The 253,924-nt window shown below is 39.1% G+C and overlaps 8 protein-coding genes across 16 annotated transcripts; 4 read left to right on the top strand and 4 right to left on the bottom strand.

Moving 5' to 3' along the window:
* Positions 1-2,588: 2,588 nt before the first annotated feature.
* TMEM156 (transmembrane protein 156) lies at positions 2,589-28,353 on the bottom strand (the record flags this gene model as incomplete). Of its 2 annotated transcripts, XM_082315240.1 has the most annotated exons (7): positions 2,589-3,805; positions 11,954-12,061; positions 17,376-17,477; positions 20,671-20,778; positions 22,871-23,053; positions 24,645-24,926; positions 28,254-28,353. In XM_082315240.1, the coding sequence occupies 7 exons, from the start codon at positions 28,351-28,353 to the stop codon at positions 3,786-3,788; spliced, it is 903 nt and encodes a 300-aa protein (XP_082171366.1). In that variant the 3' UTR covers positions 2,589-3,785. The 2 variants fall into 2 exon arrangements, with proteins under 2 accessions (XP_082171366.1, XP_082171367.1); XM_082315241.1 differs by lacking the exon at positions 20,671-20,778.
* A 2,916-nt stretch (positions 28,354-31,269) lies between these two features.
* Positions 31,270-92,594, top strand: KLHL5 (kelch like family member 5). 4 transcript variants are annotated; one of them, XM_082315441.1, is made up of 13 exons: positions 31,270-31,351; positions 33,164-33,255; positions 46,043-46,139; positions 60,564-60,746; positions 69,078-69,214; positions 69,667-69,863; positions 77,533-77,745; positions 81,818-82,004; positions 82,912-83,136; positions 83,430-83,592; positions 87,612-87,824; positions 88,911-89,082; positions 91,128-92,594. In XM_082315441.1, exons 3-13 carry the CDS (start codon positions 46,132-46,134, stop codon positions 91,182-91,184), a joined length of 1,755 nt encoding a protein of 584 aa, XP_082171567.1. In that variant the 5' UTR covers positions 31,270-31,351; positions 33,164-33,255; positions 46,043-46,131; the 3' UTR covers positions 91,185-92,594. The 4 variants fall into 4 exon arrangements, with proteins under 4 accessions (XP_082171567.1, XP_082171566.1, XP_082171569.1 ...); XM_082315440.1 differs by having other exon boundaries at positions 60,561-60,746; XM_082315443.1 differs by lacking the exon at positions 46,043-46,139.
* Positions 92,595-101,356: 8,762 nt separating this feature from the next.
* Positions 101,357-141,450, top strand: WDR19 (WD repeat domain 19). Its single transcript, XM_082316259.1, has 31 exons — positions 101,357-101,425; positions 102,741-102,821; positions 105,079-105,191; positions 106,466-106,639; positions 107,837-107,918; positions 108,697-108,858; positions 108,957-109,071; positions 109,817-109,923; positions 110,344-110,466; positions 111,815-111,964; positions 112,562-112,709; positions 113,334-113,538; positions 114,108-114,267; positions 114,874-114,984; positions 115,259-115,368; positions 116,472-116,529; positions 117,449-117,589; positions 117,698-117,780; positions 119,228-119,311; positions 120,428-120,574; positions 121,005-121,129; positions 122,531-122,643; positions 123,534-123,602; positions 126,143-126,220; positions 132,655-132,751; positions 134,856-134,980; positions 135,633-135,714; positions 136,332-136,482; positions 138,715-138,838; positions 140,499-140,575; positions 141,294-141,450. Exons 1-31 carry the CDS (start codon positions 101,384-101,386, stop codon positions 141,406-141,408), a joined length of 3,552 nt encoding a protein of 1,183 aa, XP_082172385.1. The 5' UTR covers positions 101,357-101,383; the 3' UTR covers positions 141,409-141,450.
* A 1,379-nt stretch (positions 141,451-142,829) lies between these two features.
* On the bottom strand, positions 142,830-187,150 carry RFC1 (replication factor C subunit 1). 3 transcript variants are annotated; one of them, XM_082316257.1, is made up of 25 exons: positions 187,043-187,150; positions 180,943-181,071; positions 179,114-179,189; positions 176,950-177,024; positions 161,519-161,751; positions 160,714-160,788; positions 158,666-158,743; positions 157,711-157,798; positions 157,314-157,615; positions 156,068-156,175; positions 155,353-155,532; positions 154,932-155,036; positions 153,423-153,819; positions 152,273-152,382; positions 150,501-150,615; positions 149,945-150,033; positions 148,761-148,898; positions 148,221-148,316; positions 147,945-148,043; positions 147,359-147,513; positions 147,126-147,243; positions 145,868-146,013; positions 145,190-145,403; positions 143,937-144,128; positions 142,830-143,346 (listed from the first exon to the last, which is right to left on the bottom strand). In XM_082316257.1, exons 1-25 carry the CDS (start codon positions 187,043-187,045, stop codon positions 143,251-143,253), a joined length of 3,417 nt encoding a protein of 1,138 aa, XP_082172383.1. In that variant the 5' UTR covers positions 187,046-187,150; the 3' UTR covers positions 142,830-143,250. The 3 variants fall into 3 exon arrangements, with proteins under 3 accessions (XP_082172383.1, XP_082172382.1, XP_082172384.1); XM_082316256.1 differs by having other exon boundaries at positions 142,831-143,346; positions 176,905-177,024; XM_082316258.1 differs by lacking the exon at positions 176,950-177,024 and having other exon boundaries at positions 142,831-143,346.
* A 6,016-nt stretch (positions 187,151-193,166) lies between these two features.
* On the top strand, positions 193,167-213,998 carry KLB (klotho beta; the record flags this gene model as incomplete). Its single annotated transcript, XM_082316407.1, is given in 6 exon segments — positions 193,167-193,265; positions 193,267-194,010; positions 202,362-202,869; positions 206,644-206,912; positions 208,525-209,668; positions 211,486-213,998. Coding segments are annotated over 6 exon segments (3,126 nt in total). The 3' UTR covers positions 211,848-213,998.
* A 692-nt stretch (positions 213,999-214,690) lies between these two features.
* RPL9 (ribosomal protein L9) lies at positions 214,691-220,327 on the bottom strand. The gene is made up of 8 exons (XM_082316412.1): positions 220,273-220,327; positions 219,798-219,844; positions 219,600-219,715; positions 218,605-218,700; positions 218,140-218,272; positions 216,439-216,519; positions 215,834-215,953; positions 214,691-214,807 (listed from the first exon to the last, which is right to left on the bottom strand). Exons 2-7 carry the CDS (start codon positions 219,841-219,843, stop codon positions 215,847-215,849), a joined length of 579 nt encoding a protein of 192 aa, XP_082172538.1. The 5' UTR covers position 219,844; positions 220,273-220,327; the 3' UTR covers positions 214,691-214,807; positions 215,834-215,846.
* Positions 220,328-220,412: 85 nt separating this feature from the next.
* LIAS (lipoic acid synthetase) lies at positions 220,413-229,999 on the top strand. 2 transcript variants are annotated; one of them, XM_082316410.1, is made up of 11 exons: positions 220,413-220,586; positions 221,159-221,331; positions 222,019-222,112; positions 222,885-222,965; positions 223,197-223,353; positions 224,220-224,277; positions 225,344-225,472; positions 226,032-226,177; positions 227,898-227,968; positions 228,740-228,851; positions 229,815-229,999. In XM_082316410.1, the coding sequence occupies exons 1-11, from the start codon at positions 220,503-220,505 to the stop codon at positions 229,865-229,867; spliced, it is 1,158 nt and encodes a 385-aa protein (XP_082172536.1). In that variant the 5' UTR covers positions 220,413-220,502; the 3' UTR covers positions 229,868-229,999. The 2 variants fall into 2 exon arrangements, with proteins under 2 accessions (XP_082172536.1, XP_082172537.1); XM_082316411.1 differs by lacking the exons at positions 228,740-228,851; positions 229,815-229,999 and adding an exon at positions 228,177-228,723.
* UGDH (UDP-glucose 6-dehydrogenase) lies at positions 228,040-250,988 on the bottom strand. 2 transcript variants are annotated; one of them, XM_082316409.1, is made up of 13 exons: positions 250,924-250,988; positions 249,992-250,160; positions 247,535-247,636; positions 246,003-246,203; positions 245,722-245,919; positions 245,082-245,229; positions 243,716-243,810; positions 240,442-240,572; positions 239,600-239,733; positions 238,334-238,425; positions 238,134-238,244; positions 236,657-236,777; positions 228,040-228,225 (listed from the first exon to the last, which is right to left on the bottom strand). In XM_082316409.1, the coding sequence occupies exons 2-12, from the start codon at positions 250,151-250,153 to the stop codon at positions 236,667-236,669; spliced, it is 1,485 nt and encodes a 494-aa protein (XP_082172535.1). In that variant the 5' UTR covers positions 250,154-250,160; positions 250,924-250,988; the 3' UTR covers positions 228,040-228,225; positions 236,657-236,666. The 2 variants fall into 2 exon arrangements, with proteins under 2 accessions (XP_082172535.1, XP_082172534.1); XM_082316408.1 differs by lacking the exon at positions 228,040-228,225 and having other exon boundaries at positions 235,540-236,777.
* Between the last annotated feature and the right edge of the window lie 2,936 nt (positions 250,989-253,924).

The raw sequence follows: 253,924 nt of genomic DNA, 5'->3' as shown, positions 1-253,924 counted from the left end.
AAAATGTGCCTCAATCATATAATGCAAAATCACAATCATTACCATTTGAGATGCTTTTTAATGATGTTTCCAATGTCACCCACCAGTCAGGATTCATAATAACTTTAATGAGTCTGAAACGCCACAGTATTTTGAGTGACAAATACAGATTTTCACCTTTTTTCTGATTTCACAAAAGTCGTTGTTATCATACAAGCAGTCACCCAGCTCAGGATTATCTTTGAGACATTCCACTTCTATTTCAGATGACAACCCTGTCCTTTCTGCTCATCTCAAAAGAATGTAAAGAGTGGAAAAGGACTTTCCTGAGTTCTTTTTCAAACCATCCTGGAGCAAGGCTTCACGTGACACCATCAGCCAGTCTGCCCCACTTTGAAATTCTTACAGTCTGACCGGAAAGCCCTCTGGGCTTTAAACGCTTTTTTTCGGTCTCAGGTCAGCCTTTGTTGCTGAGAATACGAGGACATAACCAGCTGCTTCCAGCGTGCGACCTGTACGTTTCCCATGCTCTGACTCCTGCCTCAGTGTTCACAATACTGATGATGGTGTGCAGCTTCAGAATTAAAAAAATTGAAAATAAAATGTCAAAAATTGAGCTGCATTAAAAAGATGAGAGAGGGAAAATGATTTTCAAAGGGGAAAAGGACGTGCTCTCTGGAAATGGCAACAATTTTCAAGGCTGGATTAGAGAAAAGCCTCGCTGAAAGAATTTTTCAGCATTGTTCAGAATAAACAAGAGATGACATCTGATTAGTTCCAGCAGAACTGGAATAACGGCGCTTCTGAAGTGAAACGAAAATCTGCATGAACTTGAAGGAAGGAAGTCAAAGATAAGAACGTTGAAAGAGGAAGAGCTCAGAGGAAGGAAGACAGCTAATCTGATCGCTCCAGAGCTGCAGTGCTCGTGCTCCCTTTATTGCCTGCACCCCAAAAGTCCCCGAGCACGCATCCGCCAAGATGCCAACTTCTTCTTAGTCTCCCCGCTTTGATCTCCTTTCCACAGCCTCCCTTCACAGTCTTTTGAGGAGGTGCGCTAACAGACTCAAAGCAGAGCACTAGCTATTCGTTCTGCCTTTCAAACGTTTTACTCAAGGAGTGAAAGAATATTTATTACGCAACACTATAATAATGTGCAAAGGGAGTCTGAAAACACTGCAGCAAGGACTACTCATCGTTCTTAGTGGACTGAATTTGCTGCTGGTGTAAAGAGGAAGGTGTGAAGGCATGACTCAAACAAACGTGTGCTATTTCTCTTCCGCGCTACAGGGTTGAGGCTGAAAGGCATTTGGCAACAGGGGCCGGCTCTGGGGTCAGACAGTGTCACCTAAATGAAAGCCAGAACACTGGGTAATTCAAACAACTTCTAAACACCTTAGAAGCCCCTCAGCCCGGTTACTAGACTCGTAAAAATGCGGTCCTACTCCTCCTGCCCTTGCTTACCCCAGAGACTGGATCAGCAGCTTACACCGTGCTGGTATTTAAGGTGGTCTGTGCCTTTCCCCCAGTTCCCTTACCGGTTCTGCCCACGTCTGTTTTGCACGTTTCTGTACGCCGTCAGTTCTGCCATCCCCACCAGTGTTGTTCACCCCACTCTCCTCCACCTTCCTGTCTCCTTCCCCCACTGGTTTTTGAGGTTCTTCCCTCCTGCCCATCATCTTGTGCCTGAGAGGCTGCCCCAGGACAGCCTTTATCTCCTCACTGCTCAGTTTTGGAAAAGCCAGAGATGAAGACAAGGGGTTAAGAGGACATGGGAGGAGAGAAACCAAGAGGATCTCAGGAGAAAATGGGAAGACACTAAACCTGTTGCTTTTTAGTCCCCTCCTTCCTCCTCCAGTGTAAGGAGGTGGGACTGGAGACTGCCTGAGGTCCCTTTCAACCTGAATTACCTTAGGATCACATTTTTTTTCTTACCATTCTTACCAATGTCTCCCCATTTTCCCACTGTTCCCTGCAGGTTGGGTCATACTTGCAAGACAAGGGAAGCTCTACTCAACAGAGATTAAAATCTTGTAAGAGCCTCTTAGGTTTACTTATTCTTGGTGTTTTGTAAAGGTAACTTGAAAGGTGGAACCTTCCAGGGCAGTAAAACCAAACAAACACTTAGAGAGCTGTGGGATAACTGCGGGCAATAAAATAGTAAGTCACAGTTTAGCCATCCAAGGAAGAGAAAAGAGGGAGGTTATAGGCAGCAAGAACAACAGAATTAAATTATAGGAGAGAAGACATTAAATTGGGGTCACACGGAGCAGGGCTGCCCCTGTCAAGAAGACCTCCGGATTACTGAAGGGGAAGTGTGATAGATAGCGCCATCACTTGAAGCATTTAAACACTGGCTAAAATGGCCTTAGCAATTCCGCAGTGATTTGAGATAGATAGGTCTCTTCAGCTGTCAGTTGCTGTTCTATAGTAAGAAAAGAAAAAAAAAACAACAAAAAAACCCAGAAACAAATTGTGAGAGGTTTATTTTATAGACTGTATTAAAAAATCCATTTCTGAAAAGCTTTATTACCACAGATAAGCAATAAAGCCTCAAAAGTCCCCAAATCAAGAAAGTCAGTATTTTTCTCTGATTTTTTTTATAAGATGGTAACAAACAATAGAAACAAATGCTTCAGACTTACCCAACTAAGTACAAAAAATTCCATATGGCCTCAAATCATTCCAAAGCTAATGTTCACAACTATTCCTATTAAATCTGAACTGCTTGGTGCGCTATAATGACTGGAGAAGCAATTTCAGAAAGCTTCAGGAGGGAAAAGCTATATAAATGTAAGGGATGGGGGTTATGAAGTATTAACATGATGCTGAATTGCTGCATATCGTATTTGCAATGGGCAGTTTACAATCTGTTCATCCTGATGGATTTAGCACGAGGGAGTCTGAAGTCCTGGCTCTGCAATTTCTGTCTCTGCCTTGTAATTGATGGTGACATTGTACCCACAAACGATGTGTTGGCACCGAGTGAGTTGGGGACCCTGCTCAGCCCAAACAGCTCCATTACACTCAGAGGAGCAGTAATAAATGGAAAGTAAGAAAAGTTCCAGGAGATAATGAGTCTGAATACTAATGACCTCAGCCAGTACAGAAGATAGAAATGCCATTTATCAAAAAGTATGAAACCCATTTGGTGTCTTAATGAGTTATTAAAAAACAATAATAACGATTTTGTGGTTTGAAGCCAAATTACTACTTTTCCACATTTTTATCTTTATCCACAAAGATGTTGCAGAATTTATGAAGGTCCTCCCAGTTTACTGCAGAAATTAAAATGTACTCCGGAATTCTCTCCTTCTGTGATCCTTCGGCCTCCTTCCTCAACAGCCAGAAATTGTGTCTTCTAAGCATCTTAGTCACCTAGAGCATTAAACAGGCTGAAAACTGCTCTTGTTTCATGACAGGAGAGGTTCGTTTCTATCTTTAGACAGTCTTTCTTGTCCTATGGAGAACACAAAATAAATTTCTTCTCAGATAGAAAATGCAATTATTGCAAGGATTATCTCACATCCATGTGATTAAGTATAAATCCTGACTGAAGTGAAAATAGATGTGAAATCTATACTCTCCTACCAAAGCTGATTCTACAGCAAAACATGTCTGTCCATCATTCGTATTTTCTTAAAACCAAATAATTCTGATGATTGATAGATAAAATGGAGCCTCTCCACTGAAATGCATAGTTGGCATTTTCATGAAGAGATGGGTCACGTAGCTCCACAGACGGGAAATGGAGATGCTTTCTTCCATGGTGTATGATGTGTCTTCTTTCATCCAACAGTAATCGTATTTCATATGGTGACATCTGAAACTAAAGAAAACAATATCAGAAAAAAAGAGGAGGTTAAAAAAGCAGTCTTTTCCCATTTATCTTAAATGTCATTCTTTTGACTTTCACGGTAATGAATTCTCCTCTTTACTGCAAAAGAAAACAACAGTGTAACTAAGAGGCGGACAAAATAGAAGAGACACATCAGACTGGAGCGAAAGGCCGAAGAACGGCACCTGCCAACAGGCCGGTGGGCCAGGCGCCCGCCCCGCCGCAGTGTGACATAGGAGCCTGAGCGAGACGCACTGGGCCGCATTCGCTTTCGGGGAAGGCTGGCAACCTAAGAGCGGGCAGAGCCAGGAGCTGCCCGAGGGAGCATTCACCACCTCCAGCCGGCTGAGGACGCCAGTAAGGATGTCATGAAGTGTCTCAACCCCGGTTTCTGCAGAGCATCTCCCTCTACATCGGGTTCAGCCTGGAACTCTCTTTTAGAGGTAGGTGGTGATTGATCTCTTTCCTTCAAATAACTGAGCAGGCTTCACTCGCTTCTTCCCTCCTGGCAGCTAGATGAGGGGAGAAGAGTTTTGCGTGCTATCTGCCTCCACTCCAGAATCTCTTGCCCTGTGTTAGCTCCTGGGCATCTCTTCGTGAACTACTCCACCTGCAGCAGAGTGTTCAGAAGTAAATTTGGGGTATTAACAAGGCCTTACTGCAGCTGAGCCAAAATAAACTAAATTATCCTAATGGGGAAAAAAAAAAAATAGACCAATCCAAACCACCAGCTGGACGGAAGAATTTGCAAACCTGTGCCCAACTGCATTTCCCATACTATACTTGTACACAGTAGGACAAAGCTGGAAGTAATGACATAAGAGCAGCTTCTTCCACATTGCCAAGTGAACAGTACTCCACAGTAATCAGCAGTGAGACTTTTGAAATCTGGACTGCAGCTCCCAAAGTAGCACGTGATGAGGAACCTTGAAATATGACAATTCCCAGATCCCGGTCAAGCTCATCTTTAGTTTTTAGGGAACCATACAACGCTGGGGGTAAAAGCACAGGACTTCCGTACTTTTTGTTCTCACACTGAGTGGAAAAGCAAATGTAACTTGTCGCCCATTCTGGTAGTACGTGTAGATGCAGGCCCAGCAACAACATCTGTCTCCCTTTTCCTTTACATCGTAAGAACCAGGATAAGAAATGTTTCTTTGGCTGTGAAATCATACTGGAGGCAGCAGCTGCTGAAGTGAGCTAGAAAATGGCAAGGGTAGGCAGGATACAATGCATCAAAAATTGATGCCGGCTAATGGAACAGGGGGTTTAAACAGCCTGCCCAGTGCCCATTACAGCCCGGTTCTGCAAGCAAGCGGGAGTGCTTCCCTTCAAAAGCCTCCAAGCGTCTGCTTTGGAGAGAAACACATCCTGGCATGCATTTTACGCAGAGCCCAATAATTGTGCCAAGTACCCTGGAATGTGCTCAGCAATCTGATTCTGTGAGCTCTTTCGTACTGAGAGGAGTTTTCGTTTTAATGTGTGATTTAGACTTGAATCTATTATGGTAGCAGAAACAGAGGAGGAATTATCTTTCATGATATTTAAAAAATAAATGTGTAATTGAGTGACTGCATGCAGTCCTGAAAATAATTTAAAGCTGCATGTGGGCATAAATCTTTGTTCATAGTTATCTACAGGAATTCATGAAAGCACAAAAAATTATGTCTTACAAAAATGGCCAACTGTCAGCACTAGTAGGAACTTCTGCCTTCAGCAGCATCACCCCCAATTTTATGATGACTTTAACCACAGGACTATCACTTCTGCGCACTAAAATGATGCTTTTCAGAAAAAGTGTCAAAAGGACAATTGGAAGGATCCCAGCAATTTAAAATCACACCTACTGTTCTTTACAAATACATGCATGATTTATAAAAACAGCTTAACTGTAATCTTCCTCTGGCTCCTGAGTACACTTGGTACGTGCCTTTGCTAGGGTGTTTTGAACTGCAAGCTTCACTGTTTTCCCTGCATAACTTGTATCTTCTGTTGTTTGTGTGGGTGTCTTGCTCAAAGACAGAGAGAGGGATTCTTTTAAATATGAAAACATTTTTGTAAAGCCGCAATCACATACATAAGGAAAAGCAGGCAAAGAATATTTTTAGTTGCCCTTTCTGTCTGTGCTACTAAGTTCTGCAACGGTGCCGTCTAAAGACCTCTTCAGGAAGGCAGCAGGGGCCTGAGCCAAAGCCCCAGTAATACCCCAGGGGGACCCACATTGAATTTTCCTGGTATTAGAACTGGATTCTGCACAGTTAAATTTCTAAATTGCTAGGGGAGGGTATCCTTAGAAAATGACGGCAGTGATTTCCAGCACTCCGAATGTAGCTGGATAGGAATCAGCCTCCCATACATTTAGTTACTTACTGATCTCTTGTGCCAGCCACCCACACGGCAGGTTTCATGTCCGTGTGCTTTTCAATTGTAAGAGAGGAAAGGGACCCATCAACTTCTTTTATTTTACAATTTCTGTGAAAAAGGTTTTCACCTTTTTAGCCATCTACATGCTTCCCCTGTGCATCCTCCCCGTCAGTTACCTGTCATCTACCTTATGTTCTGGTTTTATGATCTATTTCATGTGAAGATAAGGTTGTGCCTTAAATTCTATATTCACTGGGAGACCAACTTGTCTTATCTAACCATACAGCTACACTGTCACTCAGAAAGAAATAGAGAGACGTGAAGCATCTTACGTGTTCAAGGATCTCAAAGCTCTTTACAAAGAGAGATGAAAGTGCTGATGGCGAAAGGCAGCGTACTAAAAATCGTTGGCAATTGCTGATGTGGAACTTTCATTAGCTTTTATGCAGCCTTTGACACGTCCACCGTTTTTTAAGAGAATTAATGGGAGGCAGGACACCAAGATTGTTTCATCTTGTCCTTGGAGCATTGACTGTCAAAGAGACTGATGCAGTAAATAAAGTGTTCGGGGTAATAGTGACCAATTTGTGTGAATTTGATCTAACAATGGCTCAGGGCATGACACTGGACACTTTTCACCAAAAAAAAAAAAAAGTCCACAAGAGTTGGCTTTAAGACACTGAGTTTTCCTTCTTCCTTTCCTCATAAAATGGCAGCACTTCATCCAGGAACTGTCAGGTCTGTATCTGTCTCTAATTTCCCCAAATAAGAGAGAACGGTATTCTGTTCCCAGTCATTCATGAAATCCATTAATGCTCCTTTTGATTCAGAGAATACCACGCTGCTTCCCCTTCAACAGGCAGAGGACAGAAGTACTGCAGGAGAGGACTCTTGGTGCTATACACGAGTTTTATTCTGCACTGATCACTGTAAGACTGAAGTGCACCCTCGGTATGGAGGAGGCCAGCGAGACCTGCACAGCCAGTCTGCCCGGACTCACGTCGCCCTACCACTGGGGAAAGACAGACTGCCACAAGGGCAGGGCACAGACACAGAGAGAAGGCGCGCCTTGGGACAGGCTTTCTTAAGCCTCCAAGGGCAAGTTTAGCCAAAACCTTCCCTACGTAACAATGATTTCAGGGCTAACCATCACCAAAATCATCTTGCTGAATCCTCTAATGCCTTCGGATAAGCTGTTCACCCCATATCCCGGTGTTCTAATGGGCATGGGGATTTGACTCTTATTTGCCCACTTTTATTTCTTACTCTAATAGTTCTTTGCCCCCCCTGCTTTTAGAGAACGGCCATTGAATCAAGTACGTTCCGAAATGTTAGTCCTTTTATGGTTTCACATGCTGCACTTTTTTAACTAAAGGGAGCTAGTAGCCTCGCTTTGATATATAAATGCTGTATTTATCCTTCTGGTCTGCTCTCCTAGATTTCTTGCTATCAGTCCAGCTTCTTGTTTCTGTCTTTTCATCTGTCACAGAAAAGAGTATTCACTTAAAAAAAAAAACAAACAACAGATTCAGATATACATCCCACAGCATGTTAGAGCTGCTAAAAATAATAGGGGATGCAAGTAGTGCTTTTAAAGTTAAAAGCGCCAGCTGATGCAAGTAGTGCTTTGTCAGTTAAAAGCACCACACAATCTCTTTTTTAGCTGAGGATAAACAGTTATTAACACGGTGCAAATTAGCAATGAGGTGTCATCGGCAGAGACAGACGCAGTTGCGTCTCCAGAGCCTTATTCTAGCTGCTGTCCTCTGAAGGGCATTGCCTCCGAATGCAAATATTTGCCCTGAATGAAGTGTTCATGCTTCCTCTCTAAATAAACAGCAGCCTTGAAATTTACAGGAATTTTGACAGCACTAAGGAAATACATCTACAGCTGTCATATGTAAAGAGAGGACTGTCTTAAAGCACCCGAGAGACTGGGCTCATCCATTTTTTCCAGGACAGTTGCTCATATGGTAGTTTAATGAAAGATGGCAGAAACAGAGGAGGATTCTTAACTTCAGCACTCAAATGTAATAACAATAGTTACCGTGAAAATACACAGAGACATTAAGCGACGTCTGCTGAAAAGTTTCCCCTTTGGCAAAGGTACGACTGCAGAGGCTGGTACGTTTTTTTATTAGCTGAATTAGCTGTCAGTGTGATAGTTACCAATGAACAGTAAAATGGAGCATGTGCGTGCATCTCTGTGCACATGCACGCATATAGATATATAGATACTCACACACACAGGATATAAGTATGTTGATAAACATGACCACGCACATGTGTGGCCATGTGTGTGGTCATATGTTTATCAACACACTTACATTCTACGATCGATAGTATTGTCTTAAATATAACGACATTAAAAAGACATTTAAAAAAACATTAAAAGAAACATGTCTTTTTCTGACATAAAAAGAAAAATTCAGCAGAAAGTAGCAATGTGTCATTGATTACTGATCTCTCTCCATCTATTAACAAGACAAATAAATACTTTCCTGTCGCTGATTGGAACAATGAGCAAATAAATATGCCTTATACTTTGCTCTCCTGTCCAATCTGGATTTTAACTTACTCAATTCCTGTGACTAAAAACAATGTTGTCCAGCCTTTCAGCTTTCAATGTGTTGGGTTAAGGGCCATCGCTGAGGCCATCAGCAGGTTCTCCCGCTCAGTAGCAATGACGACGGTGGTAAGAGTGAGCCTTGCTTTTCCACTTCCTCCTCCTTACAGCTGCTGTTATACCGACCACACCTGCTGTGTAGCGAGCCTGCTTACACAAAAATCAGATAAACACTCTGTGCTGCAGTTAATGCTTTCTCTGAGTGCAGCTTCAGCTAGCTGGAAATGAGGAAAAGCAGAACTTAAAAGCAGTTTGCCTGTCCTCGTCTTGCCTGTTTGATCCAGGGCAGGCACTGAGGTAACTCTTACCAACCGGACTGAAGCCAGATTTGCAGCAGAGAAGGGCAGATGTAAGCGCGGTCCCCAGGGGAGCGCTCTCAGGTTTCTAGCTCAGGCTAGAACCCTTCCTCGTTTCAGGCTCTTGTATCTGTGATCTGAAATGCATGTGCCTCAGGGGAGCAACTGGTAGGGTGATACATAGATGACGCGTTTTGATCAAGAAGCTCCTGGTACACACTTTTTATCTCCACCGCACCGTACCTTTTCTTGGGAAAAAACAGGTTTTATCAAGTTGATGGAGTGTTTAACTGTCTTTGTCAATTCTGGGAATTTAATCATCCTGGTGGTTTTCAGTGTCAGTACTCAGCTGTTCATGTGCAGCACTTCTAACACAGCCAGCTCCTCTCTGTTGAGCAAACTAGTCCTCAGTAGCATTCTCGAGACTTTATAGAGACAACCCTAGCACTCAGGAGAAAAGTAGACCACAGTCTCCTTCCACAGCCGAAGTAACCAAAAGGCCTTCTAGCTAGCACGCTTTCCTGGAACTGCAGTGCCATTAGCCACTGAGCCACCCACGAACACAAGCAGTAATGAGTTGAATCTGACCTTATCAGATGAAGGGGGAAGTGTTTATTTGCAAGAAGTGAAGCAAAACTAAAGCAGAAAGTGCTTTTACTATTTTCACAGAGTATTTAGCTCTGAGACAGTATTTCTTTGAGAAATGTTGTTCAAAACCTAATGTGATGAAAGGCAAAATCTAGATCTAAGTTCTTGCCTCTCCAGCCACACCCTTTAATAATCTTTCCACGCAATGTCATGCGACATTACAATTTCATGTGTTGGGCATTAATCCCACATATCACACCCAGCTTTCACCTCACCGCCAGCAGTCCTGACAGGAAGGCTGTGTTATGACCTGGAAAGCAAGTCTGCTTCTATACAGCACAGCACTAGAACAAGGTATGTGGGGTTTTTCAAGATACCTCATCTTTTTCTTTCAGTCACTGACCCAGAGATTAAGGGAAGGGATAACTTCATCCCAAAGTGTCCTGGATCTCATATATTGTTTCACAGAGCAATCAAAGATCTGCAAAGTTGTTCCATCTCTTCTTTCTACCCTTTAATACATAGCACTTAAGATAATGAAAGCAAAAGGAGTGCTAGCAGGGCGATCCCAACGGTTACTCCCACCTCTAGGAACACGAAAGTTAAATTTGCACGGGAATGGGCCATGACTTTTTTTTCCTGCTTCTAAAAGATGAGTTTTGGTGAACCCAACATCCTGGAAGAACAAAGCATGCTACTGATCAGCCGTAATACTGTATAAATGAAGGCACTGAATACTAGTGAGCAGCCCCTTAGCAACACATCCTATTAACACCTTAGAAATGTCTTATTTTTAACCCGAGAGTAAATGCTCTCACAGGAAACAATTAAGGTGGGCAGGTACGTGGCAGACAGGGATATGGGAAGATAAAGCTTTACCTGAGAGACAGTTGACAGGTATCAGAAAAAGAAATGGTCTAGTACTGAAGTGGTTGGGAGGAGTCCCTGGAGAAAGGAAGAAGCTGCCCTACAGCAAGGCTGATGGGGCGCTGGGAAAGGGCCTGCTCACTCAGCAAAAGCTCCTGATGTCCAGATGGCAAACTGCTGAACGCAGATGATCTGAGAAGCGCTCTCACCTATGCCACTGACTTCCAAGTCATGTTATCTTTTTATGCCTCCTGATATCCTCATTTTAGAATAGTAATAATGGCAACTTTCCACCTTTGTAAGTCCTCGTAAGATCTATGGATGGGAGTCACTTAAAAAGTGGTCAGTATTTCTAATTACTATAATATCCTGTCCTGTAACCCAGCTGGTCTCTCTCAAAAGCCAAACAATAATCTAGCTCAATTATTAATTTATTATGGCAGTACCTCATCTTTTGTCAGCAATGCTGTTCAAAATTTCTTCTTTAGCTGTGCTCTCAACACACAACTTCATTGTTTATGGTTCCACATGAAGCACAAAAATCAAACCGCTCTTCAGTACATCAGTTATTTCAACACATTAGAAAGGTAGCATGACATGATATTGAGTTTTCAATAAAACTCCATCCAATTTAAACAGACGCAAAGAAGAACCTTCTTAAGCTTTTAACCTAAAAAATTCACCATAAACAGTAATATAATCTGTGAAAGTAGCCATAACCTTGTCTATCCAATTGATCTATTAGTCTGTATTACTTATTCAAGTAGCATCTCTTCCGTTTCATTACAAGTATTGCCAGGAAGACGTATCTCTTACTGCACATTTCTTTTCAGACTTGTTTCCCTACATCTGGATTTCCTGAAACAATTACTGGAGGACAAGGGCTGGAGAAAGTTAGAAGTGGGAGACTAGTTTTAGTTGCAAGCTGAAAGCAACTTCTTGTCACTCCTTCTGACTGGTGTAATAACGACAGAGCAATCAATTTCTTTCGTTTGGGGAATTCGATCAGCAAACTATTTATTTCAAACATGTGATTCCCTTCCTTCAGAGATCATTTGCAAATTGTTTCTTTCCTCTGCTCTTGTCAGAAACAAATGTCAACATAATGCTGAAGTCCAGGACACCAGAAAAATAGTGTCAGAATTTGCACTGGGGCCTTCAGGGACACACAAGGTTTAAAAGGCTAACACATTAGTTTATAGGTGACTCTTGGTAGCAGAAGGAAAATTTATTTTGTTTCCCTGCCACCTAGCCCCCACAAAACACATTTTCCAGTTTGTCATCTCATATACTTGGCTAGAAGAAGTAGTAATTTTTTTTTTAGCAGATATTGCATACTATTAATTCTAAAAATACGAGGTGAAACAGAATAGTTGTAGTTGTAAGATATTTACTTACCTTCTGCAGTTGATGCACCCACATGACAATGCTCTTGTTCAGGAATTATGGGCAGTATCTTTGCGGTCTGTGCAGTAAATGGAACCTGTTGTTTGCTGATTGTCACTACTGAAAGTTAAAATCATTTTTATCAATATTATTAAACAGCAAATACATCTGCAGAGTGTTAAACATTGAATCTGCAAGTTTGAAAATAATTGAGACCTATCTGAACACAAGGCAGAGGAGGACAGCCAGTTTTTCAGTGGGATTTCAGTGCCTAGAGATGCAGCTACGTGTCAGGAACTCCGCCAAGTACAAACCATGTTTTGTATTTAACTTCCCCTTGATACTAATGGGACTACAGCATGCTGATCCTAAGTCTCCCTGGGAAGCAGCTCAAAGGTGGGCAACTAAATTGCTCTTGGAAATTTTATTAGTAGTGAAAATATAAAAGCATGCAAATTTGGGGTTAACTAAGAGTCTCCTAAAATTCAAAAACCTACAGTTGGCCAGTTAAGCGGAAAAAACTGAAATTTAGAGCGTGAACTCTCTGATTCACTTTCACATAAGGGCAGCCCAGGTTGCCACTCAGGAACCCGTGATGTGGCCTCAGCTAACTTGTCACACACACAGGGAGAGCTACCGGGTATCATCCAGTTGTTAACAAAGGTGACAGCATGCCCCTCAGAAGCAGGGGGAGGTGTGGTGATGCCTTTCGCACACTGGCAACACAGATACTGGTATGATATCTTACTGGGATACAGATGGAGAAACACAGAAATAGCATTGTCAGGCTAATGAAGTCAGAGTTGTTGATTGCAATATTTTTCAAAGAGCTACTGCAGAACACAAATAATATCTTAACTCCAGGTCCATCCTGTCCCCAACCGTAACTTCTGTAAACCTACAAATGGGTTTTCTACTGAGTCATAACAAGAGGATGAACCGTGTCACTTTTATGTAGCTACATCCCTTCTCCACTCACTATATCATTTGGGCTTCTCTCTTTACGAATGCAATTAAAAAGTGGAGTTTCAACCTTGGTAATTAAGCAACTGAATATGAAAAGCAAAGTTAAAATAAAACTGAGGTAGTTTTAAAAATAGTAATCGATCTTGTTTTGCATTCAGGATGAGCCTGGAGAGAATGGGAATGTAGGCTGATTACCCCTTCAGAGCCTGTGTGTAGCACTGTTCTGCATGCACGCAAACTGAACAGAGAAATGGCCCCTTGTGCATCAGTATATGCTCTACTGAAAGCATACAGGGGCTATGAAAAGCTCCCTAAAATTACCTGCAGCCTATAGATTTTATCCTCCTTTCTGAAACATAAAAAAGACCCAAAGCTGTAATAAGGCTTCACATTTTTCTCTGGAAATGTTGCATCTCAAAAACATGTAAGTCTGTGTTAAATATTGAATACTGTGACAAGCTTTGCTTTTCCCAGCATTATTCATCTAAGCTGCAGAGGAAAAGAGAAATACTCAGCTATGTCAGGAACTGAGAGGGATCAGAACGAAATAGGTGATGCTTCACGTGGCCAAGATTAAACAAATTTCTCCTTTCTTTGCATCTATTTGCTGCTGTAAAAGATCTCTTGCCTGTCCTCTTTGCTAAAAAGAAAAGGTATTGCAGAATACGAGGAGGACTAAGCCTGAATTCACTGGGATGCCAGTCCTGACAATACTGAGCCAGCGTTTGCTTCTATTTCCAGCCTGTCAACTAACCTGAGGCTGTAGCAATACATCAGAGAGATGGCAGAATTTCGCCTATTTCCTCTAATCTTGTAGGAGAGGAACTATTATTTTAATAGGATAGCAGAGAAAACAATACAGGAGTTCAAATGACTGAGAGGAATTCTGTCTTGTTTTTTCTTATGTGCAAATTACACTGTCAAGCCCACTTATATCAAATGCTTTGGATGTCACAAAATCTAAACAGTCCAGAAAACAACTGCAGGCCAGAAACCCTGAGGTTTTATTCTCTGAGTCCTGGTTGTCACCATGATCCTACAATGTCCTTCTTTCAGGATGAGTTATAAAATTACCATCAGTCAGAATTAACTTTGCATTACTGTGAGCCAGACAAGTGAGTCAGGGAATCCTGTATTTGCAGCCTAAAATGGAATGAACCAAACTGTGACCCCGTGAGCCAATGGAGTGTCACTGCAAATGAGGGAAGTATACCATTTGAGCAATGTAGAACAAGGCATTATGTTTGAACTACAGTTGCCCACATAGACTGCAGAGTAATAACATGTTGATATTAACAATATGATTCCCTGTCTGCACGGTCCCATTCTGGCATAGGAATGGGAGCAGGCCTTTTTTCCAATAGACCTTATGCTGCTTTCAAAATAGGATAAAAATAAACAAGGAGTATAATTCTTATGCTAGGAAAAGAAGGTCTAAATGGGAATTTATAGTGGTAGACTTCTAGTAATATAAATTCACGCTTCAGTATAACCCATATAATTATATTAATGAAACTTCCAGTATGAAAAGACCCTTCTAGGCAGATTCACTCTAGGTATTAAATGCCCTGATTTATGCCATCTGTTTCCTGTGCAACTTTTTTTTTTTTAATAATGTAGTGTACAGTTCACACACACTGGCCTGATCCCAACAGGTAATTCTGTGCCATGTCCCCAGGCTTTTTTTTTTTTAGGATACAGCTATATGAGAATAGCTGTACTTAATCAGTTACTAGTAGTGGAAAAGGTACTAAAGTGGTTTAGGGAAACGGGCTAAGGGAAAGGTGTAAGAGCAGGGTAAGTACAGCTGCCTTCCGCTTCTCTGGAACTGGGGCTGATTTAAGCAGTAGGCTGCACATGACAGCTTAGCAGTTTCTATCTGAGTTCTTTTAAAACACTGTGGGGAATACTGTCTAGTCCTTCTAATTGCTATTATTAATTTATTAAGTTGTTCCAAAACCTCTTCTACTGCCTCTTCAATTTGAGAAAGCTCCTCAAAGAAATTCTTGCAATAGAAGTCTCTTATGTGGGAATCTCTCTAAGATTCTCTGTCATGAACACAAAGTAAGGAATTGACTTTTCTTCTATGGATTATTTTCCATGTGCTACTACTATCAAGTCCTATTTGATATGAAAATGCTCTGTGTCTGGAAATACAGATCAGCCACTTAGAGAATACTTACTTCTTGCACTGAAGAAAAAGCACCCTGTACTCTTTCCCTTCTCTTGTTGGCTGCATTTAAGGGAACTGTGTTTTGTCAATTCATACCATTCAAGGGACTTTTACATAAATGCAAGGGCAGGAACAGATCCAAAGTCTACAAACAGGGTCTATACAGCCCACGCCCTAGTGCATACTTTTTTGGCTTAATAGCACAGACAACGTTTAGTCAACATTTATGACCAGAATGCTTTAAAGCTTCCCTATCCTCACTGTATGTGCTTAATCCTTTGTAGTACCATGAATTTGGAAGGCTGTAATTTTCAGCCTACCCTAGAGAACATACTATACATTTTTCCTCCTTTCCTCTGCCCACCGGACTTAATGGTAATGATTCATGGACATAGAGCCACTAACAGTTCCACAAAACTAGCATCCCTGCTGTGAATTATCTTTTTGTAGGACCACAGTGATATTAAGACAGTAATTTCCTGAGTCTACCTAGGAAATCATTCTCATTCTCAAAGTATAGGTTTCCTTCTTTTTCTTCCTTTATCCTTTCTGAACTTCGAATAACCTTTCAGTAGTACCTATACATCTTTTCATCTATATGAGATACTGTCATAGCCTCTCAGATATATAGTTATTTAGTCTCATTACAGTGTTTCCAGGGTGGTTGTATTGTCTTCAGTGGATCTCAATGTTTTGTTTCAAGATTCCAAGCTATGCACTAATGATAGTGAAAATATTATCAAGGGCTGTTGAAGAAGTCATCTATAGCTATTTATAACCCATTATCACAGCAGCAAATCTTAAAGTTAGCAGCTGTGGAAAAAATAAACTCTTTTCATATGGTCTTGATTCCACTTTAAATTATATTGGTATAAATCGTGACATTGACTGGATTGACTGGAATTATGGTGTGTGAAATCAAGGAATTTGCTATTAAAATAACACCCATTATAGCAGTTCATCAGCTAAGCGTCTTTCTGGGTTAAATGGACAGATTGAAGTGGGAGGAACATAGAAGTAAGAATGACAGACCAATATGGGATTTCTATTCTCTTCAGTAAAATCTAGTAAAACTAGATCTGAATTTCCATAAAACTCCATTATCAAAAATGCCCTTGGATATACAACACTAAAAATACCATTGTGAACATGCTGATAAAACAGGTATTGTGTTAGTGAAGCTACTCAAGACAAAAGATGTCAGAAAGATAATTCCTTTCCTGCGGGGTGAAAATAATGAGCTCATAAATACATCTTAGATGTAGCCAGTGCTTTAAAAGCGAGGAGCATAAATTGTACTCCCAGAAGAGTTCAGACAGACAGGGAGCTATTCACTCTTTCCTAGGTAAAATTGAAATGCCATGAGTTACTGTAGAGAGAAATTAGTCCTGAAGAACTGACAAAACAAACAGGGAGGTACCCAAGCCTAGCCAAATTTAAAAACATTTTTTTTCATTTGCTGGCTTCGTAATTGTTCTTGTTTTGGAGGGAGGTTGATTTGCCATTCAGAGCTATTATTCTATATGTCCATGTTAATCTTTTTAAAGATAGAGCTCCCTTCATGAAACCAGAATCCATGGAATTTATTAAAGGATATGACTCTTCCAGCAATATCAATAACACTCAGAGCTACAGCTGCTAATTTCCCCTCACACAGTTTTGTTACCAAATCATAATTTCTGGAACCAAAACGTTGAGTTTAGCCATGTCATTTAATTTCTCTGTGCTAAACATACTACACTCTCAGAAGACCACATTTTAATTCCTATCTGAGACTAGCAAATTGGACTTTGTGGGAATTTTTCCCTAGAAGTAGGCTACAAAGTGCCATCAGAGTCATTCTCTGAGTCCTGCTACAGCCATCCATTCCATCCTTTGGTAGCAGATTTTGTCAAGAGTCATAAACACACAGAGCATACATACACTTGTGTACATGTCTGTATACTTTTCACACACACACGAAGCACTCAGCTGCCAAACCTCAAATGTGACACACATGATCAAAAATTAAAAGGAGGTAAAAAACCCAAAGTCATTAATGCAACACATTTGGAAGACTGGGAGAAGCATTCCCACATGGTATACGTAAGTCTTCTTATAGTTTCATCGTCAGAATTATTTATTTATGATATAAAACTGTTTCCATAACGTAAGCCAGATCAAATTTGTATAGGATCAAGGTAACTCTGAAACAAACCTGATGCATCTTCTGACAGGAAAGACTTAAAATGTCTTTCTTGACCTCCCCATGCCTCAATATTTGTACGGTTTTTATTTTACTTTTGTATTACTTACCAGGAAAAGTATGAATTTTAGTAGCAGATATGGTTCTCGCTGCATGTCTAGAGCTCTTTCTTCTTAGAATAGTAGAAACTGCTGCTACTCGGTGTTTACAATCTGTTTTAAACAAAATGCATTATCCTCAACTACAGAATTATATATGGCACTGATTAGACAGAAAGCTGGTAAAAATGTTATTCTTAAACTGTTAAACACCTTCCATGAAAAAACAGGAAGGTTTTGAAATAAGGTGATGAGGAAAACCTAGGGCCAGAGGTTTTATATTTTCCTGAATGAAATTTTCTGGAAATTCCATTCAGGTTTGCCCCTTTCAAATTATTCCTTCCCTCCTCTATACTGAATACCCTGAACAAATTTTGGAAGGTTATCAGAGAAGTACATGTTCCAGTACAGGTTCAGACTCACACTGCTGACAGTGGAATAGCAAGGATGGAGTGTACTGGCATCCTAGGAAGCTGACAGGTTCTTTGCAAGGGTGAGGTGCTCACCTTTGGAAGCACAATTTAAGAGCAAACGCTACACCACCAAGAGAGAGAGAAAGATAGAGCTGGGTTGAACACCTCTGACTGTCCTCAGCACCCAGTTCATAAGCTCCTCAGTCTTTCCATCCTTCTGCTGCTCTCTTAATACCGTGCTCTTGGTGGGGTTATTGCAGTTGATTGTGCAACTGTTACGGTTATCCCTGTTCTACAATGACAGCAGTTCAGGGCTCAGCCAGCTTCTGATGACAGGCTCGCTCCAATTCTAAATAACAGAATTGATTTTTATCTTTTTCTTTTGAGAACATCAGAAAACTTCATCTTTAAGAAATTCATTAAATTAGCATTATTTAGGTCATGATTTTTTTATGAACAGCCAGCGGAGCCCTACACTGAAGCCCTAAGCATGCACTGTAACAGCTAATGTCAAAGGAAGCTCTGGAAGTGGTCGTAAGATAAGAGTGGAAGGGAAAAGGTAAAAGGACTAATTTCTAATTTAGCTCCTTTGTCATGTAACCTCCACCAAGCTTATCTGGATATTTTATTTTACGCACTCATGGAAATAACTTCATTAATGTTTCAGAGATTCTCAAAGTCTGCCTAGCAGAATGTCTTGGAAGGTTTCAAGAGGAAATGAATAATTCTGTATCTCTTAACAGCTTTCAGTAGAGCTCAGAAATTACAAGAAAAACTACTAACTGAATTATTACTAAAAATTCTTAGCAGCTGTTTTAGGCACATCATAATATTCTGCTGTGTTCCTAGGGCAGCACTGAAAAAAGCAGTATGTATACTTGCAATTAATGGTGGCATTGTAATATATACACATAAGGAATAAAACCCTTAAATCTGATTTTTATGTGCTTGTCTTTTTGTCAGTAATATACTGATGTTGTTTATAATGTTATATATTGTAAATTTAATGAATAAAACCACTATTCCTCTATTAACAGAAAATTTATCTAGAAGCAAATCAGTAATTAGAAGCCTCAAAAGGGCATCTTTTCCTCTCTGCTTGTGTCCATGACAATTCTGAAAAACCTGCATTTAATAGAAAACTGATGTTTAAGAATAAAGGCAGTAAATCATTAATCATCACTACTAATAGTTCTGCATTAAAAATGGGATGTTATGACTCAAAGCATATAAAATCATACTCATGACATTTATAGGTAGCTTTGAAATTACAAATAAAAGTCCTTTAAATTAGAGCATTTAATAGGCCACTTATAAAGACCTAATTTACACTGTGGAGTTTTTATATACATAAAATAGGTCTCAGAATTTGGGTCTAGCAATAAGTTTTTACTTATGTATAATCATGTATTTTAACCAAGATAATCTCGTAAGGAATTTCTCTAATCATTTGGGGGGAGGGCACAGATTTGCCATTTTAAGCAACTATTTTGTTTATTCATTAAGAATATATGCATAAAATATTTACATTATGCAAAAAAATCACAGAAACATTTTGTGTGTGGGCACTCTTCTTCCTTCTGTTCTGTTATGATTAAAGCTAGACTCCTATTGCTCTCTCGTTACAAAACCACCTGCGGATACAGTAAGGATGATCAGGGGAATGGATATGGCTCATCGTTTTTTTATTACCCCTGTGACCAAGGTTTCCATTCAGCAGCTCTGGACTACAAGGGGAATGGACATCTGCCTGGTAATAGCAACTAAATGCTGGTTCTCTGGAGGCATTCTGGGCACTCAGGGCTGACACTGGCAGAAACTCTCAGGAAATTGCCGTGAAAAGCATCTAAGAGCTGTTATCTCAGGTAACAGGTTAAGTAACACTCTTTTCACACTGATGAAAGGGAGCATCGTCCCTGTACCACCTGCCTCTGACTTGGGATGAAAACCAAAGGCTAGCAGCTGACAAGGGGTCAATTTTCTGCATTGTTTTTGTGCAGAGGACTTTATCTTGATTGCTCAAAAGTCTCCTGCTCAGGGTACTCCTACACTTTTATTCTTGCTTTCTTTTATTGCTAGAAGTAATAATAATAAGTAATAATATTGCTAGAAGTAATACTGTAAATCCGGATTTCAGCCTGTATCCCAAGTGAATTGCCTAGGAAGAGCCTGTCTTGGCTGGTGAGGGCATTCTGTAGAAACAATTGTTTCAGTCTCTGAACTAAGGACAAGTTCTTTCACAGCAAAGTTTAATCACTTGGAATAGTCAATAGTGCTGATTCAGAAATCACAGCACTATTTTCTTTGCTGAAATAACAGCAAAGAGAAAATATGTTATCTGGGCTTAACTCAGCTCTGGGGTTAAGAAGGCACAGCTTGGTTGACCTGTATGGGATGACACCACTGCTGAATTTAGATAACCAGTTTTCAGGACAGAGAGCTGAGTGCGTATCTCCTCATATCTATCCTGTAATTTTTCTTGACAATGACCTAGATGAATCACCTTCAGGAAGGAAAGGGTATTTCAGTCTGCTTATATTGGTCATTGACTGCTTAAGACCTTCAACAAGGTTCAACTGTAATTGTTTTATCTACTGGAAGCAGTCTGAAACCAGAAGTTCATATCTCTAAGGATCATAGGCCACCAAGCATCTGTCAAAACCCCCATATTTCATTCACCATCAACAAGCTTGGATTTGCATCCACAATTCCGAGGTGAGAGGTGATAGTATCAATCATCTGAGTATTTCAGTCCCTCTATAAGAAGCTTTTACCATATTACAATTAAAATATTGGTGTCTGAGCCACATTAATAATCAACAGCTTTGTTATTGAATACATTTTTCCATTGCATAGAAATTTAAATTCATGTCGATTAACTTCTGGTTACTTACAGTTTTGTTCATTGTCTTGGACTATTTTGTAGATGACGATTGAAATCGTAAACACAAAAAATACCAGAATCATAGTGAGCCAAATGATCTTTGCCATACACATTGGATCTGTCCATAAAACGTAGAAGAGAGAAAATGAAGCAGGAAACCACAGGCAGAAAAAAGCAGAACAATCTATCTTGGTAGGTTTTTGGAACGTGCATATCCCCACAGATGAAAACTTAAAGCAAAAGAGAAGATTATGCCTTTTTCTTTCAGCCTTTTTTGTTGTTTGAGGTTAAGTTTCCTATCTAGAATTTAGCTTCATTTTCACCTGTATCTATCTCCTCATATCTGAAATAGTTATGTGTAGCTAAGTCAATGAAAACTTTTCCTATTTGTATAAACTGTTATATGCAACTCAGCCAGGAAGAAAATGCTTCAAAGATCAACATTTATACTTAAGGTAGAACAAGGGTAATATACATCCCCTCTTTCTTTGGTGGAGCACAGAAAAAATTGGTCCACTGTCCAACACTGACCTGTGCTGGCATTCTCAACCTCCTGGTCTGTCTTCATATATGGGAGAAGGTAAGATTCTGCATATAGAAATTTTCTTATCAAAAGTGAGGAAATGCCATCAACAGGACCCATCTGGGGAGTTCTTTTAACCAAAGCTGTCTCGGGGGAGAATCAGCGTGGGACTGGGTGTAGGAGGTAGGCTGCTCTTTCGGACAGCAGCTGCTGCAGAAATGCACTCACATTCCGCAGGGAATTAGTTCAGTAACTAGTACAAGCCAGGACTATATACCACAGAGAAAGGACATGGGTCCTTTCCTCCCTGGTTGTTTGAAGGACCTTTCAAACTTCTTTGGCAGCTGCATGTTAAAATGCATACCTTAGCATTGTCAAATAACTATTTTAAAAAACAACAATGTTACTATGACTCATATAAAATCAAATTACAGACTATAGCCAAACCACTGTTTTCCTTTCCTTGACTTAGAATAGTATAATTAGACCTACATCAACTTCCCTTGTGTGTCTTCTCCACTGAGACGTCGTGAGGTAACTGCCAATAACCCCGTGGCTCTTTGAGGTAAGCACAGCCCATCCCTCCTAATTCAGAACTAAAAATATCTTTTATACAGTCATTTAGGCTCCTTTCAGAGTACTCTACCCCATCTTGTAGTGACTTGTAACGACTTGTATATCAACCTTGCCTAGTCAAAGCCCTGAGCACCTCTCTAGCTTTTTTTTGAAGTAAATAGAAAAAAGATGTGTTGTTAATTTTTATTGTTAATTTGAGACAACTACTTTCCAGGCAAATCACCATTAGCAAAGGGTGGTTAGCTCACAGTTTTGACACAAGTCAGCAGGGCAAGTTACAAACTATACTCCTCCCATAGCTAGACCTACTTATTAAAAAAAAAAAACTAAGCTGCCCTCTCTTCTCTAGGATTTTACTTGGACTTATTTAACATAGAGTTAGCCAACTCCAAAACATGTATTTTTTTCCAGCAAAGGTACAGCATAAAATGCATTTGCCATACAAAACTAAATGAATGTAATAATTCAGCAATTCCCAGATGGCAAGCATTGCATTCAGACGCGCTGGAAGCCCTGACCACGGTCAGGCAATCAGCCAAGAAACTCCTGCAGCACAAAGAGAAGTTTAAAAAGCTGACATGCTGTCCTCTGGGAAAACTAAGCCTAGTTCAGCTGAAGATTTCTCTTTTAAGTGTACTGTAGTAAGGCTGTCTAGTAGGATATTGCAGTACGATATTAAGAAAAGTCAAACCTGTCTCCTGGTTCTGCTGCCACTGAAGTTAACAGGAATTTTTTAATTTATCTCCAAGACAAGAGGGTTATGCCATTATGGGGGAGAAGAGAGGAAAAAAGTAATTCCAGCTTTTGTCATACATGCATTTTGTGAGTCTGTCACCGCTAAGCAAAAAAATGTAGACGCTTACTTTGCTGTGCTGCTTCCAGGAAAGAAAAAGCCATACCTAAACCTGCTTTAAATCACTATAAAAACTGTCAGTTGCCTACTAAAGATGATCTTTTACTAAGGGATGATCAAAACTGTATTCTTTTCTTGTGAAATATTTAAATACTTTCAAATGGTTGCTGAAAGCAGAGAACTACCTACTGGAGATTTTTTGCAAGATTCATATTGTTTCTGGTTTGATTTCCATTCTGACTCTCCTTTGTAACTTACATTCCACATAAGACTTCAGCTGCAGTGAAATATTTATACAGTCATTTTGGTCTTCCGTCATTGCCACTAGACAGGAATGATTTAGGTATTCTTCAGCTGCATTTCTTCCTCCAACTATAGAATTGTTGATGTGGATTTCCAGCAGGTAGTAAGTATTATGCTCTACTTCTTCTTTCTCGGAAACTGTAGTAAAATTAAAATATTTATAAAAATAAATAACATCTTTTGTTTTCACTTCAAGTGAGCCTTTTGCTTTTGGATCTAAAAATTAAAACAAAATTGTTATGTAACGTGGTAGACAAAGAGACAACTCTCAGAAAGAACAATAAATTAAGTTCACTGTCTCATTTGCAAAAACATAGAGTAGGCTTTTACATTATTGACTATAATAAAATAGACAAAAAGATACCATGTAAAGTTATTCTGAACAGATCTGAAGAGTATTGATTACCTATACAAAATATATTTCCCCTGCACATTATAGCCCCTTTTTTCCTTTACTATCAGCTTCAGAGCTTTTCAGTTTTTTGTTGTTTTGTCATCTGTTATCAAAGGTAACAGAGAAAAAAATCAGGCTATGAAAAAAATAAAAACCAAGTGAAAGCCATATGATGATAGAGATTTGAAGTGTACATCCAGTCTATCTGCTATCAGTTGCGGAAGGTCCTTGTTTCACTTCAAACCACACAAGCTGTGAGACTTGCACAATGTCAACGAGAAACACAGGTAGGTGAGACATTGTCAAAGAGTTGTATAGGTATAACTGAGAACAGACTTTGTCCACGTATTTTTTGTTTTGTTATTTTACATACTTGTTAAGACAGCTATTTTGTAGTAATAAAATGATGCATTTGGAAAAGAACTGCATTCCTTACATTCAGGACTTGGCCTGTTGCCCCTGTTGCTGCCAATGTTAGGAAAGCAAAATTCAGAGGCATCCCCTTCCCCAAACATTTCCAGATCCTTTGCAAGTTTATACGGCACAGAAGGAATATGCTGCTACTGCTCTGAAAAGATGTGGATGTTGCTGAACTCTTCTCCATATTGCTGTGCCAGTCCTTATTCTGTGCTGCCTTCTATGAAACACGCAAAGCCATTTCTGATACTACACAGATGTGGATATCATAGACTACAAGCACAAAAATGGTTATTTTTCGTACAGTTGCCATCTGAATAGTTACCATCTTTGAATTAGTTCCTCAGATACTTGCTCACAACCGATCTTCATCTAATATCAGCAATCAATATGCAGAGTTCCACAATGACATTTGAAAGCAAATTCAGTGTGAAAACTGATCAGAAACTACAACTCCTTAAAAATAAATGAAATATTTTAGAAAATTTAGCAAGATTAAAAAAATAATATTCATAAAAGCCAGGTGGCAGAGGTCAAATTTGCAACAGAAATATTTCAGGTGGCTGCTGGATAAGGCACTCTTGTCTCACAGCACCCTCCTTCCAGACCAATACAAAACCCCCTGAAGATAATGACACCCCCTCCCCCAATTTTATACAAGATACTCAAAGAAAAGAAATCAGCTTATTGCTACAGACACGTGTCACTGACAGCCAGGAATGAATGCCACTGAGAATCTGGCATAAAACCTGCATTTTCTAGCCATGCAAAGACAAGCTAAAAAACCCCATTGTTCATAGATTTTCAAAGACCATAGAGAACCAGCAGCATATTATAATTTTAACTACCAAATGAAAACATGTCTTTTATGTTGTAATTCACTACTTCAAAATTAAGTATTTCTCTTCCCCTACTTACTTTTTTTAGCTACTGACCCTGATCCTTGATGATCAACATTCACATCTCTCTTGGATTCACACTCTGTGTGTTTAGTAGGGGACTGTTGTTCCCTCTCGGAGGACTGGCAAATACATGGAATATTTTGGAAACTGGAATGGTTTACAATGGCCTTCAGTAAAATAGTCTGGTTTTCTCTTCTTTGTTGCAGTGATCTTTTGCAAGAATTGTTAAAAGTACAAAGTGGAAACGTGGTGTTATTTGATGAACAGGTATCCACGCATGACACAATTATAGTGTTAGCTGTAGAAAAATAGAGTACTATATTAGCAAGACAGTCATATAGGACATGCGGACAAATACGTGCATGGAAGCATCACGTAACAGATACTTTAACCATCTTACAATGAAATGCACTTTCTTTCTTGAGGGTTATGGCAGCGCATTGAATGCATCAACAAGTGACAGAAAGCAAGCACAGAGTCTTCCCACAACCTCGATGCTGGATTTTATCGCTGAATTGTATGAAATCTCTTGGAATACTAACTTGAATTTTTGGTGATATCTAGTCACATTCCTGTTTCAAAGCTGCTCCAATCTGATGGTACTTGAAAAGAAGATGAAAGCACTCATGTTTGGAGGGGAAACTTAGCCCTGGAACCGCGCAGTTGCAACACACCAGTGCAATAATGTTGTAAAACAGCTATAATCAGAATGAAAACTTTCTTTCCAATGACATTGAATCCACTCAGTGAAAATACACAGAAACGCTGCTGAATCCTCTGACCGCGCCCTTCAAGTTCTCTTATATTCAGTCAACAAACATGAATCTTAATTATGAGCATTGGTTTTGGTATTTGTAGCCAAATTTCAGTATCAAATTACCCTAGCTAGAGTACATTAATGCAGTTCCGGCAAGTAGCAAAAAACACATAGAATTAATTATTAATGAGTGTTATTTTAGCTGCCTTCCACATTAAAGTAGGGCTTTACTGTACAAATCATGCATTTTTACTTGAGTTAACTTCAAACTACTTTTTCAACATGAATAAAAATTTAAGAATAAAAAACTTCTGGAACCCCAACATGAAATACGTATTTATGAATACAAATAACCACTTCCTGCAGTTGATGCAGCACTAACCTACAGTTTTGTAGCTGAGCTTCCAGTTGTAGTAGTACCCTTGCATCTCTATGAAGAGGAAATTTTGCATCTAACTCTCAATATGAGTAACTGGAGTAATATGTTCATAAATCCTTATGCAGAGAGAAAAACATAGCCTTTAACTGCTCCAGTGCTCAGCCGCAATCTGACAGCTTTAACGGGCCACCTGTGCTCACATTGCAGCACGCTGACCTCAGGAACAGTTCACTGAAGGATTTCAGACAGGATACAGAAATAAAATCCAAAATCCAACGCCAAAGTCAATTATCTTCACTTTACTAACACTACATCAGAGAGTCATAAACTCCTTATAAAACATAATTGAAATGTAAGATACACATCCTATGCAGGTAAGAAAATAATTCATTTTAATACAAAAAGGAAAAATGACAGACAAAATTTAGGGCTTGATCTTTCCCTGAGGCAAGTCAAAACATTTCCCTCAAAACACTTAAGATCTGACCCACGCGACCTGGAGTGGAGCAGGCTCTTGAGGTCAAATTCTTCCAGCTGAAGGAGGCGTTTTGTGCAGAGCTTCTCTGTGGAGATGAGCTAGGAGCAGAAACGGAATGCTTATTCTGCTCTCACGGCAAGGCATGTGTGCATCTGGGCAGCAAGTCTAAAACCACTGCTACAGCTCTCAAGGTCAACTAATAGTAATTCCCTACCATACCCCTTTCACCAAGAAATTCGTACATGGGCTTGGGCATCCGCTGACTGTGCTGTGACAGCAGTCTACATACAGCACTATGAAGTCCACTTTGGGCTTCACACACGGCTGAACAGGCTCCAGAGCTGCCTGTGAGCCATGTTGTAGATATGTAAAAGGCCTGTTAACCGAGTGGAAAAAATTTGAATGCTGTCTTGTTAGGGAGGGTGCTTACCATCCTTGTAAAAGATCTCCACTGAGAAAGCCATTCAAATTACAATCTAGCATCAGTAAATTTTATTTTCTTCCAACTCACAGGGCTGTGGACTTTCTAGGGAGGGCTATATATTGTTGAACACTGTAAGTAGGGCTGCAAAAACACTAGACTTTCCCAGTGGCTTACACGGCAGACAGCGAGCCGTACCCACAAGTGGCTTGCTCCTTACTGCAGGACTGGGAAGCACCCTCCCAAATGCAAACATCACTAGAAATGTGGAAAGGGTTTTGTGAAATCTGAATGCAGGCAGCCTGAAGAGTTAAGAGGATCACTGAGATGAAACCATGCAAAGTAACTCTAGGAAACTGCTGTATATTCAAAGATCTGTAACCCCCATGATTAATGTTAGGAAGTTCTGTGATTATGAAACTCCTTTATTAAGCTTCTATTTACAGGGTGTTTTTCCATAGAAAATCCAATTCCATTAAAATGAAATCATTCACTCTCTGATGTTTGACAGTAAGGTCAATGTTTTCTTCTGGTAATAGTCACGTCATTGTTTATTTGCATAGTCTGTGCTAGCAAATACCTTGATTACTTCTGCATGGAGGTAAAACATTAATTATTCCAACATCTTAAACTGACTCATCAACTTTATGATATTCAAAACTTACGACGGCTTACCAAGTTTGTTCATTTATAAACTATAAAAACCTATCAATTGTATTCTAGTTACTGTCATGTTTATTCTTTGTGGTTAATGAAAATAGAAATGTAAATATAAGTAACATAATCTGGATATATTTTAATATTTTTTTTTCCAGAAAATTATGCTTCATAAATAATTTATTTCATCATGCCTGGGAATACACACCGTTTGTCAAAGGGATGCTTTTTATTATAACATTTATCTGTCATTGGCAAAGACTCGGACCCTCTGCCTATTTGCTGTCCTTATAGAAGATATGCAAAAGTGGAATGGATACGACAAAACTATTTTAATATTAATTTATTTATGGATTTTTAAGAGCAACTGAATGCATAACTTCCACACATGTATTTTGCATTCATCCTTAAGTCCAGTATCGACTTTCAGGATCACCAAGATGTATTTGGAATATATGTGAAAAGATTTGCTTCACTCAGTTACACCTATTCCGCTCTACTTTTTGTCACGTTACCACTGCATACCTCTCTCACAGACAGCATCTCATACCAGATAGTAATTGCACAAAGTTTTATAGGCATTTAAGTATGGAAACTTTAAAAAAGTTATTTTTTAAGACATAAGTACCTGCTATAAAAGAACATACATATTTTAACTACTCTCTCCATGATGAAGATAGCAAAAGTACGGTTGGATGGAAATAGTTAACAAAAATTTTACAGTGTACATAAATGAACGACAAACTCCTTTCAAATTGCCGCGTATAATTAACTCTGTTGGTTAAAAATCTAACAAAAAAAATCTATATGCTTTGCAAAGTCCATATGAGTACAGCATCCTAACCACCGCTTTTAGGAAAACACATGCCGACTTTTCAATTGCAATCAGACTTCAGAATAAATAAAAGGCTATTTTAAAAGCTGATCACTCACCTTCATGGATTTTGAAAAATTCAGGTAAACATAAAATAAACATAGTAATTATTGCTAGTACTAATCTGTAGAGTTCTGATTTTCTCAAAAGCAAGCACATGTCACTGAAGCACACCCATCTAGCATAGTGGTTGTAACTTCCTTCCTGGTTTAGCTTTTAACTTAGTGCTGACTTTATGCAAAATAACATCTATTCATTTCCTTTTTCTAATATGACTTTTCTTTTTACTTCTTGTTACGTTAAGTTGTAGAGAGCCAAATTCTGTTCTTACAGAACAGATAGATGAATATGAAATGAATACACTGAAGAAAAAACTCATGTACCACGATGAAAATAAGAGAAAAATCATGCATAGAAACTATTTATTCATTTGGGGTAGTTTTGTTTTAGGAACATCACCCCCTAATGGCCACTTTCACATACCTTCTAAACAGTAAATGAATCATCTTTGTGAAGGAATTTTGTTCTCATTTGTCCAAGAAGATTTTTTAAAAATGTGTCAGACCCTCATTACAAAAATGAGTCAGAACCACATGAGTCAGATATGGAGATTTTATTGTTTTATTTATATACATACGCATTGGGCCCAGGGGGAAGATAATTTTATGTAATACAGAATATTTAAGACTTCAGTAGACTATTAATTTGATCTTTGCAACTTAAAGTTTCTGATCTGGCAAATAAGTTATGTACTAAGTACAACGGCCCGAGTGTGAGATGTTCATATTATCATTGCTGCTGTATCCTTAAAAGACAACAGATGTGTTGCCAATCTGTAGAGTGTCTTCAGTGTGTATGTTACTATCCTTTACACCACAAGAAGAAGACTGGATAGAGCCATTACTATTCCTATACATTGTAGTCACAATTTTTCAGCTAAACTTTCCAGTTAAAAAAGTGAAGTCTTTCATTCTGACAACCACCATGATATTCCATAAATTCTTCTTACAGATGAGACTGCAAAGAACATTTCTGAAAAGTTCTGAATAAAAGTGCTCTGAATAATGCATATGTAAAAACAAACAATTTGACTCAAATATAGAGTATATACAGTATGAAGGATTTAATTAATTCAGAAAGCTCTCTTCTGACATAGTATTTTTCCCACAACCCATTAAGTACTACCAAAATGAAGCAAAGGTGTTTAAGTTAAAATAAGAAATGTCCTATAAACCTGAAATGCCCTTCTTGTCATCTAGTTATCTCAGAAGATGAGTAAGCCAGGTGGAAGCAAATACAGTATTCATTCTATAGAAAGACTTTTAATGGAGCCGTAGTGAATATAAATTTGTTAAGATGATATTTTAAATGGAGCACTCTTAAGCAATGAAAGCAATGAAACCAAAGCAAAATGAACTTATTTTTCTGACAGTATGGTACAACAGAAGTAATAATGATACAAAAAATCATGGGTATGAATTTAAAAAGTAAAATACACCCACTGCGCAATTTATATTTGTCATCTGTTAGCAAATTAGCTCTACTTTGTGAGACACTGCATTGCCCCTTAGGTGTATTCCATGTCAGTTTTTTATATTTTCCCGTTTTCAAGGCTGTATGGTGTTCACTCATAGTTTCTGCTCACAAGGAATGGAGAAAATACTGGAAAATCACAGGAGAACTTTGTCAAGTAATATGTGTATCTATTCCTTTCTGATACATTCAGACTTTCATCATTGTTGGTAGTGCCCAAGGTCAGAGTAGAATAGAAATTGCCCTACAGGAGCACACCCAAGTACAGCCTGATAGAATAGTATAATAATGTAACAGCCTGTGGAATATGTGGAGTTTCAGATTCTGTGGAAGAAGGTTTCCAAGAACTCTGCAGTAAGCAGATGGGGAATATGTATTTTACGGCTACTGTGATGGCACATTTTAGTTTAGTTTCTGAGTTCAGGAGGCCCAGGTATGATCTGTCCACGCATCCCAGGGACACCCTAAGCTTTAGACACTATGACCCTGCACAATTGTGCGCGTGTAAGCTAGCTGAATCGCGTGCACGTGTGTGGCCTGACCCACCAGCTGAAGTGAAAAACATCAGTTTCCCTTCTTGGGGGCATGCTTCCCTCCACCTAGCTAATAATTTTTACACAGCTGGAACAATCAGGACCTTTGAAAACCCTATCCTTTGGTCAAATTTAGTTAAAATTGGCTAAATTGTTTGAAGTCAGCCGGGATGAGAACTGGCAGACAGACAAAGCACACAGCCACGTAGGCCACATTTCCTTACAGAATTAGGCAAAGAAAGCAGTATATACCTCATTAGTGCATCAAAGTCATACCGCCACGCCTCAGCAATGATCTCGTACGCCCTTAAATCAGTTTTATCAGTCGGAGGCACATCTGACTGTCACACAGTCTATTAATTTGGAAAATTATTCTACCTTTGGATGGCAGAGGTCACCGGCAAGGCGTTGCATAACAAGGCCGGCAAGGGCTGGAGCGCGTTTGCCCGTTAGGCGGTGCGTACCGGCTGCCTCAGCCCCACAGGCTGCCGGAGTTCCGAGAGGAGGTTAACGGTTGCGCTGCGTGTCGCTGCAGATTGATACCACCGATGGGGAACGGGGGAACGGGAAGGTACGGAAATGCTCAGCGCCGCGGTTTGAGGAGACGGGGGAGGGCGCCGGGGGCAGGACGGGCCTCTCACAGGGCCACCGCGAGGCGCCCCGCAGCGGGGAAACCGCGGGGAGCGGATCGCCCACGGCCACGCGCTCCGCCTGCCCGCGGGCGCGCGGAAGCCGCCGGTTGGCGGGGGGGCGGCGCGCGCCTGCCGCCCCCGGGGCAGGAGGCGGAGCCGGCGGCTCGGCGGCGGGGGGGCGTGGCGCGGCGCCCCGCCCCGCCCCTCCCACCGCGTGCGCGGCCGGCCCCGGGGCCGGAGCGCGCAGGGGAGGGGCCGGGAGCGGGGCCCCTGGGGACCCGTTAGCGGCGGGGAGGGATCGCCCAGTGCCCGCCGCCTCCCCCGGCAGAGCGGGAGCGCTGGCTGCCGCCGGGGCGGAGTGGGCGGGGAGGGGACGGGAGGGGGGTGCCGGGGCCTCCCTTGCCGTTTTTATCTTTCCACGCCCCCTCCCAACCTCGCCCCCTTCCCGGACCTGGAGAGGTGAGGAGGGCGGTCGGGGCTCGGCAGCCGGAGGAGGGGGTCTGGGGCTGCCGGGAGGGGGAGGAGAAAGCGAGGAGGAGGAGGGCGGCGAGGGCTAGCGCTAGCGAGGGGCGGGCGGGCTCCCGCCCTCCCCTCCGCCGGGCTCCCGCCTGCCTGCCGGCTGTGGAGAGCGGCCGGCGGCTGCCGCCCCGAGCGGCGTCCCCGGGGGGGAGGGGTAACGGTCCCCGGGCCGAGGGCGGGAGCCCGCCCCTCGCCGCCGTGGCAGCCCCGCCGGGCGGGGGGCCGGGCGCTCGGCCGGGGCAGGCGCTGGCACCCGGGCGGGGAGGCGACGGCCTGGTGCAGGACGGGGGTGTTGAGCGGGGCAGGAGGCGGACGGGGAGGCGGGGGTCTGTGTCCCGCCGGGCGGGGCAGCCCCCGCGGCTGGCTCCCTTCAAAGCGCTCAGAGCGAAGACCCGGTAAAAGTGCACTTAACACACTAGGCTTCCAGGTATTTGCCCATTTGTCTCGTAACCTTCACGATCATACTATGAAATAGTGAAAAACTAATTTTTTTTTTTCTTTTTGCGATTGGTCAGAGTAGAGTGACCACTGAACAGAGTAGAGCAGCGACTGCAGAGTACCAAAATGGGGAGTGGCGGCAAAAAAAGAAGTATAAGTGTCGAACATCAGGCGACTGCTGTTTATATGCATTATGGGTTCACGTTTTTACTGAAAGCCTTTTTGTGGCTTTGGGCTTTGGACTCGCACTGGTTTAGCCGTGGGAACAATGATGTAGCACAGCAGTCCGGCTGACGTCGAGCCATCTATGGCCCGTTATCAGGGTGTGCTAGCAGTAACGTCAGAACAGTAAAAAAGGGAAGCTTGGGTTTGTTGGTTTCTTTTACTTAAAAGTTAATTATGAAATTATATAAGCTAAACTCCAAATACAGCCTTATTTTCAAGTTAAAATTATCACTCAAATCTTCTTACTAGCATGAACAGGAATAAAAATTTGAACTCATGGTTATGTCGGTGTAGCTTTTGTATCTAGACCAACTGTGTGTATTGTGGGGATGGATCCTTTTCAAAAACAGATCACAAGATGTGTTTTCATGAGCAGATCATTAATTTTGCCAGAAAAGATCTCTGATCATTTCTCATGAAGGTATTTTTGCCTTCATGAGAATTTCCAGAGGCATATGTGGATGAATATTTAAAAAAAACAAAACAACAACAACAAACCCCAAAACACCCAAAAAGCAGCCTTTTTCTTGGACTTAATAGGTGCATTCCTGATAGAGGAGATTGTGTTCCCATCTTATGTTTTTCCTGTTTTCCACTTGCTGAACAATGCTAAGGAGCATAAAGTAGGATAGAACCAAAATAATAATAATGATAACCCTAATCTGAGTCAGATAGTGTTTTCCTCTGCCATGCGTCACCTTCATTGAACTGTCCCTCAAGTATATCCTCTGGATAGGCAGGTCCGCTACCAAAGCCAGCATGTTTACTCCATGGCAGTAGATTTTAACACATTGTGTTTCACAGAAATTCAATGACTGCAGATTTAACATAGAAAAGGATTTGAGTGAAGATGAAAAAACCTTCCATTAGACCATTATGGTCCAACAGTAATTGCAAACTGTTGCTAACAATGACAATTCATATTGATGAACTTGTTCCAACTCTCTGGACTTTTGTATCACCAGTGCTTTTAAAAAGATTATTCTTTGGTTGTGTTGGTGTCTTGTGATTTTGTTGATGTAATTCAGTGTTTCATAATGTGGTAAAGAAGGTTCTTATTTCTTTGCATTGTTGTTTTTCTGCTTCTAGATTTTCTCCTGCTACCTCAAATTTTTGGAAAGAGGAAGACAAATGGAACTACATGATTCTTTGAACACCTAGAGGTCATTCCGGTGTTACAGGTAATTATTCCATTTACTCAATTCTAACAGTAAGTTATGCTACAAGGAGCATGATTTTAGCCCACAAAAGTACTGGGTCTTCCTTAAATGTGAAATTTCATCTAGTGTTATACATCTTGTGAGGGCTTCCTTCTGGTGAGCATACACAAGCAGGAATTGACTTTGCTTTTGTGGACTTCACATCCCAGTGTTTGGAACATTTTTATGGGATTCCATCACTTCTGCTCTTTATCAAAGCATGCTTTATAGAAGACTGTCAGCATTACTATAAAGTTCAATTTTATCTTTTCAAAATGCATGAGAAACCTCTAACTTTGAATCTTTTAATCACTATAGGAAAAACAGGAACAGTTGATACTGAATCTGTAAGAGAAAATACTGCTTTAGAGAAATGCTTATGAATAGAGGCCCACCAACTGCACAGTCAGATCTCATTACTCCAATAATACCAACAGACTTTCACTTTCTTTCATTTTTTTAGCAGGGAAGTACTAAGACTGTTCTAAGCTAAAGTAATTTTCAAAGGGAATAGCTTTGACATTTACACAAAGCAAAGGGATAAAAGAATGTTGAAAACATTAATACATGCAAGAATCTAGCTTTATCTGAACTGTCTGTAAAGAAAATTACTGCTGAAAAAACAGCGGTGAGGATGAGAAAAGCAGTCCAATTAATTTAGGAATACTAGGTTTTACTAAAATGAAAAAGTCTGCTTTCTTGACTGTGAGCTCTCTCTGCTTTGGGAATGTTGATAAAGAAACATACTCCTTTATTGTCTAGAATTTATTCATGTCATGATACAAATACAGAAGAGAGATGGTCTTTCTCACTGTTTGTGTCATCATCTGTCACATCACTGGCAATTTACCATATACATAACATTTTTAACAGTAGATGCTTTAATTTGTTCTGTTGTGTATTTTTCTACCTCCCTGGTTCTTAATAAACTTTTTGGCATAGTATATTCTATTATTAATTGTATTTTTGGGGACTGTAACCTTTGACTAGCTTTCCAGGAGCAAGAAGTCTATGGGGATGTTGCAGTTCTATGTGCTGGAATAACAGGAAGTCTGTTTCAAATAAATTTAGCCCAGAGCAATAGCTGAGCACCGGTTGCAGTGTCCTTCCTGGCTCTCTGCTGAGACAGTTCTAGTCTAGAAGTACACAACTCTTGAGATGTAATTTTTATTAAGAATGATGACAAAGTACTTGAGAATTCTGGGTGTAGTTATTACAAGGTCTTGCTTTGCTTTGGGCATTTTCTGTGTGTGGCCATCACACTCATGAGTTGAGAATCATGAGTTTGGGAAGTTCAGAATTTGAGTCCATTGCCATCCTCTCATTTCTTCGTATTGCTCCTTATTAAACTGTTGGGAGAAATTTCAGTATTCTTATTTTCTTTTGTATAAATTAATTATCAATTTATTTCATATTTCAAATATTCATGTCTCCCCCCATTGGTGCACCAAAAAAAGCTAATGTGTTTTTGGTTAGTATAGTGAGTATTGGGGCTAAATGAAATTCATCCTTATAAGTTTCTTGTACTTGGAAACATATATCAAAATAGCACTTTAATATTCCTATTTCTCTGGTCGCAAAGAAGAAAATGCTTGTGAGACACCCAAGGAGCTTGTTCCAAGTTTGTGGTTGCCAAAGTCTTACAGGCTTTGGCAAGTAATTGGCAGTCAAACCACTGGCAGTAGCTGTGGTAATCATCAGTACCAAAAACAGGAGAGTATTTGGCGTTATATATTCTACTGTGCGTTTTCCTTCAGTGCGGGCTTATATAACACCAAAACAAGAACCTGTTTCTAACTCTGTATTGCTCTCCTCAATACCAAATATTTTAGTATTGCATAGCAGAATGGTGCTTTTGGTACCTGATGCTGCAAACAATGCCCAGATGGAGGTTGGCAGGCACCAGCTTAAGCTTGATGTCTTCCTCTGTCTTTACTCAGGTCTGATAAATTAAAAGCATAGGGTTATAAAGAACATGAGAATGAAACTCGAACAAGTGTCAGTTGATCTTCCTTCAGGTGCCTTGAGATTCAGCTCTGTCTACAAAGATATTGACACAGTTCTATTTATCCTCTCCCTTGTCTGTTTAGAAGCCTTTCCCAGACAACCTGTTAACCCAACAGCAATGGTAATCAAAAAATGGTTATCATCACTGAGTCACATATGTATGGCATCAAGCAATTGGGGAAGCTGGTCCTTCTTGACTGTCATATTTTCTGGGAAATAATAGGCTTTATTTAATTTCTGGTTATAAAGGGTTGACCTCCAGTCAGGCTTTTTTCCCTTTTCCTTTTTTTCCATTTCTTTCCCTCCTGGGTCAGTCTATATCCTTGTTGGTATCGTCCACCATAGATGACATCAACACTTTTCTGAGCTTTAAAAACTATTAGAACTGCTAGGGTTCCCCAGATATTACTTCGAGAACAGACTTTTTGTTTTCATTGTTTTGCAGTAGTTCAAAATGTGCTAGTTCCACTTACCAAAATAGCTGACCTTCTCCAGATTGTCAGAATTTTTAGACTTGGCCTGCACCTTTTTTCTAGTTGTCATGGAAGTTAAAAAGAATTTGAAACAAATGCCAAAATATACTCCAAAGAGAAGGAACTGACAAGGTGGATATGGGAGAAATACTTATTCCCATCTTACTGCAAGGTAGAATGACTAATTATCAAGCAGGGCTGCTGATTGATTAATAATTATGTCTTACAGACTAAGCTGGCATTTTTCCAGAGGATAAATTTCTGTAAAGTTGAGAGAGGTATTGATTTCAATCTGTTCAGAGAAATACTTTGCCAATTAATTACCTCTTCTGGTAATTCTAAGTGCAACTGATGTTAAAAATCCTGATGTCTTCCATAACAACAGGATATACTTTGAAGAAGAATTTTTCATTAGTAACTTGGGTTCTTTCAAGGGCATCCATCAGATTTTCAGAGATAATGGAGAACTGTTTATAAAATTGTACAAGATGTTTTGTAAAACAGTGAAATTTAAGGTAGAGCACTGGCTTCGTCTCTTCTAAAATGTGCGTGGGCAGACTTGTTCCACTGCCTTAGCTGATACTTCTATCAAAATAGTCAATATACGTTGTATTGACTCTGTTGAAAAGAATTTAACTTAATTTAAAACTTAGTAAGAATGTAACCAACTTGCTTAAAATTTGCAATGCTTTCCAATTCAAGAAATTGCCACTTAACATTCTACTTTTATTTTGTGAAAACTCCTATGGCCCTGTTATTACACATTCAGTGGGGGGGAGGGTTCATGAAAGAGTATATCAATTGTTCTAGACATGTTTTTAGGTATAGAATATAAGTACTTTCCTACTTAAGGGATAAATACCTTTTTAATTTTGAGAAATGTCACCCCTTAGTTTCAAAAAGCCACAGCTTGCCCAAGTGTTTTGCATAATTACAGCCTTTTAAGCCTTTGAAAAACATCTTGAAAATGCAAGGTGTTTCTCATGCCTACACTTACTGGATTTTATATGGGGGAGAGGAGGAGCAGCGTGTGTCTTACTTAAAAAGAATGAAAGCCTAAGTAACTAACAAGAGTGCTGTGGACAACTTCATGTTTTCAGACCTGTTTCTGATAGTCTTTCCATAATCATTTCCTGTGGGTTGCAATTGAAGACTTTTTGTTCAGCTAGATAGGCTTTCTGTCTCCAACAACGTAATTCTCACCTTGGCAAAGCACTACACCAGTAGCATTGGAAAGGACAACATTAAATGAAAAATTAATTTCTTTTCTGAAACGCTGGGTATTATGAGGCCAGAACCGTAACTATTTCTTTCATCACTCTTTTTTGTGATTATAGTATTTTGTGTTTGGTTAAAAAGAAATCCCTCCCCTCCAACCTCAGTTCTGATTGGAACTTAAACCGGCAAGAAGGGAGGCTCTGCAGGAAACACTTTCTTTACTAACTAGTATCTGAGGTACAACTTTCTTCTGAAATGCCATATTAATAGCAGTTACCAAAAAGAAAAAAAAAAAAGAAAAAAAAAAAAACCAACCCCAATCTTTTGAAAACCTAAACATAAAACGTAAAAAAGAGTTCAACTTTGCAGTTGTAAGTTTTCAGTTGACTGACATGTTTCTGTTTTTAAACTATTTCTGCTCTATCTGCTTCCTACTAGTTTCCCTGAAGTTGTCTCTTTTCATCTTTTTTAATCAGCTTAATCAATAGGCAATGTATTTTAAAAGCTGGATTTAGATGGAGCAGAATGCATTTCCTATTCTTCCTTCCATGTTTCACACATTTTTTTCGGAATAAGCGAGAGGGTGTGGTAGTATGATTTACTTATGGTTTTGTAACCCTTTCATTTCAGTGTTGCTTATTGGTGGCTGTATTCTCAACTGCAGAAACTATTTACGCATAACACTTTTAATGTTGACTTTGAATAGGAAGGTCTTGCAGCCTATTGAACTATAACCAGTTTCACTTTCTAAGCACTCCTTTTTTTTTTTTCTGGCACTTTTGAATCCGTTTTCTGTATATGGTGTTCATAAAAGGGAAAGAGTAATGAAGGAAGAGAAAGAGAGAAAAGAAAAACCTGTGGTCAGGTCTTTATACCATCCTGCTCTCAAATTTCTTTCAAAGTATGCTAAGCTATTGTGCAATCATAGCTATTCAGAACCAAAAAAAGGAGAGAACTACATTATCTCAAACCTCTTTTAGGTTGTTTTTTAAATTCTGGCGTTTTTTCTGATGTGTCTTCCATCTGTTCCACCTCCCCTCTTTTCTCTAATATGTTAGGAAGCTGTAAGAGGAAATACTGATAACATTTTGATATGGTCTATATAGGCAAGATGATCATGATATAATCTGTCTAGTACAGATTTCTGTTGATTTGGGTGGAAATAGTATCATTGATTATTTAAAAAAAGTGCACACTATTCTTACACTTACTGTAGCCTCAATTTCAGAGCCAAGAGAACTTGTCAGAAGCAGGCTAAAGTATACCCATAGAACAGATGAAATATTCACAGCACCTGGCTATGTAATATGGTACATATTCATAGTGTAAATAAGACAAGAATCAAGTCCAGAGAGGTTTACTAACCTGAACTGCAAAGAATACAAACAGTAATGTGGCTGACTTACCAAATTAATTACATGTTTACAAGTATTGTGTATGTGGTGAGGAGACATAGGAGAAGCTCACAGGAAGATGAGGTTTTGTCAGTGGTTTTGCTGATGGGATTATTTGCAAGCAAGTTCTTGCTTGTTATCGGCGTAGACATTTTATGTTGACTTTTGCACAAATAAGCTATTAGCCTGACAATTGCCTTCCAGATAAGGAAAGCATTCTACATTGATTAGTTGTTATATCCATGTGCATTTGTCTGCTATCTAAAATATATTCTAATATTCTAAAAAGAAGTACTTTTGAATATTAAACAATCACTTGGTCCTTGCTAAAGATGAATTCAAAGTTTAAATCTCGCTCCTTTACATGCAGTAAGAGAAATGATATTTTGGATGTAAATGTAATCACAAGCCTGTGCATTCAAACTGTAATTAAAACATTAAGAAAGTAGAGCATTTAATGATGTTATCATAACCTGATAACGCTTGGCAAGCTCTTCAGCAAGAACCATAGCACTTTAAGCTTGGAAGTATTTTCCAAGTAAATAAAAGTAGTTAACTAAAATTAATCTATGAGTTTATAAACATGTAGGCAGATCAAGTGATAAGTAACAGGACTTCACTCTTTTGTACCTCCTCTCACTTCTCGATTTTTTTTTTTAATTAACAAATACAAATTTAAATTGTACCTTTGCATAAGAAATTGACTGATGTTTTGACCAAAGAACAATTGTACTTAAAACAGAGTAAGTGATAGTTTCAGTAAATATTCAAACATTATTGTTTGAAAACTTACAAGATCAACGAATGAGAAATACTTTTTGTAAATACTGAAAGCTAAATTAGGAATTCTTAGAACTTTGAGCTAATGGGGAGGATAGATGGGCAAATGATTGCAGACCATCTAAATCTAATGAGAACTACATGCAGTAGTACAACATGTTAGTTTTGTATTTCCCTTAAGATTTAGCCAGAGTTGATAGGAGAGAAAGAAAAAAACATTTGGTAAGCAAATAATGAAAGTCTTTTCTCAATTATGCCTTCTCCTTCTGACAGTTTAGCCATCTGGGTTCAAGAGTTTTCTCTTTTTTGAGCATGCTGCTTTGGTAGTGGACCTCATGTCCCTGGGAGTGCCAACAGTTTGGATTAGTATCCTGTGTTCCTTCTGGCAGTTTATTTCTATTGCTGTTGTCTACTTCTCATTCTGTGCAGAATAGGAAATGTTTTAGGACTCCTGTAAAAACAGGGGGGAGGCAGCTAAGATGGGGATCAGTATGCCTCTTAGGATAGCTGAACAGTTAACCCTGCAAGTACTTTAATGATGTAAAGGTTTAATAAGTGGTCTAGATTTCTACCATTGTTGCCTTCTTTCTCAAGGTCATCTCAGTTTTACACAATTGTGGAAGGGTAGGAGCTCATAGTTGTGTTTGAACAATCAGTCAGATATTGGGATGATTTCTGTTCTACTTTGTTTCTAAATCCTGGGCGTAGGTGATACGTAGCCACTGAACGTAAGGCAGTTGTGCATGCTTAGAAGCAAAAGACAGGCAGCTTGTGAATCTCTAAGTTCCCCAGACGAGTTGGCTTTATGTCTTTTGGTTTATCAGTTCCTCCCTAATAACATTTCTGTCTACTTGCCAATTTCAGTCAAACTCTGACAGAATGGAGCCCTTATTGTGTTTAAATTCCTGAAAGGTTTTGAAAATATGGGTAGGTAGGGAAGGCCAAAAAAGTAATACTACTTGACCTGCCAGATGATGAGCCCGTCTGCTCCTGGGTCTGAATACGACAATTCCTGCCTGTCCTGGTACTTAGTAGGGAGGAATACGCATGCATGTATGTGTGAGAGACTATGTGAGAGGAAGCATGCAGGAAAACTGGGGTTACTGTTAGAAGAGCTTGTAAAATAAATAATAGTGAGATTACTTCTGCATGAAACTGCAGAGACAGAATGGAGAACCTAAGAAACCAGTTTTCTGATTATATTTAGAAATGTATGGTGACTTGATACATAGTTTAATCTGAGATTTGATAGTATTCAAATACAGAATTAAAGGATGTTTGTCCTTATGTGCCTCAGATACATAATAGACCCACGGCAGAGGACTAGTTTTGTTTTAGAGTGAAGGGAATAATTAAATGTACTGTGATTTGTTCTGCATGTTTTTTCCTAATAATACTTCCTTGAGCCAAATCACTGGTAGAATCAATGGAAACCTTTAATTAACATCTCTAATTTAATCATGTTGCTTTTACGACTTTGTGAAGCTTATTGTAACATGAAAACCCTATCGTCAAGATACGATGCTTGTAATTAAAGCAAGTAATACAAGGCATTTTATTGTGTATTTATAAACAAATATATGTGTGATCCAATTTAAACGTCTCTGGGACTATTTGATTATGAATACTGCTCTCTGGTATTGATCTCTCATTTCAGTGTTTAATTTCAGATTTACAGCTACTGCTGTAAATGTCACTTGTTACAGAGAAATAAGATGAAAGAGTTGGGTTTTCTACTCTACAAGATAATACTTTCTAGTAACGTATATCTGTCAGCTACTAGTGTGTCTAATTATAAACAGGATTTTTAGTAGTGATTGGTGATGATTCATCTCACAAGTCCTTAATTGGAATATGAACACTTAAATGCTCTTTTAAAAATCTTTACTATAATACATATATTTTGTAAGAAATTGAGAGAATTTCTTCATGGCATTTCTTGCGTAGTCATTGCTTCATCTGTGTTCAGTGAACTGTATAGGGAGCAATCACTGGCAAGCTGAATTGGAAAAATACTCTGCTGTACTGTTGTATTAAGGTAAATCATATTTATTTCTAGTTGGCATAGAAAATCTTAATACCATGCTGGAGGGGGGAGAACGTGTGCACGTACAGTATCCTTTTGATAATGTTCTAACAAAATGCATCTAAAGTATTTCTTTAAAAAGTAAGGCACTTATTACTTTTGTTTATATGTATAAAAGGTGAAAGAAATACTTCATTTAGCAGGGGGATGAGAATAACCTGTTATGGAGCAACATTTCCATTCAGTAGTGTGGAACTGATGCATTGAATCCCTCACCTCCTGTACATCTAGTTACCATGCTTGGCAGTTCTCTTCTGTACTTGTAAGGATCATAACCACAAACTGGCAGTAGATGAAAATGTTTTCTTTTTTATCTGTCTACCCTTGAGCTTACCAAAATGGTTTATTTCTATCCAGCTGTTGCTTTTAAGGCTCTGATGGCATAAAGGCACTTAATTGACTTGAGTGCACAAATAGAATTAGGATGCTCATTTGATAGGTTATGTTGCTTTCATATTACTTGTATGATAAATGCAGATTGTTGCTGATTAAAAGAATTCTTTAGTCATCACAGCAGCCATTCCTGTTAAGTCAGTTTAAGGAAGGAACGTAAGTCCGTGGAATAAGTAGATGACAGACAACTAGATCCTTAATTTCTCTTTTGCCACCTTACAAACAGATCAACATTTGACAGAATCACAGAATGGTTGAGATTGGAAGGGACCTCTGGAGGTCATCGGGCCCAACCCTCCTGCTCAAGCGGGGTCACCAAAAGCAGGTTGCCCAGGACCATGTCCGGACAGCTTTTGAATATCTCCAAGGGTGTAGACTCCACAACCTTCCTGGGCAACCTGTACTCAGTCATCCTCACAGTGAAAAAGTGTTATGTTTAGGTGGAACCTCTTGTATTTTAGTTGTTGCCTGTTGCGTCTTATCCTATCACTGGACACTCCTGAAAAGAGCCTGGCTCCATCTTCTTTGCACCTTCCCTTCAGATATTTGTATGCATTGATGAGACCCCTCTGAGTCTTGCCTAGGCTAAACAGTCCCAGCTCACTCCAGCTTCCCTCATGAGAGATTCTCCAGGCCCTTCATCATCTTAGTGGCCCTTTGCTGCACTCTCTCCAGTATGTCCTTCTCTCTCTTGTACTGAGGAGCCCAGAACTGGTCACAGTACTCCAGGTGTGGCCTCACCAGTGCTGCATAGAGGGAGAGAGAGATCACCTGCCTTGACTCACTGGCAACACTCCTAATGCAGCCCCGGATGCCATTAGCCTTCTTTACTGCAAGGGCAGATTGGTGACTCACGCTCAACCTGGCGAGCACCAGGTCCTTTTCTGCAAAGCTGCTTTCCAGCTGCGTGGCCCCCAGCATATACTGGTGCCTGGGGTTGTTCCTCCCCAGGTGCAGGATTTTGCACTTCCCTTTGTTGAACTTCATGAAGTTCTGAAGGCCAAGCTTGCTAGTAAAGACAGAGTCAGAGGGCATTCAGTACCTCAGCCTTTTCCATATCCTGTGTCACGAGGGCCCTGCCCCATTCAGCAGGAGGCCCCCATTTTCCCTAGTCTTCCTTTGTCACCTGTGTACCTATAGAAGTCCTTTGCATTGCCTTTGAGGTCCCTTGTGAGATTCAACTCCAGGTGAGCATACAGTGATAGAATTCTTTATATTGCAAGGATTTTTATGAGAAGTTCTTTTTGACATCTGTGATGTTAGGCACAGTTGGGTTCCTAAAATGTTAAGTGCATGTCCTGTGTAGATTTAACATCAATTCTTAAAACTAAATAGAAGTTCTGTTTTTCATATTAATGAGACATTAATATGGTCCTCATAAACATTAATTTGATACTTATAAACATTTATATGATTCTTATAAGCATTCTGCCTTTTAGTGTGATGATTGTTGGTTTTATACTTTGATCATTTGTGAACCCTGGATTCTGCAACACTATTTTTGAGTTGCAGTGATCAATTGCACACAAAGAATTCCAGATGAGGTCACACCATTTGTTTTATAAATATGTAATAAAATATGATATCCTCATATATTATCCCTTATGCAGCTGAAAGTCTCAGTTGGAGGGGGGGGTGTTAACTGAAGCTGCTAATTAAACAGAGGTCCTCATTGAGAGAGAAATGAGTCTCTTGAGGTGTCTTTTGGTGTTAAATCATTCATTTAGAATGCTCAAGTCTCTATCTTGAAATACTTTGCTTCAGCAGCTGTGGCATTGCATAGCTTGACATTTAAATACGGTGTAAACTTTTCTCCCACAGACCTCTATGTGTTTTTCTTAGAAGTTGGTGTAGTCTGGCATGGAGCACTATCTTGTATTACCTAATCACTTGCAAATCTACTTCTTCACTGTTCTTTTACTATGTAGTAATCTGGTAGTTTTCTATATGGGCCCTAATGTAGAACTGTGAGTATCTGTAATTTTTTTACCAAACAAGCATCTACTCTGCTATTGACAGTGTTGGTAGTGTTGTTCTTTACCCATTTTTCTGTGGGTTTTTGAGGAAAATGGAATGCCTCGTCATGAAATAAAGCTGCTGGTGTCTTGGAAAAATGTAAAAATATCTTCTTCAGTTTGCCTGCAAATTTACCTACAAAGACCATCCTGTGACCTTGGCTATGTTTATGTTATCTTGATAAAAGGAAACTATCTTCATGTTATTTTGTTTGGATTTGCTGCAGTCCTTCAATCTGTGGTATATGACCTTTTGTAGCTTTACTAGGCAATACCTTCCTGAACTGGTTCTAAAGAATGGCTTTACTTTTGGCCGGACTTCTTTAAATAGCTGCAGAACAGTGTTTTTGTTACCACTCTTCCTTAACAGTAACATTTCTAGAGGAGGTGATTTGTCCTGGAGTATTACCGTCTCTAAATTGGTGACTTTACCTTGTTTTCATTAGAATCCACAGTACCAGTATTCCTGGAGTGTATGAACTGGGAATATTTTGCTTGTCTTAATCTCTGTGTGGCTACTTGAGCCTTTTGGTACAGAAAACTGGTTATGTGGTTTGGGGGACTGGCCTTTCACAGTGTGTCTATTCTATGTTATAAATGAGTTTTAGCTGAAAAACCACAGCTGACCTGATGGACTCAGAGTGCAAACTTTTTGAGGGTGAATATGCTTCAGGTGACTTACTGCGTTGTTACTCAGGAATAGCTCTGCATTACAGTTTTACGTGGAGATGGTGCAGTTCCTGATAATGTTTGGGTATTACTTGGACTGACAGAAATCAATGTTAATGTTTTAATGTTAAAGAAATGTAAACGTCTTGGATCACAACTATTGTTCTGTGTGAGCCAGTATGATGCTTGAGCTAAAAAAATCTAGGATCTGATAGTGTAGTCTTCTATTACATATGGAAATCTCTATCCCTTTCTCTGCCCTCCCTGCCCCCCCATCTGAATAAAATAAGCAGCAAACCAGGCTGTTGCTCTATACAGGTCTTTTCATGCTACTGTTAAGCTGAGTGCTCTAAAGTCAGTGTTTCTAAACATATGGCTTGCACCTCTCAAGGGAAATATGCAATGCAAAGTGGCAGAAAGTTGCTATGTAGTGCCAATAATTTGGCTGCAGCTCATTTCTGCCAGTCAGAACAATGAATTTAAGTACATACAGTCAGTAAGGGTAGGGTGTTTTCCTCTTTTTCCCCTGGATGAACTATGCTGTTGCTGCTGTAAGGGACTTTTCACATAACCATGAACCAGAAGTATTTGCACTTATAAAAAAATTTGGGATAGGAAGTGACTGTTGGTTTATATTTATTTAACATAAGCATACTTATAAGCAGAATTGCAGTTTGGGGTTTGTCTGTAGCCGTTTTGTTTGAACAGTTATTTTAATGGCTCAAATTAATATTTTAAAGTTTAAAAATCCCTTTTTAAAAGTGTTAAATTTTGAATGCCTTTTAATGCTGTAAGTATGCATTTGATTAATTGATGAACACCTTACGGTCAGTGAACCTTTCTGATGCTTTAGAATACATATCTGGGATCGCTAAACATTGGCAATAATGTATTTCTTTATCACATCTTAATGAGTCTAGTTATGTCTAAAATATATCTTTTTATATTTAATGCTTTTGTTAAGTAGTATTTTTTCAAGAGAGAAACAGCTCTTGCAGTCAAAACAAAGACTGTCTAATTATTTTGACATTTGCATTCTCAATTGGCACTTAAAAGGATCATTAATATCTTCTAAGGACTAGCTGAGCCTTTATGCCCCTAGATCTTCAATTTAAAAATGAATAATTTTTAATCTATTTGATAGACTACATACCTTGAAAATATTATACCTGAGTTGCCCTGAAGTTGAGTGGTGGTAGTTTTTTGAAGCCAAAACATACCAGTGACAGGAAAAATGTTACCATGAAAAGTAGCGTTGAGATTCAAATCTTAAAAGTGCCTCAAAAAAGTATTCTATGAACACATTTGTTTATTTGAAAATTTACCTGACTTCCTAGTGAAAAAGGAAAAGTTACAACGAATAAAAGCTCTTAGACCTGATTAATTAAGTAATCATTTTTCCATATTTCCCAGTGAGGTACTTCATAATATTTAGAGTGCATCTTCCCTCAAAATATACAGTAGAAGTATCTTAGAAGTAAAAATGTCTAAATTTTAACTAGTTATGCTGGATTGCAATCTTCCTTTAACACTTGTATGAATAAACATATATAATATCAAAGAATGTCAGTATCGTAAAGTTTTTGGCTAGTAAAAAAAAAATTATATCTCTGTGGAGATAAACTGTTCTGAAGATCTTGAAAAGAGCTGTCATGCTGTGTTCTTGGTGTTACCTATTTGCACAATGGCAGATTTAACACGGTATGCATTTAAATGTTTTCCTTTTGTTCACAGGGCAGAATCTGGGAAACTGTCCCCCACTGCTAACTGCAGGAATTTGTTACTTTGTGGAGCTGCTCATATGAGAGAAGTTATGTACTTAAATGCTCAGGTACTCCACTCTTAGGAATCTCAGTCTGATTAGTCAAAATCAGAGTTCTTAAAATTGTCTTCACACTAAGCTTGCACAACCTTGTTAACGTAAGCAGAATTATGTTCCCAAAGAGGACAGTGTACCTGTATTTAAAATGTTATGATTCACCACAAAATAGAAAATGGTTATTCAGCTGCGACAGTGACAAATGTCAGAAAAAAATGGGTATAAGCAGTCTTGTTTTTTCATTAAACAAAAACTTTTGCCTTAGTAAATGAAAAAATATTTCAGAATCCTTGCAAAGTCTGTATATACTGTGTTTGACTAAGATGGTACCGTTCGGCTTACCTTTTCAGCAGGTTTCTCAAAAATGTGTTAGTGCATTAGAAGGACATATGATGGGAGGCCATAGACTAGGGGTGGGCATTTGCATTTGTGAGCACCAGTCACCAGACAGGATGTCAAAGATGAGGTTTGGGTGGTCCTAGTAAGTGGAAGTCCTAACAGTTCCTCATTTGAGATCTCCTCAAAAGTCTATTAACTCCCAGCAGGGGACCTGATAAAAGCTATCACATTATTCATAGTAATAAATAAAGATTGTCCAGAACAAGAAGAGGCCCTCAATTATTTCTGAGCAATGTTGTCAATTTAAATGGAAGAATTAAGTGGCACTTGTCTCATCTTGTAATTTGTAATACAAACTTGTATCTAATTTATATAAAACAGAGAAATATTTTAGATAGTTATGCAGTCTCTCTTAGAACTGTAATTTGGGAGATTGTATAGAGGACTGAGTTTGAAACCAGTTCTGTGTTTTGGTCTCTTAAAACTACAGCACGTTTTGTTTTCTAATCTTTGAGCCTATAGCTTCACATCCAAAGAAAAGCAGTAAGTAGGCTGTATTTCCCAGTAAGTCATGAGAAAGTGCTGAAAAGGCACCAAATCAGCAAATCTGCCATTGTCTTAGTAGACTTGTACTGGGACAGTTTGAATTTTAAATGAGTCTGTTATACAAGAAAGAGAATCCAGGTTATTCCTTATGTATAATGGATTTACCATACCAGCAAAAATAAAGGTATTCAAAGCTTACTTTTCAGTTAAATGGATAATTAAAATACTACTGCTGTCGTGAATGTTAACAAATACACCAATTGCTTGTCCTGCTTCTCCACCCTTGATGAACACCTGACACCAACACAAAACATAAGGAGCAGATAAATAAAAAGATGCCATTTTGTTATTACTTCAGCTGTACTGTAGTTTCGCCCAACTTGCAGTTACACAAATGATGGTGTTTGAACATTGCAGTTAAGCTTTTACAATTAGTTGTATGTGTACAAGATGAGCAGGGTCTGCATGTCATATCATTTGGCTAAATATCCATATAATTTTTATGCTGAGATATTAAACCATTATCTATCTTAAATGATTCTATGTTTGTCTGTGTTTAAATGAAATCCCCAGCAAAGATGGTAACAACTTTGTATATTTACCTACTTAATCATCTCATCTTCCAAGTATCTTCAACTGTTTTCTGGACATGCTGCAAAGGCCTTGGTATATAGCTTCTGGTAGGCCAGGATGCTGACAAGGTATACATTCTGAAATGCAGCATCTCTTTGCAGAGAACAGCTGGAATGCTGTTTCTATAGAAATAATCTTTGCTAGCATTTGTGAGAAGCACTTTCATAAATATCTGTGTTCTGAGCAATGATGGGTGAGCTTTCCAGGTTAAAACTAGCCCTTTCAGCACTGTGGTTCCCAAGAAAATAGCATGATTGACTCCTGGCATTGAGTATGAAACGGAGTGTTTGTTGTTTGGGTGGTAAAATTGGGCACTGTTTAAGTTTTTATATGGACTCTGCATCTAACCTGTTTTAAAGAGCACTGCAGGTACCCTAATTACAAGATCACATATTTTGTAACTCATAAGGTTCATCTGAGAGATAATGACTTTCACTTTTGATGAAAACTGTAGGTAGAAAAGAAGCACTACTTATAAATTGGTTGCATATGTATCTTGGAAGGTTGAACAGACTAACTGAACTGTGAAGATTAAAAACATAGATCTGTTTATCAAGGACTGATAAAATCCAGTGCCTCTTTGTTGTTCTAAAATTATTATTACTATTTGCATGTGATTGGAATGACTGTCAGCATTTTACACCTGACTAGCTCCGTATGTCATAGAGGAAATAGGCTGTTTTTCATAGGAAATGTAAATTGGTCATTGTGTATTTTGTCCTTTTGGCTTTCTCTTCCTCATTGAAGTAAAAACTTTCATTGGATATTTTAATACACTACGTAAATTACCTATATAGAGGGAATTCTGTCTCAAAAGTATGCATCTCTCTTTCACTGTTCCCATCACAATGCTTTCAACCTGATCTGGAACAGCTGATTGTATATCATTAGAAAGAAGCCTTTTGAGAAGTCATCTTTTGTTGTCTATTTTGCAGGGCGTGTTTCTGGTGTCTTGGATAGTGACCAGTTAGCTTTTTCTTGCTTTTGCTTTTAGTGATGTGTAAGTGAATGGAAACCATTAGCTCATTTCAGATAGAAATTTTCAGTTACTGCAGACCTAGATTTGAATCAAAGCACATCAAGATGAAAGGCTCTATACCCCAGTACTAGTCCCTTGAGCCTTCCAGGCTGTTCTTGTCCTTTTTAAGTTACTGGATGTCCCGTAATGGAAAAAGAATTATTTACAGTTCAGTTTCTCCCCAGCATAATCAGCGCTCTTTGGATTTGTTTTAAGTCTTTTCTGTAAATCTATTCTGCTAAAGCAGTGCAGGAAGAATTTAATTTGCTTTTTGCAGGTTTTTTCCCCTCTGTAGTAGCAAGATAGCAAGAGTTAACAGAATAAGAAGCAGAGATTCTAAGATGCAGTACAAGAATTACGTTCTCTGTCATTTGTGGTTTAAGAAAAGGGGGTGGTATTCAGCTCTTGAAAGGGCTTTAATGAATACTGTTTGGTGGTTTTGAAAGCTAATGGTCAGAGGAGAGCAACAGAAACAGCCTTGGAGCTTTTAGGGTAAACTGATTAGCATTTTTCCTGATTGAGGTGATTGTTTCACCTCCTCTTTTTATCTCAGGATTTTCACCGTCTATTGCCTTTTGTTTATATTCAAATGACATACCGCTAAGAAGCCTTTTTTATGTGAATGCAATGCTTTCTCCCCTCCTTCAGTAGAAAATCTGCTTGCCACAGACAGGCAGAGCATGTGTTTCTCTTGTCTTGGTTGGGTGCACAAATCTTCTTTTATGTGTGCTGCTTCTTACCCTGTTGCCTAGACGATCACTGGCTTTCACTAAGGATGTCTGGTTCTCGTAAAGAGTTTGACGTGAAGCAGATTTTAAAAATCAGATGGAGGTGGTTTGGTCATCAGGCGTCAGCCCCTAACTCTGCAATTGAAAACCACCAGGGAGACTTCTGGAATAGAGGACAAAATGTAACAACTGGTGGCACAAAGTTTTTAGATTCGGGTAGCCTACCTTTAACATCAGTTGGTTACAGGAGGTCCAGCCAACAGGATCTCCAGAATTCACCTGCTTGGCCAATGGCATCCACCTCAGAAATCCCTACATTTGAATTCTCAGCAGAAGACTGTGGAGGTGCACGTTGGCTTGACAGACGAGAAACAGATGATAGAGCAAGTGAAGAAGAAAATGAATCGGACAGCAGTTCGTGCAGGTTAATTATTACTTTCCTATTGTGAGAAATGTGTTTTCATTTCATGTTTACAGATAATATGCATATATAGGCTAGCCTTTATTCTTGATGAAAATGCTTCAGAAACCTAGCAGCTGCTGAGCATCAGAAACAGAAGATGATTTAATATCAGGGTTCTGTGTGTTTACTAGGACCGTTTTAAAAGACAACTTTAGTCAGTGTGGATAAATAAAGTGCAAACGTGGATGCACTTGTGTTTTAAATAGTATACCAAGTACATGCTGCTGTGAACATGGTACTGTCTGTTACATGGTAATGTTACAGGATGCTTTCTAAATTATTTTGAAGTGACACTGATTGTTTAGTTATGCTGAGAATTAGTCCCATGCCAGTTAGGAGAAAACTATGAAAATGTAAGCTTCTTGTGACTCTTATCTGATGTTTCCACATGTTTCTATAAATGAGGGAGATGAAACTGTAAAAAATACTTAGACTATAAAACAAAGATTTTTTTTTTTTTTTTTCCTTGTGCATATGCTACTTGAAGGGAAAAAAAAATATTTAATCTATTGAAAGCCTATCAATTTGTGCTTTATAGTGACTGCGGTTATCCGTCCAGGTGTCTTAAACTGTGTATCTAGCTTAAAAAGAAAAAAAATGGTTTTATTGTGTCTATAAAGATGTTTTGGTGTTCTTCTCTTACATATCATTACTAAAGATGAAACTGTAAAATTTGTTATTAAGTGAAAGGTGTTTACCAGTTGTTGTAAGTTAGACAAGTTAATAATCTTTCTTGTCAAGTATCAGTTTAATTCTTTTATTTCCTTTTACTGCGTGAGCCATTCTTCACTAAAAGTAGTCTTCCTGTTTCATAGTGCACATAGTGCATAATAGCTTATTAGCTATTATTAGCTATTATTAAGCTTATTAGCTATTATTAAGCTTATTAGCTATTATTAAGCTTAATAGCTTAATTTCAAGTAAATTTTATGATGTTTGCTTTCTCGCTTTTGAGATAACTTTGCGATGATACGGCATTTCAGAAAGTGTGGCTATTTAAAAGGGTACACTGTTTAATAAGCCTGTTGAAGGCAGATCAATCTAGTTATAGCAGTTTTGGTGGTTTGCGTTCCCTAGGAGAAGAATTAATTTAGTGCAAGGGCAAAGTAGTCCATAATATAAGCACTAACTGTTTATGGTTATATAACCTCTAAAGATTCAAGGACAGGAGGGAGGGTAAAAATGCTGAGGAGTCAACACAGCGTATTTGCTTTTATCACTGAATGGCAAAAGTACTAGAATTACAGGGAAAGGAAATCCTGCATACTGATGCTTCATATGGTGCTGCAACAATTATATAGCTATAAATAACACATCTCTGAAGAGGTCCTATTTTAAGTGATATTCAGGTATGGATTTTTAAAAACCTGTGTCACTGGATAATACATATGATACAGGTGTAACATCACTTTCCATTTCAGCAACGTCTACTTGTGATGTGAAATTTAAACGTACAGCATTACCCCACATAGGATATTCTCACCATGGCAAGGCAATCAGTGTAGAAAAAGCATGTAATTTTAAGAGATAAATGTGTAGATTGAAATTATTACAAAATTGTTCTTAATTGTAGGTGGAGAATTTACATATGACAAAACTAATTTGTTACTTTGGAGAACTGCAGATAGTTATTTAGGGGGTGTGGGAAGTCTGTGTAGCATTGGGGGTTTTTGGTTTTGTGTGGGGTTTTTTTGTTGTTGGTGGTGGTGTTTTTTTGTTTTTTGTTTTTTTTTTTTTCTCCAGGCAGCGTTGTATGCCACAGGAAGTGCATGTAGGATTTGAACTTAGTAAATTTGAAGTATCTTTTTAATTATGTGCTTAATCATCTATAGCATCTAGAATTATTTGTAATTCCTTTATTGTCTTGTAATTCGTGCTAGTGTTTTACTTTCATGCTTTAAAATAAATATTTTAGATAAATTTTGAGTTCAGTGTTGGTACAATTTAATATGTAACTAATGGTAATGTAAGAACTTGCTTTGTATTGCTATCTGTATCTCCAGTCCAATGGGGAGACTGTACTTAAACCATGTTTTGTTCACTCCCTTTGTTAAGAATGTATAAGCTGTTGGGCAGACTACATAAGTCTGCCAAACAGCTGGAATTTTTCTGATGTCAAGAACTTAATTAAATGGTTGGGTTTTTTTATTAGTCTAACATATAGCTTCTTATCTATTGACTTGAGGAAAAAAAATACCCAACGCTTTCGTCTACGTAGTTTTCAAAGGGCTTTTTTCCCCATATGAAAACCCTGTTACCTCCATTACAAACAAATTATGTGTATGAAAAAATCCTTTTTTTATATGCTTTTTGTAGAAGCTATGGAGTTACCTTATTTCTTTGCTCCTCTGTAACTTATTGCCCAGTTACAAGCCCTAAAAGCATGAAGTGGCAGAGGCAACTCCACTGCTTTGTGTGTATCAATCATCCTTCCTCTTTTCCATGTCCTATAGCACAGGTAGAAAAGCATTTAGATCAGGTCTTTGTCATTATGAAAGCTTTAGATCATTACGTGATTCATTTAGAGGAGAGCCGCGGCAGAATTCATTTGTTCCTAGTATAGAGCTTGGTGGCATAAGGGATAAGCAAATTCCAAGTTTAGTATCAGATCTTTGACACAGGCTGCATCTGAGATGCAAACAGATCATCCGGGTTCAGGGATCAGAGTGGCTGTAATGCTGTTCACATCATACTTCGATGTGTTGTTTGTAACCAGCACTAGCTTGAATGATTGTTTACTGTGCCAGTGAGGTTTGAATTCTTTTGCTGGTTTTCATCTCCTAGATTTCCTCTATTGCTGCTGTTTGTTAACTCTCCTGCATTCCTGAGCTGATGGTCATGATTTTGGATTTGTACACTTTTTAAAATTTTCCAACAGCTGTGCAGACTCTTGTATAGCAAATTTAAGCCGATTAGCAATAGATTTCTTTTTCTTAACTTTTTCTGGGTGCCTTAGCAGCAGTCCACAGACCTTGAAGGCACAGTGGATATCGAGCTAAAAATACCTAGAGCATACGTAATATGCAGAGTATTGTATTCGGTTTATTTCACCCAGGCATACATTAAAATATTGGAATTACTTTACTGTAGATTTAAGTATGGAAATGTATTCAAATATAATATAAAATGTATATTTATATTTGAACATTAAATACAAGCAATATTTCAGAATTCATCAGTTGTGTCCTAACCTTGAACAGTTTAGTAAGATGTCTGTAACTGATTTTTAAGACAAGGTCTGAATGTACTGGGTGGTAGCTGCTCTGCAGTATTGCTCTGTATGAACAGTCTTGGAGTTAGTACGTTGTAACTTCCAATCTAAGTCTGCCCCCCGCCAGCGGTTTTCAGTCTATAGAAACCTTTGATATTTCTTTTCTTTCACCTCAGTCTTACTGACCTTTGAGGCTGTAAGTTCTTTAGGACCCCCGGTTGTGCTGTGTGTTTGTGTATATCTCGTATCACAAAATCATGCAAATTGTCAAATAAGGACAGTTGATAGATTCCCTAATTGTGGCGTGATAGTAGTATGATACTTGAAATTAACTGAAAAACTATTAAAAGAGCATTTTTTGCTAGATATATACATGAATTAGACAAGAAACTTTGTTATTGAAAGACAAGTTGTTTTACAGGGGAGAATCTCTAGCCTTCTTGTTTCGTTTCTTCCATGCTACTGCTAAAATTCTTTCATTTTCCTCTGTGCGTATTACATCTTCACTTGGGTTATGTCTATGCACATTGAAAAGAGTTAGTACAGCACAATTATATAGCATGTATGAGGTAGATTTAATCTAGTAAACTTGAACAGTAGACCTTGTAATGATGATAACAAGAGGCTTCGGCATGAACTTCACAAAGCCACAGGGGATTCCAGGTATTTATTTGGATGGAACGGGCTTCCATGCAAGACGATAATATTTTTGCAGTGATTGTCATATGCTTTGGCTATATTAAAGCTCGGTCAGGTATGTTTTTTTTTTTACTACTGCACTTCTCGATCACACTGCAAGGTAGATGTATCATGAGGTAGTCTAACTAGCTGTTTTCCAGACAGAATGCGTGTTACTGGTGACATTTGTCTGGGTATATGAATTCATTGCACTAAATCCAAGGCATCTCTTAGAAGTAAGACAGGAAACATCAGTGCGATGAAACATGCCTACATTATTTCTTAGTAAAATTAGAAACAAGTAAAGATGCAGTAGTATTGGCTTAGCAGGCAGTGTATACATGTCTTTGTTGGACTGACATAGATAACACTGGAGTCTGTGCTCCAGCTTCTCCTGTCTGTTGTTATTCATGCCAGTTAGATTAAGGTTAATGCAGATAAATTTGTGTTTGCTTGAACCTGTGCCTTTTGATTGCAAGATTGTAGTTCTGGCTATTGCTATAATTCTTTTCTCTAGCATAAAGTAAATCACTAGCCTTCAAATTCACATGCATGTATAGCCTTACTGTGCTCTTCCATGTCTTCACTTCGCTTTTGTCCTCTTTCCATTGTCTTTTCTTATCTTGAATTGTGATACACTATGGATTTTTAGCCGTCTTCGTTGTTATCGTCTATGGCTTCCTCTTATTTATGCTCTTCCCAGCCTTTGGAAGAGTATCCTGATTTTTACTATTGTTTGCCTTTTCCAAGAACCCTTTCAGCATCCTTCTTTTCAACAAACTTCATTCTCTGCAGCTGTTATTGTCTTACTAGCTTTGAAGAAGGAAATATTTCATTCCTTACAAAGTATAATATAAAATCATGGAAGCTGGCAGAAAAGCTGGCATATTATTATTTTAGTAAGTTGTGTTCTGGTCTCTGCAATAAAATGTCAGTTAGCTTGAAGACAGCAGTGTAAACAACCAAATTGTTGAAAAAATATTTTTAAAACTTTTGAAACATTGTATGTAAAAATTGCAATGCAGGAAGCCATCTTAATGCAGCAAGAAAGTTGCAAAATTAAGATTTGTTTAAAAATGCCAAAGATGTATCTATGTATCCTAATTTGTCCAAGAGGAGACATACTCCATGTTCTCTAATGTGTGTGACCTAAACAATTGACTACCTTAGCCTAAAGATAACTTGAAATTGCAACAGATCTTCTAATTATATTATTACAAAAAAAAACCAACAAACCTTGAGATCATGGGTTTTTTATGCATTATCCTGTCTCAAAGTAGACAATTAGCTTATCTTTTGGCTGCATAGGACTTTTTTCTTTTTTTCAGTTAGGAAGTCCAGCTATTGGTGATTTGTATGTTCTAGTAAGAGAATAAATGCTTTCGCTGGTTTTGAACAGTAGTGAAACTTACAGTTTATTGGTAATTCACTAGAGTAAGTTCCATACGCTTCATTTATGATCGCAGAGTTCTGCTTTGATCAGTCAGACATTGGCTTTTGATTTCATAGACATTATTCTTGGGTTTGCATTACAAGAATGTAAACAGGAGCATGTAATTTATAGTCAGAGGTACTATGCATTATTTTTCTTCCTTTTATTGTCTCTAAACACAAAGCAGTTGCACCCATTTTCCTACATATACTTAATCATTTTCATCACTTATCTCTAAACCTCTCTTATTATTTTGAACTTTATTTTGATCCGTTTTGAGGTGTGAATAAAACTAATATTTTTACTATTTTTCTTCTTTGAAATGTCATGATACTTTTTAAAAATACCTGTGTATGTTAAGATGTCTATATTGGTTTGCTGATTTTTCTGTTTATTTACATGTCATATTTATAAAGGTAATATTCTTTATGCATGAATTCAAATTGATGTTGGTTACGTCATTTTCTGGAAACAAAGTGGTGTTCACTGGAAACATAGTAGTGAGGAGAAAAACATAATTTTTTTCCATCTCTGTGGTTTTGCCAGCGTTTACTACTTCTAATGCTTTCATCTACACCCAGTTTGTTTTAGAGAAACATACATAAAACAGAATTTAAGGCAATTCTATGCACAGGTTATTCTTGCTCCAGTTCCCGTTTTGCAGTTTTCGGTGTATCTATCTATGAAAGCCATTTGGGCTGGTGTATAGTGCTGCCTGCAAATTTCAGTAGTTGTAGATGGAGCATTTGCTTTTCGTTTGGTTTCCTAAAGGGACCAAGTTTATGCAGTTGTGTTCTGCATCACCTCTGCCATTTCCCTGGTAGCTTTAAAACCCATGGGCTGTTTTCATCTTAATGTGAGGGTAGGCAGAAGTCTCAAAGATAACGTCACTCCTCGCAAATGGCAGCTAGTTAATGGAGAGAAACTCAGCTTATTGCCTTCACTGAAAAAGGGCCGAATTCATCTGCTGCAAAGCTGGCTGCGCAGCACAGCTTCCCGTTCGTCACATCATTTGCTGTCTCTTGCCTAGTGAGGCAATGCCTTAAGGAATTGAGGGGAAAGGAGAAGAGCTAGACTTGTGGTGGTAGATGGAGTGGGAAAAGGAGACAGAGCCTAGAAATCTTTTGAAAAACAGACTTCATTTGTTGATCCTGTAAACCGGTCAGTTGAGTAGACATAGTAGCAGTATATTTGGGATATTTTCTCCATTAAGATTTTGGAGATAGAAACCCTGTTGTAATGCTGCCTGACTCCTTTGTCCAGTCAAGGCTCTCGTAACCAGCTGCCCTTCCAACACATTGCTTCTGTCAAAAGAAATGTGACTTTTTAATGCAAGGAAATAAGCTGTTACTTGCTGCAAAAGGTGAGAAGAGACAAGGTCGTACTTACATATAAGGTCAGTGTCTGTACTGTGTACCCTTGATCTAACCATGTCACTCTTACCTTGCAGTAAAACTACATTTTTGCAGATTCATAGGATTTCATATTATCTCGTGGAGAAGTTGACCTTTTTTTAGAAGTACAGATGAGGTTACAGCTAAATTAGGTGAACTGATGGTGACAATAGAACAGTTTTAAATAAAAGTGAATTTACACATAATTTTCAGAGATTACTTTTTTCAGGCAGAATTTTACACAATTTTTCAGAAAAAAAAAAAATTTAAATTTCAACTTCTGTTCCTCTATCTCTGTTCCAAAATGAATAGTTTGAAATGTGTATTTTATTTTTTTCTTAGTCATAATTAAGTCTTTATTGCTTCATTTTTATTTCAAAGACAAACTTGGAGACATTTAACCTAAAAGATGCCTTCCTAAAAAAAATTTAAAATGCATAAAATAAAATTCTTGAAAGAAGTTTTGCAGCCTCTGTTATAGCCAAGGTTAATACTTACTGGAATTTATAGGTTATTAACTAATATGTGTGATTGATTGCTATAAAATAACCATTGCAACTCCTCCTTTAAAATGAATCTCAATACTTTAAAATAATTAAAATAAAAAATCCTGTTAATAGGAACAGGTTGTGCTTCTCCCCTGTAAAATCTGAAAACCACTGATGCCTCTCTTCAGAGAGAGGGAGTTTAGTAAAAGTTGGAGGAAGGAAGGCTTGTATATTTTACGGTTTGGTTTGTTTTTATGTTGAAAACTGTGCTGTGGCTTTGTTTAAGCTACAACAATGAAGCCTGAAACAACAGCAGAAGGAGAGGTGTGAATTCAGCTCTCCAGTTGTCATTATCATATATGCTTTTACTCTTGAAACTCATTTATCACCACTTTACTAGCCCAGTTAATTGCTTCATTGCTATGCAGTGAACTCTTACATTGGGCAGAGCTCCTTATTCCAAACACTCTACTTCAAGAAATAAAATCCTTTAAAAATGAATGGTTTTACAGCATGGCTTATACGTGATTTTGATCTCAAAAGGCGTACTCTTACATAAATTCTTTATTAGACAGAGAAGTTGAAGAAAGCTAGCATCTTTAGTATATGAATATTTGTCACCAGGGTAGTAAAATGTGTAGTTAGCATGGGAAAGACCTTGTCCTTAGAGTAACTTATATTTTTACAATCATCCTGAAATTGTACCATACTTAATGAAAATTGGTCAGTGCTAGATAGGATCTTTTTGACATAAATAGGGAAAGAAAAGAAAGACGAAGGAAAGTGTGATTGAAGTTTAAGAATAGAAAAAGGAAACCCTACAGACTAACGTTCTAAGATACTCATAATAATATTTCCAATTAATGTGTTACTGTGTTAAAAAATCTTAAAGGACTATGCAGAAAGGGTCCTTTGATACACTTATCTTGTGCGCTGACAGCCTCAGTCTTTAATGTGATTTTCTTAGTAGTATGTGTGAGGTGTGCAGAAGTAGCAATACCTCTAGCCTATAGGAGGGGGAATTCGTACTATACTTAAGGATAAATTTGAGTTGAGAGCCAAATCCAAAAGGAGCAGAGCCGCCTTGGTACCCAGAGCTCCAGTTCCTCACAGCTGGGTGTTTGCTCTGAGCATGGGATTCACAGATCAGCGTTAAGATGCCCAGGTTTCCTCTCTCTAGGTGGAAGGGATGTAGGCCAAGAATTTTGGAAGGCATTTCAGTACTGCTCAGAGAGAGAAAAGCAGGACCTTCCCTTCCTCTGTTCTTTCCTTGCTTGTGTATTCTCCCAAGCTGTCAGGGCTGGGGCAGACTGAACTGGGAAAGAGATTTGTAAAACAGTTTGGGGAAGTAGGGAGATTTTAATTTTTCATAACCAGTCATTGGGCAATAGGCATAAGTAGCGCTTGGAGCTATATCTTTTCTTTTTTGTAAGTACCTCAACTATTAGACTGTCTCTTTCATGTTCTCTTTATGGACCACTGGAGCTTAATCTTTCTTTCATTCTCCTTTTCCTTCCTTATGGAAAATGGTTTGTAAGTTACTGGCTAGAGGACAGGTATAGGGCTGAACTTCTTCAGGTGAGGGGAAGAAATAAGCTTGGCTCTGTTGTGTCCTGAATAAGTGCTTTATGGTGGGTAGTGGAAAACAGACACCACTGCAATTATTTTTCCTTATTGAACGCGAGTGGTGAGTGCTACTCCGTTCTGTGCAGAATGTACACGTGTGCAGTCTTGGGGCTGGCAATGGCTCTAGTGAGGGTGTGGTCCAGCAAAGTGCTGGCTTAGAAAGTTTTTTCATTCTCCATACTAGTTTGTTGCTTCTCCAGTTCTATCTACACAACTCTTTGTGAGGTTGTAATGTAAATCAAATCCCTGATATCATGGGGGTTTTTCTATCATTATTAATGGGGTTAATTTGAGGAATCTGGGTTAAAATATGGTTCAACCAAAAAAAAAACCCAACCCGTGTCATCACAATTGAGGATGTGATAAATTGTGATAGGGAACAAGAATTTCCTAAGCATTTTCTTGTCTACCAGCACCCTGTTCTTTCCACTTCTTCTTTGTTTGGCGGGGTTGCTGGTGTAAGAGTTGCTTTCCCCAAGTACTTCTTGCTCATTCACTGTGAGAATGCCACCCAGTTTTGCCTATGTAATGTTTTTTTATGGTTGCATTTTTCACATCTATGAGTTCCTTGATAAAGTTTCCAGAATGGCCACAAAGAATACTTGTACCAGCCTGTCAGAGGGCCGGTGGTGGAGCAGAAGTGGCTCACAGGGGGTGAGAAGTTGACAGAGCTTAAGTAAATGGCTAACCACAGCTTCAGAGAGCACATTTAAGATAAAGTCCTCCAAGGGAAGTAGATAGGCAGGTATCTCATTTCTGATCCATTAACAGATTAAGGTTTGAATTAAATGCCAAATTGCTTGGCCTTTTTAGCTATCTGGGCACATGGGGGAAAAAAAAAACCAAAAACACACAAAAACACATAAAAACCCTTTACGGAACATTTTCTGCTGAAAATTTAGACTTTGATTTTGAGGAGCTCTGTCTTGAAATGAATATCATAGGCTAAGGACTGAGCTAAGTCTCTTGGTAGATTTAGCCCTCAGCATGCTGCCTGAGTTCATGACATCTTTGTGAAAGCAGGGGTCTGGATGCAGATCTTGTGAATCCATGTTCTTCCAAATATTATGGTAGATCCAGAGTATTTTATAAGTTGCCTGCATTGTAGTCAGTGAAAGAACTGTGAGCAAGAAAAGGTGCTTCCCTCAGTGTACATAATTAGGATTCATCTCCTTTATATCCTAGGCCCATGCGTTTCTTTTACGTTTTCTGTGTTCCTTTTTCCCCAGCTGCAATGTGTATGGACAGGAATAATTTTTCTCCCCATCCACCCTTGCTTTTCCCCTGTGTTGGCTTCTACTGTGCTAGATCTCATTTCAGACACATAAGGCTTCATGCAGTAGGAGTGGTAGTATATTGATGTGTTTCTTGATTTTTTTTTTTTTTTCCCCCTGCATGCCCACACTCTTTTAATAGCTCCGTATATGTTGAGTTTTGTTCTAGCCACCTTAGGCTAAGTGCAAAGCAAGACTCTTAACATACGTGTGAAGTAAGACTTTAATATACGTGGCCAGGGAGAGGTTTGATTCCTTATTGCATCCTTCCATTGCTTTTTCAGTTTACAGGGTCTTGGTTAATGTCTGTTCTTCTTTAACCATCTGATGCTATAGATACCATTACCGGACTGATCTTTGTGTGTCTGTTAGTTGAAGAGTACAACATTAAATGATTGTACCTTTTTCACAAGGGTTTAGATTAGGTTTGGAGGAAGAAAGAAAGTATGAATATGAAGGGAAATAAAATAGCAAGGGAATATATATTAGAACAAATCATGTACATCAATTTTAAAATCACGTGTGATTTTTATTTTATCATCTGTAGATAGAATTACTGCACCTTAATATTATGTGAACTAAGATTTCTGTTATTGTCTTCAGCAGAACCTCCAACAGCAGTCATACCTTATCATCTTGTCAGACTATGGAGCCCTGCACCTCAGATGAATTTTTTCAGGCTCTCAACCATGCTGAACAAACTTTTAAAAAGATGGAGAATTATCTTAGGCACAAACAGCTATGTGATGTGGTGTTAGTTGCTGGTGATCGTAGAATTCCAGCTCACAGGTAAGTTTATTATAATTTGAAGTAACTTCATGTTCACTTACAAATGCACCTTCAAAGTGTGTCCTGTGTTTTATTTAAAAAAGGTCAGAACATCCTGAACAACTCAGAATACTTTAAACATGCTTATGTTTTTTAACATTTATTTGGAAACTAAAAGTTAATTTCTGTCTGTTGTGTGCAATACAGCATTAAAAATAATTGTGATGTTTTCATGTTCTACTTTTTGTCTTCAAACGTATAGTAAGATATTTGCATAACAAAATAAAAACCCCAGAAGTCCCGAATGCACCCTCAGAATACTATAAGTAATAGTGGTTTCTGTGCCATAGAACGATGTAAAAAATTTTTCTTAGATTTTTTTTCTTTGTACTAACAACTAAGTTGTCGGAGTCATAATTAGCAATAAGGACAGTCTTCTGTCCGCATAAAGTTTTTTTGCTCCCATAGTAAGAAGAGTCCTTTGATAGTAGACTACTGAACACTGACAGTAAGTGTTAGAGGGCTAAATTAGATCAAACATTACCCGATCTGTCATCTGTGTAATTAACAGATCATATAGCATGCCACTTAAAAGGTAGGAAAATACGAAAGATTGTGAAACAGAAGTATGAATAACTGAAGCACATTACAGTATTTAATACACAGTATTAATAGTTCAAATAGGAACCTAGGTATAATTAAGCTGTGGTTTCATAAGATTAGGTCTACAACAGAAATAGCAGCCTACAGCATTCCTGTTTTTCATTGCTCATTCCTACCCCCACAGTGAAACTACAGCTTAATACTGTGACAGTAATAAGAAGATGGGAAGAGGTTGCTGGTTTGTGTTTGGTGTTTTTCTTAAAAAGCCAGATGTCTGCTTTTATTCAGATATCATCCACACTGTTGTGCTGACACAACTGAAGGAATGATAGCATGGGGATGGGAACTGACTTGAGGAGCAGGGAGGCAGTTATACCATAACTTGCTATTGCTCTCAGACACTTTGTTTTATGAAACTTCATTTTTAAACAGTCAAGGCTATCCCTGAGTTTTCCAAGTTGATTTAAGCAAATCTTACTGCAGTTACTGCTAAAATGGGTGGTCCTGCTCTCCACCCAACCCCTGACGTGAATTCCTTTGTAAACACTTTTAGCCACGTAGCTGTGGATGATGGCGAATCCTTTTTGGAGAGATAATACGGTGAGCAAGATGATTTGGCTTTCCCTGTGGCTACAGAGTTGCTTAAGATTGATCTTCAGTTTGTTCAAATTAGTTGAAAAACTGCATTGTCCCTGTGGAAAGAGTGAGTCAGATGAAAACAGGGAATGCACACACCCCTAGTGGATTTGCACCCGCTGAAGTAATTTAGAAGTCAAAGAGCTTGGGAGTGCTATGAACAGGAAAAATTGTGATTATAATAAGGAAATCATTTTACTTCCTTATGTGGCCAAGGTAGCACCTTTGCAGTACACAGTAGCACCTTTGCAGTACACAGTTCTGGAGTATGGTTTATGTAGTAATTAAAAAGTGTAGAAAGGGTGCAGAGGACAGCTGCAATTATCTTGTAAGGACTGGCAGATTTTTTTTTTTTTGCAACAAGATAAACAGAAAAACAACATGCTAAAAAGCTCTTTAATGTGGTTTGTACCTGTTTCTCATTTATTTAGAGAACTGACTTTGCTCTTCCAGTTTCTGCTACTGTATCTGTTTCTGTAGTGCATTAGGCATTTGCTACCACCTGTTAATTGCTAAAGTCTTCTCTTAGGAGGAGAAACATCTTGCTGTAGTTGGTATAATGTGTTTTAACTAAGCATGAAAGTTAAGAAGCACACCTTGTGCTTGTAGCAGGAGGCTTATAATTGCCCTTCTGAATCTGAATTCTCTCAGTGCCAGGAGGCACACAAGGCACGAACATCGTTCTTCCACTTCGATCGGTCTGTGGCTGCGTGCTCTGGAATCCAAGGGCCACAGCGCAGTCTTCTGTTGGTTTTTTCCTCAGGACATGACTGATCCAGTTCCATCTCCTCCTCCTCACTTCATTACTGATTTTCTCCATCTCCGCCATTTTGTTTTTTTGAAAGTTGATGCTCGTCGTTTCTGCAACCTTTTATTTTTTTTCCGGGAGGAGGTAGTTGGCCTCCTGCCCAGCCCCCATGACTTGGAGGGCCAGTGGTTTTTCTGTCAGGGTGGCCTTCCCTTAGGCTGCGTTGGTTCACGGCACCTTCTTCAATTTTATCCGGTGCACCCTCCAGAGAGGGATCCCCTATCCACCACCCAGGGGACGCGCCTTCTAGCCGTGCAGCCCCAGCCGAAGGTATAATTGCCCTTAGTTCACTTTATAATGTTGGAGAAACTTAGAAGCTTTGCCTTTTGCACAGTAAGTTCTTTGTCTTACTGTTTTGTTTTCACAGAGAAACAGCAATAACTACAGTCTTCATCTCAGTACGTCCAAAGTACCTTACTGAAAATTGAACTTTTCCATAGTGGCAAAGACAAAGACGGAAATCTTAAATTTGGTTCAGAATTTCATAGAAATTCAGTAAGAAGACTGGCTTTGTGTACTTGTAGTAGCCTATGTTATAAAAAAAAAAAAAAATTCTGTAGGATTTTTTTACCGCCTGCATCCAAGTTCTAACTTCTTTAGTATTGACTGCAGGCTGGAGCAGTCAGTGTATTTCAGAACACTAGCGGTTATTTTATCTTAAGACTTAATAAGCAACAAAAGACATATTAAATAGCTATTAGCTTAATGGCTTGTCATTCTAAGATGTGTAAGAAAATAGAAAGGTCCCTTACACTGGACAGCTTTTTTTCCTTTTTTCTTAAGAAAGATAAAAGGGGTTTTCTTCATATGTAGTCACATAGAATTGGTAAGAAAGAACATTTTTCATTATTATTATTTATCACACTCATATATAGAGAGGAGTCTTCAGATTTTCTGTTTTGAACCAGATATTTTTAATAGTTCCTGTATTTTTTTTCTCAATTGTCAGTTTCTACTTTTGATGATACATCATACACCTCAGAACATTCAAGTATGTTTTTAGAGAAAAGAGCAGTGAGTTTAGTGTCTGCAATAATAATAAGCACAGGTAACACATTACTGGAAAATTCTGAAGGGTTTTGGTTTGTATCTATTCAAAGAATTCAGGCTATGAGTTTACTACAAATAAGATTATCACATGTAGTCATGATTTTTCTGAATATGGCATTTTCTGTTATTCTAAGACTGTTTATCTTCTCATTCTGTGCTGAAATTATAGGTAAGAACTTTTTTTAGGAGATCAAGAAGCAAGTAGGAAAGGGGACAGTTCTCCACAAGGAAAAAATGCCGTATATTCCCGCTCCCTTAGCCTGCAGTTCCATAAAGAAATTTTGCCAGACTTTTAATTAAATTTAATTAAATTAATATAATTAAGTTTTTCATATCAGGTGCTTTTTCTGTGTCCACTGCAATTTCAGATGTCGAAGTCATTTCTTACATTCCTATTTATTACATTCAGCCAACTGCTATAGCCATAATAAAAGTTTGGGGTTTTTTTTATAATAACCTGCCGATCAGAACATTCACATAAGAAAAGGGAGGTCTGTGTAAATTCCTGGCCAGAGGGGATTTAAAGCCTGCTCTGCATCCTTTAACCAGCAATCTGAAAATCTGTGCAGAGCTATTTTCTTTCTTCCTGTTGACACTGAAAGATGGAAATACAAAAGACATGGGACTGAAGGAAAGAAGGCAAATGGAAGCTTATGGACTCTAGGGGTTAGGAAGCTTGTTTGGAAGAGCACAAATCCTGGTTTGAAGACATTTTTTATCTTGAGGCTTATTTATCTTCTTTTCCATATGGCTTAATAATACTTCCTTTCTTTCACAGTCTGTATTGCCTTAGTTTGTAAATCCTTCGCTGCAGCCTTTTTTTGTTTTCGCTACATATTTATAAAAGTTTAACACAAAGTGTCTTTCTGAAAAGTCAAAGCATATAAAAAAGCAGTTCTGTGATAGCTTTATGTTGAAAAGGTACTATTGCTACTAACAGTGTGGTTGTTTTGAAAAATTTTACTGAAGGGTTTATTGTAATCATCATTTCAGTGTCAGAAGCAGCAAATGAATTTTGAAAGGTTTGACTTCCCTGGAAGAGAACTATTAATTGGAAAGCATTTTAACATAAACATACTGCATGTCTTTTTAGGTCTTCGTTGCTTTTAAACAAAGTTAATTTAAATAAATACAGATATATTAGTAGTGTGGGATAGTACCACTTTCATATATTCTTTTTATTACCAACGTGCTTTGTTATCAAGAATAGAAACCAGCAGAAGCTACCAGTGGATGAGGTGCTTCATACTAGGACGCGTGAACTATTCAGTATCACCGTACAACTTCAGTGAATGCTATTAGTGAGTTCCCTAGGGCTATTTTCATCTGTTACACAGCCACAAACAAGGAGTTACCTAGGAAGTGTCCCTTTTATCTTTAAGATATTAAGAAGCTTCACTTCATTCTGTCAGGTGAATCAGGTTGGGAGATACTAAATCTGTGAATTGCCAGGTTTGAGAGCTATCATAATTTTGTGTAAGGATTGCTTTGAAGACCTAGAAAACTGTCTACATGATGCAGCTTGTGGCAGTTTGAACAAGAGGTACAATTTAATTCAGGTTTGCCACCCTGCTTACACATATTTACTGGCTCTCAGTAAAAAACTCTTCAAGATAAGTTAAGCCGTCATGGTGGATCTTTTCTATTTTTGGGTCAGTACAAACCACAGAAATTGAAGACATCAGTAGCATTGGAACCTCCTGTTCAGGGAGATGTACTGAAACACCCAGACTTTGTCAGTATTTAGCCCATAGCTGTTGAGTGTTTTTCCAGAGAGATTAATTGTTCAGACATCTTATGATCTCCCAGATGGAAAATTCTGGTATTCATGTGTTGCTCTTTCTCTACATTTTTCCTGTGCACTGAAAAAGAGCAGTGAACCTAATGCATACAATTCAGTAGCCAAATTCTTGTAATCTTATCTGTACAGAATTGAGTATTTGGCAGTAGCTGGTAATTAGGTAAGAAGGAGTGTAAAGGTAAGTATGTTTGACATCCACAGTCAAAGAATACAATGCCAACGGTATTAAGGCTTTCTCTCGACTTTTTTTTTTTTTTTTTTAACTGTTAAGACGCCTCTCTAATGTCAATATATACTGATTTCGTAGACAAAAGAAATATTACTCTTAGGGGAAAAAAGACTACAGACTCAGAATATAAAAACCATAGCTTTCTTCAGTTTCTAAATGGACGAAAGGCAGTATTTTGTAGCATCAGTAGTTCCCAGTGAACTCTTCGTATAGATGAATATGTTAATTTTCATGATTAGTAAATAACACTTAAGAGACTTTAATAACACTTAAGAGATCATCTTTATGTTAAATACTAACAGAGCCATGATGGCTCTATTTAACAAGGAGATTGTGAATATAAGTGTAGTTTTTGTAGTCGTTGCACATTACATTTTCTTTTGGAGAAATCACACTTGTCACTTAGCTCTTTTAGAGTTTTTTTAGCAAAAAGGTCAAATATGGATAGGCAAAGTCTTCAATGGATTATTCAGTTATATGAAGGTATTAGCTGCTTCACATTGTATAATCTGTATGTAGGATTGCACTTTAATTTCAGACAATGCAAAAAAAAAAGATTGAAAGAAAAATCAGTTACTGTCTATGAGATTAAAAGATCAATGAACAAGTGGGTGTCAAATGGCATGAGTACAGTAATAATTGATTTTTATTGACTAGTGGGAGAAACATAAGACAAGAAAAGGCCAGTTGGCTTGAAAGTCTGTCTTTGTTTTCCTTTATGCTAGCTCAGTGTCACCTTGGTGCATTGTCACTATATCTTTTAATCCCCTTTCTTTCTTTGCAAGAACTTTTTTTCTAAATTAGTTGAATTCAGAGAAAAGTGTGGATACTGGTTCTAAGGCTTTTCATTGTGAACATGCTTCTTGGCTAAAATTATTACAAAATTGTTACCAGTATAATTTATGCTTTGGCATATTACTTGTATTAACATCTACTCCTGCGCTGCACATCCTGTTTCAGCATATGCAAGTCACTCTCTGGAAAGCACTTAACACTGTGGAGCATGTGTACCTTCTCATGAATCCGAACACAAGTTTGCAAAAATAGTAAATGGATTGCATTTTAAATTTCTAATGATTTCTTTTGGAGGACTTTGAGACTGGAAATTACAGCGAGAAATTTGCTGATATCAAACAGCTGGTAGAAGGTGTGTTTGTCTGGAGCTTGGGTTATTATTTTGCATTTCTTCAACAGTTGTTGCTAAGATATGTACAGTCCAGCAATTTTCTAAATAATAGTGCAGCTAACTAAACCAATTGCACTGCTGGGAGAAGAAAAAACAAAAAAAAAACAAACCCAAAAGTGTGTTAAGATTAGGTTTTAGGTTCTGTTTCCCGTTGTAGAGACTTTCCTTTTCAAGCTCTATTCTGTGTGGAAGTTCAAGTCAGTATTGCCAGAGGTGAATATTTTGTTTGTTTTGCCTTTATTTATTTATTTATTTATTTAATTCTGAATCTGACCTGCAGAGATACTTGGGTTATTCAAATCTGTCCATCTACACACTTTCCCTTCCAAGGAGAACCCCTATTCTGTACATACAGACCTGATCTTGTCATCTCATTCTAGCATCAAAAGCAGTTGCAGAAACTCTCCTCATGCTTACGTGAACGTACTCTCCAATTTCACTAAACTTCTACAGATCTCTAGGAGGCAGTATTTTCATTCAACTGCAAGTGTCATTAAGCCTGAGGTTAAAATGCCTAGAAGTGATGCCTGGCAGAATGTTCTAATTTATCTCAGCAAGTCAGCCACAGAATAAATCTTGTATTTCAAGAACAATATGTTCTTTAAAAGAACAGAACTTTACTTCTCATTACAAAACTTCACTTCAACGATACAAGATGTTAAAATAAAAGTAATCTTTTCCCCATATGCTCTTAACCCAACTCTGTTGCCTCAGCAACCAGAAAAAAAGGATTACCCTACTATAGGCCTGACCAAACAGCCAATGGTCAGAAAATCAGCAAGAAGAAAGTAGTTGAAATTAGTCAACAATTTATTTGTTTGTAGTTAATTAACTAAGAGACAGTTCGTTGTAGTTCATGGCTTTGTGTATGTACCTGCAAATCCTCCCCATTAATACATGTTTAGACTTAGTCCTAAGCACTGGTGCTCACCTTTTCAATTAATTTTACTCTGTCCTGTGGTTCCTGACCTCTGTCATCTTAACAAGCTGATATAATGATTCAGCACAGAATAAACTGACATTTTGTGAGGTATTGGATTCGTTGAATGTATGCAGATGGACTGTGCAGTGTATTTGCAGTAGGCATGATTCTTGGGCTCGCTGTTTGTATAGCTCAGTACATATGCAAGTGTATTTATATTTTAATTCCCTGTGAGCAAGGCAACAGTGAACTGCTGCAGCACAAAAATTGATCCAACCCGAAAGGCTGTTCCTGGAGGTCTCTTAGGGAAGAGACCAGCAGACCTCATGAATAGTTATGGTAGGTTTCATACAACAGAACTATGGGTTGAATATTCCTGATTCACACAGTTTCCTTTCTCTTTCACCCTAGTCCTGTGAACACATGCTGAGACATCAAAATTCTTGCACATTTTGCAGCGTGGCATTGTTACATATTCTCAGTGTTTCAGTAATCCAAAGAAATGTCTGTTGTGCACCAACATGTTTACTCACTCAGTATCTTAAAATACTCAGAATTGTTAACAAAAGGCTAAATACATACCCACAAAGGAGATTACTCTGTCTGTACCATCTCCATCTTTACTGTGCCTAGTTCTGTTATCAGTATTAGTAAATGAATGCATATGTGTGCACCAAGAGTAAAAGCATTTTAAAGCACTTTGAAAAGGCCTAGTAAGTCATTCTTTCACCTTTAACAAAGTAACTGACATAATATAAATGGAAGTAAATTCTTTTTTTTTTTTTCTTTCCATAATGTGTATTTATATTCCATTTCCAATTTATGTGTTTTTTGTGGGTTATTTCTGTGTTGGCTATTAAAAGTCATTGAGCTTTGAAAGGGTAATTAATTTACTTCAGCAGGAAATGTAGATTCAGTAACAGTACTTCATTATTCATAGAGGGGAACTAGAGCATGGAGCAGTTTGTCAATTTTAAAATGTTTTTCTCAGTACAATGTTTCTTCAAAGGGCAAAGTAATGAATCATAAATTAACAAACATCAGGTTGACTAAGTTGGTTTTGGTTTTTTTTCCCCCCTCTTTGTCTCTTTCCTTTTCTCCTGCACAATGTACTCAGACTGGTTCTCTCCTCTGTTTCGGACTACTTTGCGGCAATGTTCACTAATGACGTAAGGGAAGCAAGACAGGAAGAAATCAAGATGGAAGGTGTGGAGCCAAATGCATTGTGGGCTCTGGTTCAATATGCATATACAGGTAATTAGAATGAAAATGGGAACTTCATCTAATGAATTGTCCTCCTGCCAACACTGTATTCCATTACTAGGTTTCAGATGCTCTTCAGAAATTATAATTTACATGATTTAATTCCTTAGAAATAAATAAAAAGAAATCATCATTGCCATTACCTGAGGCAACCTGGTGGGATGTAGTTTCTCTGATAATACTGTATTCAGTTAGCTGACAAATTATGTGAATATTTTAAATGTATCATGACTGACAAAAAGAGGAATCTTACTAGGATTCCCTTCCCTTACATCATTATAGGTACTAATTGTGAAAAGCTGGTTATCTGTTGCTGAGGGTGATGTTTGCTAAGCCTTATATTCTGTCATATAATCTGTAAATAATTCCATTGCCTCTGAGTTTTAGGGAATTTAACAAATGATAAGAGCAAACTAATGTGATCTCCTATTTAATGTTACTAGGTCGCCTTGAATTAAAAGAAGATAACATTGAGTGCCTGTTGTCTACAGCTTGCCTTCTTCAGCTCTCTCAGGTTGTAGAAGCATGCTGTAAATTCCTAATGAAGCAGCTTCACCCATCCAATTGCCTTGGAATCCGATCTTTCGCTGATGCGCAGGGTTGCACTGACTTGCACAAGGTGGCTCACAATTACACTATGGTATGTATGTTGTTATTTTCAGTATCATCCACTTTATTTAGTAAGAAAAATACAGAATGTTTTCCTGAATAAAATACTAATGTTTTTCCCCCAGAAAGCCTTGATCATTTTCCAAGCAAGAATGCACATATGTTCCCATGATGAGAAATGGCAAAATAACTATAAAGTTGCCGGTTTACATTTGGAAGGAAATAGGCAAGCATTAATGGTTCCCTGTAACAGTAATGGGGTTGTGTGATATGCGTTTGATAAACTCATTCAAAAGCTTGTTCTTATTTCTGTCAGTCAAAAACTACAAACTTAACAGTGGGCAAGCTGCCGTCAGCTAGTCCAAAATAACACATTACTAAATGAAACTGTCTTGTTTTGTAATGAGCTGGAGTAATTAGGTTCTAAGTTATGCTCGGGGTATGAATGTGGGCATTCATCAATATAGATTCTGCATTATCCTTAATTTCTTCATAATGGGATGTCAGGATGGCATCAAACAATTTACCCTTAGGCTAGGCAATATGGGACTAAATACAAATTTGCCAATGATATTTTCAGAGTTAATTTTTAGAAAGACTGACCTGCCAACTTAATTAAACTTCATCTTCTTAATAGTCATCCTCTTATTTTAATGTAAAATGTTCTTCTTTTCCTTCTCACGAGCATATTTTAGTAATGCTATCAGCAGAAGAAGGCAGGAGAATTATCTCTGAGGCAAGTCAGTTCATCTGGTTGTTGGAGTTTTGTGAGGCATTTTTCTCTCTTCTTGATGAAATTTCACCTATGTAAGCTCTTGGGACCTGAATGAGGGCATGCAGATACTGCATAAGAGATGTGGGAATGAAGATAGTACTTAATTTGCTTGTGTGGCATGGCATTGCATTGCCGTTAAGCTATTGGCTTAGATCCAAGAGGTGTAATTTCTGTCTCGTAATTAGTATTAGAAATCCATGGCTTTTCCTCTTGCTGGTTTAAAAACTTCTCTCTCTCTTTTTTTTTTTTTTTTTTTTATTATTATTATTTCTTCTTGGCTTAAAATAACTTAGTTTAGTATGTATAACAGTTTAAGGTAGCTCTTTTTTTTTTTTTTTTTTTTTTTTTAATATGATACAATGTTCTTCCTCAGTGAGTGGACCTCTGATGTGTTTAAAATCATGTACACACTGAAATTTACCAAAACAGGTCAATAAATAGTGTGCAGATTGTAACTTACATGTTTCTATTTTTGATCTTCATTATTGCTCAAACAAAAATAAGGAGACTGCAATTAGCTAGACAGACAGATGAAACAGTAAAGATAAACATGGCTTATGCCTTTGAGGAATATTAGAATTAATGTTGAGCAAGACAGCAATACAAAAAGTATGCAAAAAGAGAACCTCCCTCCCCTGACCTATTTGTTCTTTTCCAGAATAAGTATATATTTTGGTCTGTGCTATTGTCATGTCCCTTATAAGTGGACTGCCAAGATCAGAACTGTAATAAATGTTAGACTAATGCATCTTTAAAGATGAATGTTAGGGATTATAGTCTTATTATTTTAACTGGCAATTCATGACTTGTGGCAGAAAGGGGCTGTGAACTTTCTAAAAGCCATTCTTTCACAGCACCTATGTTTGTTTTGTTCAGATCGCGGGAAAATAGTTGTATGCCTTCTGGCCATTGTTTACTTCATTGGCAAAATTGTTGCTTTTAAGGCTTTGACGTGGATGAAATTTAAATTAGGTGGATTTTAAAAAGCCATTTTCAAAACTAATTAGTTGTGCTAGATGGATTCTTCCCAAGGCCTCTTTTAATGTTGTTTAGTTCCAACAGAGACATGAAATTGAATTTTAGTAATAATGAGTAATAGAGAAGCAGCTTCTTTAGTTTGAAATGAATGTTGCTATGGAAACTGCATAGAAATGTATAGTCCAATTGAATCTTCAATTAAAATAAATCCCCAAGTAATTTAATTTGTTTAAAAGCTGTTTGAAAAAAGAAAATGTTCAACATTAGTAAGTGCTAGCCACTTGATGCTCTTTCCATTAAGAAGTATTAGAGCATAAGGGTGAAGTGCACCTATAGTACCTGGAAATTCTGTTTGTTAAAACAATGAATTATTTTTATGCTGCAGTGGGCAGCGTAGAACAACGGAGGATTATACTGGGTATAGTATACACTTCTGGCTTTTCCATGTAATTTTAGTTCTTTTAAAGCACTTGAAATAGAAGGTAATGAATAATATAAAATACTTTAATTTATACATGTTATTTTCTGTGAGTTTTTATTTTTCTTTGACAGAAGAAAATCAGATTGCCTTATAACTGTTTTTCTGCAATTAAAGCAACTTCTCAGTTTTAAAGGTGTTTATGACACATGCTATGATTTGACAATCATCTTACCTGCTGCATTAAAATAGTTCTTCACATGAAGACTAGAAATTCAGATGAAAGGAGCATTTGGTTAAACTGAAGGACCAACCAGTGAGTTATCCCAGTAGGCCTACCTCTGTTAATAGACCTGCTCTGTCTGAATAATGTTCATTAGTGTCATTGGAAAGCATTAGCATGATTTTATGGCATGATTTTAATCGCATAATCCAGTGCGATTAAAAAAATAAATTAATAAGAAGGATTTGAATGCTGCGCTTCTTCGTATTAAAGAAGTAGATGTATGTTATGCTAAAAGGACTTAAGTGTTGCATTACTTTATTGCTTACTGTGTTGGCAGTTGATAAGTTGTTTTTTTCAGGGGAGAATAATTTTTAAGGTTATCATCAAAACAGGTCAATTTTTGACATTGCAAACTAAAGCTTGAAAAATCCTCAGGATGCATTAAGTGAAACATGAAATAAAGTGATGAGTAGTGGATTTAATGCTGTATAAAGAGCAACTCTGATTTTTATGCATCAGGGTTTTAAAATACAGTTGACATAATCATGAGATATATCTGGGTAAAGGTATCTTTTGTACAAAGGTTATCTTGTTTTGCTGTAGTTTATATATATAGTATTGGAGTCATACAGTTACAAATTTAGGAATTTTATTAGACTGGCCAGTAGTGTATCTGTTCACTTTAATTCATAAAGCCTTTTTGCACAAAATGCCTTCTGTGCATTTTTCTTGCTGTCTTCACAAAGTCAAAGGAAACATGCCTTTTGTCATCTTGTGTGTTTGAAACGGTCGATAGTGTACCTTGAATGAAACCCAATAGCTCCTCTTCCACAAAAAAGTAAACCAAAGGGAAGTTAATTCTTTCAGATGAAGAAAAGCTAGCCTGTGTTATTTCCAGAACATGAAATATCTGTGGTGAGTGGTGAGGTATTCTTAGGTGTCAGTAGCTTCTTCAGTAGCCAGATTTTAACTTTCTTAATTACAGCCAAAAAAAAGAAAAAGCAGGCGTTCTAAACATTATACGTGATAGTGCCTGAGTCAATCCCTGTGTAGATAGCTTTGTAATCTTTGTTGCTCACCTTTCGATGCTTAAAGCAGAGTGAAAAGCCATTTTGATTTTCATCAGAAGTCTTCAAAAGTACATGAGCAGTGATAATGTTACAAGATTCAGATGAAGTTACTTTTGGAGTTTGCATGATTTCTGAGCACAGCCCATGGCTGTTTATAAGGAGAAAACCTTAGAGAGGATAGAGTAACAGACTGAGGCCAAGCATAGAAGCTAGGAATTTTGTAGAAGAATAGATGTGGGACACTTAGACTTGCTTTCTCCTGAAAGGCAGGAGTTGGGTAAGAAAAAATCATTGCAATATGGAGTTCATGATTTAGGAGGAGGAATCAAAGAGGTATAATTTGTTTTTTTTTTTTATTGCAATGACCAGGACAGATTGTTGGGGGGGGGGGGGGGCGGGCACGGACAACGGGACGGATGGGGGACGAACCATGAAAAGGGGAGAAATTTCAGTATTTTTTTTTTGTCCACAAAGGGCCAGACCCAAAGATTGTGTTAGTGCCTAGAACAAGGATTTTACATTCTTGCACCCGAAATTGCAGTCTAAAATATCCTGCTTGGTAATCATCTGACTTGGAAAATACTCATTCACTTCTTCTCACCTGTGAAACCCCAAGATATTTCTTTCCGTCTTCCAATTTCCCTAAGTTCTGCCTAGCACAATAGATCAGTACTGCCTTGGCAAGACTAAATCGGTTTCTGCATGTTGCCCAGCCTGTTGTGGAATCCAGAAACTATGCAGAGAGGAGTGAAGCTACAGTAGTTGTACTCTAAACAAACCCTGGGCACACCGAAAGCATTAGGTTTGTTTATTGCTTAATGCAGCAGTCAAAGCTGACTAAAAGTAAAGTAGCTGCTATCTGACATCTATCTGACTATTAATAGTTTACCAGGAGGTCAGAGAGCTCAGTTCTTAATGAATTCATACCTCAGCTGACTGAAGCAGCCAGTAGACAGAATTACATTCCCTGTTTGTTCTCATTCAGATCCTGTGAGTAAAGCACCTCTTGCTTCTCGGCTGTCCAGGTTCAGAGTTTAAACAGAGCCCTGTGGTTAGAGCTGCCCGTTGGGCCACCTCAGCATACCATCCGTCTCAGCCTGCAGGCGTTCTGATGCTCTCCGAGGGTCTAATCCCTCTGACACAGTGCAGAGGGAGACTAACCATCTCGCTGGATCCCACTGTGGGGATTAAGTACCACTTAGAAATACGCATCATGACGTCTTATCTTGTATGTGCTCCTAATATTTTTTGCTCTGTATCAAGTCCAAGGCAGACCTGTGATTAAAAATATCAGTATTATTCACTCTGCAGTTGCTGAAGGGTGAATTTAAGGTTATGATGTGAATGAGCAACGCCCAGCATTGAGCCCGGGGACTGTGTGTCCCTGTTTTAGCTAATACATAAACCTCAGGCTACTCATCTGATAAAGTTTCCAAGCTCTCTGAGGAGCTAATCCTGGGGGTGGGAAACTTTTTTTACTTTCAGGACCAGAAAGCAAGGGACTGAAACTGCAGACCGTTTGTTCTCTGAAATATCCTGTTCTTCCACAGAGAGTTCCCATAAGAAGAAGGAAAGAAAAGGCTAATGAGGAGGTTAAGAATGCTAGGAGATACACTGGCTTCTCCTTTTTGTCTTCAGAATCTCTGTCTGTAGAGGAAGAGGAATTATCAGATTCTGATTATAAAAAACCCCAGACGTAGGCCAAAGAGTGGCTGTATTCCCAGTGGAATGCTTTGATGCTATGCTCAAAAGGAGTCTCTGCTTTAAAAATAGAATGGGAGCAAGAGGAAGTTGAACTTGTTCCCATCAGAAAGCAATTGTCTGCAAGCAACAAGAAAGAAAATCAGGCTTTTTACACACAACAGCTGTTGAAGTGATGAAATCCAGTTGGCAAAAAGCTTTCCAAAGAGGATCCCTGACTGACTGACGCAAGATCAGCTTGTCGTTGCCTTCAGAGACAAAGGAAACTTTCCATGCAGGTGCTTTCCCCTTCCTCTTCCTGTGATCCGGATAGACAATATGGAAGGTTTAAGGTAGTAAGTGTTGGCTTTTCTCTTTGTGAGTGCTCACTGCCTGTTTATTCAGCAAAACTAAAAGCACAGCTCCAGCTTGCATATTCTCTAGGACAGAATCAACAAAAAAACAGCAGTGGAAAAAATGAACTCAGTGGAATCTGAATTTCTGCGAACTGCATGTTTAAACTCTGGAAATAATTTTGATGGTTTTTCAGCTTCGATTTTACTCCCAAGCATTCGATATCAGAGTAAAATAAATAACAGTGCATGTGTAGTGCTACTGAATATTGGTACAGTCCTTTCACTGTTTTTAATTCCTGTATTTGCTCATTTTCTTAACTTTCACTTTGTAATACAGAGAGTTAAACAAATTAAAGAGGAAAAGACAGTTCTGTCTCCCTTCTAATCTACTACAGTTTTCACTTGGAGCACTACTTTTGTGTAGTCAATTGGATCTCTCTAGTAGGAAAGCTTTTCAGATATTAAATGTAAAATTTTCCTTTCCAAATTCTATCCAGGAATACAGTTATATATACAGATAACACTTTCAGTTCTTTTCCTGATTTCAACTCCAGCTGTGGAGTGGAGTCACTTTGATTGTTCATCTTGTGGCCATCTTATGTATGTGTGGCTTTCATGTAAGGTAGCCTGGTTTACGCCTTCGTTTTTTCCTCTTTGCTCAGCATTCTTTAATTAGTTAATATTTTTGGAGTACTGAGGTATAGCTTTGAAATGATTAGACTAAGCAATAAAAAGGAAGAAGTGTTACCTTTTTCACTTTGTTGTCATGATGTCCTTTGCATATGCAATGCCAAACTGTACTGTATGTTTTTGTTGCCATTTTATATGCTAAATTCATACCTATTTTGCAGTGCAGGTCCTGCTTCTGCTCCCAAGTTTCTCCCTGTTTTTTTGACCTAAAAAATCCTATTTTTTTCCAAACATGTATGTGCTTGTAATCCAGAGTTTTTTCATTAGTGCACAATTCTTTCTTTTTAAGTCGTTAAACAAGATACTAAGTAAGGCTAATTTTGATATTAGGCCCAGATAGACTTCCATGTCTGTGGATCTAACGCACTTTATCCTCCAGGTGTTTTGGAGGTCCACGTGATGGCAGAGCAAAACCGGCATCCCATTGGCTAGCTATCTAGCAATCAACAGTGCGTTTACTAAATTGATTGCGATACCATTTTATTGACATGAAGTTACTCTGTTTGGAGTACGAGGTTAACTGGGTTTTTTAAATGTTGTGATTCATAGAATGCTTTTACTTTGCTGCCTTGTAAAGGTGTATAGGGAAAGAGCATAGACATGATCTCACCCTTTTCTGTTACATTCAGGTTTCTGTAATTTTATAGTGTTGATTGTGTTTCTAAATACTTTTCTGCTATTTCTGCCTAAGTTCATGAGAATCCTTACAGAATATTCTGCAAGTCCTAGTATTATGAAGTAATAGGATATCAATGTTGGAAATGTTGCATATTGTGACTTTCCTGTTTTGAAGTAAGGATTTGTTGCTGGAAATGACAGGATGATCATTAGAAAATTGAATCCCATCAAAGTAAATATTGGTAATAAAGCGAGGAATGTACAATATTGTGGATTCTTTGTATGTTTTGCTCCCCAGTCAATCAGACCAGCTGTATAAAACCTACAAAATAGTAAAATAAACTTAAAATAATAAATTTAAAATCAACAATAAAATTGTTAGTGTTGTTTATTTCCTCTGAAAACTTCATGCCATAGTTTAATCTAGCAGTAGTAAAAACAGTTAGATGTGCCCAGTAGTTGTAGCATGTTGTGCTCTTTGCTTGACAAAGCATCTTATGTTGTATTCTACATTGTCAACAGGAACAAACTGCACCTTTTATTTTTTTAAACTATACTTCAGAAAGTATTTCTTCAGTTTGCAGTGCCAAGATAGTAACCCCCACAACCCATTGCTCGTTTCTGTCCGTACACTTCCCCCTCAGTTGTTTCAGCACATCTGCCTGTGGGACTGAATGATAGAGTCGGGGAAATGATCAGGGGTCAAAATAACTCAGTGCATTTTTATTGTACTTTTTTTTTTTCTCCCAGGTCAGTTCTCCAGTGGTGTTTATGGTACAACTGAAAGATGGCGTGAAGAGAGGGAAAAGAGGGGAAGCTATAGTAGAAGTTCCATAAAATGTCTTCAAAGTATGATGTCACCTGTATTAAAAATGCTTTTCTTTTTCAGGAAAACTTCATGGAAGTAATTAGAAACCAGGAATTTCTATTATTGCCAGCCACTGAAATTGCAAAGCTTTTAGCAAGTGATGACATGAATATTCCTAATGAAGAAACTATACTGAATGCACTACTTACATGGGTTCGACATGATTTGGAACAGAGAAGGAAAGACCTCAGTAAACTCCTGGCTTACATTAGACTGCCTCTGCTTGCTCCACAAGTAAATTGTTCAATTCCTCTCTAGTTTATACCATGGTTACAATAGGCATAATGTCTACAGCATCAAGATATTGATAGTGGGAAATCATAAAAGCTTCAGGATTCTTAATGATTTGGATTCTTAGAGCTGCATATAAGGACTTAGCATGTTGTATAGGCATGACAGGTCGTGTCTGCCTGTGAATTGCAGCATATTCTGATCCTAGCCTGAGATCAGTCAGGACACAAGAAGGGGTGGAGCTGCTTGGAAAAAATGGCATCTGTTGCCTAGAAAAATGCTTATCAAGGGTATGTTTGTCAATAGAAGGTGTGTCCTTTCTAAATTTCTTCTTGCACAGTTTATTTGGATCATTACATTTCCTTCATATAATTATAGCTATCCTTGAGATTTAGGAAATAAAATTTGAATAAATTATTTGGAGTGTTTTTTCTTCTATTAACTCTTGATAAACCATCTTTGGGTACTTTTTGTTCTTTTCTCCTTCTTGGGCATTTACACACAATATTGAGGAAGACTTGAGCTCAGTTAGTTTAAATAGTAGTGAATTACAGTTTTCCTAGTCCTGTAGGAATGACTACTCTTGTTAGTGTCATGTGTACCATTGTATTTGTTATCTGACAGCAGGCATGTAAACTAGGTTTGATTTTTTTTTTTTTTAAAAACAAACAAACAAACAAACAACACCCTTTCCCCTTCTCTTATGCTAGCCTTCCTTGCTGGACCTTCATTAGTAACATTTAACACTTACTGTACAGTCAAAGGATTTTGCTTTACAGTTTTCAGTTTGTTTAGTGAGAATTATCTCTATTAAATGAAGAAAACAGATTTTTATAGAACCTAAATAATAAGTAGAATTCATTAACACAACAAAAACTGACTTAGATTCATGCATTGCGATAAGTCACATACATACACAACATTCTGTGTATTACCTCTAATCTGGTATCCTCTCGCTGTGTAGTAAGATTCACTAGCAAGCATTTTAGTATTAATATTTCCATACTGATTATTATATATGCAATGGCAGGATTTTCTCAGTTGTGGCCTTGACTTTGTAATTCACTTTTTCTAGAAACATAATGCAGTGTAAGACAGTTGACCTGGAGGAAATAATTCTTTTGTTGAGCATTTAATTAATTGATAACTAAGAAATCACTGCTGTATTCCTGTTACTTAATGGACTGTAATTGAGACATCTTTAGAAACTGAAAGTACAGAATTTATCCCAGAAATATGTACGGAAATCAAATTATGTCCACTCAATAACTGATTAGGAAAATAAATGAATGAAACACAAAAGCAATAGCATATTTCACTTATTATTTTATCTTTAATTTTTCATGTCTTCTCCAAATATATACTTATATTTCTAATACAATTTTTTCTGTTGCCTTTTTATTTATTACTTTAACAAATTCAAGTGTTAAAGCTGTGATTTTAATATGGCAACAATTAGTGCATTGAGTAAATTGGTTTGAAGTGCCCAAACAGTCTTAACATTTTCAGAATCATGTTTTGCTTCATGATCACATGATATTAGGCAATCTGACAGCAAACATAACATAATGGAAAGGTTTCCAATTTTACGGTTGAAGGGTTAAAGCTATTTGAAAGAAATCAAATTAGAAAATTGAACAACTTGCTGAAATCAATAAAGTTGCAAGCAGAGATGCAAAGAATATTAGATTCATACACTTAAAAAAAACTTCGGGAAATACTGTAAAACTGTAGCACTGGAAGCAAAGAATCATAATGAATTGTCAGTTTTATTGGTTGTCTTTTTATGCATATCTCTGTACATAATATTCTGTCATCTCTTTGGTTAATGCAAGCAGTGTCCTAAATATTTGTAAGTCTTTTTTGCTCTTACAAAGGCTAAAGATGAATATTCATCAGCTTCTTAAGCTGTAAGGCAGCAAGTATTCCATCCCTGATAAATTAATGAAAAACATTAGTAGGCAATTCCTGAGTTCAAGGAAGCTGAACCATCTTGTTAGACAGAAATTCTTAGTATTTAAGTATCTATCTGCACTACCTTTCTCTTCATCAGGTTTTCAATGGCTATAATTTCATGCTAACACATCATTTGTAATTGCTCAGTTATAAATGTTTTTAGTACAAGGAGCTATGTAAATAATAAAACTTGGAAAAAATTGGCTTTCATTTAAGTAAGCCCATTGCAAGTTCTTTGAGTGAAGAATGTTTACAGAAAATTGTAATACAGTAGGTTTAGTTTCAAGAGCCTGCAGGTTTTTTGGGTACCAAAACAATCTTAGATTGCATTTCTTTTTTAACTGAGATATGAACTTGCTTTCAGAGATTGAGACTCTGCTATGGAAAAACTTCTTTAAAGGTTGGGGGGGTTGGAAACTGGAGAAAATGTAGGTTGCATGTTGTTCTTGCAAATCTTGTGTATACACACACATGGTGTTGCTTTAAATATTGAATGCTGCTTGTCTATCAGAAAAATATATTGGAGGTCTGAATTGGTCACGTTGTGTACAAACCTTAATTTTCATGCATGCAACTATGGCAAGGTCTGATTTAGGGCAGCAGTAATTAATTGATTTTTTTTTTTTTTTTTAAACTGTGTGCAATTTGATAGCATTGCATGCTGGCAGTTAAAAGATGGCTTTTAGTTTACTATTTTATAATCACGAAGTGTCCCTGTGAAGTGATACAAGTGGTAACTGGTGCTTTGGGTCAAGAGAAGAAACAATGGGAAGTCCTGAAAGTAAATGAAAATTAAGTTCTCTGCTAATTTACATGAGAACATTTTAATTTGCTATTTTAAATAGAATCAGAACATTAGCCAATTAGAGAAATACTGCAAAAGTCAGGCTCAGTTTTCTCAAAAGTTGCTGGTGAAGGGCTTTGAAAGTTTGTTTGTTTTTATTCTCTTGTGTATGTTAATTATGTTTTCTGTCAAAGTTTCTGTTGATTTGCCTGATACAGAGATGTTCAGGCTTAGCAGTCTGTACTTATCTGTATCTCTTCTGGAACCATGGATGTCATATTAGCCACTTTGCAGTTCTACAGCAGCTTTAAGCCAGGGATACGCATGCCATATTGTGCACAACTATTTCATAACGAGTCCCTTTAGTACTCTTGATTACTGATTTCACAGCAATTTTGTACCTGTTATCAGTTGGCTGTCAACAGCTCAACAATGACATCTCATTCTGGTTTGTGGACTTTCTAATATTCACAAAGTGATTGGATTTTGTGATGGCAGTTCACAGGCATTTGCCTTTTTCTCATTGTTCTGACAACTCTCCAAGTCCCAGTGGGGCACTTCACTTGCTTTTTTTCTCTGTTACTCGGGCCATGTCTTGCAGCTCAGAAAAATGCCCGTTTTCTAGACTTCTAATAATGACAGTTGGGACACTCAACCTACTATTTTTTTCTGCAGTCTGACAAACATGGAGTACAAAAGACTCCAGAATCTTTAAACTTAATAACTTTTATTAGTAGTCTTTATTTAACTTGAATTCTATTTAAGTCAAATTTAAAATTTAACACTTGACAAATTTGCTTGTATCCTTGATCTTAAAAACTTTAACAAAGGCTTGTATTAATTGATATACTGTGATCTGCGTCACTGTCAGAGTGAGGAATAGAATATATATTAAAATATTCAGCCTGTGCCTGAAGCGACTTTTACAGACCTCCGGATTGCATGGATTCAGGAGTAAGAGCATGAGGTTAAATTGACTTACATACCTGGAGCCTAATTCCATTTCCTTGAACATGTAGTGGCACTGGAACAGGAGGAGATTTTGTTTTCTTCTTTTGGACCATTAAGCTTAAATCAGCCATTAAGATCAGATGGCCTGCCTTTTTTTTTTTTTTTTTTTTTTTTTGTACTTAATGGTTTAGCTTAAAATGTGAATGTTTTGTTTATGACAAGTTTATCTTTACCCTAGTCTTTTTTATATGGCATTTCGAAAATACATAGATTTTAAATAAGGCAGTGGAAGACTTTGGATATAATGTTTTCTTGTAATCTTGTTTTTCTTCTTCATGTGGTATATAGCAATACAGCTTGTTTAATTTTCTTCCTTTTTCACAGTTTCTGGCAGATATGGAGAATAACGCACTCTTCAGGGATGACATTGAATGTCAAAAACTCATTATGGAAGCAATGAAGTACCATCTGTTGCCAGAGAGACGACCTATGTTGCAAAGTCCTCGCACCAAACCTAGAAAATCTACAGTGGGCGTGTTGTTTGCAGTTGGAGGAATGGATGCAACAAAAGGTATTGGTTTATATAATGATTAGTTGATGAGCTGTTTTGGTTCTTTTTAAAAGAAATGTTTGATATATGTTTTTACAACATGTTAATTCTAAAATTCAAAGATTTTGCAGTATAGAACATGAAACATCTTAAATGTACACTGTTTATTAGGTTAAAAAACCTAGCTTTGATAATACTGTAAGCATTCTAGAAGCTAGAGTTATGACTGATTTGAAATTATCAAGGAAATATCTGATTTCTGAGTAGTGAAATGTTCAACTGAGTGAAAACTAATCTTTATTTACTTGAGTGGGAAGTAATTTGAAAAAGGAAGAAAATGACAGAAAGGGCACAAAGGTGACCTGCACATGCATTTTAAAAAAAAAAAAAAAAAAAAAGCTTTTTGATTAATTTTTTAAATGGTTCTGTCAGAGCTACTTGGATTTTCTTTTTTATAGCCACTTCCATACTGTTTAATGGTAATTAGGAAGATTCTGGCAAGTTAGAAAAGTTAGGGCAGAGAGAGCATTTTCTTTCACTTGTTTTAAAGTTAGCACTTTTAGTACTTCATGTCACATAGCTTCAGATTTTTTTTCTAATATTACAAACAGTTGATTTCAATATATAATTGCATTTCACAAGGGTTGTTATATATTCCTAACATTTGTATTTCTAAAGGGTTGAGTCTGCAAAGCAGTTAGTAATCCTGCTTTTTGTCTTGAAAAGCCCTGAGAAAGTCCTCCTTTATAATGGTGCAGTTAATTCCTGAGGAAGTCAAAAAAGACTATTTGTATACATAGAATTAAGAACATGCTGCAGGATGTCATGCTGTCTTGTGGGATCAGCACAGCGCTGAAATAAAAACTATCCTAATTCAGACCTTTTTTTTTTTTTTTTTTTTTAATAACTTGCATATGTTGTCATTCAGGAGCTACAAGCATTGAAAAGTATGAACTTCGTACCAACATGTGGACTCCTGTTGCAAACATGAATGGACGAAGATTGCAGTTTGGAGTTGCAGTCTTAGATGATAAACTGTATGTTGTTGGTGGCAGAGATGGACTGAAAACATTGAATACTGTGGAGTGCTACAACCCTAGAACAAAAACTTGGAGTGTAATGCCACCTATGTCCACTCATCGCCATGGTCTTGGTATGTAGAGTTCTGTAAAGGCTAAATGCATATTTTTAAAAGGTTATGTGTTTTAGGATTGGTCAAAAAACATTCAGAAATTAAGTTTATGGGGGTGGAAACTTTGTTTTAATGCCAGCTGCTTATTGAATGTCTTTTCTCCTTCAGATTATATCCAGCATTGGCTACCAAAAGGAAATTTCTTTTTATTTGTTTTTAAATATTTTGTGGTGCACACTGGACTGTCACTAGGAAAATGTGATCTTTTTGTCCCCTTATCCAGAAGCAATTGTTTTTCATATCTGTTTTTTTAGGAGTAGCTGTATTGGAAGGTCCCATGTATGCTGTAGGAGGACATGATGGCTGGAGCTACCTGAATACGGTAGAAAGATGGGATCCACAGGCTCGTCAGTGGAACTTTGTAGCTAGTATGTCAACTCCAAGAAGCACTGTTGGTGTAGCAATATTAAATGGAAAGTATGTGAAGGCAACTTCAGTTTTCTCTCTCATTATTTTAATGTAATTACAGGACCATCCTAAATGACTATTAATAATTTCTCTTGATAGATACCTGTTGATAGCATTAAGAACAAAGTTTCTTCATTCACAGAAAAGATACTGTATTGAGTCAAGCAAGCTTCCCTGCAGCATCACAGTGCCCCTCAGTATTGCTTATGAGACACCATCTCTATGGGCTAATATAATAAGTAGTTATAATAATAAGTAGTTAATAATAAGTAGTAATAAGTAGTTACCATCTCCTTAATACAGAAAGGAGCAAACGGTTGTTCTGTTTCACTGAGACTCCAGTGATTTCCTCTTACTGTGATCGTTTGAGCAATCAACTTCCAAAACTACTGTAAAGTTGTGGAGGAGTACTCATGGTATATTACATTAATTCAGAACAGTAAGCTCTGGCAGAATGAATCTAATCTGAAATTTCTACAGCTGTTTTTCAGTGAAAATATACCTAATTCCTAATACAAAGCATGTTCAGACAACTAGGTCATTTTATGTTGCAGTCACAGGAAATGGCTGGAAGTGACCTCAAGGAGTTCCCTAATCCATTCTGCTACCCCAAAGCTGAATCAATTATATCTAAAACACTCATAGCCAGAGTGATCTTGTTCTTAACCTCCGGTGGTAAAGTTTCTGTAACTTCCCTAAGTAATCTGTGTAACTATTAATACATCTGTGAAGTTCTCCTCATGTCAAGTCTTAAATACCTTTTGCTGATTTATATTATTATTGTTTGTACTATCCAAAGTGAACACGGAAAATGCATCTTTTCTTTCCTATTTGCAGCAGCCTTTTGTATTTAAAGACACATGTCCCCTCAGTATTCTGTCATTGGGACTGAATAACTTCAGCTCCTTCAGTCTGTATTTGTAGGCCATGACTCCTAGACTTTGAGTGATTTTCATTGTTTTCCTTTGAACTAAGTGTAATTGTTCTATAGCATCCCAAAAGAGAAGTGGTACTTGAATCAAGCTATTACGAAAATAAAGATCAGTTGGAATCACAGAATCATAGAATAATTTGGATTGGAAGGGGCCTCTGGAATCATCTGATCCAACACCAACTCAAAGCAGGGCCAACCTTAAAGTTGGATCTAGTTTCAAAGTTAACTGAGGTAGCTCATATCTGAGTTTTGAATATCTCCAAGGATGGAGATTCAACAGCCTCTGTGGGCAACCTGTTCCGATGTTTGACCACTGTTGAACTGAACATTTTTCTTCTAATATCCAATTGAATTTTCCCATGTTTGAATTTGTCTCTTCTTCTTCCTCTTCTCACTGCATACCTCTGAGAATGGTCTGTCTAACCTCCCATTAGTTGGCTGAAGACAGCAGTAAGATGCCTCCTTAGCTGTCTCAAGAATTCTTGAGAATTGACTGCACAAAGGCAGCTCTCAGCCTCTCCTCGTATGTCATGTGTTGTAGCCCCCTCATCATCTTAGTGACCATCAGCTGGACTTGCTCCGGTATGGCAAGATCTTTCTTGTACTAAGACCCCAAAGCTGGACCCAGTATCCAGAAGCAGTCTTATATGTACTGTATAAAGGGGATCAGCTGTCATTACTTCAAGGGCATACTGCTGATTTCTTGCTGCCAGGACTTCCAAGTCTATTTTTGCTAAGCTGCCTCCTCTCCTGTCAGCTCCCAGCTGGTACTACTGCATGGGAATATGCTATCCCAGCTACAGGACTTTGCATTTGCCTTTGCTGAACTTCATGAGACTACAGTCAGCCCATTTTTCCAGCCTGTCTAGGTCTCTCTGAATAGGAACCAAGCCCTCCAGCATATCAGCAACTCCCCTTAATTTGATATTATCAGTAAACTTGCTAAGGCTGATTTCTGTTACGTCTTTCAGATAATTAATGAAGACATTGAGCAGTATCAGCCACAGTATCAGCCTGGGAGGAACACCACTAGTAACCAGCTGCCAGCTGGACTTCATACTGCTGATGACAGCCCTTTGAGCCCAGTAGTCCTTCCAGTTTTCACAACAGCCTTGTGGTGGGCTTTATCCAAACCATTTTTTGCCAGGGTGGCTACAGGAATACCATAGTAGACAAAGCTAACCTGATTTGCTGAGTAGTATTGTGGTTGTGGCAAAATGTTTACACTCTCTTGACCACAGATTTTCACTTCCTGCTTATGTACTATCTGATGCATCTCCCTTGATCTGTTTGAATATTGTAAGGTAGCAAAAAGCTTTTCACAGCTGGTTTTTTTTTCTTTGGAAGGTTAGTCTCCTGCTAAATTAGTACAGCTGAAATGCACCTGCACAGGGTCCTGTGAGATCTGGAACAAGTCCAGGAATGAGTGGAAATGCTCACTGGGTGCAGGAAGGAGGGAAGAACTTGAACAACCAGCAAGCAGAGTGCCTTGGGCTGCCTTGGAACTGCAGTCTCAGATGCCTAAGTTAGGTCTGAAGCTTCTTATATATTCAGCAGAGGGTCACAGGTGTGTGAAAAGCACCAGAATTAGAGCCTCACATTTCTCTATTATTATGGAACATTCCCTAGACTCTTAATGTAGGCAGCAACACTAGATGCCTGTAGCTAAAAAGCTTAGAAGTGCATGCAGAATTTCGGCTGAGGGAGCAGTAACTTCTGCACTTTCTAGTAATATCTTTCTGTAACTTGATATATTTCAGATTATTTGCTCAAAACCTTCATATAGAGAAATTAATATATCTTCCTCCATGTCCAAAATGTGAAATCACTGTATAAGTGATCAAAACTCCTGTCATGTTTTGGCGGGAGGTAATGTGGGGGGCTTCATTTAAATGCTATGTTGCATAACAGACTGATTTTTAGTCATGAACTTCTTGGAACTGCAACAGGATTTTTCAATATCCTTCAGTACCTTCCTTTCCTTAAACAAGTTGTGTTATTAAACATGGGAACTTCCATGGAAATGTATTTTTTTAAAAGGGTATTAAAATTATTACTGAGAACTACTAGGTCAACCACATTTAAAAGATGTTTGTATTTAAGCTTGTTGGTCAGTATATTTAAAAAAACAAGCAACAGTGTTTCCAAAACTGAGTACATCTTGAATAGTGCTTCATAGTAACTGTTTTAAATTGTTTACGGTATCATCACATATGGTATCTAATGTTTATTTGATTATTTACCATACTATAATGTGCCTTATGCTATGAAAGGATTTCATTAATGATATTTCAGGTGACCTCTCAAACTGGACTTTACTTCTGATGCGTTGCTTCCTTTTTAGAATGGCTTCTGAGTTCCTACCTTTCCAAATAATAGTGCTGGGCATTTCTGGTTCTAAGCATAGATCGCTCATAAACTCTGTGCATAAACTCTTTATCAAGTTTGATTATTTGATTAGTTTTAAAGATTCGGCAGTGCGTGCTCCCAAAACCTATCTTTCAGAGTGCTCTGAAACCAATTCGTCAGAGTGCTCCTAAACCCAATCTTTTCCTTCTAGCCTATCCAAAAAGTTGAAATCCTTTGTTAATACCAAATGCTATAAACCTTTTTGTTAGAACTGGGCAAACTAGGCCACCTAGTGGGTGTGAAGGACTTAACATAGCGCTGTCATTCATAACCTAAAGCCCAGGTCCAGAAAAATACTTGAATGCTTAAGATGAGGCAGGGCAGAGTTGTTGCACGCACAGATCCACTACTGAATTTGTCCCTCTGACCCTGCTACAAATGGGACTTTGTCTGTCAAGTCACATAAGTAATTTTGAAAATGTCAGCTATATGCATGGGTTGGAACATAAATGCTGTGTTATAGATATCAGTTTTCTGTGAATTATTGTTATTATGTGTTGATCATGACAGTAGGAAAAGATTGGAGCAAAATCTTACCTGAATTGTCACGACAGAACATTCTATTGAAAGCTGAAAGTCTCCTTCTAAACTTCCCTTTTTAACAAACTTCAAAGTCCTTCATACATCACTGGAAACTTTGTCTTGTTCAGACAGTATTTATTTACTTTTTTTTTTAACTTTGTAGGCTTTATGCAGTTGGTGGTCGAGATGGAAGTTCTTGTCTTAAGTCAGTAGAATGTTTTGATCCTCATACAAACAAATGGACCCTCTGTGCTCAGATGTCAAAAAGAAGAGGCGGTGTAGGTGTAACCACCTGGAACGGGTTCTTGTATGCAATAGGTGGTCACGATGCCCCAGCATCAAACTTAACATCCAGGCTGTCAGACTGCGTAGAAAGGTAATATCCTGATGAAGGCACGTCCTGCTAGTAATTCTAATAGTGCTATTCTATAGAGTGATTTATGGAAAGAGCTGTAAGTAGAAACCCAATAAAACAGCCGCGTTATTTTTAGCATGAGCAGAGGAAACTTAAGTATAAAAACATACTGTGCAGTCATAATATGATTCAAAATGTTGCCAAGACAGATTACTTACAGTGAATTCTCCCTAATGCACTTCATCTAGAAATTTTTTTTTCCTAACAGTCTCATTGAATGAATTATGATTGATTACTGAGAGCAACTTGGAATTGAATGCTTTTAAAAATGGAGCAGAACTAATCTCACACTAGAAGTCTGTATCAGTTCATGTTATAACTTTTAAAGGAGTTAACAGTCAGGGTTTGTGGATCCTTAAATATCCTGTTCTTTCTTGTATCCCACGATGAGACTGGGAAACTGGCATGTAATTCAGTCATTCCAAAGTTGGTATGTCTTTACATAAAGTTATTAATGAATGACTGTATTACAAATTGCAGAAACACGTGTGATCCATAAAACAATTAAAAATGACAGTAAATACCTCATAATGCACTGCATTAAGTCTTCACTGGCATTTCAAATATTTCTGAAATATGCTTCAATTCTCTTCCCCCCTCCCCAAATTGTAAATGGTAATCTTTCATTGCGAGTAACTCTCTTTAGTACCACACTCAACTTTACACATCAAAGCACAGGCTGTTAGTAGTTATCACTTAGAGCAAGCACTTGCTCTACTACAGTGTAGCAGCAGAACTGTTTCTGGAGTGGTACATTTAGACATACAATAAGAAATGTAGTCAGAGCAGCTGTATGTATATGTATGCATTACCATATGGAAAGCAGCACAAAGTAGATACATAGCTAGTACTGACTGTGTTAGCAGATGACTAAAGAAACATTTTCAAAGAGAGTATTTGAGCGAAAAAGTCCTTTGAAATGAACACCCAAATCTGTGCTGTCCTAATAATACCTGTTTTCTACTACCTTGAGTGTGTCAATTTCAGTATGTTTTTTCTATTGAGTTTTGGCAACAGTTTTAGAGCATAACACAAATTATCTTTTAGGTATGATCCGAAAACAGATGTGTGGACTGCTGTGGCCTCTATGAGCATTAGCAGAGATGCAGTGGGAGTATGTCTTCTCGGTGACAAGTTGTATGCTGTTGGAGGATATGACGGTCAAACATACCTTAATACTGTGGAGTCTTATGACCCCCAGACAAATGAATGGACACAGGTATAGTTTCTGATCGCACCATACACTACTATTTATCTTGTTATTTCAAGTGTGCCTTTTTTTACAAGGAGAATTCAAATACTCCTCTAAGAAGCACTTTCGTACTAGTCTGTTGTCTCTTTTTTTTTTTTTTTTTTTGGTCTACCATCTCAAGATGATTTATCTTGAACAGACAGTTGTTAACTTCTAATAAACTGCCCTTTCTTTGGCAAGAGTATAGTTGTTTTATTTGACAATTTCAACTACTGTTAATAAAATGTATTGACATGTCCCCCAAACTGTAATAAAGGGTTCTGTTTACATGACTTCCTATTCTGAAAGTATATGATAAATGTAGATTAGTTTTAGCTCTAATGTGTCCCTCAGGAAGTTTGTCGATTTCTTCAAGGTTTTGGTCATCTTTTTATAAATAATCCCTTCCTGATGTGAATGCTATGTACAGTGTGTGCAACTTTCAGGAAGCCTTTTCCCATTTCTCTTCACCCAGCTCAAAAAAAATCACGATCAGAAACATTACTGTCAATTCAAAGCTTGGTTACTTTTACTTTTTTATAGCTCCAGGAATAATGTGCCTCTCTGTGGGAAGAGCACACACAAGGACGTCCTGGGCAGGCTGTCCTTTGGTATCTACTGCCATTTGAGATACCCTAAAGCATGTACATCCACCGAAAGCTGGCAGATACAGCACAGAATCTATGGGAGACCAAGGCCCTTCTGGAGTCCAGTTGCAGGCCAGGATGAATGTCCAAGGTCATCTAGAATAGCATTAGACACCAGTATTTAGGCAGCTGAACTCTGACCTCCTGAATATGCTATCCCAGTAATAGCCTCAAATTGCTTATTCAAAAAGAGAACTGAACTGCTCTGTCGAAATCTTTTTAACACAGAAAACTCAGCTGTCCGTTTCCCCCCACTTTATACTGCTGCAAGATCTTAAAACAGAAGTCATCTAGGAGGCTCATCAGAGCTTGAGGCCTTCAGTGGCAGTACTGGTAATGACAACCCATGGCATTATTTGTCCTGCTAAAGAAAAAAAAGGGTACCAGAGGAGAGAAACAGTGCTTCTCACCATTGCATCTAAATGAATCTCGTATGATGTCTAGGTGGTGACCATGTGTATGTACCTTTGTATCCTTAGCCTTGACCCTCCATATCTCACTGAATCCCATGATCCCAGTATATAGGACAGTTTTGAGCCCTCCCTAGAGGGATTTCGAAGTGTCTGTACCTTCCTTCTCTCTTGCTATGTCAGCAGTCTGCCACCACTTCATCCATGCACAACTCAAAAGAGGGCAGTGGAATTTTCTCAACTGAAGTTTGTCAGAGCCACAGACAGCTCAGGATAAATCTGTTGTTCCTAGGAAAAAAGAAATAGGGGAGTTGGCATAAACACCCTTTTTTGTCTTCAGGATAATCTCTGTAGCAGTTAGTGTGCTATTCACACACACTCCAATACTATGCAATTTAAAAGGGGAAGCTAAGGTGAGTATTAGAAACTACCTTCCTCTTTTCAAGTCCAACAGAATCTCAGCAGAAAAAGGTCTTGCCGGAAGTAACTTCTGTTTACAAAAAAAGAATAGAGACTGGGAAATGATTCTGATTTCAAGAACTCTTAACAGGATTTTATCAAATATTCAAGTAAAAAGGAGAGGTTGCCGCTGTCACGTTTGGCATTTTCTGTTTGAGAGAAAAAGGCATCATTTTGCCAAAAAAGGATTCTTTTTCCTGTAATACCCAGTAATTTAAATGATCAATAAGAATTGTTTCATATTCTTGGGATTTGCTATTGCTTTCAAAGTGCTTCACTCTATCATATAAAATATCTTCACCTTTTCTGTGGGTTTTTATCCAAGTTTTGGACCAATTTGCTATATTTTTTAAGTCATGTTAACAGTGTGTGGGTGATATTCCCACTCTGCTGCAGCTGTATAACTATTATTACAAGCATTAACTAAACACTATCAGTTTTAGGAAAAAAAAATACTTAAAGCTGACTGCATTTATCTCATGGATTTTTTTTTTTTTTTTTTTTTTTTTGCTTATAGGTTGCACCATTGTGCTTAGGAAGAGCTGGAGCATGTGTTGTGACTGTAAAACTGTAAATTATTTTCTCCATGAAGGTGACATTCTCCTCTGTAGACTCAAGACGATTTCTTTTTTCCTCAAGCAAACTACCAGCGCACCAATAAACACAAGGTGCAGGATATCTACCACGGCAAAGTGTTTGGTCTCGAGCTAACATGTACATGTTGTTCTTATGGACCAATATTAAGCACTTTTTTTAAAAAGTCATCTTTGTTACTCATATGTTACAAGAATTCTATTTGTAAGAAAATCAGCCGCAACCAGCCAGTTACCAGCAGAGGACTTCTGTTTCGGAAGTGCTAAGAAATGAGTATACTCATTAGTGAACTCACAATAATAATCAAATGTTACAGATCCAGGGCCTTGATCCCCCAAACGTGCAGAGGAATGATGCTCTAAATGGATACACTTCCACTGATATAATTGAGTCTATCTCTGGGTGAAACAAGTTACAGGATTGGACCCCATATATTTAATTTGCCTATAATAAACATGTTTGGCTATAGGTATCTAAGCTATTACAATGCAGCCTGAGAAACCAATGCAAACCATTGTAAATGGCAGGCGTAATGCCTGCCTTGGAAATGAAGTTGTGTATATGGTGAATCTTTTGCACTTTTATCATCATTCCTAGTTTAGCAAACTTTTTATTTAACCAAAGCCTTATTTTAAATATTGTCTTATTATGCTAACAGAAATCTGCTATTTAATAATTTCTGCCAGAGATTTTTGACATCCAGCGTACTTCTTGGATTTTTGAAGTTTTTACGTGAGATGCAGAACATCGTACCTTTTTCTCTACTTTGGTTCTTATATTTACTTTGCTATTTTTAAAGAAAAACGTATAAGCATGAGTTATTGGAAGAATTCTGAAGTGTGAGTAAAAGTTAACCAATGTAAGTTTAAGATTTGCACTTTGGAATTTTTGAAGCATTCCATTACATCTAGACTAATTACATTTTTTACATGAGGCTTTGCACTAATTTGAAAAGTATAATTTTATAAGATGAAATGCAACAATTGTCTGTCTTTCCAGTAAGGTTACTTCAAAATGTAAAGGGCCCAGTCCTGCAAGATGCTTAACTGCCACCGTTTAAGCATGTTCAGCATCTTACAGGAGAGTTGTGTGTGTCTCGCAGGATTATACCAAATTAAGTTACCTTATTTAACAGTTATCTAATTTTTTCAGATACTTTATAATTTGCCTTTCTTGAGCCCTATGCTGTTACACAGAATTGCTTTTAACGGTCTGAATGTTCTCGGAAAGTCTTTTTCTGTTTGCTTTTCTGTGCCTTGTTCCTTATGTTTTCAAACCAGTGGGTAATATGTGCGCGGTTGTAACGGATGAGCTCACCGAATGGTTTTCGACAGTTTGAAGCGTCTGATACCCAAAGTCTTTATACATTTGTAATTTTAAATGTGTTAATGCTCTCAGTGAACTATTTATTGTTTTAAAAGAAATTACTAAGCAGTGAAACTTTGTGCTGAAACCTGCACTGTTTGCAATTGAATACAGCTAAACTCGAATGCAGCGTTGCCGGGTTAGTGCCTTTTTTCTCTAGCTTACAGTCCCCTTTGTGTACCTGTGTCCGCGACCTAGCCGGTCTCATTAAGAAATGCTATTTTTACTGCTCCTCTTGTTGGACTCGGCTGTAGAAAGACCCTTTTCCTTGCGCCACTTCGAACGCCGCTCTGCTGTGGAGGCCCTGCCCTTACGCAGGCCCCGCCCCTCCGGCGGGGGCGGGGCCTGTTGCGGCCTGGCGCCGCGGGCGCGCCTCCCCATTGGCTGCGGGCGCGGGGCCCCGCCCCTTGGCGGTGGCGGCTCTGTCTCCGGGGTGACCGCGACGCCGTGTGCGGGCGGGGCCTGGCTCGCTGAGCGGCCCCGGGGAGGGGGGCGGCGCATGCGCGGGGGGCGCTGGGCGGTGAGCGGGGGGCGCGATGAAGGTGAGTCTCGTCGGCCGCCGTACGCGCGGGCGGCGGGGGGGCCTCGGCGGGCCTCGGCCCCGGGGCGGCGGCGGGGTGGAAGGCGGGGGTCGGGGTCGGGGCCGGGGTTCCCGCTCCGCCCTGCACGATCCGGGACGGGGGCGTCGAGCGGGGCCAGCCACGGGCGGGCGGTGCTTGCGGCCTGGGGAGGTGAGGGGGGCGAGGCGGGAACCGCCCGCTCGTGCCGGCCGCCAGCAAGCGGGAGCCTGAGGCCGCGTACGGGGCTTCCTCAGGGGAGGCAAGGCCGCTCCCGCCGCCCGCCCTGTCCCGGCAGCGGGCCGCGGGAGGCTCCGGCTCCGGCCGGGCTGGTTCTTCCCGCGGCGGCTGCCTGGGGCGCCGCCTCCCCCGAAGCCGTTACCGCCGGCCGTCGGGTCTCCCGCCGCCCTGTCGCTGTGCCTTAGTGCTGGCCCTGCCAGCGGAGGGGGGTGCGAGAAGCCCTCCTCGGGCGACGGTGAAATGACTGGGCCAAAAGGAGAGTTTCCTACTCAGCCCCCTTAGGGGGGGTTGGTGTATACGTTACTGTACAGTGGGAGCATGAAGAGCCGGAGTTTGCTGCACTCCCATAATGATTTTCTTTGTCGTTGGTTTATTACAGATTTCATTAAATTTTTTTCAAAATCAAACATAATTGTCAGATGTTCTTTGGGCTTGTGGCATGTGGTGCTCATAATTTTACACTTTTTGTGAGTAAAATGCAAATCCAATGTGAAGAATGCCTCAGTTTACATTCACCCAAAGGAAGGAATGGGGGGCCTTTGGCAAAGACTTGAGTAAGCCTGCCAGGCATTTGGTGGACACCAGATGTTGGTGTTTATCTGATGACGTGGGAGGGAAAAAGTAATGATAGCAACCTGTGAAAGCTGTGGGCTTTATCTTACACTCAAGTTACAGAAATATCTGTGCAGGTAGTGTGCAAGGAAAAGGAATTTGCGAAACTTCCTTACAAACATTTAAGATTTATTGTCAAGCTTTTTAAAATGCCATAAGCCTTGATAGCATCAACGTGTTGGATTTTTTTCTTGAATAGAATGTAAGTAGCATAACCCGAAACTTCCTTAGTCAGAAGTCGGAATCTCTTTTTACAGTTGAGTAGCTTTGAGGTCTTAGCTTTTAAGACCCAGCAATTCAGAGAGGACAAAATAGTTACATATCATAGCTGTTGAACCTTTTGTGTTTTGCACGCTAAGGATGCTGTCTAGTCCCAGACTTTTTTGTGAAATTTAGAGAACCAAACATTCTGATCTTTGGACATGAAGGGGAGAGTCTCATGCTATTTTTTTATTCCTGTAACTCTGTAAGAGAAAAAATAATAGTTGTCATAGAGTCACAGTAGTTCTCAGTGCAGACACCCGGCACCAGAAACTTCAATTTTTCCAGTACAAACCAAAAGATTTTTCTGTGGAATTTTGGTACTTTGGTGCATTAGAATCACCCAGAAGTTGTGTTTGAGGGGTTTTTTTCCTCCACAGTACTCACAGTTGCTAACATGTTAGGAAGTTGTTTATTGTTATATGCTTATGATTTTAAGATATGTAATTTCCCACTTTTTTTTTTGTCTCCCAGCAAGTATTCAGTCTATTAGAAAAAGCTTGGTCTGGTTCCCCTGTGCAGTTTGCTTGGCAGAAAACTTTGGGAAATTTCCTTGCTGTAACAGGGTAAGATTACAAATATTTATTGCATTTGTTAATAGAAATCACTGATGAAGAAAGGGAATTATTCTATATGTTAATCTTTTTTAGAGGTGATCGTGCTGTGAAAATTTTTGATCGTCATGGTCAGAAGAGAAATGAAATCAGCTTACCAGGGTAGGTACTAAGATAGGTTTAAATTATTTTCTTTGTTGTTTTCTTTAAAAATGCCTCTCTTCTGGTGAGGTGCTTACAGGTGCTTATATACACGTGAGAACTTTGTAGGAAGAGATACTGTCTCTGGTGAACATACCTGGAAAAGAAGACAAACTGATGAGCACGTGTGGAATCTGAGACAGTAAAAGCTGAACTCATAGTAAGCTATCAAGGATAGTCAAAAAAATGTATTCTTCCACCCAAAGCACTCCTTTTTACTAATAAACTCAATCTACTTCATTAAAATGTTAGATCTATCAATATATAAGAAAGAACACAATGAGGTTGTATACAGTATATCTGCGTCATGGTGATTGTGACTGCATTCTTGCTACTGTCAGTACTTCTGAAGTGAATCTCACTATTTTTCCTGCTTATAACACTTTGGTTCGCATCAGAGAGTGGTGTTGGAGTATACAAACTGGATTCCTTTCAGAGGAAATTGAGAAGTAGTGTACTTTGGAAGATGCAGTCTAAGTGCTAAATGGCAATCAGTCTATAGGAACAGGCTAGATATGACCCAGTGGAGACCTCCCTAGGTGCAAACACTGTGACATCAGGTTGTCATGCCATTTTGCTCTATAAATCTACTTTTATTGGGCACCATTACTACCTGATGTAGCAATAGATTCATTTGCATACTCCTCATTTCTTTTTAGTATTTTACCTGCTCTTAGTTTAAGTATTCGTACAAATTCCTGATTTTTTATTTTATTTCTAACAATCTGATTCATTTTAATTAAGGTGGAGCCCTTAGTCAAGGCAAAACTCCCACTAAGACTTTAAATCTGAAGCCTCTAATCTAGAAGTCTAACTTTTCTTTCTAGAGTGTCACTTACATATCCCTGTATCATTGGTGGATATGAGCCAGAATCACTTAGCTCCCCAAGAACTCTCTAGAAATCCAGTTTTTGCAGTTCATGGTAGTTGCCACCTTGCACCAAACCAAGAGATGCAATTCTCCCTGTCTTTTCCAGACTCGCTTGTATCTTGCTGACCGTTGCATCTTGCTGTCTTTTTTCAAAACCCTGCTCTGGTTAGGTGCCGTTCATAATGTGGACTGGCTATGTCAGTGTCTTTTGCTTGGTAGTATCCATGGCCTAGCTCATTCTGTGCTGTATTTTGCACAATGTATGATAAATGCTCATTCTCTCCAGCAAACTGCCAAAAGTGAGGAAAGCTGTGTGGAATCAGCGGTGAACTCTGAGAAGAGCTTGTGTTGGGCTGAGGAGCCTCTACCATCGTGTGGGTTGGTGAGGGTGGTGCGAAGGGGAGTCTGCCTTAGTGATGGACACTGATAGCATTCCCTTATTGATGGACAGATGTGACCCTTTCCTTCAGGGAAACATATAACATCTAAACTAGTTTTAAAATAATGTTGTGTTCTCATGGCAAGGCAAGGAGGAGAAAAAACTTCTATAATAACCACATATCCAAAGGCTTGTCGAAATAATTAACACCTGCTTATGGTAATTTGAATAGTACTGAGTTTTTGAGGCTCGCTAGCAAATCTTCTAGCCAGGTTAGGTAGTTCTTTTGAATTCTTATTTCTAACCATTTGCTGTGATTGAAGAATAAATTCTCTCTAATTATTACTATTAGAATAAAATTCAATTTTTGTTATATACAGTTTAAACAGAAGCAAGTGTGTTTATATGGAGGTTCTCCCCCTCAGGCCAAACTTTGCTTCTTTATTTGTTGGTTAACTGTTAACCAACTGCAGTTGTTAACTGCTAGACCTCTCCTTGCATGAGAATGGAGTCCAGAATGTCAAATATTCTCTGCTATAATAGTTGATGTTACAAGCATCTTCCTATCATTATTCTGATATAATTTGTTTTGTTTACTACTTATCAATCTGCATTTTTCTCTATTTTTTTCTTTTTGTCCTTGTTATTCCTGTTCTTGATGTTCTGATTGGCTGATAAGTATTCAGAGGTGTGTTTTGGGAATAGACCGTACTTATTCTCTAGAATAAACTGCTAAGGTTTTAAAAAGAAAGATAAGAGAAACTGGAACTGAAGGCTTACTGAATTAGTTTACAGCAATGTATGTTTCAGTAGGACACTTTTGAAATTAGGAGTTTTCATTAGGAATTTTCGTTTGAGTGGTAACAAGAGTGAAATTTTTCATAGAGATACCTTTTTAACCTCAAACTATCAACTTACTTATCTAGAAAGAAAAGAATGGTGTCAGATGGCATAGGTTCTTAGTCTGCAATATATGGTCCTTTAAATATCTGTTGTAAACAACACTGTTTCCAATTCACTAGAGACTTGTGGGTAAGTCTGCTGTCCTCTTCATTCTGGGAACTATTTGCAAGCAGAGGTTTTTCCTGCTTCTGCTTAGGTTTCTTGTCCAAGTTTGTTATGCTTGTTGAACTATGAGAAAAATAATCCCAACACTGAAGAGCCTCTAGCAAAATAGAACCTTACAAGGGATTTTCACTGCCTCTTGAAAATCAAGGTGGCGGTATTTCAAGTACTAGAACGTAGGTAGCAGTGTCTTTTTTTATTACCTTCCTTTCAGCCTCAGTCATTTCGATGAGATTTGAGTAAGGGTGTGGTTGCTATAAAAGTACACTTTACAGATAAATCTGCAATCTGTCGTGGGTTTGCTTGGGAGGGAAAAGGAATGACAGGGACTTCAACTGAATAATCCTGGCGGTTTCTGTACATTTACAAACATATTTGAAAATTTTTAGTGAAAGTCGTCTTTTTTTTTTTCTTCAGTAACTGTGTTGCTATGGACTGGGATAAGGATGGAGATACTTTAGCAATAATCACAGACAAATCTAGTGCCATATTTCTGTGGGATGCGAACACAAACAAAACAAGTCAAGTAGACAGTGGCCTGAGGTAAGAAAGTTATTTTTAAAGCATGTATTTGAAGACTTGGACCGCTGTGTCCTGTCGATGTTGAGGATATATAGCAAAGATCATCTTTTTATTGAAGTCCTCATAGCACCTATACTGTTAAACCAATATGCTACAATTTGTCATTAAATTCTTTTTGGTATGATTTGCTGATTTTGAAGTGTTTATTGTGGGTGAGGGTTTTGGGGTTGGTAGGGGTTTTGTTTTGTTTTTAATTGTCAACTGTGCCAAAGTCCCCAGAAGGCTTCTCTTCAATGTTTCCACTTTGTGGTAGCAACAAGGATGGGTGAATTTTGTGTGTATCTGCACTGGCTACACTTTCTCCAAAGTATTTCACACAAGTAAAAGGGAGCTTAAAAGTAAGGGAAGTGATTTTAGTGGTCCTAGGATTTTTTCCCCTTAGATTTATAAGGGGACTAAAATGCTATTCACAAAGCAGAGTGGTTTAGGATGGGAGGAGATATCTAAGGCGATCCTACTCTAAGGTTCAAATCCCTACCTTTCCGAATTTGGCCACAGACTTAAAACTCTTCTGAGGCCTACATAACAATCAAGCATTGGGTTAACAAATAAACTTGGTTTAACAATTAAACTTTTAGCTTCTTTGAATCTATTCCACTAAACTATTGCACTCTACATAACCATTCTGTCTGTAGGAAAGAGAGTGGAAATGAATCTGTCCCATGGTTGTTAGGGCACTCACCTGGGCAGAGAAACAGCTAATTTTGGATACTGCTGCTATTTTATTTACTTGAGTTGAGACAAACACTCCTTCTGATTTAACCCTTCATTTCTAAATTTCCTTTGTGTATGTTTTTGGCTTTTTTTTTTTTTTTTTTTAAAGTAGTCAAAGATACCAAAATTGGAGTGTTTTATCTATTAAATCAAAAAAATTCAGTTCAGCTGGAAAAATTGCGGGGGGGGTATGTTGTTTTCTATGAGGGTGCTTTTTTCCAGATTTAGGCTGAAAACTCCATGTCTGGAGCATGGAAATATTCCCTATTTCCATTGACATATACACTTGTGCTTTGTAAAATTCATTTGGAATATTGGATATTTGATTATGGGATATTTCCATATCTTGCAGCCTGGTATCCTATATGTGTATGTTGAAACTGAACTTAAACTGTACTGAAACAAAAAAAAAACAAAACCAAACTTCTATACAAGTTATTCCACTCCTGAAAAAGTGAAAGAATTGCCACTTTGCACAAAATACACAATGACTTAACCTATACATGATTTAATGAAGTTATGTTTTGAAGATGGTTTGTCAGTAGAATGTTAAGTCACATGTTAGAAAACAGTTTCAAAACAAGCAAATTATTGTATATACAAATGAGAAATTTAAAGTGATTACTTCTTCCTACTGTCTGATTAATTATATGTAGCATTATATAGGCATCTCATTTAGGTATTTGTGGATTACTCATTTATTAGTCATTACATTTTTGTCATTATTTATTAGTTATTACATATTATCAACAATATGCCTTTTAAGCACAGATGTTATAATGATTATTGTTTATAATCTTCTTTTCTGGTGGAATACATCAACTTTGGCATTAAAAATATTTTTTTTGTAAAGTTTTCCCAAGTAGGGGTTTGGGTTTTTTTGATAGGTCAGTTTTAAACTATAGCTATTTATATAATCAAAGCAATTTATGAAGATGTATATACACGTTATATTGTGTGAAGGAATAGAGCGTATTGTACCGTCTTTTCATGTGTGAACAAATATTTCGGGCGGAAGAGTAACTTCCCAGTATGCAAGCAAAAAAGAGCATAGAAGGTACTTAGAATGGAGTATGTGATTATTGCAGTTCCTTCACGATCCTTCTCTCTAACATCTGAGGTAAATTGCTTACTGGAGGCAGTCTCGCTAGAACAGTATATATCAATTTAAGTGCTTAATCCTTCTCTTGTCACAGTGTTATTGCTTAAGCAGAATAAGCACTAAGCCATATAAATGGTGTGATAATGAGGCTTTTCTGGTATCCTTCCATTTTTGAAATTAGAAAGGCACAAGCAAAACCCCTCACATGCAAACCAAATATATATTGGAGGTTATTTCGTGTGTCAATTAATATCTGAAATTTGTTTCAAATTACTATTGCATGCTTACAGTAAAATATAAAAAGATGGGAGAGGCATTGATGGAAATAACTGCACACTAATTAGAAGATTCTGATTAAAATTGTTTTGCTTAAAAGGCTTTTTTTTTAAAAAATGTGATATATAGTATTTATCTGTGTAGCCTTAAATAATCACCAAAATAGGCCTTGCTGTATCTGAAACTTCAAGTTAAAATAGCTCTTTTTAACTTTCTTATTACATTGACTAGAACTAGACATATTCAGTTGGAGTTGGCTGAATTCGTAGGATTATTGAAGTTCAAAAAAAAAATGGAGAAAGCAACTGGAAAATTTTGCATACCTTCATGGTATCTTTGAGTGTTTTTTAAAGCTGCGTATGGCCAAATTACCCGTGATTTCATCAAAGGCTGTTAATGTTTGCAGACACGTTTCCATTTGTACAAGTCTTATTACATTACCTCATACAACTTTTTATTACTTTCACTATTTCGTGCACACTTGAATAATTCTGATACTTGTTGTAGAGAACATTTGCTTTATTTAAAAATTCTGTTTGATCTGTGTGATTTCATAGAACTTCAAAACAAACATGCAAAATGTTTTTATATGTAAGCATGTGAAAGGAATCTCTATTGTACAAAGTAAAATTTTTCTTTATTTTAGGGATGCAATGTCATTCTTATTATGGTCTCGAGTTGGAACTTTACTTGCTGTTGGAACAACAAAGGGAAACTTACTTATATATAACCGTCAGACTTCTCGCAAGATTCCTGTTCTTGGTATGCGTTGGTTTGAAACTAAGCTTTCACATGTGAAAGTGGAATTTTGCTAATATACTTAGATTCCTTTTTAGTTCTGCATATGAACAAGCAAGTCAAAAATGTGATCATACTCGCACCTTCTGTTTTGTTGTACTTACCAGAGTATTTTTATAGTATATTAAGTTAAAAATATATATACACATACCTGATACTGCCTCATGGGAAGCTTGTGTTATCTTTCTTGCAAAGGATTTGTATGGTTGTTCTTGTTGCTAAGTTACTTTTTCTTACCTGCTTAGAGTACCTCTGGGCAGAAAAGTTAAGGATGTAGCACAATCCTCAGAAATTTGATGCAAACAAAATGGAAGAACAGGGGCTGTACAAGTTCCTATAAGGTCAAAAGACTTCTATCTGGGAGTAGAAGATTTTAAAAAAAATTACTCTTGAATTTGTAATTGCTCTGATAAGTTGTTTCACATTCTGACAATCTGTGTTTGAGTGGCCAAATAGGGCGTATTTCCATTCCAGATATTTTTTTGTGGTTGCATTCATTTGTCTTGTATAAGTTTCTTTCTTTTTCAGGTAAGCACACTAAGAGGATTACTTGTGGTTGTTGGAGTACTGAAAACCTTCTGGCTCTAGGCGGTGAAGACAAAATGATTACTATAAGCAATCAGGAAGGGGATACTATAAGACAGGTAGTATTTATAACCCCCATTTGATTTTAAGGCATACATTAATACTGCTGGTTTCCAAGAAAGCTGGGACCTATGGGAGCTTATGCCTTTTCAATCCCGCTGCTTTCAAGGACAAGGAGCCTTTAGGAAACCTGTAGGATGAGGGCATATCTAAACATGTGAGCCTCTGTGTTATGCAACATGATTTATGATATTAGAGTCTCTGCAATTCTGCTGTGGTCCTGCCTAAACATGCTTCTCATCCTTGATCCTGATCTGTATCTGTTACAAGAGGATCCTATGAGTGCAGTCTTAGGTTGACTTCCCCAGTAGCGGCACAGGACAGCTCTCACGTGGCTGTTTATCAGGTCTTTAGAAAGTACTTTTAGTGCTGGTTTTGCTTTAGATTGATTAAACAAAGATCTTTCCTCTGATGTGCAAGGATTACTCCTAGGCTGGACCTCCATTGCATTGCTGAGAGGCTGATTCCAGTGCTTCCTCCAAGTACACTCAGATGCTATAATCAAGCATTCTGTTTGTTTACATACATCACAGTCCTTCCGAGCAATGACAGTTGCTGCATAATGTGCAAATGAATATAATTCACTTTTTTAACTTTAATGAACAGTGTTTCATTCAAGATTTTCAGAGAACAGATCTTTCGTAGTTCATTTCATATGCTTCCATCTTTATGTCTGAAGATCAAAATTGGAGAAGAATACCCTAATAAGTTTATCAGAGTATGTCTGTGCTTTAAACTAGCTGGCTTAGGTAGTAGAAGCAGTGTAGCTGAGACAGCAGAGACCTAAGCAAGTCTTGCTTATGAGATGTAACCTCATATTGACTACAAAAGCAACAAGATTGCTATCACTATCTAAATCAGATCAGGTATGTCCATATTAAAATGCATTGTAAATATTTAGCCTGTATGCCTTATTCTTGGTCTTCCTTCTTTGAATGTGCATTGGAGTGACCTTATTTGTACTCCTTCAGTTAGTACTGTCTGTCTAATATCATCTTGCAAGTCTTCTTCCTGATCCGGATCTTTCCTTCTCTATTTGGCTTTGTATTTCTAACTGTTTCCTAGATAATTTTTCAGTATATTCTGTGATAACATGTTATTATGGTCCAAACTGAGGTCATGTTTTCTCCAACTTTTTTCTTAGTTTTGGTACTAAATGCAATAACAACTCTATCTATCCATCTATCTATCTATCTTCTATCTATCTATCTATCCTTAACACTAAAATGTACAGGGCAGGAATAATGCAATTATTTATCATCAGTATTTGCTACATTAACTGTTGATTTCTCAATCTGAACTTCTTTCTTGCAGACCTCAGTGAGCTCAGATCCCAGTGATATGCAGTTCTCAGTTATGAAGACTGATGAAAGAATATCAACCAGGGAAAGCACAGTAAGAAATCAATACAAAATGCTGCAAAAAGTGTTAATCTGATGTTTCTGCTGGCAACCAGTGTGGGCCAGGATGCAATTTGTTCCTCCTTGACTTAAAATTTGGTGTTGAAGATTTTTTTTTTTCTTTTGCAAAACTTTCCTTTAAAGTAAAGCCACACCCCTTTGTTCGTTAAGGATGTGTTCATGGAAAGTGCAGTGGATAGAAATATGACAGATAACAGAGCAGTTTTGCAGTGGTAGTTAACATAATAGATGGAGCTGTGTGCAGGAACTTAAAGAAATACTTGCAATATAAATATTGAACAGTATATGCAATGTGGCAGATGGAAATGCAGCAGGATTGGCAAAATTGCGGAGATGCTGCCTTTCAGAGGGCAGTTGTCAGTTTTGGGAACAGATCACTGCTCTCTAGGTTTTCATCTCATGCAAACCTCAGCATCAATGAGACTAAAAGCCCCAGTGTCAGTCCTCTGGTGTGAGCATTATCCTGTCTCTGTCTAAATGGCTACAGTTTCATTGTCTTCATCGTCTTTCTTGAATGAATCAAAGTCCATCAGATAAGTCAATGGTGAAGTACAGAAAAAAGGGGTAATGATAACTATTAGCAGAGCATGTTATTGAATGATCAGCAATGAAATACCAAGACAAGACATAGAAAATCCATGGATAGAAAAGTGGTACTGTGTTAGAATTTGTCCAGATCTATATACTTATACAGCATAATTAAATTCTCACGGTCAGATTTAATCTATGGAGTATAGGTGTCAAGAAGGAATTTTTCCCCATGTTCACATTGACAAGGACCTGTAGGAGTTTTTTGCCTCTCTGCATGGAGTGAAATGTTTTCCACTTCCTAGGGAAATTTAATTAACAGATATTTTGAAAATGCAGGAACTGAGGACTTCAGCCTTGATTTCTTCTGCTGCTTCCTGGGGCACGCAATAACCTGGGCTTTGCAGGTTTTTCATTGCAGCTCTCAAGTTTGCTGTAAAATGTTAGGGAACATTCTGTAATTCTGTAGTTCTTGGTGTTTGTGCTTGGACGGTCTGTCAGCAGATCTAAAACACGTAGCATTTATTGTCTAGGTGTCTGTTGTTGGGGGGGGGGGGCTTGGCTTGATAACGATCATTTCCAGGCTGTTAGTTATGACATCAGAAAAAAAAACCTGCAGGTTGGATCAAAATAAGTAGTACTAGAGTTAACATCTTGCTCTGCAACATAAAATAATTCCTGTAATTTCTTAGAAGATTTTAAGAAATAGTATTTCTTAATACTTCATCATTAAGCTGCAATGGAATTATAAGCAAACTGTTTTAAAAGACAGAAAACATACTTTTTATATTTGGGGTAACTTTAGGGATTACAGGTCAGAATTTGAGTTTGTAATTCTGGATGAATGGATTTTTATGTCAACATATGCCTTTTCTTCTGTTTGAAAATACCAGCTTTGTATTTCATTTTTCCAGCTCTTACTTTAGGAATAAACCATTGTCTCCTTTTTAGACAAGGAGAGCTGGAACAGAAGGGAATGTAAAGCAAACTTGTAAATTGCCCTTCAAAGTACCTTTGTCAAAGACTAAGGTGAAACAAGCTGCTCCTCCTTGCTTTTTCTAAAATGAGTGTTTGACTCTTGCCTGCCAATAACAGACACTCTAACGGAAATAATGTTAAAACCCCCCCCCGAGTTCAACCTGTCTTCCACTATGAAGTCCAGCATCTCTATGGAGTTCATCAAATAAAATGCACTCAGACTGATATCAAACTGTAAATATTGCGTGTTTAATACACACTGAACAGGCTGTTTCCTTTGGAATTGTCTTTCTGTCTTTGAAATCTCAGCAAGTTACTTGAGATAGCAGTGTTGTGATAGTCTTCCCTTCAACCTCCCAGATAAAAATTCTGTGGATCAAAAAACACATCATAGTTCAAGTGAGAGTAGTCCAACAGGATAACTCCATGTGACCTGCTGCCTTTTCCTCTGAGAAAATGGAGCTGACTTGATGCTTCTGTAGGGAAGAGTCTTGAATTTGAGATGTGTGTTCTGCTGGGCTTGCGTTTAGATCTGTGAACCACTGGCTCACAAGGGGAATGTCCTGAAATCTCTTTCACTGTTGATAAAGATTCAGAATTCAGATCCATGGGATTCTGAAGGATTATTGAAAGTCCTAAATCTCATCTTTTAGTGAAGATGTAGGGCCTTATTTTAAAGTGATGCCATTCTTATCAAGTTAATTTTTCTTTTCATTCATTGGCAGGTAAGTGTAGTGGTCGGCAAGAAGACTCTCTTTCTTTTTAATTTGAATGATCCTGATAACCCGATTGATCTGAAATTTCAGCAGCCTTATGGCAGTATTGTAACCTACAGATGGTGAGCAGAACTTTCTTAAAGAAGCATTCTAGTATTAACAAGCTGAAGATTTTCCCAGTAGTTCTGATAAACGCTGGAAATGAAATCATATATCCCTTGCTTACACTGGATTTTTCTTGGATGTATTGTAGCCTTTTTAATAATTCTTTTCCAAACACAAAGAAGTCTACGTTTTGTAATGTTTTACTTGACAATTCAATGGCTATAAAAGCAATATTTTCAAATATAATTTCTGTTGGTTTGCTCAGCTGTATAACACTAATACTGTTGCTGTCCTGACAGTAGGTTAAACTGAGGGTTTTATAGGTTGTTTTCTATGTGGATGAGTAACTGATGAAAGAGCTAGGGATGGAGTTGTATCCTTCAGCTAGTTTGTGGGTTTACAAAGTTGTGCAAAGTCCTTCCTGCTATGTAATCCAATTGGTAATATTCCTTTGAAGAAATCCCAAGCTGGAAGTTTCAACTCTGTACCCCAAAAGTAGCTGTACTGTTGCTATATCTTTGAATCATGACACCGTGTCTTTTAATGCCTGTTCAGTCAACGTGGAATTGACTTTTATCCCTTTACTCTGCAACTGTGTAAGAAAACCTGTAGCTATATACTTCTTAATTTATGGCCACGTGTCTAATAAGGCATACCTGGGCTGTTTCCCTTGCAATGATTTTTTTGCAACTAAGCTGATGAGATGTTGTTTGAATTCATCCTTACACGCTGTAACTATTTCTGCCTTAACCTCATTATTTCTACTTGACACTATGAAAAGTAAACAGACTATTCACAAATACAGATTGTAGCTTTGGTACTTCCACTGTGTTTGCAGTAGCATGCCTTAAGGGCACAGTGACTGGCATTATTATTTTTAGCATAGCTTTTGTTGGGACCAAGTCAGCCAGAACCTTGAAATGGAAGTTTCCATCCTCTGGCATGCTTATTCCAATGAAGATACCAGAGGTCTTTCTTCTGGCATCACTGCCACGTATGCAGCTTGCTGAAGGTAAAGTGGCATTATAGAATGTAGAAGAGAGAATAAAGATGACTTATGAGTGAACTCTGGGGACAAACGTGGTTTTGTCTTTCAAGAACCTTTAGTTGATTTTCCCTTAATCTATTTAATGTTATATTGTTCTACATTATATATATCAATTCCCATAATTTGATTATTTTTCCTATTAAAGGCGGGCACTGCCAGTTACCCCAGTAGTCTGAAAGAAAATGCATTTTGCGTATTGTATAAATAGATCTCTCTTCTTAATTGTTGTTCTTTTTGTAACAGGTATGGTGATGGCTACATTATGGTTGGTTTCTCACGAGGGTGTTTTGTAGTCATTTCTACACACATTCGTGAGATAGGTCAAGAAATCTTTCAAGCTCATAATCATAAGGATAATCTAAGCAGCATTGCTATATCACAGTCATTAAACAAAGCTGCATCATGTGGAGACAATTGGTAAGTGGTAGTTTTATACCTAAAGCATGGAATTCATTTCACATAACTGTAACTGTTAGGCATTAAAGCAAGGCTCTCTAAGAAGTCAGTGCAGAGAAGATGAGACGAATTGCTCTGTGGACCTGCCTCTCTTCCTAAAGTTAAGAGAAGCTAATTTTGACTCAAATCTCTGCAATTGTAATTAACTTTATTGTAATTAATCGTAAACAAAAAAATTAATTAAACTTTAGTATAGATTATTCCTTTTGCTTCTTTCTTTTTCTGCTATGTTATTTGGCTACAAAAATATCAAAATTTCTTTACTATGGTTTATTGATTGGACATAAACATCTGCTTAGCAATAGGAGAACAATTTGTTTGAAGCTGTACTGAGTATGCTGATATCCTGATACCCTCCTCCCTGGTGTTTGGTCTTACCTGCAATCTAGACAAAAGTATAAATGTGTAAGCAGTTAAAGAAAAAAATAGTTAAAGAGACTTGAGTTTCTCCAAAATACGTTGTGTGTATGATAGAGCATCTCCTGTAGCTCCTCGTCTGCTACTCCCTGATTCTGTGATGTCTGAATTCTTCAGCAAAAAAGGAGCTGAGTGGTGGTAGGAGTCAGGCCGTTCTGTCTGTCCTCAGTTCTGTGCATGACCTTAACAGACTGCCGATTTATGACACTTGCACATCAAGAGTGGTATAACTATGAGCAAAACATGGTGCAACTTCAAGCACTTCAGCTATTGTATTATTTCTTTAAGGGGTTCTTTAGCATATATTGAGTAACATGACAGCATAAGTAAACTCTCACTCTGTCCCTTTTAATGTGAAGCAGGATTGAAAGCTAGTTTTTTGCATCTGTGTTTCAAGCAGTGTTTGTCCATCAGGAATGTGTTTTTAACCTAACCTGTATTGTAACAGGTCAAAAGGGAATAATAGTGTGTGTTTCCCACCCCTAAGTTCTTTTGAATTGGATTTATGCCTTTTCCTCAAATTTTAGTTCTCTGAGCAAATCTTTTTTTACAGTGATAGTGATATACTAGTTAGAGTGATGGATAACAATGAGTCTGTGTTGGTCTTTAGGAAACGGAAGGCATTTTGCATTTGCACTCTATTTTTTGCTTCATTAGGCTGTCTTGATTGGGTTGGGTTTCTTCCAGTTTATGATGACTGAGATTTATATTAGTGAGAATGAATGTTTATTTTTGTTTTAGCATTAAAATCCATGATCTGTCAGACCTGAGAGAAATGTATGCCATAATAAACTTGGATGATGAAAACAAAGGTATGTTAACAGTGCCCACGAGGACAGAAATTTTTACAAGTTAAGTAAAACAGAATTTTGATGGTGACTCTCTTTATGTGAAGAAAGTACTGTTGTTGGAAAAACTGTGTAAATACATAAATCATAAATTTATGATACATAATATCATAAATTTTTTCTTTCCCAACTTGTGTTTATTAGGTGACCCATAGCAAAATGGGAACATATTTTGTGTTCAAAGTATAGAGAATTACAGCTCTCAGAATATTTGATCAGTGTTTTGATTTTTTGAATCTGTAATACAGTATATTCAGATTACTAAAATAATATACATAACTGGTTTCTGCTTCTTTCCATGTTTTTTTTAGTGGGTTTTTTTTATGCTTTTCAGCATCTCTTGTACTGACATATGATACTTAATCTGTTCTCATCCTGATATACAGGATTTGTGCCTGTGGTTTCCAGAACATTGTTACAAGACTATGTTCTTGGGTAATGAGTTACCACCATTATCTCCTCTTGTAATATCTGTAAATACTTCAGTTATTGTCAAGTCTTCACTCTTAGGAAAATGCTAAATTAGTAAATTATGAGTTTGGTTTGAGTGATTCCAGTTAATCTTGGAATTGTATTAATTGGTTATGTTTGAGTACATTAGTACATGTATTTCTAGGTATGAATTCCTACCATTTTCACATTTTAAAGCAAAATAATTGTTTCTTGGTTTCAGTAGTTAAAGAAAGGATTTTTTTTTTAATTTTTTTTTTTTTTCTCCTTCAAAAACTTGTGAATATTTTAGGTGTAGATCAGCTGGCTTGGACAGATGATGGACAGTTGTTGGCAGTATCTACACGAAGAGGATCCCTCCATGTTTTCTTGACAAAGCTTCCAATCCTTGGAGATGCTTGCAGTACACGGATTGCATACCTCACTTCTCTTCTTGAAGTCACTGTAGCCAATCATGTGGAGAGAGTATGATAACCTCTTCCTTTTAAACTTCATTTAGATATAAGTAAAGTAAGTATTAATAGTGGATGAAAATTATTTTATTTTGTTTTGTTTTCTTACAGGAGTTACCAGTCACAGTCTCTGTTGAAGTAGAGCCCAGTTTTGTTGCTATTGGTGTTTATCATTTGGCTGTAGGAATGAACAATCGGGCTTGGTTTTATGCACTTGGAGAGAATAGTAAGCATAAATTTAGTTCTCTTAAAACTACTGCATCATTGTGTCTTTATGAATTCGGTATTGTGTTTAGCAGTTCTGGACATTCCACATTGTACAGTAACAACTTGAATTGCCATATGGTCCTGTTAGGACCAGGTAATGATCTTCACAAACTGAAGCAGTTATGACAAGGCATTGTAAGTAACAGAAATAAAAACTTCAGGTTCAAGGTATTGGTAATGAAATGTAGACTGTTTCTTTTTTGTTTTTGTTTTTTTTTCAGATCATGTTGTTAACCAATGAAGGACTTTTAGGCTTTTGAGACATTACTTGACCATGTCTTTAAATACTAAGTTTGGCAAAGTACCTAGGGACTATATAATCAGAGGGTTTAAATTCTCAGTTTGGTAGATGTTAATGTTGTTTGCGTGGGGTAAGGTAAAATTGGTTATGCTATGTCCAAATTTTAGGCAGTGAATCTAAAGCTTTCATGTCTCTCTAAGCATCATCTTTTTTGACTAATAATAAATTCCATCAAAACTGTTAGAATACTAGTCAGAGTTACATAGGAAAAGAGTTTCTTTTGTACTTTCTAATCAGTTCTCTGACTGCTAAGAAAGTCTCTTTACATGTGACTTGTCCTCTCTCTGCTTAGTTGTGAGTTTTTCACATCTGGTTACTCAGCTGCAAATTTAGATGATGATAACTGGAGACCTATACAAAACCAAACTATTTTTACCTTTTCTTTTCTCTTTGAATTTTTTAGATGTAAAAAAGCTTAAAGATGTCGAGTACCTGGGGACAGTAGCAAGTATGCACCTTAATTCTGATTATGCCGCTGCTCTCTTTGAGGGTAAAGTCCAGTTGCATATGGTAAGAGCTCTGGCAATTTGGAGTGCTGAACTAATGAGTTGATCTAAGCTGAACAAATTAATGTTATTTTTAAAATGAGAGAAAATTGAGTGATCTTCAGTTAATGGAGATAAAAATTAAAAATTCTTTAGATTTTTTTTTTCTGGCTAATTAAAATATAAAGCTGAGTTCCTGTAGACTTTAGAAGTACAACCTAGTCTAGAACAGATGAAGAAAAAGTGTTTTCTTGTGAACAATTTAACAAGTTTTATTTTAAAAGTCTCTGTGGGAGTGTGACAGAAGTAGATGCTGTGTTTTTAAGGGATGCACATGCAAGTTTGTTTTCATCTCATCATTTCCTTACAGTTTGATAGAGGCAAAACTGTGATACCTCATTGTTAACAGTGGAGTTTTTCAGTTCATTCTGTTCTTTATATTTAGATAGAAAGTGAAGGTTTGGATGCTCAGGAAGAACGAGAAACTCGACTCTTCCCAGCAGATGATGATAAATACCGAATTTTGTGCCATGCTTTAACTAGTGACTTTCTCATATATGGTACAGATGTGAGTATTACTTCTGTTTTTAAAAATCCGTTTAGATGCAGTATATTTCTGTCTGAATGATTTGGATTATTGCTTGTACTTTTAGCAAAAAAATTGTGCTTCTGAGAAGCTTACAGTGGATTATTTTCTACGCAAGAACTTACACAAATACAGTCAACATTGCATCCAACTTCCTTTGCTGCTTTTATAAGAGATGCACTGGCAGGAAGGTTAAGCTTTGCTTTTACTGGTGTTTGTTGCAAAACACTGATTTTAATAGCAGAATTTAGTTCTGTTGCATTAGTGAGAGGGTTGGCAATCAAACTATCTTCCAAGTATAAGAAGAAACATAGCACTTGCCTTGCAAATTTGTTGATCTAGGTGGCGATGTGATAGATGTGGTCAAAAAGGTATTGAGGTAAACAAGTAGGATAGCATAAATGGAAGCATTGACTTACTATTGAAGCCTTTGCCTGAAGAGAATTTTTTTTAGGTGTTTCAACAAAGATAGGAATTAGGAGGGCACTGAAGAAGGATGTGAACATGCTTATGGATTTTTCTGGAGATTTTCCTATGCGTGAGGGGTAGTTTCTTTGCTTTTAGTATTTTCTGGCACTGGGAATGCAGGGCACATTTGGCATTGTAGTATTATGATCTTTGTGATACAGACTGATGTATTGACCTTCCAGAGGAAAGGCAGAATCACTGTCAGTGGTGTTCTCACAGGTTTAATAACATGCGTGATTTTGCAGCAGTTGTCGGCTTTGCCACCTCCTCAGTACCTAAACTGGTACTAATAAATTCGAAGTACTAAATTTGCAACTGATCAATTTGATGTGTGTGAATTTTACAATTGACTTCAAAAGCTGCCTTTTACTTTCAGTGTCCTTCTTTGTGCGACACTGATTGAAATATAACATTAATCACAACTCAGTTTGATTTCTTTTCTCCCCTGAATTAGGTACATCTGTTCTTAAGAATGTGTGGTTCTTCCTTGGAGGCAAATTTTTCAGCTTTGTTTGAATGTTAAGCTTCTCTCAGCAATGAGACAGGCATTTCCCCTGTTTAGAGAACTGCACAGTAAATACAGCTTGTCTCTGCAAAGCAGAGTGAGATAAACAACAAAAACAACAGAAAACCCCTCAAACCTCCAGCTGGTTTTCCCACCCCAAAAAAAGCCTCAAGTTTTCCTGTCCTGCCCAAAACCAGCTGTGAATGAAGAAGGAAGCAAAAAAATCCACCTGGAAGTATTTTTCTTTAAACACCGTTCATGCTCAGCACTCTCAGATGGGAGAAGCTACAACCAAGTTAATTATCTACTTCCCACTTACTGATGTCATTATTAGCTTTTTCTATTATTTCTCATTAGACTGGAGTTATTCATTATTTCTACATTGAAGACTGGCAATATGTGAATGAATATCGGCATCCTGTCAGTGTGAGAAAAATTTTTCCAGATCCCAATGGAACCAGATTGGCTTTCATAGATGACAAAAGTGATGGCTTTGTCTATTGTCCAGTAAGTTAGGGTGGGATACCCATACAATTTATTTACAAGCAGGCTCTTCAACTATATAGTGTTTTTAATAGAGAATGAAGAAGCTTTTGTCACTCCAACATGTATGCTGGTAGAAGAAATTGCCAAGGAGGATTGAAGATAACTTAATGGTAATGTAAGGAAATAAAATCTGTCATACTAGATCAGGACAATTTCATTATACTAAATTCCTGATCAGTAATTTTCAGAAATATATGTGCTTGTGTATTCAAATACAGGTATTTTAGCCGTCTAACAAGCACTGCCAGTTTCACTGCCTGCCCGCATACCTTTTTTCTAAGAAAAGTAAATAATATTCGTATAATGTGCATTTTCTCCATTTACTTCCCTTCTGAATTAAACTATTCTGTTATTCAGAGTCGCTGCTTATAAGAAAACTTTTTTAAATACAATTTTCATATTTCTGCACTATTTATATTTTTATATTTAATAAATAATAAATTTAAATACAATTTAATTAAATAAAAGTAATGAATTATTTTTAGTCATAACTGGGATTAATATTTAGTTTGTCTCCTTAGTCACTTGCTAGTAATTTTACTTTTGCATTATTTGTAGGTAAATGATAGATTATATGAGATTCCAAACTTCTCACCAACTATTAAAGGAATCCTGTGGGAAAACTGGCCAATGGATAAAGGTGTTTTTGTTGCTTTTGATGATGATAAAGTATACACTTATGTTTTTCATAAGGATGCCATTCAAGGTACTGTAAATGCTTTTAAAAATATATTCACTATTTTAATTAATAAAGTAAAACATGTTGTGAGTCTTCACTTGTCTTAAATATTTTCATAACTGCATATAGAAATTAATAGTACTACAGAAGTTTTGAAGTGCAACTGATGAATAGAAAGCTAGTTGCTTTGTAGGTTTCTCTGTAAAGCTCCAACAAGGCATTTTGGTCTTAACTCCCTAAACTTCTTGCTATTACAGTATTTCATCTGAAATTTACACATTGTGCTTGAATTGTATTTTGAAATGTTCATGAGAAAATCTTAGGATCAGGGTGACAAAACTTGTATTTACTTACACTGTTAACCAAAATTGTAATCATGGCTATTTTTGTCTTTGTGACAGAGAAACATTAAGAAATTTACCTACAAACATTTGGAAAATGACCTTACAAGTTTAGAAGATTTAAGTTATTTACTTATTTACTTTACTGAAAAATATGTGTTGTAGGGTAGATGGTGACTACCAGAATTAGAGACCTTGAATTAATGCCCTGCAAATCTACATTATTTCAGCTGTGACTACTTGCTATACTTTTTACCATGTAGCGATTTTTTAAATGATGTCTTCTTTTCTTCCTGATCTTTGCACCTAGGATCAAAGATTATTTTGGCAGGTGGCACGGAAGTCCCTTTTTCCCATAAACCTTTGTTGTTGTATAATGGAGAATTAACTTGTCAGACTCAGAGTGGGAAAACAAACAATATCTATCTAAGCACTCACAGTTTCCTTGGCAATTTGAAAGACTTTGGACCTAATGAGCTGACACAAATGCTTACTCAGACTTTAATGTTGAAAAGGTACATCTGTGTTTTAATTATATTGTGTAAATTGTTTTATTCTGCGCTTATAGTTTAATACAGCATATCCTGGTGATTTTAAAATGTCATCCTGAATATTGGTAAATTAGATTGATCCATGAGTCCCTGTAGCTGTGTATGCAGACCAAGCAAAATAAGTTGCCTAGAGGTGCTTTATTTTTTTTTCCACTGTCAAGTAAAAGCTAAAATAATTTTTTTCAAGACTGATTTGGGGTTCAGTGACAGTGGCTCTTCCAAAACTGGCTGAAGGTGCTTCTTGCATACTCCCCTCCAACTGTAATGAAGCAATGCAAAAGCAGCATAACAGAAAGAATGCCAGAGTATGGAAAGCAGATGGTTTCCTGAAAAAAATGTGGTAGAAACAGGAGAAACAGAACTGTAAGTTATGCATTTGTATTTCTCCTTTCTTCCTGAGACATCTCTCTCTCCATGGCTTAGAAGTAAATGCTTTTTATATTTTCCTTACCATAGTATTAGGAAAAAAAAGAATTGAGAGGGAATTTTAGGTGCGAGTAATACTAGTTTTAAATGCGTTTTACCTTCCATAGGTTTTCTGAAGCTTGGGAGGTGTGCAGACTTCTGAATGACCAGTCTGGTTGGAATGAGCTGGCCAAAGCTTGCTTACATCATATGGAGGTGGATTTTGCAATACGTGTTTATCGGACATTTGGTAATGCTGGGATGGTGATGTCACTAGAGCAAATAAAGGTAAAATGTAAAGTCCCTTTTAGATACGAAATACAGTGATTTAATTCTTCTTCAAGAATTGCTGAATTCTTATTTTTGTGGCGATTTTGGTTTTTTTTAATAAAGGTGAATTATTTTCAAGGGAGTTAATAGTTATAGAAGAGAAAGCATCCAAACCACGTAACTCGTGCTGGTTTTCTCTTGAAGTGGTTGCAGTCTCTACTGGAATACACAACATTCCTTTTTGCATTTGCTTGAGAGCAGGAGAATATATTCATGTCTCAGGCATTTGGAGCCTCTTTTTTGCTTCGTTATTTTTGAGAAAATGTTTAAGGCTGCTATTATTATTTTTAAAAAAAAACAACACATTGCAATTATACATCTAAAAGTGTGCATAAAATAGTACCTTAAAAATATACTTCTGCAAATTGCTGATTCTAGACAGTGTAAGCTCTAGTGGCTTTGAGCTACAATAAGAAAGTAGGGGCTTTCTCTGGTTTGTAGAATCCAATACACATGGTTGTAGACTGTAAGAATATTTTGTTTTACTGTGCTTACTAGATTATGTTACTTAACAATATTTTTTTTCTTTTGGACTACTTTTGCACCTATTACATCTTTTTACAGGGAATAGAAGACCACAACCTTTTAGCAGGACATCTTGCCATGTTTACTAATGATTTTAATCTGGCTCAGGATTTATATCTGGCATCCTCCTGTCCTATTGCTGCACTTGAGGTATTCATTTAAGATGTGTAAATTTTTTGTTGTTGTTTTCATCTCCACCTTAATGTTGGAATATTTTACCTTCTGACAATTCTGCCCTTTTATGGTTTTGTTCTTGCCATTGTGTGACTAACAGACGTTCTTTTAGGATTAATGTGTCTCTCTCAAATTGTCTGAATCTTTCTAGAATACTAGCTCTATATTTGTATTTAGAATAATTTAAAGTTCATATTAGAATTCAGAATTTGATACTTGCATCAGAAATGTTACTGTTCTTTGTTAATAGATGCGAAAAGACTTGCAACACTGGGACAGTGCACTTCAGCTGGCTAAGCGTTTGGCCCCAGACCAAATCCCTTTCATATCAAAGGAATATGCAATGCAACTCGAATTCACGTAAGTTCTCTTGTAAAATTGCAGTATAATAATATTAAACCAATACTCATGCTCACTAGAAGAACATAGAATTGAGATATTTCAGCTGACTGCATTGCTGAGAGAGGATTCTGTGAGGTCTTGCAGCTATAGTACAAGTAAGAGTAGTTTTGAAGGAATACTTCATGCTAGAGATATCTGTTAGCAAATAATAGTTACTTTTGATTAATTTCAGTATATCTGGGTTCTTTGCAACTGATAGGTCCACTATATAATAATATCATCTTCTAAATAAATACTTTGTTGCAGGCAAGTACTTGGAAAATAGAGTAAGTTCACACAATTTAACACTTCTTACATTGGACAAAAGCCTTGTCTTTTGCCTATCTTTCCTTAAAAACACAGTAGCCTTCATTTTCATACATATTTTAGGTAGCGGAGTGTAGTGTCAAAGTTCAAGGCTGCCAGTCCCTGAAAGAGAGAAGGTATTAACCATTTGCCATGACTTTAAAGTCTATTTTATAGCTAATTGTTCCCAGATGAAACCTAGTCTGTTTAATGTCCAAACCAAGAGGAAAAACTCTTATCTATTAATGGAGTTTCTAGACAGGTCCTTCCCCCTGACAGTGCCCCTGGCACTGAGAGAGGACACTTGTTGGTCACAGAAGGGAAGGAATGGAGGCAGTTGAAGCAATGCAACCATCTGTAACTTGAGTTCTGAATGTACTTAAGGAAAAAAAAATTGCCTTTGTTTTTATGTTGTGAAAATTCTAAATAATTTTAGAAGGTTAGTTTCATTTATCTTGCAGAAAAATGTGGAAGTAGAGTTGAGATTATTGAGGTGTATTGTGCAGGTAGATTCTTTGCCTGTCTTTCAAGGGAGGTTTATTGGTCTCAGTATAACGGAACTGAGAGATGGACTGCCTCTGACTAATAGCTTGATAAAGTGCATAGGAAGTGCCATGACATACTGTGTAACTGTCCATCTTTTGCATACTTCACATCCTTGTATGGAGTCATTATGTCTAAAGCAAGACAGATACACGCATAATCTATGTGGTAGAAAGGTAACCATCTCATCCTATTAAAAATATTCTTCCATATAACTTCCAATTTTCTTTTAGGGGTGATTATATTAACGCTCTGGCACATTATGAGAAGGGAATCACTGGAAACAATAAGGTAATTCCTGTTCAGTAATGATAGCATTTGTACTATCATATGACACATTAAGTTGTCATGTTTCAGACTCATTTGAATTCATTTTTCTTTTATTTAGCTCTAGATCTGTATGACTGTTGCTTTTAGGATAGTAGTCTTTGCACTTCTCTTATTTTTAATATACAGCATGATGCCTTCTCTAGGTATAAAGCAGTATTGCCGTTGTATTAACATGACATAACTAGACTTAGGTTTTATAATTTGAGCAGTTTCGTAATAGACATGCAAACGTCATAAAATACTGCTAGGATTTTCATCGTTATAACAAAAGTCCTAGTTATTCCTTCCGTTCTTTACTGAATTGTTATCAATATAAAGACAAGCAAGGATTGTTTTAGAAAATAATCATCATATTCAGTAGATCCTCCCTTATTCTGGCATTATTTCCCCTAATATTTGCAAAATGTCTATTATGAAGCAGATTAAATGATAATAGGGGAACATAATAGGGGAAATAGCAATGTTTTCTGAATTCAAGCTTTCTGAAGCATCAGTGGCCTTACCACCTTACCACCTTTAAAAAAAAAATAAAGGAAATATCCTGCTTGTAGTTTCTCTTTTTCTCCACTGTTGGTTTTGGAGGAAAGAGGAGAGTAGTACTGAGCTGTCTGTAAGACAGATTCTTCTCATGTATGCTTGGTCTGGACAGATCTTGTAAGTAAAATGTAAAAATTAAAGCTTGAGAAGAAAACTAATCTGAGTTCTTCTAAATAAGTAACAGCTGCAGCTAGGCAAGAATTTTGAGACAAAAATTGATTTAACTGAGTCCATGTAATGTTTTGTTAATTTGTTTCAGTGTTTGGTTACTGTGGCTTTTGTGACCTGATATTTCTGATGTATAATGTATAGTTACTGCTTTTCATTTGATTGCCAGTACCAGGAACATGATGAAGCTTGCCTTGCTGGAGTAGCTCAAATGTCCATTCGAATGGGAGATATCCGTCGAGGGGTAAACCAGGCCATTAAACATCCCAGTCGGTTACTAAAAAGAGACTGTGGAGCTATTCTGGAGAGTATGAAGGTATTCAAAAGAGTTAAAGCTATGGCTGAATATGTGAATTCATTAAGCTATTTATTTATTTGTAATCTTAATTTAGAAATTATTTTTTAATGATTTCTAATATTGTAGCAATTTTCAGAAGCTGCTCAGCTGTATGAAAAGGGACAATATTACGACAAAGCAGCATCAGTATACATCCGGTGTAAAAACTGGTAAGTGCAAGTTTCAGGGAAGTGTTATATTTCAGAGGACGTGCTGTGGTGCTCTTTGGAAAGGAATGATTCTCTGAATAGTACAAATGTCTCATTAATTATGTTTCATTGATTTTATTGTCCCGCAAGCTTAAACAAGAACAGTGTTCTCTCAGAAGCTTATGTTAATTTAAATATAGTCTTACTGTAAATGGGAGTAAATGTCTTTGTGTGTGTGTGCACATGCGCACATTGAATTTAGTAATTTTATTCATGTAGTTACTGTTTAGTTCATTAAACTTCTTCAGTTATAAAATACATAGCTGAGACCGAATATTCAGACAGTTGGAAATTATTCTAAGTTGCTGGTTCAAGTGGAGTGTGTATCATGAGTAGTCAAAATTGCTGGCATTATGTTCAATACATTTTTAAATTTTTTTTAAGTGAATTTGATTATTGTCAATTTTCCAGTGGAAAAGTACAATTTACTGAGGGATTTAAGGGCTTAATTCTTGCCTAATTACATTTTATAGACTTCTAATATTAAGAACTGATTGAAGCAGAGATCAGAAAGCCCCCTTCTCTTTCATACGAGTGCTCTAAAAATTAGGTTAGAACATTATGTTCGTTTACTACGGAAAATTTTGTTCCATCATAGAAGTGTCAGTGGCATCAGAACAGACCAAGAGAACGCTTCATTAAGTAGGGTAGCTTGCATGTAATGGTAGCCTTGGTTTGGAAAGTGAGAGGTGCAAGCTTGGGAAGGTACAAGCAGAAGGAGGTTCAGTTTGGGAAGTGCTCTATCTTTTAGGCAGAGGTGAGATTTAAGGTCAGCCTCTCTTCAGTCTCTCATATCCCTTGTCTTGAAAGGCTCACTGCTTGGTTTGCTGGCTTTTATAGATCGTATCACTGTGTGCAACTCCTGAAGCTAGATTTATGGAAGGACTGACACAGCTCTCTATTCCTCCACACTCTGCTGTTATGGATGTTGTCGCTCAGAGAATCTAGTTCTAATTGCCTAGAGTCCTCTGTACAACCTACGGCCTTAAGCACACAATCACAGGAGTAATCGCAACTGCACCTGTACTGGTGGTCTTTTGTACTCTTTTGCACATTCTTTCAGGTTACAGGTTTAATACTGTGCTTCTTCTGTAGATTAATTAGAGAATACTGGAGGTAAAAGTTGTTGGTCTGGCGCTTCTTATGCTCGTACATCTCAAACTTAAAAAAGAGAAGATACTGTTCATCTTTAAGCCTGTATGTTCATGAAGAAGTCTATGATTTCCAGTTTTTACATCTATAAAGTGCAGCTTTTTGAAAATATTAAAGTGCCTTCAAAGCTTATACATTATGTTCAATTACTTCTTTTTTAGCCTCCTTTTAAGTGTTGACATCAATATGCCTGTTTTACTGGAGAAAATTTGAAATGCCATATATTTATTAAATAACTGTTATCTTGTCTTTCTAGGGCAAAGGTTGGTGAACTTCTTCCTTTTGTTTCATCTCCAAAGATTCACCTGCAATATGCAAAGGCCAAAGAAGCAGATGGCAGGTGCATTTTTTATAAAATTTTTTATATCTATTTTTATAAAGCATCTTGTTGTTATTATTGTTGTTGTTGTTATACATTACTCTTTTTGTAAAATAAATTTAAAAAACGGACTTTAAATTTTGCATAAAATAGCCTTGTGAAAATGAATTCTGAAATATGTAAAGCTAAGGTGTTGTGTAGAGATTTTAAACATAGTCTAAGGAAGGACCTTCCACAAGTATCAAAGATGTGTTTCTAATTGATTGTTTTCCTGTCTAAGCATTAATGATTTTTCTTAAAAAGACATTAAAAGATCTTAAAGTACTGCACCCCATGCAATATTCCACTTAGTAGAGTATTGAAGTTCAGTTTGTTTTTCACGACTCCTTAGCTGTGATTTTTAAAGGTCGTTCAAAGGGGGAATAATCATGAAAGAAAATTTTTCATTCTAGAACCAAATTACTGTTACATCTTGATGGCTGCACTTGCAAAATATTGAATAATGTGAAATTATTGGCTGAAATGAAAGCCCAAAATAGGTTATATTTAATCACAGAATGTAGTTTCTACTAGTCCTTACCTGTAAGTAAATGTGCTTCAGAATAATGATACTTGATAATATGAATCAGCACCAAAGCTAAATGTTTGCATCGATGAAACTAGAAAATACTATGTGTCAATTGCATAGCGTAAGAATGAGAAACTTCTTGATCTTGTTTACAGAACAGAACAGAAGTCTCATTTTCAAAATTGTATAACTAGTTATCATCTGTTTAGTTTTTATTGTTCTCTCACTCCCAAGTGATTTCATATGCAACTGATGGAACAGATGATGTTTGCTGATGGAACAGATGAACTGCTTTTAAGATACACCAAAAGGGATGCTGGCAGAGCAGGTCAAAAATAGTATTGTGGTAGACATTTTTCTGTTGTCTCTGCCTTTCATTCTCCCAAGAGAAAATGAAATAGAGACAAAAAACCATAGTAAGTGCAGAACAAGGCTATTACATGCAAACTGAAAGGAAGGTGTCACAGAATAACCTCTTGGAAATAAAATGCTGTATGTTTCTTTCACACTGTATTATAAAGAGTTATTTAAAAGTTAGAAGAAAACTGTGTGGAACCATTATTTTGCAGGTACAAGGAAGCTGTGATAGCTTATGAGCATGCAAAACAATGGGACAGTGTAATTCGACTGTATTTGGATCACCTTAATAATCCTGAAAAGGCTGTTAATGTTGTGAGAGAAACACAGTCTCTTGATGGAGCAAAGATGGTGGCCAGGTAATAATCATACTACACAGGTTAAAAAAAAAGGGTGAAAGAGGCCATACCTATTGAAAGTTGGTGAGGCTTGCTAACATATCAGACTCTGGTTATTGGTACTTGGCCAGTGACTATATATTTCAGTTTATTGATCTGAGTTCTCCAAAATTTGGACAACTAAGCAGGTACTGATTTTTTCCTTTTTTTACTTTCTCATTAAAATTATATTAACCTGAAGTAATAAGTTTAGACAATAATAAAAGTTGCCATGCTGTATTATTTATGCATACTAAGTTAATTTTAGTAAGCTATTTAAAATATTTGAGATATAAAATAAAATAGAAATGTATCATATTTGTATGCCACAAAATATACTATATTCCTAAAACATTTGGTGTATTCATTATGCTAATTAGTACTAAGGTATTAATTTGTTCATTCTGATTAGATTCTTTCTGCAGCTTGGTGACTATGGTTCTGCCATCCAGTTCCTGGTCATGTCCAAGTGCAATAATGAAGCTTTCACATTAGCTCAACAACACAACAAGATGGAGATTTATGCCGATATCATCAGTGAGTATTCCAGGTTAATAGTTTGCTTGCAATATGTTTTGCTGTTCTTTTGATTGGTTTAAACTAATGTGAAATCGTAAGACAAGGGGTGTGAAGTTTTGTTTCCCAGCCTTTTCCGTTTCAAGTCACAATGGACAGATTCGGCAATTTGTGTCTAATTCAGGCCTACAAGCTAGGCTTTGCTTTCAGCTTAGGTATCTCCCTTGGTCTTCAGTCTAGGCTGTTTTCAAACCTTGACTGTGCTAGAGCTTTTTCTGTTCTTTATCCATAGAGATAAAGCATTTGTCTAGACTATTTTCTTTTGGCCATTGAGGAATCCTTTTCTTTGACCTTCATATATGTAGTACTGCTTTTCTAAAACTGAGAATTTTACTGGTACTGTTCTTGATTTTTATGCCCTCTTTTCCTTTTTTCATGGTTCCATCTCTTTTCTTACACGTGTATGTCACTTGTCTTTCCTTTTTTTCCCTTTAAGGCCCTTCGTGGCCTCCTCTTGTCTCAGTGAGAAACAAAAAGGAAACCTTACTGAGAAGCTGACTTTCATCTCAGGCCATCAAGTCAGTCAGTGACCAGCTTGTCAATTTGCAAAAAATTTTATATTTTTCACCTGTGTCAGGCACCATTCTTTGTGGAAACAGTTCCACATATGTATCTACCAAATCATCTCGTATTTTCAATTAATCTCTTCCTTTAAAAAAATGTATTCTTGTTATGCAGGTTATAAAAACTTGGCAACAGCTAGCTTGGTGATGTACTGTTGCAGCTGCTTGTTAAGGTGACCACTATTGCTCTACTGTTCTTTATGCTTTCTTCCATCTCTCCTATCCAAAATAGGATGTCTCAAATTGTAATCTGAGTGGGTGGAAAAAGAGTTTAAAACTAACTTCAGAGTAGTGGCTGTCTTTGGTTTTGATGTGTACAGTAAAATGGAGTCTTGGTTAGAAGACTTAAGTAGTATTCCCTGCTACCACATGGTTACATTGGTCCTGATAGTCTTGCTCTGTGCAATACAGATATACTCGCATATTCTTAAACTGTGCAGATAATTCAGGTGATAATCTCCTAATCACTTGCTCTGTTTTATTGTTGCCAAGACATAATGGAAAAATTCATTAGTAAGTCATAGTTATGCCATTTTATTATGTCTGTTAAAAAAACAGAAATCTCATTATGGTGTAAAACCTATGGAAACAATTATTTCACTGCATTATTAGCTCCTAATGTCTGATATTTAGCCTTGATTAAATAGGAAAAAAATGTATAAGACATAATTTGAGTCTAGCTGGCTTTGGTTTTCTTTGAATGTCAGTAGAAAAAAGACATAGAACAGGAATTTGTTCCTAGGGCATTTATCTTACTTAATAAGAATACTCTGCTAGCATTGCTATCTATCTGTTGCAGGTTCTGAAAGTACTACCAATGAAGATTATCAGAGCATTGCACTGTATTTTGAAGGAGAAAAGAAACATTTTCAGGCGGGAAAATTTTTCTTGCTGTGTGGTCAATATGCACGGGTCAGTACTTAAAGGATAAAACAGTGATAGTTAAATGTTCATAGAAACTGTTCAAAATACCATACTTCAAAATCAGGGCAGTTCATAGTAGACTTTAGCTGCCTTAACTGATGACATACTGATATTTTTAAAAAGTGTAAAAAACATAAATAAACTATTTATGTTTGCAATTATCTGCATTGTATTCTGTGAATTATACACTGCCATGCACATAACTTTTTCATAGCAGTAGAGGCTCCAGGAGGATCAGTGATATACTGTTCTCAATGAATCTCTAAATGTCATGAACATAGAGGTAGAATTTATTTATATTTTATTAGCTCGACCAGTGAAGACTTGGTTGCTGACTAATTAATCCATTTAATACTGTAGCATGCCCTAACTTAAAGCTTTTTTTGAAAAAAGGAAATATGTTAACTGGAGTATGTCCGTTGACACACTTCCTTTTGATCAGTTACAAGTCAGTGAACTGACGCTTATTAAATCTTTGACTTTTGCGTACTGAACATATATCAAAAAAATATTACTGATTTTTGCAAATTACAGCCATTGTAGGTGACCAGTACTTCAGCTGGGGCATAGGGAGGGGTCCAACGGCACATTAACCATTAATTTCTTCTCACCATATAGCTGTGAATATCTTTCACAGTTAGATGAAGGTATGCACCAGAATTTGGCAAAGACTCAACTCTTTCTTGCAGGAGTATCTGTAAGAGCAGCTGCTACCTCTGTAGTGTATGTGGTTATCCTTACGGCTGTAAAATACAGTCAAGATAAGCATTCAGTCTGCCACTTGTCTGTCAAAACGCGGAGAGAAATAACTTGATAAAAATTAGGAAAATGTTAATTTCATGTGTCTCAGTTTTAACTTTTCTTCTGTATCATTTTAGGCATTAAAGCACTTTATGAAAAGTCCAAGCACAGAAGATAACTTGGCTATAGAAATGGCAATTGAAACAGTAAGCAACTTTGATAAAACAAAAAATTCTTCATCTTTTCAAGAAGTTTACCTTCAGTATTGTGACATTTTCCTAGCATCAGTGAGTGTGTTTGGACAGATTGCAAACAGAAGGAAAACTGTATCGGTAAAGGTGATATCTAAACATTAAAAAAGTAGAATAAGTTAATACACCAAAGGAAAATGTGTTTTCAGTCTTCAAAGGAGGGTTTATGAATTCATTCAGATTTTTGTGGTTGTGTGACAGAGACACCTGAGTTTGGAATTTTCGTTTTTAGCAATATCCATATACGATTTTTCAGTTTTGCTGATTTTTCCAGTCTGCACGCTGTGGTTACAGAGGTCAATATGCCTCCATTCTCGCTGTCTGTCACAGAATGGTTGAGATTGGAAGGAACCTCTGAAGGTCATCTGGTCCAGCCTCCCTGCTCAAGGAGGGCCACCTAGAGCCATTGCCCAGGACCATGTCCAGATGATTTTTGAATATCTCCAAGGAGGGAGACTCTACGACCTCCCTGGGCAACCTGTGCCAGTGCTAGGTCACCCTCACAATGAAAAAGTATTTCATGATGTTCAGATGGAACCCCCTGTTTTTCAGCTGGTGCCCGTTGCCTGTGGTCCTGTCACTGGGCACCATTAAAGAGAGCCTGGCTCCTTCCTCTTTGTGCCCTCCCTTCAAGTATTTATGTAATTGAGAAGATCCGCCCCTCCCCGAGCCTTCTCTTCTCCAGGCTCAACAGTTCCAGCTCTCTCAGCCTTTCCTCATGAGAGATGCTCCAGGCCCTTCATCATCTTAGTGGCCCTTTGCTGCACTCTCTCCAGTATGTCCTTCTCTCTCTTGTACTGAGGAGCCCAGAACTGGCCACAATGTGGCCTCACCTGGAATAGAGGGGGAAGGATCACCTGCCTTGACATGATGGCAACACTCCTCCTAATGCAGCCCAGGATACTGTTATCCTTCTTTGCTGCGAGGGCAGGTTGGTGACTCATGTTCAACTTGATGACCCCCAGGTCCTTTTCTGCAAAGCTGCTTTCCAGCTGGGTGGCCCGCAGCATGTAGTGGTGCCTGGGGTTGTTCCTCCCCAGGTGCAGGATTTTGCACTTCCCTTTGTTGAACTTCGTGAGGTTCCTGTCAGCCCATTTCTCCAGCCTGTCAAGGACCCTTTGGATGGCAGCACAGCCCTCTGGTGTATCTGCCACTCCTCCCAGTTTTGTATCATTAGCAAGCTTGCTAAGGGTGTACTCTGCCCCATCATCCAGATCAGATTGGACACCGTATTGACTCCTGGGGTACACTGCTAGTTACTGGCCTTCAACTAGACTTTGTATTATTGGTCACAACCCTCTGGGCCTGGCGATTCAGTCAGTTTTCAGTCCATGTCACTGTCTGCTCATCCTGCCCATACTTCATCAGCTTCTTTATGAGGATGTTATGGGAGACAGTGTCAAAAGCCTTTGTGAAGTCAATGTAGACAATATCCACTGCTCACTGCTCTCAGCTTCCACTATCAGGCAGAAGACCAGTTGCAGCATCAGTCTTACTAACACCTTTTGGTTTTCATCCTTGTTATCTGTAAAAATCTCTTTTCCATCCCTAAAAAAAGAAATTTGGGATGAAGCAATCTTTGCTTAGTTATTTTGCTCATGATCTCCAAAATTCTGTAGTCATCAGGTCCCCAGCTCATGCTGCACCTCAGTACATGTGAGCCTCCTCTGTTTCTTGTGATTCCCTTCTAGACAATACATGCTGGAAACCTGCCTAAGCAGGCCCATTGCCAGCTTCCATCCAAGCACCCACTGCGACTTTCACTTTCTGTCATCCAAATCATGCTCTGTTCCCTTGAAGAACCCACAGCTTCGAAAATCTTATTAGGTATCACTGGAGTTTTTTCAGACTCTTAAACAGTAGACCTGACTGCCAAGAGCTAGCACAGCCGCTCTTGAGGCCTTCCATCTCAGAACTGTTGGCAGGGCTTTTATGACTGAAGTCTGAGGTTTCTAATACTTTGCTCTGGATCCAGATGTTTCAGCCCAAATAAATAAGCCAAAGGCTATAAAACAGCCCAAAGACTATTGCTGCACTTGCACCATATGTATCCTTGTGGAATCTCAACATCTCAGCCATATTTTTGAGACCGTCTCTTCAACTGGCCAGATAGTGCTGGCTCTGTTCTAGTGACCAGCACTGAATGTTCCTCTGAGACACAAATTGTGCTGGGTTGATAGACAGCTTTGTGACAGCAGGCTTCAGCTCATGGTCCCTAAATTCAGATGCCTTCCCAACACTGAAGCAGAGGAACAGTTCATGCTGGTAGAGACCTATTTAATTACAATCCCCTGACATAACACATTAGAAAATAAATATGAACTACTACATGTCAAAGCTGATGAACCAAGTAATTATCTGGTTTGAACACAGAGAACTGAAAAAAACATGTTTTAAATATATCTAGTTTCAGTGTTTTTATGAAAAGCCTCCTCACGAGTAAGTATTTTTCCTTTCTCTTTCATATCATAATTTCTTCTGTCTTTATTTAATAGGTGGGACGGGCAAAAGATGAAGCCCTAACAAATCAGCTGATAGACTATCTTATGGGAGAGAGTGATGGCATGCCCAAGGTATTGTATTTTTATCACTGCTATTGTGTCACATTGCTGTGCTACAAGATCTTTTGAGGTTATTTTCTAAAATTTTTGGTAGACACAGATTGTGTTTTAGCTTGGTTTCGTTAAGGAGCAAGACTTAAATGATCCCTCTCTGAGTCATTCAGTAACTTCAGTTTCAGAAAGATAAGAAAGGAAGTAACTATCTTAGATAGAATCATCTTCTTTCTCCAAGCTTTATGAAGGCTGGTGGTTGGACAGAGGAGATTCAAATTAATGCTCATACTGAGGGAAAGAGACAAAACTTAGCTGTTTTTTCATGCCAGTTAGCCAGCTGGCTGTTGCCTTTCCCAGATGGACGGTCAGCATGTGTGTGTCTCAAGACTAGCTGTAACACTGTTCTCGCAGTGTGGGGAGTTGGTCTAACTGTTGCAGTGGAAGAAAGAAAAGTAGTAAATAGGAGGTGAAGGACAAAACCCCAAAGATCAGGCCACATTAGTTCCTGTATTCACACATCAAATTAAGACATAAAAAGTTGTGGACAGATTTTCAAAATTATGCAGCTCCTTGTTGATTTCTGAAGTGATTAATGCCCATGTTCTCAAAAAGAGCTTAGCCCAAAACAACTCTGTTTTAAAATGTAAAATGAAGGGAAAAATTTGGCACTGAGATCACTTGAATATGTAACTACTTCATGTGGATGCCCATATGACAGTTAAACCTTATTTTAAAAAAAGTTGTCTTTCTTTTTTGATTTCTCATTATGTAGAAGTATTTAGTTTAAAGTTTGAATTGATTATTCATTGCCAGTTTCATCTGTGGGTGTAGGCTGTAGTTCATAGAACAGTCATAGAACAGAATAGAATCGTTAAGGTTGGAGAAGACCCTTAAGATCATCGAGTCCAACCGTTAACCTAGCACTGCCAAGTCCACCACTAAACCATGTCCTCAAGCACCACGTCTACTTGTCTTTTAAATACCTCCAGGGATGGAGACTCAACCACTTCCCTGGGCAGCCTGTTCCAATGCCTGACCACCCTTTCGGTGAAGAAGTTTTTCCTAATATCCAACCTAAACCTCCCCTGGTGCAGCTTGAGGCCGTTTCCTCTCGTCCTATCACTTGTTACTAGGGAGAAGAGACCAACCCCCACCTCTCTACAACCTCCTTTCAGGTAGTTGTAGTGAGCGATAAGGTCTCCCCTCAGCCTCCTCTTCTCCAGACAAAACCACCCCAGCTCCCTCAGCCGCTCCTCATAGGACTTGTGCTCTAGACCCTTCACCAGCTTCGTTGCCCTTCTTTGGACATGCTGTAGTACCTCGATGTCCTTCTTGTCGTGAGGGCCCAAAACTGAACACAGTACTCGAGGTGCGGCCTAAACTGTAAAGTTCTGTAAACTAAAACACAGAGTTTCTGTTCTGTGTTGTAGAATGCAATTACGTGTTTAATTTATGATAGAAAATAAAAAACCAGGAAGCACATTTGAAGATTTTTGGTGACAGACCTTCCTAAAGTGGAAGTTTTGATTAACAATAGGAGAATAAAATACTGCGGACACTGATTTTTACATTGTCACTCATCATTATCACAAAAAATCTTCTTTGGATCCTTAAAACCTTACATATTTTTATTTTATACTATTTAGGAGGTGCTTTGTGAGATAAGAGGTGCTTTGTGCTATGAGGCTTCTTTTAATGTCATGTGGTCAATTAATAAAATTTTGAAAGGGCCATTGCCCTTTCCTCTGGGTTTCCTTCTCCTTTGTTAAAAGCAAACCATTCACTGGATGTAATAAAAGGCTTTTGGCAGACTAGTAGACTATTTTATCTTTTTCTCTTTGGTATACATGGATTTGGGAGTTGGAAGATACTTGCTGACAGATTTTTGTGTATTAAGTTCCCAGTGCCATAGGTTTGGTAGTAAAGGAAGAGGATCGTTCACAAACTAAGCAGAACATAGACTAGATCTGTGCAATATATACAATACAAGAAGTAGGTTTTGACCACATTCTGTTGGTATGATTTTTTTGTTTCCCCAGGACAGATTAAAAATGTCCACTGTAAATGTCATGTTAGACATCAGACCAGCAGCATTTGAGGTTAAGAGAACAAACGGCTCTTTTGCAGAGTGACTGCTGATGGGCTATCTGTTTCTCTGTGTTCGAGCTATAGAAAAACAGGCTTCACAGTCCATCTTTGGCTTTGATGTCCACAGAGCTTATGGTACATTCAATCATATTTGGGCTTACGGGCTTACGTTCATGGAATTAAGTGGCTGAGCCACTTCAGATTTTACTGCCTGTTACAGCAGAGCTTGAATGTGAGCTAAGTGGTGCTGCACCCATGTTTTTCTACTGTGAAAGCCAGACCTCAGGTGCGGATATTGTAGTCTGCAATTAATTCCGTAATCAAGGAATTTAAGGTCTCATACAAATTCACAGTAAATACAGTCAGGTGCAAAATTTTGTGTATGGAGGAATAAGTTCTGCCTTGCTGAGGGGGTAAGGTTTGGTAGTGATGGTCTTGGTGCAGTAAGTTTATTTCATTGCTAATATTAGAGCTGTGGTTTATGATTCTGTTGTGAGATTAGAAATTCTGGCTCTTTTTTCTTTGTATAGTTCCTAGAGATTAAGGGTTTGATATTTTAGACTTTGAGAGACACTAGACAGTTGATGGCCAAGCCAAACTGGCTTTCATAAAATTTAAAAAAAAAAAAACCAACCCCCCCCTCTCTCTTTATAGAATAGAATAGACTATTTCAGTTTGAAGGGACCTACAATGATCATCCAGTCCAACTGCCTGACCAGTTCAGGGCTGACCAAAAGTTAAAGCACGTTGTTAAGGGCATTGTCCAAATGCCTCTTAAATTCTGACAGGCATGGGGCATTGACCACCTCTCTGGGAAGCCTGTTCCAGTGTTTGATCACCCTCGGTAAAGAAATGCTTCCTAACGTCCAGTCTAAACCTCTCAGAGGCACAGCTTTGAGGATAGCTTCCCACGTGTCCTGTCACTGGATAGCAGGGAGAAGAGATCAGCACCTCCCTCTCCACTTCCCCTTCTCAGGAAGCTGTAGAGAGCAATGAGGTCGCCCCTCAGCCTCCTTTTCTCCAAACTAGACAAACTCAGAGTCCTCAGCCGCTCCTCATAGGCCATTCCTTCCAGCCCTTTCACCAGCTTTGTTGCCCTCCTCTGAATGCATTCAAGGACCTTCACATCCTTCTTAAATTGTGGGGCCCAGAACTGTACACCTGTAATTTGAAATGTGAACACTCATAAAATTATGAGAGAAGCAAAACATAATGAAACAAACAAAATTCAACTGCAAGGGACCAGAAAAGAATGAAGCTGTTGGAGGCATTAGATGATAAATCTGTGCAGCATCAGTGTAAGCAAAAGCAATTTCATATTTATGCTGAAATTTGGGTGGACAGAAACTGTAGCATCCAGTCTCAGAAAGAGCGGCAGCCTAGCCATCTGGTTGAAAGAAGTGCATAGGACAGGATCAGGGAAGTGAGCTACAGTATCATCTCCATAGTGAAGAGGTTCTAAAGATTTTAGAAAATGCTTAGGAATTTTGTGAATGCTATAATTGCCATATTTAACATTGTTTTGAACTTCAATGTAGAGCTTTCTTTTCCTTGTTTAAAAGCTCTCTCTTGTTCTTCTGAATGCTTTAATCCAATCTGCCATAGTCTGTCTCAGTGAGTAACAAAATTTTACTTTATCAAGTCATACCTATTTGTTTTAGAAATCTACTTAAAAAAGAATTCATCTTTATCCTTATGCTGTGGAGACAGTGTTTTTGAAATTATCGAGCAAATGGGGTTGTTTTTAGAAAATAGCAGCTTTTATGTGGTGGTATTTTTGTAAAGCTGAAAGTAAGAGTGAACTTAAAGTAGCCATGCAGCAGAAACTTGCTAATCCTTTCAAGCATTGATCTTCAAACCAGATCATTGCTCACGGCAACCTGGTTGCTTTAAATCTTTCACAACCAACAATTATGTGGGATTTTAATGAAGTACAATATTATCAAAATTATTATGCTTACCAAAATTTTGCTACAATATTGTCTGACTAATTATAAACTATTTCTTAAATGTGTTATTATGTCAACTATTGTATTTGTTAACTTTAACACGTAAAGATTCTTAATTTGTCATGTGTGTTCTTTTGTAATTTTTCAGGGAGTGTTAACTAGCAAGGTTCTGTTGTTTTCTGTGTGCATATTTTCTAAGTACATGTGTTTTAAAAAGCAAAACTAAATTAAAATCATGGCTATCTATTATCAAGATCAGTTAGATTGCAATCGTAAATTTTTCCAAAGACCTTAGGAAACATTTTGTCAATTGAAAATTCCTTCCTTCATTTTTTGCTTATAAAATGGCTAACTTTAAAGGTAAGAATATGAAAGTAAAACATGAGACTAGTTTTTCTTAAATGCCTTCTACTCTTATGTTTTTTCTACATATGGCTGCCATGTAAGTAATTTAAATACATTATTTAGGTAAAATATGGGACATGGCAAATACCATAAAAGACCACTGGTCCATGCTGGGACAGGATCCTTCTCCTGTGGGAGAAAAGGGAGAAGCATCCTGGATGGGGAAGAAGTGCAGCCTTCTGCTATCATCAGTGGAACGGCCGTCTGTGGTCATTAGGAGGTGTCAGAAGTTGGGAAGAATTACATCATAACATACCATTCATAACAATTTTTGTTTTACACCACTCCGGGAATAGCAGTTTTCCTTTTTAAGGCAGTTTACAGTGGATAAATAATATCCACTAATATAAGTAGTTGTGGTTACTTTATTATCCAGATAACTATTTCATTACTGTTAAATTATGGTTCTTATGGCGTTCAATCTTCTGATCATGTGTTACTTAAAATTCTGTTCCATCATTAGTTTAAAAGTAATTACTTCTGGTCACGTAATGTTTTTCATTATATTGCGAGTTAAAAAGAAGAATTTGACTTGCTTTTTTTCTTTCTGTATGCCAGTCTTTCTCTCTTGCTTTTATTTCTGTGATTTTTCATCTGTTTTTTTCTTGCCTTTAAAGTAGGGAGTTAATCTTTGCAGTCATCTTCTTTATAAGGAAATGTCTTTATATCTTCCATATTTCTCTTCCTTTTAATTTCTGCCTTTTTCTGCTATGTTTTTGAGACTTACATACAAAAACCACACAGTATTCCAGAGAACAGCACAACATTGATTAATACAATTCTTTTTAAAGAAACTTTTATACCATTTTAACATAAAATACACATTGTCAGTCTTTGTTTTTTAGTAATAATATTGCAGAATTAGTTGGTTTGGTTTTTTTACTAAGCTGTCTACAAAGCTACCAGTGATTTTCCTGATTTGTCTATATTTAAGTTGGAACCATACCACTATATACAATATTTCAGCTTAATTTAATCTTGATTTACTAGTTAAAAGATAGATTGTCACGTACAGACTTTACTTTTCATTGATCCCATTTTAGAAATCACTGCTAAAGATATGAATGGCACTAGCATGTTTTTTTTTTCACTTAGTTTTCATCATAAGCAAGGTCATTTTATTTTGTATTTTAGCTGTATTTTTAGGAATGGCCTCTTCTGAGAATTTTCTCAAAATCCTTATGAAAGACGAGTTCTCTTTTCTCTTGTTTATTTTTTGAACTAGTCTGCTAGAAATTTGAGTACACTTCAAAAAACAGAAGTCATGTTTGTTTTCTTCAATACTGCCATCTTGTTTTTTAAAGTTTTGTTTTAAAATTATTTCACTAATTTTCTTGATGTTGAATTAAGCTGTTGGATTGCCAGTTCTTGGGTGAACTCTTTGCTACGTTTGCCATTCTTGAATTCTGTACTATATCAACAGTATGTAGTATAGCAAATTAAAAATCTTACACATTTTGTTAGCTGATTGTCCCCTTAATTTTCAATTCTTTTAGCTGTCTTGGATGTCTACCATCAGGTCCAAGAACAATACACCCTTTAATGGCCAGTTTTTGTCATCGTTATCCACACTCAGCAATGTTTGCATCTAGATCTGTAACACAATTAAGGCATTTCTAGCAAGATTTTGATTTCTAAAAGGAGTCCTTTTGTTCTTTTTTGACACCATAAATGCCCACACGTCTGAAGTCGTCGGGTTTCCACCTGTACAACTCTCTATGTTCCTAACGGTCTGCGGCTTTCCGCATCCATATTGGCAGGGCTTGGCAACTAACTGCCGCAACTCAGTCAGGGTCCTCAGCGTGGGTGTTCACCTGACTGTCCTAGCGGCCAAAACTTACAGGGGGATGTACCATAGCTAAAGCATGTTGATACGAAGAGCTCGTCACGAAACAAGCCAGCTTGTCCACTTTCTTTGAAGAATGTGGTGGTGGGATGGGCAAGTAAAGAAAGGGAATAGAGAAGTTGGTATTCAGTTAGTATTAATTACTTTTGTATGATTTAATTAAGGATGCCAAGTACCTGTTCCGCTTATACATGGCACTAAAGCAGTACAGAGAAGCTGCCAGAACTGCTATAATAATTGCCAGGGAGGAGCAGTGTTCAGGTAAGTCTGTTTTCTCTGATATGACAGCATCTCTGACACTACATTCTTGCAGTACCTAGGGTACCGTTATTTATATAGGTTTATACTTAGAAAAGACATGTATCAGTGCTTTTAATTATATTCGAGTTTAATTTTGAATTTGAAGTAGCCTTTCTGAAAAGGTTGGGACTCATACCCGTATATTAAATATTGGAAAAAAGAAAATTGTGGAAAATACTTGCATTCCTTATTACATTCAAGTAAACATAGTGATTAAGATTGCCTGCAGCTTTACTTTTCTGTATATCACAGATCTCAGAATTGCAGTTTCTACATGCGGTTTCTGACTTGGATACTGATCCTGTAGTCTTTGCACATGATTTGTTTCAGTGGGAGATGTGCACAGGAGATGATTTCTGTTGAAGGACCAGACACCTGCTTACTTAAGCCTTGTTTTCCCCTGTAATAGGTAGCTGAAATTAGAAATAGAAAAAAGTATTAAGAAGGGACAGGGCTAGAAGCAAAATAGCTATCGCCCCCATTATTCCCGCTCCTCTGTAGCCATGGCAGCAGCCCTATCATAATGCTACTTGCTTTTCATTTCAAGTAAGTTCAGAAAAATATCTATAAAGGAAAAACAGCAGCCTCAGGAACAGCCCAGGCAAATTAACATTTACGTACTGCTCCTCAGCATTGGCCTAAGGAATGGGAAATCTCTTAAACCCTTGGCAAGCACGATCTCCCCATTCACCATAGCAGTGAATAATGCATTTGTCCTAATTATGTAAGCAGGAAATGTAAGGGCTCAAGGGTTTAAATATTTACTAGCTTCTCTGAATCTGAAAACTTATATCTAAAATGCAGTATCCCATACTGTATTTCATATTCCCTTATAGTATAGATGTGTTCTGCAACAGTGTAATAATAAGCACGATATTTTTCTCATTAAAATCACCAGTCTTGCAGTAACTGTTTCCTCCGCAGAGGCACAGTTTTAGATTGCCCCCCTCTTCCTTCAGGCGACTTCAGTGAGTCTGATTCTGAAGTTTACACCAGTGTAGTTTATTCTTTCCTTAAAAGTCAAACTGTTTGTCATTTTCCTTTGGGTATGCCCTTTTATGTGCAGTTTTCCTTTAAGTTGTTTTTATGTAATCACATGATTTTAAGACTGATCCTATTATACCGGGAGTCAGTAACACGGCATGAAAAATTAATGTTGTTTGCCAGCAACTAATTCTGGAGTGATATTTAGCTGCCTGACCCAAATTCCACTGGTTGATTCAGTTGTAGCGTGTAACAACACCTAACAAATTACTCTATAAAGTAAAAATGTTTGCTGATAGAGAAATATAGAGAGATGGAGGAAAAAGTTTGCTGAACTAACTGAATCTGAAATTTCCTTTAAATGCCTCCAACTGCAAAGAGTATGACTTCCTTATACTCTAATAATGAAAAAAAAAAAAACCTGCAAAACAAAGCAAGAACGAACAACTAGCTAAGAGTAGACTAACCATACTAAGCACTGGTTGTTTTCAGCTGTGTTGATAATTTAATGAAATCCTGTCGTTTCTGGCCAATCCTTGATAGTAACCTTGAAGCCGTATAATCTAGTGAATTAACATCCAAATTTCAGTTATCTCTCTGAAAGGTTTTGGGTTTGCGTGGTTGCAGAGGCAAGGAGTTGCCAAAGCAAATGATAAAGTAAAAGTATGTTAAATTAACATTTAAACAACAGCTTTTGAATATCTGACATTGAAGAACAAAAAGAGGTAACATCTCTAAATGCTCTAAAAATACCTTTTCTCCTCTTTATTGTGGAAGCAATGTATTGGATACAGCATCTGCCATTTTTAGTTTCGTTATATGAAATTGTCATCCACATATGTCTTTTGCTACTGTTTAGATGACTTCTCCAAGTGTAATTTTTTTTCCTATTTAACTCGCTGGCTGATATTGTTTAGGGATACTGTGACAAGCAACTGCTTGTGACTTTCCAAAGAAATTGTTATGCAAATGTTTTGCTCTAAGAATCAACATAACTTCCTGTTCAGCTTCTGTATATGTCATTAGTAAAGAAATTGTTATGAAAAATTAAATTTACTATTCAGTGTTGTTTGTTTTTAAGGAAACTACCGAAATGCACATGATGTTCTTTTCAGTATGTATTCAGAGTTAAAGACCCACAAGATTAAAATTCCTTCTGAGATGGCTACAAACCTTATGATTCTACACAGCTATATCTTAGTGAAGGTAATGAATTGAGAAACTGAATTTATGCATAAATTGCACAGTCTCTGATTTATTGAACTGTACATATGGATGCTCTGTATACATAAATTACTTTGTCCTGTAATTTGTGTCAGAGAATCCAAGTGCATGCTAACAAGGATAATCCATACATTTTCGTTGTTTCTGCCCCTTTGATTAGCACATTCTTTTTTAAATACCAAATAATTAAAAACCTACATCTAGCTTCCTGTACTTCTTTTGCATTCATACTTACAAATATGTTATGCTGCTAGTACTATTATTATTATTATTATTCATAAGCAGATCGCTGCTTTCCTGTAAATGAAATTAAGCAGGGGGGCTTAAATCATTTCTAGTATTTAACCCGTGGCCCATCAGGATATCCGTTCAGCCTACAGCCAGCTGCCGGCCTCCCTCTCTTCCAGCAGTGAGGCAAGAGGAGGCAAACAGTGGGCCGAAGGCCAGAAAGACTGTTCTGGGAAAGAGCCACCATAAAGTCTCTGGTCCTTTCTCTAGTGCCTGATACACCTCTGCTCAGTTTCGTGAAAGAGCCGTGGGTGCACCGTTCCCAGAAGGATGAACACCAAGAGCAGGCTGCAGGAATTACTCTCTAAAGGCTGCAGTTAATTCGATATGTTTTGTTGTATTCTAGACTCATGTGAAACGTGGTGATCACATGAAGGGAGCACGTATGCTCATACGTGTAGCCAACAACATCAGCAAGTTCCCATCACGTAAGTGCTGACAGCATAGAAGAGCATGCTGTTGCTCTGCAGGACAAGTCATTAATCATTGCATTAGAAGGTACATTCTCCTCCTGTGATCCTGTAGAACACACGACAAAGTGTAAATACACCGTGTGCTCTGCCATCCTCCACAGGACGGGTTCCTCACCAGCAGTTTAACCTGTCCTCACCCACCCTAACTGCGGTACTGAGCTGCCTGAACCACACACAAAGTCTCAGGATCGTATGTAATGAACCGATCGGTTCTGTGATTTTAGGACAAAATTTTAATCAATCTTCTTTTGAAAATACTTTTTGGGTACATGGAAAATGTAGACTAAAATGTAGACTTTAAATAGTGCAGGCCAGATTTGGGAGAAATGGTTATAATCAAAACATTCCTGCTGCCCTGCTGAGCTTCAGAAATGGAAGGCAGTGAGAGGCGAAACCATGATTCTCTTGTATATGGTTACAGGAATTGCACAAATTGTGCAACTGTGTACCATGAGGAAGAAGAAAAATGCTGTCATTTTTCATCAGTACCTTTTTAGCCGTATTAGCTCAAAGGCTTTCAACATTAATATTGGTAAATAAATATTTGACATCATTGTTTCATTCTCTTACAGACATTGTGCCAATTTTGACTTCAGCTGTAATCGAGTGTCATAGAGCAGGATTGAAGAACTCAGCCTTCAGTTTTGCTGCTATGTTGATGAGACCTGAGTATCGTAATAAAATAGATCTTAAATACAAAAAGAAAATTGAAGCAATGGTCAGGTGAGCAATGTTAATCTGTTCTTTCAAATGTACACAATATCAAGGCTTTATTTGTAATGTTATTTTTGCTCATAAGCCTATGGGCTTGATCCTGTTTTCATATTATTTCACTGTCTCAAATTTGGAAGGCTAAGAACCATTTCCCCCCTTCTCTAAAAATTAAAGGCTCTTCTGTTCCCTTGAATGCGATAAACCTTAAATGCAACGTGCATGTAAAATGCTTCCTAACCTGCAGTAACATTTTCTGTCTTGTCCATACAGACCTAAGCGCAGCCATGCAGCTTTAGTTGTTCTCTAGTTAGGAATGTACATGCAAACTGTTAGCTACTATGGCATCAGCAGTATGCTCTTCTGTGATTTAGACTACTGAGTAAATGGCTAAAAGAATGGAAGGGCAAACAAAATAGATGAATTCTTGACATTTTCTTCCTTATCATCTGAAGTTCTGTTTTGACAGATCCTAGGCAGTATTTTCTGCCAAAGGAGGAAGCATAGGTGAGCATGTAAGAAAGAGCAGGGCAAGCATATGTAATACTTTTCTTACTTACTCTACTGGGCTCTTACCATTTTGAGGCTCAGGGACTTGCTGGGCCCATATGGGTGTTTTAGGTATTTATTACGTCTCTAAGCTCTCCATGAGCTTATCCAATCTCTCTGCTTGAAGCCATGTACATTTTTAGCAACAGATGCCTCCTGTGACAGGAAGTTCCAGTGTGTCAAGGCCGGTCCCTAGCTAGTTTAGTGTGTTGCCTTGTAATTTTCCTCTTGGGAGAGATCTAGCCTTTTCTGTGTCACTTACGATTTTATAGACCTCTATTTTTTTTTCATTTCCCTTCTATCAGTCATATCTTTTCAGGACCTGAAGTGTCTCAGCTTACATAGCTAGTCTTTTATGGATACTGGTCTTTATGGCCTTTCTCTGCAACTCTTTTACAGCATTTTTGGAGGAGGCAGGCCCAAAACTACACACTGTATTTAAGATGTGGGCAACCTGTGGATTTATGTAGTAGCAGAATGAGTCTGTTCCAGCCTACTTGATTTGCTTTGACTGTTTTTAAAGTGAGCTGATGTTTTCATAGCATGTATCATAATTGCGAGATCTTGCTCCTAAGCAACAGCAGTTCAGAGTCCATCATCTTAGATGTGGAAACTTTTTTCCAGTAGGCCTGTCTTTGGCTCCCCCCCGGTGTTACCACGTTATTTTCACTTACATTATACGCGTCCGCAGCACAGCAGTAGGTGACCACAGATGTGTACTGTGAGAACTGTTTATCCTAGTCTGTTTAGTATCTTTTAACCAAAGTAATGCAAAGTTCTTCCCTATTGCCTGCTTGTTAATAGTTCTAGAACATTCCAGTAAGCTTCTAAAATATGACATCAGTGTTAAAAGCCATGTTGATTGATGAAAAGCGTTCCTAATCTATCAATCAGGTTTATGCATACCTCAGATTTCTTAAGTGGACACAAAAGAACGGGCCATTGCGAGGGAAGCATACAAGCCCCAGCTAATAAAATGAGAAATTAGGCTTTCTATGAAGTATCAAGGTAACTAAGGAAGCCATCTAATTGTCCCCAAGGCTACTAGGTTGAACATTAGAAAAGATGTATCATCTTCATTGGAAAATATGCTAAAAGGGAATCTAAGCTCTTAATCTGTAAATGTTCCATAGAAGAATGAACTTTTAAGGTCACAGAAGCAGCAGTCTGAAAAAAGGTCTCCTCCTGCCCACCCCCCCGCCCAGGTGCTGTGATGCCTGGATCAGGGCCAGCATTCTGGCAGACAGGTGGATGAAAACAAGCCTGGGAAAGGCAGAGTTACAAGCCGTGTAGGCCTACCAGGATGCCAGTTTTATGTCTTGTTCCTTCAATTCTTTGTGGTCACTCCTGTCACAGGAAAAACACTGACATAGAGAAACCATAGCTTTACATTCTATGCATATAGACCATGAGTTTTGAAAGAGTTCAAAGTATTATGATCTGTTGTAGCTTTAAAAAGGTTGTATTGTTTCAAATTAGATGGAAAATAATAACCTATTTCTGAGTTTACATAATTGTGATGAAGCTTGATTGATAGTTAAAAGAAATTATCTGGTAGAATATAAAATATAAACTGGAAGCTATGCAAGTAACTCCAAGGAAAAACACTTGCTAAATATCAGAGTCATTGTAAAACATCTTTGGTCAAGTTCAAAGCATTTGAGGTTTTTATTCACATGTCTATCTTACTTCTAGACGTCCAGACACAACAGAGGCAGAGGAGGCAACCACAGCCTGTCCCTACTGTGCATTCCAGCTCCCAGAGTGCGAACTTCTGTGTCCGGGCTGTAAAAACAATCTCCCGTACTGCATCGCAACTGTGAGTGTTGGTGGCGTTTTCTGCAGTGCGAGAATGAACACAAAGCTTTTCTTTCCTGCTAAAAATATGTTCATCTGAACATCTTTGGTTTGCTAGTAATTCATGCTAGATGTTCTTGTGGGTTGGTTTGTTGGGGTTTTTTCCAAGCTGTTACCAAAACAGTAAAAACCATTCTTCTTGTCTTTACAAGACAGTAAAATCACAAAGTGGTTCTGGAAGAGTTCAGCTTCCTGAGAAGGCAGGGTGTGCACCAGGACTCCCCTGAACACCCAGCACGCGCGCAGTTGGGAGAACACGGACAGGACCGTGCTGCTGGTGCTGGGGCCTTCCCAAGCCAGCCCTTTGCTCGGCTGCTCCAGTGCTCGGAGCAGTAACAGCAGAGCTGGAAGTCCCCCTTTCTTCTTCCATATACAGCAGCTTGTGGAGGGCACAGCTCTCCTTCCCTAAACTCCAGGCTGCCAAGACTTCAAATGAAAAAGAACCCACTCTTCAAAAATCCGGTTTGGGGAATGCCCAGAATGTAACAGAATTTTTAGGCACTTCCAAGGTTAAGTAGTGGTTCAGCCAGCGGCCTCAGCATTTCCTGTATTACTACTGATCCTTAGAGAAATGAGAAGTTGTAACATTTTTGTTTCAGGATACTTCAGAGTGTACTGAAAAGGCAGGGATGGGGTACATTTCCCAGTGGAAAAGCCCTGCATCCCACTGTTACTAGCATCAGTACAGAATCTTTATACTGACGTTAGCTACTGTATAAACTAACACTTTAATTTTATTAGGTTCAAGTGATTTGTCACGCTAGAACTACAGAAAAATCAAAATTTACTTGAGCAGGAATCAAATGTTGGAGTTAACATTCTTTATTAAAACTAAAGAATTAAGTCTTACAAAAAAAAACAGTAATAGCAATTATCTATTTTTTTACTCTATTGGTTTAGCAGAGTAAGAAAGATGACCAGTATATTTCAGAAGTATTATCTTAAGGAAAAAAAACCCAAGGCTTTTAAATACCTTAGGAGAGTCAGTGTCAAAACAGTCTACGGTTGCGTATTGTATTACAGCATAAATCTCTCAATATAGTTCAAGGTGCTGTTGCATTTTTATAGTATTGAAAAGGTACATATCAATTCTTTCTATCAAAAGCAAATTAGTAAACCACACCAAGGCAGAGGAAGTCATTTCTGTTTAAAGAGGCGAGTGCCAGGCAGTCAGCATGCTCACAAACTTGACAGCAGTGAATGCTGCCTCCTGGGCTCAGGTGATGGGGCTTTGGGGGCATTTTTTGAACGTCATGCAACACCAAAAATGCCAGTAGATTTACTTACATCTCTAGACGTAGATCTACAGACAACATTCTAGAATTGCTAAACTAAAAGAATTTTAAAAGTTGTAATTCAATACATTCTTAGATTTCTTTTTTTAAAAGAGGAATGCAAATTATAATGAAAGCACTGCATCTCATTGAGAGCTCCTTTTCTAGTTATAGAATTTACACAGTAATCAAACTATAGTAACACTATTATGGTTTGGGGTTTTTAATTCCCCAAGATCTTTAGAACTCAGTTGCTGAGACTTTTTCCACAATAACAGGTACAAAACTAAATGCCCGGTGTGCTAGGGCAGCACATGCCGTTTAATTACGAGTGGCTTTTGCATGCAGGGTCGGCACATGGTACGAGATGACTGGACGGTCTGCCCACACTGTGACTTTCCTGCCCTCTATTCAGAATTCAAGAAGTAAGTTGGTATTTTTTTTTCTGTTGCAGGCTTCCACTGTTTGTTCATATTTTGGCAGCAAACTCTTTCATTTAGTACTAAAAAAATATGTAACAGCTGCAGGGGGGCGGAGGCAGAAGAGGAATCCCTCTTACTTGGTAGCTTCATCTGACGTACTCACAGAGCATCACTTCAAGGTGGACCAAAAACTGATAAAGAACTTGGCCAGAGATGCAGGGCTCCAACAACAGGAACAGTAATGGAGGGGGACGGGGGCTTGTGTAAGGCCTCAGCTCCTTCCAGGAAGGAGACCTGATGTGGGGGCAGAGGGGGAACACAGGCACAGCAGCAGTCACCAAAACACACACACACAGAGTACTGGGTACAGACTAAGGCGGCAATAATCTCTTGTCCCCAGTAATCATCTGTGTGAGGCTGGGGCTGGACAGCTCAGTTCAGATGTCACAAACTGTGAAGCCGCAAGCTCGTTTGTATGTTTTAATTGCCAAATTTTCCTCAAGGCCACGCAAACAGCAGCAGTGTTCCTGGTGTGATGTTAGTTCTCAAAACCGAACAAGCCATCCTTTGCTCCGCCTAGACAGAAGCAGCTGCTGCTCTGGCCTGTACCTGTGACAGAGCATAGGTCAGAATGCTGGTCTAGGCTTTCTGCCTCAGGCCCAGCTGTTCCTTTGAAAATGTTAGAATTATCATTTGACCAGTCACCCTTCTTTTAAAACAGCATGTTACAGACTGAAAACATATGCCCAATGTGTTCTGAAAGGATTAACGTTGTTCACCTTAAGAAAATAAATGATTGCACACAGTACCTCAAACCAGAAGATGGGGACCAATAAATCCAGGTATGTATTAGAGCCTGTATTTTTTTACTTAACAGGGCTTATTCTAGAGGACAGCAGGAGTTTTTCCCAGCAGGGGAAATGCACTGTGTACAAGAACGTAACTGACAGCCTGGGCGTGAGGCTCTGCTGTATCACCTCTTTGCCCTCAGCCATGCAAACACCAATAGGTTTTGCTACTGCAATTAACATGGCTGCGAGATCCTTCCCGCTGTGAGACTCTACAACAGTTTACCTCTAGGATCACGTTATCCTCTGCAACGTGTTCTGGTCTGGAACACATTCCCAAACACCAGTTATGCTTTAGTAGCACAGACAACAGTTTGAAGATCTCAGCATCATCAAATCCTTCTACAGATTTAGCAACAAGTGTTTAAGCATAGGAAGAGAGAGAGATGCTAACTGGCAGCAGCAGATCTAAAATGCAGGTTACATGATCTTAGCTTCTATGCTTAACAGAATATATCACGGGGTAACAGCAATGTAGTATTGGCTTGAAATACTCATATTTCAAAGAATGAAACACTGCTCTATCTATACCACGCACTTAGATCCAAGACTTCGGTTTTGTTACAGGAATGGTAACTGAAAATGAGTTAACAAAGTTCCTCAGTAATTTTGACATTTGAAGGTAGATTTACTAGTGCAAATACCTTATGTGAAAACTTGGACCTATAGGTCACAGTAATGTACAAGTGATATTATAAAATTATATACACACCACAATAATCTTACTTTTGTTAATTTTTTTTTTTGGTCTGAGAAAGCCTTGTAGTTTGCTATCACCATCTTTATACCTTGGGATATGACTAACTGCCTCTCTTTATTTTCAGAACTGCATGTGTTGTCTGGCAAGCAGCAAGGAAAGCTCTATCACTATATTACACATCTTTTCCCCACTAGGATTTAATAACAACAACCATGTCATTTCTATTTTGTGATAGCCTGTAAATATTTAGCTTTTGATAAATTTTGTACTTTGATTTATTATAGTAATAAAACTGATTGATAATTCTTCTTACCAAGCAAAATCTGCATTTTATCTGCACCAAAGACAAACCAAGGGGCATTCTGTGTTATGTGAGTGGCCAAAAAAAAAAAAAAAAACACCACCCTCACTAAACCTAGTGTTCTCTTTTCAGATTTTTATGACTATTTTCTATTACACATTCCTTACTCCTTAAGTATTCCTTTCTGGTTTTGATTAAATATACAACTCATGAGCACAGGCTCCTCAAGTTTTGGAACTAAGTCCCTCGCTGCTTTTCTGTGTCTTTAACTGAGCGAAAGGGAAGTTGTAGGAAAAGAATATAACCACATCCTATACATGCAGGAAAGCCAGAACCTTGGAATAAAAGGGGGAGAGAGACAGAACACTCCATGAACTTAACCAAAATTTTAAAAGACTCCTGTGAAACATTTTATTGTCATTTTATACACTGCTTAATTTCTATAATGTACAAATACGCAGTTTAGGTTTGGGGTTTTTTTCTGTCATGTACTATTTACAAGAGTTCACTGCATAATATCAGGGGATTTATTAAAAAAAAAAAAAAAAAAAGAAGTCCTAGGAAGACATAGTATAAATGCCAGGTAACTAAGCGTCACATTTTCAGCATGTTCATGCACCCCCGTGTTTGTTGTACAAGGGTAGTTATAGCACGTTAAGAGTAAGTACAGCACTGCATAGTGAGAGAGTACAGCAGCTACATCACCTCTATAAGAGGAGCACTTTCAATGCACTGGTTCTGCCTTCCCAGCTCCATCACCGGATCCGTTTCATGTTCCTGCCAGAAGTTAGATAAGCAAAGCTGCATCCAGAGCAAGGTTTTATTCTGTTTAATGTCTTGTTTTCTCTTTTCTTTTCCCTTCTTTTTTTGTTGTTTCTTCGTTTTTCTCTCTTTTTGGCAGCTTGGAAGACTTTGCCTTTTTTTGCTACAAACAGAATATACAGACAGTTTAAAATCCAACTGCAACCTGACAAAAGCATAAGTCAAAACGCAATCAGTGTTAAAAGAAAAGGCCATCTCTTCTCTTCCTCTCCCCTTCATGTATCCAGTTTTTAAATGCCATGGAGAATACAGACCGTACAGCGTTCAGTCTTGAGGGCTGACCACAGTTCCCCAGTTTGGCGATAGATACGTGCAAAGGGCGTTACTGGAATCGCCGTCTCTGACAACCACAAGCAAAGGCCTGTGGCTGCTCCTCACCAATGGCACTGCCCCCACCAGCACCTAAAATATTACTAAGTTTTGGAATTGGATCCAGTATTCATGAGTTTACAGTGGTGTCTCACTGTGGTCCAACACGCAAGCAGAAGACAATGGATGGTAATAATTCAGACTTTTTCATGCTATTACTAGTTAAGAATTTAAAAGTTGAGAGATGATATATTTTATATCTACTATGGGGTTTTTGTTTGGGTTTTTTGTTTTGGTTTTTTAATTCATATGATGTTACAAGTCCCAGGAAAGGTAACTTAAGAGGAAAGAGTTTAGCGTGGTAGTTTAAGGAAACTAAGTCACCTTAATCATTGCATCACTTTCAACAGTATCTTGCTCATCCTCATCAGACTGGATCTCTTCCATATTCAGGTCTTCGTTCAGTTCTAAGGTCACCGCAGATCCTGACTGCCTTTTAGATGTCTTGACAGAACTAAGCGAATATGGAGTCAGATGTGCCTCCTTGTTGTAGGCACGTGTAAAAGCTGCTTTGACCTGTTAGGTTGAAAGAAAACACTGAGCATCAGCTTGGGAGCTGTAGATTGTTAGCCCACCAACTCTTGGCTAGGGATTCCACATCATCTTCCCTTTGGGAAGATGTGACAAAAGATTTGTAGAAGAGGACACTACCTCAAAAGGACACAGAAAGCATCTAAGAGCTGTGTGGTGAAGGCTCATTTTATGGGGAAGGTTTCTCACTTAGGCCTCCGATAATTTCAGCACTGTTGTTCCTCTGCCGCCTAAGCCAAGTCACTTAGACCCAAGCCACCCTCGGCAGCAGCACCCAACACCTGCCACGCTGGAGCAGCGCATTCAGACTACGGGTAAACGCCCCATAGCAGCACAGGCTTAGTTACCAGCAGAGAAGATTCTCCTCTTTCCCTGAGCGCTGGGGGAGATGCCTGGGGGGAGATGATGGTTCAGGTCTCACACCTGCCTAGCTTGTAGCAGGGACCTGAGCTTAAGCTCACCTTGCAGCAGATGAGGGTCCCAGCCACTGAAGCGGACTAGCTGGATGCTGGAGGAGCACCGCACAGAGTCCCCCCAGGTCTGGCAGTTCAGTCTAGCTGGACTGAGAGAGATGCAAGCTGCCAGCTGGCCTCTTAATTCAGTGCCCACACCGTAATAAATACGGTTGTGCATCTCTGCTCCTTTGCACAGCGGTAAGGAACGCAGTGCTACGCAGGGAGGTGATGGAGCTTATCGCCAGGAGCTTGCGCATAGAAAGGTACCGGCTTTCCCTGTCCCTCCTGTGTTCCACTCCCACGCCCCAGACCCAGCCGCCTCCCACTGATCCCTTACACCGGGAACAACAGGTGTAAGGCTGCTGAATGAAGCGCAGCCTGACTATCTTTTAGGACATACCCCTAACACCTTCAGTAGTATGTTTGACAGCTGATTTGCAAAAACTACCGTTAATCAAGTTACACCGAATAAAATTATTCATTTGCAGCTGCACCAACTTCAGCCTTCCAGCAGCACATCCATGCCACGGCTATTATTCTAAGATTTCTTTTTAAAGATATGGAAGGAAAAAATTCACTGGTCAATTTTACCTTGGGATCCAGCTTTGAAAAAGGACTGGGTTTGCCTCCCCACGTGCTTATTTCCATGATATTTTCAACATCTTCTTTCATCAGGCAGTAAGAGTCCATGAACGTTACAGCCTCTTGTACACCATCCGCTCCAAAGTCTTTCAAGGGCCGGACAAGCGCATCCCGCAAATACGACAAATACTCCATGTTTACTGTCCTCTTGCACGTCTGGGTTCTTTGTCAAATTGAAAGCAGTAAGTGAATCTGTACAACCACCACCGCTCCCTTCTAAACACAAGCAACCTGTAGGCAGGCCCTCAGCAAATGGATCATCAGCTGCCTTAGAGTTAACTGCAAGCTGTACCATGCCATTCTTTTTGCCGTACTGCATTAAGGATAACTGACATGAGGTATTCAAACACCGAACAGTCTGGGGAAAACACATCCCTAACTGAGAAACAACAGCTTTGGGGGGAGGGGGGGAAGTCACAGTACTGCTGGCTATACTAAAAGTGTTTGCAGTCCGAGTGTTGTCCAGATTAAGTGCTGAGAAAGCATCTCCAACAACGTACGAGGCTATTCACAGAATATACACTTAAATTTGTACCAAGCACAGCAAGGAATTAATGGTAGGTAATGAACTACATGAGAAATAAATCCCCGTGTCAATATACATCAGAAGAGGAACGCCAGTACTACCTGAGACTCATGTGCATTGCCAGTTCTTGAATGATACGATCATGTTTGCCTGCGGATGAAAATTTCCCCAGCCAGCTGGGAAAGACGGGAAACTGGGACATGTAACCTCTCATCAGCTCCCCCGGGAGAACACTTGCATAAATAGCCTGAAAAAGTAACACACGTGCCAAACTCAAATCACAATGAATTAGCGTCACTGACACCGTGACACACTGCCCTACTTGTCCGCATGGAAGGGGGCAGCGAATACAGTTCTGCAGCAGAAACAGCTCCTTTTAAGAGTACTCTTTCTTGGTTGCTTGTTTCTGTTCAATCCCTTTTAGGTTACAGCTTCATCTTTTGTACCAACCTGTTTGTTACCATGTTCTAAAATATCTGTGAAATTATCTGGATTTTAAAGCCATTTAAAAAAAAAAAAAAAAAGCCTGCTTGTTTCTCATTTTAGAGTACAGTCAAACAGCTGACTTCACAGAAACACGCGCTGTAGTCTCCAGCAGATGGACCTGGTGAAGGCGACATTGCCAAAGAACAACACGAACCTACATAAGCTCAGCTAGCTACGTCCCTAAGCAACTTATCTCTTTGGACCTGCGCTAAGCAGGGGGCGGACTCGCGGACCTCCGGAGGTCCATTCCAACTTAATCTACGATACATTCTCTGATGCCAGTCACAGTCCTTTGAGCACAGGTCTTGTCAATGTTTCAGTGATCATTAAAAGAAGGACAGTGACGAAGCTTCAGTCCTCTGTGCTTTGGGAGAAATACCAGCCTGGTGAGAGGCTGGGGTAGGAAGCACATAAATAAAAGAGAGCAGGCTTGTAACTGCACGTCAGAAGCGATACGTGCCATGTGCTCCTACGCTTCATAAAGAAGGTTCAAGCTTTTCAAAATTTCAGAAGATTTCATTTCATGGTACAGCGTGGGTTCAACAATACAAATACGGGGAACTGCTCTACTCACCAGCAGAGCAGAATACTACATGAAGTATGAATCATAGAATTGTTTAGGTTGGAAAAGACCCTTAAGATCATCAAGCCCAACCGTTAACCTAGCACTGCCAAGTCCACCACTAAACCATGTCCCTAAGCACCACACCTACCCGTCTTTTAAATACCTCCAGGGATGGGGACTCAACCACTTCCCCGGGCAGCCTTTTGAACTACACCGGTCATAAAATTATACCGAAACATCCATTTCAAGGGATCAGTCATTTGCACTGGACACCCATAAACCACATAAAATGAGTGTTAAGTGCTCACCTGTGTTGGAAGAAGGTTCCAGTTTTGCTTGCTGCGAATCTGTCTGTCCACTATATCACCATCACATATACTATCAGCTGCTCTACTCAAGAGCACCAAGTGCTTTTTCAGATTTCCTCTGGAAAAATACAAAGTTGATTGTACTACAAAGCAGAAATATCCAGATAGGTTTTAGTCTAGTTTTACTCCCTGACACAAAAGTTTATGTCAATTTAGGGTATGGAATAACTCACCCAGCAGCGGCTGGTTTCACATGTACATAGTTCTCTTGGACAAAGAGAGGTGCTAGGGAATAATCATGAAAGAAAAGATCCGATTTGTCTATAAGAGACATACGAGAAGCCTCCTCTCCAGTAGCAAAAACCTTCCGGACAACATCAAAAGGGCCCTAAGTAAATGAGGTTTCAAGAAGTCAGTGGGATGCAGGTCGAGACAAACAATAAGACACAGCACAGTATCAACAAAATTACTTCAGTACCCAACAATATCTGGACTCATCAGTACAAGTTCAATGTTCAGTATTTCCTTCCTCGTGCTTTACCAGTTTCGAGAATTGAGTTTTACTTCCAATATTAAGAGAATTATCTCCTAAATAGAGGACTTAGGAGAAGTATGAGCTTCATAATTGCATCTTATGTAAGAGACCCGTACATCAAAATACATACTCAGTCCTGGATTTATTGCTCTTCAACTATTTGTGGCAAGTCTGACAGCTCCCTGCATCTAGGCCATCAGTGCTTTAGTTGAGAAGACGCTTACAAAGCCTAGCGATTATATCAGAATATGACAGTAAAAGCTAATCCAGTATTTTACACTTACCAGTTTGATATCCTTTTTGGCTCTGCTGCCATCCGCTTTAGCCTCATCGTAAGTCAATGATTTATCTTTTGCACACCACATATTAAGATTATGTAAAACCTAAAGAACAAAATTGACAGTTTGGTAGCATAATAGAATTTAAATGGAAGACTCAAGCAGATAACAGCCTGATCTCTATACATAAAAATAATACTACTGTTCAAATACTACACTGAAGTCAAGGACTTGTACACGACGTGCTCTCTGAATGGACACTGATGCTGAATCGGCACTGACCTGCCTGATGTCCTGATTTGCTGCCAGGATTATCTCTTGCATAGCAGGTGGCGGAATTTTTAAACCTTCTTTAAATGCAATAGACATCATGGCACCCTGTAATACACACAATTGAGAAATTGTCACTAAATAATTCCTATGAACTCTTCCCCCTACAGAACGCATTGATACATCGATGAAAGAGCATTACTGTATTTTTCTATGTTTTTTTAAAGCACGTATAATTTAAATTTTCTCTCATAAACATAAGTCATCCCTTGTCATTGGTGTAAAAAAAAAAAAAAAAAAGAAAAAAGCACATGATCATTTAAGAAAATCTTTGGATATATTTAAGATAGACTTCTAAACCTGAAAGGCTTTGGGATACTTTGTTCTTTGGGAAGAAAAACTCAGACAACCCATTTTGAGAAGCGGAGTAACTCACTGAGCTGATCCATTAAGTTTTAAGTGGCGTTTCCAATTCTGTATGAATTCTGCCACATGAAGACTGAAGTTACCGATGGTAATTCAGTGCAGCCCAAGCAGCCACAGCCTTCTTACCTTAATCTGTTCTAGACGAGGTCTCTGAAAACGAAGATCGTAACAGTAGTGGACCAAGGAACGCATTTTAGGATGGTTGCGATCATTACACATACAGATGATCGGTATCTTTGTGTGTCTAATCAGACCAATCAACTCCTATGATTTAAACACATTACAACGATTACATTAGATACCTCAGAGAATAAGAATGATTAAAACGTCATACCAAGCAGTATTAGTCCCTGCCTTAAATCAGATCCTTGACAGATGCAAGTCTATAAAACTCCTCCTATTGTAATCATGCTTCTACACAGTGGAAATCTAGCCCCTCTCCTACTTTTTTCGCTTGCTATTGTATTCTGCTGCAATAAATCTGCTGTCCACTACCCACTTCCAGCAATCATGTTTGGACCGTTCTTCATGAAGCAATGAAGATCAACAGCCCAGGGCAGAGCTGTCCACCTGCAGAACGAGATTCACTTGTCCAAAGGCCAGTTTGACCTGGCCCGTGCCCAGAGGGAGTGCACGTCTTTCTGACGGCACCCTGCCACAAAGAATGAAGAAGCAGGAACTAAGATCAGCTCTTCCTGTCCAAAGAGCTCTACCCTGAGGCTTCAGCATTATTAGGCTTACCAGAACAGACTTTGCCTGCTCTAATGAAGGTGAAATTCAGTTCAATTTCTTATTCCTGCAGTGTAAATGTCTGCATCTGAGCTAAAGATCTGTATGCCCTTTATTATCAAAGTATTGCATGTGACCATAGGAAATCTTCAAAAGCTAAAACTGGAGCTGCTAAGGAGAACAAAGTATAATACTGCCTATGCCACATTGTTTATTCAGTGTTACTGCCTGCTGAAGAGAGCAACTGTCCCAGTCAGATTACAAACCTCCCACTGCAGGTAGATGTCAGCAGCAGAGACCTTAGGATGAATTCACCTGTCCAAGAATAAACATCTAAAGTGCACACACCCAAGTTCGTCACTCCAGGTTTCTTTTACAGAAGTATCTTCCCCTGCCCCCCCACCAATGCGTAACTCTTCTTACACAAAGACACACTTCTAAAATAGGTCAGGTAAACTGTACTCTACACAGCGTTTCTGTGGACCATGGGCTGAGGACAGTAGATTGGCTTGAAATATTTTGTGCTATATATGGTATGCACTCTTAGCAATGGCATTAGCTAAAAACTATAGCAGTTTCACCTGAATCCCTCCTCTGTCTTCATTGCCTGCCATACCATCCACTTCATCCATGATCAATACATGTTTCCCGCTAACTGATGAGGATGTGCCTGAAAATGAATATGGACAAGAAAATGAGATGGGAATAAAAATAGGGTCTTGCTCAGAGTTTTACCTAATGCTTTATAGGTTAGGTAAGCCCATCCTAGACAAGTGAGGTGGTGGTGAACCTCTTCCTCTGCCACTCGACCACATGAATCTACATTCACAGAACAGAACTGACTATAACCTCATGTCATCTTCCAAGAAACACATCCCATGCAACAGAAGAGCAACTGCAGAGATCTTGAGTAGTTTGTGCAGATTAACAACCGATTCTACTGACAGCAGGATTTATTTCTACAATTGAAGATGAAATAAAACAGCTTACTAAATGAAGCCATCGCTATTAGAGCTGGATCCCTCAACGTGATGAGCAAGTTAAATTCCTAACACGGCTGTGTAAAAAGGAAACTCTGTCTCTCCTGTAACTGGACTCTTAACACAACCAAAATCCTCCTTCAAACAACAGACATACCAGAACAGAAGTCTTTGATGCTGGTGTTGTTAAGTGATTCAGCAACTACTTCCTTTAGACTGTTCTTACTGCGAGTGTCGCTGGCGTTCAGCTCCACATAGCTATACCCCAGTTCCTAGTCCAAACACAAAAACCACACAAAAAATGAGAACACAGATCAGAGAAAGAGCATACACATACTCAGAATTAGAAACGGTATTTCAGAGTTCCAGAAGAAAGCTCTTACAACACCATTTTCACATATACATTGTGGCTTTGATTCCTTTCTCTCCTTATACTCTTTTTCTCTAGCATGCCAAAGATATTTATAACCAGACACAGAACCAAAAGAGAACTTTGGGGGGTGGGCAGGGAGTGAATACGAAACAAACAAACAAACAAACAAACCCCACCAAAAAAACCCCCAAACAAACCCTCAGTGGCAACAGATTTAGTTCTAAAGGATTAAACAGAACTGCCATCAGGGACAGAAACAGAACTATGAGCCAAGGCTGGCTGAGCTCCATGGTATTTCCAGCTGCATATTACAGTCTTATCCACAAAGAGTCAGGACAAGAAACATGCCACATCCCTCTGAAAGCTGAAGGAGAGAGAAGCTTTTAACTATTTAACAGCTAGGAAACACATGGCTCCCCCAGCAGTGCTAACACTTCAGAACGAGGCTGGGCTGCATGTCAGTCCCTGAGAGAACTTAACCCAGCTGCTCCTTTATCAGCAAACTCCCCTGCCGGGGCATACCACAGCACAGCAGTGAGCTGCACGCAGCTTTGTTCTTGCAGCTTCAACAACCCAGTTTTGTTGGCCACTCCTGTGGAGCACAGTGAAATGCTCTGCAGAGACTTGAAGCAGCTGCGAGCAAGCTAGGTTGGAAACTAGAAGCAGGAAAGACCACGCTAGTGCAGAAATGAGCACAAGGCAGCACACCCAGCTTCTCTGCAGGTCTAGCTTTGGGTGCAGCATCAGCTTGTTGGCGCAAAGCTCTAAGGCAAGGGAGGAGATTGGGAGTTACTCTATACAACTCAGATATTGAGGTAACAAATCACTCCTCCCCAGCACAAAGATCAGATAGCTGACGATAGTTCTCAACACTTCCAAGCCTGTAGTACCACATTCTAAGAAAGTTCTAGCAAGTCAAAGAAGAACAGAAATAATCTGTAACTTGTTACAACACTATTAATAAGTTAGCTTTAATGGTATTTCTACAATATGGAGTTCTCAGCTGATTCTTATGACACAGTTAGTCGAACAGTGTTCCAGTAACTTAGGAAAAACTGATTTCTAAATTCAGATTTAGAAATGGACACGTAGCCCTGACAACTTCTCTCATTCTAAAGTAGTATTTGAATCAGTCTGGGAAAGATACGTGTGTTAGTTGTACAAAAACCACGACCAAGTCTGTCATAGAAACTTTCAAAAAACTTGCCAGAATTCAACTCCCACTGAATTTAGTGCAAATATTCTCTGACTCATAGAACTAGTGCTGAATGCTCACAATTTTTGAAAACCACTTCCAATTGTTCAGCATACTGCGATACGCTTCCTCTCAATATAACAGAAACAGACACCCATTGCTATATTCTTGCCCCAGACCTGATAAAGGTATCTAAACACCCCCATATTTTCACCTGTAACCCTGTTCTGAGCAGGTGGAACTAGGCTGGGAGCAGACCCAGGTAATTTAGGGGATATCCACCTGCACACTGTATCTGTATCCAGGTACAGCATCAATATATAACAAATAGTGCTGGGAACAACTGTTAATATGAACTCACCTTACAAACCAAAGAAGCTGTAGTAGTTTTACCAACTCCAGGTGGACCAGAGAGTAATGCTGCTTTAAAACCAGTACCATCATCTTTGCCTCCAGTTTTATTGGTCTTTGCTGTAAAAGAAGATTCCAGGTTTTACCTAGGTACGTATTACAAAACAAACTGCATACTTCATGTAAATCTTTAAAGATAGCAAGTACCACTGAAGTTTTTCCTCATTTAAGGCTTGATATGAAAAATGCATACACATCTGCATCCTAACCATGTGGGAAAAAGCTGTTTAAGCCATCTTAGTTTAAGACTTGCGGTGATTCTAAACTGAAAAATAGCAAAAATGCTATTAATGCAATACCATCACTTCGCAATTTTCTCAGAACCATTTCTGCAATTTTCTCAGAACCACATCATAAAAAAAACAGGTACAAAAAAACCAAAAAATTTTTTGCAACAAAAACCCAACAAACTGAATGAACACACACAGAAAACCCCACTACAATAGCAGCGAAGCTTAAAGACTATTTTAATCACATTAAAAAAACCTGTCTACAGGATGACACACTACCCATGACACGGGTTGCTTGTCAGGCAGAACCAGGACCTTAACAATTCATCTCTTCTCCATGCATGATGGCAGCCCTTTAGACATGTTGCTATCTTGTATTTTCACCATGTGTACAGGCAGGTTAGCACTGGTCAACATTTCTCTTGGTGAGAAAGAATTCACTAGGCTGAATATGACGCCATTTTTATATACATTACTGCTAGGTTATTTTGATTTCTTTTGGAAAAAATTCACATTTAAGAGAATACCACAAGACTTAATATCTTCAGACACAGTTTGCTTTTCTGGTTTTGGGTTGGGGAGCAGGGGGGCGCAGGGCAGGGCAGTGGTGGTAAGTGAACAACTTCTTCAAAAAAAAAAAAACAACACACACACACACACAAAAAAAACCCAAACGAACCAACCAAGCAAACAAAAAAAAACACAAAACCCCCCCCTCAGGTTCAACTGCTGCTAAAAACACATCTGACTGCAGCCTCATTCTCAGCTTCTAGAGTTGCTCTGCTATCTCAAAGGCCCTTATCGGTCCAGGGAACCAAGCAGTGTGATTGGCATGGAAGGACACAGAGAGAAGTTAACCGCGCCGGTCACCTTGTCCATCTTCTGAGGTATTCTTGTGCCAATTTCGGAGCCATCGGAGCAGTTTATTGGCACAGCTTTGCTCACCCTGCTGTCCAATTATTGCCTTAAGAGACACAGGCTTGTATTTATCTACCCATAGCAATCTCTCTGTTCCATCTTCATGAGCCTCAGAAACCAAGTTCTCTTTAGGTTTTGGGGCTTCTTTCTTCTCTACAGTCTGCCGCTTAAAGTCTGTAAGCTTTCGAACAGCAGTGGTTTCTTTCTTGACAGATTTGATAGTATCTCCTTTTTCAGGAGTAGACTTATATTTTTTATTATCCGTTTCCCTTTTGAAGGGGCTAAAATTCCTTTTTCCAGCTTCAGCTTTCTGTGGTGTCTTTTTAGGTCTTGACTCCACTTTCTTTGCCTTAGGAAAATAAAGGTAAGAAAATTAAAGGGAAGTTTCAAAAGACTCATACAGTCGATAAACATGCTGTCCTTGAACACATGTACAGGAGTGCTTAAGGAAGTTACAATGCTTATGTATTGATAAAAAAAACCTTCAAAAGCAGATAAAGAAGTATTCCTCTCTGAAAAATAAACCACTGTTAAACACGATGCCACCTGGTTCTGTAGCACAACCCACAAAAAACAGGCAAGAAACGTTCTGGTCATTCCAAGAGCAGTCCCCTTACTCACAAAGCCTGACGCATCATTAAAAAATAAAAAGCAAAACTGCTGACTGTCAGGTTGGAACAAACAGGCCAGACACTGCTGAAGCTCTTGCCAAACAATGCTTCCAGAAAGCATTCAACCCAAAACAATTCAAAGGGAGTGAAAGTAACTAGCTAGTAAGCTTACAGTTGCTTTTCCTTAAGACACCAATAGCATCTTTACGTGCAAGAATTCATGTCTAGCCACACATCAGAAGTACCAAAGCAACATCTATACTGAATGCACGACATGCTAGAGCTAACGGAGATTTTAATAACATTTTATCAGCCACTACAGACTAAATTTAAATGTGCTTGTTACTGTTTTTACAGTATTCCCTGAAAAAATTTACCTTTAATATTATTAGTTCAAGTACCACATCAAGACAAAATCTATTATGTATACACATGGTTTATGTATAGTTGTCCCATGTTTACAGTACAATTTTATAGTGGGCCTGTCTGGGTACCACATGGTATCAATCACAATTACTTATTTCAAAGAACAAACAAATACTCAAAGTTTAAAACTGAAACCATCTAAGGAGAGACAATTACCCCCTCAGTCAGATACCTAAAATACAGAATAACGTCAGAGTATAAAAATGAAACGTGTAAAAAAAAAAAAAAAAACCACCCTATAGCTCCCAAGTAGAAATCTTAAGCACAAATATAAAATTTTCACTTTCAGTACTTTTAACCTATAAGGTCAAACTGACAATCGTAGGGTTACTGTTACTGGAACAGAAGACTAAAACACCTTTCAGTTAAAAACAAACCAAAGCAAGAAACATTTAAAAATTCTCTAAGTTTATAATAAACAAACCTCTGTTTCAGCCGCCAGCTCATATTTGGACTTTTTGCCTGGCATAGTTCGAATAAGATCAAACAGGCCATCCTCATCAATAACTTTTGTCCCTAAAGTCGATGCCTGGAGCAAAAGTAAGAATTAAAAGTAAAGTCAAGTTAAGTTAGGAGTTAGGTAATTCACTTCAAAGTGTTTTCCAGTAAAGACTATGTTTAGGAACACAACAACAAAAAGGATTTTTTTTTTTACCTGTATGTGTGTGTATACATATAAATAAAAACAAAACAAAGCCCTAGAACATCAGGCAACTTTTCCTTTTTAACATGCACTTTATTGGTAATACTGCCTCCTTTTGGCAGAGATACTGAAAAACCAATACAGTTAGGTATGAACAATTCACAGTTTCACTTCTACTTTGCTCAGGCACAGGAACGCTCACCTTTTCACATTTAGACTGGCCACAGTCTCGCCCCATAACCAGATAGTTTGTCTTCTTGCTGACGTTGCCAGTTACTTTTCCTCCATAACGTTCAATTAGAGACTTGGCATCATCTCTTTCAATACACTCCAGAACACCTGTAATTACGAATGTCAGGCCTTCCAAGCAGTTTTCAGCTCCCTGAGAACCAGAACATTGCAGAAAATGCCATTACCTGATGCAATTCTACCAAATACTTCTTCACCGTAAACTTTTTAAACCCCCTACCATGTCAAGTACCCTATGAAAAGTACCCTTAAAAATAGCCTATGCAAACTACCTCGGTAATAGTTCTAAAAGTTCAAAAGCCATTAAAAGTAATAACTACCAACAAAACTTCACACATGGTTCACCTGACGGATCACACTCGTAACACTGTGCTTTAAGCATTAGCATGTCCGTCAAATGAATGACAGCATCTTCAACTTTAAGACCCCTATTTTTTATCAGCAGGACTTCATAAACCAAGTACTGAATTCAATTTCTTAGTGTATTTCCTTACATTCAGTCACTGCTTTGCACTACAACTTAGCTTTTTCCAATACATACTTCCCATTTGAAAAAAAAAAATACCAGTTTTTAAATAGTTTAGTTGATACTTGTTAGATCACTTAGAACAGTCAGTCTACAACACACTCCACTTCTACGTACAGAATTCTGCTGTAGCCAAACTTACCTGAGGTATCTCTTTGGAACCCAGTGCTTTTGGACCCTCGCGATTAAGGAAGCTTCGGTAGGCTTGATAATTGATTCGCTTCTTTTCAGAGTCCTCAGGACTTACAGACTTGGGCGGGGGGGGGGGGGGGGGGGGTTGAAATTTAATACACGTATTACATATATAAAGACAACTAAATAAACTCAAGCATCACAGTTGAAGACGTTTTTACGCACCAAAGGAAAAGTAAGTTCTAACACTTGTTTTTAACCTATTAACATGCAATACCGAACTTGTTCTGGTTTTGGTGCTTCTGTTTTGAGGTATTTTTTTTCTTGTTCTTTTTAAAAAAGGTTTCAAAAAGTCACCTGAGAGTTTAAAAAAAATAGGTACCCATTGTTTATTGTCAAGTTTTTGTAGATTCATCTGTATTCCACATGTACATGCTCACTTAATTCATAAATTGTTGCTTTAAATTCACATCCTAATTTATTTCAGAATGATGATCAGGTACAGACAAGATCTACGCTTACATAAAGTCTACTTTTTTATTTCTACTGTTAAGAGACAGTTAAGCTTTTTAATCAGTAAAAAAGTTATTTAAAACTCGCCTCCAAAGAAGTTGCAGGCTCTCCCTCCCCATTACAACTGTTATTTAAGTGTCAAAATTGGATATTTTGTACTTTATGATTAAAAAGTATGTTTTAAGGTCACCAATAACTGCCAGTGTGTTCAATAATTACAGTTACTGAATCAGACAGTTAAAACTAAATTATATTCCTACGTAAGGTATCAACCAGAAGAAATATACTTCAGAAATACGAGACGGGGGGGCAAGGGGATGACACCAACGACAATGCCATTTATCATTTTAACAGCTGTATAGATCCACAAGGTCACCACGCTCACATAAACAGTAAGCTTTCACTCATTAAGTGTGTGTCAGAATTCCTGCATTCCACATTTTTTCAGGGAAGTTGAACGTGAAAAAGCACTGAACCAATTTTGCAGTGTACATGCTTACATTAATGGACATTAAAGGACTCTCAGTTCCTTCATGCATTTAATTTACACTTTTCCAGCTAATTTTTTCCTATATTTTTACAATTGCTAGGAACTTAAAGCCTTACCAGAATTCAAATTCTCAAAAATTGCCCAGAAGATTCAAAGTATGAAGTTACAACAGTGACACATAAACAATAACAAATGAAAACTGTTTTCCTGCAAACTCCATCAAGCCAACTAAATTCATTTTGATAGCTCCTACCTCAGCCTTCTTGGGAGATATTTTTTCCTTCTTTGGTGTTGTCTTCTCTTCTTTCCCTGAAGCAGTTTTTTCTTTTGATACTAAACTTTGAGCACCTCTTTCCTTTTCAGCAATCTCTTCTTTTTGTTTCAGAGACAGAAGCTTAGAGCTAGGTTTCAAAGGCGAGGTCTTATCCATCAACTCTCTTGCTGTTTTACCATCAGATGATTGCAGGGATAAACGAGAGCCTTTTGAATGTTCAGATTTAGTTTGCTGCTTTGCAGTGTAATTCTTTGCTTCACCTGTCGAGTTTGTTGCCTTCACTTGAAAGGAGGCAGAGGGAGAAGAGCACATATATAAGAATGCATCTCATTAATATTATAAATTGGTGAAATGTTTTCTATATTCCGTCTCCTACCTCTTTCTGACTGCTTGCATCTTTCTGTCATGTTAGGACTGCTCTTGATGCTCAGTACTCTTTGTTCTTCTCCTGAATCTTTCCGAGCCTAAATAAATACACGACGCCAAAGTCAGAGATGCATGTCCTGAGCTACCATTAAGTCCAGATCTCCAAGTTTCCCTATGGTTAAGTACAACAGACTGAATAACATCTAACAAAGCCGATCCCTACCACAAGTCAGGTACAATCTCTATGAAAGGCAGGCAGATGAGCAAATTCTGCACTCAGCCACGCACATAATCATTCCTTAAGTCAAAGGCCAGACAAACTTCCAGGTTACAGTAAATTTTGATCCTAATTGGTTTAATGATTCATCTAGAAATACTAATACTTGCTATATTCAAATTAGCAATCCTAAATTCTAAGAGTCTTGATGTACAGCCCAGCAAATATTTTACGGCGCCTTACGCCACAAGCTATGAGAACTGGGAAGATTCCCACCACTTGGGTTAGTCTCAAAACACTCAAGATCCCTGCTTGCCCCTTCTCTCAAAGCGAGGAGAGTTTTCTCCTCCTCCATTTTTCTCCCATCATGTTTCACCACCTTGTGCCATTAACTTATTTTACTTGATCTGGTCCTCATAAACCAGCAGAGCTATAGCTGATCTAACGCATAAGTCTTCAGCAACACACTTCACTCAATTAGAACTAGAACTTAAAATCCCATTTCAACAGAAGCAGATAGCACGAAGATATAATGATGCCTGCTGTCTGATTAGGAAGGCCACTATTTACTGAGTGAGGAAAATCCAGGAGGAAAGTATGAAAAGTTAATACTGTTATTTTCATGAAAACACTTTCTTGCTGTTATTTAATGCATTTGTATGAAGCCTCAAAACAAAGGTTAGGTGTCTAAATGAGAAAACTCCCACCAATGCAATTTCTAAGAACTAAAGTTTAAAAAGAAGTCAACCTTTTTCTTCTGTGGTGTTTCATCCAACATGGCCAAAGTTTTAGCAAATTCTTCATCTTCATGAAGCTGTCTCTCCAGCTGAAGGGGGGGGGGGGGAAGGAAAGAAAGATTTTTAGGCTCATGTCTGACAAGTTTTAAATTCCACTATAATTTTTTAAAATTCTACTTGCTGTTCAGGACAAAAAGTTTATCTAAAATAAGACAGCACATAGCTGGAAAAAGTGCATCCTACAAGAGGCAAATAAATTCCTGAAAATGGCACTGAAGAATTAATTGTGTCTCCCAAAAAGAGAGACTGAAGTCTAGTGAGAAAAGTAGAGTTTGGATTTGTTGCACTAAAAGCATTAATAAGCCTATATAATCTGTTTTCAAAGAGGTTTTCTGTTCCTTTATGTTTTTTTATTGGTGTGTATCCTTTTCACTTAATAAACAATCAAAACTTGAAGGCAGGATCTCACAACACCCAGCCTGCACCAAGATGCAACCTGTTGGCTTTAGAAAACTTCCAAAAGCAGTCCCAAAAGACAAGTAGGAACAATGCCTGTTAAATATTATGATGTTTCAATAATTAGTGTTTTATTCTCATTTACTGCTAGCAAGATATAGTATGAAAAAAAATTCTGGCAGTTTTAGAGAATTTAGCTACTGCCCTTAGCCCAGTTCTCGTTGCCAGTTCTGTTTACTTTATGGAAACAAATATACTTCAACTTTTTAATATTTCTACTTACACAACTGATTTTCTTTGACAGAAGAACCAGTAAGAACAAATACTGTACATGGAATCTGAGAAAATTATTTATTAATTGTAAAAAACAAAGCCAGGTTGGTTTAGTTTTTCATATCACTGAACAAAATAAATGTGACATCTACAGTGATAACTGATCATCAAATTACCTTTCCTATCCAATATGGCCCCTTTGGAAAACTATGGGGAAAACATTCTCTATTCCTGAATAGCGTATATTGTTGCCAATAAACATTGACCATTGTTTTCACAAAACAACAACAAAAATCCTTTCATAATTGTCTTGAAGTCCAACAGGCCATGCTGTAAGATTCAGACAGATGACTCTGTAAAACCCATGTGCCACAGGCGTTATTTTTTACATGCCCATAACAGTGAAATGCATCTATCTTCCCTGTGCACAGCAAGAAAGGGGAAAGGCAGCAACTACCAAACACAAATCAGACTGAGGCAGAGATACAGCTGATGCACATACCTTTGATGATACATATAGACAATGAGTGCGCTACAGATAATATCAGTTCAAATGAAAGACAACACCTTGTTTTTCCTGACAGGTTGTTTAACTTTCTAACAGATTAAAGCTAGATTCATCACGCCTCTGGGGAGGTCAAGGACGAGACTGAGTTTTGCATGTACACTATATTTATTTCAATGGATACTCCATATTACCAGTTATGGGACATGAACTGACTTTCCCAAAAGCAAGTAAGTATGTATGACAAATGTACCTTTCCCTCATATTAGCACTGATTCAAACAGGAAAGTTTAGACACGCATGTAAGGGTCATTCACATTTTTCTCAACTACAAGAAAACTCAGATGACAAGTGAAACAAATCATGGATAACAACGGCTTTTAATTTTTCACTCCAGAGAATAAAAAACAAACACCAAACAAGAACACAAAAACACCCCCAACCCACAAAAAAAAAAAAAAAAAAAAAAAAAGCAACCAACCACCAAAACCCAAAAAACCAAAAACATGAGGAAGCAGAAAGTGAATTCTGTGTGAAAAGCAAGATTATTATAGACACATCAGCTCATCAACTGCACAGGTAGAGAAAGTCTGGATAGACAGAAACTAGATTAAGATGTTCTATTTACATAACTGAAATAATGCCCATAAAAGTAACTGCGTGACTATGTTTGCACATATGTGCAAGAGTTAAGTACACAGATGAATTTTATTACACTTATTTATAGCATACATGGAAAGTTTATCTTAAAATTGTCTTTCTTTAAGAAATTAAGTTAAACAAACTGCTCTTGGCATAGAGCAGCGAAATTGATAGAGCTTTTACCTCTGAATCTTCTTCAAGCTGCAGTTGCCTAGCAATAGCCTCATCATCTAGTGTGCTGTCTCTGCTTTGTGAAGGCTATATTTAGAAAAAAAGACGAACAGTTCAGTTTCCCCAATATTGTGTAAATTTCAATAATTTAATCTGTACAGATTCATTTCGTATACTTCTAGAAAAGGACCGACTATGAGACATGCAGAATTTTATTCCTAGCTCTCTACCTAAACACTATTAAACAAGGCTGTTTTCAAGAGATTCTACTATTCAAAACAAAACCATACTATAATATGAAATACTTCAATACTCCATTTCTTCAAACAACGTTGGACATCTCTGGAACTATCACAGTTGACCCACTTGAAAGTGAAATCAATAACTACATTGTGAATTTTTAATTTCCTCCATACTTTATTTGGCATTTTGTTATTCCATGAATGTGTGTGCCATAAGGCTTGGGAAAACAACCTCCTTCCTCTCCCTCCTGCCCTCCACCCCCACCTAAAAGCTATCCCATCCACTCACTAATCTCAGAAAACTACTTAATTTTAAGAAAAGTCACTCGAGAAGAAGCAACAGAGAAAATACTGCTTTCAACTTTGTGCTAGCTTCTCAAACATGGAAATGCTACTCTAAATTTGCATTTGAGGACTTGATACGCCTGCACATATCATCAGAATTGAACTTAGTCATTAAAAAGTAATATTAATCAGGACAAGCAGTTAAGTACCTCCTTGCAAGTCATTAAACTGGCCGTTTTGATCTGCTATCAGACACACAAGCAGCCTAAAGGAACATCACCAGTACTCACTTCTTTCCTTTTACTTGCTACTAGTTTCTTTTCTGATCGTTGGACACCACCTGTCCCAAAGTAATCAAGTGCCGAGGTGGGAGTCTGTTTCACTGGAGATAATGGTTTGCTTTTAGCTCGTGGTTTTACACCTTCCTTTTTCACTGTACTTGTTCCTGAAGAACCGATTGCCGATGTCCCGTTCTCCTTTGGTTTCAGGGAAATTCTTTTATTGACAAAGTCATCTTCTTCATCTAAACATGAAGAGTACTCTATTACTTCTGGTGCATGGAACCTAGAGTTCTTATAATGGAACTGTCAAGAAAACTATTTTGGCAGATTACATCAACTCAGATCCTAAAAGAATATTACAGGTCTTCAGAAGTTATTTGAAAAAAGGCTGAGTTGCATAACACATAGTATTTAGCATCTTTAATAGCATAGCTCAAATCTGAATAGATTGAGTACTGAAATAAAGACACATAAAATTCGATTACTTGGGTTCATATATTACCTCTCATTTAGATAAGTTCTCAAAGAATGCCTTCCCTTCTGACATAGGGAAAATCTAGGTCACTGAAACTTGTACTCTCTCCTTCATTAATGCAACATGAAGTTGAACAGCACAACTCTTCCTTCACATAAAATGTGAAGGACAAAGCTACATTTATTTTATTACTTTATAGTATTCATTAACAGAGCAGCTAATATAGGCTTTGTAGACTTGTATATTCCTTAAGAATCTCTCAATATTACCCTATAAACCGGGAGAAAATATTGGAAGATTGTATTTTCAAAAAGCTTCTGGAATAAGCTTACTAGTTATTTTTAAAGTACTGCTCATAGCTTATGAATGTTTTAGCAGAAACACTTCAACACCATTTTTTACTTTTTCCCTCTTAGTCAGAGATTCTATGAGCTATTCTACGTCCTCTACGTTTCTGCACTTAAACACACTCTCCTTCCAGTACAGTCAAAACCATCTCAAAGAAATGCAGCCATTTCACAGAACACAGAAATCAGACAAGAGGTGAGCATACAAAATAGACTTTTCCAATTCAAAAGGAGGAGGAAAAATGGAATACACAGTCTCACTAAGAATTAGCCCACAGACCACTGAACAAAACCTCAACCTTTCCTTTTAGGGACTCTTCTGTAATAGCCAGGACATGGTCTTCCCAGCAACAAAAAAGGAGAAAGAGGGTTCGATGGCCATTTATTCATTCTGGACCCAAACTCTTCACCCAGTCAATCAATCAACAAAAAAGACTGCCAAGGACTTCAGACAGTTTTGTGTTATGCCGTGAACTCTTACTGACAGTTATACAAATGAAACCCTATCACTGAAGCATACAAAAACCTACAGATGTCATCACCAAATGATTAGACTAACATGACAGCACAGAAGACAAACATCACTGGACAAACTTCTTGATCAGTAATAAAAGCGCTATCGTTGTGAACTCTTCTGAAAACTCAAAGCGTGCAAGGGCTAAGAAGCAAACTGCAAGAAAATCCAAAAAATTAACATTAGAGACAGAAAGAATAAACTGCGAAGACTTGAGAGGAACAGAAACAGAGGCCGTCTCAGTTGCATGCCTCTAACTGAAGTTTGGGGTTACTTTTCTCAAAATAGAGACATTTCAGACACTCCCCTCAACGTATCATAAACACAGAATGTTCTAAACATCTGTTTTATAATTGAACTTACATTGACAGTATTATCACAAAAATACAGTCATTTTCCAGTCATCTTTAAATTAAGGCCCCATATTTCTTTTAATACAAAAATTTGTTTTCTTAATCACTTCCCTAAGTTTTGATGATGTCATATGTCTGTCATCTATAATTTTTGTTATATACTAGACAGAGATGGAGGGAAAATTATTTTCTGTTTCACCTTTTCTCAATAGATGGTAGTAAAAAGAGTGTTTTAGGCATCAGCTGGAGCTCTCTGCTCCTGAACACTTACTAAGCAGAATACAACAAGTACAAAGGGGGATCCTGACTATTCCTAGAAGAGAAAGTTCAGAGACAAAGAAAAATAAAACAAAGATACACCTGTGAAGAAAGAAATTGGTTCAGCAGTTAAATCAAGAATGCCTAAAGATAAAAATTTATCTACAAGAAAGTGACATTTTAGCCAATTCAATTCGCAAAGCAATATATGGAAGAGAAAATTCAAGCTCAGGCCCTCAGCTGACAGCAGCGAGTTCTACCACGAAGCTAAAAGCTTTACTATTCTCAACACGATTTACTTTCTCTAGGCAGCAGTAAATCTTTTACTGCCATTTAGCTCAATTTAACAAACTATTACATATCTGGGAGATTTGGACACTAGATGCTTTAGGCTCCTAATTTACAGTAGTTTGAGGTCTGAATAGGAGGCTCCTAATTTACAATAGTTTGAGGTCCGAATAGGAGACTGCTTATCTCAAACTTAACTTCAGAAATATTTTTGCTTTTTTTAAATTTTTCAGTTTAACAAGAAAAGACATTTGCAGGAGTAAAATGTACCTATTACTATAAATCAACAGTTAATGTAGACGTAATTACATTTATTTGTCTTGGAAAGAAGATACAAATCCTATTCTGGCCCCCCGCTCCCAGCTTTTCCTAAGCTAAGGACTGCTCCATGCTAGAAAAGAATCTTTACTCACCACTGTTGTTATCAGATCTGCATGCAATATTGATTTTTTTCATTATTCACTCATAACCATTTAAATAACAACAAAAAACATCAGGATATTGCTTTCTTTCAAGCAGAAAGAAGCACAGTAAATATAATTAGGTTTTAATTAAAAAGGATGTGGATTTGAGTCATTTATGATGCCAGTACTGAGTATTACCAATAATTAGAGCTTTGCTTTAATTATATCCTTCCTAGAAACGACAGGATTAGAAGCATTTATTGACCGCAAGTGGTGGCTGAAGAAGGACAAGAGACTAACAGCACTTATGAACAGTCATCTGTAAGTGTAAATAAAAAAAAAGGCAGAATGGGAACATGAAAGTAGTCATTAGGAAACAAAACCACCCCAGTTCTATTAAGTGGGTTTCAAAAGATGCTTTAAGGGACAGATACTCAGGCTACAGTTTCACGCCAGGTTCAGGAAATTCATAAGCACATCACAAATTTGCCTGATCTCCAGGCGCTCCCCTTATTTCAAGTACTTAAGAACATCAACTTTTTCAGTAAAACCTTAATGCTTCTTCTTTGAAACAAACTGCTCCGCATGCCTACTGCCACAGAAGTGAACAGCAAAGTTGTACACTTTCAGTTTCCTTACAAGCATGAAGGTGACTTCATTTACAACTTTGAAAATATCAAGAGTACCCTAGTATTGCTGCTGGACTATTCAGGTCAATGTTTCTCAACACATGACCTGTAAAAGGAGAGAGGCTTTCTCACTCATATAAGCAAGCCAATAATTTGTGGGAAAATAAAAGTGAAAACTCAGATTTTATCTTATAGAAATTGTAGGTTAATTGCATTCTTACAGCAATTGCAAGGTGAACAGTTGAGATAGCCTTACATGTGGGCATGGACTTCACAAAGGAAGAAACAAGAATCAATTTTATCATCAACTAGATTACTTCTATGTTGCGAAATCTTTGTAGAGCAGAACAAGACTATTCTGAGAACAGTATTTCCTGTTTACATCGACATATTTTTTGCGTGCTAAACCATGAAAAAAAAATACCCTGAGCATACACATTTGGGTTTTTTCAGGATTAGCTCTGAATTACAAACCCAAGTCAAGACCATGTATTTTAGTAGAGTTTTCTGGAAATTAAGTAGATGTGACAAAGAGAAAGCTAATCATGTGATTAATGAAACAGGCATGACAACCAGGAGATTGCTTTTAATTATTTTGGATGCAAACACTACACATGAAGCAGGGACCTATTATGCCAGGCAATGTACAAGGACAAACTTCCCTAGCAACAAACAGCAACTGTTAAATCCTGGTGGTTTTAAGAACTATTCCATGACATTAAATCACATCTGGCTTTCATTTTATATACTCTTCTAGCAGTAGCACAATTAGGTTAATAGACTAATGCCTGCAGCCCACCTGTAACTGTTTGTTATTCCTCTTCCTCTTTCCTATCCTCATCCTTTCTCAACAAGGTTTCACCTGCTGATTACAGAGCAACATCTGTGGTTGTTCCCTAACTGAGCTCTATCAAAGTTATCTAGGCTGTTTTAAACATTTGTTTAAATTCAGATCATTTTAAAAGGTTCAGGTTCAGGAACGACCTCAGACAACCTAAAAAGGGAACAATCTATTGCAGGAAGGGACAATGGCAACAACCAGCATACGACAGAGCCTCAGGTGGCCTTCAGAACAATGTATTTTATTCATCTTCATTTATTATTTCTGTACTGTTGAGTACCTCATCAGTATAGAATATAATTCCCTGGTTCCTATTCTGTTTAGAATGCAGAATTTTTAAGGTAGAGACAACCTCTTAGTATGATGTTGTAAAACCAACTCCAAATATAGGCAGGGCATCTACAGGTTACAAATAACTCATACGTATTATGATAAATGCATGTTGAATTGGTGTTTGTAGACTACTACATAAGGATTTCTATATGGAGCTAAAGGACTATATCCTATCCAAAAGTCATTCAATCTACATTACTTGGATAAAATGACAATATTCTGGACATTCTTCAGTCTCAGTAGCACCACGTGCACAAGTACTTAAAACAGTTCCGTCCTAAAGAGCTTGCACTCTAGAGCAATAGGTATTGCTGTTCAAGCTAATGTTGAGGGTAAAGAAAGTAGTGTTTGTACGAAAAAAAAAGTCATTGTATCAGGTACTGATTATTTTAAGTATGCATTGGTCAGTACTCACCAGTCCCAACACTTGGTAGGACTGAGTTCTGTATTCATCTTTTGCTTGAAGTAAATCTTCAAGAAGATTATCTTTAAGATAACCACGACTTCTCAAAAAAGCCAGCAAGTCTATTCAAACTCAACCCCCAGAACTCTTTCCAGAAGGAACAGATGCTATGTGTGACTAGCTAAGTGCATTTTTCCCCCCATCTTCCTCCTCATTTAGAAGCATAGCAGTTGCAACCTACATTTAAAAAAAAAAAAAAAAAAAAAAAAAAAAAGGGTCTGTACAGTCATTCAGGTTTTTTATGTCATTTTCCAAGAAGCTAATTTATTTTAGATGTACTACAAACATGCACTTTAAACCACAATTGTTAGAACTTTGCCTATATCGACATGTCAAGGTTCCATGCTGTTATAAAAAGATAAAGCCTACCGGAACCATTCCAGCTTTACTCCCCTGAAATCAATTTACATTTGGATTTTCTAATTATCAAAGATGATTTCAAGAAGTTGCCTCTGTCATATTTTTTTAAGGGAAAAAGGTTCTGGGATCCAGGACCTCAATGCAATAACTGCCATGTCTAACTGTAATTATAAACTTTAGTGCCAAACTACATAGACTTTGATAACCTTTTGTCCCGTATATACCAACTAAAATTCTTAGTCAAAATTCATTTTAAAATATCTTTAGAAAGAAGTTTGGGGAGCATTAAAAATACATGAGAAGGCTGAATATATTTAAGCTGAAGTAAGTTATCTTCATCTGCAAAACCATCAGTTATAGCAACCCCTTCCAAATGAAATACTCACACTTGCCATGGAAACTGCTGTGTGCATTACCTTGGCATGCAATTAGAATTTATCAGTCCATTAACTCTTTCCAGTTTATTATAGAGAGTTTTATTCACTTCAACTGGTTACTTTTACCGTAATAGCACCTTTATCACTTCACAGAAGCAGATCTGAATCCCCACCATGCAATGAAACTTCATGTTCTGGTTTAGTTGCCTAAAGTTACCTGCATGACAGGAATATTCAGTAATGCGAAATGAATAATTAGGAAACAGGAAAAAAAGTAACTTGAAAAGAATCCAGGCAAGTATAAATGCATTCATTTTTTCCAGCTGCAGTTCAGGCAGCTCAACTTACTGAGCCACTCAGGACACAGTGTTCTGTTTCATACAAAATGAACTAGTATAGCAAAAAACAAAAGTCCTGTTTTACATTTTAAACTAATCCAGCAGATTAACTGAGTCAAGACCAGTTACTCAAGCAGCTCAGTAAGCAGATCTGAAAGGAGGAAAGGGAGAAAAGAGATCTCCAACAAGCAGAAAGGAATAGGCAGAGGAAAGCAGCAACATCTTGAGCTAATACAGCTACGGATTAAAGAGCCTCTATTCCAAACTTGCCAAGTAACATCAAAACATTACGTTCATGTTTAAGTTGACTTACTCAGAACACAATAATCTGTATCAACTACGATAAAATTTCAGAGAACTTATGAACAATAAACAAGACAGTCCAGTACCAGATGCAACAGAAAATATAAACTATCTTTGGTAACTGAAAAAGCCAATTAGATGTAAATTTATTTCAAGAGAGTAAAACTGGAATGATTCTGGGAAGCTTTATGGTTTCATAACAGCATGGAACCTTTTTATTTTGATTTGGGGTTACTTGGGGTGAGATAGTTTTATTTTGCTTTTAAAAAAGCAACTTGCAAAGGTAACAGGTTAATGATGCACCCTTTCACAGATTGAAGTCACAACACTGTTTGTTAAGCAGACCTCTAAAAAATTGCACTTAGACTTGCCAAACAAGCAACCAAGACATATAGCATGTTTGGATTTTTTTAGAAGATTTAAAAAAAAAAAAAAATCTCAAAGCCTTTAATTAAAAAAAGAACAAGCGATCAGAAACTTTCATACTGAAATTTTTAAAACAACAATGAAAAAGTTGAACTGTAATATTACTTACTAAATGCAAAACTAAGTCTTCACTAGAAAGCTTCTTCAAAAACTTGACATAGTTATTAAAATTTTATTTCAAATCATACTGCATGTGAGACCACAAATGATGAAAGGTAAGAAGTCATTGCATAAGCACTGGGAAATAATTTTGAATTATAACTCCACATTGTTTTAACAATAAGTACATTTTAAGAACTGGGTAGATTGCTTAAAGGATCTACATTTGAAGTCAAGAAAGGTCACTTTTAGTACTATGGTCTAAATAAAACAGGTTCTGTTGTTTCCTTAACACACTGCTTTCATGTTAAACAGCTTTATTCTAAGTTAATGGGACTAGGTAAAGCAGAAAACTGTACACTCATTCTAAAAGATACTGGGAATTCCAAAAGCAATTTTGCTGGTTTGTTGTATTTTTAACAATGGGCCTTAAAAATAGCTTTATATATGGAAAAATTGCCATTTTAATGCCTAATAGCGTAATTCCAGAAAACTTTATTAGCACTCAACACAGTAATAATCACTACAAAAGGAACAACGAATGTACGTACACTACAAAGGAAATGAAAAAAGTCAGAATTGAATTGCTGTATCAACAGGTCCAAAGGAAAGAGTATTTTCAATGACTGCTATGCTTCATTCCCCAGTCCCACAAAAATTTAAAATAAAAAAAGATTAAGTATTATAGTCACAGAAAGTTCATACAGGAAAGTGGGAACTAGGGAACTTCACCCACCCAATTTTATCATTTAAATGCAATATCCTGAGTGGTTAAAATAGTTTATGGTATGTCTAAGCAAGTCTTTTGTGCAAGTATTTGGGGGGGGGGAGAAAAAATTGAGAGGCTCTACAGCAGACAATGTGAACCACAAGAACTTTTGAAATTCTCCTTTTTATCTTCTGAAAACATTGTATATACTTAAGTGCAAGAATTTGCCATCCATTTTCACATGTCTTGTGAAAATAATTAAGTAACCTGTAAAAGAAATATCCTGCATCTTAAAAATGTAACTAATGAAAAGTTGCAAAGCAAGTTATAACATTATAGGTGCACCGTGTAATACCTATATCATTAAAAAAGCCCTCAATAAATTAATATGAATTCTGAACCATAATTGGTATAAGAAAAAAAAAAAAACACACACAACCAAAAAAAAACAAAACACAAAGCTAACTGCAAATGAATTACTTGTATCCATACCAATTAAATGCCTACAATAACAGTATATGAATTACTGATTGTCCTGGTTTCAGCTGGGATAGAGTTGATTTTCTTCTTAGTAGCTGGTCTAGTGCTGTGTTTTGGATTTAGGATGAGAATAATGCTGGTAACACATTGATGTTTTAGTTGTTGCTAAGTGGTGCTCACACTGGTCAAGGACTTTTCAGCTTCCCATGCTCTGCTGGGTGCACAAGAAGCTGGGAGGGGACACGGCCAGCACAGCAGACCCAGGCGGGCCACAGGGCTATGCCATACCGTATGGTGTCATGCTCAGTATATAAGCTGGGGGGAGTTGGCCGGGGGGGAGCAATTGCTGCTCGGGAACGGGCTGGGCATTGGTCGGTGGGTGGTGAGCAGTTATTACTACTACTACCACCATTCTATTTCATTTTACTTCAATTATTAAACTGTTCTTATCTCAACCCACGAGTTTTCTGACTTTCACCCTTCCAATTCTCTCCCCCACCCCACCGGCGCGGGAGTGAGCGAGCGGCTGTGTGGTTCATAGTTGCTGGCTGGGGTTAAACCATGACACTGACGTAGCAGAGAACAATGTGTTGCTTTTTTTCAATGGCACAGTGACTTTGTAAACAGAAACAACCTGCATGAGTCAGTATTTTTACAAAGTTTTACTCCAAGCATTATTAAGTACTACCTCTGTGTTATTTACGATCTTAGGTCCTACCTTAAAAACATGCTGTCTTACATAGGACACACAGCACAGAAGAAATAAGATTCATTTGCACTTACAGGACTAAAAACATTAAAATCTGGTTAAGTATTAAAAAATTAAATCTACCCAATCTTCAACTGGGTTCACAAGTCATATTGGAGATGGAAAGGAAAACAGACATTAATTGATTGAAAAGAAAAAGGCTGTTCCCTACACTACAATTTCCATGGTACTATTCTAAATGCTCTCCTTTCGAGATCTCAGTTTCTACTTCCCTGCACCACCTACAGTGTCATGACCATTAATGTCACCTTGCTCTGATGCGCACATAAATACCCAGCAAAACATCTCTTGCGTTTCACCACACTGATGGCACAAGGAGCCAAATAAAGTTATCAGCATGAGAAAAAGAAAGTCAGGGCTCAGTTGGAAAATAACACCGAGGCACAACATCAAAGATTAGGCACACAACATGGAAGACATAGACAGATGAATAACAACATAGAATTAAGTTCCAAGAAATGCAAAACGTAAACACTCAAGGTACTTAATATATTTACAATGTGTGCATATTTCTCTATTTCTGTAATAAAAGAAAAAACAGCCTGCATATGTGCAATTCACCGCTAGTTCACAGCAAGAAGGACATTCAATTTTTTCCACTGTACCATTAGAAGTGTGCAAAAATTCAACTGAAACATTAAAGGGAAAGCAAACCCAATAAAAGTGCTTGTTGCAGTCACAGAAGAGTATAATGCTTACAAGAACAGGTATCTCCACAGAACTATTAGGCAAATTAACACTGGATTAAGGATACCATCTCAGTTCCTTAATTTAAAATAGATTTACTACACTTCTCCAAGGTAACTTCTGCATTCAGCTACCAGAAAAAGGAGAATTCACTTCATACTGCTTTCCAGGGGAAGAAAGGGATTAAAAAGCATTAACTCTGGCATCCAAATCAAATGGCAAAATTATTCATTTAATCTTAAAGTATAATGTAGAGTAACAGCACATGGAGCTACCAATGCCTCTATTTAAGAGGCTCACACGTCCAGTCTGCTACATGCCTAAAGTTTTTTTATAAAGAGTGGTATTTCATGCCATTATATTTCCCATTAAAATCAATACACATTAACAACTGAAAAACTGGCAGTTCTATTAAAAAAAAAAAATTTGAAAAGAAACCCGTTTCCTTTTCTAAACAGATTAAAAAAATAGTTTGGGCTTTAAAATATTAAAAGCAGCCTACAGAATCAATAGCTTTCACACAGAAGCTATTTTTTAAAGGAACAAGGATGAAGTACATACGAAAATTATTTTTCCGGAAAGTTTCCTCAAAATAAATTGATAATTAAAACAATCATTTTGCAATCCAAACATATCAAGTGAACAGCACAGTACTACAGCTAGCCAGCTGTTTGACCAAAACATCTTTTAACACACCTCCAAAAAGTAGTAAAAGATGACCATATACTTGTAAAAATAAGTGCAACAACATCCCATTAAAAACTTAAAATCTAACAGCAATCGTTACAGAGATTAAACTGTAATGAATTTATTTCATGTCCTGCCATGTTTGAAATACAGGCTGACAAAGTAATCTTAAAGTAATCACTGTCTTCTGAAAAATGAATCCTACTAATTTTTTTTCAAAGTTACCATATTTATTTCTCAATATTGCTGTTATCCTAGATTCTGCAGAGGAAAAAAAAAAAAAAAAAGATCATCTCTTTAAGAATAACATTAAATTTTACTTCATCCACATCTCTGGTTTCCACTTACTCCCCTATTCAAGGAGGCAACTCCAGATACTATGACACATTTACTATCTTTACACAACAGAGAGAGAGTGGTCCTCTCACCACTTAGGATTTTCAGTACAACAGCACATTTACCATTACAGGACCCTCACGTTGTACTGTTGGTATTCCCAAACTTAACTAAATTAATTTTAATGGCACTCACTCCTAAATACCTTTTACATTGTCCTCTGCAACACTGGTCTCTGCTTCTTCATAGGATTTCTGCCAGAACTTACACTCTCATTCCACAAGTGCATTTCAAGTCAAACTCCCTTAAGGTTCATCTCCCTATTCTCAACTTCCATAAAACGCTTTAGAGGAAAGCTGGTACACAGAGCGCTATTTATCACCTTCACACGTTTTCACCTAAGTATAGCAATTTCCGTAAGTGCATACAATGCTAGTATTGCCCAGGAAGTAACAGTGACAATTTTTTATTCCCCTATCAAATGTTTCAGTATAAGACATGATTATTCACTGACAATCTGCTGGTCATTTGAATCAGCGTTTGGATGGGGAGGCTTTTTTTTGGCCACCAGTGCTAGCACTTAACTGATTTTTTTTCTGTGAGTTTTTGGGGTTTCTTTGTTTGTCCACCCCCCCCCCCCCCCCCCCATTCTCTATATTAAAAGAGTCTATATTCAGCAAGCACATTCACAAGGTATTCTTCTTGTCCTGTCTTCTAAGCTCTCAAGGAGCAGTTTTCCAATAACCTACAAACCTACTCAGTTTCCACCACTTTGGTTTTTCTAGCTTTATAAATAATTCAGCCTACCACTAGAACAAGGCTTCTTTTTTTAAAAAAAAAAAAAAAAAGTTCGATTTCACAACATTCAAGTTATCAAAGTGATTGCTACATATGCATAATTACCTCAACACAATATATACGAAAGATTAAGTACTCGCTAAAAGTGAAGTCACAATTCCTGTCAAATAACCACCTGTGATGAAACCCGATGAGGTTCAACACAACACAATAACAGGTCATCTTCTACAAACAAAGCTCAAGGTTCCATACTTCATTAAACAGTCAAACAAAGTGTTATTTTAACAAATACAACAAACATTCGGCTTTTTTTCCCAATCCACTGTTCTATCAACAGAAAAGGCTCTTTTATCCCCTTGTTACCTGCTAGAGTAACTTCACTTTATCTTTGGCCATCAGTAAAATAAATATTTATTTAAATTAAATTTGTTTCAATAACAAAGCATTTCTCATAGAATTACAAAGAGCAACTATTCTTGCTTCATTTTTTTTTTTGCCTTATTAAGGAAAAAAGGCAACTTCATAAGCTAGTAAATGCAAATGCAATTTGCAAAAATTGCAAATTTTTTGCAAATTGCAAATTTTTTGCAAATTTTTTGCAAATTGCAAACAAAGCAATGCAATAATCTCATCAATCCACTCGTATACAAATCAAAAAGTTAATTCCCCCAACATTTTTCATGAAAGCTCTATCCCACATACTCATAGAGGAGAGCTGAAAAGAAATTCAAGCAACAGGAAGAAAGTTTCAAATTAAATTGAAAAATAGGTTGAGGCAATTAACTACCAAGCTTTTACTGACTACTTGATGCCAAAAGGCTCTTTCAAACATTGCCACGGACAGAGCCCTTGAGGATGAGATTCTGACTTTTCAGCAAGTCCAACAAGTGTATTCTTGATATAAGTTTTCAGCTGCATAACACTAAAAACAAGAAAAGGACTAATGCCTACAAATTTCATTAGGATCTTTTCTTATAAAACATGTTTATCTCAGGCCAATAGCTATATCAATACCATTAAAACACACTCAGCTTGACAGCTCCATTAAGCTGAGGAAACAATTTACACAGATTAAATATAAACAAAATTCAAGCATTAAGTCTCAAGGTTATAAAGGCATTGTTTTAGTCATAGACAATTAAGTCAATCTTGCGTGTACTTAAGACTCTTTAGATAAGAATAACCTCGAGGCGTGGTTTTCAGGGATTTCACTAATAACCTTGACCCGTGTTCCCATGGTATCCCTATGCAGAAAAACTTGATTACACCACCTTGAATTGCATAAGAAACCTAAATATGTACTGTTTATTCCCCAGGAATCTGATCGTTTATCTACTCCGGGATCAATGCTGTTAAAGATCCTTTTTGTTAGGAAAGAATTGTTGGCAAAACTGTCGAAGGAAACAAAGTTTTGAGTAAAAGGACAAACAAGATAGATAATGTGTTCAGGATACTTTGGAAAATTGAGCTCATTTGAATACGTGACATAGTGCAGCTAAATGTCAGGTCGAATATCTAGGACAAATAAAATAAGCACAATCCATCTTGGAAACAGTGATTCCGAAAAGAGTGTAAGGAGGAAGGAGATAGAGAAAAAAAGCCAGCTGAGCTACACTTCTAATGGGATACTGCAGCAAACAATCCTTTTTTGTTTTAAAAATAAACAGTATGATTATAGGGAGGCAATGTTTATGTTCAGCAATGATCTTACCAAAAAACCACTATACCCAAGGACTATGTCCACTTTTCCAAATATGTATCCTAAAACTCAAAGAGGGATCACAGAAGAACTCCTGGAATTCTAACACTTAAAAAACATGTTTTATCAAAATAGATTTGGATTCAAGCCTTAATTTTATCACAGTTTCTAAGAAATCCATACAGGGGAAGTCCCGTGGCTAGTAAAGAACTCTACTCTCGGAGACAAATATGGAAGACCCGATAGTTACAGCCTCAGCTGAACTCAGACCAGATGTACTAAGTACATCTAACCACAGCAGCAACTGACAAAAAGCCTAAGTCTTTCTCACTTAAAGCCTACGTTATAGTAAGCAGAGAGAGGTGCATCACAAACTATGAGAAATATGTTTGTGACGAAAATGTGTCCACCTAGTGTTGCAACTCTCAGGAAGTTCTACAGCTTGTGTTGCACAGGTGATCAGAGGATGGTAACCAGCATCCAATATCAAAATACCTAAGTTTATCTGCATTGTAACAAATTAAAGTGAAATTACAATAGATCTAGTGACATGACAAGAGATTTAAGTTGGGAAGCTATCAGCTCTGAACAGTAGACCATTCAAAAAGTTTCTAATTTATCACATTAACTGAGTCAAATTTAAGATGCTTCCAATCTAGGCCATTCAGTAAGACAGGAATCAAACTCATCCTATCATGAGGATCTGAATAAGTGAATTCTTTCAGCCCACATGTAGTCTTAATCTTTGCTTAAGTGCCACTAACAGATCTCCTATTTAAGATGGAACAAGAGAACAACCAGTAGTAAAAGCAGCCCTGAAATTGCAAGCACTCACATGTATTTCAAATGTATTTAAAAAAAACACACAACTCTACATAACAAAAAATGCACATGCAGACACATTCAGCCAATTATTCTCAGATGCCAAAAAGGAAGTGTTAAAGTCCATCTTCAAAAAGTACTGAAATATTAAGCTAAATACTAGAAGCTCTGTTAATCTTCCACAGATGCATTTTTACAGAATTCACAAAACCCGAGTATTTTCCCTATGCTGGTGGCATAGCTTTAAGGATGCTTGATTCATAATAAGACCGAGTCTACATAAACTGATGTTCACCTATCAAACAATAGTAGCTAATGCCACTGAAACTTTTCCATAACATCTCAAATTTAGTGGAGAAAAATGCACAACATGAAGTAACTAACTGGAAACAAAACTGCCTCATGATAGAATTAAGAACACAGGGGAAGGGGGGAAGATGGCAGAAAATCACTATCAGTTTTTTGTTTTGGAGCTGGAAAGGAAACATGTTTAATGAGAATTCTGCAGGATGAGACTTCCGTAACAGTAGATGAATGTCTCCCCTGTAAATTTACAGTCAAACTCCTCTTGAGAGCACCAAGGTCAAGAATCACAAAAAAAGCAAAACTGAAAGCAGTACTAAGGAACAACAACCATGCAAACAATGAAAACAAATTAACACATAAGACTTTTCAATCAAACTCAAAAAATTTGCCCTTATCTGTTCAGTTGAATGGTACTTATGGCTTGAGTTAAGATTGTGTTTTTAGTTTAACTATACAGCTTCTAAAGAAGAGACTAAACCTAAACAAAACTCTGCTGAGAGCTTAACAGTTAACCACTGTCACAATTTTTTTCAGAAGGCTACAAGAGACCTGAAAATGATCAAGAATGGTTAATTACACTCAATCCTTTTCCCAAGAGCAAAAATAGCTCCAGAATTTAGAAAGCTGAAATCCAATACTGAGAAGTATGGTATATACAAGGTAAAAAGCAAGTTTTTGTTACGATTGTGTTTTCCAATTCCAGTTCTTCCTGAAAGTCTAATAGACAAATAATGTTGGATTTGGTTTGGGTTTGTTCCCCCACCCCCCCCCCCCCCCAAAAAAATTGTTTGTGTTGATAAGGAAATAAAATACAAAACCCAAGACCTTTTGCAGTCACCAACATATTAGGCAGAGATTTAAGACATGGAAAGTCCTATACCAAGTAAAATAAAAATTCAGGTTTTCAAACCTACTTATGGTAGCCAACAGTCACTTCACAAAGTGTGCTAGTCAGCAGTTTAACTACAATAAAAATACTTCTTTTACTTAATTCCTTCCCCTATGGAATACTCTTAAGCATGGAAGTGTTAGCTCATGAAATTATATGCCTATTTAAATCAACCTAAGCCACTACCCAACATCACCTCAGTTTTACCCTGCTCCTGACTTTACGATACTCAAGGCTAAACTTCTGAAGTGCTTTTGATTAGCTTGTTTAAGAACATAACTTGTCTTTCTCAATATTAGGTTTTATGGTCATATTTCAGAGTATATCAGTCAAACAATCCATCCCATTTGTAACATAATCCACCCCACTACAGCTGAACGTATAATGATACATTTCTTCCATTACCTGTCTCTGAAATATAAACAACAGGATCCTGCTTTAGAACTTTACCAAGTTTTGAAGTAGCTGCTTTTTTCTCAGATGGCTTCTTGGATTTTTTCACTGACAGCACCTCCTCTTCTGAATCTGTATTTTGACCACAACATAAATGTAGATTTTCTTCACATACATATAGGCTTTAAGTAATATATCACATAACATTAGTTAACATGCTTCCATATATATTCAACTGAGTGAGAAAAAGACATCATATGGAAGGTCGGAGCACAGCTTCTTTTTTCTCCATCAGCTAAAAGCCTAGCCATCATTTATTCCAGCATATAAAGCTAAATGAAAATTTGGTCAGAACTCAGTCTAGGCAGAGGTTTTTGTTTACATAACAAGAAATACTTTGTTACTTATTCCAAGAACCTCTATGCCTAATGCAACTGTCAGAGTACCACATCAGATTACTTAAAAAAAGAAAAAAAAAAAAAAAGAAAAAGAAAAAAAACCCAAACCAACAACCACGACACCAAAAAAATCCCCAAACACCACCACAACAAACTTCTAACACAGATTCATTAGCCTGATTAAATTTATATAGTATTATATTATGCTGGCGTATTCCACAATACCTATTCCTAAAGCTAACAACGGGCTAAAATAGATCACTGAGGTTGTACTCCGATTTTTCAGGAGAACACTGGTACACTGCCACTCACCTCGCCAACCATTCTCCATATCCCAAAAATTGTCAAGATGCCAAACTTAGACCACTGTGGATTATGTATCCCAACATCCAAATGAGTAAGCAGGACAAACTGAAGAAGCCAAGACAACTAGCCAGTGTAACAGAGGGCTACCCTTCAGAGCCTACCTTTTTCCATCATAAACACTAATATATATTGTAATTATTGAAAACAACCCACACATACTTTTCCACCTTCATGAACGTAGAGCACTATTTCACTTTTGCTCTCCTACTACTAATGGGCTAGAATTTGCAAAACCTCCAGACAGTATCAGCAATTTAAAGGTAACAGCTGAGTTATATATTACTTTTGTACTCCACCTTTTAATGCAGAAATATTTCTACTGGTATTCCTCACTGCTAAACAGGAACTGTTTATAGAACAGTTCATCTGAAGATCTGAACATATTTTTCTACATACAACAGCATTATTCTGACAGATGTTTGTATGACCATTTTTCTTCTATAAGAGAAGCAATCTTCCAAGGTTAAGAAGATTGCTTCTAAAAATTCAAGCTGAAGTCTTCAGTAGGAGTCCAAAATTGTAGAAACTCCTGCCATCCTTTCTACAGTTTCACAACAAATATTCAAGGATTCAGAATCCAATCAAGGAGCAATTAAATGACATAACAGCTCAGAAAGACTAAACTAGAAATGTCAAGCTTTTAAATTAACCTAACTTGACAGGCAAGGGCTTGGGGCTTTTTGTTCGGGGGGAAGGCTGCTTTTTGTTGTTCGGGTTTGTTTAGTTTTTTTGTGGGTTGTTGTTTTTGTTTTTTTGTTTTTGGTTTGTTTTTTTTTTTTTAGACATGAGTGCTATAAAAGAGGTTTCCTATATTATAATATTCTAAAGAATATTTTTAGAATGACAGCAGTGCTTTAAATTATATTCTGTGTGTTCCATGCTGTAAATTTAAGAGTATGGGATCAACATTCACTAGAATTTTTTTATAGACACACATACAGAAACACAAGTTAGCCTTTTAAAACAATCTCCTATATTATGTTCACACAATGCAGAGAAATGTAAAATTATAGTATATGATCAGCCTCCTGTACCCAGTGTAGGATGTCATTTATCCCTAACAGAACAGTAAACCTAGAACTCCCCACAATTTATATATGTCTTCATAACAAAACAAGAGTTTTGACAGAATTTACTATCTGAACTTTTTTTTTTTCTGGGCAGGGTTTTTTTTGTGGTTTGTTTTTGGTTTGTTTTAACAGAGGTTTATTGTTAAAAGTTACTTTGCACTGTATATTACATGCATGGCACACACTGCACTCTTATTATCAAATATATTTAGCTATCCAGCAATAATTACTGTGAAAAATGTTTTTAATTGCATTTACTAAAAAAAAAAAAAAAGCAAACAAACAAACAAACCACAGCTTTCTTTCAGATGTACCATTTACCTAATTGACCTTGAATGCTGATGCAAAAGATAAAAAGGAGCATTCAGAAACAACTGTGAAAGCTACCTGAATCGTAGATTATTCTTTTTTTCTTCTTTGTCTGCTTTTGTTTGGAAACATCTTCACTGGGTGAATTATTCACCTAAGAGTAACAGTCTATTAGTTCAACCAGTAAACAGGTCTTTCAAGCTTCTACTCAGTTACACATTCAAATGTATGAGTTTCAAACAAATTCTAACAGATTTTTTTTAATTTCCCAGTATTACATTTACGAACAGGCTTGTGCTAACGCATCAGTGGGAGGGGGAAGGTGCAAGGCAGAGGAAATAAGGAAGAAACTGCAGCAGTAAAGCTAAACATACTCCAAGAAAACTATAGATGATTATGTTGAGAATAAATAGTCAAGTGTAATGCCAATTAAAGTAAATCAAACAGATTTTCAAGCACAGATTTTCTTTTTTTAATCCAAAAAAGAAATTGCATGGTCCCACCAGAAATAGAGGTGGTACAGGCCAATAAGTTACTTGTACGGATTCATCTTCATTTTTGGTTCCATTCTGGATATGGCTTTACTGTAACCACCAGAATTTGACACAACTTCAGAGTAAAAGATAGCCAATTGAAAAAGGAAAAAAGCATACACAACAGTTTTAGCTAGACTGATTTCCTATCCAGCGCGCTGGTTGCTTGCAGCTTCTCCTCTCACCCATTAAGCAGTGCAACTACCATAAGAGACTGCACCAATCATCACAGTTGACAAACATGTTCTATCTAGCAGCAGCTAGTATTAAACTGTCTCAAGGATTTTTTTTATTTTTTTTTTTAAGAAGACATTGACAAGTTTTAGATATTTAGAAAAATCACAAGCTGCACAGATAGGAAGTTTCCTGGGCCTACCAAACTACAACTGTGCTTGTTTTGTAGACATGCACAGCTGTAAACGCTTCTAAAAATGTAATTCTAGAAAAACATAACTATAATCCATACTCAATTCTAATCTGAAACCCGTTAAATCCTTGATATAATTGGAGAATTGCAAAGTAAAAATAATAGATCGCATAAGATAACGGCTATGTCTTTCAGTTCCACTGAATGGTCCTTTATTTTCACATTGAACCAATGAAATTATACAGCCAAAATATTTTAAGTAACATCTTATTTCTTGATTGTGATACTTCACATTAAACATTGCATCCTATTAGAAATCCTTCCATTCTCTGAGCACTTTTAAAGCCCTCTTTAGCCACTCTTTTCTTTTTTATAGCAGTTCAGATGATTAACATGAAAAGTACTCCGAAACTAGAACCCAATCTAATTTTAACCTGTCATTTTACAGAATTTGGTCTTTGCAACAGGTTTAGATAAGTGACCTGGACAAAAAAGGCAGTGTTAATGTTTCCCCTACAGGTGTTTAAAAACACCTGGTTAAAAAACTGGTCAGAGGGCACCTACACCACAGACCCCTACCTTACTTGAAAGCATAACATCTTTATGATATGTCTACATCTACTGTGCGTAAGCCTCAATGTTAATTAAATTAAAAATTAAATAAGCAGAGCTACTTAGAAAACTATGGCTATAGCTAAAATAACTTCAAATACATCAGATTGTTCCTACATTAGCACCTAACCATAACAACTTCTACCTACCTCTCCTTTACCCTACAACCCAAATATTTTTAAAATTAGCCATTTTCTTCACCACCTACAAAGTTTTGCTGCTAGAAGTTAATGTTAAGTGGTAGTTTCCTCTCATGCCCATAAAAACAACTGACATATAGTCTAGTTTTTGAGTATATGGGAAGAACTATGACTTTAAAAAAACGCTAGAGATGATACAAACAATCCTACATTAGAGAAATCCAGAAGTTCACAAATAAGAAAAGCAAAATTAACCTTAGTCTCCTTTCCCTTTTTCTTCCCACTTGAAGGTCCTTCACCATTTTTAATTTTTTCACTCTTTTTCGCAGTCTCACATTCTTGTCGCTTTCCAGGATGTACAACACCAAAGAATTTCCGGATATCCTAGTAAAGGGGAAAAAAGATTTATAGATTTTTAAATACAGATAGCTCTCAAAAGTTTCACACTACAAAACAGCAACGCATTTAAATTATTTTTCTCGGCAGCTCCTTTTATAATATTTGTTGACCTTGAAATTTTGTTTACAACCAAGAAAACAAAGACCAGCTAGTTAAACATAGCTGCTCAGACACCATACCACCTTTCTGTTGTCTTTGAATCACAGAAAAAAGTTTGTTTTTTCCTTAGTTGGACATCTTCACCAATACACACTTCAAAACAAACTCCCATTAGCAATGAAATACAGTAACTTAAGAGAGATGTATAATTATTTTTTTTTCCCCAATTAATCATCATAAACCTAGCCCAAAGTATTTCTATAGTTAAAATGATCAGCTCAGGTATGAAGCAGTGTCCAATGTAAAAAGATAAAAAAAGCACAAAGAGCTAAAAAGCAGTCAAGTAGTGGGACGTACTGCATCTTCCACCTTCTTATAAGTTTAGGACAGTAACTCTCATCTCACTAAAAAAATTAGCCAGCAAGAAACAGATTAAAATTTCAATAAAGAGAAAGAACTTAATACGAAGAGCTCCAAGAGGTCTATTTTGTAACCTTATTTTATTATCTGACCACAGTACAACCATAAAAAGCTTTCTAAATATGGAAAATCAGCAGCTGAAACCTCAATTTTAAAAAGCATTACTGTACACACAAAACCAAATCTGACTTCTGTTGAAAAAACTAGTATTTCCATTTTCTTAAAAAGAAATTGAGAAAAACATGTACCTGGTTAGTATCACTACCTCCAGGGGTAGCAGCCATTTTAGAGAAAGAAAGTACCCCATATAGCCTAACTATATAGCAGGTAAAGGGCGTGGCTCAGGACTATATTCTACCCAGCTGATAGCTATTCCCCATCATAGAGTTCATCTGGGTAGTTTTTGATTATTGTAGGGAACTAGAAGTAAAGTAGTAAATACTTAAAAAATCTCCAGAAGTCTTATTGACAAGAAGGAGCATTTCAGGCTCCTGTTCCCTTACCAGTTCCCTGGCAGTCTGGATTTGGTTTATCAGAGCCTATAGGGCTTAAATCAATTGAATATGTAATTTGAAAGCATACACAAAATATGGGACGTATATAGATTTATTTAGTATATTTAGCGTAAAACAATTTTCTAGAATCAGAAATGTTTCCTGTAAAAATTTAGACTCTTTATGTTTTACCTGCATGTAATAACATGGATTCAGCAAACAGACAACAGCAGACTGGGAAGCATTCTTCCTTAATGAGACTTCACAATTTCCATCTATGGAATTTATGCCTTGAGGCACAAATTTTCAACGCTGCTGGTTTACATGTACTCCTACAATGTAAATGTAGTACTACATAAGCTCCAAAATTTTGACTGCTGATACCTATAGCTAACAGGTTTGACGAAAGGATCTATTTAAAAAGTCTCCAAGTAGATTCATGGACCCAATCACTCAATCATTATTACTGACTTCTTTTTAGGCTTAAGGTAACATAGGCAACAGAAAAATTGATTAGAAGTCTCACTAGATCTTTTACATAGTAAAATAATTTAAATATTTACTACAACACTGCAAAATAAAGTGACTTGTTCTGCAAACACCATATGCAATACTAGATTTTCTCTTTACAGATTTATACAAGGAAATACCGTAGTGTCCTGGTTTATGAAATGAAGACTTAATGAAGAAAATACAAAATAGACCTGCCTGCCCCAGTTTCTTCCACTATTTTAATATCACAGCTCCTGAACTGCTAGGGCCCAAATTATAACATGTAAATTATTATTTTCTGCCTCATCAGTTCTCATGGGATATCAGGTTAGCTCTTCATAAATACCTTTAATTCACAAAATGAACGCCATAGCTATAAGCCCTGCTACGTTTAACGTGCTATAGAGGACCTAAACTGCCACTTCAAACTTTTAAAAAATAGTATCTCATCGGGGTCAACTTTATAAGCTATTTTCCCCCAAATCACTTCATAAACATCTAAAATAAATGGGTGACAGTCAACTGCTACTATCTTTTATAATGCAGGTAGTATTTTATTAGATTAACAGGTCAAATGAGAATAAACAATTTTGTTTATTTGTTTTATTCAAAGCAGCATCTTCTACCCATTTATTAAGAAAGCACCATCCATACAAATACTATTTTTTCTTTGAAAATACTGTGGTGATACAGCACCTACATATTCCAAAACGCCCCCCCCACGTTAACACAACTCATTCTATTCTTGATGCAAACTGCACTTCAGTCCTCAAGAAATGGCAGCTTTTTTCCTTTTATCATTATTTTATTATTTTTTATTATTTTATTATTTATTAACACATGTTTGTGCCAAGGAGTTTTCAGAAAATACTGTGAATACAAAAGCACACAAGCCACCTAGAGGTTTCTGAATAAAAGTTTGTATTTGGGTAGTAAATTGTAATTTCCTATAGCGACCATCTACTTCTGAGTGACTAAACTACACAGCCCTAAGCTACAAAGGAAAACTGACATCTATGTACAATCTTCTTCAATCTTCAGTTATAAATCCTCCGATCTTCTTCAGCTATACTGCTCTTCAGAAGAAAAGGTAACCTGGTTAGCCACTGCTGGACTATAACAGATGGCGAATTCAGAATTGCTTGGGAGAAAAGTATGCCGCAGTGCAACAGTGAAGTTATCTTTCAGTGAAGCTTTTATCCAAGATTCATCAAGGGACAGATTTTTCGTGCCATTTATTATGAGATGCCAGATAAATCCGTATTTCATTACATAACTAATTGCAGAAATGAAGCAATACAAGTATGTATCAGACTGATTCCCACCCTACAAGTTTGAAGACTGTTTATAAAGTATAATATAAGCTTAGATCCCAGATAGGATCACTTGCCTCCATTCTGGGTTTACCTATTTAACGTACTCTGACTGACCATCTTATAGGTATATAATGCCATGCATATACATTAGTTCACCAGATGGCAAAACTGCATATATTTAGTTTTTATCTGTACTCATTCAAATGAGGAAAGGTGTGTACCAATGTGACTGGCAAGTTTCCTTCCAGGACATTCCCCCCAAAACTGCAGGAGTCATCAGCCTTGTGTATCCTGGAGATACACTCACCAGCATGGCTGTCCTGGGTGGTCCCCTTGCCCAGAAGGCTAAAATTAAAGAGGCGAGGCTATATTGGTGTGGCTCCCCATGGGTGCTTCAGCAGCAGCAACAAGACATGTAACTTTGAGCAATTTCACCTAAGTAAGAATTTCTGATCCCTCTCGCTAAATTAGGGGGGTAAGTGATGCATAGCATCTGAACAGCCTAAAAAGCTGTGTTCAGGTGTGCTTCTTCCTGCTGAGCTATCTTAGTAATTGTATGATCTCAGTAACGGCTGTGCGGTCTAGTTCTTGCCAATTTTGACTAATGCTTCAAATCCTCCATCTTATGCAAAATAGACGAACATAGCAATTAATCATGTCAGGTTGCAAGTTTTCTCTTGAAAGTTTTATCTTTTTTACTGAGGAGGGATAACATGAATAGAAACTGAAACTATTTGTTAGGTCGTACAAAGACTGGTTACTTGGAGAGCTTGTCAGGGTGACTCTTAAGACTTTAGTAAATACCCAGCTCAAAAAAGTCAGTTATAAAACTCATAAACACTCCGTACTGTTTTTTTCCTGCATTTCAAAAGCATCCTAAAACAAAGATCAACTACTCCAACACTTTGATGACAGAACCATCTCAATCTAACTATAATAGACACAGTGCTTGTAAGAGGACCAGTGTCCAGTAAGGCAAAATATTTTCCAAAATAGCGTCATATAATTCAGTTTGCACCTCAAAATACAATATGAGATAGAAAACTGAATTTCACCCATCTAGCTCAATGACTGTTAACAGAAAGTAATGCACCTTATTTCAGGTATTCTGAAGTGTGTCCATGAAGGCCTTGCATCAAAAGCATCATATTTATTTACAGTCTGCCTATTTCAGTGCAAGTTTTGTGCAAACATCAGCTCTGACATCTGGCGTGTCCAGAAAAATTGTGCTAACTGAAACGAAATATATAGTATCACTTCAGTGAAACCAGTAATACTAGCTTGGATAACTATACTTAATTAATATTTACTAATAGTGCTAACTGCAGCACAGGTACTATACAGTATTTTTCAAGCAGTATCACGGTTCTAAGTACACACCAGCTGATGCCACAGCCCTGGCCATATGAATGTCTTTCTCAGCTAGAGGCAGCTATGTAGCCCCTACGCCCAGTCACTAAGTCCCTCAGTTGTACCAGCATAGCTCTCTGCTTGCGAACTGGGTCAGGCCACTAATCTGGGTAAAAAAATAAATCCGCTCTAGGACAAAACAGTTCATTCTGTAACTCTACACACATCAGTTCAGCACAGCTACGAAGATGCTGCAGAACCAACCTAACAGGGGCTACTTATGTTTGGCACTACGAAAAGTCTGCTTGCAAGGGTACGGTATTAAATTCCAATACGCTTGTGCTGTCACCGCACACACAGAACAGGCTACACTGTTACCAGCATCACTCTGTTTTTGCCTCTATCTCTGCAGCTGCAGCACTGATGGTTGTACAGCCTCTTCTCTTCAGCACTGACAAGGGAGAGGGCTGAGGCAACTCATCCTCTCCCCAAAACGATGGCTGTCTTCTTTCCTTCTAGGAAAGTGCCAGGCATTGTGAGATGTGTGACATTCAGAAGACTACATAGAGGGAGAAAGCTTTTGTCCCAGGAAGGCGGGAAAGGAGGAAGCAAGTCTTCCAGTAAGATCAGTTTTCTGTTCCCCTGCCATGATCTCTTTAGAAGAGGCAGCCTTGTCCTCATACATAAGTTTAAAGTCTTCAGCCACCCCTAACAAACTATGAAAATATCACAGTTTAATAGTTTCAGGATTCTTAGTGCTGGCAGACCTCTATCAGTACTGTGAAAGCCTCAGATTGTATTGCCCATCACTGCTGCGCATCAGGCCTAAGATATAAACAAGGTTAAACTCCATGGAGAGTCCAAAACCAAAGTTGAACCTAGCTGGCTTTGAATGGCATTTGTAGCTAAGCCAGTAAAACATCTGCACAGAGACTCCCTCTGAGTAGAAGCAAATTTACCTGAATCAAAGATGAAGAGGGGATACCATCTTATAATGGCTGCATCAGCGAGCAGTGCTTTGGAAAGCACACACACGTATATATTTATATTTACAAACTGTACATCCTAGTGAGCGTTGCATCCTTCATTATTTATAAACAAGTGTCTACTTCTAGACTTTTAAGTTCTTTTTTCCTACTTGTTTTCCTGCAAATATTGCACACCGTCCAATTTGGCAGCAGAAACGCCCTCGTGTATGCTCTTACTGAAATTAAAGGAAGAGTTAGAACTTCGGCAGCCTGCGTTCAGAGGGAGGTTAGCTCCTCCACCTTTCCCCCCAGACAAGCGCACGGTCCCCACCCAATTCACCAGCCAGTTTCGAGAAGGGGAAGGTAGAGAGGCTCAGACGCTTCCCCCTGGGGGTAAGGGCGCAATGGGGGGCATTCCCTCGGCCAGGGGTTTATTTTCCTGGCACGCGTGGAAAGCCGGGCCTCGGCCCCGCCGGGGCGGGGAGCGGCGGGAAGCGCGCAAGCACTGCCGGAGGCGCGGCAGGGCGGGCGGCCTCTCCCCCGCGGCCTCGCCGCCGCTCCCGCCCGGGCAGACCTCTGCCGCTCCGCCACAGCGCGGGGCCTCCGCACCCGGGGCCGCCCTGAGGGGAGAGGACCCCGGCTCGGCTCCAACGGCCCCAACGGCCGCGGGGCTGCAGCCACGCACCGGGAAAGACGCCCACCCGCCCTCGCCGGGGCACTACACTGCGCCACGCTCCCTCCTCTCCCCTTCCCTTCCCCACCCGGGGGAAGAACCGCGGAGGGGGCAGGGGGCGGCCCCCCGGTGCGGCGGGCTCACCATGCTGCCGGCGGCGGTTTATCTGGCTAGCGGGACGCCTCCGGCTCCATGCCGCCCGCCCCCCCCGCCTTCGCGCCAACTCCCGCCGCCCGGCGCGCGGCGCTGCCGTCACAGCCGCGACGGGCGGGGCGGGGCGGTGGCGGTTGCTCCCCCTCCCCGGCCGTTGGCGGTGGCGCGGGGCCCTCGGCCGCCTCCCCGGCCCCGGCCCTCGTCTGTGCCCGCTCCTGCTTTCTGTCCGGGCGGCAGCGGCTGGTGCCGCTGCAGCGGGACGCAGCGGGGGGTTAGCCGCTTTGATCCGCTCCAGGGAGCCTGGGCAGCTGCTGCCGGCCCGGGCCTGTTAGTAAAGGGAATGGGGATGGAAGCTCGCGTCAAAATGGTGGGCTTGCAGCTCCTGCTGCTCCACGAGGAATAGGGGTGCCCTCGGTCACCTCTGCCAGAGGAGATCTCACAGTCTTGGGTTGTAACAAACAAGCGGACAGTGCCAGGCCTCCGTGGCATTTATCGGTTTTTAGTGCACTGAGGCAAACGAAGCATGATAAATACGCAGACACCTCATAGCAGGGCAGTACGTTCACCGTGAGTCAGGTCTGCATCAACGCAGCACATAAAATCATTTCCCTGTCATAAAGGTGTGTTGCTCCCTTCTTTCTCCATTCCTGGTTGTGCAGGAGGCGTCGGGCTCTGATTCCTCCACAGGGTTTGCTGCCATGTGTTGAGGCTTAGGAGAGCTCAGAGCCAACATCTGAGGAGTCACAGAGAAACTGGAAAGTTAGGCTCTGTCTTCGCCCACAGACTGTTTAATTTCTAATCAATTTCTAATGAAATCTTGTATGTTTTCTTCCATTTTTTTCCTCTAGTTGCTAAACACTGGGAGGGAATAAACTTGGGCAAACCAAACAAAAGCCGTTCCCCTCTCAATAATTACTTGTTTGATGTTCAGATTCTGTCAGCCTACTGAATCGCTAATTATTGCTAGTCTTGGAGAAGGGGGCGGGGGGACAGGACACATGACAAACAGTATTTGTGACATTAAAAATATTGACATTTATTTAGAAAACCACTCATTAAAAAAAAGCAAAGAGTACCACCTCAATTTGTACTTGTCTCATAGCACGATTTCCAGTGCTATCATTTGTATACTTTCTGTATTCACTTCATTTTCTTTCTTTTTTTTTTTTTTTTTCCCAAGAACAAGAGACTGTCTACTTGGTGGCATGGTCAAACTCCAGCAAAGATAATTACATAGAGATAAAAGTCAGATCTTTCTGTCCAATCTGAGAAAACAGGTATTTTAATGATATCTATTACCATTCCTGTTTAATTCTTTAAATTGGACTTTAAGTAATTGTAAGACCCTGTTTGTATAGAAATTGCTACTGTTCTTTTATGAACGCACATGCTCAGGTGGACTCTTCTGTTTTCAACATTAGCATAGCTTGTGAATTTGGATTTCTGGATGAGAAACACATGACAAAGCAAGCAAGTAAACGCAGACCCACAGCACAGGCCGTGCTTTTCAGCCTGTTTTGCAAGTTATTCCGTGTGCACTCAACTATAATGGCTGTGCAAACAAAACTGGTATCACTTTAGAAAAACATCTCCAGCGATATGTTTGTATTTACATATTTAATTCTCATTATGTAATTTTTAAAGCTGTGCGTATTCCTGATACCAGAACTAAAGAGTAGTTAAAATGGCTGACGTTTGTAAGAGCCAGACAAACTGTTTAAATAATGCTAAAAGAATTATTGCAGGTGGTTATCTCTATTTGTAGTTGATAAAGCTACCTAGAATAACATCCAGCAGAGCAGTATCTGCTTGTGCGCTTGTGACATGTTCATGGTTCTTGGAAGGCAGGAGTTTAACCCTTTACGAAAAGAGATCAGACTGAATGCCTGGAATGACTGTAATTCACTCCTGGGTATGGTGGGGAGACAGGGGATACCTCTGTTTCTACATGCATGGCTATGAAACCACTGGAAGTGGGAAAAGCCTTGCTCTGCCACAGGAAACAAAACTGAATACTCATTGTATTATGACACGCTTTGCAAGATAAAATGAAGGCAATATCCCTTCTGAGTTTATAATTGATCATGGCTCATGTTTTAAAGGCATGTTACCCAATTGAAAGTACTGCTTTTTAAAAAGTAGCTAAAGTACACTCAATGTCATCACTCTGTTTACAACTAAGACAAATAATTTTAAAAAATCAGACTTGTTTTCTACCTTTCTGAGAATCACAGACTATTTGTCTTTTTATGTTGTTATTTTCCAAAATACATGAAAAATTTTGAGATATTAATTCTTGAGCTTTAGGTTTATTCCCCCTATTGAACAAAACCAGTCCTACTGTTGTTGTTAGTAGTGAAGGCTTTGTCTTGTTTACCAAGAGAGGAGGAGGTTTATAAGAAAAATAAATTTTCTTACATTGAGAAATAAAAAATGGTCTGTTTTCCTTTTGTTAATATTTTCTTGTTTATTTTCTTTTCATTTTTTTTAAATTTTGATATGTTGATGCAATTTTGACATTGAAATCAACTTCTATGGTAACTTTTGAAGCAATGTTTTATTTACTGCTCTACAAAACTTGTATTTTGAATTATTTGAAATTTAATTGAAGTATAAAGCAGATAAATTTGTAACATAATACTGAGATACTTTTGAAGCCCATAGGGCAGTGTTTCTCAAGCATTTTAGGGGACAACACGCTTGATCATTTAGGAAATCTTTATAATGGAACAGAGATATTCTGTGCTTCATATGTGTCCAAAGGACCTCAGAGGTTAGGAATTGCCCTAAAGAAGCATAGTGGTATAATGCTGAGATGATTAGGAAAACACAACAACAACATGTTTCCTGAAATTGACATTTCAGGTTAAATTCTATATTTTTTCATAACATTAATAGACATTAACATACTCATTTACTAGATGGTAGGCTCTGTTTTGAGGAATCCTGTAGGGAATATTCTGCTTACTAGAGTCCCTAGTTAAAAAAAAAAAAAAAAATCAAATTTCTCTCACGTTATAGAAACAACAATTAGCATTTTGTTGCAGACCAAAAATTCCAAAAATTCTTTGTAAATCTGTGGTCTAGTTTCTATTTACATTAGGCTTTCTATAGGATCCATCACAATTATGTGTCTTTAGAAGAGACTTGATCCCATCTCAAACAGTTTTTGCTGTATAAGGTAAAGCTATAAAAGTTCTTGATTTGCATCACACTGTTGAGGGCAATTACATAAGTTGTGTTTTTTGGAGCACCTAACACCAGTAGAGCTGAGCAGCTGATGCTAATGTAAACATTACACTTTTTCTAAGTGAACTTTGTCTTTAGGTCTTTTCTCTCTCTCTGTTTGCATATCTAGGCAGAATGAATGTGTCTTAACTCGGATACTCAGCCGAACATTGCAGACATTCAAAACTCTTTTCGGCTAATGTGTTCATCATTTCTGCAGATCAAACCCCAGGTTTTAGAGCCGAGCCCCTAAAACAAGGGGAATACATAATCAACAGTCAAGTGAAAAGCTGGTTTCACCATTTGAATCACTTGCCTTGGCAGAGGCAAAGATAGAAAAGGAAATTCGATAGCTAAGAATTGAACTGAATAATCATTAGGCTTCCCAGCTACGGTAACAGTAATGGCAAGTGCCCTGGAGACCACGGCCTCTCCCAGCCTTGGTTCATTCTGAAACCAGATCCGTTAAGCGCATGGCCGGAGGGAGGAAATCCCACTGCACAGCATCGCGCTGACGTCCACGTGCAGCATCAGGGTTGGAGTCTGTACCAACTCTGCCGCTTGAGCTAGTGGAATAATTAATTCCTTCCTCTTCCCCTCCCTTTGCACCCTTGCTTCTCAACAGCTCCAATCGCATCTCACTTGTCTGTGCTAATTGTTTTCCAGATGAACAGTCACAGTGTTTCCTTTCCCCAACTCTTTGCTCAGCAAATCAAAACCTTCTTCCAAATTGAAGTCACTATATGACTCTCATCAGTTAAATTGTTTCCTCTTTAACTTTATCAAGTAACATTACGGCCCAAACAGTTAAATATGACAAAGCAGTAAGAAACTGGATTCAGAGTCTTGTACTGGAAGACATTTTCAAACCTTGATTACAGCATGCTCCCAGTCATGCAGGAATGAGACAGGAAATCCAGTTCATAACTTTGTCCAGATCAGGCATCTGGGTGCACAAGTGTCTGCTGCACCTTTCACATTTCATGCAGATGCAACACATTCTGTCTGCAATAAGATGCCAGTGGTACTAACTTTGCTGTAGTTAGTGGGGAGAAGCCTATTGTCTTTACCTTGTCAATACATAGCCGAGGTGTTACAGAGTTGTCATGGGTGCTTTGAACTTAAACATCTGATAATCACAATAACTAACTGCTTTAGAAGTATAGTGGCATCCATAACGACTTGTATTGGGGTTTTCTTTCATAAAGTATGATACATACAATCAAAGATTTTAAATGTTAAAATAGAAGGCATATGTTCATGCAATAACTATCCAAATTAGCATTTTAAAATGCTGTTACATAGAATAAAAAAGAAACATGTCAGTGTATATTGTAGACCAACTTAGTATAGTCCCTATCTTCTCCTCTCTTTCCTAAGCTGCCCTTGGTAGGATCTTGGCTGAGAAGTGTGGATCGGTTACTTCAGGTAGTTGAGGGAGTGCTGGGTTTGTTATGTGGGACAGACTCATGTTAGATGCAGGGCTACCCCATCAGCAGGGATCTGCAGTGCAGAAGATGTCAGTGGGAGCTTTCTTCTTCATCTGAGGTGGAACTGTTTCTTGTAAAGGCACTGCAGAGAAATGCTTACAAACATGCATTGAGGTTTTGTTGTTTATCGTAAAAACAAATAAATAAAATGTCTTCCGTCTTCTACTGATTAATCAGCTTTATTGTTAAACTAAAGGTATGTCTCGATGGCATTATGCAATTTTGCAAGCATGCTCTCATAGGTAGCAGGAGCAGTAAAGCAGCAGTAGCCCAGCAGTCCATCTGGACTTTCATGTCCTACGTGCCAGCAGGGCTAATTCACCCAAGCAGAGCGCTATACTTGGGTGGTAAGCTGTTCCCATGGTCAGATTGCAGTGTGTAGCTTCCTTGCATGTAAAGTTACTTTACACTGCTATCTTGTTCTGCAAATCTCATCAGCAACGGTGGTCTACATGTGGATACACTTTACATTAATGTACTTCAAGACAAGCAAAAATGGCAGGCATCAGTCTTACTGTATTGAGTAAATTGACTGTATCTCAACACATGTAGTTTTGCTGTAATTTGAAATATGTTAAAAGATGAAGTTATATTGCGTAACTGCTTTGTAAGATATTCACTGTACTGATGCCCCAGCTGTGTATACCAAGATTGTTAAATTAATCAATACTGAAATAGCATCTTTTGGGGCTAATTATATTTGCTAATTGTGTTTATCTGAAGAAATCCAGGGAAATTGCTTAAGGACTGGAACAAACCCCTGTTAATTTTGTACTGCTGCTGTACGTAGAGCTGTACAGCAGACTTTTATACAGGGTAGAAAAACAGTTGCGTGTGTTTGAAAGAACTATTGACTTGCTTTGCGTTTTTGTAGAATTGTGGGATGTGCATGTATCTCTTGTCCACAACAAAATTTCCCATGAGTCCAGGGAGAATTTTTCAGCAGAAGTAGGACATTGGAGCAGGGCAGGACTGAGGAATGACACACTGCCCTTCCAGACATCCAATTACACAGACAAGATAAATCACCATTTAATTGGAGACTATGTAGTCTGAATTATATTTCTGCCACATTTCCTTGAAATACAGCTGCATGAGGAATAAAGGATGTGGTAGCTTCTTAGCACCCTCTGTGACCTGTATTCTCCAACCCAAATAACCGAGCTTTAAATAATGATAAATTAGTTACTAGCGTTTATATTGTTCAGGCAACCTATTTTCCTGCAGTAAGAGGCCAGCCAGGTGTCTCAGTGGTCATACAGAGGCCACCTCCCTAAAAATTACGTCGTTCTCTGACCCGTTTTAGGTCTCACAGTTCAGGCTAATCATTGACAGGGCTTTTACGATCACAAGCTTTTAGTGAAGCTTTGATAAGACACTCCAGCAGTTCGTGGCAAATGAAGACAGTCTGCACGGTGGGGTCTCCAGCGAATGAATGGATTTTTTTTTTCAGTGTCAGTGCAAGAAATCTGACTTTTCACACTGGCGCTCTAAACCAGCATAATGTGTGGCCGACGACTGGAGAGATTTGTTGCTTTTTGGACATTACTTTTCATAAGGCTGGTTACTGGGCTTGCTGGAGAGGGAAGATCTGTGTGGAAAAAGGACCCCCACTTCAGCCCCGTGAGTGAAACACAGATGTTTTTGTATGACATGTTCCCCAAAGAGTTTCTCTGGGGTGTAGGGACAGGGGCTTTCCAGGTAGAAGGCAGCTGGAGGAAGGACGGGAAAGGCTCCTCCATCTGGGACCACTTCATCCACTCGGAGTTGAGGGATGCTGACAGCACAGATGCCTCCAGTGACAGTTACACCTTGTTGGACAAAGATTTGTCTGCTCTGGATTTTTTGGGAGTTACTTTTTACCAGTTTTCAATTTCATGGTCAAGGCTTTTTCCTACTGGAGTGGCAGCAGCTCCCAATGAAAAAGGACTCCAGTATTATAACACCCTTATTGACTCTCTGCTCAATAGAAATATTGACCCCGTGGTTACACTGTACCACTGGGACCTGCCCTTGATGCTGCAAGAAAAATATGGGGGATGGAAAAATGAATCAGTAATTGATATCTTCAATGACTATGCCACCTTTTGCTTCCAGACCTTTGGGGATCGTGTTAAGTACTGGATTACAATCCACAATCCGTATCTAGTTGCTTGGCATGGGTATGGCACAGGTATTCATGCTCCTGGAGAGAGAGGAAAAATAACAACCGTCTACTCTGTAGGACACAATTTGATCAAGGTAAAGTACAGTGAGATTTTACAAACTGATCTTGCACTGCCATGGGAAATGATGGGAGGAATCAATCATGTAGTCAATGCTTAAAAAAAAAATCAGGGAATGTGAAAACACCAAGAAATAACCCTTAGCTAAGACAGTCTTTTTTTTAATCCTCATGTTGATTTTATTGTTGTTGCCGTCACAATAGCTGACTCAGTAATTGTTTGTTTTAAAGTGCTTGTTTATTACTTTATCTAAACTAGGTTTTGTCTACAAAATCTGGCTATTAAAGAGCATGATTTTCCTTCTTTATTCTTTTCACTTAAACACACGGACATGACCATTCACTTGGCTACACTGAAATGACCATTCTATTAGTTTAAAATGAAATTTATTTTCATTTGCATATTGGATCAATTCTACTAGCAAGAGAGAATGTATATATAAATACAGTATATACACATAAAGTTCTAGCTTAGTAAGATCATGTTGCAAAATGTTTATCGCTGAACTAGGAAGGTCACCAGTTCTTGGGTTTGGAAGAAAACAAATGTTCCCTTCAGTATTTGAGAGTTTCAAAATTACATTATTTCCATGATGTTCTCAGAATTTTAATTTTTATGTCAGTCTTATTTTATTTAGCAGCTGTCTTCTACAGAATTACACATCCCAAATGCTTGATCCCATGATCAATAGCTTCAACAGCTGCAGTACTGGGTCCTCAGTTCATGGTATTCTTTCTTTGGGAAGGACAAAAAGAGAAATCTGAAGTGGACTAAGGGCAAGGAGAAAGTGCGGACAGTCATGGTATTCTCAACGGCATTACAGAGTTTACAGCATCTCCTCTGATAGATTATTAATTTCATTCTACAGCTAGTTCCTATGCATAGGAGCTTATATTCTTATTTTCTCTTGCTATAATTTAAAACAATTTTGAATAACAGCAGTTTAAGATAAGAATTAACAATATCAATACAGCATTTTTTTCATCTGTAGTGCTCAAAGTACTTTTCAGAGCAGGTCACTATCCTGTCTCTGTTTGATAGAGCAGCTAGTATAATCCCCCCTGCTCAAGCTATTCCTAGCTGTCACAAAGAGAATTTTTCTACTACCTACCATACATTATAAATGTAATTAACAAATAGGTCTGGATGTATTTGGCCTACAGAAAGAAGTATGCATGTGGGAAAAAATTAATTGCCAGAGTAGTTAAAAATATTCTGCAACTGACCATTTCTATTTCTTGTATTTGCTTCTGGGCTTGAACCTGCAGAACCTCCTTTTTCAGAAAATTCACGCTGCAGTGAATAGAAGTTTTACACATAGAAAAGTCATTGAGCATCCTAAGTCACTAGCTGATTTCAGACTTAGCACAAGAGTGATTTAACTATAGAGATTTGTGAATCATCTCAAAGAGAACTCATGCTCAATCATTCTTTTTATTTTCAAGTGCTATATAAAATATATTTGATATAATACATGTAAAAGATACAACGTAAGTTTATAGCATTTCTTGTCTTCATTTCTGAGTGGCACAATCAAAACTGGGGTACCAGCTAGGCAGTCTCTGCATTTTCCCACTCTGTAAAATCCGCATGAACAGCAAACAGCGCATAGAGAGCAATGCCTCTGCTGGAGAATCAGTTGGGTATTCCAGGAAGCCAAGCACAGCTGGGTCTGACAGACAAATTACTGACCTAAGTTCCTTGGTCAATAGGATTTAACTCTTAGACTTGATCTGATAGTTGGTTCTAGTTTTAAAGTTTGTGAATCTGAGTATAAAATAAATCACTTCAATGAAAGAGTTAATGAGACTTTCAGCAACACAATCCCTTAACTAGTATTTGATTAATCTTGGGCAGCAATTATTTTCGTGTTGTATCTTTCTTACAGCCCCATGAACATTACCTCATGTATTAGCAGTTGCCTCCTGTGGCACTGTAAAATTTCTGAAGATTTTAGGACTTCATGAAGAATCTCAAATTTGTAGTAATGTATCTGAGGAATTGGAGTTTGATGTTTGGGGTTGGAGGTGGAATGGAAGCTCTTGAGGTACCAGTCGACATGATCCAACTCTTCTTTTTTTTTTTTTTTTTCCCTTAATAAAATATAATTAAAGCCAGTCACTCCACAGAAGTCATAGGTGGTATTATATGTTTCAAGCTGACTAGCCAGAATCTTTCTAAAAGATTTTTGTCTGTATCTAAATGTTCAGTTTGTTTAGTATTGTTGACAATACCATATTAATATAATGTGTCGATGCACAATCAGGACTCGTGTTGTGAAATGTCTCCCCTTTGGGACACAGGGAATGTTATAAGAATCTCTCTTTAAAGAGATTTCCCATGGCTTTTTATTTCAGGACTGGTATATGCAAATCTGTTTCTCAGGCATTGTATTATGGCTACCTTCTAATTTACCACTGCAAACCAAAAATGTCCTCCCAAAAATAAAAGACCACCAAAAATGTCAGGTTTTGGCAGTGTGAGGCAAAGCCTGATAAAGCTGTTGAAAAGATTCCCATTTACGTCAGTGGCTTTAGGAAGAGCCACATTCTTGTGCATGTCAGGGCTGTTGAAAGACAATATTCTCCGTGCCACCTTATGTACGCTACCAGGTCCACCCATGAAATATGCTTAGCAGGAAAAACAGCTTTAATCTGTTAACTAATCTGGCCACCACTCTGTTACATAGCAAATTGCTGAATAATCATTCTCAAGCCTTTTTGTAGGACCTTTGGATAAACTAAATGAGGCTCTCTCATGAGCGCTACTTTTAGTTTCATTTACCAGTGCACTGTTGCAGTTGCGGTGTTGTGAGAACTAATTACCATTTATATAAAGGAGTGCTTTTATGTGATGTATCAACTCTAAACTGAAGCTAAGTTTCACAGGATCACAAAACCAATATAACAGACCATAAACCTCTGCTTTTTTGGACTTTGGATTATTTTATTGTAAGAACAATTTGAAAGTTGCAGGAGATTATTGCGTCTCTAGAAGAGGGCCAAAGGAATTTCTCTTAAACTATCAATTTTAGTAGACTAAAGAAATCCAATATCTTAAAACTCAACTAATTGGCTGGCATAAGGAAAAAGTCCATGCATTTTAGAACTGATTAAAAAATGAGCTGCTTCCGTGAATGACTTCAGGTAAGTAGGTACGTAGATAATTATCTTATTAAGGCTTTTCAACAAAAGTAGAATTGGTCTGTCTTCATCAAGGCCCAGAGCCCTGTGGTGTTGGCTAGCACAAGACATTGCAGAGGCTGTGTCACCTAACACATGTGCTTTCCTTCTGTGCCTTGCATCCTTTGAAGGGAATGCCCCAGATACATCTACTTAAGAGGCAGTCCTGCCTTTTATATGCTATTCAAGACCCATAAAGAGGGCTAGTGAACACGGCAGCAAAGGCTGCTAAGCAGGGTGCTCAGGAGAGCCACATGGGGAAAATAATCCACAGAAGAACTCAAAATTTCAATTTAAAAAATGTATTTGCATGTTACTATGTATGCTTTTCATACACAGAGGGTAATAATTGCTACTGATAATTTTAAAGGAAATGAATAGGAAATTTGAAGTTTGATGCTTATCAATTATAAATTGCTAAGGGCTTCACTTAGATAAATCTCTATTCAATTGTATGGTCATTACCACTAACATGAGGAGCGTGTGGAATCTTATACCACATGGAGAGTGGCCGTCAAAAGTGTATCTACCTCCTTTCTTCGTTAAAGGAGACTGTACTTCACAAAAGCAGCATTGGAAAACAATTAGTGATAACATGTAACTTGCCATGCGACATTTGAAAGACACATCAAAGAAGGTACAAAACCTATGAGCTTGCTCCTGAGGCAGCTGTCATACTGAGGCAGAGAAGAAAAAAATTGCACACAGAAAAATTATATTGGTTTCTTTGATTTAACAGTAAATAAATCTGACGAGAAGCAAGAAAATATAAAGCAGATGAATCACTGTGGCTGGAGCTAAATGAGATATATACCTGATATATTATTACCATTTTCTCTGGATCTAGTTATGTTCTTTTATACTTAGATTGAGGTTTGTAAAGATCACAAACTGCAGACCAAGCTGTCTTATTTTCGTCCTCTGTATCAGTGCCCTCCAGGCAGTTCTGCCTTTGCTACGTAACAGGCAGAAAGGGGATTTTTTTTTTTTCCTGTTAAAGATCATTCACACTCCTTTCCATCTGGCAGAAAAGCCCAGGAGAAAACTGTCAGAATATGATCTCCCTAAAATTTTTCTTCATGGACACACCTTCATATCACATACTGGGAAAAGGCAATAAATTCCCTTTCAAACATGGTGTCTCCATATAGATCCATCACAGATCAGGTTCATACCCAGCTGCATTACTCCCAGCTCTTCGTTAGCTCTCACTATGCCAGGATCTCTTTGTGGACACTGCTGCCTTTGGGATCCTTGGATGAGCATGTCCCAGAGAAGTCCCATAATTTATTCTCCTTAAAAACAAACTTCTACCGAATGAACGGGGATAGTTCTTATCTCTATGTCCAGCCAGTTTCTTCCCTTCCTCCAAAGGGGCCTTCTTTCCTCAGGATCTAGAAAGATGAAGCTACACCAGTGCCCATATTTCTTACAGGAGGAGGGAAATCTGTCTCCATCAAGTACAGCTCTAGGGTGGACAGCAGAGTTGTCTATGCTTGTAAATGTCTTTGGAAGATTTTTCAAACAGTAGTAGCCATCAGTGATGATGTAAAATTCAGGACTGATTCACATTTTTTTTGCATAATTTGTTATTTTCAGGTTAGCTTTCTTACACTTCTTGGAAATCATCAGCAAAAACACAACCCAAATGCAAGATGGTTAGCATACAACAAATTTGATAGTAAAGCCCCAGTCCTTCAAACTATCCTCTTAGAAATTTAGTTGCCTACATCTCAAGAGCCCTTTTTCCCCTCACAAGGATTGAGCTTCAGAGTCAGTTTGCAAAATAAAGGCTTTAGCTATACTGACTACGTGGCATCTTTACCACAGACGAAAAGGGCCTTGAACTGAAATACACTCTCCAAATAAGCCACACACACCTGCCCTTCTTCTAAAGTGATGTTTAACACCGTCATCATCAGACTCTGTATTCTAGCTCTTCATGGTTTAAAAAACAATTAAACACAAATCCAGAATAATTTTATTAGCATTTTTCAAATTCTAGTTTTCCTATTGCTCTCCAGCACACTAAAACAACTCCATATACCCCTGACATTGTTTTGTGTGCTCATTGCTGAGACATTCAAGGAAAATTGCTTGACTTTAACATATCTTAAGAATTTGAAAGTATTGGTCTTTCAATAGTAAGCTCTTTGCGTACATACATGATAAATTACAGGATCAGAGTTTGAAGGAGTATGAGCGTATTTCAAGAAGAGAGGAGAACAATACTGTTGTCGTGATTTTATTAAATTGACTTATCTTATCAAGCCTTTTTACAGGGGTAATACTGACTTAGCACTGTCCGTGACTTTCAAGTCTATAGAATAATTTCTATATTAATACCAGGAAAATACGCTGAAATTAATGTGTCATATCTATCTAGAGTAAATACACAATATTGATCCTGCTTTCACTGTGTACTTAGCCTTGACATTTGTCCTTGATCTAACAAGGAAAGTGAAAGATTAGGGATTAAACTCTAACTGAAAAAAGATTAGTCAAGATTTACTCAAAATAGTCAATCTGATGTATGATACAGCTTTTAAATTGATGTTTGTTTCATATGTGGTCTTACAAAACAAATTATATTAATCAGTTGGTTCCATCAACAATAGTTTGCACTTGCTGAACACCTTCCATCTGAGAATGTTAAGCTGCTTTACAGATAATTAACAACTCAAAACAGAATTATAGGCAAGCAAATGCTATTGTCTCTATTGTCTATTGTCTCTTTGGTCTGTAAAAACCCTTACTATAGACAGAGTGACAATTTTTTTTCAATAGAATTAACCTTTAGAATTAAGAGACATCAGCGACACACATGAATTTCTGTATGGGGATCCTATCTTGACTCATATTAAATGTACTTACTTGTACTTGAGGTCTACTCCTGTAGAATTATACCTGTGGCTATATTCTGTACTGTAGACAATACATTTAGTAGTAACTTTACTTTCTTCTGATCAGCCTCTTGAAGGTACATATGACTACAGTGAGTTGTCGCTAATTGTCTTTTACCTGTCAATAATACATTCTAATTAGTTGATTTTTGGCAAATCCATCTTTGTCCACTTCACCTACCAATGTGTGATTGCTGAGATTTACCTGGTGCTATCGTCATGCTACTTGGCACTGTGCATAATACAGCTGACTTCAGCGGGGTTTTTCTTGTTGAGCCAACGCAACCATATACCTTTGATTAAACAGTGGTGTTAGTAGCCCATGTCAGGGAAAAAAAAATATACTAAGCAGGTGAGAAATCATTAGAGGCAGAGAACTAAGCAAGCCTGGCCCCAGCAGCCATCCTGGGCCGGAGGGGCCTTCGGGAGAGGACAGTGAGGGTAACTGAGGAGATGGCACTGGACACTTAAATTTTCTGATGAGACTGGTAAGAAATCCATTTTATAATATTTTAACTGTATCTTGCAATTTGCCTCATGAGTACAATTTTGCTGATTTCTCTTTTCAGCTACAGAACCAACATTTCAAAGGTTAATGTTACTTTATCAGTATTTTCAAAGACAGACCTTGAACAAATGTTACAAGCATGACCTTAGAAACCATAAACAACTGATACACAAAATTTCACAAACTGTAATTCTTCAGTACTTCCCAGCTCAACCAAATATCTACCTGACATCAGGTCTTTTGTTTTTTTAAACTGTCAAGGCTGTGTGTTCCTAGATAAATTAACCGAAATTATTGTCAAAGATAAGCAATGCTGTTTGACTGGGTAATGTTGTCGGTCTAACTCGGCACTCTAAGTGTTTCACAATGCTTCTCAATGTTTTTTCTGGGTGCAAACAGTTATTTTCTTTCCAGCTTAAGAGTATAAATCCACACTTCAGGAATAAGGTAAACCCTGAGTTACTTGACAACTCCTCAGGTGGGAGAGGTCAGCTCCCCTCCCCTGTGTCAGATCCTCTGGCGTGATTCACACTGCAATCCAGAGGAGTCACCCTGCGCTGACACCCTAGCTCTCCCCATTTCCCATGGGACTCGGACAGTGCTAGTGGTTCCTCAGGCTCCCATGTATTCCTTTTTTGTGTGTAAATTTTGACTGCTGTGTTCTCTTAAGTAACTAACGACATGACATTTGAAGGTAATTCTGGTCTGTGACAATGTTAAGCTTTCTAAAACATGATGATAATCAGAAAAATGGAATTAAGATGTGATACAAGGTATGCTCTCATTGTCACTAACAAGAAAGGCAAAACTTCTGTCTGTCCTAGGGCAGTTGATATTTGGCCGTTTATGAGTACTAAAACATGTCATACCCAACAGATCTTATGAGATACTGCTGCCAAATTTCCTTTTAAAACCAAAGTGTTGTTGCTCTCTACTTAAAATGAATAAGCTTCGTTCTGTGCTGTTGCACGTCCTGTCAGAAAAATTATTATAATAGCAGCTTCAAAGAAGAAACGAACTAAAATCCTGGGTCAAAATTCTCACACAGAACTGTGAAACTTGGCATTTCGGTTCAAACTTCGCAGCTAAGTCCCTTCTCCAAGTTTTTACATTTAGGGATTGTGCAAATATCAGAAGTTGAACACTTACTTACTCATATGATTAGGTGAAAGTAAAACAAACGGAAGTGTAACCCAAGAAGAGGGATGGGGTGGATGTGGTTTGATCAGAGTAAATCCAGGTAACCCCTGTAGCACAGAGCAGTTAATAGCACAGAGCCAACACTGACAAAGGAAACATCATTTGAGATGCAGAATTTATGGAACAATTATAAGGATAGTTTAAAATTTTAATGGTATCAACAATCACTGCTTGACAAAGAAAGACCTAGATAGGACTGTCTAGATCACAGAGTTCAAATCCCACCATCAACAGCTGTTTAGTCCCAATGTGTCCATGTAACAGCTATTCACGTCCCCGCTTGGACCTCTCGTGAAATTTAGACCCATGCTAAAAGGCGAAAAGCCACAGCCCTAATGTATCATAGGAACAGTGCACATGAGATACTGAGCATTACCATCATCTTGAGGTACCTTGCAGTGTAATAGTCATTGCCCATTACGACTGTGCAGGGTAATTAGCATGCCTTAACTGTTTGTTAATATTTCCATAGAAGTCTGCAGTGAATTAGATGCAGCTACCTGCCTGTCTAGCTGCCGATGCATGTGGAGATTTATTAGAGAGTTACAATTTAATGCTATTTTTCTTTCATCAGGCTCATGCAAAAGTTTGGCATAACTACAAAAAACGCTTTCAACCGTATCAGAAGGGGATGATGTCCATAGTATTGGGATCCCACTGGATTGAACCTAACAAATTGGAAGATGCTTTGGACATTTCTAAATGTCAGCAGTCTATGGAGAGAGTACTTGGGTGGTTCGCTAAACCCATCCATGGGGATGGAGATTATCCAGAAGAACTGAAAAATGAATTCTCGTTTTTGCCACGCTTTACTGAGGATGAGAAAAACTACATAAAGGGAACAGCTGACTTCTTTGCATTTTCCTTTGGTCCTAATAACTTTAAACCTCCAAACACTCTACCAAAAATGGGACAAAATTTGTCACTTAATTTGAGGGAAGTACTGAACTGGATTAAACGGGAATACAACAGTCCTCGAATCTTGATTGCAGAGAATGGCTGGTTCACTGACAGCCATGTGAAAACAGATGACACCACAGCCATCTACATGATGAAAAACTTCATTAATAAGGTTTTACAAGGTTTGTATGCAAGTTAGTTGTTGCATTTTCAGATATCTTTTGAAGTTAATTTGCTATTTAGCTCTGTAATGATTTAATAGTTTTTTTTAAAAGAGATAATGGCAACTAAGTTAATTATTAATTATTTTATACTGCACAAGTACAAGTCATGGATCAGGATCTCCTGGTGCTAGTGTTGTACAAACACAGAAAAAAACCATAGTCCCTGTCCCAGAAAGGTAAAGTCCAACATCTGCACTGGATTTTAAAACTTAATAAGTGCAAAATTGAGACAGAAATTAATGAAAACAAACCTATTAGATACCACTTTTCACTGCTGGTAGCCCAACTGTAAAACCTTTGTTCAGGTATGTACTTTGACAGCAGAAAAACAAGACAGTGACTACAGACTGTCATTGCCACGCTGCGGTCCTACTGCAGTGTAAAGTGCACAAAGGAAATCAGCAGGAGAAGGGCGATCATTCTTCAGGATTATTACATGCCAAACAGTGATAATACGTTTTAAAAGCACACTTTTAATCTTGGTATTTTCCCTTCATAAAGCCAGCATACAGGGATGCTCTCTGAAGGCAAAAGATTTAATTTTGTATGAAATATAAACACTGTTAGTACCTAAAGCCTCTGCAAAAACCAGTATTTCTTTTCCCCCTCAGCCAGTCTGTAGGTTCGGCGGGGGCAGAGGGAGAGCTGCTGGTCCCGAGAGCCATCCTCCCAGCAGGCTGCGCCGCTGCTGATGCCATACTGCAACGATGAGGTGGCTCGCATCCCTTTGCAAAAATCTTTCCTATCCTCAGAAAAGGGAAAACACGAGTAATCATTTACTCTGACACCAAGTCAGGAAGTACTGTATCACCAACAAACATAATTAAGCTCCTAATGAAGATTATCCAGATATATTTAAAGTTGGTTCAAACTGTAAACTTCACATAGCACAACGATGCGATATGTCCTGCCTTTTCCAGATTTTGAGGAAGTTACATTCCAGTATTTGGCTTATGATATTTTAAATCCTGCCTTAACACAGCAGGAAAGTCTAGATGCAGGCCTGGATTTGGAGGTGTGGAACAGGTAGACTTCTGGACACATACATAAGAAAATCCGTAGTGTCTTCTTTTTTTTGAATCCTCTACAGCAGACCTGGCTGTAATAACCATCCATGGGTTCACACTTCTGAAATACTTGGTCAATGTTCAGCCAGTAACTGCTTCTCAAGAATTGTCGTCTATGTTTTTATGTATGCAGATACTTAGACCTCTGCTTCAAAATACAGGATTATCTCTTAACTCATATATTTTTTGTGAAGCAAACTTTAATTTGTCTGATCAGGAATAATTTTTGGAACATATTTTCATATTGTTACTTACAGAGAAGTCAGGTATAAATTTGCTATTTGCAGCAAGATCAATTAGGACATTTTAACCTCAAAACATCATTTATATAGGCCTAATTGTAATGGGATGGTGGCTGTTAAGCTAACAGGTAACAGGGTATGAAGAGCTATACTCTGTGTGTGTGTTCAAGGAGAGTGCTGTAAACTTTGGAACGTATGTCTGTATCTTATGGTACTGTGAGTCACGAAAATACCTGATGTATAACATCACCATTGCAATGAACTGCCCCCAGTTATGACACAAGGATGCAATTGAAACTACAGCTTCTTAGTGGCATGCGTACGCCTGTCAGTACTGAAACTATTACTTCTGCAGAAGGACTCCGAAGCCTCACCTATAGCAGACACAGAAATGCCTTGAGATCTGCTTCTGTGGATGTCGCCTCTGGTGACACAGGGAGCTTAATTAACTCTCGGCCTCTCCTACCTTCAGCCCCTTGTTCCTGCCCCCAGCCATCCCCTTGGTTTTTAGAAGGATTTTCTCATCCCCACTCTAACGTTCCCTGGGGATCCTGACTTCTGTTTCTGCCCTCTCCTTTCACTGTCACTGCAGACAGCGCTACAAACATACTCTCACGCTGATCCACAGGATCTCTACCTATACACACCTATTAATTCTTCTTACCACAAAATATAGATAAACTAGTGCTTTTTCCCTACCCATTTAAACAGCCCAAAATCCTCATCTAGGCATGCACCATCCTGAGTACCACAGCAGCTTTTGCTCTGACAATTAAACTTAGCCCCCATCCATTCATTATGCTTCTAGAAAAAAATATTTTTTTTCTTAGTTGTCACTTACGTTGCCCCTGTACGTCTGCTTCCATTTGTTCAACCTTCCTCATTGCAGACATAAAGTAAGTACTCATCTTTACTTGCAAGGCCCTTCTGGCCTCTCTCTTTATTCTCTACATCATTCTCCACCTCTGCATTTTGCAACTGATATTTTCAGATATTTTTGTACTTTCTCCCATGGTTCCCCTAATATTAAGAAGTTGCTTTTCTTGAAAATACATGCCATTGCATTGCTTCATTACATTCTCTTATCTCCTTACCAGTATTCTGGCCTTGTCTATCAGCTTCTCATATACTTACATTGCAAGCTGTTGGGCTTTCTGATTTCTTCATCCAGCAGCTAGTAAAATACCATGCTTGAGTAAGACAGTACTGCTGGGTTACTCCGCTGCATGAATACAAGTGCTGTGCAAAACTGCCTCCTGCTGAAGTTGCAGCATGGTGTGACTAAGGCAAAGTAGTTCAGTGGAAATACAAAATTATGCAAAGTGAAATGTCCTGAGAAAATAAGGCAAAGCAACATTAGCTGAGAATAGAGCTTTACATCAGAACACTTCTTCTTTATTCCTAGGCTTACTGTCAGTGGACTACAGGTACAATATGGCTGTCCGTCTGTCTGTGTCAAAATCCTCAGTAACCCCACTTGGTCACTGCTTTGCCCTTGATATTCCAGCCCTTATAAAGTTAATGTGAGGAGTTATCCTACATTATTTCCTAGCTCAAAGCTGGCAACAGGCAGCTAACACGACTGAGCATGGAGCTTGGACTTTTTCTTCCAGGCTGCCAGCTGGCACACGCTGTAGGTGGGTAACGAACCTTGTTGTTAGTTGGTGTCCAGCGAGAAGCTGCTTTGCAAGTTCTGCTGCCCTCCCTGGTGAACCGGGTTCCACATCCGAGAAAGCAGTCATTTTGTCATCTTTCTCATATACGTAGAAGATTATATGTATACTCCTTTGCAAGGTGGAGGGACGTTAAGATTGACTGAAGAAACATGCATGTACTGCACCCATTCTGTGAATAAAATCAAGCACTTCAGTCTCTGGGTTGATCAGCCCAGCTTCTTCTAAAGTCGTTATATGTCCCATATGAACACATTTAATTTTTCAATTTAGAAGCTCAATAGACATTCCTAAATGTTAGAGCTTGCTGAGGTCTTTCAAATAAAGGTAGAGAGTTTTAGCTTCATGACAAATACAAAGTCACAAACTAGATCAACTGTTGCACCCTTAATTTTTAGTCATGATTCTCTAATTTTATTGGTATATATTACTTGCAAATCATCCAGTGCAACTTAAAATCTGGATGTGGCATAATATTTTGTGTTTGCTCAGAGCAAAACTAAAGCATCCTACAGTAATTTAATTTGTTAAGGAAATAGTGATGTACGTATTTTTTTAATGAATAATGACTAAGATAGATATATAATGTCTGTCACAGTTTTGCAAGGAATTACAATGGGCCAATAACCCTATGAGTGCTGAGAAAACCCTCAAGATTTTCAAAGTGACTAGACCTTTCTCATAAATATCCCTTATATATGTTAAGAGTCCTAAACATAAGACTCATGGATGTTACTTTCTCTTACGCAGCTATTAAATACGACAACATAGATGTGTTTGGTTACACAGCCTGGTCACTCCTTGATGGCTTTGAATGGCAACATGCTTACAACATCAGGCGCGGCTTATTTTATGTAGATTTCAAAAGCGAAAAAAAGGAAAGGATTCCCAAGTCATCTGCACTTTATTATAAAAAAATCGTACGAGAAAATGGCTTCTTCCCAAGGGAATCTACCCCAAGCTTGCAAGCTCAGTTCTCCTGTGACTTCTCCTGGGGTATCACTGAATCTGTTCTCAAGGTAAGCGTAAAATATTGGGAAGACCACTGGCTGCAGAGCAATCAGCAGCTTTACTTTGTGAATAAATGACTGCGTAAGGCACCTTTCGTTCAGGAGTCTCAATGCACACAGCAAGCGGAAGTTCAGCCTAGCCATAATTGCATAGGTTCAATTTTATGTACTTCACAGGTTTTCGGGTGAGCTCATCACAGAGTGCCGGGCACTCCTGCAGCAGCAGACCCCTCTGCAGGAGCCCTTCCAAGCTGGCCCTCCCTCGCCTTCCCTCTGCTCGCGTCTCCATGTGGCAGATCAGATCAGGAAATTTCAGACCAAGAAGTTCATCCCGACCAATTGTTCCTGGGTTATTTTTCAACCAGGGGAGTTTCTCAATCCAGTTCGCAGTGTGGCCATAGGGATGCCTACGACAGCGTGACGGAGAGGCTGACAGAGGGCAGGGACAAGGCGGTTCCGCTGGTGGCAGCAGAGCTACCCACAGGCTCGAGGTCTCGCCTAAAGCTACCGAACAAGGCAGAAACAGATTCCTGGGTTGAGCCTGGCTCTAAGTGCCACTTAGACAAGTGGGTAACAAGCCATTCTTTAAAAAGACTTATACCACAGGCAAAAATAACCAACATCAGCACATATGGCCTTTATCATCTGAGCTCACATTGAAAAGAGATCATACCACCTTTTTTCCAAACTGGTTCCTACAGTATCTATTTCTACTTTAAATGTGGTAGATAAGCTAACCATATGTATGGCCACTCTTTTTGTCCTTGCATACAGAAAGATAGTCTAATGACCAACATCAGCCTCAAAAAACAACAGCAAAACTCCATAATTTAACCTATTCACTGAAAACCACAGAGGGGAAAAAAACAAGTAAAACTTCTATATACTTTGTTAATCATTCTGAGGAAATGTACAGCATGGAAAAGTGCATTTTCTTTAAAAAATCAGATTTAATATAAATATTTTGAACTTCACTATATTGAATTACAAATCCTACAAAAAATGTTTTAAAAAATTGGAATAGTAAAAAAGTATCCTGTGCTAACCTTGTTAACTCGTAGATGGCAGTCAAGGTATAACTAATATTAAACGCTACGAGCTGTTTGTGTCAGATGTTTGCATAGGCAGAAGGACTACCAGTAACACCAGGGAACACTATGTCACAGTTTCACAAGGCTGATCTTAGCAGCAGTGCCAAAATAATCTGTGCCTGCCTCGTATACTCCCCGGTGCTCATTCTTACCACCCCGCTCTCCTGCCAGCTGCCTGAGAACCACTATTTGCATGACCCGAAAGTGAACTTGATCCAGGAGATGTATCTGTGCGAAAAGATATGTCGTGTAGGCTGGTGGCAGGGCAAATGTCAGTGTGTAGCTGAATAGAAAGCAGAGTGCAATTTTAGTGTTTTCCGCAGATGAAGGAACCGAACGGGTAAAACGACCACTAGCACAGACAAAGCCCATATAGGTGAGTTGTTTATCCTCTTCCCCTCGCAGCATCTAAGGGGGACCTTCTGACATCCAGCACTAATCCTACAGCCAAACACAGGCAGAAATGCGGACTACGAGCAGGCATTGGTTTAATTAAACCCTGTTGTGACATATCATTTTTATTTTCACAGGCAGAATCTGTGGCTTCCTCACCTCAGTTCTGTGATTCCAGCCTGTACCTCTGGAACGTCACGGGAGATGGGCTCCTGCACAAAGTTAAAGGGGTGAAGCTAAAAACTCGACCAGCACAGTGCACGGATTTTGTCAGTATTAAAAAGCAACTTGACCTCCTGGAAAAAATGAAAGTCACCCATTACAGATTTGCACTTGACTGGTCGCTAATTTTACCCAATGGAGATTTGTCTGTGGTCAACAGGCAGGTTCTCAGGTATTACAGATGCGTGATTAGTGAAGTACTGAAACTCAATGTTCAGTCCATGGTCACCTTATATTATCCAACTCACGCCTACCTGGGCCTGCCGGGTCCTTTGCTGCAGGCAGGAGGATGGTTGAACCAGTCTACTGCCTACGCTTTTCAAGACTATGCCGCTTTATGTTTTCGGGAACTTGGTGATTTGGTTAAACTTTGGATTACAATAAACGAGCCTAACCGGCTAAGCGATGTCTACAACAGGAGCAGCAATGATACGTACCGGGCAGCACACAATTTATTGATAGCACATGCCATGGCCTGGAAAATATACGATGAGCAGTACCGGTCCTTTCAGTATGGCAAAGTGTCCCTGTCCCTGCACTCGGACTGGGCTGAGCCTGCCAACCCCTACTTTGAATCTCATTCAAAAGCTGCCAACAGGTTTCTTCAGTTTGAAATAGGCTGGTTTGCCGATCCCATATTTAAGACTGGGGACTATCCAGCTACCATGAGGGAATACATCGGCTTTAAAAACAGAAAAGGCCTTTCATACTCTTCGTTGCCGTCTTTCACAAGCGAGGAAAAGCAGCTCATCAAAGGTGCGGCTGACTTTTATGCACTGAATCATTTCACCACCAGATTTGTGATTCACGAACCTCAGAATGGGAGCCAGTACGAATTTGATCGTGACATCCAGTTCCTGCAGGATATCACCTGCCTGAGCTCCCCTTCTCGTTTGGCAGTGGTGCCTTGGGGACTGCGCAAAGTTCTCAAGTGGATTAAAAAAAACTACGGTGACATCGATATTTACATCACAGCAAATGGCATAGATGACCAGTCCTTAGACAATGATGAACTTAGAAATTATTACTTGGGAAAATATGTACAAGAGGTTTTAAAAGGTGAGTATATGATAGATTGTAGTTCCCCAGAGCCATTTCCGTGGCACAGACCCAGGCATTCCTTAAGCAAGCACCTAAGACTTGCCCCAGCCAGAGCAAGCAGCTCTGGCTGAGATGCAGGAACCGGCCATCAGCATTCAGCCTCCTGCGGGGCCCGATTCTGCAGGCACGCTCAGGGCAGATACAACACAAAGCAAGGGCATCAAGCCCTCACGTGAAACGCAGCCACAGCTGCTTCCAGTTTAAACCATGTGAGAAGCCATCTGGGCATGCATATACAGCAGAGTAGTTATTGGGAAGTTAGTAGATGGCACGTCAGACCAGCAACTCCCAAGAGACAGCTCTAATTTCTACTCTACAAAGAAAGGCAGGAGCCTCCTTACTTGCTGCTGAACCAGAGTCATTGAACAGGAAAGCACAGGAAAGTCCAAGGAGACCTGGAGGGACATACAAAAGAAATATGGCAGGTCACCAGATCTTTAAGGAGCTGCTGTTGAAGGGAGAGTCAAACTCCAGTTCCTGTTCCACTACTTGCTTTCTCCTGTGCACCTACATCAATATAGTTCTTCACCTTAGAGAAAAATTAATAACAATTATGGAGGTAGAGGACAAAAATGTTCAAGGCAATGATCTTCAGCAACAGTTTACTGTATGAGAAATGCTGCAGGGACCTCACCCCTCCCATTCCTCTTCCTCCAACCAAACGTTAAAAGGGAAGCAGCAAGCCACAGGGTACCAGAAAGGCCTGGGTACCTGAACCATACAGCCAAAACGAGGTGTACAATACTTCCTTGCACTCACTATTCCCTATTGGCACGCACTAGCGAGTTCCCTGATCAGGACGCGGGGCATCTAAAAGCTCTTCTGAGGCACCTGTCCCCAGATGTAGTCTACATATCCCTGTTTCTCCTCTTTAGGAGCTAGCTACGTAAAAAATGAGACAGGTCTTACTCATGGCTAAGCATGGCTTCAGATTACTTTTAGACACAAACAAGAAACAGAGCATTCCCCCTCCAGTGCTTCGCTCTTTCTCAATTACTATAGGACTAATGAGAGTTTGCTGATTTATTTCCCATTGCGAACAAAAGAACACTAAATTATTAAAGGAAATAAGTTATTAAAGGAAAAAGTTGTTTAAAGGGTACTTCATCATAGTATTCCCATTTTAATTTTCAGATAGCATGATATTTTATAGTACTCGCAGAAAGATCCCCCCAATTTACAATGTTCTTGCTTCATCTGGGTCACATCCCCAACTCTACTCTCTGCTTACACGTGAATTGGAGCTATGTTTACTCACCAAGGACTGCTGGTTCTGATTTCGCTGAAGTATCTTCACCCAGCACTGGGGTGCCGCAGTGCAGCGGACAGCCACGCGTGCTGCGGGGCTGAGCAGCTGAGCTTGGAGCCGGGCAGGAACCTCCAGAGAGCTCCTCTCATGGCACAGAGGAGCAGCCGCTCCCCTTGGGTCATCGCAGCTGGGCTCAGTAAAGAGCAGCATCGGGCTTTTCCCAGGAAAGCAAACTCCCAGCTCTAACCCTGTTCAAATCCAGCTTTCAGAGAGTAGGTCCAGAAAATTCCCAAATTCTAACTTTTTGTTTAAAACAATGATGCTGATGCATTGTTTCTACTTAATTGAGACAGTGGGAGCTGAGTACCGTTAGAAGCAGTAAGCGTAAATATTTTATGGTGCAATTATGCTTTTTAAATTGATAGATTAATCATTTGAAATCTGAACTCATTACCAGAAGGTTTGCAGGTCATGCAAGGTTTTATTAACAACATTTGTTTCTTTTTTTTTTTTCCCCCCTTCACAGCATACTACATTGATAAAGTCAAGATTAAAGGCTACTATGCATTTAAGCTGACTGAAGAAAAATCTAAGCCCAGATTTGGATTCTTCACTTCCGATTTAAAAGGAAAGCCTTCAATAAAATTTTACAATAACCTGATAAGCAACAACGGCTTTCCTGCTGACTATTCAGCCTGCGATCCCCCCAACCAAGAAAAGCAGTGTAGCTTCTGCGTGTTTATTTCTCAGAAGAAGCCGTTAATTTTCTTTGCCTGCTGCCTTTTTTCTACCCTTATGCTGCTTTTAACCATCATTGTTTTTCACAAAAGAAAAAGAAGAAAACGTTTTAAGGCAAAAAGCATCCAGCGCATCTGTGTTTCATTTTGAAAAGGGGGCAGACGGCCGCTTTCAGTGAGATCCATCGCTGGTCGCGTTCTACAGAGGCTGACGCAGATCAGACAACTGTAGAAAAGCACTACGTGAGTCACTCCAGTCACACACACCAAGCGTTTCGTTGGAAAACGGGAAGTAACCCTATGCACAGGAAGAAGAGCTACGACGACAATCCTTTCTGGTGAAATTACTTTTATCCACCTGCTGTATGTAGAAGTAAAATTCATCTACTTAAAAAAAAAAAAAAAAAAAGAAAATTTTATGACCGTCCTGTGCCTTGGAATAACCTTTCAAACAGTTTGACTTGAAAAGAGATACTAAGCTGTGAGAACTGATATGCACTTTTCTATGAACCTCTTTGGACCAAAGCGTCTTGTGATGTATATTCGTGTTATGAATGTTGGTGAGCATGAAACTGCAGTTGTTAGGGTTTACAAATAAAAGCGTTATTAAAACCTACAAACTCTCAACTAAGTACAACACCAAGAATGAAATGTGCTGGGCCAGCTTCTGAAGATACTTCTGAAAGAACAAATCCAAGTTAACGCCATTATCGACCAACATACCTGTATCTCTCATATATTGGGTGAAGTAGAGATCAGAGGTTAACATTTTAAGCAAATGTAACTGGACCCACAGGAGACAAGTCAAAATAATATACAATCACTAGTTTTCATCTCCAAAATGGGGCACCCGTAAAAATTTTTACTAGCAGAGAACATCAAAAGAAATAGTTAACTATTCATCTACTCGAGAGAGCGATGAATGTAGTTCTAAATTGCACTTTTTCATAGAGATAAATATGTATTATCATCTGAGCTCTGCTCATGTGCCAGTGCAAGCCATGGGTGGGATAAAACGATGAGAGGAGTTTATTGGTATTGCTGCATTAAACAAAAGCTACCAACCCAGGCATAATGCTCTGAAAGGATAAATGAACCTGCTAATCTCATTTAAATTTCGCAGGGACCAAACCCAGAGGTTTCCCTTGGTCTGGTTTTGGTCATCTCAAAATGAGCCCAGCAAGTTTTCCCGTGAACTGTACCATCATTTAAAATTCACGTTGGCCAGCCTTTTCAGTCACGGCATCAAATTGCATGCTCAGATCATCTCTGCCCAGGCAGGTACCACGCACCTCTGCAGAGGGGTAGAAAAGCTGCTCTAGAAATGGGAAGAAGGGCAAAAAGAGGCATCGGTTAAATTCCTACTGCCTTCCTCCACTTTACAACTTTATTTTCCAGTGGCTAGTACCATTTTCAAGACACGGTGGAACCCCCAGCCTGTTCCCATTAGAAGCTAGCTACCTCCGCTGTAAGGTCCCCCAGACAGACGCACGCACTTTATCCGTGCACCAGTGCTTCTGAAGAGAGGAGGCACAGAACCACATTGTCTCTTCCAACTGCATCTGAACACACAAGACAGCATCAAACACAAGGGAAACGATAATGGGGTATGATAAAGCAAACGAGAACATAAATGATAAGGTATTTTGGCCACTTACACACGGCAGCTTTGTGCAAGGGCTACTTCAAGGATATGTGCAATCAGCTGAACCCCAGACTCCCAATACTTGACCCAACCTTGAGTCTCAGTTCATTTCTCCATTATATTTCAAGTATTGGTCAACATCACGGAAGGTTCATTAATTCAAAAGGTAAGTACGAGTAAAACGATGGGGGATTCAGGCCCATTTCACACCGTAACATGTTCTACCAGCGCAGCAAACAGCCCGGCTGTTGGAGGTGCGTGCACCCGTCCGTCGCCCGCAGACACTGACCGCTTATCGCTCACAGCAACCGGGGGATCAAACTGAAGCACACTACAGGGAAACTCCTCTTAAATTCCATGGGCGTTGTGGGAGCAGAGAATTTTGGAAGACTTCTTTATCTGCACACTTTGAACAGCCCAAGAAACCATCCTAAAAACGTTCAGCAGGCCAGGTACAAACTCCGCGCCTGCTGTTTAGCACCGCTGCTTTTCCAGGCTCAGAGACACTGGTACCGCACACCCCTGCTGAACTCGGTAGAAACATGCAAGCAACGGGCAATTCTCTGAATTTCTTAGGCACGCACGGATGCTTCCCTCAATATTAAGCTTTAGCCACTTGTTGCCAAGTATGTTTCTGCACTATCCCAGTACTTTCTGTGAATCTTTTTTCAGAATTGAATGTAGCAAGTGGTAATGTGGATTTTACCACAGCACAGAGCTGGACAAAACCCCAACTACACGGCAAGATCAGTAACCAAGCGCTATGTCCTCAGATGACACAAACCGCTCTTGGTGAAACTCAGCAATAAGCTCTGCCTGAACTCTGAGGTCAAGTCTTTGGTTTTCTTAATTGAGCAATATAGCTAAAGCGTCGTATTGTCAGACTACTTCCTCTATCTCTGTATTTAGTTTAAATGGTCTTATAAATCTGGTTCTACTGATTCCAGTTTTGTTTATAATCTACTTCAGATTCTGTCACCACAAGTCTGAATTCCACTCCAGAACTGTACACAGAAATCAGTTTTTCCACTTTGAGGTTCTGAAATGATGTGAAAGAACAGTAGTCTCCGTCCTGGGAGAACAGTGTTTTTGCCATTTCGTAATGCTATGACTTAAAACCAGCACTTCATGACTTTACACACTGGGTCCACGCTCCACCAGCACGAGGTTTCCAAACCATCAGACTTCGTTCGTCTGGATCTTCTCAGAGACCGGTAAGCAACGTGTACACAGTGCTAACGTTATCTTGCATTACTCTCTGACAATCTGCTTCTCCAAAAGCCAAAGACTTGGAACAGGTTCACGCAATCACCATTTAGTTCTTAAAAAAAAAAAAAAAGAGGCCAAGATATGAAATAGGTTTTGTTTTATTAAATCTCTCAGGGTCTTCAGGCTTTGTATCAGATTCTTCAAGCTGGTACTTGCTGATCAATGTCTTGTGGTGGTTTGTTTCAGGATCCAGACAACTGTAAATAGAAAGTTAAGAGCTTTTAGAAAGGTTTTAGCACTGCAAATGTGAAAGTTTATAGACATATGACAAGTTAATTTACCTGACAGTTTTAACGCAAGACAGACATTAATAGCTCAAAGAATTTCCTTAATTTTATTCAGAAAAGATTACTTAAAGATGCCTTCAAACAACAGCTCACGACTGTTTAACGAGCGGGTAACAAGTTGTTCCGTCTCTCAAGGAACTCGGAACAGCACTAAAAATAATTTTTTCAGTAGCTTGCAAGTGTCTGGCACCTGGCTGGTGATAAAAAAAATTCTAGTTTATGAAACTCACTTCATTTCCATCCTCTGTCTCAAACTTAGGTTCAGAAGGCACGCAACATTTATTTTATCTGCAACTCAGCCTGTCTCATCCTGCACGAGCGTTCTGTACCATGTGTGGAACCACACATAGCTGAAATGCATCAAATTCCTTTAGCAGTTAAAATTCTTACATTATCCCAAAATCCTTGTACACAACTTCAGTAACAAATGCACAAGGTAAAGAGTCGTCCTTGTTGAACTGACCTGTGTTGATAAGCATTTACACACAAACTTCCCAGAAGACCTTTATATATAAATTACAGGCTGACCACTTTTCTTAGTGGTCAGTGTCCAGCCAGGGGGAACATCAGTCTAGGAAAGTCTTCTCTGTAAACAGCTGTAAACCGGTCTGTCATGCTAGGTCAGCTGCATTTAAATTCTCAGCCACCACCGTAACTAGCATTCACAGCGTAGAATGCACCACTTTAGAGTTAGGTATTTCTCCATACAGTAGCATAGCACCAAGTTGATGAGAGACGGAAAGTTGCTGTCAAGAGACCTAGCAAAATTTAAGTTTTACGATACCTCTTACGATGCCTTTTACAAGCACAACTCCATCCCTGTTGGGACACTGCTTAACCACAGCCTTGTTAAAGTACATAAACCCTGCCAAGTCCCCAGATTGAGTAACCGTCTCTACACGGAAGATGTACAATCTGCGTTAAGATGACACCAACCTATTAAAGAGTTTTACTCATCTGCCTGCTGTACTGTTCCTTTCTCGGAGACATAGATACCATCCAAGAATTTCCTGATATCCTTGTTCTTGACGGTAGTGGCTTGCTGGATCAAGGCGGCTGCAGACAAAGCAAGACCATTAGCACAAAGCAAGAGGTCCGAGCCAACTCGTAGCCTTTGTTTACTCTCCAATGTTTCAACTAACAAATGAAACTGTCATCTGGAGAAAGGAATTACCAACTTGAAATCCTGTCAGTTCTAACAAAAGCAGAATGCCTTTCACTGAGCCCCTCTTGGCAACTTGGGGCAGTGGCAGTTCATTACTGCACACTCGTACCACTGAAAAGCTGAAAAGTTTGATGTCAAAAAGGCCATCAATACTGACTCAAAAAAAAGGTTCTGTGGACTTGTAAAAACATCTCTAAGTTTAGGAAAAAAGTGTGTGAAACTATGAAAAGCAGTTACGGTGACTAGAGGAAAAAAAAAAATTCTGAGCTGTCGTTTACCTCAGGGTCTGAGGAAAAAAAGGCAGTTTGCTAAGTTGACATCTTCAGATAAAGGTGGCCCTATCATTCTATCTTCCCATGCATCTACTTTCACAAACCTGAATTGGAGACCAATTCGATGTCATTCCCTTCAAGGATCAGCTCATCCTTCTGGGCTTGAGATACCGCACAGGAAACACCTACAGAAAGGAAAACACACGCTCTACATGATTGGTGAAGACATTAAGTGTACTAAAGAAACAGTATCCATGTCCCGTCCCAATTTACAAATCTAGAAGGTAGCATTCCAGGCAATAATTAGCTTCTATGACTTTGTTAAAAGTCTCCCCCAAATCCCTTCCTGGATTGTCCTCCCTCACAGTTTCAGAACTCAAAGATTAGTGCAAGTCATGCTCTGGATTGAAAGCAACTAAGTGATATTCCTATTTACATGTTACTACACTGCAGCATTAATTGCCAACACCGCGTACAAGCCAGAGATTTTGCCAGCATGGCTTCGTCAGCTAGGTGGTGCCATTTTCCACATTCTTATGTTCATTAAGACAAAACTGGAGTCACACCAATCAAAAGTCATTAAAAAAAACCCTGCCCCCAACATCTCAAGCACCATGTTTATACTAGCAACACTGTGCACACTCACAAGGAGTAAACACCAGGACATGCAAGAGCCTCACAGGAAACTTTGATTTGCAAGGAGAATAACACAAGTAAGTTTTTATAGTTTGGTCTATTTAGTCAATAGATGTTAGCTTTTAAGCCAGCACTTTACTATCATTGATGTAAATGCTGAGTTAAAAAATCAAATACAATAATCAAACCCACCCTTAATATCCCACAGTAAATCAAAGTCAAAGCCACCGTAACTCCGCACTGTATCTACCAGAGTTTTTGGACAAGTCTGATGCTTTCATCTAAAGCCACCCCAAAATACCATCAGTCACCCTAACTATCCCTACCCACACCTTCACCAGGAGCGGAACTATCAAAAAAATGGATATGGAAAGTCTTCCCTACAGTCTTAAGGTAACTGCGTTTACAGAATCACAGAATCATTTAGGTTGGAAAAGACCTTTTAAGATCTTCAAGCCCAACCGCTAACCTAGCACCGCCAAAAGTCCACCACTAAACCATGTCCCTAAGCACCACATCTACCCATCTTTGAAACACCTCCAGGGATGGGGATTCAACCACTTCCCTGGGCAGCCTGTTCCAGTGCCTGACTACCCCTTCGGTGAAGAAATGTTTATGACATGTTTTGTCTCCTCCTTTCGGAAGTTTAACAAGCTCCATCAAATGCCTACCGTGTCAGACATTTTGCTAAAACGCCAAGTACACAAGATGTAAAACGAACAGGCAAGATGATAATTTTGAAGTTTATCATACATGCTCCTAGACAATCGGGAAATTCCAAATACACCACCACTTCAAAGACCAAAAATACGATGTGGTGTGAAACTTGTTGATGTAAACACAAATCTAAAATTAAAGCCCTGCAGTTTACCAACACTGTCAAGATCTCACAATGATGAAAGTAAACACTGGGCTCCTTGTGACTCGTATTACAATAACTAGCTAGAAATGAGTTATTAGCTAGCTCTCATTACTAAAAATAAATTACAACAGCATTATTAACAATAAATCTCAACAATGGCAAAGGTATCATAAGATTACATAAATTCAGGCAGGCAAACACTGTTTCAACAATCATTCGCCAGCTCCGCTATCAGTGGCAGCACCCGAAGAAAATAGTTTAGAAACCCTGGTTAGAAGTAGCAAAGTACAGCTGCAGATATGCTCACCTGGCCTCATCCGCACTCTGCGAATGTACTTCTCTCCCAAGAAGTTTCGGATTTCCACAAGCGAGCCATTATCCTGTATGACTACGTTGATTGGGAAGTGAGCGTACACTGACCTCATCTTGTAACGAAATCCCTAGGATAAAGGGCATCAGGACATATTGAAAGCAGAATGCATCCAAAGGGTAAAACAGATGCATCAAATTTGCTGGAGATATCTAAAACCAAAGTATATTGGAAATAGTTTCTTAACAAGGGCAAGCCACTGAGCCCAGGAGACATCCAGAGTTTATTGTTCATGCTTTCTTCCACCTGCAGAACTTGTTTGACAGCACGTGCAAGAAAAGAGAAAGAGAGAGCAAGCTACATCTTGGATGCTTAGAAAAGCTCTCACTAAAGTAAAAGGCTGTCTATTGATGTCGGTAACAAAAATGACACGAGTTATCCTATTTCAAAACAGAAACTCACCAGTGTAACACCCTTTATCATGTTCTGTACATGGCTGCAAATTGTGCGAACTGTTGCCAGCTCCTTTCTGTTACCCCACCACTTGTCCACACGTAGCTGTGTTAAAAAAATAAATAGAATTAACAAAGTTTTCAGCTACACTTCAAAACTAGGAATGAAACATTTTTGTGACAAACTAAGAGTGAGAACTTCAGGTAAACTACTTAAAAGCCCTCCTAAGCAAAGCACAAAGATATTTTGCTTCTTGGAAAGACTATTAGTTAAAGGCCCACTTAGCTGAGGTCTTTTAAGTCCTAACCCCCAGACCTGTAAGACATCATTTTTTCTTCGTATCTCATTACTAACAAATCCTCAAAGAAGCTGGGATAGATATTCTGACATCTTAAGCTGAAAGACGTTTTGTCAAATGCTAAACACTGAACAGGTTGTTCCAAAGTCAGTCTCTCAGGTATTATCTATCAACTTTCTAATGAAACACTGTGTGTGGGTCCAGAGTTTTAATGCAACGCCAGATGCTTGTGAAAAAGTAGCTGAAATCAGCCACTCTTCCCTTTTTTTTTTGTCATCTTTAAGACAATACAAAAATACTATGCATTTATTTAGAAAACATCTGCTTTCCTGATGTAACTTGCTAATTCTGGAAATTAAATGTAGAGATTTAGTTTTTGTCTAGCTAAAACTTGCCAGTTTATAAAACACAGCACATAGTGATCAATCCCCTTCCCAGTAACTATCTGACTGCAATAACAAAACAAAATCAATTGACAAATTCACTCCAACGCATCACAGTATTTCAAGAATTCCAGTTCCCGAGTAGCTCCCGAGGTTCCACGATACCAGCCTCTTTCAGAAAACACAAAAACACACGAAAAATTAAGCAACTTACCTGCAGCTAAAAACTGTGGTCCAATCTCCTACACTCCCAAGAAGTTGTAAAGCTAACTGTAATGCTACCCTCCCTCTCCGGGCAGAGAAACGGCCTCTGCAGCACTCACCTTCTTGTGTTTCTTTCCCAGGAGGGAGAGCTCCACATTGATGTGGTTAAAATCCCTTCGCAAGGTTCCTCTGGGGCCCTTTACAATGACCGTCCGGCCCTTCAGCGAAACACTGACTGGAAATCAAAGGCAAACGCAGGTTAACCGGCCGCGGGGTGGGCACCACGAAAGGCCTTTGCAAGGCGCAAGCGGACGTACCTTGCTCGGGGATGTCAACGGTCTGGTTGCTGAGAATGGTCTTCATCCTGCGAAGGACAACCCAGAGCAGCTGCAGACCCCCGGGGCAAGGCCCTTTGCCGGCGCCCTCTCCGCTCCTCCCCCGCACGCACCCCAAAACGCGCCGCCAGCGAGCGCCGACCCCAGGCCCCCACCCCCTCCGCCCCGCCACGGCGCCGGGCTCCCCTTCCAACACCGGCACATCCCGCCCGGGCCCCGCAGGAGCGGCGGGAGGCGGCGGCCTCAGCGCTCAGCTCCACAGCGGGGCCCGGCCGCGGCCTAGAACGGCCGGGGGAGGGGGAGAGGGGGAAGGCGGCCTCCCGGGGGCCTCCCCGCCGCAGGGCTTGGGACGGGGCGCGGCGGCCGGGCCCCGGGAGGCCGCCCGCGGCCGGGCGCGGCGCTCGGGGGGCTGCCCGCGGCGGATGGCCCCGGATGCCGCCGCCGGCCCGCGCCTCACCTCGCAGCAGGCAGAGCGGAAAGAGGCAGCGTCTGACGTCATCACGTACTTGTAGCCGCTCCCGGGCCCTGGACGTCATCACGCCGAGGTAGCCGTCCAAGAGGCAAGAGTAGCCGAGGCCTGGCGCGCGCGAGCTGGCTGAGGCGGGCAGGCGGGGCGGCCGAGCGCTGAGAGGATCGATCGATCGATCGGGCGGGCGGGCCGGGTCCGGCTGCTCGGCGGGCGCCGCCATGTCGCTGCTGCCGCGGGGCCGCCGCTGCGGGGCCGCCGCCGCCACGGCCGCCCGGCGGCTGCTGCTGGGGCCGCAGGCACGGGTGAGTCAGCGCCGCGCCGGGGCCGGGTGCCGCGGCGGGGTGCCGGGCGGCGGGCTGCCAGGCGTACGGGGGCGGGCGTTGCGGCCCGGCAGCAGGGAGACCGCGGGACGGGCCCCCGGCGAGGGGACGGGGCGCATCGCGGCGGCAGGGGACCCCCCCCCGCCCAGCTCGGGGAGCTGAGCCACGGATCCCACCCGCGTCAAGCCGCTCTCCTGGGAGCCGGGCCGTGCTGCCTTGCCCTGGGACGGCCTCCGCCGGCTGCCGGCCCGGCGGCGCAGCCTCAGCCACCCCAGCGGCTGCGCCTCCAGCCCCCAGCTCTCCAGTCAATCCATGCAACGCTGCTTCTGTCCAAAACCGGTGTAGCTTAGTTTGATATGAAGATATTTTGGAAGAGGTCATGCTTTGTGTTTCACGTGACTTAAAAGGAAGACGAGAATTACGTGTTTCACTTAAAGGCAATTGGGAAAATCCTTACAGAAAGCGTACGTTAGCCACCAAGAGGACAAGTGGTTATTGAGTATATAGTGCTAGTACATTTATAATTCAATAAATCACAGCGTTGCTTCTTTTAGGTGTGTGGGAGCCATGTGTGTAACCCGTACAGAACATCAGGTTCTTTGCCAGAGGAAAAAAAAGTGTTTCTGCAAAATGGACCAGACTTGCAAGACTTTGTGTCTGGAGATCTGTCCGACAAGAGCGCGTGGGCTGAGTATAAAGGCAATTTAAAGCGTCAGAAAGGAGAAAGGTAACTGTGATTTTAAACAACTGTAGTTGCTTCCATGCACTACCTTGCACGTTTAGTATTAACTACAACATGCGCACAATGTACTTATATTAAATTCTGTCATACTGGCTTGCCAATTTCATAATTTTTCAAGAAAGAACAAACATGTTATTAACTTCAAATGCATAGAAAACATGAAGACATGGTGGTATCTTCTCACTTGAGTACCTGTGCCACCGCCTGTATTAAATTACAAATATACATCGGTAGGTAAGTGTACCCTACTTTAGTGTCGAAAAAGCACAATTGATAGAGTAAAACAAAAAATTAAGACTAAACAAATGCTTAACCCCCCGTATTTCCAGTTATAAATTTGATCAGACTTTGTGATAGCTGTGTAATGTACGCTGCCATTAATTGTTGCAGTCTCCAGCGTGGCACTGTTAAATCCCACCGGTATGGTTAACAGTTTTAAACCTTCCAATGACAACAAACTCCTACTCTTGAATGTTGGGATGATCATAACCATGGAAAAGAGAAATCTGTTATGACCATGAATGATGTTAATATTGGTTGTTGAGTTGTGTCAATTTTCAAGGAACCTTTCCTCGTTGGGATCTGTAACAAATTAAAGCGGATCTATGAAGTTAATGGAAGCTTACCATGCAAACACTTTATTAATCTTTATGTTTGCTTGATGTTATTCAGGCTGCGACTTCCTCCGTGGCTGAAAACAAAGATTCCCATGGGAAAGAACTACAATAAACTAAAGAATACCTTGAGAAGTTTAAATCTTCATACGGTAAATCTATTTCCAACTAAGTTTTCCTGTAGAAATAAGGCATTTTTTACAGATAGAGAATTATTTCTCTGTGGAGGACAGGTAGAAATAATGTCTTGCGTGATCTTCAATGCTGAAACCAAGCCCAATGCTGATCCTTTTTGCCAGCAGTGAATTTTACCTATAAAGAATGAAGACAAATCCAATAGAGTATTTCATGGTTTTCCTGCTGTGATTTTAAATGCTAGGGTTTACTACCTGCATCACCAAAGAGCTCAGAAGATGCTATGTGTGACTGTTTTTAATGGAAACACACACAATTTCAGAGTTACATACATGTTTTGCATGAAAAGAAATACTAGAAATATATGTATTTCATTAAATATACCTTCCAGATGGTAAAAAGTGGTGGGTATACATGGAGAGCTTTTTTTCCTTTTTTTTTTTTTTTTCCAGAGTAAGACTATGCATCATAGACTTTGTGAACATTTTATCAATTTTTAAATTTAAAATGTTAATGACAATCTGTGCTAATTAATGAGGCGGTTATGTGGCTGAGGAGTTCTTGGAGTTGTGAAGTACAGGAAGAGAATGGTAATGGATGTCAGGAAACAATTCTTCTTTTCCTAGCTATTCTGCTGCCTTCTTACAGAACAACATGGATCTCCTCGTTTATCACAGAAGGAATTATGTTTTGTTTGTAGGCGACTATTGAAACTGATTGATAATATAATAATAATTTTCAGTAACAACACTGAAAAAAGCCAGGTACATTACTGTTGTTTAACTTCAGGTATGTGAGGAAGCACGTTGTCCCAACATTGGAGAATGCTGGGGAGGCGGTGAATATGCTACAGCTACAGCTACTATTATGGTAAGCCATTAACCATTTCTTAAGTATTCTGTTAACGTTTGAGCTGTTTGTAGTGTATTGTTGGATCCCCACTGTAGTGGTGTGGGTTTATGGCAAGAAATTTAGAGTAAATCACTGTCCTCGTTGCTTTGCTTAGTATTGGGATTTATCTGGTCTAGCTTACGGAGCTGTTCTCTGCTGAGCGATAGCGATGTGTACAATGTAAAGGCAGGAATGTCTTTCTTATTTCAGCTGATGGGTGACACATGCACTAGAGGCTGCAGGTTTTGTTCAGTAAAGACAGCAAAAAATCCACCTCCACTGGATCCCGAGGAGCCTTACAACACAGCAAAGGCTATAGCTGAGTGGGGCTTGGATTATGTCGTATTGACGTCTGTGGACAGAGACGGTTAGTACGTTGGCTCTCATCCCTTCCAGTCTAAGCTCTCATGTGCCTTACATGGGGTAGACGCAGACGTCAACAAACATTTGTGACTCAGCGCAGTTGTTGAGGATCGCTATTTTAAAGGAGTGGACAGCGCTGAAACTTTGGAAAGTTTCTACATATTAGTATTTCTCTATGTCTGGTAAAATATAACAGAAGTTATGCTGTTATTAAACGTCAAGAATATTACAATACTAAATATTTTATAACTCATTTTTTGCAAAATACATAGATATACACCATGTTCTATTACTTGGTTAGCAAAAAAACCCCCACAAACATGCATACACAATACCATTATAGAACTTCCTTCCAAAAACTAAACCTGGAATATATTCTACGTAACAGAACTGAAAGTTGCCTTTTTCTAAGGTTGTAGTAGCTCCTTTGTGATGACACCACATAGGCGGGGAAAACCATTGTAAAGCCTGTTCAGTATACTTTGGTGGAAAGTCTAGTAGCTTCAAAACGGCTTACAATAAAAGAGCAATAATACATCTGTTTCAGTTTTTGTAGAACTGTTTCTCAGACCAAAACCATAAATAGATAAAGCCATTCTGTGCTCAGGCTGACACTGAACCTAGAGGCGTGTAAATTCGGAGTTAACATTTGAAGTCTGCCCTCGACGATCACAGTTAGACTTTGTGCAGAACAAGGCTTGGTAGAATATCTGTTGTAAACCTTTGGTGTAAGCGGTAAGATAAGACCGGGGTTTGACTGCCTTATTAGTTTGCATTTACATTTGGCTCTGTAGGTTTTTTGTGGCTTTGCTAATAAGCAAATACATTTCTTGAACTGAAAAATTAACTGAATAATTGAAATACTTGTAGATATGCCTGACGGTGGAGCAGAACACTTTGCAAAGACGGTCTCTCATCTGAAAGAAAGGTATATCATTAATGTATTACTATTATTAAAACTGTAGAATGTGGTACTGCATAGAGGTCAAAATTGCCTTTAGCTGGATTATTCCAGGGGCCATGCAAATACAGAAGTCTGCCTTTAGCCTATCTGTGCCCCCTTTTTTTTTCCTGTTTTTCATCTTTCTCATATAATGGCCCCAACGTATTTTGAATTTGGATGCATTTCCAATTTAGCCCAGGCTTATTTCAAGCTAAGCACTGGATGACTTCTTTGACCACGTAGCTCGTTTACCAGGAAATGAGTACATACTTATTGAGGTATGTTCATTCTTGAAGCTCGGGGCTCAAACACTGGATTTAGAGAACAGTGTCACCACGTTACAAAAGACGTTGGGTTTCTCTTTCAGCAGCCATCAGATTGCTTTGTGTTCTCCCACAATGGCGGTTTCTAAGTCTGTGATTGTACCTTCCTGCGTTCCCTGGCTGTGCCTTCGTCACTCCCTGCATCGGTGCCCTGGGCGCCGTTTGGTAGCGTACTTGCCTACCTGCAGATTTAATTTGTATAACCTCGTTTAAGTCTTTATCCAGCGTATCTTGGGACTTGAGAGGTTCCTGCAGTTTTCCCCGCCGGCCTTTCTGAGCTGAATTCTGGCTCCTGGGCACCAAGGTCAGGTTCCAGGGCAACACCACAGAGCCTTCTTATCCCAGTAGGCAGGGTTAGAGCTCCTCTGTATTTTGGAGCTACGATATTAAACTCATGTTAAGTTAACAAAGACATGTGAAAAGTCACGCATAAACAGTGAACGTGATTGAGAGACCGTTGGAATCGCTTTTGTATTTATGATTTGGCTTTCCTTCTGTTTCAGCTCATATCAGTAAAATCAGGAATTAAAACACACGATGTTTTGTTGGAATTGTAATACAAGTATTTGCAGAAATCTGTGGTTTTAGAAGCGTATCCTGAATTAACTTTGCTGTGCTTATCAGAGCATCGTTTATTTAGTTGTTTTGGTTTTTTGCTATATTGAGTTTTTTAAGGAAGAGTGACACAAATCCCATAGGTGTGTTCATTTTCAGTCTCTCCTTTCCAGGAATCCAAAAATCCTGGTGGAATGCCTAACGCCCGATTTTCGAGGGGACCTGAAAGCTGTGGAGAAAGTGGCGGCGTCGGGACTGGACGTGTACGCCCACAACGTGGAAACGGTGCCGGAATTACAGAGGTAAGCCACGGTGCTGCGTGGGAAGCACGAGCGGGCGGGGGGTCGCGTGAGAGGAGCTCGCGTGGCCGGGGGCGCCGCCGCCGATCGTTCGGAAGGGCCGCGGCGGGGCCGGGCGGCGGCGGGGCGCGGGGGAAATGGCGCGGGCCGGCCCCGCTCCCAGCCTGCCCCGCGCGCCGCGCCCTGCCCGCCGCCCGCCGCCAGAGGGCGCCCGCGCCGCGCCGCGCCCCGGCCCCGGGGCGGCCCCCGGCCGCCGCCGCCTCCCCCCGGGGCGCCGCCGCCTCCCCCCCGGGCCGGGGGCCGCGCCTCCGCCCGCCTCTCACCCCCGGCCCCGCCGCGGGGCCGAGCGGCCCGGCCCTGGTACTCACACCGGGGCGGGTGCGTCCCCTCGCGTGGGATGCTCCGGGGCGTTTCCAGCCGGGGTCAAGCTAAACAGCTGAACACCTCCAAGTTGCCGTGTTCGCCGCGTGGAAACTAGCAGAACGCACCTTCCTCGGCGCCTCTAACTCCTCTGCACCCTTTCACGCTTTTTTCCCCCCCCTTGCGCTGAAAACGTGAAAAGGAAGGTCCGCGATCCCCGAGCCAACTTTGAGCAATCCGTACGTGTGCTGAAGCACGCTAAAGAGGTCCAGCCCGGCGTCATTTCTAAAACCTCCATTATGCTGGGGCTAGGCGAGACAGATGAACAAGTACATTCAACAATGAAATGTAAGTGGTATTGAAATGTATGCTGAAATTCACAGGTATGAATTTCAGTGTGTTGGAAAACAGTTGCAAGCATCTTTGCCTCTACATGCAAATCAGTTTGCTGGTGCAGGAAATGTTTGCTAAGCTTTATCGGGGAAAAAAAAAAAGTTTGGTTAAAAAAGATTGAACTTCTGAAATATTTTGCCTTCATATGGCTTTCAGATTCAATTTGACAGGTAGATCCAGCTCCTGTTGATTTCAGTGGAAGTTACAACTATCTTTGTGTGACTATATTAATATCCTTATCTTTGAAATACTTAAATAATGGGCTTGCAACAGAGTTGCCTTATTGTGCATTCCTTTTTAGAAATAGAAGACCTTATTGTTTAAAAATAACTTATTTTGGCTTACTTAGATGCAAAAAAAAGTTGTTACTGCCCTTGGAGCTGTAGCGTGCTCTTATGTTTTCATATAAATGTATTTTTAAGAGGAGAAAATTTCACAGTGGTAAGTGAATGCAATGCGCTTGTAAGAAGAAATTCATAAATCCTATGGCATTTCTCCCATATCCGGAAAGAACGTCTACCTGGCACTTTATTTTGTGTACAGCCACCCTATTTAGAATGCAGTGATACAGTTTAGTTTTTCTGCAGCTGTCCCACAATCTGGACCATAAAATTACAGTTCCTGATTTTCCCTTTCTTCCTGCCTAGCATTTCCTAGCCACAAGAGTATCAAAGTTCAGATTTGGTCCTGTTTGTTTTCAGGCCACTTTCATGGATTTATTCGGAGATTTATTATCATCGATTTATTAACCGTTACCCACTACATTCATTCAGTTACTCTAATTTTGTTTTCTTCCCTCCTGTGGGTAGGAGTTAAAAGAACATGCGAATGTGCGGGTATTGAACCAGTTTCTTTACAGAACCCTATCAATCTAAACAGAGAGTCCAGGGTAACAGTGAGTGTAATGTTGTAATCAAAACACAGTCTTTTCTTTCTGTTTGACTTGGAGGCAACCAGCCCAAGTAGCCAGAAAATATATGGAGGTATTAAGCTGATTCCTCAAGCCATCCCTTTGTTTGGAATACCCCACTCGCTGCAGTGAACATAATTCTTCAGGCTAGCTGACTGTCAGGTGTCTGGCTGTCCCTCTGTGAGCAGACTACCTGAGCTCATTTGCTGTATATTGATTCTAGTATATCCTCAAATTTTAGCAGACAGAGTTTATGGAATTCTGCAGGCATCAAAACTAACATACATCCTTAAACTGGCAAAAGATGGTGGCAATTTCCCCTGGGTTTGTAGCTCTCCAGAACTGTCTGCGTCTTTTCAGCATGAAGACGCTTGAAACAGTGGGGAGGTGCCAAGCATACGTGCATACATCCATTTTTTGTCAAATGAAGGCCCTGACCTAAAACCACAATGAAAAGCCATAAGATAAAAAAGACAGGAGCGTGTCATCCCTGCAGTGAGAGACGTGACTGCAGCGAGTGCAGCACAATGGTATTCTCTCTGGCTTTAAACTGGATGGCTCGGGTCTTGCAGCAGCACAGAGCTCGGAACGAGGTACGTGGCTACTGCTCGTGGAGGCTGCAGGTTCCCTTTGCTGGCAAGCAGAATGTAACCACCACAGCCTGCTGCAGAGCGGCCTTTGTTAGACTTGGAAGGAGGGTGTTTTCTAATTGCTGACAATCCCTTGTGATCTTTCTGCCACTAACAGGGAATTTTGTTTTTACAGTATTGCGGGAAGCAGATGTAGATTGTTTGACCCTAGGGCAGTACATGCAACCAACAAAACGTCACCTAAAGGTAAAAATGCCTTTAATTTACAGGCAGCCTTGTGGTCTGTACCTTGCACAGTCAAGTTCCCTCTTTCTAAATTGAGGCTTGATTTGCATCCTTACCTTAACTGCGGATGCTGGGAAAATTTTCCTTCCGTGTTTAATCTGATCTTCACCTGTTACAGACTCTTTGCTAAAAATGACCTCAGCTATCTAATTCCTTCCATCTTCTGCAGACTTCCCGTTGCTATTAGCTGGGGAGACAGCTGGAGCCGAGGCACGATTCTGGAAAACAAGAGTTTCAGTGTATGTCTCAAACATAATGACTCAAGCCAGCTCCCTTCACAATCTCATAGGCTCTCCCTTCACGGTGCCGCTTCAGCTGGGGGAATTACCGTCATCGGGTTCTGTAATCTGTCCAGAGCTTGAGTCTCTGTTCTGTTACTGTGTTTCACTGAAATAACTGTTAGTGAAGAGATTTGTAGGACTATGTATTCTTTTCACTAACTTGGACAAAAAAAAAGGCTTACTCGAAAGGACCACCCAAAACCAGTGATGAAAATGATAAAGCAACAACAAGAAATTAAATTCTAAACTTTTCAGCTAAATATGAAAAGCAAATAAAATGCATTCTTTTGGTAGAAAGCAGAGAGAAAATTCAGTTTGTAACTCGACTGCTGAAAGTTTTGGAGTGTAAAATTTTGAACTTGCAATATAACTGTGTTCCATGTCACTACGTGCTAGCTATAGCCATTTCCTTTGCGTTAATACCTGATCAAAATGAGTTCTTTTCACTCAGGTTGAGGAGTACGTAACTCCTGAAAAATTTAAGTACTGGGAAAAAGTAGGAAATGATCTTGGATTCCATTACACTGCAAGTGGGCCTTTAGTGCGCTCCTCCTATAAAGCAGGTAAATTACTAAAAAGCATTAGACTCTTTAGCACATAACATTTTATTATATAAGGTTAAAACGGGGAAGTAATATGCAACAAAGCTCACCTTAGCTCAAGGACACCTCATATATTCATCCTTTTTTTTTTTTTTAATTATTTACACTTACTATCTTCTATAGGTCATCTAAATGCATCAATATGACAGTAATTGGTATTTGTACAACTGCTGTGCTGCTTAAGCTAATTTTTTGCCAAACCTAGTTTGTAGTATACTTAATGCGTGAGGCAGGATAGAAGGTACCCAATCTGCAAGCTTTCCTTTACATTCTGCCTCTGGGACACTTCAGGGTTTAATGGGGCCCTTTGTTGTTTGCGATGTAATTTTGTTGCTTTAGGCAGAATTTATTTACAGTGCCCTAGAAATAGACACATTTATGGCAGTGCTTTTTCTGACAAAGCACTGGGTATTAAGTAGCAGCTGATATTAATGGAACTGTTGTGTAGCTCCAACATCCTCCATTTTCCTAAGGAGGGAGCAGAGAAGACTCATCTGGGGCACTCTGCATCTCAGACTGTTTTAATGCCAGCTCAAACGAGATTTATAGCAGGTTTCAATACAAGTTGCTGATACCTTATGAAATAGGAATTAATTTTTAATTAAATCACTTCACCTTTGCCTGTTGGAAAGCAAAAAGTAGCAGAGCTGTTTCATAAAATTGGGCATAAGGAAAATCAGGATTGGGGGGCGTTGTTTGTTGGGTTATGGGTTTTGTTTGGGGTTTGTTTGGTTTTTTTTTTTAACATCCTTGCTGTATGTATTGAAAGTGCTATTGTATAGAATTGAATTACTATAGAATAGTGGTAAGAACAATTGTATTGCAGAATAGAGTACTCGCATTAAATGAGAATGTGTATTGTTTTGCTTTATTTCATTGAAATACCTACAAATAATTTTGATGCTTTTTTTGCCTTTTAATTAGGTGAATTCTTCTTGAAGAACTTGGTAGAAAAAAGAAAGACAAAAGCCATCTGAAAATGAGAGTGAACCTATTTAAAGCAGCGAGTTTTAAGGACCCTTTTTTTCAGTGCATAATTATACTCAGTTCCAGAAATGCAGAAGAACAGATGGTGGATGTATGAATAAACTTACTATCTGTCCAGAACACTTTCCTCTCATCAAAACACTTCACAGTATTTTACCTAATTCCTTCTGGCAAGGCTACAACTACATAGTGCTTTTAGTGTTCAGCAAAAAGTCAGAAGATGGATAGAACTGATTTTGAAAGAGCGATGGAACTGAGGTGGAAGAAATGTAAGCTGGAAAAAAAAGGACAGATTTAAGTAAACAGGTTTGATAATACATCAATGTTGATGCAGTTAGGTACTTGTAAAGATGCTAACAACAGGTAATTCGAAAGGTACTGATATTTTGGTGTATCTTACCATTATGTAACACAAGTTTGCAGGGACTCTGGGAAATAGAGGAGCTCTATAAAGATTGTGTACATGACGAAGGACCATATTAGGGCTGTCTTGAACCACACCAGAGAAAGTGCCGGTAATACTCCTTCGAGAGATGGTATCTCTTATCCGCATCTTAAGAAAATGAGCTGTACCATTCTGATAGCCAATGCTTTTCAGGTGCTCACATGTCTCAAACTGTGAGCCTTGGTAAACACAAGGTATCAAGTTGAAGAAAATGAGCCCTTTCTGACAAGAGAAGCAACCCTGTGTAGATACCATATAATTTAAACCATATGGAGAATCAGAGTTGCCGTAACAGCATAAATAGAGCCACCCCTAGTTCGGTTATTTGGCTGTAACAAACCCCACCGAGTTGCACAGGTGCTGCTTCTGTATTGGGTATGCAGAACTGCTGCTATTCCGTGCTGTGCTCCTCCACGGGTGTGGTCTTATCATTAAAGGAGAGTTAAAAACCCAGTCTGAGGGTGTGGTGGTTGCGTTTGGTTGGTCTGGTTACCTGCCCCCTTGACACCCGGTCTGGCTGTTAAATCTGAATGCAGAGAAGTGAATGCATCATAGATGAAATGGGAAACCCATTACATGGCGTACTAAGCGCAAGCAGAAATAAAAACGTGGCTTATGGTATACTGGCAGCTGTAAATTCTTCTCTTTACAGTCATGGTAGTTCCAAGTGCATCTCTCCCTAGTAATTCTCAGTTGCCTGCGATGGACATTAGATACAGCTTTTGAACGGGCTTAAGCTGTATCTTCATGAAGTTATTTGGGAAACATGCCAAGAGTTTGTTACCTGGTCCCGAACTCTCATCATTCAGGTAATCCTAGGGCTGGCTATAGTACTTGTCTGAGTTACTGTAGTCTGTGCAAAGCAGAGCAGCCCCTCCGCCCACTCCACACTCAGCAAGATGTCAGAGGTAAGGCAGCTAATTAGGAAGTTAATATACCGGAGGAACGTGGTATTGTCACGAACAACAAAAATCAGATGATACCACTGAGGCCGGTGATGCACAACTGACACTTCACAAAATGAAGTATAGCAATATTAAAGCATCATGAAGACAAATAGCCTTAAGCTGGAAGGAATGTGCTAATTAAACAGTGTAACAGAAGTGTAAATTAAGGGAAGAGAAACCTGAGCCATGAAGAACAGAAACAGAAGTCAATAAATAGCTGTACTTTGTAAAGGCAGAGAGGAAGGCAAGGCTGCTTTTTTTAGAAAAAAATATTAAATTTTAAAATTTTAATTTAAAAGAAGTCTGACCACTAGTCTTGGAAGGACCAGGCATACTTTGAGCCAAAAATGCCCTGCTTCGGCTGAAGTACACTGAACACCAGAGCAGCGGAAGGTTATCAGCTATGGCAAGGCAATTCAAGACTCCCTGCACAGCAGCAGGCAGGGAGGGGTGCGACATTAACTCCAGGATACCCGCATGTTTAACAGCTGCCAGCCTTTATTAGAGACCCTACTATAAATAATCGTTTTTGACTTGCCTACAGAGCAGATTTAACGGAATATTACTGTAGCTTTTGCCAAGTTACTGCTCTTTCAGCATATCAACACCAGAAATAAGGAAAAAGGAATTCTGAGCCATACAGCTATTATCAAACTGGGACGAGAGGACATTGCACAGTAATTATCCATGACTTCTTTACAGTGAGAGAAATAATGCTTCTGGAGAGAGTTGGGGTTGTTCAGCCTGGAGAAGAGAAGGCTCCGAGGAGACCTTACAGCAGCCTTCCCGTACCTGAAGGGGGCCTATGGGAAAGATGGAGAGGGACTTTTTACAAGGGCACACAGTGATAGGACCAGGGGTAATGGCTTCAAACTGCAAGAGGGTAGATTTAGATTAGATATAAGGAAGAAATTCTTGGCTGCGAGGGTGGTGAGGCACTGGAACAGGTTGCCCAGAGAAGCTGTGGATGCCCCATCCCTGGAAGTGCTCAAGGCCCGGTTGGATGGGGCTTTGAGCAGCCTGGTCGAGTGGAAGGTGTCCCTGCCCATGGCAGGGGCGTTGGAACCAGATGATCTTTAAGGTCTCTTCCAACCCAAACCGTTCTATGATGATGATGAAACACAGTCCACTGTTATTTCATGTTAGAATTATTTTATGAATTGCTGCTGGGTAGTTTGGAAGAGGATCTTGCACTTTTACACAGCTGCCTGCTAGCTGGCACCAAGTTTCACAAGCTACATAAGCTGTTTTCTAACTGCATGTTTTGCTGTGGTTTCTGAGGAAAGCAGTCACATTTTGACTTCGTAGATTTTTTTGTTTTTAACAGTCTTTGAGGACCTCTCCCAATTTGTACCATAAAAATGATGAGTCTTCAAAGTTCTTTTCCTAGTTAAGAAAGCCTGCTTTTACAACTATCTTCCTTCCCTATTGCCCATTCAGTTTTTCCATAACTGTACGTTAAAGCACCAAACTCTCGCAGAACTCCTGGTTATAATTCAGCACAGGTTTCATGGCTATCTCAGTTTTGTTTCCAATGAAGTTTCATGTTTAGTGACATTTTCTTTTTGTATGTCAATCACTTCATTCTGTCAGTTTGTTTCACAAAGCAGCCATAAGATATTTTAAAAAACAATCTTCCTTGCAATCAGGAAAACATCAAACTGAGTTTTGGGAATATGATTTCAAGTTGACACAGACACTTTAAAAGAATGGTCTTTTTTAGCATCATTACATCAATCTACTATGCCGAAGCATAATTAAACGTTATGCAGCTGACTAGAGAACTGCTGCATCTTCCAGTGACTTCAAGCCTTCAGGCTAAATCAACAAAGCCAGAGTGTTCATTTAAGAATATTTTAATTTTTTTTCCTACTTGATCAAGAATTAATATTGGCGTCCCCTTCATTTAAAAATACAATGTCCAGTATTTATGCTTCTTTACTACAACATGTGGCAACTTACTGCAGATGTTCAACTTGCAACAGAAATTCTCCACTTGGAATAGAAAAAAAGCAAGAAATGAAAATTGACTCCAGTATTCCTGAAGCAATCACGGATAACCCATTATGCTTTCCTGCATTGTTTTACAATTCATTTCAAACTTTAGCTGTTGAGCAAGATTATAGCACTACTGTAAATTCCAGATCAACAGAAGAACCTCAAGTGAGAGAAGGGTGAACTTGTTGGCCAGTACAAAAATCTCACCACTAACTGCTCCTATACTAACTAGTCGTGGTCAAAAATGTGTTTGTTCTGTCCACTTGCCATATTCTTGCCTGTCATATGCCTGGAACCAGACTAGTTTTAGCTGCACAAAGGGCTGAACACACATACACAAAAGAAAAATAGTAGATCTTGCCTGGCATTTACAATTTGTCTGGGCACATCTTGGGTAAGACAATTTATGCAGCCTGTATCATACCATTCATAGGCTTGTATTAAAGCTGGATTTGCTTCAGCTGCTGTATTCACATTTTTGCAGTGAAAAGCAGTGTTACTGTGGGATTGCATTTTATTAAGAAACCCATAAAAAAGAATTTCAGAGCACAGGAGTCCATTACTCATATTACACAATTCTCATCAAGAATTACATGCTGTAAGAGCCCATAGACAAAGACTCAATAGCATTAAAACCCATCTCTTAAACGCACTACTCGAGCCTTCAAAGCAGGAATGCAAGTCATCTCCAATTCTTATTTCCCTGGCAACTGTACTCTGAAGGGGACAGCTCATGATTCACAGTGCTGCAAAAGCTTCCGGAGCTCGCTCTTTTGGCCTGTGGTAAGGTTCTCTTGCATATATGCAGGGTAAGTATTTCGGTATCCTGAAGGCATGCACCACCAGCTGTTCAGACTGGATTCATCCCACAATCCCAGTGTCCCACTAAAAGAAAGCAGCCGCCAAGAAACTAAGTCAGCTGACTCTCCAAGAAAGCGAGGGACATGCCAGTACCAGTTTTACCCCTTGTTGCTCTTCAGAAAGGATCTGCCACTCCCCCTTTCCTCAGAAAGGGGAGTTAAGAGTGATCCCACTGTAATGAACTTTCCCATTCTTTATCATCTTTATGACTGAGCCACAAGCCACTATCCAGGCTTTGAGTATGTGGGTAGGAGAAACAACAGGAATAGGGATACAGCACCTAGTTCCTCCATCTCCTTGGGACGGCATGTGAAAAGCCGCTGGAAGCCTGAGCAACACTAATCAGCCTTATAGCTCTTGCACATTCCTAACAGGAGCAACGCTTCACACGAGAGTTTAATGGCTCATCCGTCTACTTCAAACTGATGAGGACAGGTCCCATACAGAGCAACTACTACTGCAGCTGTGTGCAAGTTTCCGAAAAGCATCCTGGTTTTCTGAAGTCTCTACTCGCCCTCCCTGTTAAGATGAGCCCTGAAGCAGTGCCGTGCTACCCTGAACATAGTTCAGGACAAGAGAGCCTTTGAGCACAACTTGTTCTTAATCCCCAAGGAGAAGTGACCAGCTTGCCCTCCCAGGCACTACGGGGGCAGAGGTAGTCAAGAAGATGCCTACCTGCAAAGAGGGGGGGATCTGCCAGTTGGATTACAATGCTTACAGGTACCGCAACTGTATCACAGGGTTGTCCCTGCTCTGTGGGTGTTGTACGAGAGCAGCGCTAGTGAATCGGGAAGAGGAGATGGCACAATGAAAGATGACAGTTTGATTTTAAGCCTCCATAATTCCCACTCACTTTAAGATTCTTCTGTGAGGAGTGCATCAGAAGCCACTTATGATAGCAGAAAAAGCTCAAGGCGTATTTGCCCAAAGTGCTGAGTGATTGCTGCATAATAAGTCCCTACGTGGAAGCCATTAACGTACAGAATCTGGTTCAAGGATACAGCTATTTCAGTCAGATAACGCTGTCTTGTACTGTCTACCCAAATTGAGGATTTAAGGAACTTGTATTACAAATAGCTGTCCTGAAGCTTAAATTGTATCTGTGTTTCTGTGGGTAGATAGTTTTGATAATAGCACTTATTGCCAAGATGACACTGATCTTATGCTCTGTTTAACTGTTGGTATAGCGTACTTGAAGGCACACGAATAAATTCAGAAGGTATTATGTGACTAGTTACAGGATATTTCTCTAACACCCCAACACTACTATATTCGACTAAGGTGTCTATGCCTTCTAGTATGAAACCTGTTCATGGTCACCCTTCTCTATCCTCCCCTCCATTTCACAACCCCATGCAACAAGCCAAACACAAGCTCTGTCATCTCAAGGATTTTAATAGCACTGGCCAATTGAGAATAATAAAAACAAGTAAAAACAAAAGTAATAGTAAAGGCAAAAATATCAAGATAATGTAGGAAGTATTCATTCCTGCTAATTAAATGAGGTAGCAAGCTGACTAACTTATGGGGCTGAATTTCTATTTTTAATCATTTCTTAACAGCAGAGAATAATTTTTGCAGATTCATTAAGAAAGCTGCTTTCAGTTTAAGTATATAAGCAGAAAGGACGGGAAAAAAAAAAACACCACCCTATCAGGTAGCTTTGAAGCCAATACTTGCTTGCTACTTGGACTGATACCAGATTAAGGTAATTCTGCTTAAATTCGATGTTCAAACAAGCAGAATGCTCCTCTGCTGAAGATAGGTTGTATTGCTGTAACTTAGGAAAAAACTTGCCCCAGGAATCCTATTAGATCAATAATTTATGTGGCTGCACATGGAATGTAGGCAAGACAACCAAAGAATCAAAAGTAAAGATCTGCCAGTGGATCAGTTGATAGCTGCTAGTCCACTGTTATTAATTACATGATAGATGCCTGCAGAATTATCTGGCCTCCCAAGAGATGCAGTTTAGCCTGCACCAGTGCCAGCTGATCCCAGCCAGGATTGGGGTATTATTGTTGCAGTCAGCTCTATTTTAGGGCTCAACCCAAATCCTACCAAATTCACTTAGAGCTTCCCTTTTGACTTCAATGCCAGTTAGACCAAGCATTTAACTGAGCAAAGAATTACCCCAAAAGAAAATAAAAGATTGGCGAGACCAAAGTTCCTGATCACTGTCCATAGCTGGACTAAAATAAAAAGACATTCCATTTCTTTTGCTTTCATATCACTTGAAACAGTTAAAGTGCAGTTTAGGAACATTTCTGGAAGCAGAAATCTGCAGTTTGAAGGTAACTTTTTCCCTTAAAAGATGATTCATTATTAAAAACAGGTCTGTACCATTTTCAGTAACCAAAAAAAATTGGTATAAAAATAGAGATTTGAAAATAGACTGAATTCACATGTACCAGGTACCATTTCTAGTGTAAAACTGGTTTTTAGTTTATGAAAAATATCTTTCCTTAAAAAACGCATAGGCTTACAGTTATTAATCACTAATAAGGTCCACAGAATTCCTTCAGTACCTATTAAACATTATACTCTAGGCTTTTTGACAGGTGGGTCCTGCAGGCTGAACTTAGGAATTTCACATGAAGAAGCAAAAGGAATTCTTTTGGCTGACACCTTCTTCCCAATTGTTTCAATCTGAAAAAGAAAACACATTTAACAAGTGAGTGTGGCAAGCTAACATAATGATGTCAGCCTATGAGGAATCTACAAATTAAATCCAGGACCATTTCATGAACACTGGAATAATACAAGCCACAAAGCACAGTGTGCCCAGGACAGTTTCTGGGATTGGAGTTGCAAGGACTTTTTTTTTTTTTTTAAAAAAAAAAAAAACCATCCTTTCACAGGTGCCTGCTTTGCCTACTTAAAGCTGCATCTTGCTAATTCGAACATTCATGTGCCTCAGCTTCCATAGGACTATCGGTACAAATATCATAAAATGTTTTCTGGATATTCAGAAAATGTGGGTTTGGCCCCCTTTGTCTAAAAATTTATATCCCGCAAATTAGGATACAAGAAGCTTTTTCCCCTCCTTAATGCAGTGGTTTCTTTTTGAAAACAACACAACTCTGAAAGGCTAAAGGGAACCAACTCTATGTAAGAGAAAGCACGTAAGAAAGCCAACAGACACATAAACTAGGTACAGCAAAGTTCAAAGAGTGAGGCAGGTTCCCCTAATTTCTAGGTCAAACTAATGTAAATCACTAAGGACAGAGCTTATAGAGGACAAAACACCAACTAGCAAAACAGTTCAGACACCCAGTAAACAAGGAGAGCTGTAGCTTTCCTCTTGAGTATGCAGTGCGAGTCAGATGCAAAGGACCAAAAGACAAAATACTTTAACTATTTTAAATTTAACAGAAATTCTATGAGTATATTCTAGACAGACATCCGAGTTAACTCTGAAAAGATTTGTTTAAACAGTCATGTGAGCTGTGTATACCATATTTGCCCATAACAGTCTCAACTGACTGGTTAAATCAATCTATACAAGCCTGTTCACAAACAGTGTAAATAACTGAAAAAAATATCAAGAGAGAACGCCTATAGCCATTATGCAAGTAATCACAGTACTCAGGAGTACACAGAATGAAGCACAACTGAACCATGCGTCTGATCTGGCTTGTAGATTTTGTTCTGACTACGTCTGGCTGAGATGCTTCTATCAGATTATTCAGGGATTTGGTGATTTTAGTATTAGTCAAATTCTGTCTATGCTAGAAGTGCTTCAAGGCATGCTGATGCTGCTGAGTGCTGGTGGCAGTGTCTGATGTAGCTTGGATTTTAACAGAGCAGTCTATGACAATAGCAAGGCAATGCAGGAAGACAGCGCTAGTGAAGAGACTGAAGCACAGATGGGTTTAGATTTAAAGTCCTCACCTGAAGAGGTTTTTTTCCCCTTGCTACTCAGTCATTGCAGAGGGAGAGAGAGCAAGAAGGGAAAGAGCAGAAGGAAAGAACCATAAGCAGCAGCATCACCCAGCTGATTACCTGGAAGCCAATGACTTGTAGCTCGTTGTGAAGATCATCTAGAACTCTCCTGCCATCAAAGATAAATGCAGGCTTCAGCATCTTCTTATGAATACGTTCATAATCCAACTCCTGTAAAGGGCAATTAAAGCAAATACAATAAATAAGTAGCATAACACTCCCTCTTTTTTTCTTTAGTTTATCTTCAATAGAACATTTACCTTAAACATGTCCCATTCAGTGCAAATTACAAGGGCATGAGCTCCATCGCAGGCTTCATAGGGATCTTTACTGATAGTGACCAACCGAGACACTGTAACAGAAGGAAAATAAAAGCTTTATTCTGCACACATCTTTAGCATCAATCTGGTGCATTCCTAGCAAATGAGTCTCTCTCCTTGCCCTATACAAACAAGGGGTTTCAAGTCACTCACCTAGAGATGTTTTCTATCAAGACATTTGTCACTTTAATTTCATTTATTTAAATGAAAGCAGCTTGTACCTGGCATCTGAATAGAGTCAGAGCACTTAAATGTTTGAAGTTAAGCTTTCTAATTTGATTTTAACAGCCAAAAGCATCTCTAGAATTTGAAGTTACTATGGAGCATTCAAATGCCGATTCTCCCAAAGGTCACTGCCTGTACAATAGCAGCACAGCCCGGTTCTCTAGTGTGAACTGTGTGTTAACTAGGAAGATGCACGTGGCTCACTAGGGGCTACCTTCATCCTTTGACTGCCCCAGTAGCTGCCTAGAGGCAACCTTCACCTCCCCCTCTGATTCAAGGGCATGTCAAATAATGTACACCCTTCACTCTTCTTCATCACAGCTCATTCTCCTCCATTCTCTTCACCTCTAGAAGCCTGATCTTTCCTTCTCCCCCATCCATCCATCATCTCCATTCTCCCCCTGCCCAATAAGGAAAGAAAACAAAAATCCCAAATACCCCCTGCTTTTTCCCAAGAAATTTCTAGTCATAGATGAATATTTTTAAGTCTTCTTGAATTTAAGGGAACAAGTTAATTTGGAAATGGTATGGGGGAGGGGAGAATGCTCTACAGTGAATTCCAGAATTATTTCTTTATTCTTACTTTAGATATGCAAGCAAGAACTAAGGCAAGATAGGACTCAGGACACAAAGGAGCTGACAGAACAACACTAGTCTCTCCTACTTCTAGCTATTCTTCTTTCTCTTCCTTTTAATTATGCAGAGAGAGAATTCTTTGCATGTATTAAAATGAATATTTATCAAAAGAAAAATATACAACAGTACAGAATTAGTATTTATAGATAAAAGCTATGGCAAAAGGGGGAAAAGTTACAGTAATCCTCTGAGCTATGACAATCCTCTAATAAGCATAGCCAACAGCACATCATTGCCATGGTGAAAATATGAAAATTAATTTACAGTATTTGAACAGACCTTTTGTATTTTGAGAATAGGGTAGGGAGGGAAGGGGGGAAATAAGCTTTAAATAAGCATTCTTACCTTGGTTATCTTCTGAGACACCTGGATGTGAGAGATCCAAGATTATTTGTTCCTTAGGTACTTTAGGATCATAGATATGGAGCTTTGCTCCTTCATCCATTAAATACTTGCTAATGTAGATACTGGATGACTCTCTAGGGAAGTGAATCAATCAGTTAAAGAACGAGATAGCATGTTCTAAGTAATGAAAGTCTTCAAGTGTCATGATATGCAATGCCAGAGCTTTTATACCAGTTTTACATTAAACAACTTAGTGGTAATACATGTCAGCAGCAAACTCGAAACCTCGAGGGACACCAAGGAGAATAATATGGAAAACAAGTTTACATCTCTTTTGCTGAATCATGCAAGAGACACTAAGCCCCAGGACTCCTATTGACCATAATTAAGAGGGCATCAAGCTTATAAGCATTCCCCCAAACTGCAGTTGGAGAGAGTTGTATCAAGTTTGAGCTTTACAGGAAAACAGAATTAACCACCTTTGGGAAACAAAGCTGAAACTTTGGCTTCACATAGCAATTTAGAACCAGCTGCAGAAATGTGTGCATTCTTTTCTGTGGAGAATGGAAGGACTCTGACAAAAATTTATCTTTGCTTATGCAAGTTAATAAGGACTAGAGTTATCTGCTCTACCTCCTGAATGATTCAGGTATGTTGTACAGGTCACAAATCAATTGTTTCACCCATATAAGAAAGACTAATCCTTGTAACAAACCAATTCAGTCACAAGAGGTTAAGGGTCCTATATCTGATCTATTTTTATTAATGCAATTCAAACCGGGGAGTTTAGCTGGTGACAAGCGTAGGGAATCCACGTTAGTGAACAGAATTTGCTTTCTTACCTTGTGTCCCCAGTATCCTTTTTGAATGCAAACCCTAAAATAGCAATCTTCTTATCAGTGACAGTATTGAACAAGCTGTCAATAATGCGGGAAGCAAATCTTCTTCTCTGATAATCATTCATGTCTATTACCTGGAATTATATAAAACACGATGGATTTTAAACTATAAACAGATTCTATTCACAATCAAGCCAAGCTACCCACACATAAGTTTAATAGAGGCTTAAAAGAGAAAGCTAAGTATTTCTACTCAGTATCATAAGTAATCCAAAGAAAAATTTAGTTAATTTATCAAATTCTGAGACAAATCCTATTTTAATCAGTGACTGTAGATGCATATACACACATACTATCATGCATTATCTAGGTCAAAGGCTAAGATTTTTCAGATTTTTTTTTTTTTTAAATCTACAACTTATTGTGTTCTAGGCAGAAACATGGAAAGCAATTTCAGTGTTAGAGTACTTGATGTCACATGGGCATCCCACTACCAGACCTACATTTCCTTACATGCCATGGATAACAACTGTGAGAACATTTTTAGCCTTTTTAATCCACACTAACAGATTTCAATACACAAAACTAGTGTCGTTAAACCAGGTTTTTAAGTGCCTCACTTTTGTTACTACATGAAAGTGGGTTCACTCACTCTGATTGTTCCTGAACTTTCCTCCAGCCTGCTTCATACTTTGATCGCCAGCCCTTAATACACAGAGGGTGCTGGATCACTAGTAGAATACGAAAGGTAGGTTCCCCCACCTAGTCAATGTTCAACATGGACTGGCAAGAACTACACTTCCCTCTCAGTTTTGAGGCTTTCAACCCAAATCAAGAATTAACAGCAGCAGCTGTTAATACATAAGATATAAACTACACAGTAGAAGGATATTGGTGAACCAGATTTATTTGGGGAAAAGAAAGAAAAGCAGTGAGATTTATGCAGTTCAACAGGGTGGTGATGGGGAACAAAGGAAACAGCTGACAGGGTAAGAGGGACACATTTATTTTTGTAGGTATGTTTTCAAGGAATGAAGATTTCGGTATTAGAGAGCCCTGTCCTGTCTACAGGCCAGAGAGACTAAGAGTTAGGATTCTAGGGCTGCTCTGATCAGCATACCTCCGGAATTTGCACCCGGTCCTCAGACTGGTCTGAGGTCTCCCATGTGCATGCACTGGGATGAGCTGCTGACAGTGCGGTGCTCAGGCCACAAAGAAGGGGTTCACACAGTTGCTTATGCAGGTGCACATGTGTGTGCGTTACATGACTTGACCACCGTGGGCTGGGGCAGATAGACCTCTGCAAGATGACAGTGCTCTGAGGAAGCAGGAGGTGCAGGTAGGGGGTTGCACTATGTGAACACAGCACTCTTTACCTTATCCTAACCCTGCAGCAGCTGTTCTTACTATCCAATTTGTCCACAGCTTAATAAGCCATATGGAAATACTGCAAAGAGGTGCTCTTAAAGAGAATAAGAGAGCATAAAAAAAGCATTAAAAGCACCTTAACTAGTTTGCTTACATTAACAATGCAAATTTCTAGGGGTTTGTTATATAAAAAAACACTTCCACACAGAGCAAAGTGTAAGTGTTCCTATGCCTTTCGGTTGCCAAGATACCAAGTAGGTTGCATTTTGAGAAGGACCCTTGTGATCTCAAAAGACAGAGACAAACCAATTTGTCTCTTTCAAGACAGTATTAATTTTTCCCTGTTCATCAGATTAACATTGAGGTAACATGGTTAGTTCCTGCAGCTCCTAGCTGCTCCAGGGATTGCCCATTTTCTGCTTACATCTTATACTGAATAAAAGCAGTAGTTCTTAAAGCAAATATCAGGACCTAGGGCTCCTTCTCTTTCCTAGTGTGCCAATGCATTCAAGTCTTACACTGAACGAAACCTCTCCTGGATGCTTGCACAAGGTTCATGCAGTATGTTAGCCTCAGCTTCACTGATGGGATTGCAAGCCTCTCCACCATGGACTAGTCTATCCTAATGAAATGCACTTTTTAAGTAAGGAAGATGTCAATCTGAACCTCTTCAGAGGCAGACAACATAAACCCCATGGCTTCCTTGTACCAAGCAATTGATGTAAGAGTTATAGTTGCAAGCAAGTAACTAGGCTGCTGACTAGCCCCTGGCAGGAGATCAAGCTATCTGAACAGGATGTAGAAAGCCATTGAACATCACAGATAATGTAAAAAGCTGACAAAAGTCACAGACAGTACTATGAGGGATGACTGAGTTTTATAAGCAGTTATTAGTGAGATCCAGCCAAGCTTCACATAATTAGAAGGGAATATGAGGGACCTTTTGGGGAACAGACCCTTGCAAAGCCAACCGAGCCTAGACAATCCCATCAACAGTACCACGTGGCCATGATGACCTAGGTAATGGTATAAGAAATACTGGACTTCAGTATGGATGTGGTACAACTGACCAATGATGAAAAAGTAATTACGGGCAGGTTGTTTATTTGGCAGCAGACTGGGATGGAGAAAAGTGAGGGGGAAAAAAGGCTAGCCAAAAGGAAGATGGGGAGTGGGGGGAAGCTGCTAATAAGGTAGGCAAATCATGCGCTTGGAATTCTGGGGGCATCTGCTAGGCAGCCTTGTATTTGATCACCACAGCCTAAATCAAGACAATAAACTAAAGCTGCTCTTCTGACCATACCACATTTGTCAAAGCTGCTTTCTCAGTCAGGACTGGGAAGAGGGGCGAGGTGCTTTCACTGGTTAATAGAGAAGCTCTTGCTAGTACAGACTGAGCATCCTGGTACTGCTGCGTTGGTCCTAGCCCGAGAGCATCCACATCTTCTCAACCATTCCTAACATGAACCAGGGAACAACAGTAACCACGTTCATTTAAAAGAATAGCAAGTTCTGCTGAGTTCCTTCAGAAAAGGAACTGTAAAAGTAGACCCTGAGGAAAAGATCATAAGCTCTGAATTCAAAGTGGCCAGAGATAACCAAGTGCAAGAGGAAGACAGGAGTCCAGACATGCTTGTACTTCACATTTTCTGCTGCTACTTCTAGACAACTTCCCAATCCATTTGATCCAGACAACTTAATTCACCCCAATAAAGCCTAAGCACCCACAAATATCAAATGCCGGTGTCAGGCTGAGGGCCCTAAAATGTAAAGATGATCAGCACTAAGGTATCTGCTCCTTAAAGCTGAAACACAGATTATATGTGGACAATGCTCAAAAGCTCAATGCCTGAAAGCTGAATGCTGAAGAAACACCACGCCCTCAAAAAAATTAGTGAAGAACTTGTACCTGTTGCCAATAGCGGGCTACTTCAGGTAAGTTCAGTGCCTCACAGAGGTACACTAAATTCAAGACGTCCTTCTGAAAACAGCTACCTCCAAATCCTGAAAGAGAAAATGGTTATTTTACAGGTGACTAAGGTACTATTCTAACCCAGTCTTTGGAATCAAGTAGTTTTTGGCAATCATTGACATAGTCAGCATTATAATTTTTCCCAGTATTTCACTGCTAGCAAATGAAAACCTTAACAATCTCTCAAAATCCAATTCCTGAACCTACTTACTTTGCCAGTTACAGAAGCCCTAAAACCTGTTTCAGGTCCCACTGAAGTCAATGGAAGTTCTACCATGTTTCCCTAAGACTGGGTTAAGATAGCCCCTAAGTTTTTATTATTACAAGTGGGTGGACGAGCTCCTGGGTTTGCTCTCCCCACCACCCCCCAGAGGTTTAGATTAATATTTCTCAGAACAAGTATGTTAAGATTAGGTTCTTTCCTCCCTCTAATCATTGCCAAGAACCAAAGATCACCACAGCTAAGGTGACAATTAATAGAGAGATCCTTGACCCCTAGAACTTTGCTCAGCAGAGTCCCAGAAGCAACACGTTGTAGAATAGACTATTTCAGTTGGAAGGGACCTACAACTATTATCTAGTCCAACTGCCTGACCAATTCAGGGCTGACCAAAAGTTAAAGCATGTTGTTAAGGGCATTGTCCAAATTCCTCTTAAACACTGACAGGCTTGGGGCATCAACCACCTCTCTAGGAAGCCTGTTCCAGTGTTTCACCATCCTCTCAGGAAAGAAATGCTTCCTAACGTCCAGTCTAAACCTCTCCTGGCACAGCTTTGAGCCATTCCCACATGTCCTATCACTGGATACCAGGGAGAAGAGATCAGCACCTCCCTCTCCACTTCCCCTCCTCAGGAAGCTGTAGAGAGCAATGAGGTCACCCCTCAGCTTCCTTTTCTCCAAACTAAACAAACCTAAAGTCCTTAGCCGCTCCTCATAGGACATGCCTTCCAGCCCTTCCATAAGCTTTGTTGCCCTTTTGTTCATGCCTTCCAGCCCTTTCACCAGCTTTGTTGCTTCAGAAAAATAAAGTTGCAACTTCTCTTTCCAGTGTGCCAGGCAGGATAAACCACGCACTCTGAACTCTCAGGTTTCAGATTGCCAGGGTCTAGAGCAACCTCAGTCCTAGACATTTTACCAGAAAAACTGATTCATGCTAGTACTCTACAGCAATATTTTCACACACTCATGCTGTAGAAGACTTTGGAGTACGAGATCACTTCAAAACACTACTAGTAGCCCTACTGCACTATTAAACAGAAGGCCGGGGGGGGGGACGGACGGACGGACGGACTTTTTGTTTACCAACACTGGCTTTGAGAAACTTATTTCCAATTCTTTGGTCTGTTCCAATAGCTCTTGCTACTTCTTCAACATCTGCTCCTGTAGCTTCACACAGAGCACTGATTGAGTTAATGCTGCTGATTCTTTGGGCAAGGAAAGCATTAGCTGCCTGTAAATAAAAAAACATAGTAAAGAGAACTTGATTCTTCCAGAAACCCAAGATGCCCACAGACCAAAGGGAGTTACTACTGGAAGGATTACTTTAGTATCTATGTAACTCTGTTGAGACACAAAATGGTAACATAATTAGTTTAATACATCAATGCCAGTTAATGGGATCTAAACAAAATAACCTAATGCCTAACTTGCAGGGCTTGAAACATTTTATGATTGTAACCAGTTTCTGCAGCCCTGGAGGCTTACTCTTAGTAATAAATAACACAGCAATAAAAGCGATAAAAAGATTTCATGGAAAGTTGATATCATCTATTAGCTCAACTGAGACAATTGGAAAAGATGAATATCCTTTGACATATAGACTGGGTTCTCCTAGCCTCGTCTTCTTTCCTAGCTGCACCATTCAGTGTCAGTGAACTTCTCTTTCTGAGCTTTGTCTCACTTACACCCTTTGCTCATTGCAGACAACAGCAGTAACACTAACCAGTTTAGAAAGTTCTGATGACCAGGTATTGGTTGTGAGGATTTTTTCTTTGGGCACCCAGTGCTCATAAACAGCACAAAGAGCACGGACAGCTTTCTGTCCCTCTGGAGAATCATCTCCACCAATAAGCACTCTGTCTGGGTTCTTCAGGTCCTTGATGGCTGTTCCTTCTGCAAGGAACTCGGGGTTAGACAGCACCTACGGGCACAGAAATAAACAACAGATAAAAGCCAAAAGCCAACAACCAGCCTTTAAATACACAACTCAAAGATTATGCTTACCTGCAAATCCAAGTTAGGCTTAGTATTAGCATCAAATATTCGACGAATGCTCTCTGCAGCACGTACTGGAACTGTGCTTTTCTCAGTGACAATTTTATAGCCATTTGAATTTTGTACAATTCGCCTAGCACAAGCTTCAATGTATTTTAGATCAGCTGCTCGGCCTTTTCCCATCCCATAGGTCTTTGTCGGAGTGTTAACCTAGTTACGAATACATGGAGGAGGCAGAAATGTTACAGGTCTCTTAACACCAGAGGTACTGATTATTATAGTTACCATATCAGATGAACAGCTATTAGCTTTCTCAATTACCCGTTTTGTCTTCTGAAGAAAGCTCACTGGCCTCTATTCAAGCAGAATTTAAACAAGAGCAATTCATAGCAGCTCTGCAGGCTTCGGTGAAACTTAGTCCTTATTCTGGAAACACCAATTAATTTCTTCATGATTACAGCCAGCCACTTCTTGTTTCCTATCCCACATTAGGAGTGTGAAAATTCACATTATAAGAGTCTTGCAGCTAGTGAGGCAGTTATGGTTTAAACCCACTTTGCAGTGAAACCGAAGTGTAGAGCTGCTGAAAATTGCTATACTGAAGTACACAGAAAAGACAACATGAGGGAAAACACGTCATTTAGATTAAGACAGAAGGTCCTTTTCATTACAAACTGAAAGAAGAAATGGCAACAACATGTAAAACACAACAGCATGTTTTAAGCCAAGGACAGGTGGCAATACATGGGCTGTATTAGTGGCAGTCATCCATCCAAGTAGCATTCATTTTAGACTTAATGAATGGAGAAAAATACTATCAGAAAGAGAGCTCTGTACTGAGGTGCCACAACAAAGAGGAGCTCTCAAGGAAAGAGGACTTAAGTAACAAAAATAACTCAACTGTGGCCTACCAAGATGAATAGCAATCAGTTCTGTTGGATTCTGCATTAGGAACAACCTTCTAGATTACAAAACGTCACACTGTTTATGTTTGACTGGATCCTCTTCCTAGTGGTGTCAACAGCTTAGAAATACTAAAGCTAGAAAATATTAAAGCCAGCGCCCTCTTCCATTAATATACTGTTTTTTAAAAGCTTTAGAAATAAGTCATCTTTGTAATCCAATAATCGGTATATGACTTTGCATCCCTATCTAGGAACCGTATCAATATTACTAAAGTCCCATAGATTTCAGTAGTACACTGCAATGACAGATCTGCACTATATTTTGCTGTAAGACCCCATATATATCACCAAGCTAAACATCAACATTATCATTTTGACAGCCTGTTCATTTGTCAAATGTTCTACTGGCTATAAGAAACAGATAAAAATAAAATAAAAAGCTTACTTAACACTTTTCCCCACAGTACACAGAAAGACAACGAGAAGACTGTGATACAGTGACAGTACATTGCTAGCTGAATCTATATGACAAAACAAAGGCCTCTTCCTAACATAAGAGCAACATAACGATTTGATAAGACAAAAAAACACACAAAAAAACAAACACACAGAGCCACCTTCTCCCCCTAAACTTACAGAAATGAATACAAGATCAGCTTCTCTAATGGCATCATCAATACTGGTGGAAAAGAAGAGGTTTCTTCCTCGACAGGATTCTACCACTTCTTTTAACCCTGGCTGAAAAAAGCAGAAAAAAAAAAAAAACCAAACAGTTAAGGTTAATGCAGTTAGAAGAACAGTGAACTGCATGCCCAAACAAACAGCATACCATTTCAGATACAGAAAGACTTTTTTTTTTTTTTTGCTCAGTGTGGAATGTTTTTAGTCTGCCAGATGTAAAGTAAAGCTTCTGTAGATTTACACAGTGAAAAAAATAAAGCCCTTTCTTATTCAAAACACTGAAAATGCTGTCCCAAAACTTTCAGCCACACTGAATTATTATTTGCACAACCAGATTTTAGGCTCCAGTTATTCCCATGCTCAATTGTACTACCATGAGCAACAATTAAAGAAATACCTGTAGAGTGACATCAAGCAGACTCAAGAAGCAAAGTCTTACAATATTCCCTAGGCTGCAGGCAGAGATGTGGTCCCAACTCTCCTTTTCCCTCAGCCACACATTCCATGATCTCCCCAACATCAGATCTAAAACTGATTCAACACAAAAAACCCACAAAGAAGTCTTCCACCAAATTAGCAAGCCCGGATCCAGTGAAAGGCAGGCAGCGGAGACACGCAGCAGATAAAGCCTACTCCTTTTGGCAACCACTCATGTTTGGACCAGATTAAACTTATCATCATGGCACCACACCTGCAGCGTGAAAGAATCTCAGACACAGTTTGATGAGATTCTTTCAAGAGACACATACTATGCTGGAACACTTTCCCTTCCCTTAACACCTCCACACAGACAAGAGGAGCAGAAGGCCATGTGTACATGAGCAATCCTCCATATTAGAATGGTCTACAGAATGACTTAACTAAGACATAGTTGTCATAAATAAACTATATTGAAAAATAAAGTCATACACTGTAACTTGGCAATCAAATGCCCAACTTGAGAGATGGCTATCATGACATGAGCTATTTGATTAAGTGCCAGAAAGGCAAAGGTTCACTGGAGGGAGAGAGGAAAACAAAGCAGAAGCTTTCTTATGCAAGACATTTTTGCTGTCTCACGTTATAACAAATACCTACTTAAAAGGTAAACACAGGTCAGTACAGGCAGAATAACATGTGTTACAACCCATCAAGTGTTCCAACTATGGTCTTACTGGGATGTAAATAGAAAGGCAGCCCACTAGACAATTTCTGATACTGGAAAGAAAAAACCCAAAACAATAAATACAAAAATCCTCACTGTGCAATGACTCAATTTTACAACTGTCTGAACTAATTCTTGGCAGTTTTTATACATTCTTTGTAAGTTAAGGACACCATTCCAGGAAACAGATGTTGTGAGTTTAGGTTGGTTTTTTTTTTTTTTAAAAAAAAAAATGCCAAGACTAGCTCTACTTTACCTCATTCAGTTTAAGTGTTTATAGAAAACAAAGTACTTGCTTTTATGATCTTTATTCATGTCTCACCTGCTAATCTGAGCATTATACACATCTTCCTTTGAATATGTATGACGAAGAAGGTCTATTCATCTTTGCTTAAAGAGTCACAGTATGGGGGCGGGGGGGGGGGAACCAACTATATGAGTGTTACAGCACAGACAGGATTCAGAAGACTTCTTATAGCAAAAGAGTAACTGTTAGTACCAGGGAACATGCCTTGTCTTTGGGAGCTGAGTGAAGATAATTTTTCACTCCCATTAACAAAAAGACCTCAAACCTATAAAAAGAAAGAATGAAGGAAAGAAAGAGACCTATTCTTTAACAGTGAAAAAGAATGAAAAAGAAAAACCAAGTGTAAGAGAAGCAAAATAGAAAAATACTTTATACGTCTTCAAATTAAAGTCATTCTGTAATGACAGAGTGACAGTGTGATACATTTAAAAATAATCTTTATCTGACCTAGTCTTCCCAGGCCAGATTGGAGGTTTATGGTACAAGTGAATCAGGAACGTGACTGTCCCCATCTTACTACATGGTTAAGATGGGCAGCACAGATTGGATTTTGGCAGTACTCAGAATGGGAATAAAGCTTACCGCCCAGTAAGCTTTCACTCATATCGTACTACAACACAGCAGACAATACCTGTAGCTGAATAAGAGGACTATGTTATGATTCAATCGGGTCCAAAAGGAAAGTCAGCATGATTTAACACAATTCACTATATAGTGAGTTACATTTTTCCTTACATATAATCCTTAAATACCTGCCTGCACTAGACATATTAAGTTATTTCAAAAATCTGGTTTAATGAGCAGTAGTGACAAGCAGCTGTTCCAGAATACTCTTTTTGAAGGACATCACTGTGCTATACTTATCAAGCTTCAGAAGTGGGCCATGTGGAAATGCCATGTGGTGGGAGGGAAGCAAATGCAATACCGGCTGGAAGAAGAGACAACAGTGAGACACATTTACCTCATAGATTGGAAGCGTATCTGAATTCCAGGCATTGATTCTGGCCTCATTGACATCCACAACAGTAACTTTGATATTGGGACACATCTGTGCAATAACACTACAGGTTGGCCCACCAACATAACCAGCACCAATGCAGCAAATCTTCTTAATTTCAAACATGATTGCTCTAGTAAGAGGAGGGGGGAAAAAGGAGGATTGAGAGTTATAAAGGAAAATACTGGCCAACAATTCAAGGAAATAAAAGAGCATTAGTGATTTGAGATTTTATTACGCTGCCACAGAGAGAAACGTTTTCTTACAGCTGATCTCTCAAGATGAACGGCAACGTCCCGCTCCCGCCCGGGACGGCCCTGGAGCCAGCCCCGCTCCACGCACCGGCCCTTGAGGAAGCGGTTGCTGTGGTCGCTTTGCAGCCTGCCAGCGCAAACACCACCCCCCAGGCCCGGGAGCTGCGATGCCACGACAGTAACAGGCGTGAGCAGGGACCACTGCTGCCGGCAGCGCGCAGGGGAGGGAGGGACCGCCGCGGCCCCACGGCGGGCAGAGCCGCGCCAGGCCGCGCTCGGCCGGGACCCCCGGGCCGGGCCCGACCCCGCCCCGTCCCCGGAGCCCCTCGGCCGGGAAAGGCGCCGTCAGCGCGGAGGCCGCAGCTCCCGCCTCCTCCCCGGTGGCGGGAGCGGGCCGGGAGCCCGACCCCGCTCCGCCCCGGGCGGCTCGGGCCGGGGCCGACCTCGGCGGGCTCCATCCCCGGGAGCCCAGCGGAAAGGTTCCCGCCGGCCGCGGCGGAGCGCGGCTCCCCGGCCGCAACCGGACCCCGCGCTCTGGGGGGCGGCAGCTGGCGGGAAAGGCCGCCACCGCCCCGGGGAGCCCCCAGGCACAGCGACGGGGCGACCCGCGGCCGGCACCGAAGCCGCAGCCCAGAGACTTACTGCGGGTGGGCGCGGTCCTGCCCCGCCGCCGCCGATCGAGCTGGAGGGCCGCGGCGAAGATGCTCGGCGAGCTCAGGACAACGCTCCGCTAGGAGCGGGGCGGCGGCGGTTATTTAAAGGGCCGCTGCGGGGCTGAGGCGGCTGTTTCATCCCGCGGACGCCGAGCGAGGCCGCCCCGGCTCCTCCTTTCTCCCGGGGGCGGAGGCCGGCGCAGAGCCCGCCCGCCCCGCCGCCTGCCCGCCGCGCCCCGCCCCGCCGCGCCGCCGGCGAATGGGCGCGGAACACCTCAGGCGCCGCCGCCGGCCAGGCCCGGCCCCGGCAGCGCAGGGGCGGCTGAGGGGCCGCAGGGCCCCCGGGCCCGGCTGGGGTCTGCGCGGCCTGGCCTCGGGCCTGGGCCTGGGCGGGCCCGGCCTCGCCGCAGCGGCTTCCCTCAGCCCTGAGGGAGGGAGAGCGGCGCCTCTCGGGGCGCTCGCCGGCCTCAGGCGGGACCGCGCCCACGGCCCCTTTCCCCATGTGTCTGTTTGGGGGTTTTACACCTCGTTCCCCTTGGTTTATTTTGGGTCTTTTTTGCATCCTGGTGCCTGGTCTCACCGCCTCCTTCTGGGAGAGGGGTTTAGGCTGCGGCCTGCCCCCCCCCCCCCCCCCCCCGCCCGCCCCGAGAGCTAGTGGATGGGTCCTCAGGCCATTTTGTCCCCAGAGACGATGGTGACGGGCTCCTCCCGGCCCCGCCACAAGCACCGCCGGTGCCCCCAGCGCCCTCCCGGCCCCGCCACGAACACCGCTGGTGCCCCCAGCACCTTCCTAGTCCTGCCACAAACACCACAGGTCTCCAGCACCCTCTTGGCCCTGCCACAAACACCGCCGGTGCCCCCAGCACCCTCCCAGCGCTGCCGCAAACACTGTCGGTGCCCCCAGCACCCTCTTGGCCCTGCCACAAACACCGCCAGGCAGCTCTGGCTTGGTGCCTCAGGCCTGGGCTCCCAGGGGGTCAGGTGCCACCGGTGGGGTAAGGGAGTTCAGCGGGGTGCCTCACTGAACTGTTCCCCTCTTTGGCCTTGGGCTGTTTTTATAAGAGAACCAAATTCTGGTAGTCAAATAAGTGTGTGAATCATTTTTGGTCCTTTAGCTAGGCTTAGTGGGAAACACAAAACTCACTGTACGTTCTCCTGTAGCGTAGCGCTGTCTCAGCAAAGACATGTGAATAGAAACATGGATAGGTAACAGTAAAATAACAGCGTTTAAAGTCCAGATTGCAAACATTGCCAGAGTAAGGAAATAACGAGCTCGCACTCTCTTGCCCTTGTGATCTGGGCACTGCCCAGGGATCTCCTGCCTAGCCGTATTAAAGTTCTCAGATACTAGTCTTGACTTTTGTATAAATGGGATAAGTTATTAGTATACTTTGTCTGACTTTGGGAGCAGAAAGACTGTGAGAAATCTGCTGCCTGTTCTTCTCCGTTGTGTTCACGTTCACTTACACTGCACCTCCTAGAAGCTGTAGGGGTTTTTTGCTGCATCTGCAATACTGCAGTCATTTATGCTTTTAACAGATCACCATTTCTATGTTAAATGTTGCCAAATTAGGTGTATAATATATATGTCCTTGATAATGATGCAAATAAAGTATTGCCTTGTTCTTACGTGGCATTTTTGTCCATAGATGTTAAAGTATATAAAAAAGAAATTGGAATTATTGTTTCTGTTTTATATTTTACTCTGTTACTATTTTACTCTGGAGGACCTGATCCTTCTCTAGAAGAATCTGTGCCTACTTAAGTGAGTACATACTGTAACTCACTGGTCCTTTAGAAATGGTACTGTAAAATACGTGTGTTGCTACTGAAAGAGCCTACTGAGGTTTGCAGTCTCAGTGCGGGGTCCTGGCGGAGTCAGTGTGGTTAGCCAAAGAGCTGCCTGGCAAAGGTGCAGGGTTCACCGTGTTTATCCTGAAGTGAAAACAAGTAATGCCTTGTCTCCTTGCTAATTTGCACAGATGTCTCAATTTTCAACACATCCTTTTTTCCCAGGAAGCCTTGGCAAAGCGAATAGAAGCTTGGTGAGCTCTCACTACTGAGTCAGTCTTATCTATACCATCATCTTCAAAACACCTGTCTATCCCCATAGGTCTCAGAATCACCATAAATGCATACGTTTGTACTGCTAAGATCTGGTCCCTCTGTACGTGCCTGTTGCTCTCTAGGCAAGGCCAAATCCGCTTCAGATCCTTTACGTGGTCCCTGAAGGGTCTTGGTATGGTGAGCGTGCTCAGCGTGTGCCTGACAAACAAGGAATGGATTTTCTAAACGCAGCGGTGGTCCCTGTGTGCAAGGCCACGGTTGTGAGAAGGAGCTGCCTTTGCATGTTGCCGTATGCGTGGGTAGTTCGTAGGTCATGAGAGTCAGCGAATACCTCCTAGTTACTGCGTTCGCGAAGAATGAGGGCAGGAGCTTCAGAGCCTTCCTTGGCTGGAGGGTTCAGGCGCGCGTATCCCAGGAGAGTGCTGCGGCCGGTGGGTTATAAAGAAACATGGGGATCTAATTCTCCACCTGCAGCTATGGTAGTTCGCCAAGGAGATCGAAAGGAAACAGTTTTTCGGTCTGGTAATCATGGCCCTGTCCTGGGAGGAGAAAGGTCTGGGTTGTAGTGTATGTATGTAGTGTATGTAGTATATGAAACAGAGAGCTGGAAGAGTCCTTGGAGCAGGCCAATCGACCCCAGTTTCTTTTCTCTTAGCAAAGAGCCTTTGCTGATAGACTACACTGTCACACCCCCTGCCTGGGATGTGGATCTTGGATTCTGTTTTGCAGAATGGCACAATTTCCCCGGAAAGGATGAAGAGGGCTACTTGTGTTTCCCCATAGCCTATGCTCTGGTGGTTAGGGCACTGCTGGGAGGGGAAAAACGCAGGGCTCAAAGTCACTGCAATGAAAAGCGCAGGGAGTTTGGGTCTTCCCTCTCGTTACACAGTAAATTCTGAATTACTAGGTGGGGTTTTCTTTGT

Source organism: Platalea leucorodia (assembly GCF_965183815.1).
Source record: "Platalea leucorodia genome assembly, chromosome: 6".
In the NCBI taxonomy this organism is placed as follows: Eukaryota; Metazoa; Chordata; class Aves; order Pelecaniformes; family Threskiornithidae; genus Platalea; species Platalea leucorodia.
Note: the sequence above shows the minus strand (reverse complement) of the source record. Positions and strands in the feature narration are given on the sequence as shown.

Bases quoted from the DNA above. Each gene is read 5' to 3' on its own strand.
- KLHL5 (XM_082315440.1), top strand. The intron at 69,215-69,666 runs GTAATTAGAATG...TAATGTTACTAG, and splicing joins GGTTCAATATGCATATACAG to GTCGCCTTGAATTAAAAGAA. The intron at 83,137-83,429 runs GTATGTAGAGTT...CTGTTTTTTTAG, and splicing joins CACTCATCGCCATGGTCTTG to GAGTAGCTGTATTGGAAGGT.
- WDR19 (XM_082316259.1), top strand. From the start codon at position 101,384: ATGATTACTATAAGCAATCAGGAAGGGGATACTATAAGACAG. The intron at 107,919-108,696 runs GTGCCCACGAGG...GGTGTAGATCAG, and splicing joins AAAACAAAGGTATGTTAACA to CTGGCTTGGACAGATGATGG. The intron at 119,312-120,427 runs GTGCATTTTTTA...ATTATTTTGCAG, and splicing joins GCCAAAGAAGCAGATGGCAG to GTACAAGGAAGCTGTGATAG.
- RFC1 (XM_082316256.1), bottom strand. The intron at 148,317-148,760 runs GTAAGAAGGCTG...TGTGTATTACAG, and splicing joins CTCGTCTAGAACAGATTAAG to GGTGCCATGATGTCTATTGC. The intron at 144,129-145,189 runs GTAAAATTGACC...TCAACCTAACAG, and splicing joins TTTCAAAGCTGGATCCCAAG to GTCAAAGCAGCTTTTACACG.
- RPL9 (XM_082316412.1), bottom strand. From the start codon at position 219,843: ATGAAGACCATTCTCAGCAACCAGACCGTTGACATCCCCGAGCAAG. The intron at 219,716-219,797 runs GTACGTCCGCTT...TTTGATTTCCAG, and splicing joins CGTTGACATCCCCGAGCAAG to TCAGTGTTTCGCTGAAGGGC. The intron at 216,520-218,139 runs GTGAGCATATCT...TCCTTTCTGTAG, and splicing joins CAGAGTGCGGATGAGGCCAG to GTGTTTCCTGTGCGGTATCT.
- LIAS (XM_082316410.1), top strand. From the start codon at position 220,503: ATGTCGCTGCTGCCGCGGGGCCGCCGCTGCGGGGCCGCCGCCGCCACG. The intron at 221,332-222,018 runs GTAACTGTGATT...GATGTTATTCAG, and splicing joins AAGCGTCAGAAAGGAGAAAG to GCTGCGACTTCCTCCGTGGC. The intron at 226,178-227,897 runs GTAAGTGGTATT...TTGTTTTTACAG, and splicing joins AGTACATTCAACAATGAAAT to TATTGCGGGAAGCAGATGTA.
- UGDH (XM_082316409.1), bottom strand. From the start codon at position 250,153: ATGTTTGAAATTAAGAAGATTTGCTGCATTGGTGCTGGTTATGTTGGT. The intron at 245,920-246,002 runs GTAAGCATAATC...CTGTGCCCGTAG, and splicing joins AGCCTAACTTGGATTTGCAG to GTGCTGTCTAACCCCGAGTT. The intron at 238,426-239,599 runs GTAAGAATGCTT...CTTCTGTTACAG, and splicing joins TGTCTCAGAAGATAACCAAG to TGTCTCGGTTGGTCACTATC.